At 35.3% G+C, this 262,897-nt stretch overlaps 3 protein-coding genes, 1 long non-coding RNA gene and 1 other non-coding gene across 8 annotated transcripts; 3 read left to right on the top strand and 2 right to left on the bottom strand.

The window, feature by feature from the left end:
- Positions 1 to 1,926: 1,926 nt before the first annotated feature.
- On the bottom strand, positions 1,927 to 38,203 carry LOC138715469 (cytochrome c oxidase subunit 7A1, mitochondrial-like). Its single transcript, XM_069848403.1, has 3 exons — positions 38,018 to 38,203; positions 11,206 to 11,355; positions 1,927 to 3,876 (listed from the first exon to the last, which is right to left on the bottom strand). Exons 1-3 carry the CDS (start codon positions 38,087 to 38,089, stop codon positions 3,736 to 3,738), a joined length of 363 nt encoding a protein of 120 aa, XP_069704504.1. The 5' UTR covers positions 38,090 to 38,203; the 3' UTR covers positions 1,927 to 3,735.
- Positions 38,204 to 88,302: 50,099 nt separating this feature from the next.
- LOC138715470 (engulfment and cell motility protein 1-like) lies at positions 88,303 to 224,009 on the bottom strand. Of its 2 annotated transcripts, XM_069848405.1 has the most exons (7): positions 223,813 to 224,009; positions 171,952 to 172,053; positions 157,274 to 159,408; positions 118,908 to 119,189; positions 107,883 to 108,055; positions 100,895 to 101,031; positions 88,303 to 91,170 (listed from the first exon to the last, which is right to left on the bottom strand). In XM_069848405.1, exons 3-7 carry the CDS (start codon positions 158,831 to 158,833, stop codon positions 91,013 to 91,015), a joined length of 2,310 nt encoding a protein of 769 aa, XP_069704506.1. In that variant the 5' UTR covers positions 158,834 to 159,408; positions 171,952 to 172,053; positions 223,813 to 224,009; the 3' UTR covers positions 88,303 to 91,012. The 2 variants fall into 2 exon arrangements, with proteins under 2 accessions (XP_069704506.1, XP_069704505.1); XM_069848404.1 differs by lacking the exon at positions 171,952 to 172,053.
- LOC138715472 (uncharacterized) lies at positions 131,719 to 139,581 on the top strand. The gene is made up of 2 exons (XR_011336365.1): positions 131,719 to 131,844; positions 138,922 to 139,581. It is a non-coding gene; the product is annotated as an uncharacterized lncRNA (long non-coding RNA).
- LOC138715471 (uncharacterized) lies at positions 131,855 to 136,649 on the top strand. 3 transcript variants are annotated; one of them, XM_069848408.1, is made up of 6 exons: positions 131,855 to 132,516; positions 133,120 to 133,450; positions 133,530 to 133,685; positions 133,815 to 133,892; positions 134,782 to 134,850; positions 135,039 to 136,649. In XM_069848408.1, exons 3-6 carry the CDS (start codon positions 133,589 to 133,591, stop codon positions 135,167 to 135,169), a joined length of 375 nt encoding a protein of 124 aa, XP_069704509.1. In that variant the 5' UTR covers positions 131,855 to 132,516; positions 133,120 to 133,450; positions 133,530 to 133,588; the 3' UTR covers positions 135,170 to 136,649. The 3 variants fall into 3 exon arrangements, with proteins under 3 accessions (XP_069704509.1, XP_069704510.1, XP_069704508.1); XM_069848409.1 differs by lacking the exon at positions 131,855 to 132,516 and having other exon boundaries at positions 132,618 to 133,453; XM_069848407.1 differs by lacking the exon at positions 131,855 to 132,516 and having other exon boundaries at positions 133,049 to 133,450.
- Positions 224,010 to 233,347: 9,338 nt separating the features above from the next.
- On the top strand, positions 233,348 to 233,419 carry TRNAY-AUA (transfer RNA tyrosine (anticodon AUA)). The gene has a single exon. It is a non-coding gene; the product is annotated as a tRNA-Tyr (tRNA).
- Positions 233,420 to 262,897: the final 29,478 nt, after the last annotated feature.

Here is a 262,897-nt window from a genome sequence, read left to right on the forward strand (position 1 = left end):
ATACCATTATTGAGTTCTTAGTATATGGTTATCCCCACATGCCAAGTTTCATGTCACTGAACCACATGCTTCAAAAGTTATTTAGGTGGTGCGGGACTTTTAACTAACCCTGTGTGTGTGTGTTTTTATATATATATATCAGTGGCGGCTCCTGCATATTCCTTAAGAGGAGGAAAGAAGTTACCAGCACGAAATGACACCACCTTGAATGAAACATGCTACAAATTAGCCAACATGCATACATGTAAGACCAGGTAGTGTTGGGGTTGGCCTTCCCTTCTGTATAGCAATAATCTGTTCTTGTAAACTGAGTTTCCTAAATTGTCCAAAATATATTATATTTTCACTTCCATTCATTGTTGAATAATTGCGCAAATTAACAATTACAAGGAAATTCACAACCTCGTAGCATTTTTCGAGCACACTACAGCATCACACGTGTTGGAAGATACTAGCTACTAACTCGTGACCGGAACCGTTTTACGGAAATGGAAATGGGAATGGGAAATAATCTGAGGAAAGCGAGAACACTGCCCACACGTGGTCTGTGTTGCGACATGTACATTTTACAAGTTCAGTATCACATGCTTTTGAAGAATGTCAGTTCTTGTAAAGTCATACTATCATTATTGTTCAAAGCTGCCGGTGGCCGATTAATTTTTTATGTTAAAAATGATGTAGTTTGGAGTACCTACTTTCAGTTTCAAATATATTTGTACAAAACTAACAACTTGGCTGTTGCCCTGTCTAGTAAACAATGAATAGAAGTGAATTTCAGGGGCCAACTACGTAGAACTACTTCCTCTTTGTTTTACATAAACCAGACTTTAACTTTCAAATATCCACGAAAGTTTCAAACCATGAATAGTAGCCTATATAAAGTGCAATGAATAATATTTTTGATTTATAATATAAAAAAAAAGTTTATATGGTGTCTTTCATAGCGTTGCGTTAAAACTGATTTGGTTGTGTCTTCTCCTAGATGTGTTATAGTCTGGTTGAATGCAGCATCGTTAGGTGGCAGTGGTAGCGAGCTTGCTGCACGACCAGTCAGTTTCTATTTCCCGTCCATGACTGATTCAGAGGAGGATCTCCTCCCTCTCCGTTCATTTACTTGCTTTAAAACTCTGCTTCTTTCTCTGGCCGCTAGTGCGCTGTTGTCTATGTGTGTTAACTGCAGTAGAGGAGGAATGGAGTGCCTTTCCTCCACAGACAATCTCACATCTTTCTCATGGTTTTCTACAGCACATGAGCGCGCGTCGTTTAAAACTCGATCACCTGAGTTTTTCTTATAGCTGTGAACTTAAAAATTATCGAATCTTCCTCGAATTTCAAGGCACATATTTTATTTGGTATTTACTTTCAAAAGAAGAAAATGTGAGGAGGACGTTCCTCCCTTCCCTCCCCCGAGGAACCGCCACTGATATATATATATATATATATTAAACAACTGGTTGTCTGTTCACAATATGGAATGCCAGGATTGTGTGTACTATGGGCTACAAAGCTAGAAGAGCTTGTATGGATCACTCAATGGCAGCAAAGATTTTGTTTTCTTAAAGCATTACTGAATATAGATGTTGAAAAGTTTATCCACCTGAAGATGTTGAAACTGTCCACTTCTATATTTCCAGACAACTACTTACTTTCTCAACATAGAGGGGCACTTCTTGAAGCACACTGTTTTTTCAGAAGAACAATATTGGTTGTTTTGGGAGTTAACATAGCCATGGAAATGAAACCAGGCCTCATCCGAAAATAGAGTAAGATATGGGTCCATGTCTCGTCATGAACCTGATTCAAAATCCACCCACGTTGAGGACCACCCAGTTGTAATTCTGTTAGCAGAGTAATAAATTATTTAAAGCATTCAACAACTTTATCTAATATGTACTAACTTTGAAAAACAAGAATTTAATGCAATACTAAACATTATATAAACTAATTTAATAAGTGCAACAGATTTCAAAATACACTTCATATAAATTACAGTCAAAATTTCATTCAAACCAATGAAATAATGTGTTAAATACTGTACAAGTTTTAAGTACAAATCTAATAATATGCTACTAATTTCAAATTCAAAACAGTTTCTTGACAACAATTCCAATATTTGTCTCTGTAGACTCAAGGATTAAAAAAGGAGTTGTTTTTATACAAATATCTCGGTCTTAAAATGTAGACTTATGTACAAAGAAAGTTTTCTGTTAGGAACAAATTTACTATATCAATTTATAAGTAAATTAATGTTGTCTGCAGGATAAATTAGTTAAATGCCGAAATCTGGAATTAGCAAACATAGGACATAATCTGTCAACTGACGTCTTAGTTTCAAAGTTCAAAATATTAACTGACTATATCCTAAAATTATATTTTATAAATAGAATTTCATGTGTACAAACAAACAATTAAAAAAGTCTATGTAAGTTAATTAAAAATGTAAACACAACATTGTTAACTTGTAGCAATCAGATGATTCAACTGATAAAATGAGAAAAAAAAAATTAATTTAAACGTTTTTCAAAATTTCTACAGTATGATAAAACTCGTAATTACTACTTTAGTAATATTGTTCGTATCCACTATTTCTCTACTTCTTCCTTTGTGGTTTCCATCTCGCTATGCTTCAGACTACCTCCTAAGTTAGGTTAGTTTAGGTTATGTTCGTCCTGAAACCTTCCAACCACACTGTCGATTTGTATTTTGGCAGTCTATAATATTTCCCGCAATTAAAACTATTCTACTTTCTATTTACTTTCACTAACCATCCACAATGTCCACATATCAAATTACTTATTTATTACGTCATTCACCACTTGTTCAATTACTTCCATAATCAAGAGACAAGTATATAGTGAGGATCATGTAAGAGCAGTTCCTAAAAGGCTAATTTGGCCATCTCTTCAGTGTTGTCAACTAATACCAGATATCAGAGGGTAAAATCACAATGCTATGTACTGAAATAATAATAATAATAATAATAATAATAATAATAATAATAATAATAATAATAATAATATAATGTTAACAATAACAATGTCTTGGTTATTTACCACATCTCATCTTTATGTTGCAAGGTGTTTCCTAAATGGTTCAATAATTTATTTATGAAATAGTATATTTTCCTCCTGGACATCTCGCATATTATATTGGTAATTACGATTAGCATGATCTAATATTACAATTTATTTTGTCAGGCAACATGAAATTTATTGCTTTGACTAAAGAGTTTACAATTCATGAGACCTAACCTAAAAATGTATTTACTTACTTGCATTTTCATCAGTTTGTTTTACTGTAAACCGAAATCTTGCTACCAACATAACAGTAACAAAATAACTGCCAGTTGTAGTATTTGTCAGTACCCGAAATTCGAAACGAAGTTGGTAAAAGAAAATTCAACCTGAGAGCTAGAAAATCACTATAATCCACTAGCATATTTAATAATAGTGGAAAAATGGTTAGGTTTCACCCTTAGGGTATTAAGTAAGCTAAACCGGACTATATGGTATTGCTAAAGTAAATAATTACCAAAAAAATAATTTAAAAATAGAAATTATTCCATTTTCAATTTACATTCAACAAGTCAAATCATTTCATTCCATTAATCAGGCATAATCAAAGGACGTCATAAATTGACAGGGAAGACAATAGGCACATGTGAACTGTAAACAGAAAACAATAATTGGTCTTGTTTCCAAGAAACTGTGATGAAAATAACTAAGCTTATAAAGTTTATGGTTTTTTGGGGTATGATAGGACATAAAGAGTGTGTACTGAAAAAATCATTCCAATGCCACACAATGCAAATGTGAGTCCAAAAAGTGCTCTGTCCATTGGGCCTCCTTTGATGTGCACAGGCAGGCCATCTTTCTTCTGAAACACAAAAATACAATAAAAATTAATATCCTGTTACTTTTACGTTGACGTCTGCTGTACTGGAGTAATTAAACTAATATGAATGTGCTGCAAATATGTTTTAATGACATGAGTACCGAACTGCGTTATTATTTTCCACTCACCAACAAAATTCTACAATAACACTATGAAGACTGAATTCCCTGTCTTTATTTTCTTAATGCAAAATACATTTAACGGATAGAACTAAAATAAAAAAGCCTTCGACAGAGTAGATAGAAACAAATTATTGAATATTTTAGCACATGATGGTATTCCAAATCAATTAATAACAGCTATTTACAATATTTATAATAATAATCATATACAGGTTAGGATTGAAAACAAATATTCAGAATGGAAACAAATAAATCAAGGAGTGAGACAGGGTTGTAGTTTATCTCCTCTATTATTTATAACATACATGAATCACATTATTAAGGAATGGAGATTGAAACCACATGGGAGTATACCGATAAGTCGTTTGTCCCAAATAGATATTTTATTATTTGCTGATGACATTGTGTTTATGGCAACTTCAGAAGATAATTTGCAACGTTTGGTTTACAACTTTAATCAAATGGCAGAAAGTTTCAATATGGAAATTTCAACTGACAAATCTAAAGTGATGGCTTTTTTAGGAAAGGAACCAGTCCGTAGCAAAATATGCATCAATAATGAGATCATCGAACAAGTCAAAAATTTTAGTTATCTCGGTTACCAAATTTCATATGAAGAAGAAAAGGATTTGAATGAGAAAATTATTAAATTCAACAGAGCAATGGGGATAATTAATCAGATATTCAAACCAACCTTAGTACAAAAACACATGCGCACCAGAATTTATAAAACATTGGCCAGACCTATACTCTGTTTTGGTAGTGAAGCTTGGACGATTCGTAATATTGATTCACAAAGATTAACGGCGGCAGAAATGAGATTTATGAGTCGTACAGCGGGATACACGAGAATGGATCACATTAAAAATTTTGACGTTATGAAAGAACTGCAGATTGAACCGATTACGGAATACCTACAGAAATACAGACAAAACTGGAGATCACATGTCCTCAGAATGCCTCGTTCTAGAATTCCATGCCAAATTTTAAATTACCATCCTGTGGACAAGAGATCCTTGGGCAGACCATTCAAGCATTGGCAAGAGACCGTAACGGGCCATTAGGCCCAATACATGCAAGGATGATGATGATGATGAACTAAAATAAATCTGACATTCTGTGGTTCTAAAAGTTGAAACACTCAACAGCTGCATAGCTGAGCTTTATTTTCAACATAAGGTCACATTTTCTTAAACGTTTCTGATTCTAAACATAAAATGCTTTCAGGGACTAAACTTGCTTTAATAGGATGAAATCATAACACTACTGCCTCAACTACATTTGTAAATTGCCCGACTCTGGACATTGTGGGTTCCTACACATCTTGTTCATGATTAACTATATAGCAGGTTCTGTGTGCAGAATCATTCAATTAATCTAGCCAATGTTACAGAATAACTACTGATCTTGATGAGTCTTTACGTGAAGAGAGTATTTTCCATGGCAGTTGCCCACTTACAAGACTCTCTTAAGACATTTATTTCACGATTCGAGAAAAAGACTTACAAAATTTACATCCATATGTCGACATTTTTCTGTAATCCTGTTACCAGGAGTTCGGCATAGCTTTTTTTTTTTTTTTTTTTTCCGAAACTGCATCGAATAAAAACATACATTCACAGTACATCATCTCACGGACATTTACAAGACATGGCTCTTTTGTGCATCGAATGTGAACTGCTGCAAATGACACAGTATGATGATATAATCATTGTCTTTATCCAACAAGGACGAAAGAAGTTACTTCAGCATTGGCAGATATCAAGTTAAGCACAAAGTGAGTGCAAATGCGTTAATCACAATGAAAGAAGCACATAATTTTGGTTAAAATAACTGTATTTTTTGGAGTTTCTATTTTTTTAATTCACTCTACTTTTACTAGGCATAAATTTCATTTCATTATCTAGGCCTATTCATTGTATTAGATGACAGTAAAGTCAGTTTCCTTTACACAATAATTTACCACACATTTATTGCTCAAAAAATCCTTCATTCTTTAGATTAAAAGGCATAGCTCAGGTGACAAGACTCTTAAATACAGGCCAGTTTATTGCTTCGTTATTTACTTATACTTTTACTTCACCTGCATATTTTTTCACAATTTTCTTGGCAGGTCATAGCATAGTGAGGTCTGTAGTAAGTGGTTTTTCGTAATAAGAACTAATTTCATTCTTACTTACTTATGCGTTTTAAGAAACCCGGAGGTTCATTACCATCCCCACTTAAGCCCACCATCGGTCCCTATCCTCGCAAGATTAATCCATTCCTTACCATCATATCCCCCACCTCCCTCAAATCTATTTCTCCGATATCTGTCGAATACAAAAAATCTGATCAATAATCGATCTATTACGCCTAAAACCACACTGATGATCGCCAATAATTTCATCTACATAAGGAGTTAATTTTCTCAAAAGAATATTGGTTAAAATTTTGTATGACGTCAATAAAATTGATATTCCTCGAAAGTTATTACAGTTACAACTATGGACTCCTTCCATTGTTCTGGTACAACGTCCTTTTCTCAAATAGCATGTATAAGCTTATAAATTTCACTAGATAATGCACTTTCACTCTCTTGTAATAAATAATTCTGCTGGAATTTGATCGATACCTGGAGACTTGTATTTTTTTCAGCTTTTCTATCATATTTTACTAGATTTTACTCAAATATTAATTGTCACTATAACAGATATTATTCTGTAGGACCAATTAATAACATCTCTAGTAAAATTCATCTAGCTAGCAGTCAATGATTCTGTACAGATTGCTGTGCACTTTACTGCAGAATCCCGGCCATTAGTCACTCAGCTGAGTGCGCTTCTTGTAAAATGGCAGTTGACTTGAAATATAAATGTCAACGTATATGCCCAACTTGGAGTCAGGCCACAAAAGGGAAACACTGTAGGAGAGGAGTTCGGTCCGGTGCTGTGGATTGAATTTGGCGTAGCTCAGTGGTCAGAGCACTTGGTACGTAGAACCAAGGATCCGGGTTCGATCCCCGGTGCTGGAGCGAATTTTTCTCCTCAATTATTAATTTTCTATCATAATTTCTACTTCAGGAAGTGTGGGTTCGGGTATAAATGGTTCAGCAGTTTGTATTTGAATATTGTGCCGATTATTTCTATTTGGCCTATGTACATTTAGTAGTTGCCCAAAATAGATTTTTCATCTGTTCAGGATAGAATGAAAGTCTGTAAGCAAGTCATCATTCTCATCCTTGATCATGCTTACCCTTGCCTGATATCCATTCTTAAATTCCTTTATGTCTTTATATAAATCTGTAACTTTTTTTTCTTACTATTTGTTTCTACTTCATTGAGTTTTTTTCCTTTAAGTAATCTCTCTTTTTGCTTCCCATCTTTCATTGAAATAATTATCTCTATTTGCCTTAACTGGATCCGTAAGAATTTCAATTTTGCCTGTTTTCTTCTTTCTACTACAATGAAACAATCTTCATTAAACCACGGTTTCTTTTTCTTAGTTTCATAATAGCCTATGCTCTGATAAGTTACAATTGAGGAGCTGAATGCAATAAGGGCCCTCGGGAGGTTTGGCCCTTTTTGCGTTCAATGGCTTTTTAGATTCTTTATACTTTGGTTGATATGCATACTAAGTTTGGTTATAATATTTTAACAACTGAGGTCAGGAGAGGCTTCATAGTGAACGATTGTCTACTCTCACTTCTACAGCTGGTGTTGTGTTATGTGAAAAAAAACTCAAGTTCTTGGCTAAAAATAGTTTAGTATATATCAAAAGGGTGATAATTATTTATTTATGAAGATTTTGGTACATATCATTAAGATTAGCCTTGAATAATGAGTACAGAACATATTGTATACTCTTCGAGTGATGGAAAAATTGACTCAGAAGATAGTCAGGAGCCTGGGCCTAGGAAACAGAATCAGAAAATCAAAAGGAAAAGAAAACGAAATAGGGGCTCATCATATTTGAATACACGTGGCAATTTGATAAAAAGTAAATCTTTTCAACTTGTTAGTAAGTGTTGTCCTAAGAAATGTTTTGAAAGAGTTCATAACCAGGTTCATCGTTTTAATTGTTTCTATGATTGTGGTTAAAAAGTTGAACAAGATGTTTATTTAGCTGCTTGTATGACATCACAGCCTATAAAACGGGCTACAGTCGATGCAGACAAAAACAGAGCACTTTCCTGGGTTTATTCTGTTAAATCTAGTGGACAAACAGTTGTAACATGCCAAAATTTTGTGTTGGATCTCTATAAAATATCAAGAAAGAGGACCCGTGTGATTCAAAAAAAGGCTTTAGAGGGCAATTCGTTCAAGGATATGAGAGGTCGTCACAACAACTGTCCAAATAAGGTTCAAAGCAGTGTTTGGGATTTAGCAAAAGAATACTTGGAATCACTACCACACAAATCATCTCATTATTCAAGGGAGAAATCAAGTAAGAAGTATTTTGAAAATCCTAACCTAAACATTAAAATCTTATTTGAACTTTTTCAAAACTTACTTCAAGGAACATACTGGATTAACGCTGAAAATTGGCTACAGGTGCTACTTCAACTTTTTGAAGACTTGTAAATTTTCATTCAAAACTCCAAGAATGGACGTTTGTGATTTTTGTACAGTGTTTTTAGTGAAATTAAAAAGCAATCCAAATGATCCGTGTAAAATAACTTATGCTTTACATCAAAGGAAGATTGAAGCGTACAAGAAAATAAAGAAACGATACATTGGGAAATGTCAGGAAGCTGTGAGCACGGTTTTAGGTTGGTATTCAATTATGCTCAAAATCTCCCTCTGCCAAAACTCAGCGTAAAATCACAGTTTTATAAGAGGCTACTCTGGCTATATCTTTTCAACGTAAACTGCCATAATGATGGTAAAATCAGTTTTTATTACTTTTTAGAAACTGAGGGTAAAAAAAGACCCATCAAGTGTAGGTTCTTTCGTTCATGATTTCTTGATGTGCAAAAGAAAGGACGAGGGGTACAAACCGACTGAAATAGTTTTGTTTTCTGATGCAGCAAGAGGTCAGAACAAAAATAGTGTGTTTATGGCTTTGTGTTCATGGATTTCTATGACATTTAATGTTCCTGTTCTTCATGTATTGCCTGTAAGGGGGCACTCCTACAATCAGTGCGATCACAACTTTGGACTCTACAGTCAAAAATTGAAAAGTATTGAAAATGTGTATATTGCATCACAATACATAGACATTTTTAAGAAATGCAGGCAAAATCCATTTCCATTTAATGTTATAGATGGTTCCAAAATAATAAGAAACTGGAATGAGGGCCTCAGTGCAGCTTTTGGTAGGATTAAACCAAGATCAAAATCAACCCCTTTTAGACTTCAGTCATATTGCAGACTATCTTATACATCATTGGGCACAGTTTCGGTTCACCTAAATATGTTGGTTACTATACACCATTCCAATTTGAGAAAAAGAAATCCCTTCCTGATAACTTGCAAACTACTACCACGTGCAACTACTGGTGTTAAGAGAGCAAACTAAACCATATTCGAAGTTTGTTTCACTTCCTAGATGAATCGTCTCGAATGTTGTATGAAAAAGTCCTTACAAAGACTCCTCAACAAAATGATGATGAGGAAGATGAAGAAGAAGAAGAAGAAGAAGAAGAAGAAGAAACTGAAGAAGACAATGAAGATGATTAGACAAGTGAAGAAAGAGAAATGAATGTTAGACTATTATTTTTATAAGGCAGTGAACATTAGTAACATAATATGAGTAATAACATATTATGTTTACATGTTTTATTAATATGTAGCCTATGTTAACTTTTTCAAGTTCAATACACATTATTTCAAGACGAACAGTTTGTAATTTTATTCTTGCTTATTATTTTTAAATGTTAAGATAGAATACAACTAAATATATTTATCATTACCAGTCTGTAGGACTGTTGAAATGTTATAACTAAATTCATTTTTCACATAATTATAATGATGTTAACACCCAAATTGAGGTACAATCCTGCCAAAAATGACAAAAAGAACTAAAAAAAAAATATTAGTGTTACTATGGGGCATGTCGTAACATTTCTATGGCAACTTGATAACATTTAAGGTCATTATCTCAAAACTGCTTTTTGTAGGTTGGGCCCTTATTGCATTCAACTCCTCAATTTTGATATCATCTCCAATACTTTTCCACATCCTATTAGCATCGACCTCTTCCTCAACTTCATCGGAACTTCCTAAAGTGGCAAACCCATTTGAAATTTCGACCTGATAATATTGCTTAGTTTCCTCATTTTTTAATTTTGGAATATTAAATCTCCTAATATTAACTTGTTACTCTACTCGCTTGGCTACTGATAGTTTTTCTCTTAATTCAATTACCAAATTATGATCAGAATCAGTCTGTTCCTCTGGAATATCGAATGTCTATTATACTAGTATATCTTCTTTTATCTATCAAGATGTGATCTACTTGGTTTGTGTTGTTTATTTGAATCCATCTGAAGATGTCCAAGAATATTTATGTATATCCTCATGGGGAAATGTTGTACTTTTGACAATTAAATTTTTTGATGTGGCAAAGTTGACTTAACCTAACGCCATTATCATTATTAGTTATGTGTAGGCTCTTTTTCCAATAGTCGGTTTAAAAATATCCTCTCGTCCTACTTTAGCATTGAAATCCCCAATAAAATTTTCATGTGATATCTAGATAACTGATCAAAAGTGTGTTCCAATTCCTCATGGAAGCTGTCCTCTATATGGTCATCTTTCTCATCTATAGGAGTGTGAGCATTTATAACTATGATATCGCACCATCTACCCTTAAGTACTAAATACGATAACCTATCACTGATAAATTCGATCCTTTTTACTGCTGGTTTTATTCTTTTATGAACAAAGAATCCTGTTCCTAATTGGTGATTGTTTCTTTCCCCATAATACAACAAGTAATCTATTTGTGATATGCCATTTCCATTTAACCTAATTTCCTGTACTCCTGCAAAGTCTATTCTGTATCTAGCTAGTTCTTTTGCTACTAATGTTACCCCTCCTGTTCTATAAAGATTAGTAACATTCTAAGTACCAAATCTCGTAAGTTCAAAAAATCCATTCTTCTTGAGACATCAATAGATGATTAGAACTTCATATATTCTGATACAGTGTGAAGTTTCATAATAAACTCCTAGAATAATATCTATACAGTTTTAATATATTTGTACCTGGAACAGTTCTTGTTTCTTCCGAATGGCTGAGTAGAGACCACTGGCACTAGATGATGAATGTCGTGGTGATGCCACTTTCACAGGTTTTACAGTAGAATCTTGAAAGACTATCTTAGGTGAATCATATTTGTTCAAAGGCTGAACCCCCTGTTACAAATATGAAATAAAATTAGTTTCTATATAGCATTTAAAGGAAATAAACATTTATGACTTACTGTTCCGAAAAAAATGGTAATTTCATAGAAGCGGTATACTGGGTACAAAGGCAACCAAGAAGCATATCTTAATGATATGCTTAAGATGCTACGATCTATGCTAAAGAAGACAAAAAAAGCGGCTTTAAATTATTTTTCAAAATGTTATTAATATTGTTTGGCTATAGTTGAATCTGTTATCCAATATGGTATAACTGGATGGGGAGGCATTACAAAAACTGCTCTTTTTCCTCTAATTATGTTGCAAAAACGTATAATCAAAATTTGTTTGAAAAGGCAACTGGATTATCCAACAAATTTGATCCATTCCGAATTGAATGTTTTTAGAATTGACCAAATTTATAAATACTCTTTAATGAAATTCTATCATAAAAACAGAATGAATTTTGTAGCTCAGCCACATGATCATAATACAAGACGAAATGAAATTCTTAAATTAGTTGAACCTAAATGTTTCACATCTGCTGCTTTACTACACAGTACAAATTATGGTCCACGTCTATATAATTCGATAATAAATTTCATCCAGAATTGACTACTTTAAGCAATAAAATTTTCAGATCCAGAATTAAAAAATTTATATGACAGACTTCCCTGTATTTATATTATGTACCATGTATTGTAAAACAAGTTTATTTCTATCCTAAGTATATTTTTTCTATCTTATCTTGGTTACTATATCAACATGACCTGTACTAATTATACTACTAATAATAATTTAATATTAATCCACCAATCTCAACATTGTCTCTTTTTTCACTCAGTTATTACTAGTATTATTATTTACTAATTTTATTATCATCTTTATGTGAGCTTTTTCTTAAGTATTTTGTCTACAAAGTATGTATATCTATGTAACGGAACTGTCCCCGAACACGAGCATTGCTCTTTCGGGGTATTTTAATGTAATGTTTTACGTATATATTATTATTAAATAAAATCTAAATCTAAATCTAAATTAAGGCATACATAGAAATATATAAAGTACACAAATTTCGGTATTTGGATAGGAGAGCCAAACATTTTACATAATATGTCGTTTTTCTGCTAACTTAATCTCAATGAAAATAATACTTGTTGTCTACAAACAAAATTGTATTTCGAATTAGTTTGGGATGTGGCTAATACATTACTTTATTAGACGGAATATACAAATAAAGTTGGATCAATTCTTCACTAAGCCAAAGGTATCACCTGAACTTTCCATGTGCTAGTTTCGCCTACCCTTATTGTATGGCATATAATACTTATTTCTATTCTACTGTATATTATTATGACACCAGTTATTACGTGTCATCACACACAAAACCACCTACTTTATCCAAAATACTTGGAATTTAGTACACCATTTCTATGAAATTACCAAAAAAATATTAAATTTCTACAAAATACATTTAGATGCAAAGTACGACAGATTTTCCGTAATTATTACTGATTTGTACATTTATCATTATGGCTTTACAGCATATGGAAAAATCGAATTAGTACATTATGCAACGAGCCTATAATGATAGTAATTAAGACGCGAGTATGTTTATGAAACGAGCGCGAGTTTCATAATTTTCATACGAGCGTCTTAATTACCATTATAGTCAAGTTTCATACGACTTTTTATGCTCGACCATATTTCTAACTTGAAATTATTCATAAGTATTCATGTTATTCTTATCTGACTGAGGAGCGGAACTGACCTTGTGCAATACCTCGTAAATTGTGAGATGTGCGCAGACGCAAAAGTGTTGATTTTTTCCGAGAAACAAATGTCTCGCGCTAGTTGTCTTTCGATTGCATATCCAAGAATAATCAATACTTGTGCTTTCATATTGCTACAATGGTATTTTCTGATTGCTGGAACACCTGAACTTTAATGAATAGGTGTATTTTAATGAGGTCCATTAAAGGGCTGCTACCAGGTGTATAATTACTACATTTCGGCATGGTCGAGCATAAAATATTTTAACATCTCTTACTCAAAATTAAAACACAAGGGCACGACCAATAATGGAATGCCCCATTTAAGATGTCTTCTGTCAGTCGAGCAGGCCATAATGTGTCATCTCTGTGGTGGATTACTAGTCCAAAAAGCAAGGGAGGAAGAGTCATGTTTCACCCAAGATATCGTAGACATAACATTTCAGATGGAGTATTCACCAAGCAAATCTTCCTATAAAGTTATAGAAGAGTTGCCACCTGTCCCTAATGTTTGGACATCTCTTACTCATTTAGTGGGAACTGTTATGACGAATGTTCCACATTCCAACACACTATAATTGGGACACCCTAATTTCCAGACTTTTTGACGTGGAAGGTTTTTTTGTGTACCACTCGAGGAAAACTGTAACAAGAATTACAACACTGCCCCTTATGGGAGTTGCGTTGATACCACCCGTAATGCATTCGTTAGTTAAAGAATGGTGGTATGTCGTCTCTTTATACAGACAATTCCAATAATAACAATGACGTATTTATTACTAAATAAACAATGTATTTTGATGGTTCTGTATTTCAGTAGGTAAGTTCTATCTTTATACAAGGAAGAGTTCTGCACCATGGCACTGCAGTCTAAGGCATCCTGCCTAGGACTCGCATTACAGAATGTGTGCTGGTTCGAGTCCTCTTGAGGAAATTTTCTCATGAAATTTCGGCCAGTGTATGTGCATCGTGATGCACTTGGGGACTTATGCCAGGTAGCGAAAGGCAGCTATAACAGCTGGAGAGATCATTGTGCTAACCATACGATACCTCCATTCTGGTTGTATGATCGTCCACCTCTGTTTCAGCATGTGAACGTGAGGCCACCAGCCGGCTGGTTGGTCTGGGCCCTTCAAGGACTGTAGCACCACGATTATTATTATTATTATTATTATTATTATTATTATTATACAAGGGGAGACATTAAAAAGTTGCTGTAAAAGTCTGTGATTTCAGTATCAGATGGACTTGGAAAAGACTCACGTGAAACATTTTTAATGTGAAAAAGCTTAAGCTTAACGAAATATTAAACTTAGTTTTAAAGTAATAAAAAATTATTATACCTACACAAATGGGGATGATTAATAAATGCAGGGAGTATACAGACAGAAATAGTTAAGATAATCTTTACAATAGCGTTATGTTAAGGTACAATGCATTTATGTACTTGGGTTCTAGTCGAGTCATATGTACCAAAAACAAAACAACAATTTCACATCGAAATACGGGTGAAAGCTGCTGCAAAAGTGGAAGGGGTAGGCAGCAGTGAAGGGCAGCATATACTTCTCATTTCCAAGTGTTTCGTTACTGATCACTAAGTCCTGCATTTGGTTACTTTGAATGCAAGTTAGGTGTACCTTGATCATATAGATTTGTATTGAGTAGTTGCTGGAAGTCAACAGATCCAGCTTCAGTGAACCAGGAAGTCGTCCCTCATGCACCGGTACTGTGTGTCTACGTCTATTTATTCGTATACCTGTGTGCCTGTATGTGTAAGTTGGTGAATAGGAATACCACTTGGATTTCATAATAACTCTTCTCCCGTTCACCATTCCTTCCAGTGCAACCCTCAGTAGGCAGTTTCTTCTCAACCAGTGACCCAACCAATTCCTTTTTCTCTTTCTAATCAGTTTCACCATCATACTTTCTTCATCCACTTTTTCCAATACAACTTCATTTCTTATTCTGTCTGTTCACTTCACACGTTCCATTTTTCTCCACATCCACATTTCAAATGCTTCTATATGTTTCTCTTCATTTCATCGTAATGTCCAAGTTTTTTCCCCATACAGTGCACACAAAACACTTCACTAGTCTGTTCCTTAGTTCTTTTTGCAGAGGTCGCAGAAGATGCTTCTTTTTCTGTTAAAAGCTTCCTTTGCTAATGTTTGCAGTTTTTCTTGGGAAGGATAAATGCATTAACTTCCCATTGCTTTCTGCACACCACTGTCCCTTTCGAATCTTAATAGATTCTAGGGGGCCCAAGCGTGGCAGTGAAGAGAGTGGATTTGACTAATTGGGCCCTCCGGACTTCACCGAAATTCATCGCAAGGGTTAAATATTAGTTCTATCAGGATTTTTGACCCGATCAGATACCAGGAAATCCCAATTAGCCTTTGTCCCCCGCATCCTGGACGAACTTCTACAAATCGTCAGAAAATCTTGGCGGGGAATTGGACCAATTTTTCCGCAAATGTTTCTTTACTTGTGCCCTCGTAGTTCAGTCGGAAGAACGTTTGAATTTTGATGTAAACGTCTGAGGTTCAATTCCTCGTCACTCCTTTTCATTTTAACGTGTTTGAAAATAATATAATGTAAAAAGAAAAAACTAACACCAGTATTATGCAACTGTATTGTTCCAAACCTAATATTAAATTTATGTTATTTATGTCGCTAAAGAACGATAACAGAACATAAATGATAAATTGAATATTATTTATATCGCTAACAACGATAACAGAATATAAATAACTTCAATATTATTTATACAGGATCACTAAAGAACGATAACACAATATAAATGATAAATATCGGTTTGTTTAATTAATATAAGATATTATATATAATTAATTATTTAAATAAAATTACCTATTTTACAAAGAAAAATAGTTATTTATATTACAATAATTTCTTATATAAATTCAGAGTATTTATATCGCGAAAGAACGATAACAGAATATTAATGGTAACTTGAATATTATTTATAAGGCGAAAGAACGATAGCAGAATACAAATTATAATTTGAATATTATTTATATCGCTAAAGAACGATTAAAAAATAAAATGAAAACTTAAACAAGGCCCGAACTCCCAACCTTTCAATCATTAAGCGAGCATTCTACCGCTGGTCTACGAGAAGCAGATATGAAATAATTCCCTAGTTCCGGAACTGCTTCTACAAGGACATGCATTGTGTAACATCGCCGTGACCCGAAGTGGACTCAGAAAATTTTCGCTCTTCACGAGTGCGGCCACTTTTTTTTTTTTTTTTTTTTTGACAACTGTACACATATTTGTGTCATGTTTTTTACTGATAGAAAACAGCAATAGTACAGTGTTTACTCATTAATAATAGTGGTATGTAAAGACATTATTTTTCCATATTTAATTATATAACACAGATTGTGAAAAGGGTTAAGTAATGGGTACAGTTGCAGTAGAATGGTGCAAAGTCCAATACCTATTTTTTCCTATTCTGGAGCAATTTTTACTCACAGATCTGCCTGTAGAACTGCCCATGCTCCTTATTTGGAAGCTAGGGAGTCATTGCTAGTAGATCCTTCTTTTCTTCAGTAATTTCCCTATCTTATGCTTTAATTAAAAACAAGGCTGACTGCACATCTTTCATGTTTTTATTTTTTTCCTTTTTAAGCACTTTAATGGTATGCACTGCTTCATTATCATGGGACTATTTCACAGAAACACTACCTGCTTTACTATCATCATACTGAATGCAACATGCCTTAGAAATATTCAAGTTCTTGATGAAAATTAGTTGATCAGCAACATCTTGCATATTAAGGAAATATGACTCTAGCATTGAAACGGTTTGAAATGGTTTTACAACTTTAGAGTCTTGTACGATTTTAAGCAGGTCACTAGGAATGAAGGCTTTTGTCACTTTGTCGTTTTTCAATCAAAGCGAAATCAGAATCGCATTGCAAGAAACTGTAGCCGCTGAGAAGGAAACGTTGTTCTATGTGCTCAAATAAACCAATGGCAACTAAAAAGAGACACATGAAAACCATTACACGATTTTTGTTTTCAGCTGCACAGTTATCAGATTCTTCTTGTTTGTTGTGTCCATATTCATCAGTTTTAGTACACACAAGGCAATCTCATTGGCACCTCTACTCGCGATGCTTTCATCCCACATACACATATAAGACTGCATTGTATCACATACACAAACGCCAAAGTTATAACGTGAAAGCTGACATCTGTGAAACATTTCGCTGTGTGTAAGTTTGGGCACAAACATGACCTGTTGAAGATCCATTGCATTCTATGATGCAGCTTACCGTCTGAAACTGCATGGTGCTGGCAACGTAACATCTAAATATCTCGCTTAAGAAACACAAGTGGATGTAGCCTCTTTCATACATCATCCTCCTAGGCACATTGCACTTTTCTGCATAATAAATTCGTTTTCTATGATTTTGGCACTTTGCACCTTTCTACTTTAAAGTATCCAAATGTTCGTGACAGTTTTGACACTATTTGGTCTAAGATGGAAAGATAATGTGAAAATTTGGAGACTCTGCACTCAAAGAAAGTGAGACGTGATCACATTGACAAAGAGAATAAAACTTCCTTTCTGGGGCTATTCTATGAAATCACTGACACATTAAAATGACAAATGATAGCCAAATTTTCAGACATTGACAAACTGGAATTCCTAGCATTGCTCAATTCTGAGAGGTATATGAACTTCGCAGAAGTGTTTCCAGGAAAACCCTTTCAGATCTTGATGCAAAACTATGGGTCATTCTTTAACATGATGCGATTGAAAAATGAACTGTCGTACATATATTCTCCTCCCGAATGTGCTAACAAATCTGTGTATGAGTTAGGTTTGAACTTGCGTGTCATTGGTCTCACAGAAGCTCTACCGGAAGTTACCAAACTCTGTAACATGAAAAAAGGACAGATGTTCAATGACTGTCATAGATCTCTTCTTACAGAAGACTCGCAGAATCGAACTTCAATACAGTAGTCTACAATATCACAGTACCGGTAAGTCTGAATAAAGTTCTAATGTTGTGGTCAGGCTAAGTTGTATTGATTAATGACTGGTAACACCCATGTAATACTCACGCCACATCACTGATATGACTTGACTAGGACCCAAGGATGTAAATACATTTGTATCTTAACGTGGTAACGCAATAGTAAAGAAATGCCATCATAATGTAATTCTAAATTAACCTATTTAACAATGGTATTAATTTCCAAAACGAATCCAGTTCTCTGTAACCACACAACATTCATCACAATTTCAAAAATCGACATCATATTTATGTACGAATAATTTCGACTATATTAAATTGTACTATTGTCGAGACTAGGCCTCATGGAAAGAGAAAATAGTTATGAAGTAGTTAACGAGTAAGCTCTGTCTGCCTTGTTACATTTAAAAGCAGGGATTGGGAGGGCAAAAATTTAAATATCAAACTTTTCTTTCAAATCCCAAACATCCTTATAAACCCAACCATGCTCATAATACAATCACATACAGCATAAATGTTTCAAGCAATTACAGAAATACTATTAATCCTCTATCACTTTTTTAGTTTCTGTGTCAGATACTATACCTATTTATTTTGGTTACATTATTTAATAAAGTTATGAAATGAATGCAGAATTAGTTCCCAAAGCCTGGAAGACATCTATTATACATCCAATTTACAAGGGGAAAGGAAGCATTGATGATGTAAATAACTACCGAGGAATTTTGCTAATCTCTGTATTGGGGTAAATCTATTTTAGAATTTTGGCTGAACGTATAAATATATGGACAGAAAGATATGGAATATTATCAAATTTTCAGAAAGGTTTCGGAAAAGGTTGTAGAACAACAGATAACATTTTCGTATTATCAGCAATAGTTGATAAATATTTAAATTTTTAATGAGGTAGAATTTATTGTGCTTTTATATATTTTGAAAAAGCCTTTGCTAGAGTAAACAGAGCGACAGTGTGGTATAATTTGACAAAAAAGGGACTCAGTATTAATATGATTAAGAATTTACAAGCATTATATAACACAAAGTTTTATGTAAGAGCTAACACTGACAGAGTGACAAACATTTAGCCAATATGTGGGAGTCAGACAAGGTTATCCAATTAGTACACATCTCTTCAATTTATATATACCATAGACGATATATTAGAACACATTAGCAAAAGTAACGCGCATATACCAGTAATTAGTAACGTAAATATACCAGGTTTGTTGTATGCTTATGATTTAGTGTGTAATGCAATAACGGCAATGGGATTACAGAAATAACTAAATGCTATATAACAGCGTTTCTCAAACTATGGTCCGTGGACTACCTGTGGTCCTCGAGGTCTGCCCTTGTGGTCTTTCAAACAAGATAGAATAAAAAATAAAATTCAAACGAATTGCATATCACACTATAGCTGAAAATCTCAGAGTTTGGAAATGACACATGGCAATCGAATTTCACTTTTTCTCCCAGTACTGACATTTTATGAAATTTATTATCCTACCCATCTATCGACTTCTCACTCTACTCTCAGCAACGAAAGAGGAATTTAAAGCAATATACACGTGGTGTTTCTCGCCATCTTTTCCCTGCACATCTGGCGCCGCGCCTGTAACCCAGCCAGGGACCACCCGAATCCATAACAGAGGACCGAAATACCGAACCTTCATTCAATTTTAATGTATAAGTATACTGGTATCAAAATATGCTACGAAAATGATCAATTTTCTTTCGAAGGGAACAAGCGTAAGGTGGTCCGCGGAACTGTTCTGACTTTAAAAAGTGGTCCCCACTTCAAGAGTTTGAGAAACGCTGCTATAGAAGAATATTGTAATGAATATATAGTCGGTGACTCAGGAGAAGACGAGCGCTGAGTGAGAAAAAAGGGTGGTTAATAGATAACATTACGACATCACGTGCAATACTTGTACTACTATTAAGTAGAAACATTATTTCTGCTTAATAGTACTATAAGTATTGCACTACTGTCGTAACATTCTCTATTAACTACCCTTTTTCCTCACTCCGTGGTCGTCTTCTCCCGAGTCACCGACAGTAAATTAAGAGTGACTGTAAAGAAAACAAAGGTCATTGTGTTTAAAAAAGGTGTAAAACTTAAGAAAGAAGAAAAATGGTTCTTAGCCTCGGAATGTGGAACCAATTAAACCAATTATCTGGGCGTAATACTTGATTCACAGGGGAAATGGAATAAACAACTTCATAAAGCAACTTTGAATGGTGGGCAAGCATTGGTAGCAATTAATATGTGGCTAGCTGAAATACCAAACATTGACATAAAAACTCTCAATAACGTATATAGTTCACTGACAGAAATCAGACTGTTCTATGGTGGAAAAAAATAGATAGAATACAAGATAAATATTGTAAACAAGTTTTGCAACTTCCCAACTTGGCACCCCGGAGAACAGCAATGCTGGAATGTGGTTGGTGTAGGAGTAGGGGAGAAATTATGGTAAAAATAGCAAAATTTTGTTTTAGAATTATAAAATTGGAAGAAAACGAAATTAAGACTGATAAAATGAATTGGGCTAGCACTTTAAAAAATGAACTTGACAAGATTGGTCTGGGACAATTGTGGACAGAAAATCATGAAAATCAAACTAATGTTTTGAGTATTATAAGACAAAGGTGTAACAATATAGAAAACCAACAAATGTTTAGTTACATGAATGACAAAACTTCACTACAAAATTACAGGAAAGTTAAAATTGTATGGAGTCAAGGACCATATATAACAATATGTGACAGAAATAACTAGAATTGGTTTTGCATGGATTAGGACAGCAGTATGGAAATTGAGAGGTTTCAGAGATAATACATAGGGTGATTTAAACCACCCACAATAGTAATTTATTTCGGAAACTAGTGGATTAAAATTTTCGAGACAAAAATATTTATAACTAAACTACATATGAACTTGATTTCATCAATCAACTCTAACAGGAAGTAGGGTCAGTGGCATATCACTTTAAAATTTCAAATGGGAGTCAGGGTCAAATAGGATACCATTTGACAGACCTCTTCAAAACAAACAACTTTCATAGGAAACGTTTTTATTAATTCCTGCTCTTTCAATAAGAAAATGTATGAAAAGGCAATGGGTGATTCGGACCACCTTAAGTCATTTATTTCGGAAACTAGTGCATTAAAATTTTCGAGACAAAATATTTATAACTAAGGGACATGTAAACTTTCACTTGAGCTTGATTTCATCAATCAGCCTAATAGGAAGTAGGGTCAGTGGCGTATCACATTCAAATTTCAAATGGGAATAGGGTCAAATAGGGTATCATTTGATAGAGCTCTTCAAAACAAACAACTTTCATACGAAACGTTTTTATTAGTTTCTTCTCTTTCAATGAGAAAACGTACAAGAAGACAATGCCATTAATATTGAGAAATGTTACAAGAAGGAAATATAAACAAGATAAGTCCATTTGATGTCGACATAGTACACATGCACAATTACCTGGCTGAGTGTAGCCCTGGTGGCCGGCAGCACTGTCGAGGGGTGAATACAAGTAAATTACCCTTTCCCCTTTCCTCGCTGCAATACAGTACCTACAGTACGTACGGCCAGGTCTACATGTACAATGCACTTAGCCAGATAGGCTCAGGTGGAATTGCTCGACAATGTAGGCCTACATTAAGAAGGAAGTGTTTTGTTTTCTCTGTAGCTATATATGTACATCTGTCAAGTTTTGCAATTTTTGTGACTAATAAAATAAGTACCTAAAAGTTAAGAGTGATTAAAAATACCTCCTACGTACTACAAACAGTAATGGTTTACACAATCAAGAAGGTTTTGATATGCTGATATTGGGAGAATCTCATAGAAACTTCCAGGCTGTTGAGTGTGTGTATATACCCGCAAAATGTTTGTCAGTCTTGCATTGTTTTCATCCATCTTGCTGCTCGTGTACAAGCAACTGGACAGCTGCAGCCTAACCATAATCAAAATATACGTAACAGAGACCTGTGCAAGGCGAGATATCAGCTGATGTCATTGCTGCCGTTCTTGTCAATCCTCATGACTCGACCAGGAGAATTGCTAGGGAATCCGATATTAGTCAGACAACGGTGTGGAAAGTTCTGAGTGGCAGTAAATACCATCCTTACAACATCAATATACATTAGCAGCTTGAAAGAAAAAATTTTCAGAGTCTTGTGGTTTTCTCCAATTGGTTGTCAGGTAAAACCCATCGGTTTCATCGCAATATTCTTTGCACAGATGAAGTAACATTCAAGAGCAATGGCAATGTCAATATCCATAATGCTCACTACTGGTCTCAAGTCAATCCTCTCTGGCTGAGAGAAGTGGACAACCAGCATAGGTGAAGTGTCAGTGTCTGGTGTGGCATCTACAGACACCGAATCATTGAACCTCATTTCTTTAAAGGTGCTCTAAATACTGTCATGTATGCTGACTTCCCAAAGAACATACTCAACCAGCTTTTGGAGGACATACCACTGGCAACACGAGCAGTAATGTGGCTTCAGCAGAATGGTTGCCCAGTTCATTTCTCTTTGGTGGCACGTGATACAGCCATTCAGCTCTTCCTTGGGCAATGGATTGGGAAATGAGGTTCTGTGGCATGGCCAGCACTATCTCCTGACTTGAATCCTTTGGATTTCTATTTCTGGGGATGGTTAAAAAACATCATCTATCAAGATCGTTCCACAACAAGAGATGACATAAAACAGCGAATCTGGGAGACTTGCCAGTCACTTGACCACACCAAAGTGTTAGGAGTCGCTTACAGTGTTAGAAGAAGAGTAGAGGTGTGTGCTGCTCAGAACACAGACAGTTTGAACATTTATAAAAATTAATGGAATTGTCCTGTGTTTCAGTAACAAGTCAACATTAATTGTTTTGTTTACATTTTCCTCTTGCAACATTTCTCAATATTGATGACATTGTCTTTTTGTACGTATCCTCATTGAAAGAGTAGGAATTGATAAAAATGTTTCCTATGAAAGTTGTTTGTTTTGAAGAGCTCTATCAAATGGTACCTTATTTGACCCGACTTCCATTTGAAATTTGGAAGTGATACGCCACTGACTCTACTTCCTATTAGGGCTCATTGATGAAATCAAGCTCAAGTGAAAGTTCATATGTCCCTGAGTTATAAATATTTTTGTCTCGAAAATTTTAATGCACCAGTTTCCGAAATAAACGACTTACAACTGATCTGAAGCACTCACTGCCTTTTCGTACATTTTCTCATTGAAGAGTAGAAATTAATAAAAACGTTTCCTATGAAAGTTGTTTTGAAGAGCTCTATCAAACTGTACCCTATTTCACTGAGACTCCCATTCGAAATTTTAAAGTGATACGCCATTGACCCTATTTCCTGTTAGAGCTGATTGATGATGTGGTTTAGTTATAAATATTTTTTGTCTCGAAAATTTTAATCCACTAGTTTCCGAAATAAATTACTGTTACCAGTGATCTGAACCACCCTGTAGAAAATTACAGGTGCGAAATATGGCGAAATAGAAACTATAAAGCATATATTGTTAACATGTGTCGAGACAGATTGGAGTGAACACAGTTTTATGAAATAGAGATGAAATTTGAGTCCATCTTCCTCCCATCTCAATCACAACTTGGAGTCAAGTGGACATGGAATCGACTGGTCTTTTCAGTTCTCAGTCACGGCATCCCAAGCATCCTGGATGAGCTTCCACAAATCATCAGGACGTCTTGGAGGGGGATTGACCAATTTTTCCGCATATGCTTCTTTACTTGTAGCTCAGTCGGAAGAATGTCGGAATTTAGATGTCAACATCTCAGGTTCAAAACCTCGTCACTCCTTTTCATTTTATTGTACTACAGGATAGTATAATGTAATAATATAAGAAGAAAAAACTAACACTAGTATTATGCAACTGTATTTCACATCTAACATTAAATTTATATTACTTATATCACCAAACAATAACAGAATACAAATGATAACTTGAATATTATTTATATCACTAAAGAATGATAACAAAATAAAACGATAACTTGAACAAGGTTCAAACTCAACCTTCGAATCATTAAGCGAGCACATTACCACTGCTCTACGAGATGCAGATGTGAATGGCTCCTGCTTAAACATCTTAGTTCCGAAATTGCTTCTATAAGCGCATGCATCATTGTAACATCACTGCTATCTGAAGTGGATTTAGAAAATATTCGCTGTTCACGAGTGCGGCCATTTTTTTTTGACAAGCTGTACACACATATGGCAAACCGGCCTGAGAGGTTAAGGATTAAGAATGAACTTCTCATAAGACTTAATTATAAAATGACCTGTACGGAGTTTCATTTATTTTTAGCAGTGAAAAACTTCTTTTCATAGTAGCAATTAGTAACGTGAAACATCAAAAGACAACAGTACCAGCAACAACTACTACTACTAAACAGTAACGATAGCACCAGAAAAACTTAGGGTAAAAATTACAAAGTTTCCAATTGTTTCCTTTATAGCGACAAGGTTCATATCATCATTGTTCCTGCAATAACTCCTATGTGACATATTTATCGATTTTCAGATTTTTGCTCTATTAACTAACTTAAATAGTGATACAGCAAATATGTAATTATATTTCCTTCTTTCGAAAACGTAAGAATTCACAATCTCCTATGTATCATTGTCCTATGTATCATTGCCATAGAATTAATAAATGTCTTTTTTCTTCCTACTGAAAAATTTTATATTTTGCACATAGGAGTTATTGCAGGAACGATGATGATATAACCTTAAACTTCTTTTTCCCTTCCCCACAATATGATACAAGTCTCTCAATGTTTTATATCAAAAGGTAGCAACCCTAGCTGATAGATAACTGATTAAACAGTAGAACTCTACAGTCACCACAAATCTAACACCCTGTGTTTTTAGCTTTGGGGAATAAATGCCAATACTCTAAAGGCTGAACAGCTGTAGAAAATTACTGACATCAGCCTATTCGAAGTAAGAAATTCACTTTATAACAAGAAAGCAATTAATCTGGGTAATAATTTTCTTTCACAGATGTAAAAAAATGGGTGTATATCAGGGATGAACATTTCCAACATAATCTTTGAGGCTGGCGAGTATTTTAAATAAAGCTATGTATTTTATTTCTAATTTCAATATAATAACAACAAAGAGTGGTAAAGATGAACTGTTCAAGACATTTTTTTGCTATTAGCTTGTGGACAAGCGCTGTTTAGTGGTATGGTTTCAAATTTGGTGCACTGTAGTGTAAGATCTTGAGCAAGAGTAAAAAAGAGAGGGGGGGGGGGGTTCTTTACAATAGCGTTACCACGTTAAGGTACAAATGTATGTGGGTCATTTGCAAAATTTGTATAACAAATGGACGATTGAGAATGTCAAAATTAAAGTATTATTTAGTGCATATTCTGCATGTATTAATATAGTGCAATGTCTCTGCCATAGTAATCAGCCACTGTACACTCACCTTGCTTTACAGCACTGTTTTCAATGATGTAACAGACATGACATGGAGTAACAGATCTGACAGGTAACAGACATGACAAAGCAAACAAGCATGTGCTAACCTAAAATTTGTTTGCTTAAAAATCTTCAAAATAGTAACTTAACTACTGCACACGAACACTATTATGTCCTCTTGATCTTGACTTTATATGTTGTTATTTGTGGAAAACACAACACAAATGGATCTGACAGAGTAAAAATGCACGCTTAGACTAAAACATAAAGCAAGAGTATGACACACAATCTCGCCAAATCAAAATGGGTGAACATAGCAGTACAATCAAAATGACTCTTTGTGCATCATCTTGGCTTGTGCTGACATCTGTGGGATTTCTTTTCAACTGTGTATCCATAGGAACAGAATGGTGTAACAGACCTGACTGACTTACTGGACTAGAGTAATTATGCAATCATATTTAAGGAAATATAAACTCAGACATAAATGAAAAAGTTTTGATATCAAATGTTTCTTTGATTTTTTTCTCAATTACATTATTAAACAAACCTTTATCTGGACATAATCATGCTCTATTTTAAAAACTTAACTAGTATGGACACAGCATTTTAGCTGTTACTATGAGAATTTTATTTTATTCTCGTGAAATAATTCACATGAAGGAAATAATTCTTGTGACGTTTACTACATTAGTATTGAAACTACTCACTGTTAGGAATTTATAACTCTATCGTTATAAATGCAATAATGGGAAAGGTAAGAATTGATTGACGTCATTTGTTATACAAATTTTGCAAATGACCCATTTACATACCTGTCTTTCAGCTAGGTCATATGTACCAGTACCATAAACAAAATAAAATTTGAGGGGCGTGCTTCCATACAGGGGCAGTGGCATTTCCTCTAAGGTTAGAGCCCAGTTTAGGTGTGTGTGTATTAATCGAAAATTAGGGGCTAGAAAATATTGAGAATAGGACGCATGTTTATATTATGACATTTTTTTTCGATTAATACACACACACACCTAAACTCGGCTCTAACCTTAGAGAAATGCCACTGCCCCTGTACGGAAGCGCGCCCAACTTGAGTGCCGACACCAACTTCACAACAGAATAAGGATAGAAAGTTGCTGTGAAAGTAGATGCTAGTGGAGAAGTGTGGACAGGCAGAATTGCTCTGTCGAGGTAGAAAGGGAAGGGCAGCACATCTCATTTCCTTGCATTTCCTTATTGATCGCAGAGAAAATATTAATTTTTGCAAGGAATAATCAGCAACAGGTTACATTAAATTAGTTCAGGCTTTCGGTATACCTTGCATATACTCACATTTACCTAAGAAAGCCACCACTCCAATCAAACCCCTCTCTCCCAAATTATCCCTTAATACTTTGATGAAGAGGGATCCTTGTTATCCGCCTTCTTTTGGTAATGCTATTGTAAAAATGTACCATTCAAGCAATTTTCCCACTATCGTAATTCCTAATTCTCATAAGCTTTGAAGCTAATTGGAATTTCCTGGTCTCTGATAGTCAAAAACTCTCGACAAAAATTCTTGGTGAATTTCGGTGAAGTCCGGACGGCCTAATTAGTCAAATTCACTCTCCTTACCTCCACGCTGGAGCCCTCTGGAATCTTTTAAATGCGAAAGAGTAGTGTGCAGAAAACAACGGGAAGCTACCGCATTAATATTTTCCAAGAAAAACTGCAGACATTGCATGCTGGAAAAAAAATTTGGGGCAGAAGATGATATCAGATGATCGACAACATCTATGTATATAATTTGAACTGGTAATGGAAATTACGGGAAAACAGCTGAACGGATTTTAATAAATGATCCCTCATTTTGAAGCTTGGAACCCAAATTTTTTCAGAAAAATAGTAGTTCTCAGTGAAATATCAATTTTCATACGTTATTTTCCTATTTTCAAAAATCCATCTTTCTTCAGTTTTGAGAACTAGGTCTAATGGCATTTCAGCACGGCTGTGATTTCAGAATAAAACAAAACACGCACTACAATAAACAATAGCTATTACACGAAGGCCATGACCTGCAGGATTGCTTACATATTTAGAGTTCAAATTCAATTGGTTATTAAAAATTTCAAAACTTAATAATTTACAGGTTTGATTCTGTGGTGTGTAATTTTCTGAGTACAGCTGTATATTGGATATTGAAATCTACAAAACTTGAAGTGGTTTGATTACATTATAATCATTTAATCCTGAAGATGAGGAAGATGAACATCCTCGAAACGTCGGTGGATCACCAACTTATGACCTGGCTGGAAGCCCGAGAAAATTTCGAATTATCACGTCGCCAGGAAAGCTTCAGTAGTTATTACATTATTACCATTAGCAATGAAATTTCATTATAGTTAATGCCATGATGTGATTATTTTTCATTAATTATACATATTAATGCTACATGATGATATTAATTGTAATCTTATTGTTCATGTTATAGTTGTAATCCCCTGGTAGAGGGGCAGAGAAGGCCTGACGGCCTTATCTCTACCAGGTTAAATAAATAAATCTAAATCTAAATCTAAATCTAAATCTAAAAAAAAATGATGATATGAAAGTGAAACGTTTTGGGGTTACATAAGTAGATATAGAGAATATGTTAAATTAGATCTTCATTTCCATAATTTACTGAGTGGTGGGTATTATATACATAAAACTTATGTAAGATAATAATATTGTTATTAAAAATCAAGTGTTTTTATAGTTATTAATCAAGTGGGGTTGGGTCTTGTTCATATACTTAATGGCAGTGTGGTGTAGATATTTAATGCATCATTCTCTTCAGTATTGACTCGAGAGAGCGCAAAAATTACAGTTCCTAAGGAAAGATGGTATTACTTACTGATAAAATAAGAGACCTACAAAATTTTGTAGTATCTCGATCATTTCAGCAAGATCTCTTAGCAGGATAAAATGATTTTACCTTCTACATTTCAATCTCAACATGCAGCAGATATACCAAAATGCTATGTTTATTGTTCGAAAGCATAGCAAACCTGACTTTTACAATCCACAATGACCTGAAATTGCTTTACTCCCACATGAAAAACCCACTGATCATTCTGACATTGTTACTTGCGTTTTCGCGTTGAAACTCAAGAGACATAGGAAACATAGGTTCAAGAAAAAGTATTGGACATAAAAACCATTCAGAGGGAGTATGTTTCATATTATGGAAGCAAATAACTTTCAAAATGTCTGGTATTCTTCATTGAAAATAGATCTGAAAAATTTTTATTTGAACGTCTAATGGACTTAGTTTGCAACATTTGCTGCACAAGCCACTAGTTAAACTATATGAATTGAATGCAGAGACTTAAAAGAAAGGCAGAAAATAGGAAAGATTGGAGAATGCTGGGTTTACAGTAAAGGATCTTCCCTTAGTCAGAACATTCTGAATGAATACGCTTCGAAGTACAAAGAAATGCCGGAGAATAGAATCCCTAAAAGAATGCTACAAGGGAGAATACATAATAGGATAAGAGTGGGATGACCAAAATTAAGATGGTTAAACAGAGTTACAACGGACATGGAAACTATGAGAGTAAGAGGATGGAAAGAATTAGGGCTGATGGATCAGATGGAAAGCTATCGTCCAAGCGGCCAAACCTACCCAGGGCTGTAGAGCCAAAGAAGTAGTAATTATAAAGTAAGATTATGTGATGAAAAATAATTAAATTAGTGTTTAGAATATTCACAATTTGAAATTTCGTAGTAATCTATATTTCTTTGAATTTGTTTCAAACACTTTATGGTACTGGTAGAACATTTGGTCTAAAAAATTTTGAAGCCCTAGCATTAATTAACACAGGAATATTACAACTCTGTCTTTCACGTAGTTAAAATTACCTCTAACAATATGAGCTGACAGCCCGATCATTATAGTCACTGTAATTGTCTTCACATTATTTTGTTCTGTTAAAATTCAATAAACTAGATTACCGATATACAGTCCAATTCAGACTCTCAATTTACAAAATACATGTTGAAGGCTGTGCCGTCCTTCACTATACACAGACACAAACCAATAAATCCAACTGCTTCAAAATTGGCAGAGATAGTTACTATTTTTCGTTAAATACCTATGAACTTAGGTGAAAATACAATATCCATTACAGTCTATACAAAACTAGAAAGGTATTGACAGTTCAGCAGCTTCTAAGCATCACCATGGCAACCGCTCAAACTAGCCAATCAGACACCATGACAACAGGCCGACGTTGCCGACTGTTTCACAGCGAGCACGTACTTTGTTCAGAAGTGTTGATTATTATTATTATTATTATTATTATTATTATTATTATTACTACTTACTGGCTTTTAAGGAACCCGTAGGTTCATTGCCGCCCTCACATAAGCCCGCCATTAGTCCCTATCCTGAGCAAGATTAATCCAGTCTCTACCATCATATCCTACCTCCCTCAAATCCATTTTAATACTATCTTCCCATCTACGTCTCCGCCTCCCCAAAGGTCTTTTTCCCTCCGGCCTCCCAAATAACACTCTATATGCATTTCTGGATTCGCCCATACGTGCTACATGTCCTGCCCATCTCAAACGTCTGGATTTTATGTTCCTAATTATGTCAGGTGAAGTATACAATGCGTGCAGCTCTGCGTTGTGTAACTTTCTCTATTCTCCTGTAACTTCATCCCTCTTAGCCCCAAATATTTTTATAAGAACCTTATTCTCAAGCACCCTGTCTCTGTTCCTCTCTCAAAGTGAGAGTCCAAGTTTCACAACCATACAGAACAACCGGTAATATAACTGTTTTATAAATTCTAACTTTCAGACTTTTTGACAGAAGACTAGATGACAAAAGCTTCTCAACCGAATAATAACAAGCATTTCCCATATTTATTCTGCGTTTAATTTCCTCCCGAGTGTCATTTAGATTTGTTACTGTTGCTCCAAGATATTTGAATTTTTCCACCTCTTCGAAGGATAAATCTCCAATTTTTATAGTTCCATTTCGTACAATATTCTGGTCACGAGACATAATCATATACTTTGTCTTTTCGGGATTTACTTCCAACCCTATCGCTCTACTTGCTTCAACAAGAATTTCCGCGTTTTCCCTAATTGTTTGTGGATTTTCTCCTAACATATTCACGTCATCTGCATAGACAAGAAGCTGATGTAACCCGTTCAATTCCAAACCCTCTGTGTTATCCTGAACTTTCCTAATGGCATATTCTAGAGCGAAGTTAAAAAGTAAAGGTGATAGTGCATCTCCCTGCTTTAGCCCGCAGTGAATTGGAAAAGCATCAGATAGAAACTGGCCTATACGGACTCTGCTGTAAGTTTCACTAAGACACATTTTAATTAATCGAACTAGTTTCTTGGGAATACCAAATTCAATAAGAATATTATATAAAACTTCTCTCTTAACCGAGTCATACGCTTTTTTGAAATCTATGAATAACTGATGCACTGTACCCTTATACTCCCATTTTTTCTCCAATATCTGTCGAATACAAAAAATCTGATCAATAGTCGATCTATTATGCCTAAAACCACACTGATGGTCCCCAATAATTTCATCTACATATGGAGTTAATCTTCTCAGAAGGATATTCGACAAAATTTTGTACGACGTCAACAAAAGTGATATTCCTCGAAAGTTACTACAGTTAGTCTTGTCCCCCTTCTTAAAAATAGGTACGATTATGGACTCCTTCCATTGTTCTGGTACAATTTCCTTTTCCCAAATTGCAAGTACAAGTTTATTATTATTATTATTATTATTATTATTATTATTATTATTATTATTATCATCATCATCATCATCACCATAATAATCAACACTTCCCAACAAAGTGATTATCATCTTCATCATAAACTACAAGATTTAACAATTTTACTGATGAAACAGCATTGTCTCAAAAAGCTATTGATTCCAGAACTTCAGAAATTATTAATATCATCATAACTGCCGCAAAACAGTCTATTCCCACTATCAAACAACAATCTTTTAGATCTATGAACATCTGGTGGAATGATGATTTAACTTACATGAGAAAACAGCAGCAATCTGCTCAGAAACAATGGATGAAAATGAGGACAAAATAAAATATAATAAAGCAAGGGCAAATCTCAGAAGAAGTATTCTTGAAGCTAAAAGAACAAGCTGGCAGCGATTTGTTGGGTCCTTAAACCAAAATACTCTGCCTACAACTGTATTGAAAAGATTTAAAGCCATAGAAGGCAAGAGTTATGAACATATCACTCACCTTAAAGACAGTAATCAAACAATAATAACAGAAAATACTAAAAAGGCAGAACTCTTAAATTCACACTATACCCAAAGGCTGACTAATAATCCATCATGGCCTAAATATATGAACAAAGAAGAACAATATCTCACAAGTAATTTTCAACTCATTTTTCATAATAATAATGGTAATTTCATAGAAGACGGGCACTTTGTTGAATATAGTAAGTATTACCAACTTTTTTTATTTCAGAGTTAAATGTTAGTGATCTTTTAGTGACTTTTACATGTTAGTTCTAGGATTTTATACTAGGTGTCGCCGTGATCTTCTTTTAATTTTATTGGTTATAGTTGTCATTTGTTCTAGAATTTTCGTTAATTTTGAATGGATAATGACGTTATCAGTTGTTCTTGGTTGTTTGACGTGAGTGGTGTTATGTTGTGTCTGATGGCTAAAGCTATTGAAAGTTTGTCATTTTATGATTTTTGTGGTTTTCTTTCGATTTGATTGGTTATAGTTGTAATTTATTCTAGAATTTTCATTAATTTTGAATGGATAATGACGTTGTCAGTTGTTCTTGGTTGTTTGACGTGAGTGGTGTTACATTGTAGATTTGTCTGCATTTGTCGAATGCGCATCGTCATGCTTACGAAAAGGCACTTCTCAGTGTCAATAATTTATTTTGTGTGCACGAGGTTGGAATTTTGAAGTAAGAGGGAAAGGAAGGAATCCGTATTCTGAAATTATTTATTAAATTTTGTGTCGATTTTGGTTTCGTTCTTTCGCTGGTGAATAACGATTGTGTTGAATGTTGAGGAGAACACTGTTTTCCTGTGGTTTAAAGGAATTATTTACTGAATTTTCTGTAGATGTTAAGGTGTAATAAGTGTTCGAAGATAATTTCATTTAGTGTAAAGACGTGGTTTATTTATGCAAAGTTGACTGTACGACAAAGTGATGGTTTAGTTCTTTGTTGGCTGCATGGTTTAAGGTTAGATTGCCTTAAAGCCTGTGTCATTTATACTGGAAGTGAAGTGGTTGTCGATGAAGACGTCAATGAGAATTGAATTTTATTTGATAAGTTGATAAATTATTATGTTTTGTTTTGTGTTTTGGTGATTTTTGGGGGTAAAGTGCGGACGAAAACTGCCAGAAAAGTACTACCAACTATGAAGTTCGAATGCCACTAAACGCCAAACAAATCAAAGGCGAAAAATTAAATATATTTTAATTTTTTTGAAGGGCTTGTTCTTCTTTAAAAATATGAACGTATATTTGATTTTTCATCTTTGATTTTGCGATGTTTGGTGACATTTGGACTTCATAGTTGGCAGAACGTTTTTTGTAGTTTTCGTCAGCCATGTTGGATTTTGCCCGTCTTCTAGGAAATTACCCAATTCTGCTACAGGAGAGGATGAAATCCATAACAGCATGTTATTAAATTCCTCTGATAAAATTAGGCAAGAAATTCTCCATCTCTTCAATAATATTTGGAAAATAGGCTTTTATCCTAAAACTTGGAAAAATGCAATAGTAATTCCTATTCTAAAAACCAGGTAAAAACAAATTGGATCCTAAATCATATAGACCAAGAAGAAGATTAACCTGGAGACTTGAAACTTTCAATCTTTTAAGCCCATATCAGTTTGGCTTTAGACCATCATGTGGCACAACTAAAGCTCTATTATATTTTACTCAAGAAATGTATAAAGGTTTCACAGAAATGAAGACCACATTAGCTGTAATGATAGACTTTGAAGCCGCTTTTGATAATACTCCACACATCCATTTTATTACAATCTATGAAACATGGTATCAAAGGCAGAATGCTAAGATTTCTACATTCTTTTCTTAATGAACGAACAATTCAAGCCTCAGTAAATAATCATTTATCTTTATCCAAAAAAAATTACAGATGGTATACCTCAAGGTTCTGTTTTAAACCCGAATTTATTTACTATAATGTTACATGACTTACCTATGTTCCACTTGAGCTTTTTTTATTGGGTTATTTTACGATGCTGTATCAACATCTCGGGTTATTTAGCGTCTGAATGATATGAAGGTGATAATGCTGGTGAAATGAGTCCGGGGTCCAACACCGAAAATCTACTTGAGGTACCCACACATTGTTCGATGTCATGATATGTCACAACAAACAAATAACCAGCCCCCACCATAAGAGCAACACACCCCCACCCCTACAACTGAAAAAAATGCAAATCGCAGAATTCAAGATCAACAGCAGTTCATGGGACACTGATGAAGACGCAACACCGCGTCGAAACGGGACGTCCAAGGTATATAACCCTTTTTAAAAATTTAAATACTTTTTAACGTATGATTGAACAATTTTATGTTTTTAACAAAGTGTTAACGTGAACTAGAATCAATAAAAATAAGTATCTATGCAGATGATGTTACAATATGGGCTACGAACAATGATCCAAATGAATCTTTAACAGTTATGCAAACAGCTGTAAATAATATCAGTAATTGGGCATCCAAATGGAATCTATCTACCTCACAACCAAAAACTGAATATACTGTCTTCACAAGAAGATATAGCTTAAAAAACTATAAACCTCACATTTATTTGAATACTCAAGAAACTCAGTACAATCCAACTCCCAAGATCCTAGGATTAATTTTTTATGAAAAACTTTTATGGAAAACACATTTAACCAATGTTGCTTCGCAGTGTCTACCACAATTAAATCTCATGAAGATCATAGCTAACAAGAAATGGGGATCAGATATCAGATCATATTACTCCATCGGCAAGTCTATCGTGCTATCAAAAAGGAGTGCGTTATATGGCAGTAAAAATTTTTAATAGCCTCCCTATCGATATAAAAAATGAAACCCAAAACATAAAATTATTTAGGGCCAAATTAAAGAAGTATCTAATTTCTCACGCCTTCTATTCTGTAGGTGAATTCATGACATTCAATAACACTTCATGAAATTGATACTAAAACTATGTGTTGTACTAGTAGACTATATTGTAAATCTCGTCTGTATATATTTCATCTAGACTGTGACTATAAATTAAGATTTTATAATAGTATTAAGTTTTTTGACTTGTTCCATATTCTAGCTGTAAGCATGTATGAATACCATGGAATGTTAATAAATATAATACAATACAATACGACAATGCGTGTTTCATAATGCTTACATATGATCAAAATTGACCTATGGATGTGAAATAAGGGGAGGAGCATCAGCAACTCATCTACAAAAAATTTCTGTTCTTCAAAACTCAGCCTTAAGATTATGCCTAGGAGTACCAAAAACCACATCAACCGTTGTCCTAGAAATTGAATGTAATATTCAACCAGTCAGACACTATGTATTACAAAAGGATCTATAAATACATTTAAAATTGCAAGCCCCATTCAGATCTCAGATGTTCTTCAAACTGTCAGATAATATCCTGTGCAATTTCTATAAAATAAACAAAGAAGAAATGCCAATCTATATCAGAGATACACTCCTTGCTAAAACTCCAGTTGTGAACGAAATTCCTCCATGGAAATGGGTGATTCCAGAACATAGCATACAAATTCCAGGAAATCATTCTAAAAATGATCCTCCATACATTCTTAAGTTAGATGCCATGGAACTACTCTGCAGCACATATAAGGATCACCTTCAAATTTATACAGATGGATCTCTAAATCCTAATAATGGGACATCAGGAGCTGGGTATTATATTCCAAAATATCAAGAAAGTTACTTCATACCATGTTCATCCTCCTCCAGTCTTGACACTGAATTGCTAGCTATTGATGCTGCTCTTCAGTGTGTTACTCAATTTTCTGAAAAATCCATTTGCATCTTACAGACTCCAAGGGGGCTATATTTCATATAATTAAATATGTACCAAACCTATACGCACATAGAATTATTCCAATTCAGAAACAACTAAGTAAACTAAAAAAATTTCAAAAGGAAATAACATTTCAATGGATACCTAGTCATTGTGGTATACCCGGAAACGAGAAAGTCGATAATATTGCAAAACAGGCAACATATTTGTAACCAAGACCTCTTCAAGTGATATCTCTATCCAGTGCTTTTGCTTCAGTGAAGTCTCATTTTACAAACCTATGGATCAACAATTGGCTCTCTTCTGACAAAGGGAAAATGTTAGTCTGTACAAAAGAAACCAAATGACCTGGAAATGTACAAAAACTTGTCCAGACATGTTCAAACATTTTTAACAAGAGCCAGAACAGGTCACATTGTCACGCAATTGTACCTACACCGATTTCACATTTCTGATAATCCTACTTGTCTGTGGTGTAATAATCATGATGAAGATCTGGAACACATTCTTCTATACTGTTCATCCATAAACCACAAAAGAAGTAAATTAAAATCATCAGTACCGGTTGCAGAAGACACAGCCCTGCAGTACATATTGACTACACCCCAACTCTGGCTACTAGCAACAGGCATCTATAATGAACACCGATCAAAATACCCCTCATTTCTCGTGAAAAATAGCAACTGAATAGACTACAGTGGACTATAGTGGACTTTATGTTGTCAGCAAACAACTGGATACATTAAGAAGATTGATCCATCATCATCATCATCATCATCATCATCATCATCATCATCATGTCTGCTCAAAGACTACCATATGATACAAATTTATGAGTTTACGATTTCGTCTCAGTTGTTTAGTTCCGACACGGCATACAGGCGGCGCAGAGAGTCGCAATGCACTATTGCACAACTTCACAATGTCGCTCCCTTTCCGCATGTGCGAGAGAGAACTGTCAATACCTTTCTAGTTTTGTATAGACTGTAGTCACTGCTGAATTGCCCATTTAGGTTAACGTTGGCTACCGTGACAATGGTAAATCATGTAGTAACATTAGCCAGGCCGTCATCTTACCATAACAGAGGTCCAGGAAACATTACTTCCCATTTACAGTGAAAAGAAGTTGACAGTACCAGTATGTCTAACCTAAGAAAATGTTGAAATTTAATTAAAATATAGCCTATGTACAGGGCCAGGTATTTAAGGAGATCGCGAAAATCACAATACAGATTTTATTAATCTTTACGAATTAAGTGATTCTGATTAATAATATGCGGATAAAACACTCGCAACAAATCGCGAAATAGAGTTCTAATAGCAAAATATGAACACATTCGCGAATTATTACTATTGCGTCGTTTTATGGAGAATTTCATATTTCATTTTTCTGATTTTTTTTTTCACTTGAATTTGTTATATATCCAAGTAGGCTAAATTACATGGTATTCCAGGTGTTCTGAACTCAAAAAATTCAATATTCCACTAATAATTTGAAAGTGTTAATTTGAGGGCTGAACGTTTTTTTTTTTATGAATGTATGTTAAATACAGTCTCAATCCAACAAATATTGTCTATTGACCATACCGCACCTTTACCAGAATCCAACGAACCTTTAATGTTAATTATTTGGAAAGTAATTAATATTCATACTGAATTATTACTCCAAGTTTAATTTCTAAAATAATTGTATTTTCCAAAATTTCCATTAATCTCCACCAAGAGTACAAATCAATCTCCAACAACCTCCGCGGACACAAATATTAAAAAACACAAATGATAAAATTAATCTCCATAAATACCTACCCCTGCCAATGTTTATAATGGTAATATATGTGCCGTGTGCCTCTGTCGCAGGAAGATAGTCTGGCCTACTACATAATTCAAATGAAAAAAAAAACACACAGTGTTCTAAAATTTGGATAAACTCCAGAACATGGATTGCACCCTTTCCCTCTTACTTCAAAATTCTAACTTTGTGCACACAAAATAAATTAATGGCACTGAAAAGTGCCTTTTCGTAAATATAATGATGCGCATTCGACAAACGCAGACAAATCTGCTCTTTTTAGTATTTTAAGACATAATTTGGTAGGTGCAATCCGTGTTCTAAAATTTTTTAAATATTCGGAAGATAATATTTATACCTAGTTTAAAGCTAATGTGATGGCAGAAAGTATGACTTTCTTTTAGTATCACTTTAATCAACAATTGCAATGTTGGCGTAGTTTTAGCCCTTTTACTTAATTTCTCTGAATAAAACTTCAAAGTAGGCCCACTATTTCTAGAACCTTATACTTGAAATGCCCTTGAAAAGTGATGCAAAGATTAATAGTTTAGTTCTTACAATAGGATAATAGGGCTGGACGTGAGATGAACCGATGAGTCTGCCTGTAATATTATTAAACTGATGAAACATTGTGGATATTATAAATCCGAAAACAGTATACTTTGTTCCTCCTCCACCCAGCTGCTTTCAGATCGTCGTCTGCTTCTCCACTTTTCGTTCGCCCCTACGAGAAGAATCGATCAAAGATACTTCGATAAAATTGGTTATTTTCGACCACAGTCTCGACTCGAAAAGACTCGAAACTTCTCATACGAACCATAGACTTACTAAATAACCGCTAGACCGCACACTGGCGCTAGTGTTATGCTCCCAAATTGAACAGCCGACGGGCGGTCATTTGCTTGGTTGAAATGAATAAGTACAGGTTTAGTTCGTGTGCTATTTTTAATTGCAGCAATGCACACAGATGTAAAGATAAAGAAGGAAGGAATGTTACATTTCACTGATTAGTTAATCTTTAATTTCTACAATATTTTTGGCCCGTATTATGTTACAGAAGACAAACTATTGTACTTATACGGCTGTTTGTGCTTCAGATTTCCTCTGAGTAAAGATTCCCTTAACCTAAAATGGATAGGTGCAATCCGCAGAGAGAATTTCTACCCTACAATGAATCATTCAGTGTTTCAACTCATTTCGAAGATAGTTGTTACCTCTCAAACTACGTTATTACCGTATACATTGTTATTGTCCTTCATCCACTCCATATCCTTCCCTTTCTTCAAACAGCTGTTGCTTCAGTGCATACATGAATAATAAAATTATTCGCCGAATTCGAAGATACAGAATTAATAATAATAATAATAATAATAATAATAATAATAATCCGTGGCGCTACAGTCCGTGAAGGCCCCAGACCGACCAGCCGGCTGCTGGCCTCACGCCCACATGCCGAAGCAGAGGTGGACGATCATCCAACCAGAATAGAGGTATCGTGTAGTTAGCACGAAGATCCTCCCAGCCTTTACAGCTGGCTTTCGCAACCGGATTTTGCTACCTATCGTAGCTCCCCAAGTGCATTACGATTCTGGATGGGCACCGGTCCCATACACTGGTCGAAATTTCATGATAAAATTTCTTCCCCATGAGGACTCGAACCAGCGTGCATTCCGTAATGCGAGTCCTAGGCAGTATGCCTTAGACCACCACGCCACGGCGCGGGACGGTAGAAATAGATCCTGTTTAAAAAATATATATAAACATATTTCAGAGCCTAAAAGCTGAAACATGTTCATTAATACTGCATGTACTAACCACTCATTAAGTAATGACATAATACATTTCAAATTCATCTCCCAGAACAAATATTAGGCCACATACTGTAGCCTGTTAGAGGAAGGAATTTTCACACCATCGTTCCTTTGGACAACTCAACAGAAACTGTATAAACTACAAAAAGTTAATTTTTTAATATCCCTGATTGAAAGTAACTCTTGTCTTAGTTAAGGATTAATGAAACAGTTTTTTATACTACTGCTACTGCTGCTGCTGCTCCTGCTACTTGCTACTACTACTACTACTACTACTACTACTAATAATAATAATAATAATAATAATAATAATAATAATGATAATAATAATAATAATGCTTTTTGATTTTATACAACAGTTTAACCAACAGATTAAATTAAAAAGTAGACATTATTAACCTTGGTTATGAATATTCACATTCGGAGTTCCTATGAAAATGATGCAAGTCTGACAGTCTGGTTGAATCCCGATAAAGCGGATCGAGATTGATAAAAATCCCGATTTGAGGGATAATAGCCTAGAACGCAATTTAAACAAGTTAGTCTGCATTTCCTATTATCCGATATTTTTATTCATATATTGGCTCAGATGGTTACATTGTAAACATAGAGGTAACCCGCGGAAATTTAGTAAGTCTGTGAGGTAACCCAGCTGATTGCCGTAAGGTAACTCTACTCGCGAGATAATAGTTCCCCTAGTTCTACCACATTGTTGATCAATCCGTTTCGGTACCTAGTTGCTGTTCTCGCAAGTAATCAACATTGTGTATTTTAGGTGCGTTGAGTGCCAAAAAAAAAAAAGCGTTTTGATATTGTATTTTACACTAATAACAGACACATACAATTGCTGCGTTTTGTAGTGCAGTGAACTATGTTTAAACATGGACTCATGGTCGATGTACTGTTGCAGTACCGGTTCCGAAAAAGAAAAGTTGCAAAGTTAATTTAGTAGCGAATTGTTAAAACATATTCATGGTTAATGAAAGAAAAAAAAGATTAGCCTGCAGTATTCACTGTAGCCTACTGTGTGTCTTTCGTATTTTAGTGTTTCTCAGGGAGGCGAATATTACATTAAAAGCACGCGAATACTACTTTGCAGAAAACAACTATAAATCTCTTTGATAAAGTTATGATAAATATAATGTCTTAAGTTAGCTTCTGATATTCCGATTTCCCTCGCAGAAAACCTAGCAACTCTGCTGACAGGAGACACACGTTATTAAAGATATATCGCGAAGGAAGTATTGTTCCTTTAAACAAAAACATTTAGCTTTCGGATACGCAATACAACACGTATTCAAATAGCGGTTTCGAAATCCCGCGCGTTTTCTAACAAACAAATGGCGGCTTTCTGCTGCTTCAATTTGGGAACATATTTCTCAGTTCTCCGCTACAGCGTGGTAGGGGCTCGATACGAACACCACAGTGACCAGGGTTGCCAGATTGGGCGAAAAGTTGCGGATTGGGCTACTCCGCAGGCCTGTTTGCGACTAATTTTTACTTCAGGCGATTTGCGAATTTTTTGGCTACTATAAATTTTGGCAAGCGAAATTTGGGCGTGTGGAAATTCCTTGTAATTTTTTTTTTTAATCTTATCTTTTTCTTTCGTTTTTCTTTGAGTTTGTTTATTTTTAACATGATCTGGGTTTTCAATCTCTAAATAATTTATTTTTTCTAATAACTTATACAATAATTGAAATACACGTGAATCACCATCTATGTTAAACCACAGTCTTATATCTCCACGTGTATTCGATGGGGCTTCCCCATCCCCACTCCGTCACTTACCTGAGGAGGTTCAAGTGTATAACTCGGCGGCAAGACTTGATCGTTTTTATGTCTCTAGTACACTCAGAAATAAAGTCGGCAGTATGTATGCAGGTAATTCCAGTGTCCTCCTCTGATCTTGCAGCGGTAATTATGCAAATACAACTAAATATGTACCTGGCGTACCTAGAGGACAATACTTTTAGGAAGTGAATGTAAAACATCTTAAACAAGCTCGTGTTATTAAGAAACTCGCAGAATTATCGGAAGAATGGACCAAAAAGAAGAACCGTTTTCGAGATTGCATGGAATGGTGGGATAATTATGTCAAGAAGCAAATTAGCTATTTTTGAAAAGGAAAGCTTCGGATGCATATAAAGATCAAGAGACTCCTAGGGCCGAATTCATAGACATTCTTAGCGCGGGCTTTCGGTGGATGATAAGCGAACTAACGTTTATCGTATTCATAAACCAGTGTTAGCTATATGATATGATATGAATTCTGTTTAGCACGCTCGTAGCGCGGGCTAGCGAAATGTCTATGAATAGCACCCCTATAGATTTCTACTTTCGGTGTATTACTGATTTACAGAAGGATTACAAGCAGTCACCTGAAGCACGTAGCAGCATTAGTAAATAAAAAGTAAGAATATTCGCTATCTATAAACAAGGAATGAAAGGAATTGAAGTTCGTAGTCGCATCAATGAACCAGTCTTCAAATTAATTAATTAATCGTTACCACTTGATGAAAGGGTACAAGAGACGTAAGTCGTCACTCGTATTAATTGTTCAAGATTATGAAGGACAAGTGTGTAGTACTCAACCGGCCATTAGTGGAGCTTTTCGTGCATTTTATCAATATTTAATTCAACCGGACACACAACAAGAACATAACATACACGATCATTTAAGCCGCCATACATTTCGGAAGATGACAATAAATTTTTGATTAATCCCATTACCAAAGAAGAAGTAATTAAGACTGATAGTCGAGGAAAAAAATTCAAAACTCCTGGTACTGATGGGATTCCACAAGAGTTTTATACTATTTGCTGGGATATCATAGGAGGTAATTTAACTATGATTCTCAATACTGCAAAGGAAGGAACTAAAGCGCCTCGCAAAAATGTGGAATTATTGCTTTACTTAGGAAGTCTGGTCAAGCAACTGATGTTAATGATTATGGACCGATTTGTTTGCTAACAGAGGATTATAAAATTCTATCAATAATTCTTGCTAACAGACTACGAAGAATATTACCGTCCATAATTCATTCTGTTCAGCATTGTGAAGTTCCCGGCCGATCAATTTTTGACGTCATATGCTCCTTGAGGGATTGTATTGCAACAACAGTTCAAAATAACAAAAAGGGACTATTAGTGTTTCTAGATTTCAAACGGATTTGACAGTGTAAGTCATCAATACCTGTTCCAATGTATGAAATGGCAAGGTTTGTCCTATTTTTATAATTACAAAGTGTCTCTATAGGGGAATTTCTAGGATATTACAAATAAATAGTTTTCACACTTCTGCTATTTCTACACAGAGATTAGTTAGACAAAGATATTCAGCTTCGGTGGTCTTGTTTACGCCAGTTCTTAATCCGCTTCTCTGGAAATTGCATTCTGAATTAGAATGTTTAACTGTTAGAAATCTTAAATTCGCTGTGGAAGCTTATGCGGACGACGTAAGTCTTTGTCTTTCATCGGATTATGATATTCAACATAAGCGGACCGGACAACTCTAGCAGAGTTTAATTCTATTTTTGGATTAAAAATCAACTTAAAAGAATCAAATGTTTTGGCGTTAGGAAAGCGGGACATATTACCACAATTTCCACCATTACAGACTGTTGACCAGCTTAAGATTCTGGTTATTTATTATACTTCGAAACTCTCTGGCATGATAACTGGACCCATACTGTTCAGAAAATAAAAATAACTGCAAAAGATCTCTCTGTTCGAGATATTAATCTAATTAAACGGGTTTGGACAGTACGTACTTGTACTGTACGCATGACAAGAGTTCCAGCAAATATACTGAAGAAAATATTAATATTCCTAGATTTTTTAAATGCGACCTGCAAGATTGCCTATAAAATGAACGAGTATGAATCGGATAATTTATTAAATTGTTTTCCTAGTCTCTACACACTTACACCAACAAAAATTATCGATCGCAATTGATTAGTAGGGTCAGGTATCTTTGAACGTCAGTATGACATTGGGTGAAATCTAGGAACATTCAAACAGTTTCTTGTTTTTCATCTTCACACTTTATTGCTTGCGGGACTTAAATAAAAATACAAGATTTGTTTCTACATTCACTTATTGGTAGAACTTCACTTTTGTATAAAAGAGCACTTTAATTTTATGGCTTAACCCACGAGACAGACTGTATCAGCTCTCGTTCTGGAATTGCCCTTGCATAGCCTAGTTGGACGCCACACCTTGTGCGTGCTTTTCTAACCGATATAGGGGCGGCAGCGTTAGGAGCGTAGATGGCTGGAGCGGCGGCAACCAAGAGGGCGGCGAGAGCGTGGCTGATGGAGTGCACGCTGTAGGATGTTCAGAAGGGCGTGGCTGATGGAGTGCACGCTGTAGGATGTTCAGAAGGGCGTGGCTGATGGAGTGCACGCTGTAGGATGTTCAGAAGGGCGTGGCTGATGGAGTGCACGCTGTAGGATGTTCAGAAGGGCGTGGCTGATGGAGTGCACGCTGTAGGATGTTCAGGAGGGCGTGGCTGATGGAGTGCACGCTGTAGGATGTCCAGAACGGGGCGACGGTGCCACTCCGGTCGTGGTGGTACTGACCAGCACCAGGTGAACGGCGAAGGCGTGGCTGATGGAGTGCACGCTGTGGGATGTTCAGAAGGGGGCGACGGTGCCACTCTGGTCGTGGCGGTACTGACCAGCACCAGGTGGGCGGCGAGGGTGTGGCTGATGGAATGCACGGTGTAGGATGTTCAGAAGGGCGTGGCTGATGGAATGCACGGTGTAGGATGTTCAGAAGGGCGTGGCTGATGGAGTGCACGCTGTAGGATGTTCAGAAGGGGGCGACGGTGCCACTCCGGTCGCGGTGGTACTGACCAGCACCAGGTGAGCGGCGAAGGCGTGGCTGATGGAGTGCACACTGTAGGATGTTCAGAAGGGGGCGGCGGTGCCACTCTGGTCGTGGTGGTACTGACCAGCACCAGGTGGGCGGCGAAGGCGTGGCTGATGGAGTGCACGCTGTAGGATGTTCAGAAGGGGGCGACGGTGCCACTCCGGTCGTGGTGGTACTAACCAGCACCAGGTGAGCGGCGAAGGCGTGGCTGATGGAGTGCACGCTGTAGGATGTTCAGAAGAGGGCGAAGGTGCCACTCCGGTCGTGGTGGTACTGACCAGCACCAGGTGAGCGGCGAAGGCGTGGCTGATGGAGTGCACACTGTAGGATGTTCAGAAGGGGGCGACGGTGCCACTCTGGTCGTGGTGGTACTGACCAGCACCAGGTGGGCGGCGAAGGCGTGTTTGATGGAGTGCACGCTGTAGGATGTTCAGAAGGGGGCGACGGAGCCACTCCGGTCGTGGTGGTACTGACCAGCACCAGGTGGGCGGCGAGGGCGTGGCTGATGGAGTGCACGCTGTAGGATGTTCAGAAGGGGGCGACGGTGCCACTCCGTTCGTGGTGGTACTGACCAGCACCAGGTGAGCGGCGAAGGCGTGGCTGATGGAGTGCACGCTGTAGGATGTTCAGAAGGAGGCGACGGTGCCACTCTGGTCGTGGTGGTACTGACCAGCATCAGGTGGGCGGCGAGGGCGTGGCTGATGGAGTGCACGCTGTAGGATGTTCAGAAGGGGGCGACGGTGCCACTCTGGTCGTGGTGGTACTGACCAGCACCAGGTGAGCGGCGAAGGCGTGGCTGATGGAGTGCACGCTGTAGGATGTTCAGAAGGGGGCGACGGTGCCACTCCGGTCGTGGTGGTACTGACCAGCACCAGGTGGGCGGCGAAGGCGTGGCTGATGGAGTGCACGCTGTAGGATGTTCAGAAGGGGGCGGCGGTGCCACTCCGGTCGTGGTGGTACTGACCAGCACCAGGTGGGCGGCGAAGGCGTGGCTGATGGAGTGGACGCTGTAGGATGTTCAGAAGGGGGCGACGGTGCCAGTCTGGTCGTGTTGGTACTGACCAGCACCATGTGGGCGGCGAAGGCGTGGCTGATGGAGTGCACGCTGTAGGATGTTCAGAAGGGGGCGGCGGTGCCACTCTGGTCGTGGTGGTACTGACCAGCACCAGGTGGGCGGCGAGGGCGTGGCTGATGGAGTGCACGCTGTAGGATGTTCAGAAGGGGGCGACGGTGCCACTCTGGTCGTGGTGGTACTGACCAGCACCAGGTGGGCGGCGAGGACGAGGATCTGGAAAATAATGAAGTACGTTCAATTGCGATTTTATTGCTCAGGTTTGAAATCTTTTGACATAACAGATATTGTTTAACACCATGGTGAGAACACATTAAAATTAGCACCAGGTTTATATTAAATATTTCATGTTAACATATTTGGTATTACTTTTTTTAACATAATATGTTATCATTAATTATGAAACAATATAGTAATATGATATTTTCGGTGTTTAGCTTATTGATATGATCAAGTAAAACAAGATTTAAAATATCGCAATGCATAATTTTTATATGTAGGTACTTGCAGTGGAAATAAATAATTGCCATTAAGTTACGTTTATATAAATCACGGGAAGGTAAAGTAATGGTTCTGCGATATAAATATTGAATAAATAGTTAATTTATAATAAAATTAAGAAACACATTGTGTTAGATTGAAATGCAATTGTTCTGTGAAAGAATGATTGTTTTTTAAGATTTCATGTGAGTTGTAATTGAGTGAATAATTCCTATTTATAAGCAATATTTAATTTTAAATTTCGTAACGTGTTCTGCACACTGCTGCTAAAATGCCATTGAATAAACAATTCCTCTAAGATAAGTATTTTCATAGTTCACTGAATATTTTGTGGAATTTTACTTAAATGATTTTAAAAGTTTTTGAAGAAACTATTTTCACTATCTCACGAATTAATAGAAAATTATTCTCATTGTGTTCTTGCTGTACATTTTGTTCTTGTGTTGTTGCTGTGATCAGCTCGTGTGTGATCTGTCGACATCTTTCTCTGTTTTTACACCTCCGTCTTCAGTTTGCTCGTGGTTGCCAAGGCACAAAATAGTCGTGAGCTGAATGCACGTGACGCTTCATTTGATTCACTTCCTTTAGTTGCTAGATGATGCATTAGTTTTCTCTTTCAACTTTCTGTTGCAACACGAGGAAGATTGTCAGTATGAACCATTTTAGTGGATGAATTAATTTGTGCCCAACTTCCCATCACAAACATAACATATTGTGGTCAATATTCAGACAATTCAAACTGTACAGCATCGGCCATGATGTACGCAAACGTGGGTATTCGTTATCAGTGGCATGTCATTTACCTTTAATTTCGGTATACTGCTGACAGAACGTTATGAGTTCGCTTTGTATTCCTTTAAAACAGTAGTGTCAGAGTTGTAAGCTCCAATACCGGTTGTGGAGCTAGATCGGAGTTTGAACTTGCTTATGTCTATAGAAACATCGGAGCATGGAACCAGTCTAGTGGAGCTCTCCGCTCCGTTTAGTCGCTGTCTGATATCGCTGCTCTAAAACGAGTAATTGTCGAAAACGTCCATATAGCGTTTACAGCATTAGACCAAATTCTTCTAGATTTGCGGACGCCATATGAATGAAATATTAGTTTGGCAAATAACTTCATACTACTTGAGATAGAAAAACAATTTTTACAACACTTATCAATCTTAAAGTCCTCTATTTTTTAAAACAAACTGTATTATTGTATCTTTAAAATTGTGGTCTCAAAAAAATAACATGTGATTAAAATTTAAAAAAAAATTAGGTCACAATAAAAAATTTTATCAATTATAGGAATTGAATGTACTTAATTATTCTAATAGATAAAGGTTATAAATATAACATGTAAAAATTTCAAATCTCTGTGTTCAATGGTTTCAGAGCTACGCGTACCTAAACTCTGTGATTTTAACATTGTCGAGATAGCAGTACCTGCTCCCCTTAAAGGAGTTATTTCGTTGATGTCTTATTGAGAAGTGGATGTTATTAAAGTGTTCTGAGGAGTAGCATGGGATTACATTAAACGAGTTCAAAAACCTAGCACAAACATTTGTTAATATACTGAACGAAAAGATCTCTAGTAGGCCTATATCATTCAATAACGAATGGATCTATAGCCATTCGTTATTGAATGATACTCCACAACTCGGTCATCATGAAAGCTCTCAACAAACGCCGGCAAGGGCAGAAAAGTACAACTAGCCGTAAAACAGTGAAGAAAATTAAGAAAATCGTCAACTATGTAATGTGAGCACAATAACATAATATTCTTCGTAGAGAGTCACTCTGTATTGTTTTCATATCCTCACATAAGTGTTTTAACGAAGTCTAAAGAGCCCACAATACTTGAAAAAGTGTTTGGGATCACAATGGTCTTTTTATGAGTGTCATAAATATCTTCGGTGTATTGCTTTCCATAGTACGAGGCATGTTAAAAGTCCCGCCTTGACGACAGATGACGTCACGAGCAGAGTTGAGGGGTGTGATGGCCCCTACCTTCTATTCTATTTTCCTTGGTGAAGGAGGCTAGCTAGGATAGCGAAGTATAATATGTAGAAAATTAGTGAGATCTGAAAATGAAATGTACCCAAGAAACAGAACAAGTATTATTAGAAGCAATGTGTGTTCGCTATAGTCTAAGTGAACTGAAAACCAAGAACGGAGTGAAAAAAGTGTCAATTTTGAATGAATTAGGGGAGTGTAATAGGAAGTTAAGTAAAACGATAGAGATAATGAAAACAGGTGAGGAGTATGGCGGGGGAGGCTAGCTAGGATAGTGAAGTATAATATGTAGAAAATTAGTGAGATCTGAAAATGAAATGTACCGGCACACAAGAAACAGACATAATAACGAACATATTGGACAATAGTGTAGTATGTTTTAGTAACGAGTATTATTAGAAACAGTGTGTGTTCGATATAAGTGTACTGAAAAGCAAGAACACAGTCCTAAAATTGTCAATTTTGAATGTTTTAAATTAAGTTGTTAGATTTTAAAGGTGGGAATACTGATCAATTTAAATAGGGTCAAAAGTTAAAATATAAGAGCGTCTACAAAACGTATATCTGTAATGACTGTAATTGTGGCACCGGATACAAAATTGTGAGGTCCACATTACATGGATGTAAATGTTGACATTAATATAGGCTATATATCCTGTAAGTTGAATGTGTAAGTTCATACCTTACTGTTGGGGGGGCGGAGGAGGGGGCGAGGACGGTTGGTCTTCCCCCTTCTTATCTTGGCCCTGATGTTCTGGAATTTCATCCTCTGTGTAGACCCTCCTCAACTTCCCCCCCTCCACCACCGTGAAGCGCCCGGTGTTCCTGTTCTCGTGGGGCACGAAGATCCTCGGCACAGGCGTCTCTTCCGCTGCCAATTCCCCGTCCTGGCCAGCTAGGGCGTTATAGTCTGGCTCTGGTCCTGGCTCTGGTGGTCGAGGCTTGTATTTGTTGTAATCGGTCACCTTGATTTCCTTTTCGGAGGGGGAATTGAGGTCCTCCTCCTGCAGACGGGGCCGCCTATGCCTGTCCTTCAGGATCACCTCTTTCGGGTGGACCCCCAGAGGCACCCTGCCTTTGTCCCCGGTCACGATGCAATAAATCCCGTAGCCTGTGCCCAGTAGAGATCCTACACCTATCGTAGTTATGGCGGTGTTTACCAGCCTCTCTGGCTTTACTAATTCTCGAATTCTTGCGTTTTGGGTAACGAATTTCAGAGCTGATCTGAACATCTTGGCCCACTGAGAATGTATGTAACATAGCAACGGCATTGCTATTGTTGTCATGCATCGTCTCCATAGAGACCGCAGTTGTTGTTTCGCTAAGTATCGTCAAATACTGTACAATGATAATACCGGAAAGTTCACGGTAAAAGTGGCGAATGACTCGCCAGTGCTATCTAGCGGCAGGGATTGTAGGCAGCGAGGATGATGTGACAAATAGCGCGTTGAACTGTGTTTATGAGCTTTGTTCTTCGACAAACACAAGATGTCCTAAGGATTATTCTCATTATAGTTGTTGTAGCCTACACAATGTCAGTTAAATGTGGAAATGTTTGTTCTGTGTTTTGTAAAAATATGCCTAGCAAAATATACTAGATCTTTCTTCACATTTACAACAGCTAGAGATTGGGAGTAGTCATATAAACACCAGTAGAATGTTACTTTTCTGTTACAAGATGATGATGATGATGATGATGATGATGATGATGGTGATGATTACTACTACTACTACTACTAATAATAATAATAATAATAATAATAATAATAATGGCTTTATTTAACCTGGCAGAGTTAAGGCCGTAAGGCCTTCTCTTACACTCAACCAGGATTAAAACTACCTTACACAGTTGAACATAAAACTGGATCGGAATTACATACTGATACAATTTAGGTACATAATGAGATCAAAAGATGTAGTTACATAAAATTTACCTCATAAAATAGATATAAACATAGTGAAATACATATTAATGTTGTTAGAATCAAATACGAACGGCTTGGATTGCCAAAGTAGGCCTACATATTGATGAGCACTTTGTTACTTCGCGAAGCTGTCTTGTTAAATTCAGTGGATATCGATTTATATTTTTAATTAATTATTTAATTAGTTCGTTCATTTATTCCCACACTAATTCAATCATTTATTCACTCATTTATAAACCTATTCATTCATTTATATTTTTATTTATTTTTATATTTTATTTTTTCACTTATATACTTATTCATCCATTTATTTATTTATTCAATTATCCATTTCGTTATTTATTTATCCATTTCAATATTTATTCATCCGTTTGTATACTTATTGATCCATTTATATATTTATTCATCCATTTAAATATTTATATATCCATCCATTCAAATATTTATTCATTAATTTATATATCTAGTCATCCATTTATATATTTATTTATACATTTATATATTTATTCGTCCGCTTAAATATTTACTCATCCATTTATATATTAATTTATCCATTTACATATTAATTCATCCACTTATTATAATAATAATAATAATAATAATAATAATAATAATAATAATGGCTTTATTTAACCTGGCAGAATTAAGGCCGTAAGGCCTTCTCTTACACTCAACCAGGATTAAAACTTGCTTACACAGTTGAACATAAAATTCGATCGGAATTACATACTGATACAATAGATACATAATGAGATCAAAAGAGGTAGTTACTTAAAATTTACCTCATAAAATAAAAATAAACATAGTGAAATACATATTAATGTTGTTAGAATCAAATATGAATCACATAAAAACAGAAGCCGATAATTCAATAAAAAATGTACACAGTAAAAATAAAAATAAACACATTAGTATACATATTAGTATTAGATTAAAATTAAATAGGATTTATATAATTAAACAGAAACCGACAATTCAATAAAATGTACACAAAAAATAGATTAATAATAAAAAAACAACACAGTGGGATACATATTGGCGTTAAGTGATAAATAAACACGATTTAGATAATAAAAATAAGAAAATAAATAAATACAGTGGAACACATTCCATTAAATATTTGCAACGCGTTAGGTCTGGCAACTCATCATAAGATATTTTTCTAATTTACATTTAAAGGAAATTAAAGTTCGGCAGCCCTTTATATGTTTATTCAACCATTTATGTATTTATTTATATGTATATATTTATTCATCCATTTAAATATTTATTCATCCATTTATATACTTCCTCATGCATTTGTATATTTACTCACCCATTTATATATTTAATAAGCAATTTATTTATTTATTAATGAATTCATATATTTATTCATCCATTTATACATATATTCAGCAATTTATATGTTTAATAAACAATTTATATATTTATTATTGAATTCATATATTTATTCATAGATTCAATATTTACTCATCTATTTATATATTTACTCATCCATTTATATAATAACCCAACCATTTATAAATTTTCTCACCCATTTAAACATTTACTCATCCATTTATATATTTATTAATCCATTTAAACATTTGTTCAGCAATTTATATACTTAATAAGCAATTAAAAAATTTATTAATGAAATGTATGCTTAGGCCTACTCATCCATTTATATATTTGCTCATCCATTTATATATTTACTTACAAACAAATGGCTTTTAAGGAACCCGAACGTTCATTACCGCCCTCCCATAAGCCCGCCATCGGTCCCTATCCTGTGCAAGATTAATCCAGTCTGTACCATCATATCCCACCTTCCTCAAATCCATTTTAATATTATTCCCCATCTACGTCTATTTCCCTCCTGTCTCCCAACCAACACGCTATATACATTTCTGGATTCGCCCATACGTGCTATATGCCTTGCCCATCTCAAACTTCTGGATTTAATGTTCCTAATTATATCAGCTGAAGAATACAATGCGTGCAGTTCTGAATTGTGTAACTTTCTTCATTCTCCTGTAACTTCATCCCTCTTAGCCCCAGATATTTTCCTAAGAACCTTATTCTCAAACACCCTTAATCTCTGTTCCTCTCTCAAAGTGAGAGTCCAAGTTTTACAACCATACAAAACAACCGGTAATATAACTGTTTTATAAATTCTAACTTTTAGATATTTTGACAGCAGACTAGATGACAAAAGCTTCTCAACCGAATAGTAACACGCATTTCCCATATTTATTCTGCGTTTAATTTCCTCCCGAGTGTCATTTATATTTGTTACTGTAGCTCCAAGATATTTGAACTTGTCCACCTCTTCGAAGGATAAATCTCCAATTTTTATATTTCCATTTCATACAATGAGACATAATCATAGACTTTGTCTTTTCTGGATTTACTTCCAAACCTATCTTCTTACTTGCTTCAAGTAAAATTTCCGTGTATTTCCTAATCGTTTGTAGATTTTCTCCTAATATATTCACGTCATTTGCATAGACAAGCATCTGATGAAACCCGTTCAATTCCAAACCCTGTCTGTTATCCTGGACTTTCGTAATGGCATATTTCAGAGTGAAGTTAAAAAGTAAAGGCGATAGTGTATCTCCTTGCTTTAGCCCGCAGTGAATTGGAAAAGCATCAGATTGAAGCTGGTCTATACGGACTCCGCTGTACGTATCACTGAGACACATTTTGATTAATTGAACTAGTTTCTTGGGAATACCAAATTCAATAAGTACATCATATAATACTTGTCTCTTAACCGAGTCATAAGCCTTTTTGAAATCTATGAATAACTAATGTACTGTACCCTTATATTCCCATTTTTCTCCAATATCCGTCGAATACAAAAAATCTGATCAATAGTCGATCTAGCACGCCTAAAACCGCACTGATGATCCGCAATAATTTCATCTACGTACGAAGTTAATCTTCTCACAAGAATATTGGACAAAATTTTGTACAACGCCAAGAAAAGTGATATTCCTCGAAAGTTATCACAGTTAGTCTTGTCCCCCTTCTTAAAAATAGGTACAGTTCTCAAAAGAAAAAGTGGCCGCTCTCTTGAAACAAAGTTCCCTTCGGGTATCTTCGCTACAATTCGGAGACAGGCGATGTTACATGTATGAATTATTTTAAATCAATCATTTTCAAAGTAATTAAGAAAATCGATTAAACATTTATTTGGTTGATATACAGTGAAACCTGTTCAAATCGGAACCTGAATAATCCGGAATCCTGTCCATTTCGGAACTATTTATTGGTCCCGACGAAATTTGTATGTATTATGTGTAATTTTTCCTTAATAAAACGGAAACTGTCCAACGCGGAAACGGAAACTGTCTGCTACTGTTCAAAACGGAAACAATATTTTGGACACTATATTTTGTAACTATATTTTGAAACAGCGTGTAATTTCAAGGAATATACGAAATATGTAGGTCAGTAAGATAAAAAAAACGTTTTCTTTGCAAAATTCTAGAGGGTACGAGGGTGTGTTGGTCTGTCGGTCATAAATTTTATTACCCTGTTGACTAGGCAGACGAGTCCCTTCAAAGATTTTCAATGCTTCACACCCGTATACTGTCGTAGCTAAACAGAGCGCAAGTGTAGTGATTTCCATGTAAAAAAAAAAGTTGCATAAAATGTGGCATTAACATTAAGTGATGAAGTAAAAGTTATCGAGATAAAGGAAAATTAGAAACAAAGTCTATGTGAAATAATATTGAAGTACAGTTGTGGAAAACTCAGGTGTGACACTTTAAAAAATAAAGATCATAATGAGTGAGTGGCGTGCGGCCAATATTGGTGACACAAAAGGAACCAGAAAGCAACTGTTTATGTGGAAATAAATGAACTGTTGTGGGAGTGGGTTCTTCATGACTTTTCAAAGAACAAGCCAATTTCTGGATCTGTTCTGCAAAGCAAGCCATTGAACTGGGAAAGAAATTAAATAAACCAGAATTCAAGGCTTCTAATAGATGGCTCCTAGTCCAATTAATTAATAATGTGCATTGATATGCAGTACAGTATTAGAGTATAGTGTTAGATATTAAATAGAATGAGATTAGTAAACTTTAGTAATGTTTAATTACTAATGAGTGAGTTACGATAATATTTATACAGAAAATGAGATTTTAATCAAGATGATTCACCAACGTAATGAGCGACAGAAAGCTGATTTAATGTGATGAGTGTTAAATGGAATATTTTGTACTTCTTGCAGTTTGCGGCATGCCATTTTGTTTTTCATGTATATGAATGACAAAATAATACATTTTAATGTCACACCTGAATAATACGGAAACCTGTCCACAACGGAAAAAAAATTATGACCATGTCACTTCCGTCTTGAACAGGTTTCACTGTACTAGATTTTTGGACTATTTTCATTTCTACAAGCTTTTTTTTTTTTTTGTAACAATCGATCTCGTCATGTTGAATCTCAAAGTGCTATCACAGTCTAAAACATACAGTCGCGCAACTCATACGTATAAAATATGCCAACATTTGACAGCTGGCGCGACAGTAGCCCTCTAGCAGCAGGCAAGCTAAAAGTGTGCACACGACATATGATAACACATCAGAAAACGGGTTTTGCGTAATTTATTTTATATTTTTATGCTATACAGTAAGTGTATATGGTTCTTATTAATTTTACTTTAGAATCCTAGAAGAATTTCACACGCAGTTAATCTACAAGTTTCAGAAGCTGGGAATAAACGTAATTCTTTCTGCTCCAACTGAATCATGGCCCTGATCACGTATCATGGTTTGAAATAATATAATTGTTTGTACATGGACGGTTAATTCAATTCATTCCTAAATATATTTATGAACCATTGAAACTCTATATTTCCTGTGAGAAGAGTCAAAATTGTAGGGCATATCTCGTAGGGTACATCGCGTGGTGAACTCCTCTCCCTATTTCCTGAGAAATTAACTATTTTCCATACCGCAAATTGGGGTAAACTCGGCCGCTGAGGTAAACTTAAAAATAAAAAAGGGGAAGATTTAAACCTTAATTTGACAGACATTGATTTATGAAGTTCATTATTTTTTCATTTTTATTATTATTATTATTTTGAGTCGCTAATAGTGCTGATATTACGGCTTAAATTTTTATGGAAAGTTTACCGCATTTTACATTACATTTCCAGTTTTCACAAATAAACTTAATTTTAACTTACCCTACCTATATAACACGTAATTTACATGCACTTACTGTTATTATGACGTAGGTGAGAACAAATGAATACACAATTTTGTTGAAAAAATTGTAGCTTCAATTAACTCAGAAAATGTAGGCCTAATTTTATTTTCAGAGCAGAAGTGGTGTAAGTCAAAAATGGGTAATGAGTGTTAAAGTAAACATTCTGTAAAATACAGCGCAAAGTAGCAGTTAATATTGAATTTATTTAAACTATTAGTAGTCAGTGAATAGCACGAAGGATATATTAATTGCTACTTTGCGTTATATTTTACAGAATTTTTACTTTAAACCTGATTACCTAATTTTGACTTATACCACTTCTGCTCTGAACGGCTCAAATAATCACTGGTAATGTAAAATCAACACCAATAACAGTCATGCAAATTATTACAGAAAAGGTTGCTTTTTATATTAAATTTAAAAAGGCTCTTTTATTTCTTGAGAACCTAATACGTCTGCCACATGAATCTACACCAACACATCAGAAATTTATCGACACAGTCTGGATTTATTCAAGAAGTGAATATTTTGCAAAAGGATTATAATACGCCATGAATTCTTGAAAAATTAACACCACAATCCCTACTTGAATGCAATATAACATTCAACGTTTGAAAAATATAAAGAAAAAAACACGAATACAAAAATTATGGAACTATTTGCATTAAAAACTGTAGATACATTATCCAAAATCGGAATGGTTACACATTTACACATGATCTCTGCAAAACAATAATATACTGTAACAGGTATTTACTTTGTTTTTATTTAAACTCTCCTTCCTGACATACAAATAGGTAACTGATAACTAATAAATGTTTTATAGAACACAATACGTAGGCTACCTACAGCGTGGATTATAGGTTATGACTGAGTTATGATTTTCTCTTAGTCTTTAGGGAATCTTAAGAACGACAAATTCGGAGATTTAAACTTGTTGTTACTGCAATTTTCGTCATTGCACACATTGCCTTTATTCCGATGCATGATTAAAACGTTATTATAACATCTCGCATACCTTTAAAGCACATGCTGGCTGTATCAACCCTATGACCAGTGCCTTGCCTGCCGCTTGAGAGCTAGTGTCGTGAATGTTGGCAAAAAAAGTGTTGAAGTTGCGCGACTGTATATATTAGACTGTGGTGCTATCGTACTCAACGAGTTAGAAAGAGAAGACTATAGAGTGGCCATGTTGTCCTGTACAGCGCTCTTTGCGGTGCCACCGCGAAACACGGCAGATCTGAGCTAAGCGCCCACCTTTGTAAAAATTCGTCTGCTTACAATGTTGTATAACGGAGGTAAGAAGTACAAAAAAACGAAGAAAAAACATGCCTGTTGTGTGTGCTGCATATAACTGCAATGTCAAAAGGAAAAAAGACAACTGATATATCATATTTCATGTAAATTTTATGAAGTTAAGTCCATAGTTTTGTTAATTAGCAGCATTTTTTTTTTCATGCATAAATGAGTAACAACGCCCGGCATAAACAAAATAAATGGTTCATTGGTAATGTACTTAAACTAAATACGGATAAAACCAATACAATTCCGTTTCAGACCCAGTGAAAAACAAATAGCAATACAATATTAAAACTGTATTTCGACACCGGCATCCTTTATTTCTGCTCCTTCTGTCCTTACTGCTTATACAAGAAGACGATGAGCTGTAGCTTATAAGAAGTAGGCCTATTTCGAAGACAAACGATTAATCAAATAAATGGTTCACTAGTAATAGAGTTAAACTAAATACGGATAAAACCGCTACAATTCCGTTTCAAACCTAGTAATAGCAATCAAATATTAAAATTGTATTTCGACACTCGCATCCAAAATAACGCAAAACTCTGGGGTAGGTCGTATTGTTGTTAGTATTTTGACTGGAAGGACATGAAAGAACATAATTGAGCACCCACGTGCAATAATGGTGTAAGTATGAATATATTTCGTAACTACTTGCCCCATTATTGTACGTGGGTGCTCAATTATACACTAATAATTATCTGTGGTGCAACAGCCCTTGAAAGGCTCAGAGAGACCAGCCGGCTGTTGGCCTCACGTTCACATTTCGATAATAATTATACTTTAGTGTAACAAAAAAACTGAAAGCGTGTTTTGTCATGTTTCACCCATGTTACAAGCTTGGAGGTAAAGGTTGTTTAGGGCCTACTTTCATTCTATATCTTATGGTATAGTAAATAGTTTTGCAACGTGTAGAGACTGGGAAAACAATTTAATAAAATCATCCGAATCATACTCGTTCATTTTATAGGCAATCTTGCAGGTCGCATTTAAAAGAACCAAGGAATATTAACATTTTCTTCGGTATATTTGCTAGGACTTCTTGTCATACTACATGACAATTTTGCTTAGGTTATTCTTTTAAGCATTCCTTCTAGGCAGTGGCGTGTAGTGATAAATAATCCTTGTGGTGCACGAATATTTATTATGATTATGATTATCATATTATTATTATTATTATTATTATTATTATTATTATTATTATTATTATTATTATTATTACACCCTATTATTATTATGATTATGATTATTATTATTATTATTATTATTATTATTATTATTATTATTACTGGTACTAACTACGACATAACTATTAGGCCTAATATATGTTATATAGGTATAGATTTACGTAATTTTGTTAGTCAAGAAATTGCAGTTAATCAGTTTCCTATGTAGGTCCAGTAATAGCAAAGTAAAGTGTTCCATTTCTATGCAGCACACCGTAAATAATATTATTTTCGCTATATCGCGTTTTATAATACAGTTCACACGTTCACAGGCATTCGATACGTGTGTCGTCTCATCAGCCTTAACTGCTAAAAGTCAGCAGCATCCTTTATTTCTTTCAATTTTCTCATCATGTCATACATCCAAAATGGCTTCAAGGATTTCGTGCTGTGTAGTGTTTGATGTGCTTTCAAACACTGTGCCTCTTTCCAAATGTTCCTTAAGAGTGCGTCTAATTCAGAACTAAAATTGACGAGGCCAAGAAAAATACTAGCGTTTCAAGATGAGTTTCCGTCATCGTGACCTCTTAAAGCCAACTCAGAAGTTCCACAAAACCGCACGCACATATCTGTTCTTGGTAACTTTATCATTGTGAAGTTCGACAGTCTCATTGAATCCAATTGTGTCCGTATGTTTGTTTGACCCAACATTGCTAATTTAACATTATTGTTGAATGTGCAGCTGAAGAATCGTGCTTTTATTTATTTCATTCATGTGCTTCAAATCAATCATACCTACTCCCCATTTCAGTTTGGTTGAGAGGCTTCCCCCTCTACTCACACTCTCTACCGTCAGTGAAGGGGAAGGTGCTACAGTCCGTCGTAAAAACGTTCGACTAATTGACTTACAAAGTGTCAAAATCTATATTTCGAAAATCTATACCAAGAAACCAATTCTATTTTTATTACTGTCTATATCAATAATTTGCATATTAAAAATATTTAATGAGTTCAATATACGACAGTTACTTGTAACGTAAGAAGAAATAAATACTAAAACAAACGTACAACTGACATATTAAATTTAAGTATTTCGATCATAATAAGCATAGGTCCAGTAGCAATGCGTTTTTACGTTCAGCTACACAAATTATAGTACTATGCAGTGAATTTAAGTCAGTTTCCCCGTCATCTCAGCCACCTTTTCTAAACTGTAAGTTGGATTTTCAGCACATAACGTTTGAAATAAATTCAACACAGATCTCTTCTGACCACTTCGCATTGGTTTACCTTTTTTATGTTTTATAACACTGCTGGAAGCCATAATGTTCGTTAAATAATTTACAAACTACGATAAAATACGGTCCTAAGCCTAAATAAAAAAAACTATGTACTTATATAAGAAATTAACACTACACTATGTACACTATTTCCTATACCGATATTCACAAAACACTACGAAGTAAACTGTAAGGACGAAACAAATCTCAAACCACTCAGGGCAAAAGATAAATGTTTTCTCCACCGCTAGTTGATACACTGCGACATACACACTGGGACAATCTGCACTGTGTCGCTCCCCAACATTCAAACCAACATTCCTTAATTTTATTAGTAGCCAGTTGAAAATATTATAACAATGACACTAAAATATGCTGAAACAAGTCATTGTCAAACATCTGTATGGCTGCATTTTATATCCTCTGGTGTACTTCATTAAATATTTTATTTTGTTCAGTGTACAGCGTAGGGGGTGCAGGTATAGGAAGTAACAGCTACTGCTCGGACGCTAACGGTATCTGGGGAATAGGGAGGGGGAAAAGAATGTCTTCGCGCCCTCTCAACTTGCAAGAAATGCCGTTTACAGAACGATAACCAAAATTATTTGGTTACTACGCACAGTCCTAAATTCAAACAGAACAATAAATAAAATTCATAACACGTAGCCTACTTGTTTTTGTCAATGAATGTTCGCCGCCGAACAATAGGCAAGGAAAACAAAATACAACGTCTTTTATATTGCAGCCACATAATGTATTTTTTGTTAAGTCCGAATGTTGAATTTTCTTGTCACTTCTCTATTACTGTTCTTCGTCACTTATAATTTTAATTCCTGTGTACGTCTACCCATCTTCTTTATTTTTATCTTTACGTGTAAAGTTCTTACAGAAAATTACATATTTAAAAGATTTTGCACACTATTCATTGCAATAATTATGATAGAACGGGCCAACATCTACTGCAGACAGCTTGAGAACACATCTGAAAGTGCTCCTAACCCCTCCTACGCACACTGTATTGGCTCCCTACCATGCTCCAAAGCCTGCCAGTGAAACACTATTACTGCGCATGCTCCAATGGAACAGTGTGCCGCAAGTGTCGAGCTGTAAACGTAAGTTCCAGGCGTCAACAAGACCAGTACACGTGCAGCGTTATTTTTACATAGTATTATAATAAATAATTATGTCGCTCACATAGTCTACTGCAGCTCATTGATATAACTTTAAAACATGTGTTATTTGAAGAGGTGGTGCACTGCTCCTGTGCTCCTTAAGAGAAATCGCCACTGCTTCTAGGAATAGCTCAAGTGTTTTAAATTTAGCGTACATAAGTTTAAATTAAGTTCCTAGCACGTATTTGACGAAATACTAGGTTTTTCCACTTCAGTTTAACTGATTTATGCAAACAAAATTAAGACAGCTGACGATTCTAATGTCAGTTATCACCACGCCCACTTTGTTTTGGGCGCATAAGTTCATTACCGAAAGGTCGTTCAATTTTCTTCAAACATGGCGGCGCAATGACCACTCTATATCTTTCTCTTTCTAACTCGTTGATCGTACTGCAGTCAGATGTATGAATCCACCTCTGCCCACGTGACAAAGCCAACACAGCGGCGCTCACTAGAGTCTATACCGCTCACAGCTCTTACTTGTTCCAGTACTGTTCTCCAACCAGGAGATCAACCGTGAAAGGAATGTGCTTACTATTGCCTCATCTATTGGAACGAAGTAGATAAATAATATTACCGTTATAACGCTAGTTTAAAAACCATGCGCTCTCCTGCATATGTTATTTCCTGTATGAAGAGATTAAAAGACCAGGGGTGCTATTCATAGACATTTCGCAGCACGCGCTACGAGAGTACTAAGCTAGCCCCGGCTATCCACTGGTTATTAGTACAGAATTCAAATCATATCCTATCGCTAACACTGGTTTATGAATACGAAAAACGCTGATCATCCACCGAAAGCCCGCGCTAAAAATGTCTATGAATACAGCCCCAGGAGATTAACTGTGATCTAATTTTGTAACTAGGGTAGTATCAATATGTCTGTATCAATGTTATGGTTTATGCTGTGAGAGCTAGCCAATACAGATAAGAGTACCCACGTGTGTGACCTTATGACATCAACATTCATTCACAGCATTACCCCCCTTCGTCTCATCCGGCAGAGACTTTCTCGTGGTTGGAGCACAGTAGTGATGATGGCTCTGGTGGTAGTGGAATGAAAATGCTAGTGCTAGTGATAACTCTGTCTGCCTTTGGAGTGAAAAACACACACTGTTTTAAGTGTGAGTAATAACATTTATATATAATATATATATAGTGTTACGCAATGAGTTTATAATCATAAATAAAAACTTGGCACTCCATCCATAGAGCGTAGTCTTATTCTCCTTGTCGGAATTCCAGTATACCTGTGCTGTGGATATAGAAAAAATGTTTTTGTACGCTAGTACTAATCATTGTAGAATGTTGTCAATACATCTTGCTTATCGTGATTACGTCATAATCAGGACTTGGGAATCCAGCTCACTACTAAACGCGGCCCTACAGTACTTAACATTGAGAACATAGCAAAGTTTACATATATGAACCAAATAATAATGCCGCACACACTGCTGCTGCTTTGGTGACTTATACGCAACTGAGTCGATTGAATAAGAAAAGGGAATACGAATAATGGAGTCTCGCTCGAGGAGCTGTACGAGGAAGTTCGTTCCGAGTAGTCGGCTGTCAGTCCGACTTGCGATCTTCTCGGCGCAGAAGGAGTTATTTTATTTTTATTTTTATTTTATTGGGTTATTTTACGACGCTGTATCAACATCTAGGTTATTTAGCGTCTGAATGATATGAAGGTGATAATGCCGGTGAAATGAGTCCGGGGTCCAGCACCGAAAGTTACCCAGCATTTGCTGCTATTGGGTTGAGGGAAAACCCCGGAAAAAACCTCAACCAGGTAACTTGCTCCGACCGGGATTCGAACCCGGGCCACCTGGTTTCGCAGCCAGACGCGCTGACCGTTACTCCACAGGTGTGGACAGTTATTTTATTATATCTGTGTAGTCACAGGGTAGAATGGCAACAAAGGTTTCGAGACAAAATACAATCAAGATTATTTTCAACAAAGTCCAACTGTTTTTGAAATACATCAGTGGATTGAAGATGTCCTACAGGTACGTGACGAAGAACTGTTAGCTATACAACTGGTAGTTAAACAAAACGCTGCATACTTAAATATGCACAATGGCAACAGTTACAACAAGTACGAGTATATGAATTCATTTGTGGAAATGTCTACAATGATGCTTAGGAATGGTGAATCAGTGGCTTGAACACACTGCCTGGAAATGAGGAGATCGCAACGGTTCGTGTTATGAACATACTTCCAGAAATTTCCAATGAGAGAATAATTAATGTTTATCAAAATTATGGGGTAATGCAACAGGTGAAGAATGGAAAATGGTCAAATAGGTACAGTTATATAGAGTTGATACTGGCGTTAGAATAGTTAAAATGTCATTAAAATCAATACCATTAACGATGTCTATAGCTGGTTATGAAGCTTTTTATATACCATGACTTTAACAATAACTGTTGCTACTATAATCTTCAATAATAACTCTTCACCTACAAAGCTTAAGGCGCTGAAGTTACTTTCTATGTCATGATATCATGATACCAATGTACTGTTGGCAGTGGAGGCTCGTGCCAGGTAAATTAGGTGTAGGCCAATAGAATTCTATGTAATTTGCTGGAATCGATGGATGGCCGTGATATCATTGATAACATTGCGAACGATTTTGTAAGCTATACGGTGGCCATAGTGGATTAATGTAACATATTCACAATTTTCTTAAATTTCATGAAATTCACAGCATATAATACATGCAATTGTCTTCAAATTTTTAGGAATTATTAATAAATACTGAACTAAAAATCTGATTTGGGCTTTCTTCATAGTGCTAATAATGATCATATAATTTTAAAAAATCCTTGGCAGATAATATAAAATGCGAAAAAAAAGTCATAGAGAGAAATAAAGAAAAATAAATCGTCCGGCCTTAATTAAGGATAACCACGAGGATCAGAAAATTAATAACAAATAAATGTAATAATGAATTAAATATGAATACTGTTATAAAAATAAAATGTAACAATTAAGCACCGTTGATTATCAATTATAGGCCTAAAATAAAATCTTAGAAGATGACCTTAAAATTAAACTTGTAAATAAAAGATTTTTTTTTTTTAGTTAGCATATCTTTAATTAACAACAGTTTGTTTATATTGTTTTTGTGAGGGAAATATTACATTAAATTTATTAAATTTAATATTAATAGAAATTTGAAACCGTTCATTGTATGGTGCATAATGATGAAATATAAACTTAGCGATTAAGAATTTAATTATGAATTAATATGTCAGAAATGGTACATTATACAGCAATGCAATTTGATGTTTTGTATTAACATTGCACTTTCATGCTCTGGTAAAAGTTTGAAGATCATAAGATTGTGTAAGGACAGAAAACCCACGAGACAGACTGTCTCGACTCTCGTCCTGGTATTGCCCTTGCATAGCCACACCGTGTGGCGTGCTTTTCTAAGCGATGTAGGGGCGGCAGCGTGAGGAGCGTAGATGGCTGGAGCGGCGGCAACAGGGGCGGCGAGGGCGTGGCTGATGGAGTGCACGCTGTAGGATGTTCAGAAGGGCGTGGCTGATGGAGTGCACGCTGTAGGATGTTCAGAAGGGCGTGCCTTATGGAGTGCACGCTGTAGGATGTTCAGAAGGGCGTGGCTGATGGAGTGCACGCTGTAGGATGTTCAGAAGGGCGTGGCTGATGGGGTGAACGCTGTAGCATGTTCAGAAGGGCGTGGCTGATGGAGTGCACGCTGTAGGATGTTCAGAAGGACGTGGCTGATGGAGTGCACGCTGTAGGATGTTCAGAAGGGCGTGCCTGATGGAGTGCACACTATAGGATGTTCAGAAGGGCGTGGCTGATGGAGTGCACGCTGTAGGATGTTCAGAAGGGCGTGGCTGATAGAGTGCACGCTGTAGGATGTTCAGAAGGGGGCGACGGTGCCACTCTGGTCGTGGTGGTACTGACCAGCACCAGGTGGGCGGCGAGGGCGTGGCTGATGTAGTGCACGCTGTAGGATGTTCAGAAGGGGGCGACGGTGCCACTCTGGTCGTGGTGGTACTGACCAGCACCAGGTGGGCGGCGAAGGCGTGGCTGATGGAGTGGACGCTGTAGGATGTTCAGAAGGGCGTGGCTGATGGAGTGCACGCTGTAGGATGTTCAGAAGGGGGCGACGGTGCCACTCTGGTCGTGGTGGTACTGACCAGCACCAGGTGAGCGGCGAGGGCGTGGCTGATGGAGTGCACGCTGTAGGATGTTCAGAAGGGGGCGACGGTGCCACTCTGGTCGTGGTGGTACTGACCAGCACCAGGTGGGCGGCGAAGGCGTGGCTGATGGAGTGCACGCTGTAGGATGTTCAGAAGGGGGCGGCGGTGCCACTCTGGTCGTGGTGGTACTGACCAGCACCAGGTGAGCGGCGAGGGCGTGGCTGATGGAGTGCACGCTGTAGGATGTTCAGAAGGGGGCGACGGTGCCACTCTGGTCGTGGTGGTACTGACCAGCACCAGGTGAGCGGCGAGGGAGTGGCTGATGGAGTGCACGCTGTAGGATGTTCAGAAGGGGGCGACGGTGCCACTCTGGCCGTGGTGGTACTGATCAGCACCAGGTGGGCGGCGAAGGCGTGGCTGATGGAGTGCACGCTGTAGGATGTTCAGAAGAGGGCGGCGGTGCCACTCTGATCGTGGTGGTACTGACCAGCACCAGGTGGGCGGCGAAGGCGTGGCTGATGGAGTGCACGCTGTAGGATGTTCAGAAGGGGGCGACGGTGCCACTCTGGTCGTGGTGGTACTGACCAGCACCAGGTGGGCGGCGAAGGCGTGGTTGATGGAGTGCACGCTGTAGGATGTTCAGAAGGGGGCGACGGTGCCACTCCGGTCGTGGTGGTACTGACCAGCACCAGGTGGGCGGCGAGGACGAGGATCTGGAAAATATTGAAGTACGTTCAATCGCGATATTATTGCTCAGGCTTGAAGTCTTTTGACATAACAGATACTGTTAACACCATGGTGAGAACACATTAAAATTATCATCAGGTTTATATTAAATATTTCATGTTAGCATAGGCCTATTTGGTATTACTTTTTTTAACATAATATGTTAACATTAATTATGAAACAATATAGTAATATGATATTTTCGGTCCTTAACTTATTGATATGATCAAGTAAAACAAGATTTAAAATATCGCAATGCATAATGTTTATATGTAGGTACTTGCAGTGGAAATAAATAATTGCCATTAAGTAACATTTATATAAATCACGGGAAGGTAAAGTAATGGTTCTGCGATATAAATATTGAATAAATAGTTAATTTATAATAAAATTAAGAAACACTTTGTGTTAGATTGAAATGCAATTGTTCCGTGAAAGAATGAATGTTGTTAAGATAAGATTTCATGTGAGTTGTAATTGAGTGAATAATTCCTATTTATAAGCAATATTTAATTTTAAATTTCGTAACGTGTTCTGCACACTGCTACTAAAATGTCATTGAATAAACAATTCCTCTAAGATAAGTATATAAATGTTGACATTAAGATATATATATATATCCCCAGTAAGTTGAATGTGTAAGCTCATACCTTACTGTTGGGGGGGCGGAGGAGGGGGCGAGGACGGTTGGTCGTCCCCCTTCTTCTCATCTTGGTCCTGATGTTCTGGAATTTCATCCTCTGTGTAGACCCTCCTCAACTTCCCCCCCTCCACCACCGTGAAGCGCCCGGTGTTCCTGTTCTCGTGGGGCACGAAGATCCTCGGCACAGGCGTCTCTTCCGCTGCCAATTCCCCGTCCTGGCCAGCTAGGGCGTTATAGTCTGGCTCTGGTCCTGGCTCTGGTGGTCGAGGCTTGTATTTGTTGTAATCGGTCACCTTGATTTCCTTTTCGGAGGGGGAATTGAGGTCCTCCTCCTGCAGACGGGGCCGCCTATGCCTGTCCTTCAGGATCACCTCTTTCGGGTGGACCCCCAGAGGCACCCTGCCTTTGTCCCCGGTCACGATGCAATAAATCCCGTAGCCTGTGCCCAGTAGAGATCCTACACCTATCGTCGTTATGGCGGTGTTTACCAGCCTCTCTGGCTTTACTAATTCTCGAATTCTTGCGTTTTGGGTAACGAATTTCAGAGCTGATCTGAACATCTTGGCCCACTGAGAATGTATGTAACACAGCAACGGCATTGCTATTGTTGTCATGCATCGTCTCCATGGAGACCGCAGTTATTGTTTCGCTAAGTATCGTCAAATACTCTACAATGATAATACCGGAAAGTTCACGGTAAAAGTGGCGAATGACTCGCCAGTGCTATCTAGCGGCAGGGATTGTAGGCAGCGAGGATGATGTGACGAATAACGCGTTCAACTATGTTTATGAGCTTTGTTCTTCGACAAACACAAGATGTCCTAAGGATTATTCTCATTATAGTTGTAGCCTACACAATGTCAGTTAAATGTGGAAATGTTTGTTCTGTGTTTTGTGAAAATATGCCTAGCAAAATATACTAGATCTTTCTTCACATTTCCAACAGCTAGAGATTGGGAGTAGTCATATAAACACCAGTAGAATGTTACTTTTCTGTTACAAGATGATGATGATGATGATGATGATGATGATGATTACTAGTACCACTATTACTACTACTACTACTACTACTACTACTACTACTACTACTACTACTACTACTTATAATAATAATAATAATAATAATAATAATAATAATAATAATAATAATAATAATAATGGCTTTATTTAATCTGGCAGAGTTAAGGCCGTAAGACCTTCTCTTACACTCAACCAGGATTAAAACTAGCTTACGCAGTTGAACATAAAACTGGATCGGAATTACATACTGATACAATTTAGGTACATAATAAGATTAAAAGAGGTAGTTACATAAAATTTACCTCATAAAATAAAAATAAACATAGTGAAATACATATTAAATTTGTTAGAATCAAATACGAATCACATAAAAACAGAAGCCGATAATTCAATAAAAAAAATGTACACAGTAAAAATAAAAATAAACACACTAATATATATATTAGTATTAGATTAAAATTAAATAGGATTTATATAATTAAACCAGAAACCGACAATTCAATAAAATGTACACAAAAAATAGATTAATAATAAAAAAACAACAACACAGTGGGATACATATTGGCGTTAAGTGATAAATAAAAACGATTTAGATAATAAAAATAAGAAAATAAATAAATACAGTGGAACACATTCCATTAAATATTTGCAACGCGTTAGGTCTGGCAACTCATCATAAGATAATTTTCTAATTTACATTTAAAGGAAATTAAAGTTCGGCAGCCCTTTATATGTTTATTCAACCATTTATGTATTTATTCATATGTATATATTTATTCATCCATTTAAATATTTATTTATCCATTTATATACTTCCTCATGCATTTGTATATTTACTCACCCATTTATATATTTAATAATTTATTTATTTATTTATGAATTTGGCCGTTATCTGTCTCTAAATGCGAATTAGTACAATGGAATCTCAGAAGTTTTTGTGAAATCAAAGAGCCAAATCTCCGTAAGCGTTCGAAAACGGACCCATATTCATATGAACTTTTCAACTCAGAATGACTTCAGAATTCACATCCTAAATTTTTTACTTTTCCTTGTGAAAATGTTAATGTTATGTTTTATTTAACGACGCTCGCAACTGCAGAGGTTATATCAGAGTCGCCGGATATAATCCTGCCCAACACCATACCCATCAATGGAGTTATGTTGCAGGATATCAAATCAGCCATGCAGTAAGAAACATGCAGTGGAGTAGCTCGCAGCCTCATATGGACACGTTGTGTTACGACTTCCTCCGTACTACTGTGTTCTAAATCCTTTGGGAATGTTAAATGTTATGTTTTATTTAATGACGCTCGCAACTGCTGACGTTATATCAGCGTCGCCGGTGAGCCGGAATTTTGTCCCCAGGAGTCCTTTTATATGCCAGTAAATCTACTAACGTGAGCCCGTCGCATTTAAGCACACAAACGCCATCGACCTAGTCCGGGATCGAACCCGCAGCCTCATACATAGAAGGTCAGCGCTATACCAACTGCGCCAACCAGGTCGACCTTTGGAAATGATCTGGCATCAACTGATGTCTTATGTTAGGAAAAACATTATCCCGACTTGAGTCTAGTGTGTTAACTTCTGCGTGATGGAACTGCAACAATCGGTCCTCATAATTGGCCCTCCTGTGTTCGACATGCAATTAAAACGGAAGGGAATTATATGAAGCACGACAGGGACAGTAACCAAGAGATATTTGTGATTCATTTAGGAGAGAGTGACGACGAATAGAGGTAAGAGAAGAAAAATGTCATATTTTATTACATAACATTTCAGATTTCGCTGCGAATTTAGACACGAAACACAAATTGACAATATTCTTTCGGTGTTAGTATACAATATTATTATTATTATTATTATTATTATTATTATTATTATTATTATTATTGATATAGTCTAAGTATGAAAATATATTAGTTTGAAGAAGTTGACCGTACAATGATTCTATAACGGATCTTTATACACATAGTAACTCAAAATTAACCATTAATTAATTCGTGATTGATTGAATGAAAGTACAATTTGTTGTATAGAAATAAATATACGATTGTTTCATACCCACGTGGCGAAGTCAATGTAAAACGTGACAACTGCGCGCCTAGAAATTTCCGCACGCGTCCCTTAATGACCGGGGTGGACCGTGCGGCTAAGTTCTTCTAGCAACAAAAGAGACCGACTGGGGATCCTTTGAAAAATCCTACTTTACCATTAGTGATCAGTCTGATTTTACGCATTTCGAGCCGTTCTTATTTCCGGCGTGGCCACGCCTTCTCGACTTTTGGCGCGACGAAGGTAGGCAATAGCGGTGTTGCTAAATCTCTGTCAAGCCAATAGTGAACGAACGCAGTTCTAATAGCTGGTTGTCGAACAATCAGTCGATAGTGCAGTGTTATTGTTGTTAGCGCTGTGTTATCGCTGAGTTTTCAGCATCATAATGCCGCGGAGGAGTCGAAAGGCCATCAATTCGCAAAGCAGAGAAATGATTCTTAGCGTTAGAGATTATTTCGAAAATGAACGTGAAAATATGGGTAGTTTATTGCCTTTAATGGAAGTGGTGCAAAGAACAGCTGATGCGTGTGATGTGAACAAGTGCACGGTTTCTCAAATAACGACAGAGAAGTACGGACAATCCGGCAAAGAAGAAAATAAACTGAGAACTATGGCGGCGGCAGGTACCAACAATGATTGTAGCGATCTAGGCGTAGCACCTCTAAATTGAACAATACCGGTAGGCAAGGTTCTTCGTGTATTTTTTTTATGTAGCAATAACTTATCATGACAAAATTTCTAATACTAACATATTTTACGTAATTTACAGGTTGTGTGGTTTTAGTTATTCATTCACATAAAAAATGTTTATTTATTATATTTTACAGCTTTCTCCCATTTTAATAATTTCTAATATTGTTTCTGTATTTACGAAAATCGTTATTTCAAATGGTCGGAAAAACCAATTATAGCACAACATGGTAAGTATTCTGTGCCCTGGGATGCTGGTATCAACAATAACAATAATATATAATATTATGTATTCATATATTACTAATTATTTATCGTAGGAAATAATTTTTCGTTCGATGTTTAAGACTGGACATGTGCTAAAACTTAGTTAAGAGTACAAGCACAGTCTAATATATACAGTCGCGCAACTTCAACACTTTTTTTTGCCAACATTCACGACACTAGCGCTCAAGCGGCAGGCAAGGCACTGCTCATAGGGTTGATACAGCCAGCACGTGCTTTAAAGGTATGCGAGATGTTATAATAACGTTTTAACCATGCGTCGGAATAAAGGCAATGTGTGCAATGACGAAAATTGCAGTAACAACAAGTTTAAATCTCCGAATTTGTCGTTCTATTATGTTCTATAAAACATTTGTTAGTTATCAGTTACCTATTTGTATGTCAGGAAGGAGAGTTTAAATAAAAACAAAACCTGTTACAGTATATTATTGTTTTGCAGAGATCATGTGTACATGTGTAACCATTCCGATTTTGGATAATGTATCTACAGTTTTTAGTGCAAGTAATTCCATACTTTTTGTATTCGTGTTTTTTTCTCTATATTTTTCAAAAGTTGAATGTTAGATTGCATTCAAGTAGGGATTATGGTGTTAATTTTTTCAAGAATTCATGGCGTATTATAATCCTTTTGCAAAATATTCACTTCTTGAATAAATCCAGACTGTGTCGATAAATTTCTGATGTGTTGGTGTAGATTCATGTGGGAGACGTATTAAGTTCTCAAGAAATAAAAGAGCCTTTTTAAATTTAATATAAAAAGGAATCTTTTCTGTAATAATTTGCATGACTGTTATTGGTGTTGATTTTACATTGCCAGTGATTATTTGAGCCGTTCAGAGCAGAAGTGGTGTAAGTCAAAATTAGGTACTGAGGTTTAAAGTAAAAATTCTGTAAAATACAGCGCAAAGTAGCAATTAATATATCCTTCGTGCTATTCACTGACTACTAATAATTTAAATAAATTCAATATTAACTGCTACTTTGCGCTGTATTTTACAGAATGTTTACTTTAACCCTCATTACCCATTTTTGACTTACACCACTTCTGCTCTGAAAATAAAATTAGGCCTACATTTTCTGAGTTAATTGAAGTTGCAATTTTTTCAACAAAGTTGTGTATTCATTTGTTCTCACCTACGTCATAATAACAGTAAATGCATGTAAATTACATATTATGTAGGTAGAGTAAGTTAAAATTAAGCTTATGTGTGAAAACTGGAAATGTAATGTAAAATGCGGTAAACTTTCCATAAAAATTTAAACCATAATATTAGCACTATTAGAGACTCAAAATAATAATAAAAAAAATTGAAAACTAATGAACTTCGTAAATCAAATTATGGTTTAAATCTTCCCCTTTTTTATTTTTAAGTTTACCTCAGCGGCCGAGTTTACCCCAATTTGCGGTATGGAAAATAGTTAATTTCTCAGGAAATAGGGAGAGGAGTTCACCACGCGATGTACCCTACAAGATATGCCCTACATTTTTGACTCTTCTCACAGGAAATATAGAGTTCCAGTGGTTCATAAATATATTTAGGAATGAATTGAATTAACCGTTCACGTACAAACAATTATATTATTTCAAACCATGATACGTGATCAGTGCCATGATTCAGTTGTAAGGAGCAGAAAGAATCACGTTTATTCCCAGCTTCTGAAACTTGTAGATTAACTGCGTGTGAAATTCTTCCAGGATTCAAAAGTAGAATTAGTAAGAACCATATACACTTATTGTATAGCATAAAAATATAAAATAAATTACGCAAAACCCGTTTTCTGATGTGTTATCATATGTCGTGTGCACACTTTTAACTTGCCTGCCGCTAGAGGGCTACTGTCGCGCCAGCTGTCAAATGTTGGCATATTTTATACGTATGAGTTGCGTGACTGTATCTATTAGACTGTGATACAAGGGTAGACTTGACAACACAGTAACATCCACCGTGAGCGGGAAGCAGTATGTCGTCTGCATAACCTTGACGACAACCACTGCCAGTGAAGCAGAGTGTCAGCTGACCAGAAGCTGTCGTGTGATTTGCGGCCGGAAATAAGAACGGCTCGACTGCAAGTAACAACTTCATTTGTTTGGTAGAAAACGCGTGGGATTTCGAAACCGCTATTTGAATACGTGTCGTATTGCGTATCCGAAAGCTAATTGTTTTTGTTTTTAAAGAACAATATTTACTTTGCGAGATACCTTCAATACCGTGTTTCTGCTGTCAGCAGAGTTGCTAGGTTTTCTGCGAGATAAATCGGGATATGAAAAGCTAACTTACGACATTAGACTTATCAAAATTTTATCATAAAATTTATAGCAGTTTTCTGCAAAGTAGAGTTTACGTGATTTTTAATGTAATAGGCCTATTCGCCTCCGTGAGAAACACTAAAATACGAATGACACACAGTACAGTGAACACTATAATAATTTTTTCTTTTATTAACTACGAATATGTTTTAACCATTTACTACTAAGTTAACTTTGCAACTTTTCTTTTTCGGAACCGGTACTGCAACAGTTTTACCATCTGACGATGAATCCATGCTTAAACGTAGTTCACCAAACTATAAAACGCAGTAAATTTGTTTGTGTCTGTTATTAGTGTAAAATACGACATCAAAACGCTATCTTTTTTGCTACTCAACGCACTCAAAATACACAATGTTTACTAATTGTGAGAGCAGCGACTAGGGACCGAAACGGATTAATCAACAATGCGGTAGAACTAGGAGAAGTATTATTTACGGCAATCAGCTGAGCTACCTCATAGACTTACTCAATATCCGCGGGTTACCTTTATGTTTACAATGTTACAATTTGAGTCTATATATAGGCCTAAATAAAAATATCGGATAATAAGAAATACTTACATAATTTGTTTAAAATATGTTCTAGGCTAATATCTGTAAAATCGGGATTTTTGTCAATCCCAACTCTCTTTAATCGGGACTCAACCATGAAATTGGGAGAATCCCGCCCAAATTGAGATACCCGGCAACCCTGGCTGTCAGACTTGCATCATTTTCATAGGAACTCTGAATGTGAATATTAATAGTCACAGTTAATAAAAAAATTAATATATCAACTTTTTAATTCAATCTGTAGGTTAAACTACTGTATGAAGTCAAAAAGCATCATTATTATTATTATTATTATTATTATTATTAGTAGTAGTAGTAGTAGTAGTAGTAGTAGTAGTAGTAGTAGTAGTAGTAGTAGGAGAGTGTGGGTGACAAGCTGCATCCTTGACGTACTGTAGTCCTTTATTGACCTGGAACACATTTTGTTAGTTTATTTCCTATTTTAATTCGTGCTACATTATTCTCGTACAACTTGATTATAGTGTTCTTTTGTTAGTTTTTCCCACAAGTTGATAATGGGTACACTGTCATATGCTTCCTCCAATAGGGATATCCTGAACTAGTACCAACAGATAGCGCACGTGTACTATGAGGGGTGCGTTTTACGTGTGCATTTGTTTTTTTCGGTATATAAACATTGAGGATATACGTAGTGTATTATTATATTAAATACTCTTAAAAACAACTAAAAATGGCAAATTTTTGTTATGTTCCTATGTGTAAAAGCCAGGGAAAGCTTTTTGTCTTCAATTAGGTCCCGAAATATTCTGAATATATGCTTTAAACCTTAAAAAATATAAGTAATAAAATTGGGCCTCGAAAGTGTTAAATAAAAGTAACTACTTCAAGTAAGGAATTGTTGACTATAGTTTCATTTTGGAAGAGGATAAAGAAAAATTTATAAAATCATATGCAACCTCGACAGCGAGCTTTGTTAGCTTAGATTGTATACAGTAGTTGGAGTCTCCGGATTTTACGCCTGCAGTAAACTCTCGATAAACTAGAATGTTTATTATCCAGGACGATCCCTAGTGAAATCCATTTCGTGAATAATGTTTTTAATGTACTGTACCCTAATTATTAAAGCCATGTTTTAAGTTCAAATTTTCAAAATCATCCCACACAGTATTCAAAACTGCATGTCCTTAACCTAAAAAAAAAAAAAAACACTACTAATCGTGATACTATTTCGATCATATTATATCATCCTATTAAAAATTGCATTTGATTTTTCTGCAACTACAGAAAAAATACAAGGAATTCAATCTTGATAGTCTCTTCCCTATAAAAAAAAGAGGGCAATATTCACTTCCGACATATTTCCTATTTTTTTTATTCGTCCATATTGTTCTCAAAGTTCTCGTTTAGGTTTATGAACATTCAATTTACTCGTATTTATATTCTGCATACTGTAGATTTCCCCACCCATCTCGGGGAATCACTCAATATTATACAGGTTTACGTTATTATTTATTGTAAATTAAATTAAATTATGAGGTAAGAAAATATAGAATCATATTAAATTATACTAGGTTATACAAAATAACTGTAAATATAATTTTGATACGCATAGAAAAAACCAACAACGGGAAAACGTAATCAACTGTAGCATATGACAAAACATAGCCCTACAACATGTTGCGCCGCATGGAACGCTCCTGCCATCTGACGGTAAAACTTCACATAAGATATCCCTATTCAATCAGAGAGATATGTTCCACCTGGTTCCGTTTGTCTGGCATAATCTTCGGAGTGAAAATGTTGTCAATAACCATCGTCCAGCTAGAAATTCTACCTGCTCTTGCTACTTATGGCTAATATCTTTGTATTTATTAATTTATATAGAGTGTTAGTTGGGAGGCCGGAGGAAAAAAGACCTTTGGTGAGGCCGAGACATAGATGGGAGGATAATATTGAAATGAATTTGAGGGAGGTGGGATATGATGATAGAGACTGAATTAATCTTGCACAGGATAGGGACCGATGGCGGGCTTATGTGAGAGTGGCAATGAACCTGCGGGTTCCTTAAAAGCCATTTGTAAGTAAGACACAAATACATGTGTTTGCACAAGACAGAATATTTCAGAAGTGTTCTGTAAGTAGGCCTGCTTTTGAGCATAACCTTCCAATAAAAGGGATAACTGCCATTCCTCTACAGCAGCCATCATCAACTGGCTTGAGCACTCGTTCGGAGCATCAAGTCTTTGGATGAGGAGGGACTACTTTGCTGTGTGCTGAGCGAAGCCAACGTATTCGCTTCAGAGTGCAGTGACGGCTGGTCAGTAGGAGTATGTCCGAAGAGGAAATGCACGAAAGGCAACAAGTCGGCTTTGTAGGAAGAGTTATTCCTGTTTACAGAATATGGAGTGATGTCCACGTGCTTGGTTTGTGGCAAGGTATTAAATAATAGAAAGAAATTTAACCTAAAAGACCATTATTCCACTTATCACGTGAATGATTAAGAGAGGGAGAAAAACGAAAAGCTGTAATCCAACAATTAAAGGAAGCTCTATATTTCAAATTGCCCAACCACACATATTTGAAGAATTTTCCAAGTACTTAAGGACCCTTTAATAAAATCTGAATCTAGATTCCAGGATATGGAATAACTTCAGTTGCATTTTCACAGTTTTGCTACTACATTTCCTATTGACTATAATATTGTAAATGCTGAATACAAAATAGAAATTATTGAAAGATAAATTTAAACATGAAGATAACCTAATTGAGTTTTGTAACACGTTTTCCCTATAAAGACTTCGTTTACATAGGCTCGCTGCTCAAATGTTATTTATGTTCTAAACCATGTACTTATGAGCAAGATTAATCCAGTCCCTACCATCATATCCTACCTCCCTCAATTCCATTTTAATATTATTCTCCCATCTACGTCTCAGCCTCCCCAAAGATTTTTTTCCATCAGATCTTCCAACTAATATTCTATATGCATTTCTGGATTCATCCATACGTGCTACATGCTCTGCCCATCTCAAACGTCTGGATTTCATCATCATCATCATCATCATCCTTCACGAATTAGGCCTCTGTAGAACTTTTTCGGTCCTATCTAGCAGTCTTCTAAAAGGTCTTCCTGGTCGACGATGTCCTCTAGGTTTATATTGCATCATAATTTTGGGATTCTTGAATTTTCCATTCTTCTTACATGATCTAACCAATTGAATTTGTATCTGCTGATTTTTTCTTCTACTGACTCTACTTCTAATTGTTCTAAAATTTCTTCATTCCTTTTTCAGTCTAAAAGAGTATATCCTGCTGTCCTCCTGAAAAATTTCATTTCCGTTGCTTTGATTCTCTTCATGTCTTTTTTCTTTAATGTCCAAATCTCGCTTCCGTATAAAAGGGAGGGTAATGCTAGTGTATTATATATTTTTATTCTTGTAGATTTTTGTATTAATTTAGCTTTTAATGTATTGTTTATTATTCCTAGAATTTGTGTAAATTTGGTAATTTTCTTGTTCACATCTTTTTCATTTTGATAAGATATTTCACAACCCAGATAATTGAAATTTTGTACTTGTTCGAGGCATTGGTTATTGTGTATTATCTTACTTCTGACTGGGTCTTGTCCTAAAAATGCCATTACTTTTGATTTTTGTGCTGAAATTTCCATCTCAAAATCTTTTAATATTTTATTTAATGTATATAATCCTCTTTGTAAATTATCCTCTGAATTTAATCTGCATTTAATGTTCCTAATTATGTTAGGTGAAGAATACAGTGTGTGCAGTTCTGCATGGTGTAATTTTCTCAATTCTCCTGCACCTCCAGCCCTCTTAGTCCCAAATATTTTCCTAAGCACCTTATTCTCGAACACTCTTAATCTCTGTTCCTCTCTCAAAGTGAGAGTCCAAGTTTCACAACCATACAGAACAACTGGTAATTAACTGTTTTATAAATTTTGACTTTCAGTTTTTTTGAAAGCAGGCTAGATGACAAAAGCTTCTCAACCGAATAATAGCAAGCATTTCCCATATTTATTTTGCGTTTAATTCCCTAATACACAATTTAATATTAACATTAATATTTAATATATGAAATTATCCTTTATGTTCTTGATAGGGTACTGTTACCAGGAACAACTAGTGGACAAAGTTTACAAAAGTCACTCGTCACAACACCCAATGAATGACTATAAAATGAAAGTGGAATATTCACTCGTTTCTAGCAACAAAAACATTAATTTCAGATACAATATTGCATATCAACCTAGCAATTTTATTAGGTGTTGGATGAAGTAAATTTTCCTTTTGATTTCACTTCTCCTTGAATAGGTATGTTTTATAGAACATTTAATTTTTTTTTTTAGTTTTCCTATATTTCTAGCTGTTAGTGTATGAAAATAGTGATTCAGCATCCAATGGAATGCTGACTGGAAATGTAGAAGACTAATAGATAATGCTATATAGCAAAAGCTAACCACAATTGTTTATTGTACTGATATATTAGGTTTCACCAACAGTTAAAGGAAAATGAAATAGCATTGTCTACGTCTTTTATCAAATTGTCTATAGTTTTATTTGCAACTATTTATACGGTATTTCTTCTGTATTGATGAAATAAATTATGTAAATAATTGAAATAAATTTAAAAGTTTCATTTCTGCAATTGTCTTTGGATCCTTTCCGTTTTTTCAACAGTTGAGTCCTTTTTGGATATAAAACAAAGACATTTTGAGAAGATTTAGGCAATTTCCACTGTTTTGAGATTCATCATCTGTTCAATACCTTGGACAGCAGTAAATCTAAGTACCGGTACTTCTATTTTTTTTATACGGGCCATTTTCTTCCATTCCATAAGCATGAGAATGACGTCGTAGTCCGGTAGCAACAGACATTTGTGGTGCCAGTACTACTTCTATTAAAATGCACATTTTCTTCTAACTATTCTAAAATTCACAATTGAAAGATATTTTTGGGTCTGTATAGGACTTTGCATCAGTCAATCAGTTTCTTATGTAAAGAAATACGAACAGTGGCGACTCGTGGGTATTGAATTCAGTGGGGCTGCATACAAAAATAAACCATGCAATTTATCTTATTTAAAGATTAGTTCCATGCGCCTTGTCTTGTAGGTTGCAAACTTTTGAATCATCTTCTTATTAAAATCCGATATGTCGTTTAACATAGTCTTTACAATGGAAAACATAGCTAATGTGGTCAGTCTCTCTTCTCTCATCGTATTTCTAAGATAGTGTTTTACTCTTTTCAAACACGAAAAGCAACGTTCTGGTTCCGAAATTGTCATTGGTATGATGATAGCTTTGGGCAGTAGTTGCACAACTTCTGAAAATGAGGCCTGCAAGCTCTCAGATAGAAGAAACTGCAAGAGCTTGACTGCGTCACTGATATTTCTGAAGTCTTGTCTCTGATACAACACAGTGAGTTACATTTTTAGTTTGTCTTTATCGAACATTAGAAAAAGCTTCACACATACATTTAGGTCATTTTCAGGAAATGAGCTTTTGTAGCATTCAAATTTTTCTTGACACAGAAGAGAAGATAATATCAGATGATCTAGGAACTGGAATCGGGTGTTAGCCTGTATGATAATGAGGTCACACACTTCCTTGGCTGTCGCAACCCTTGTCTGAATCCCTTCGACCTTACGACGCTTTTTAGGGTTTTCATTTTCACAGATCTCGCTGCTCAATTGTGCACTGTTTCGTATTGTCTGTATGGCATTAACAAAGCTTGATATGCAGAGCCTCGGTAGCATAGTTGGTTGCGGGTTCGATCCCGGCCCAGGTCGATGACATTTAAGTGTGTTTAAATGAGACAGGCTCATGTCAATAGATTTACTGGCATTTAAAAGAATCCTGCGAGACAAAATTCCGGCACACCGGCGACGCTGATATAACCCCTACAGTTGCGAGTGTCGTTAAATAAACCATAATTTAATTTTTTATACGCAGATTTGAACCTTAGAAATATCTAACTGGCGATGTTGTAGTTGGTTGTATAATGTATCTACATGATGCATCAATAAATGAAAAAATCTGAGCCAGAAATTGAATTCAGGATCTTCAAGAGCACGCACCAGGGCGCTTGCCTCATTTATTGTGATGTTGGTAGATGTTTCGGATTCCATTATGGTTTGAAAACATTCTAGCAATGGCTCCTTCTTCTCATGAACAATGTTTACTGTTCTTATTTTAAAACTCCATCTTGTTGCCCCAGCTGATGGAATTGTCTTTGAAACACATTAATCTAATACAAACTGAGTGGAGATCGAGAGAAGAAAGCAGGGATACTGGATAAATCAGCAAAAAATATGCGAGTCTTTGTATTTTGTTTAGCGGCTCTTTCCATTATGAGATTCAATTGATGGGCACTTAATTTCACGTTTCTCCTGAATTGTTAAGGTACTGAACTGAATAGACTGTAAATAGTGTACAGAATTAAACATTGTTGCACTTATTATACTCACAACATTAAAGAAAATGTATTTAAAACTGCGCACTACTGACAAGCTGCTGCAAATTTTGCAGAGCCTGGAAACGTTGGATTCATGGCAAGGGGCTAGCAGGGGGAGGGGTAAAACTAACACGCAAAGCATCTGAGACGAGACTGGCAGCTCCAGGGGAGGAAGTGGCTTCACCCATAGTCCTTGTCTCTGGCTTCGCTCTGGCAGCACCAGGGGAGGAAGTGACTTCACTAACGATTGCGTGCATGTCAATGAGAGCGAAAAATAGAGACTGTATAATAAATGTATTTCACAACATAAAACGAGACAAGAGTCACAAATGCCTGGGGGTGCTGCAGCTCCGCAGCCCCTCTTTGAAAGCCGCCCCTGAATACGAACCATGCCAATTAGGAGGGCGGGGGGTGGGTGCTATCTCACATTGTCTCTCTTCATCTTCTGTTGACAGTCAAGAAGTCTGAGCAGCTATCTATAGTGATATTCAGAAATGAAGATGATATGAAAGAGAACTTATTTCACGACAATGGCAACGCCTTTAACCACCAACACACTCCAATCTAAATTATGACTTTCCTTTGACAAGTTAACAGTACCGGTACTAATGGCTTCCTCATTTGAATAAGTCAATAACACAGCTTTATTTGTGCACTTCAATATTGTTGTTTTCTCTGATATTTGAGTAATGTTGAAAGTCCCTTTCTCCAATTCGTATGTCCATATTTCATTACAAAGAATGAAAACGATTACAGTCTTTAAAACTGAAGTAAGTAACATGCAAAACAAAATGTCACATCCTGAATCACACTATATTCATGTTAAGGATATCTAAAACCCAACCTACGTGAAAATTCATTTCCATATTGTTTCTTACGCTATTCACACATATTGACATTTATTCGATAGTGAATACACAACATTGGCAAGAAATCTTGTCATATGGCTGCCTTGTTTTATGTCTTGGCTGCCCATTTCATCAACTGCAACATTTTCACTTTGTTTACTTTCTCATAAGAAGTATAAAGAAGAAGTCTGTAACGTTGTGAAATATCGATTTCAAGATTTACACAAAACTTATCTGAAGGATTTGCCATTAGGTTAATTAGCATAAGTGTAACCGTTTTTTAAGTGGGCACCAATTTTTTGTTTGTAATGGTGGTTACATCACCCACTCATGTAAACCCCCAGTATGACTGGAGGGCCACACCTGTCGTTGGTTAATGGGTCCATCGGACCTGGCCGGGAGGAGTTTTAGAGTCCACTTCAAAAACTACAGAAAAGAATTCAATTGCAATGGATACCTGCACATTGCAGAATTGCTGGAAATGAAACTGCTGACTTTCTTGCCAAAAAAGGATCCAATTTAATTCAGAATACAAATATAAGCCTACCTTTTACATCCATCAAAAGACTAATTAAAAATAAATATAAAATCAAGCGAAACCAAGCATTATGTACCAAAGTCAAAGATAAAAAATGGAGCATTTTAATAAAAAAAAACAGAAATTATTCCAGAAATCCCACGTAAATCTGCAGTAGCAAAATTCAGACTGCTTACAGAACACGATTATTTGGCCAAACACTTGAATAAAATAGGAATTTACACAAATCCAAATTGCCCTCTATGCAACAAAAAAGAAAAAATGACTGAAGATCATCTCATAACCTGTGACGTTCTACCTGATGGATCCACCACAGAAAAATATTGGAGAGCAAGAACGCTAATGGCTTCGTTGCCAAAGCCCGGCATTAGATAACAACAACAACAGATTTACACAAAAATACACATTTTCAGCATTCCTAAAAAGTGTTCTTTTTTTTTTCTGGCTGTCTATCAGTGTACAGTGATTCCTTTTTAATTCTCAGAAGAATATTGCTCATATTAAACATTTATGAGTCAAATTATCTGATAATGTTCTACGGAATTTAATAATTTTAGAAGAGCATTAATAGATCTTTATTTTTAATAAAAAAAAACATAATAATGGTAATCCTCTTCAAGAATCATCGACAATTGTCTGTGTGATTTTTTTTTTTTTTTTTTTTTGTGTATGTAAGATAAACTGATAAAGAGTGAAGTTTATATCAAGAGGGAAATTACCCCTCAGAAAATTATTGCACATAAAATTATTCCTGCATATGGTAGCAGGTTTGTGCTACCACCAAAATTTTCTGCATGAAATGTCTTGTTCGTGAATTCTATTATTTTTAAATCTACATTTTATTATTTTTACATTTAAATAAATTTCAGTCTGATTGGCATTTATGGGGTCGCAATTGTGACAAGAACTTCATCGTTTGTAGGAGCCTTGTTAGGTAGCAGCTTTGCTGGCTACCTGAAGAAAGACGATACTTGGACTTGTGGGTGGGGGGTTGAGAGGCACGACGGGAGAGAGGCATGGTTTAACTTCCGTAAGCCCAATGCTGTGTATATGTTACAGTCAGAAAGCGAAATTCGTCAAAACCCGAAGTTTCTAGGAAATTCTAGTTCTGACAAAGGTCTTTAGGAAATTCTAGTTTTCACTTATGCATTTCAGTTACATCTAGAAATAACTATGGCTCTTTAGGAAATTCTAGTTTTGACTAATATAATTAAGTTAGATCTAGAAATAACTGATTGTTATTAGTAAAAGCCTGTTGTAATTGAAAGTGGTGGAGTGAAGAACTTGATTTATTCTCCAGTATGGAATTTTAGGGTAGGGACATGCATGTATTTCTAATCTCACTCCATTAATACTTATTCAGAAAAGAATTATTAAAATATGCCTTAATAAACCAATTGATTACTCATCCGAGCTTTTGTTTACTGATTTTAATGTTTTGAAAATTAAACAGATTTATTATATTGCCTTATTAATCTTCATACATAAAAATCGTAATAAATTCAAATTGTATCATCATAAATATGGAACTAAAAGATCCGATTTTATATGACTAGAGGAACCAAAGTGTTTCACAAGCACAGCTCTGAGCCATGGTACCTACTTTGGTCCAAGGTTATACAATAAAATAATTGATAAATACCCAAATTTGGAAAATTTTAGTATCAGAAATTAAAAAAATAGCGTTAGGAATTTAATTTTTAAAGAATATATATTGATTTAATATGTATAGGTATTTGTATGACTTAAATTGTTAAAATTGAAATTATATTTTTAAATTTAATTTATTCCTGTATTTTTTTTTTCTTGACCCAGTTTGTGTCAAATAATTATCTTTGTGTTTAGATATCTCCCTGAGCACGAGTTTTTTACTCCTTCAGGGAAGAACTAAGATTGTATTTTTGTCCATGTTATTTTATTAACAATAAACAATTAACAGTGGGTCTGTGAAATAATATTTACTAGAGATGGGTAAAAAAAGCTGGAACAGTTTATTTGAAACTGTTTCACAATTGAAACTGTAAGATGGAGCTTACAAAGAACGAGGGATGGACAGAATAAGAAATAAAACAATAAAAGAAGGAATGAAAATGAACAGAAATATAGTCGATAACATTCAGCAGAGGCAGCTGTGTGGTTTGGTTGTATAAACAGGATGTGAGAAGAGAAACTTCCAAATCAGGTACCGGTACTATGATGGATACTATCCCAGCAAAAGTACTGAGATCATCCATAATATAAACATGTAGATGACCAGTGGCGTAGCATGAAATTTTGAGCAGGGGAAGCTAACTCAAGTTGTCTTTCATGCAATATGAGAAAACGTATTACAAAAATACAGCCTTAAAATAAATAGTAGTCAATTTCAAGTCAGCAGTCGAAGATTGGTTGGAACATCGTAAGTAACACCAATAAGGCATGACCACCTCAAATGATACGTAGTAAAATATGACTTCACGGTTTACACATATCTCTTAACAAATAGACATATATACGTATAACATTAGCTCACTCCCTATCATACTTAGAGAAATCACAATATTAGTATCATTACGTAAGTATGCGTCTGTCTTTTGGTTGTGGCCTTCATTGACAGCAAGGGAGTCGGTCATTTGTTTTTTAAATCACACTTTTGTTCGTAAGTCAGTCTTGATAATACAATTGTCCTAAAAAATTCAAGTAAATTAGTGTCAGGAACTGTTATTTCGCTCATTATTTATTATATCAGCCACAATGCACACTAACACTTCAACTGAACACAACTGACGAAAAGGGATAACTCGGAAACTACTTATTTTAAATGTTAAAGCTAGCTTCTTGGCTTCTTGCGAGCCTTGAGAGCTTTAGGGTAGTTTAATTACAAAGGGATGGAAAATCTGCGGGGTGGATTACACAGAAGAAACCAGTCTGCTTGGAAGCTGGTGTGTGCAGGCTTCTTGTTTATTGCTGCATCACAAACCATCCTGACCTGCCGCATCACAATATTTAACGCGTAAATATAAATTCTATTAAAATTAATAAAAAATTTTCTCCATAAACTGCAGGTTTATTATGAAATTATTATTAACTGGGGAAGCTAAGCTTTTTAGCTTACATTGACGCTACGCCACTGTAGATGACATATGCGAGGTTATGACTATAAGAAATTTGACAATTGAAGACCTGAGAATGATAAGTGGATAAAGACCACTTTTTATGAAATTGAGATTTTAATGCCGAACGCAACTATAGCCCTCATTTCATCTACTGGTGTGAAATGGTAGTCAAATACTTCGTACAAAGAGAACTACATGGCTCTGATGTTATCATTTTCTAGATTTCTACTTTTGTTGAGGAGGAGGAGTGGACAAAGACCAGACTTATCCTGTTCTGACTCTCAATGTGACAGCAGAGTAGCGTTGTATGTTCATCAGGCATGTCTAAAGTATGGCAATTTCTCTGAATTTTCATGATTTATCGGATGACATTGTTGATGATCCAAGTTATGTTGTGACAGACTCAAGTGATAATGATGATAATGTTGTTCAGGTAAAAGGTAAAGGTATCCCCGTAACATGCCATGAAGGCACTTGGGGGGCATGGAGGTAGAGCCCCATGCTTTCCATGACCTCGGCACTAGAATGAGGTGGTGTGGTCGGCACCACGCTCTGACCGCCTTTTACCCCCGGGAAAATGTTGTTCAGGAATCTTACGTAAAGTCCAAGAAGCGATCTAAAACTGTGAAAAATAGAAAGTGAAAAGAAAACTTAACATCAGTAGTGGACAAGCATGCATGTCCACCAGTGGAAAATTAGTTCCAAAACGTAAATCTGAGGACTACAAATGCAAGAGGCAATGTACAGAGAAGTTTCCTGTAGATATAAAGGAGAGTATTCTTGACAGTTTTAATGACTTAAAAGACAAAAATGTACAAGATGCATACTTGTTAGGTATGATTTCAATGCTATCTAGTGCACGGTATGACATAATGTTATACAGTTCTACTATTTGAGTCAGCCTGGGTGGCGCAGTATGTAGAGTGCTGGCCTTCTGTGCCCAAGGTTGCGGGTTCGATCCCGGCCCAGATTAATGGCATTTAAGTGTGCTTAAATGCGACAGGCTAATGTCACTAGATTTACTGGCATGTGAAAGAACTCCAGTGGGACAAAATTCCAGCACATCAGCGATGCTGATATAACCTCGGCAGTTACGAACGTCGTTAAATGAAACATAATTTACAGTTTTATAATTTTTTCTACTATTTGAGTTGTAGAAGTAAAATGTTTGTATATTCAGGTGAAAATATTGCAGTGTCTGAGACACAACATGCTCGTATCCGATACTTTTGTTGCCATGAAGAAATGAATGCAAATGGATGAAATTAATTTAGATTTAGTTGGAAATCTGTACGAATCGTCATTACCAAGAAATCAGAAAAAAATTGCGTGATATTTTGAAGCTTGAGAAGTTCATTCCTCTAGTGCAGGCATGTCAATTGATGCCTACAGGAGCAAGTGCGCGCTTTAGAGCCCAGGAGAGCCTGAGCACTTTACAGCGGAAAGGAAAGAGACAGATGAAAGAGGTGGTAATGTTGGGACGTTCGTTCTGTGCCGGTGAGAATCATATGGTAGCTAGCCAGTGAGCCTACATTCTCGCGCATGCGCAGAATATGGCAAGTGGCCAGTCTCGCAGAAAGCCTTGGCTGTGTAACATCGTCCTGCCACGTGCGTGATAATTGCTGTTTGTTAGTTTAGTTAGTTCATATTCATATTGTTTATTTATTATCGTGGCAAATTGCAGTTGTGTGTGTTTGTGTAGACTAAAATGCCTCCTATTCAGTCTAAACTTGGCGCAAAAACACTGCATAGCCAAACTCGGGAAGTTGTGAACAATATACATTCTTTCATGAAGAATGAAGCAGCTTCTGGAGACTTTTTAATACCGCTGAAAAAGGTGCAAGAACGAGTGAGTGCAGCAACTAAAGTGCCCGAAAGAACAATAAGAAAGATAATTAAAGAAGGGAAACAGTGTGAGGAAGAAGGGACCTCTTTTGGAACGCCCGGTAAAGTTCATCGTGTACCGAAACGCATCACAGATGTTGATGATTTTGATAAAAGAGTTATACGACAGACAATTTATAATTTTTATATAAATGACAAAACAGTGCCCACTGTCAGTAAACTGCTACCTAAACTAAAAGATGCCATAAACTTTAACGGGGGTAGTACAAGTTTAAAGATCATTTTACGTGATATGGGGTTTAAATGGAAGAAGACAAGAAATAATAAAGCGGTATTACAGGAAAGGCATGATATTCGAGAACAGCGCGTATCATATTTACGCGCAATAAAGAAATACAGAGAAGAAGGTAGGCCTCTAATATACGAGGATGAAACGTATATTCATAGCACGCATACAAGACCAAAAAATTGGAGTGATGACAAAACCTCAGGTTTACTGGCGCCTATTTCGAAAGGACCTAGGCTTATTGTTCATGCAGGGGGTCGAGTGGGTTTTGTACCTGGCGCATTTCTGATGTTTAAATCGAACAGGAAAACTGGAGACTACCATCATGAAATGAATGCCAACAATTACCAGAAGTGGATAACGGAAAAGTTGATTCCGAATTTGCCCCCTAGATCTGTTTTTATAATAGATAACGCACCTTACCATAACGTGCAGTTGCATAAAGCTCCCTCAAGTAATTCAAAGAAAAGTGATATGCAGGACTGGCTTAGAAGAAACAATGTGCAGTTTCAGGAAAATATGCTGAAAGTGGAGCTTTACGGGCTCATTAAAACATATAAGCCACTTCATAAAATTTACGTGATTGACAATCTCTTAGCTATGAATGGACACTGTGTACTCAGATTGCCGCCGTATTCACCTGAGCTAAATCCATTGGAATTGATTTGGGCAGATATCAAGCAGTGGGTAGCCGGTCAAAACACAACTTTTAAATTAGAGCAAGTGATGAAATTGTGCCAACAACGGGTTGATGACATCAGTGTAGAAAAATGGGAAAAAGTATGTGAACATGTTGAAAAAATCGAAGATGAATATATTGAACAGGAAGGAATTATGGAAAATGTAATTGAAAGCTTCATAATTACGGGTGGAGACAGCAGTAGTGAAAGCGACGACGATGAAGATGATGATCACGACAACAATGGTGGTGATATATCTGGTATCGAAAGTTTGTCTGATGATTAGATATATTGATTGCGTCTGTTTCTCTTCATTGCTATATAATTGAACCATGGATATCATGTTATGTTTATAATCAGTTTGTATTTATTATGATAACACGTGTGATGTGATAAGTGATACTGGACAACTGTGAGTGGAATGCGCCATTCATCGCACATCCTGGAACCAACTGCGCATGATGATGTCACTACACGCTGCAGATCCCAGCCGAGGCGGTAAGTCACGTGTTTATATAAACTCACTCTGTTGCTCAAGATAACCAAGCACACCAGCACAGAACGACCCTCCCAACTGTATATGCCGCTTGGTCGAGCTATATTCAGGGATGGCCACCATTGATTCAATAAATAAAGGGAAGAGAACTTATTAAAACTGTAACCATGTTAATTTTTAGATTTGCCTGACAAGTATAAGTGCATTATAAGAATGTAAGTTTTAATTTTAATGCTCATTTTTTACAAGTTTGATTTTTTTATTCAAAAGAAATATTTTCTCAACTTTTCGTATAGAAAAGTGAAATTTTCAGGTATAGGCCTATTTATTTAGTAGCCTTACAGAATGTTTTCGTAAATCTAATATACCGTACATACGTATTACTGAAGATAGTGTATTGAAAATTTTGAAAATATTAGCATGGAAATTGTTTGTAAGGAAATGACTTAACAAAGCAACTACTGTTACATCATAAGCAAAAGATACGTGCCCATGTGTTGTAAAAATGTCAGCTCTATAGCTTCAGCAGATTTCGAGAAAATAATTTAATATTCTGATGATAGGAAGTTGCTCACAAATATCACCTTAAAAGCATATTGCGATAAGAGTTTTGTTATGTAATATTAGTTACACTTAAAACAGATACAGTACCTAGGTAACTTTGCTTTGTATTGTAATATTGTTTTGATTAGTTTATTGATTACTTTTGTAAGGCTAAAGATACCATCAATATAAATTCCAACTTATCATGTCATACTCAATCTCTTTCTTTGGAATATCACTTTCTTTATGAATGACGTGATTCATCCACTTAATACAGTATAATATTATACTACTATGGAATTTAAGTGAATATTCCTTCTTAACACTCTATTATGTTATTAAGATTTAAAACATAAGTGCAATATTAAGAAATCAGCGTTAGTACCTTTGTTTTACAGACAATATAGATAATATTAAACAGAAAGAAGCCATATAAAAATGACATAAAAATTTCACGTTCTGTTTGAAGTTTGTGCACCACTGTTTTCTTAATCAAACAGGTTGCTTATTCATATACACAACCCTTCCTCTTTCCTTACTTAGCGCTTGCTGCCCGCGCACGACGTCAAGGTCAGAAAAATGCGCTTGCTTTGACATCACTGCTCTAGTGTATAAACTGTGGTATAATTCGTAAGTAGGTGTGGATATCAATAAAAAGGATATAGAGATGGACTCAGAGTCAAAATACTAGCATATAAATATGATATGGTTCCTATTATTTTAACTAACTGCAGACATTATTATTTTGTCGAATAGTACAGTATTTACATTTACATACCGGTACACATTTTGTCTTGAAATAATTTGAATTCTTTCTTTGAGCGTGAGAACAGGATATGTTTATTCTTATATTTGTTGAAAATAATATAAAGGTAATTATTTAATTTTTATTATAATGGCATAAAATTATTATTTTTTTTAATGTTAAAACACATTTTAAGTAAAGTTGTTCATGTAGCTAGTGTTTAAGTTCACATTTTTGTCACTTTGTACTGAAAGAAATTCAGAATTTTGATTGAGAATGAGAACTGGATAATCCATCGTCAATTTTTTATTAATTGTTCATTGGAGATTCAATTAATATTTACTTTAATGGTATAAAATGTTGAAAGATGTCCGAAACTTTTCAATGACTATTAAAGCGTTTATTGAATGTTGAAAAAATTGATGAAAATAGTTTTTCTCGATTACTGTATCTCAAAACTACTGTCTTGGTCTTTATCCACTTATCATTCTCAGATCTTCAATTGAAGACTACCAGATTAGAGAACAATGACAGCTGGGAATGGAGAGACAGCAAAAACCATAGAAAATCTGTAAAAGAAGAAGGAATATATTTCGTTCTGCAGGCGGTACTCATAGAAACATTGGGTATACATGTTAGGTATATACTTACATTAAGTCAGTGGCGAAGCTAAGGTGTAAATACTGGGTAGACTGAAAAAATCTGCTCACCTTGTATCTTTTTATAGAGCAGATGCTTATCGGTTTTTCTATAACATTTTTTGTGACACAGACCCCATAAGACGATGATGACCACTCATTTTTACCTCCGAATAGAATACAAGTAAAACAATGAAACTTATTTGTCTCAGAGCACCCTGTTAGCCAAGGATATTTCTTGTATCACGAAAATTGAAAATTGATATTTTGTCTTCCTCCACCTGCTATTTTAATATGTAACTGTGGTATTGATCTCCTATCTATGTAAGCATATTTTGTTTCATATGTCCGACTAAAACGGTTTCTCTTTCAATTCTACAAATAAACAATAATGACCTCAATGTTCTCTCAGTATAAGTCATTTTACACAAAATATGTAAGACACACCCATGCACTTTTCATTAGATTAAACTCAATAACCCAGCACTTTCAGAGAACACCAATATAACGTGACGTAATATTGTCCTCTATGGAGATGTAGCAAATTGATACCCCCTCCCTGGTCCCTTCTCAAGCTTGTGAGTCAAGGTCGAAGCCATGCCTTTAGAGGCTTTTTGCCTTAGACCTCGCTACTTGCACTGCTCTCTCCATACTGGAATGACTGCCAACAGTGAACTTAATATATGAAAGGATCGGAGTGGAACCAAGTGTTACATTATATTGTTATTACAAACTTATAGGTCTTGTGTTCGCTTCATCTGCGATGTCCGTCACACTGACCACATTACCCCATCCTTCCAAACTCTAAACTAGCTATGGCTTAACGAACGTAGAAATTTTCATTCTCCTGTTCTCCTTTTCCAAGTCTTTCACACCTCTACACCTACCTACCTTGCCTCCCGTTTCAGTTACCTGTCATCATATCATAATCTCTTCACACGCACGTAAAATAGCCGCATACTAGCCATACCAACACATAAGACATCATCGTATTCATCATTTTACACAATCTCGCTCTTGCGCTTGTGGAATACCCTATCCAGTGACATCAGAAACTGTCGGAATTTAGTAGCATTCAAAAGCAAGCTTATTAAGCATTTTCTTACTGCGTAGAATAGGTTTACTTTTTACTTAATTAATAAACAAAAAAATTTTTCTCTCTTCTTAACTTTTACAATAAACTATCTAGCTGATGAATTAAATACAATTATAGTTACAATCATGCCATGGTATGAAAGAAAAATTTCACAACCTCGAGCGGGAATCGAACCTGCGACTTCCTGTTCTCTGGTCAGGCGCTCTACCACTGAGCTATCGAGTTCGTCTCATGCCAAAGGCTTGGAATTATCCTTTCATACTGGCGACCCTGTTATAGAGTACTGTCCATAGCGTCTGATCTTAGTCAGCACTGCTTATGGGTTGAAAGAAACTTTACAAATGTAATCTTCATCTTACGATGTTTGGTGACGTATATACGTCCGTTGATGTGACATATTGATGAATTAAATACAATTATAGTCACAATCATGCCATGGTATGAAAGAAAAACTTCACAACCTCGAGCGGGAATCGAACCTGCGACTTCCTGTTCTGTTTACATTTGTAAAGTTTCTTTCCAGCCATAAGCAGTGCTGACTAAGATCAGACGCTATGGACAGTACTCTATAACAGAATCGCCAGTATGAAAGGATAATTCCGAGCCTTTGGCGTGAGACGAACTCGATAGCTCAGTGGTAGAGCGCCTGACCAGAGAACAGGAAGTCGCAGGTTCGATTCCCGCTCGAGGTTTTGAAATTTTTCTTTCATACCATGGCATGATTGTGACTATAATTGTATTTAATTCATCAATATGTCACATCAACGGACGTGTATACGTCATCCAAACATCGTAAGATGAAGATTACAAACTGTCTAGCTATTATTAATCAGTTAATCCTTTAGTACTTTGATTTTTATTGTATTTGTAAATTTAATATTAATTGTAACTGTATTCTTAATATTGTAGTTGTAATCCCTTGGTAGAGGGGAAGAGAAGGCCTGATGGCCTTATCTCTACCAGCTTAAATAAATAAATAAATAATGTTAGTAGATATAATAAATCAAATTTTTCGGATAGGCTAAGCCTCAAAAGCCTCTTAAGAGCTTCGCCACTGCATTAAATATTAAATAAAATACACTAGAGTACAGTGATAAGGGAAGTACACATTGTATTTTATTATTTCAATTTAAATATAGAATGTAATCTTCATCTTACGATGTTTGGTGGCGTATACACGTCCGTTGATGTGCCATATTAATGAATTTAAATACTATTATAGTCACAATCATGCCATGGTATGAAAGAAAAATTTCACAATCTTGAGCGGGAATCGAACCTGCGACTTCCTGTTCTCCTGTCAGGCGCTCTACCACTGAGCTATCGAGTTCAAGCCTTTGGCGTGAGACGAACTCAATAGCTCGGTGGTAGAGCGCCTGACCGGAGAACAGGAAGTTGCAGGTTCGATTCCCGCTCGAGGTTGTGAAATTTTTCTTTCATACCATGGCATGATTGTGACTATAATAGTATTTAAATTCATTAAATATAGAAGTTTCACAGAACCATTGGATTTCCTTCAATCCCCCTGTCATTCGTGACTAGGTCTACTTATAATGGAAATTATAGTTTGGTGGGTCGTCAGGAATGGGAGGAGGTTTGCTTGGTATATGTATCCCTTCTGTGTCCAGCAACTGCAGCCTGAGCTCAAGATTCAGGAGCGTCTTGAGTTCAGATTCCTTGGTAGCACTTGTCATGGGTTGTCCTGAAACACACGATTTTACAAAGGATACATTTTATATTCTAAAATGTGTGCTGTTGTGTAAGAGCATTCAGTTACATAGGTACATAATTCAAAAAACAATTTACTGGTATGTATTTTAGACGCTACTACTTGAACAGTTATTTCACTTATTTCTATCACTAGTGAAGGAGAGTATGAAGTTTCTCCTCATAGGCTGTTCCCTGGTGTAGATAAAGTTTGTGCTTACTGCTGGTCTAATGGTTAGTGCATGGACTTTCTATACTGAAGACCAGAGCATTCAAAAATATATTTGTGCGAGATCGTGCGTATTTGCTTGTTTTCCGCACAGAACCAATACGCGGTAAGTGTGAAATACCACATTCAGTATTCCCAACGTAACACACATAACAATTTCCCTCTTCTTACCGCTTAAGCGCGACATTCATTTTACTGCTTTAGGCTTTTAACATATTATTTTTAGAGACGTTTAACATAGTAATAATTATAAATTGGAAACCTACCACTGCAATTTCAACTAAATTGCACTGTTAATTATTGTTTTTAAATATTTGCAAAAATTAAATAAAGTCTACTACTCCACGAAACTTATTGCATTCCTGATACAAGTAACATTAAGGAAGCCGTGAAAAAATCAACAAGATTCCAGATGCCGATGTTATTACCGCAATATGTTATATAAATAATATTGTTAAAATATTAAAATGAAAAATAAATCATTACATAACCTTACCGTTTGTTTTAAGTTCGCATTTATAGACTGGGGGAAAAAAAAGACAGACGTATATCACGGCCTGCTGGAGTACAGTAAACACAGAAAACATTTTATAGCAACAATGTTGAAGAAAGATATTTTGGTTTTCCGAAGTTGCCGTCATTAAACAGAAACCAACATGGAGATTTCATTGCAACTAATTAGAAATTCGTCTTTCAGGTATGTAATAAACGATCTTCGCACAAAATAATGTACGATACACGAGCAGTATATTTGTTTTCATGTTCTCGGAAATTAAAAAAGCTCAACTACATTTCGCTTTTTCAATCTTTTCCTCGACCATGAAAATGTCAACATACCGCTCTTGTAACGTATATTACTATTGTGGAGGGCAACTTTATTAGGGTATGCTGCTGCTTAGTTGTTGTTTTCAGAAACTCTTTTCTTTCAAAATATTCCTCTATATATCCTACCTTAACTGCTTCTATTTTGAAATTGCCAAGTTCATAAAATCTTTTTTTTATTACATCTATGAATGTTTTGTGGGTCATTTGTAACATTGTGTAGGTTATAATAATAATAATAATAATAATAATAATAATAATAATAATAATCATCATCATCATCATCATATTGATAGCAGTATAAGTATGGGAGTATAAGGGTACAGTACATCAGTTATTCATAGATTTCAAAAAGGCGTATGACTCGGTTAAGAGAGAAGTTTTATATAATATTCTTATTGAATTTGGTATTCCCAAGAAACTAGTTCGATTAATTAAAATGTGTCTCAGTGAAACTTACAGCAGAGTCCGTATAGGCCAGTTTCTATCTTATGCTTTTCCAACTCACTGCGGGCTAAAGCAGGGAGATGCACTATCACCTTTACTTTTTAACTTCGCTCTAGAATATGCATTAGGAAAATTCAGGATAATAGACAGGGTTTGGAGTTGAATGGGTTACATCAGCTTCTTGTCTATGCGGATGACGTGAATATGCTAGGAGAAAATCCACAAATGATTAGGGAAAACGCGGAAATTCTACTTGAAGCAAGTAAAGCGATAGGGTTGGAAGTAAATCCCGAAAAGACTAAGTATATGATTATGTCTCGTGACCAGAATATTGTACGAAATGGAACTATAAAAATTGGAGATTTAGCTTTCGAAGAGGTGGAAAAATTCAAATATCTTGGAGTAACCGTAACAAATATAAATGACACTCGGGAGGAAATTAAACGCAGAATAAATATGGGAAATACGTGTTATTATTCGGCTGAGAAGCTTTTGTCTTCTGTCAAAAAATCTGAAAGTTAGAATTTATAAAACATTTATATTACCAGTTGTTCTGTATGGTTGTGAAACTTGGACTCTCTCTTTGAGAGAGGAACAGAGATTAAGGGTGTTTGAGAATAAGGTTCTTAGGAAAATATTTGGGGCTAAGAGGGATGAAGTTACAGGAGAATGGAGCAAGTTACACAAAGCAGAGCTGCACGCATTGTATTCTTCACCCAACATAATTAGGAACATCAAATCCAGACGTTTGAGATAGGCAGGGCATGTAGCATGTATGGGTGAATCCAGAAATGCATATAGAGTGTTAGTTGGGAGGCCGGAGGGAAAAAGACCTTTGGGGAGGCCGAGACGTAGGTGGGAAGATAATATTAAAATGGATTTGAGGGAGGTGGGATATGACGGTAGAGACTGGATTAATCTTGCTCAGGATAGGGACCAATGGCGGGCTTATGTGAGGGCGGCAATGAACCTCCTGGTTCCTTAAAAGCCAGTAAGTAAGTAAGTATTGATAGCAGCAGCAGCAGCAGCAGCAGCAGTAGTTATTTTTATTAATCGCAACATTAAACTTACAAGGGATGTTTGAACTCACTCAGAAAGATACAATCCTAACTGATACAGCTCCCATATGTAACTAAACACACAAAACATTACCTGCTGATACCGAATGCAAAGGTCTGAAATTACTATGTGAATGTGATACAGCTATGAAAAAATTGGCCATAAGCAGCTTATCAGCTGACTGCAGGTGAGCTGCCGCTGCATCGCCAGATGCAAGTAAACACGACCGGATGTTAGTTTGTAGCAGTGAGTGCTATCAGTGGGAGAAAGAATGTGCTCTCAAACTGCGTTGAATCCTGTCAATGTTTTGTTACATGCGACAAATTATTTTCGTGAGCTTACAACTGTTAGTAATATTGAAACTATGTAAGAGCAGAACAAGCAGAGAATTTTACGTTTTCTTATCTAGAGCTAATTTAAAAAATAAAAGCAGCAAGTACAGTATATGTCCATTATTGAACATTTCTACGTGCGACTATCTGACATTTACAGTACACTTTTGTAACAAAACATCTAAAATTTTGCTCAAATGATTTGACAGAGAAAACATCGGTGATTAAGTTGAAAAATAAACACATGCAGTGGCGCCAACTTCGGAGGAGGAAGCAAGATTTTTTTACGTCCACTAAAAAATTACCTAATGGGCTAGAGTGCCATTATGCTACTTCCCCAAAATAATTTCTTCGCGTGTGCACTTTAGTCACGTGCAACGATATCTTGACAAATGTTACAGAATGCTAGTGTTTTTCGTCTTTTAATCATACTTTGCATTGTAAACAGTTCATGAAATCTTTCAAGTAACTTGTAACTATAGTTATGTAGAATATTGTGACAGCCGGGAATCGATCACACGTCCCGCAAAAGGCAGGGCACACGAGAACACAGGCGGTGTGGCGGAAGGGTAAGGAAACTGCAGCCGCGCGGGTCTGGAGAGGATGGATGTAAGGGGAAATCTGCATGCCGAGAGGGCAAGGGGAGTTGCGGTGTGGTGCGAAGCAAGGGGGAAGCAAAGCTGCGGGTGCTTCTAACGAAACCTCTCGAACAGAATCATCCAGAAACAGAAGCTGTGATAAACAGGTGGAAAGCACTCGATGCAGTAACTTCTAGAACTATGGTTTAGTGATAAATAGGAGAAGCGAAGAAGGAGCGAGCAGTTGTTGTTAGTTTTTTGTCAGCAAGCCAGTCAGTCTTGTGTAGCAGTGAAGCCAGCTTCGAGACCGGAGTTCGACTTGAGTGTGTGTCCGCAACTGTGCGAGCGTCCAGACGAGTGCGGCGTATCCGAAGTCTGTGGTTCGACGTGCGGTGGACCGCAGTTGGGGGACCTGAGTTCGAAGTTCAGTGGACTGTCTCTGAAGGTCTTGGGTTCGAGATACTGTGAACTTGAGTGAATGAACTAGAATAACTAGCCAACGCAAACGAACTGAGAACTGACAGTTTTGTTTTGTAAATAGTGCTTTGTGAACATTAGTTGAGATTAGCAGTACATTGTTATTTTCAATAATCCAAGTGAATTGTCATTGTCGTCTGTGGAATGCAATAATGAATACTGTGTTGCTGTGTGGAGTGGAAATCCCATTGTTGGCGGGAGTGTTTAAATTAAATCATAGAAAGGGATTATTTTTGTGACAAATAAAGTTACACTATTGTTTTGAAATAAAAGTCACAATATTATACAGAGTGTTAACTAATATATATGTGGGAAACTTTTGCGGAATGGATAGAGGAGCTAGGAACAAGCAAAAAAGTTCATGTATTCTGAAATCTGAATATGCCAACACATTCCTCTTACAACGAACTCCTTGTATTAACTTCGTCATTTACCTATATCACTTCTGTAGCCTCTGCATATTTATCACTAGGTATATTTATCACTAAATCTAATTTTCTTTAACAATTCCTTGTTGCTTACTATACAAATAGACAAACATACATTAGCACGTAAAATGTCGGAAATTAAATTTCACTGAAACAAGTCTTTCACAGAATCGATGGTAAGTCTAATCCGTGGAATTTAGTAACTTGCTCGATAAGTTCACTGCTATTTATCTATACTCATAATAAATCTGTAGCCAAAATTTTTCTGGTAATTTTCGTTTTTCCAAAAATAATTGGTGTTAACATGTATAATTAACCATCCTGAAACCGAAAATCGCTTTTCTGAAATTTTTGTTTGTATGTCTGTCTGTCTGTCTGTCTGGATGTTTGTTACCTTTTCACACGATAATGGCTTAATGGATTTCGATGAAAATTGGAATATAAATTAAGTTCGTTGTAACTTAGATTTTAGGCTATATGGCATTCAAAATACGTTATTTAAAAGGGGGATTATAAGGGGGCCTGAATTAAATAAAACGAAATATCTCGCTTATTATTGATTTTTGTGAAAAATGTTACATAACAAAAGTTTCTTTAAAAATGATTTCCGATAAGTTTTATTCTATGCAAAATTTTGATAGGACTGATATTTAAGGATATATAAGATTTTTAAAATAACAATACAATACATTTTCACTGCCGCCTCAGATTATAGTGTTATTCCTACAGTAACTCCTATGTGCAAAATATAAAATTTTTGAGTAGGAAGAAAAAACACATTTATTTCATTCCGTGGCAAAGGTACATAGGAGATCGTGAATTCTTATATTTTCGAAAGAAAGAAATATAATTACATATCACTATATACGCTGTATCACTATTTAAGTTATTTGAAGGGTTCAGAACCATAGTGGGCCAAGTGCCATTTACTGAAGACGTAGAAAACAAGGGTTAAAATTAAGTTATTACCATAATTCAATGGAAACATATAGCAAGTAATATAAAGTATACACATTAAAACTAAAAGATATGTCAATCTTCATTAAACTATGGTTGCATGTAATAACAATTAAGAAACATGTTAAAGGAATTGTCATTGCACCAAATGAGTGCTCTCTGGATCAAAATGATCGCATTTTAATTTTTTTAATACAATATAAATTAAGTAACGTATTAAACGATTTATTCTTCTATCAAACACGAATATTCCCTGGATCAAATGTCCTATTTTAATTATGTAATTACTTTAATATTTATTTCTAATGGGTGCAGCGGAGCGCACGGGTACAGCTAGTAATTAATAAAATGAAGAATGTATCTCGATAAACAGCATTTACACATTAGCAATTACATATACTGCAATATTCTTCTTGCAGCTCACAGCAACATGAGACCAAAAATAAATAAATAAGATTTCAATATGAAAAACGCATACAAATTAGAGAATATCCAAAAATGTATAGTATGCGGACGACTATTTACATGATCAAAAAGCGGACATGTCTGCATAAATGCTAACACATGGTAACCCTAATGTAAATATTATAGTCTAGAGCTCCTTGATTAATCAGGAAGACGACATTAGTTCTGAAATTAGGAAAAGAATATTTATAGCAAATAGATGCTATAGATCTAAGTTATTAACTAGATTATTCAAAACAAAATTAGGATTTACAAACTTTGATTAGGCCAGTGCTGACATATGCTTCAGAAACATAGTCCTTTAAATAATCAAGATGTAAACAGACTAAATATTTTTGGAAGGAAAGTACTAAAAGCCATCTTTGAACCAATCAAAGTGAATAATAAATTAAAAGCTCGTTATAATTATGAACTATTCAAGGAACCAAATATCATTGCGTTTATAAAAATCAACCATTTAAGATGGGCTGGACCCTAATCTGGATGGAGGACTCAAGGCCAGCCATGAGAATCTGCCAATATAACCCAGGGAATAATAAACACAGAGGAAGACCGAAAACCAAATGTCAAAGAAGATGCCAGAATTATTGAAGCATGCAACTGGACAACTAAAGAAAAGAATAGAGATGAATGGTGAATCTTGGGACAGCCAGGATCCTGAAAAGGTTGTCGTGCTGATAATGATAAATATGAGAGTCATTTGATAAATAATTCACAGGTTGGTAGAGCTGTGAAATAGATGACACAACAATCAACGAAAATTACGTCAGTTGCAGTTGAAGGCTTAAGGAAGAAGCACGTGTGTTCTTTTCGTCAATAGCGTACTCTGTGTTTAGGTAACGAGAGCTAGAAATGGAGCCTACATGTGTCTTGGGTGCTGTGACGATTGAAGATCAAAGATCGTACATTAAGATCGAATCTTTACATGGCAAAAAGTCGTTTGACTATGATTTAAACTCCGGCTAGAAGTGTCTAATCCACATTTCATCAATAGTGACAATTAAAAAAAAAAAAAAAAATCTCGACCTTCAATGTCGAATCTTTGTTTCTGCAATGTTCAGGCATTTATGCTTCTGTTCAGCAGTCAAACAGTGAAGGACCATTCGCTCAGAAATTTGTCTCTCCTTCAAATCATTTGTCAAAATACTGAATGCTGAAGTTGGTGGAATCCCATAGCTTCTGAAAGTTCCTCACACGTCACTCGATAATCTTCTTCAAGAGCATCTGCCACAAGTTCCACACTTTGTTCATTTGTTGATGTTTTTGGCATTCCTGATCTATGCTGACATAACCATCACGAAAACGAGTAGCCCAATGAAAAACTGTACTACGATCCACTATAATTTTATTCATCACAAACTCCACTCAACAAACTGTGGGTTTTTGTGACTTTTTGCCACATAAAGATTCGAACTTCAATCGTCACAGTACTCGAGACACCTGTAGGCTCCATTTCTAGCTCTTGTTACCTAAACAGAGTATGCTATGGATGAAACGAACACACGTCTTCCTTCCTTAAGCCTTCAACAGCAACTGACGTAATTTTCATTGGTGTTGTGTCATCAGTTCTACCAATCTGTGCATTATTTATAAAATTACCCTCGTATACAGTCAATTTCCCTTTGTTTTTTAATTACAGGCACTTTTTATTTCACTTGGTTTAGTTTTTACACTAGTGGGTCTTGTTTATTAAATCAGCAGGCTTGTTAAAGAAAAGGAGGCTCTAGTCATTAACTGAAAACAAGAGAGAGTGGAAGCTTCGAGATTTGTTATTTGCTATTGAGATTTATTGGTATTCGTTATATTTGTGATCAAAATGTATTCTAATTAGAAAATGATAGATACCGGTATACACCTCATGTATGGACGTGCTAATTGTAATGCAAATGAAGCAAGGTGTTTGTGCTGAACAGTTTCCTGACATGTTTACCCAACCAAAAGACCTTCCAGAGAATACATTAACATTTTGTGGAACCAAGTGTAAAGAAGTATGTAACACTCAGATACAACAGACATCTGGAATATGGACATTGTAAACAAATATGTAAAAATAAAGTTTTAATAAGCAAACATATGCATAATGTGGCCCGCCCAAGTGGTGTGCAACTTGAAAATGCGTCACAGTCCTGCCATCTATCTGCAGTATGTGGAACCCGAATCACACAGGTGAAGTGGGTAATAATAATAGTTTTATTTTCAGAGTTAAGGCCATCAGGCCCTCTCTTCCACTCAACCAGGATCAAATCACATACAGAAAAATACATATCAGTATACAAATATTAACTTAAAAAAAATAATAATAAACATAATAAAGTAAAAAAGAGATTGAATACATATACACAATCAGTATTTTTTTTTATTATTGGGTTATTTTACGACGCTGTATAAACATCTAGGTTATTTAGCGTCTGAATAAAATGAAGGTGATAATGCCAGTGAAATGAGTCCGGGGTCCAACACCGAAAGTTACCCAGCATTTGCTCATATTGGGTTGAGGGAAAACCCCGGAAAAAACCTTAACCAGGTAACTTGCCCCGACCGGGATTCGAACCTGGGCCACCTGATTTCGCGGCCAGATGCGCTGACCATTACTCCACAGGTGTGGACACACACAATCAGTATTAACTTTAAAATAATAATAATAATAAATATATATAATAAAAAAAGAGACTGAATACATAATCACAAAAAGGAAAATACATTCTAGTATACAAGTATTAGCTTAAAAAAAAAAAGAATTAATACATATGAATATAATCTCACAACTAAAGGAATAGTACAATTAGTATGATCAGCACAGCACGGGTTACATTGAGACAATGACAATTACCTAGATATTAGTGTTAATGGGAAAATAAAGTAATGACTGTGTAAAATAATAATAATAATAATAATAATAATAATAGTAATGATAATAATAAATAAAAATTATACCTAAAAAAACTATTTCTGTGCATTTAAAATATTTCTAAACAACCTAATTTTAAACAACTGAGGACTAAGACTACCCCTGATTTCCAGCTGCAGCGAATTCCATGAGTGAGCCATGGCTATTGAGAAAGAACTTGAGTACAGAGATGTCTGATGACGTGGTATTGATAGCAATAGATTGTGCTGTGAACGTGTATTACGATTATGATGTGAAGCTAGGAGAGTAAACCGAGAGGCAAGGTAGGCATTGGATACACACACACATACCTCAGGTTAAATTTGAAAGTCACCAATACAGACCCTCGTTATGTGATCAGATTTAAAACAGCTATTGTCGAAGATTTAGTGGAAAGAGTTAATGACTGGCCTAAATTAGAAATGTATCAAGAAGCTAAGGCTCTCGATCCAAGATTCAAATCCTTAAAATGTCTTCCTAGAGAAGCAAGAGCACGAATTTCCAAAAAAGTTGTGGCCACTACGAAAACTACAACACAATTAAATGTGAAGAAAAGAAAATTGGTTTTTGAAGATGACGACAAAACTGAGGACACTGCTCAGTTAACACCACTCGCAGTAGAGATCGATATCTACAAATATTTGGGAGAACTAGATGACGACTTTGCAGGCCCTCTACTGTGGTGTAAGACACATTCCTTTCAACTTCCAATTCTTTTGTCTGTAGCAAAAAAATTACTCTGTGTTCCAGCTACCTCAATCCCTTGCGAACGAGTGTTTAGTGATGCAGGAAATATTGTTACTAAACGTAGAGTGGCACCTAATTCGGAGCATGTGAATGCACTCACATGATTAAAATCATGGATGAAGCAGCTTTAACTAGATGAGTCTTCATTTTATTTACATTTGTCTCAAAAATCCCTGGAGAAATTAATCTATCGATTAATCGATTAAATTCAAATCGTTAATTGATTAAATATTTTGATCGATCGACAACACTAATAATATAACATGTGACATATGAAGAACAGTAACTTACCCAACAAACAGTTCATACCGTCGGTCCAATAATCAAAGGCTCGTTGATCGGGTGCAACAAAGTCGAGTGTGTGAGGTTCTTCATCCAATAATATAGAGAAAGCCAAATCTATCACTTCTTGATCAGACTTCCGATTCCTGTAATTCATAATACAGTTGCAATCTTGTTGAAGTCTAAATATGATCATCTGTCTACCTTATGTTACACATGTTTTTGTTAAGTACAACTTTAATATGCTTTTACAACATTTAGGTACCAGTACATACCAGTACACATTGTACATGTCTAGAATTGCTAATTGGTTAGAAAAATGTTTAGTGTCTCATTTTAAAACTTATGGTATAAATTTATTTAAAACATAAAATTAAGAGTAGTAATACGTATAATCCTGCTTTTATTATTACAAATTTTTTATCATAAAAATAACAAATATTTGCAATTGCATTCATATGTGGAATCACACACATAATTCCTTTGATACCCTTTTTATAAGTTTCATATATAGTTTTTTTTATTAATTTTAACTGCTGTCGTGTTTATTTTAATGAAGCAGCATTTGCTAAGTTTGGTGCTGACATACAGGTAGGACCATAAGTCACGTTACCCCCCCCCCCCTTCGTAGATCAGCGGTAGAGTGCTTGCTTAATGATTCGAAGGTTGTGGTTCGAACCTTCTTAGAGTTTTCATTTAACAGAAAGCACATTACATCAGTGTAAAGTTTGGTTTCATAAAAATGGTTTTTTTATCAATGATGAAAAAACACAAATGATGACATTTACTAAAAAAGATATTAGTGAAGGTAACCAAGAGGATATTAAACTGTTAGGTTTCCTCATAGATAGACATCTATCTTGGAAATCACATATTCGGTATGTATGCATTAAGTTATCTTCTGTAACCTATTTATTAAAAAAATTGATGAAAATTGTTAGTTTTGAATATGTTCGAAATGCATACTTTGCCTTTTTTCAAAGTGTATTCAGATATGGACTTATTTTGTGGGGAAATTCTAGTGATATTACAGACATTTTATTAATTCAAAAGAAAGTTATTAGAATACTGAAAGCTTCAAAAAGTAGAACACACTGTAGACCTCTGTTCATACAGACAGGTATTCAGACTGTCATAAATCTGTACATATATGATGTTCTAGTGTTTATGAAAGAACATTTACAAGATTTTAATATGAGAAGTGAGATACACAATCATACAACGAGGAATAGGCAATTATTAGATTATCCACTTTGTAGACTTAGTGTGACAAAAAAATACTATAAATTGATTGGAATCAAATTATTTAATAAGCTCCCTATAAACATTCAACTTCTTCCTGTTGAAAGTTATAAAACAAAATTGTACAGTTGGTTAATTAAAAACCCACTTTACTCAATAAATGAGTTCTTTGAAATTGACATACATTTTTAAACAATGCAGTTTTAAATGTTATGATTGTTGTTTCTTAATTTTTTTTAAATAATGAGATTTTAAATGAAACCTAGTGGTAAATCAATTTACATTTAAATTTTCAATGTATTAATGAACAGAGCAAATTGCACTACCTTACGTTGCATTTTTAAAGTTTATTATTAACCTCTGTTTGTAGTACCGGTATTCCTAATTAGTTATTAACAGGGAAAGGATTTATATGTAAATACATATTTACTTATAAAGCTAATATAATTTATATTTTGCATTATCTTTATGTTTCACAATGTGTAGGGTTGAAAAATCCTACTTTTATTTTCCATATTTTTCCATATTTTAGAGTTTAGTACATATTTTCGTTAATTTCCATATATTTTCCATATTTCATATAAAACAGTCCATATTATATTAGGTTTAACAATAAAACAAAACAAAATTCCATTAACTTTTAAAAATACATTTCAACAATAGAGATTTAAACACATGTTCAGTAATCCCTTTAACATCAGAGTTATTTGAAAATTAGCAGTCCTATCAACAATGGGAAAGTAAGTTACAAAACTGTATTAATTTAATTTAAAATTTTTAACAGACTTCAGTTGTGCAGCTCAACAGTTAAATGCCAGTCAGAGTACACATAGGTTCAGTTTTGTAAATCATACTATAAAGACGGTAAATATGCCAAAAGTACGTCATTCAGTCAATTTAAAATCAAAACTAACAAGTTACATTTCAGAATTTAAAGAAGATGGTTTATCAACTGACAATAAAATATTATTTTGTAATTTGTGTCAGTGTGCAGTATCATCTACACAAAAGTTCCTGGTGCAACAACACATTACAACAAACAACTAAATTCCAAGCAGAGACAATTGTTTTTAACACAACCAACAACATCGAATGTAAGATCTGAGTTTAACATCGACCTGTGCCGTTCTCTCATCTCTGCTGATATTCCTCTCTACAAACTAAAGAATAAGGTCTTCAGGGAATTCCTTGAAAAATATACTCAACATACAATCCCGGATGAGTCAACACTTAGGAAGACGTATGCTCCATCCATCTACGATGAGACAATACAGAAGATAAGAGATGAAATTAAAGATAGTTCAATTTGGGTTTCCATTGATGAGACTCCCGACAAAGAAGGTAGACTTGTTGGTAATGTAGTTATCGGTTTGTTAAGTGAACAATATTCTGAACGAATTCTTTTACATTGTGATGTTCTAGAAAAGTGCAATAACAAAACTATAGTTAAACTGTTCAACGAAGCTATGGGTATCCTGTGGCCAAAGGGTATTATGTACGATAATGTGTTATTCTTTATTAGCGATGCTGCCCCTTATATGGTCAAAGCTGGACAAGCATTATCTGTTGTATATCCTAAATTGACTCATTTTACTTGTGTGGCGCATGCATTTCATCGTGTGGCAGAAGTGGTCAGAGACAATTTCCCTAAAGTAGATTTGTTGATTTCATCAGTGAAAAAAGTATTTCTCAAAGCTCCCAGTAGAGTTAACGTGTTGAAAGAAATGTACCCTGAAATTCCATTGCCACCAAAGCCAATTTTAACTAGATGGGGTACATGGCTAGAAGCAGTTGAATATTATGCTGAACATATAGACTCTATTAACAATGTTCTCCTTGCATTGGACTCTGAAGATGCAGTCTCAATTGATACTGCGAAAACAGTTACCTGTGACATAAGTGTGAAGAATGACTTAGCTCACATTCAGCATACATTTTCATGCATCATAAAAACGCTCAAAAGTCTCCAAAATAGGCACCTTTCACTATCTGAAAGTTTTGAAATTATAAATAGTACTGTGGAACAACTGAATCGTGGTAGAGGTAAAGTTGCAGATGCAGTAAGAGCTAAGGTGGACACTGTACTTTCAAAAAACCCTGGATATGAAGAACTACAAAAGGTTGTTGCTGTGATGAGTGGTGAATCAACAGTGAAGATTAACTTGGACTTATCCCCAGCAGACATTGTGAAATTGAATTATGTACCAGTTACTTCTTGTGACGTCGAACGCTCTTTTAGTCAGTATAAATCTATCCTCAGAGACAATAGAAGAAGATTCACTTTTCAGCACTTGAAAGAAATGTTTGTAACCTATTGTTATGGTAACAGACAATAAAAATTGTGTTTTGTTGAAACTACATTGGAAGATAAGGTACGTCCATTATATTTTTTGTTTAGTTTGATTAAAATGTACCAATATTTAACGTACATAGTCATTTTTTTATAATTTTAAGTCCATATTTAATTCCATATTTTGGTAAAAATCCATATTTAATTCCATATTTTGGTAAAAATAACTACATATATATTTACATATTTCATATATTTTTAGTCCATATAAATCCGTTCCCTGGTTATTAAACATATGACAATTAGTACTTGATACTGTCTTTTATCTAATAAATATAGTACTTTTAACTTTATATTATGTAATTTGATAAATATCTACATTGTTTTTATAATTAAATTTTTATTTTGTATATCTATGAAATATATTGCAGTAAGATCGCAACATTTGACAATGTCTATAGTGAAGTTTTTCATTCAATGACAATAAAGATTAGTATTATTATTATTATTATTTCACAACTAACTAACAACTAAGGATTCATATACATACACATACCTTATTTGTCCAGAAGATCTGTGTGTGCACCATCGTTATCATGACATAATTAAATATGACCCATGTACGACAAGACATTTTACAAAGAAAATCTTCTGTTATATTCCTGAACGCTTCTGCCACAGCAACCAGCAGATGATTAATTGCAAAATATTAAAATATTACAGGGATAACGTGACTTATGGCCTTATATACAGGATCCAAGTTATAATTTTTATAACAAGTCTTTATAAAATTATAGAAATCGTCTTTAAAAAGAATTGTATCAAGATTCAAATGTAAATCATGATTATTTTCAACTTTTTACAATTAAAATGTGTCTGCTAATGGCTTCATTGCCAAATGCAAGGCACTAGACAACAACAATTAAAATGTTTCTAAACTTACTTTGCATATTTTAAATTAAAATGAAGGGTCCAGGGGAAAAACACGTCCAGTCCAAATTCAGTTACTTTCATATTTTAATTCAATCTGGCAGTTAAAGTTGAGATCTTTAAGATCTCTTAATCATACAGGGGAAAAATTCGCATGGCTTCAAATTATAAGCATATTAAGAAAAGACTTATACAGGAAGAAACTGTCAGTTCTGCAAGTCTGTCCTGAAAAATTTTCAAAATGTGACTAAACGTGTTTTTTTCCCCCTGGACCCTGCAAATATTTTACATTTTTATCATTCATAATTGAATGAATGAATAGCCAATTTGTCCCTGAAGGACTAAGGCCTCCTCTTGCGAGAGGCAAATCGGTAAGACACACGGGAGCTAGTCTGCATAAGTGGTTAGCTTCATTGGAATTTGCTCAATTCTGGGCAGTCACTGGATCACTTCCACACTTCGTCTGCCGCTGCGGTCTCGTGCAATTCTAGTCCAGTGTGCTCCTGTTTTCTTCTTGAAGGCGTCGTCCCATCTTGTTCCTCGTCTGTCTCGTCGTCTTTTGCCAGTGCAGGGGGTCCGCATTGTAGAAATGTATGCCCATCTGGTGTTCTGGAGCATCTCCACGTGTCCTTCCCATTTCCAGTTCAAGTTGGCGGCTCGTTAGGATACGTCTTCCAATTTGCTTATTTCCCTTATCCTGGTGTTCGGTACTTTGTTTTTAAGAGATAGTCCTAACACTTTCCTCTCCAGAGAGGAGAGGGAGGGCTAGAGAGAGTATATAAGTGAGTAAATGAATTAAATAAATAAATAAATAAAAGAAAAGAAACCACAATGGTGTTTTGCTAACCAAATAATTTCAATCATTCTAATATTTCATCAGCAATATCATTTTCAGCAGAGAAATTTAGAAATAAGAGTTCTAGAACGGTAAGACCAGTATATTTACAAATGTTAATCTATGCGGATGATATAATTTTAATAGCATAAACACCTGAAAGGCTACAACACATGCTGATGGAATGGAACGAAGAGTTAATGAGAAAAGGGATGCGGATTAATGTCAACAAGAGTAAAGTAATGTGGATCTCTAAGGAAGATAGACAGGAAACAGAATTTAACATTGAATATGAAGGACAAAACCTGGAGAGAGTGGAAAGTTTTAAATATTTGGGAACAATAATAACTAGTGATGGAAGAGTAGATCAAGAAGTACTGAACAGGGTAAAGAAAGCAACATCAGCATACTATCAAATAAGTAATACAATAGTTGGGAAAAAAGAAATAACCACTAAGACAAAAATACAGATATATAATTCAATAATTAAACCTATAATCCAATATAGTACCGAAAGCTTACCACTCTTAGATAAACATCGAAGTAAATTAACAGCAGTGGAAGTGAAATATCTTAGAAGAACTGTAGGAAAGACCAGAAGAGATAGGATAAGGAATGACAGGATAAGAAAAGAAGTTAAAATGAGAAAAGCATTAACAGAGGTGATTAATGAGCAGGGGCGTATTTTGCGGGCTACTGGGGCTACCGGCGGTAGCCCAAGGAAATTACAAAAGAAAAAGTTTATAATATAACATAATGTAATAATTTTGTATTATTAGTTTTACCATAGTCATTAAAATTAAAGTAATTGTTAGATATATTTTGTGTAATAATAGGGTCAGCGGTAGCCCAAACCCTTTAACCAGTATACGCCACTGATGAAAGGCAGTTGAAATGGTTTGGGAATGCATATTGTATGGGAGAGGAAAGGAAGGTTAAACAGGTGATGGAGATGAGAGTGGAAGGAAGAAAGAGAAGAGGAATACCAAGGATTAAATGGGAGGATACAATAGAAAGAATAGGCCAACAGAAAAGAAAAACAATGGTAGAGATGAAGAGAATGTGTAGAGACCGGGAAAAATAGATGAAATGGACAGAGAGAGGTGAACCCGACGCTTAGCAGCAGAAGGGACTGAAGAAGAAGAAGAAGAATTATAGAACGGAATTCCAGCAACCGGTATACAAGTAGGCCTGTTGCATTTTCTGAAAGACCCATCTACAGTAGAATCCCTCTTAAAGAGAACAGGCTAGTCCTGAATACGAGATTTTGCTGGATAATTTTATTGAATATATATTTAAAACAAAATTACCTGTTCGATTTTATGATACCACCTGTTGAAACTGCAGCCATATGAAGCTTATTTCTCAATCACTTAATCGTAACTAAATAACATAACAATTGTGTGGATTTTCTTCATTAAAACGCATCACACAACACAAATAATACACTAATTTTAGGTTCGAATATTCACTGAACATGAAAGTTCATGCGAACTTCCTAATGTGGCAACACTGACGGCAAGGCTGTGGCAACGTAGCAGATTTAAACATCTTCCCTCTGTGCTGTTGTTTTGGTATTGCCGGTTACTGGTACAAGGTATTTTGCTGTACTTACTCCCAGTTTAATCGTTAAAGTTGACAAAACTTTCTGCAGTTTCGTATGCTCTACAAATTATATAAAGAATGTAATTCGAACTCACCTTAGCTCTCTTACATGTGGACATTTTTTGCCAGTGACTAACATCCGAATATTGGATACTGCAACTTTGCTAGAGCAGTCCAAGATCGGTTTGTCAGCATCATCACAGTCGCCATAGTGGAATACCTTTTGATTTGTAGACAGATACACAAACCATGATTTCTTCTTTACCCTCTGAAAAACGCAGACTATATTTATCAAATTGTCGTTATTATCAACCACGTACAATCATAATAATTTAATCAGAATTTCACATTTATTTTATTCAGCAATTAGATGCAAAAAATAAAAAATACTTGTCATTTTATACAAAAGTGGTACCGGTAATGTTGTTCAAGATGTAGGTATGTTTATAACAAAAGCTCAAGAAAAGCTTAGAAATGTTTCCAGTTTTCTACTCATAAAGGCAAAATTAACTCCAAAATTTTCTACATACACTGAATGTTATGGGAGCAAAGGATTTTCATATTAAATTTTCCAAGGAAGAAGAAAAATAAATAGCATTCAGATAAAATAGAAAGCAGTTTTGGAAGATTCAATGGTAGAGCAACTATTCCAGTTCACATTCCTCTACTATAGAAGATCACACAAACCTGAAATAGACCCTGATATTTGAAATCAATTATAAATTTTACAGAGCAATATTCAATCTCCTCAAACTGCCTACCACACACTCTGTCCCGTTAGTTCTTTCCTTATCACAGCACAGATAGAGAGAAATTCCCTTTCTTCTTCTACTGATGGAATCAGTTTTCATAACCGTACTTCCAAAGTAAGTCCTTCAGAGAAAGAGATTCGGATCAGGTGTGAACCGCCGCCTCTGTGGCTCAAGTGCTAGCATGCTGGTCTTTCATCCAGGCAGCCCGGGTTCGATCTCTGGTCAGGTCGCGATGAAATTTATTGTGGATAAAGCAGATGTTGCAGGGTACTTTCATTTTCAGGATACACCCCTTTCCCTCTATCATTCTACAAACACTATCCACCTCCCCCTCATTTCATTTGTCAATTTCAGTAGTAAAAATAGGCTGGGGCAAAATCTCGGGGGTTGTACGAGTTCCTGGTACTGATGTAGGAAGGGCTTACGGCTCCAGGCCCCTGCAGCTCATCAGGCTATTTGTATGCAGATGGGACCTAACTCTATCAGTGGCTGAGGCAGGATGGCCCACATTTCAGCTGACGATGACAGGAAGGCCTTGGAACTCCAGGCCCCTGGGGCTTATCGTCTGCAAAGCAGGACCTGGCTCTGTCAGGGTCTTAGGTATGATGATCCATCTGTCAGCATCGAATTTACGAATGCCATCTGGGCCACCTGTCGGACTTGGAGAATCATTGTATATGTAGGGCGCACAAAGAGCTTAAGCATATGGACTCATCCCAGGTTCAGTGCTCGTAAAGTCAAGCCAAGCCAAGCCAAGCCAAAATCAGGTGTGAATATAAAAATGAGCAACAAGCAAGCGAGTTACCTTGTGCCATTTAAATTGAATGTGATTCACTTCGTGGATAAAATGTATTGACATTTTTAAACTAATTTCTATAAGCATATTCCGAATCTCAGCGCTGAGCAATCTGATGGCATCACCAATGGAGCCACTGATGCTCCACCAGTGTCGCACCGGTGCCATCAGTTTGCAGAGGTGGTGGCAGTCACCATCAGCCACCATCAGTGAATCTGATTGATTCTTGTATAGGGCGGAAATTAGCAGACGAATGACATCGTGCACTGTTGTGTCATGGCGGTGTGTTCTGCTGTATTGTTTGTAATGAGCACAACGTAAAAACAATATGTTAATGGCTTATGAGCGAACATGTCAATGGACCAGTTATTACTACTGGTTCAAGAAATAAATTGTTTATGCTCTCTTTTCTTTGAACGAGATGGCAGTACGGAAATTTCGCAAAATTTTTCTAGCGTAGCACAGACAACAACTTATACAGCCGCCATGATAGCCATCGATCCTTCCAGCAGTTTTATTCCTATTTTGCTGCAGCATGACGTCATTGTTGTCCACCGGTCCGGTGAGATTCGGAATATGCTGTATATTTAGACCTACTATTACTTAACTTAAAAAACTTTATTTCCTTACTGCATTTTTACATGTGCTCAAATAGGACTTTCCGTACTTTTTTGCATTAAAAAAAGGGGGGGAAAGGGGGGTCTAAGATGCGAGTGAATATGGGAAAGTACATAAAAATTTCTCTATCTGCGAATTTATACGTACCCTTTCTGTGTCTTTTATTCCCTGATTATCTCACACAATATTATACAGCAAGTAAGCAACGGTACCCAAACTGTATCATACAATCAAGGGAACAATCTACAAAATAACATAAATAAAATCCAACTTACGTGTGGCACCATAAGGAGAATACTTACAAATAAAACAAGAAAAGACTCACAGATGAAGTTTTATAAAGTAATGGCAGTGCCAATACTAACTTGTGGATACGAAACTTTGGCCATGTATTAAGGATGACGGAAGACCGACTCCCGAAAATCGCAATGAAAGGAAAGTTGGACACACCAAGACCTTTGGGACGACACCCTAAATGGTAGAAGGAAAGTTGGACACCAACATCGGATTAAGACAGCAAAGTTGTAAAATACAGGATTTATCCTAAAACACGAGGAGGAGGAGGAGGAGGAAGAAGAAGAAGAAGGAGAAGAAGAATAAGAAGAAGAAGAAGAAGAAGAAGAAGAAGAAAAGGATACATAATGACGTACCTAGGAGTAGTAATAGATAACAGGGGAAATTGGAAATGGCAAAATGAAACAGCGATAAATAAAGGAAAGAATGCACTACAAGCAGCAGACAAATGTTTAAATAAGTGGCCGAATTTGGAAGTGAAGGATTTTCTAAATGTGTACAGGACATTAATAGAATCGAAAATATTATATAACGTTGAAATATGGGACAGTTAATTGTTGATACTGATTCTAAACGTATGCCATTTATAAAATAATTAATAGTTTTTTCACTTCTTTCCTGAAAACTCATGTATTTACATTTATTTGGGTTAAGCAACAGACAATTCTTTTTTTCATTAAGATGCAACATTATTAATATGTTTGCAAATTCGCTTCATCTATTGGATCGGATATAGTTTTGCACAGTTTTAAATCGTCAGCAAATAGAAAGCAGCTTGACTGAGTTATTACTAAGGAGTGGATTCCTATGTAATTAAATATTTTTCTTGCGTGTGATAAAACAAAATTAACAAAGTTAAAAATTCCGAATGTCAAGTTTCAAGTTTAAAACACGAATTTTATTTTACATAAAAACACATATTTTCACAAAAAATTTATGTAAATAAGTTACATATTTTCAGGAAATCTATTATAAACACATAAATCTTGGAGTTTTTTTTACTTAAATAATTTTTTTACAAGAATTTTTAAATAATTTAAAACTAAATCAATTACATCACTCAGAAATACGTTATCTTTTTAAGAATTCTTGGTTGCTTCGTGTTTCTATGGGCTATGTGGTGTATCCGTGATCCATTTTTGTAGTAGTATCGCCTCAAGTTCTGAGAACTGCTAGGCAGCATATCAGTGTTATTATTAGAGAATAAATTAACATGAACAAGAAGGAGAGATTTTACAACACATAATTAGGAATGTTTTTTGTTGCTGAAGATGATTTCATTCCACGCTTTGTTTGTGAAACACAACGGATAAGAGCTCGGGTATGAACATTATTTAATTTAAACAAATCTCTCGCCTCTCGCTCATGTCTATGAAGTGAGGAAATACATCTTGTTGTGATTTCCTGTTATCGGACCATAAGCATAAGCTGCATAATGTAGACGTGGTGGCGTTGCTATAGGAAGCTTTTCACCGACATTGTCAGTCAGTAGCTAGAAACATTTTTTTATGTTAAGACATATGTATCTTAGCCTCTTAAGATTCCTAAAATCAAATCGAGTTTAAGATCGCGTCTACAGCAATATGTAGATGAATTTAAAAACATTTTTACTACCGAGTGTTATTTTGCCAGCTATGTGGTAAATCAGTAAGTGCAGATCAGAGCTCTCAGGTAACCCAACATTTGTCTGGAAACAAGCACATTGCCGGTGCTTCACGTGTGCATTCACGGCAAAACAGTGGATGTAAAAAAATGTGTAAAGTTGCTCAAGTATTGGAGGGTGTGCCTGTAGGTGAAATTGACGGTGTATGTGTTTGTGACATTCCTCTCTTTAAATATGCACGTCTGACGTCCTGTGATGTGGAAAGATCGTTTTCACAGTACAAGTCGTTGTTCAGAGATAATGAGCATGCATTTGTGATGGAGAATTTGGAAATGACTTTTGTTGTTCATTGCAGTTCTCGGACAACTACTAGCAACTGATACTCAAGTGTGATTGGTGAGTACCTAGTAACATTTTTTTTTTTTTTCCAAGCTAAGTAAGGTATTTTTGTCATATTAAAAAAAAATATATATTTTTTTTTTATTTTTAGCAAATATTTTCGTACCTTTTTAGCACATAAAAAATAAATATATTTAAATTTTTTAGCACATAAAAATCCGCTCCCTAGTTATTACTTCAGGTATAGTAATTAATTATAAGCAAAAACAAAAGGGGGTCCTAAATCAGAGCCTTGTGGTATGCCGGAGTGACTAACAAAATACTCAGAGTGTTCATTGCAGAATGTTACATACTGTTCCCTAGTACTGAGATATGATAATATGCTCGTTAATGTTCCTTTTCTTTGTTAACAGGGGCTACATATGAACTGAAGATTTGAGTTGTATAGAAGAGTTTTTATTATTTACGAAGGTTGGATAAAAAGTAATGGCAATAGTCTTCAATATAATTGCCCCCCATGTTTACCACCTTTTGCCACACTTGTGAAAGGCATCGTACACCATCATATCCATTTCTGTTGATGTCCCGAAGTGACAGTCCTATGGCATCGTGTGATGCGTCCCTCTAAGTGGCTACAGTAAAACCCTGATAAACCCGCTGTTCAAGGGACCGGGTGTAAAACGTGTATTAACCAGGACAGCGTATTAAGCTTGTATACTAATTTTGACTTATATACAGTATCTATTAGCATTTTTCTTTATTGAAATACACGATTCATGAAAGGTAATACAGTATTACTCCATTATGTAATTACTATACTGTACGTCAAAGACATTTACTGTACAATATATACTGTACTTAATTCTTTCGAAAAAAGCCATTTATAGTTGTTTGCAGTGTGCGTGTTCTCCACATCCTCATGTTTACCATACCAGTTTCTGCGATTACATCCTCCTGACGTCGCAGCTGTAGTGATTGAGTCGCGATTTTTTATTATCGTTCTTAATGTCGATGATGGGATTCCTAATGCATCAGAGAGTTGTTTCTGAGTAAGAGTACTGTTCTCATCGTACTTTCATAAGATTTCCAATTTTTCCGACACAGAAAGGGCTTTTCGTTTAACACTCATTGAAATCACACTCACAAACACTTCAATACATAAAAGGACAACAAACTGGCCATCAAATATTTCCAGAATTTTATTACGGCCGAGTGAGGAATGTTGTTTGAGAGAGAGGGTTAGAAAGAGGGTGAGGTATTGTAACTGTGTGTAGGCTTTAACCACGCAGATAAGGAGTCGAATAAGAGAACGTAATAAGAGGGTGGGGTATACTAAGGTATGAAGTATGAAGGTTTAAATGCGCAGGTAAAGCGTCAAAGACCAATACTTTTCAGGTTAATGGCACCAGTTAGTTCAATGACCAAGATGTTTCATTGCTGTTACAGTACATTGCTGAAAATTACATAGAAAATATTCCACAAAATCAGCATATTATGCGGGACTAGAGTGCAACAAACGGGGTATTTTATAAAGGCGTTATACATGAAATGCCCAGGGACCGGACAAAAAAAAAAGCGTATTACACGGGATAGCGTAATAAGCGGGCGCGTCTTATCGAGATTTTACTGTATTTAATTTTGGGGAAGAGATCATAATCACACAGACTTATATCATGTGTGTATAGTGGACATTCCAGTACAGTACTTCCCATTGACAGCACCACAGAGGATCCATCATGGGATTAGCAGTGTTACTCCTTGCATTGTCAGGAAGAATGATAGGGGCGTTCTCAGAAGGTACTGTTGCTTTATCCTTAAAGCTGGACGAAGGTGTTGTTGCAGGAAATTGCACTAGTAGGCAGCATCTGTTCAATTACATTTTTCAGCAGAAATCTCTGAAGACAAATTTTTTCCACGTGTAAAATGGGTTTCTTTATTCAAAGGTCTGAACTAAGATCTTGTGTAAAATAGTGACGGAATCTTTCACTGCAAACCCAGCTTTCTCTAATCTTTCCTGTTTTCTGCCTTCCTCTTTGTCTCCGTATATAATCCACCATACATCTTATTGTCGTCTATCATCTGATATCTTCTTCTGCCCTAAACTCTTCTCCCGTTCACCATTCCTTCCAGTGCATCCTTCAGTAGGTAGTTTCTTCTCTCCCAGTGACCCAACCAACTCCTTTTTCTCTTTCTGATCAGTTTCATCATTAAGTTCATTCTTTCTTCACCCATTCTTTCCAACACAGCTTCGTTTCTTATTCGGTCTGTTCATTTCACACTCCCATTCTTTTCCATATCCACATTTCAAATGCTTCTAGTCGCTTCTATCCACTTCGGTGTAATGTCCATGTTTCCAGAAGTCTGCAGAAGAAGCTCCTTTTACCATTAAAAGCTTCCTTTGCCATTGCTATCCTCCTCAACTCCCATATTAAGACTAATATTTTCCTCAACAAAACTTTCAACTCAAGGAAAGATCGAGATTTAATTTATGGGAATAATGAAAACACAGAAGCCAAAAACAAACAAAAAAACGCTCGTTATTGTCACCAACACTAGAACGGAGAAATTGACGACTAATTGTATACTGGCTGAAAACTTTTGGAGCACTTTCAAATGAAGTGATTAATTATTTAAAAAAGAATTAAAGATATATCACCTACCAAACTTTCATGAGTACCACAGGGAGTAGGCCTACATGTACCACAGTTTGAGAGTCTCTGACACGTCAGTCTCGAGCCAAAGCAAGAATCCATTTAAAAGTTAACAACAATTAAACCCAGCAGCACTTTGAAGATGGTCACCCCCTGCGGTCTCCTGGGATGATTTCTAGTTTATGGGGTGCACAACGGGCCATTGTGCTTAAGTGATCCTATAATTGCTTATGTGTTCAGCTAGGATGAAGATAAGAAGGAGAAGGAGAAGAAAAAGAAAAAATAAGAAGACATATTAAGAAGTTAAGAACCAAATTTTATCACAGACAACTAAAATAATACGTTGTATATCAAAGAATGTACTGGTACTCTTCACCAAAGAAAGTATGAGCTTACTCTTGGTGGTGCAAAGTCTGTAGTCTGTAGCGCGATACACATAATAACATTCTTTGTCAGTATTTTGGTGTGGCACCTGCCTGCGGTGAGACTAAAAACCTGTCTCTCCATCTCGTCTTTGTGACTCTTGCAGTTAGTATTTAAAGTAGTTGCTATTCCTTAATGCTCGTTGTTAAAAGCATTTTAAATTCCATTGTTATTGTTAAAAAGAAAAATCACCCCATTTACAATAGCACTGTAAGATCAAAATTATAATTACCAGTATTTGTTAAACATATTGTTAAAATAAAACCACAAATTTAAAACATTCTACATTTCATTTATGGTTGGGAAGTGAACAAAAATAAAAGTAAAACAAATCATGTTGTCAATTCATTTCCTTTGTTATAAACAAAATAAAAATTAAAGAGTTTCTTTCATTTAGCTACATAATCTACACTACATCTTTGCTACCTGCATTGTTTCGAAACTCATATAAAAGAAAATTAGATTCACATTTAATAATTCAATTACGTGTTATCTTGTGTAGTCTGTGCTCTGGGTCTCAGACAATGCGCAGTGTCTTATATCAGAGACTTCTGACTATTCCAACTGGCAAATCTTTCTTTGGCTAACTATATTATGTTCTTTAGGGAAACTGGGTATTATTGCCGTGCTCTCATGGTTAACATTTGGCAGGTCTTTGAGCGGCCTCATGCATAACATTTGGCAGGTCTTCGAAATGTAATTGCATTATTGTTTTCAATTTCTTATGTCGCCGCTCCAATCGCTCGCCTAAATTTCAGTATTACAACCAATAAGCTGCTTCCATTATTAAATGACACCTACTTGTGTAATCCACGTGGACTAAAACCGAGGTTGCAATGTCTTGTGCTGAGGACGAACATTAAGGTATGTGATTAAAAATTATTATTAAAAAGTTATTATTAAGAGTTAAGAATGTCAACGTACTCGTATATGAAATAATAATAATAATAATAATAATAATAATAATAATAATAATAATAATAATTATAATTAAAATAATAGCCATTTAACAATATAACAAACTAGTGCTTATTCTTATCCAGGAAGTAGACGTGACAACGTGACGCTTAGAGTGAAACCTACAGAGCAACAATCGGTCGGCAAAATTATGTTTTAAAAGCACACCGCACGTTATTGTATGATGCCGACATGTTAAACATGAGAGTGCAGCAATAATAGTTATTTGCAGTGAAAACGCCGATTATTTATTTTCTCTTTAAAAAAATGTTCTTTAAAACAATATATATTGTGGAGGGTATGTCTGCAGATAAGCCCTTTAAATGTTCTCTTTAAACATGGCCGCACATTTAATTCATACATTCATTCTGTTGTCAGCAAACAGCTGGATACATTAAGAAGATTGATTGCTACGAGGTTATTTAGCGTCAATGAGATTGGTGACAGCAAGATGGTATTTGGCGAGATGAGGCCAAGGATTCGCCATAGATTACCTGGCATTCACCTTACGGTTGGGGAAAACCTCGGAAAAAAATCCAACCAGGTAATCAGCCCAAGCGGGGATCGAACCCGCGCCCGAGCGCAACTTCAGACCAGCAGGCAAGTGCCTTAACCAACTGAGCCACGCTGGTGGATTTTTCTTTTTAAATGCAGTTTTTCGTAAGTTAAGATTTCTCAATCTTAAGTGTGTTTTTCTCTGAAACTACTGAATCTATTTATATGAAATTTTTAAAATGTTTTCTGCAGCCTGTGTACTATAAAGTAGAGCTAAAGTTTTATTACTATCACATAATAACATAAGAAAAAAATATACTGTATATACCAGTTGAAAAAATATAAGAATTTAAATGAAAGTAAATTTTTTTTTCTGTTTCATTAAGAGTGAAATATTTAACTAAACATTGCTTTACAATTTACAATATACAGTACATTACTTGATAACTTTAAAAAAATACAAGGCATATGAGTAGGGACCGGATTTTTATGTAATATCAAGGTGTGAAATATGTACATATTCAGGTAAGAAAAATAAGCTGAATATGTACCAAAATATGTAAAAATCATGAAAATATTTAATATCAATATCTGGCAGGTATAGGATAGGTAAGACTCTCCAGTTGTGATTTCATACAGCACTCGACTTTTTTACTGCACACTTGACACATTACTATTTTTTCCATCTGTAGTGAAAGCTTCGTACATCGCAATCCACGACTTTATTTTTGTCGTTAGGGTTGAAGATACAGGAGCCATTTTAGATAGTTAAAAGCAGTAGATAAACTCACTTGCACTTTATACTGTAAGTACTAAAACTAGAGAACTGAGTGAAGTGAATGATACAACAGTATTGCAAGCACTGTTTCGCTTTACTGGATTAGGAAAAAAAAGAGATGTGGGACACATGCATTTTAGCTGCTCCCTATAAGAAACAAAGTACCTACTAAAATCTCAAACTATAGGTATTTACAAACTGTAGTTTGAAAAGTGACATTCCTGTCTCATTCAGAAGGTTAGGATTATTCCAGCCGAGAACCCTACTTTCTAATTTCTCCATATAGGTCTACTAAAATTAAAGTAAAGAGATCAAGCAATAACCTGAAAAGCTATTTATTTCAATCTTTCAACATCTTTCCAGTTTGTTCCTTTACTTCAGCTTCTTTTCAAAAGTCGACTACTTTCTGAGTGATTTTTACAATACAAGGTAGTTGTATGAGAAAGGTTGCCTTTTGTTCACTCATATTTACAGTGGGTAGTATGGGGTGAGTGCCTCTATTACTTCCTGGAACTAAGAATGTTATGTTTCGTCCCGAAATATATCCTTTCTTGCGTAGGTAAAAAGGCTTTCTAAATCTGTGTATTTCAAATTGTAAACTTCCCCAGCAGAAGTATTTTTTTTTTTCCTTTTAGAGAAGTAAAAATGAATAAAACCCCTAAATATGTAGATTCATGTAATACCAAGCCATAATATGTAATGTGGGGTTAATATGTAAAAATATGTAGCATCAGATTTTAATATATTAATGGTAATTACAAGATTCGCAAAGATTTGTTATTTATATACGGTTAGGTTGAAAGGAATATAATATGTAATTACATAAAAATCCGGTCCCTACATATGAGTAATGTGCACTTCAAGTTTGAGATACATTTAGCATAGTGGGAAAACAGATTATCAGTTAGGACCTCTGTTTCGCACTTGGATAAGAAACTAATTAGTTGTATTTTATGCCACTGAATTCAAAATTATTTATTGCATAACCATGAAAATTTTTATTCGACTCTGAGAAGAAAAAGTCCAGAAATATTGAACCAAACTTTTGTACTGAAATGCTTGAATCATACAGAAATTACTAACTAGTCTCCTTGATAAATTTCAAGAAAGAATGGACTTTCCTAGGCCTACACCAAGGAAAATATGGGAAAATAGAAAGCTGCAAGAGCATAAATTTTCAGGGGATTCAAACATCCTAAGAAGAAGAAGAAGAAGAAGAACACTAGACTACCATCAATGAAGACGTCAGCGATTACAACAATAATAACGAGAAAGAATGCAAGATAAATGAGTGTGTGACCTCATGTTGAATTTAATTAGATTTAGAATCTTGGATAAGTAGAAATTACACTTCCATTTCATTTAGTTTTTAAACAATTCTTATATATGTAATGACAACTAGTGAAGTGTTTACCTGCCCTCTAGCTGTGTACTTTGGAAATTTGGCTCCTCTCAGAAGAATACTGATGCGCTGCTGTTGAATCAACTCTAAGATAGCAACTGTTCTCTCTTCTCGCAGCTGCAGGATGGGCGGCAAATGAGTAAGCTCCCACTTCACCTTCTCCTCATGCTCTGTCTGCCATATCTCTGCAATCACACTGTACGGGAACCTGCGCAAGTGCTCATCAAGCTGCTCTAATGTAGCTGGTTTCAAAGCAAGGGCTTCCTTCAGTTGACGCTGCACAACTTGCTCCACCTGCAATCATCACACACTTTGGATAATATTAACAGAATAGTTTTCATTACTGCATCAGGTAATATTAGTTCAGCATCTTTCTTGGATGTAGTGAATAGTAATTTATTAATTTATTTACAGAAAAATAAAACATATGTGAAATGCCAAACGCATGCTTCAATCTCAGTTCTACATCTATATCTATTTGCACTTACCATATGGTATTTTATATTTATTTCTTGCTCTGGGAATAACTTGTTAGTTTTCAAGAATAATAAATTCAGTCTCTAAATTCAAAAGTTTTAAAGGGTACCAGTACCTAACTAAGAAATTAAGATATGTAAAAATAAATAGTTCTAATTAATTAATTAATTAAGTTACTTTATATCTGTATTTCTCTATTCATGATAAATATAAAATTCCAACAGATTCAATAAAAGTAAAGGAAACCAATTAAAATAATTACTTTGATCCTTTTAAATAAAAAAATTAAAAACTTCGGAAAACATATTATGTGTCTTTCTCGTGTTAAATTTTACATTACCTCATTAACATGTTTCAGCCTGTTTTAGGCCATCTTCAGAACTGGTTGTTGCTGGTCTTGGCGCCTTTTGTTTGTGTTTCCTGTGGAGGTGTATTTGTGTAGTGTAATGTGGAGTCAAAGAGAGTGTGTGTTCTGAAATTGAGTTGTGTGTTGAGAATTTCATTTGGATGTGTTTTTGTGTATCTGTATATTTCGTATTGTTCTAGTGCATTTAGTTTCTGGCTTTTTGGTTGAATATGTAGATTTTTCATGTCTGTATTGATGTCTCTGTAGGTGTGGTTAGTATTTGTGATGTGTTCTGCATATGTAGAAGTGTTTTGTGTTTTATTATGGCTGTGATGTGTTCGTTGTAACGTGTTTGAAATTATCTGCCTGTCTGTCCTATGTAGAAGTTGTTGCAGGTGTTGCATTTGAGTTTGTATACACCTGTGTGGTTGTATTTCTTTGTTTCTGTTGTTTGTGTATTGAGATGCTTTTGTGGAGTGTTATTTGTTCTGTATGCGATGTTGTAATTTAATTTCTTGAATGAGGTTGCAATCTCGTGTGTGTTCTTGTTTTCGTATGTTAATGTGATGTATTTTTTTGTGTTCTTGTGTTTGTGTTGTATTCAAGATGTATTCATTATATATGTAATAAATTACGTAAAACATTATGTTACTTTGTCATTCTAAGAAATATTTTGTCAATTAACTGTTTACGTGTAATTTATTTAGCATTATTACAATCTATATTTATGTATTATAGGTTGGGGCGAAACTTATAAATCCAGCCTTTATCCGTTAATAATTTTACTACAGAAAAAATTATCAAAAATTTGTTTAAAAAAGCAGAAAGATTACCCAACTGAATTGTTGTTTAAACATTTCAAAGTTTTCAACATTAAACAAATGTATTATTTTATTTTATTAAAATATTTTCATAGAAATTTTAGTAACTTTGAAAGGTATATACATAAATATAGAACTAAAAATACGAATTCTCTGCGTTTGTCTGAACCAAAATGTAAAACCAATGCAGCTTTTTATCATAGCATGAGTCAAGGTCCCAGATTATTAAACAAATTTTATTCCAATAATATTTCAACCACGAATCCTCTCCAAATTAATAAAAAATAAATAAAAAAAATTGTATTGGATTTATAGTTTGGGTTTAAATATATTAGACACTATTTAATCTGTATTCACTCTCAGTTTTAATTTTATTTTTGTCTGTATTGGACTCCCCTCCTGAGCACGAGTCTTACTCATTCAGGAGTGGGCTAGTTTATCTTTCATCGTGTTTATTAATTTGTATTCATTTCAAAGTTACTAGCAATAATAAGTAAATAAATAAATAAATAAATAAATAAATAAATAAATAAATAAATAAAAAAGACATTTCAGTTCATAACTAGCATCTTCTGTCTTTTTTTTTCTGAACTCCTTTTCTCATTGCAACAATTTGTGTAATTCTGACTTCATTTTCCTGTATCCTGATGACCGATGAGTCATCCTGACCACAGTGATACATTAAAGGAAAAGACACAAAATTTAGTGTTCACTTATGAAGACTGCTGATACTTTTCCAAGACAGCAATTCCATAACTTTTACTGCATGCTTCTAGGTTGTTCATGGTCTAATTACTTAGGAAATATTAATGGATGAAATAACATAGTAATAATAATCTTTATTAAACACGAATGTGTAATTACAACTTTCAGCCATTTTTATTTGCTCTGGAGACGTTGCTGAGGACCTCGCAGAGTGAGGATGATTATGGAGTATTGGTGGAATGGTGATAATGGTGAGCGGAAATGGGAGAACCCTTAGAAAAACCCTTCAGCATCTGCTTTATCCACCACAAATTCCTTTGTGGCCCAGATGGGGATCGAACTTGGGTTGCCATGCTGGAAGACAGAAAGGCTACTGTGCTCCAACCACGAGAAAGTCTCAGGGGAATGAGACGCAGTGGAGTGATGCTGTGAATGAATGTTGATGTCATAAAATGTCATAAGGTCACACACGTGGGTACTTGTATCTCTGTTAGCTATCTCTCAAAGCACAAACGATAACACTGATATAAACATTTTTATACTACCCTAGTTACAAAATTAGATCATGGTTAATTTCCTGGTCTTTTAATCTCTCCATAAAGGAAATAACATATGCAGGAGAGCGCATGGTTTTAAAACTGGTGTTATAACGGTAATATTATCTACCTACTTCGCTCCAATAGATGACGCAATAGTAAGCACATTCCTTTCACTGTTTATCTCCTGGTTGGAGAACAGTAATCACTCAGTCATGGGCGAGTGATAATAAAACATAGGTACTGGTAATCAACTTCAGTTCACAGCATTGAACTCTGACGTGTTCCATAATAATAATTTATAATTAGTGATTTTGAAGTTAGTAATATCTTGTAAAACAACAGTTTAGTACAGCATGTCATACAAACGCTGGATGACTTTTGCATAGCAAACAAACATGCTTGATTTATTGCTTAAAATTGTTGACATCAATAATACACAATATGTATATTTTGTGGTTCGATAATTAACAATTTAGCAATACAGTGCCTTCAAGCACGAAAAAAGAGTATGAAATAAACAAAACTCTATTTTCGGTAAATCGGATATTTCTGTTGATGTTGACGACTTAATCTTGCTCAGGATAGTGACCGATGTAAGGGCGGCAATGAACCTCCGGGTCCTTAAAGGCCATTTGTAAGTAAGTTGACGACTTCCAACTCAACAAAATTGCTGTGTTACGAGATTTTAGACTTCATTCGCACTCACAATCGATCTTGAAACATCGATTCCTAAAGAAACATAGTCATTGAGTTAATCTAACTCAAGAAATTCCAGTATGAATGTATTTATCGACAAGATGGATGTACGAATGAATGAACGTAGCTATCATGTCACTGCCAAGAGTTGTTTTTTGACTGTAATATTCCATTTATGTGAATTCTGTTCATTCTGGCGATCTTTGTAGAGTTATATTCATACATTCTGCATGTAAATCTCCAATTTGAAAAACCAGCAAAGACAAATCTTTGAACTATGGTATATCTACAGTGAATTAAAAATATATTCATGCTAGATCGCATTATTGTCAGTCTTTCTCCTTAACGGATGGAAAAATGAAGCTAGCAACACCAAAAATATTGTAGCTTTACTACTTATTGCGAATGGCAGAAGTTAGTTTGAAAATATTTTTCTAGAAGTCTTTTATATTGTATATCTCAAATAGCGGAAACGGAAGAAAAGTTATACGAAATCACACCAGAAACAAAGGTGTTTAGCATAATAGTATATGCACAGTGTTGGATAACACAAGCAATAGTCAAATACCTACGCAATGTTCACAAATTAGGACATTTTATTTGCAATTTGCATAAAATAATCTCCTTGCACAGCAACTAAAGTTCAAAGACATTACACATGGGAGTGCCTGGCTCCCAAATTTTAGGGGACACCCCTCAGCCAGAAAAAAAAATCAGAAAAATTGCAGTTTGTATAGCTGAAATATTTTGCAGGTATTCTTGCAATCTTTTGATCTAAAACTGGTCTACGCTATTTTTTTTTATTTTAATGTATTAGAAAATTACTAGTACTTATTTCATTGACATCAACCATTAACTTATTTATAAGGCTCATCCTCATTCTTATAAAACAAGAAGAAATAGCCTACCGGTACCTCCTCCCATTTACACCATTACAAGAAACTTGATTTTTGGTCAACATCACTTGGGAGGGGGGAATTCGTTCTAGTGTAGTGTATTACAAAACATAAGGGAAATTTAGCTATATATGATACGACAAATAGTACTGAGTTTCTTTTCGCAGACATGTAATTAAGTTTGCATAATTTTAAACAAAAGTTTTTTGAGTATTTCTAGAAGAAAATTGTTGTTTTCTAATGCCAGGCGTTTGTCAATAAAGTCATTTGACCTCTTGCACTCCAATATGTTTCAAAGATATTATCATGGTCAGCCACTGAAGCACAGATTTTGAGGTGTTCCGAATCCATTTCTTGGTTTGAGTTGCACAATGGGCAGTTAGGGGACTGATATATTCCAATTCTATGCAGATGCTTGGCCAAACAGTCATGGCCTGTTGCCAATCTAAATGCAGCTACAGACGATTTTCGTGGTAAATCGGGGATTAACTGTGGATTTTGATGCAGTGAGTTCCATTTTTTCCCTTGAGATTGTGTTATAAAATTTTGTTTGTTGAAGTCTAAATATGTAGATTTAATAAATCTTTTCACAGAGTAATACGTAGACTTAGTAACAGGTCTGTAAGTAGCAGTGCTGTCCTTCTTTGCTAAAGCATCCGCATTCTCGTTTCCCAGGATTCCACAATGGGATGGTATCCATTGCAATACAGTTCTTTTATTGAGTGATATTAATTTAAAACAATTATGATACCGGGTAGTCAAAGATGGATACTCAATCCATTTTCAGATATTTTCGTTCACCTGGCTGAAATTCCAAAAATGAAGGAAAAAGTCATTGAAATATGTGCTTAATTATAGAATGTTGCAGCTAGAACTTACGAGGTTCAAACCTGTCTTCGGACAGTTGACTAAACAACAAACGAGTATACTAAATGATTCCACATTTTATTTTTGCTGCATTTTATTTTATTAATTTATTTTTAGTGGGTTATTTTACGACTATTTATCAACTGCTGTCGTTATCTAGCATCTGAATGATATGAAGGTGATAATGCCAGCAAAATGAGTCCAGGATCCAGCGTCGAAAGTTACCCAGCATTTGCTCTTAATAGGTTTAGGCAAAACCTCGGAAAAACCCACAACCAGGTAACTTGTTTCAACCAGGGTTTGAACCTGGGCCCGTTCATTCACGGTCAGGCATGCTGTTATTCCACAGTGGTGGACTGTATTTTATTATTTTTATTCTTTACTTATAATTAATAATATTAATGATTCATTTATTATTATTATTATTATTATTATTATTATCATTATTATTATCCTGCCGGGTTGTCATCGTTTGTGTCAGTCGGGGTTATTCTGTTCGGAGACTTAAAAGCACATAACTGTCCTACTAATTGATCGAAAAACATAGGGAATTTAATAAAGAAACTCACTTGGCTTTTATTGATTACGAAAAAGCTTTCGACCGTGTTGATAGAAATAAGCTCTTTCAAATTTTGGCAGATGATTCAGTTACAAACGCAATTATAAGAACAATTTACGAATTATATAACCACAATATTATCAAAATTACTATTGGATCAGAACATACCGAATGGAGACCGATAAACAGTGGAGTTCGTCAAGGATGCCCCCTCTCACCACTTTTATTGAATATATACATCAACTCCATCATCAGACATGGCAACTAACAATTCATGGAAACATCCCGCTCTTCCGAAATTGTACTCTAGATATATTATTATATGCAGATGATCAGGTCCTTTTTGCTACAAATGAAGACGAGCTGCAATACTTAATATAATAGCACAAAATTTCAATATGAAAATTTCCCCCAAACAAAACAAAAATTATGGCGTTCCAAGGTAAACAGCCAGTAAAATTTGCATTGGAACCCATATATTAGAACAGGTAAACTATTTTAAATATAATTTGACATATTTACCTGTTACTGATATATCTGAAAATATTCAACATTTTAATGGAGTCTTAAGAACCATCAACCAGGTTTTCACAACCACGAAAACCCAAAAACATACCAGGTTAAAAGCATATAAAGTTCTAGCAAGATCTGTCCTCATGTATGGTAGTGAGGCCTGGACTATCCGAAACTCAGATGTTCAATGCCTAACAACTGCGGAAATGAGATTTCTAAGGAGGACTGCCAGCTACAGCTTGCTTGACCACAAAAGGAATGAACTAATTACAAAAGAATTGAAAATTACACCTATTTATGAACATCTCAACCACTATAGACAAAAATGGCTTAACCATATCAATAGAATGGACCGTTGCAGACTCCCAAGACAAATTCTCCGCTATATGCCACATGGAAGACGATCTTTGGGACGCCCCTGAAAAGATGGACGGAGACCGTAACAGGCCACTAGGCCTAATACCTTTAAGGACAATGATGATGATGATGATGATTATCATTCTGCCTCTAGCCATCATGGAGAGCAGTCGACTTTGTGTGTAGCTCCGCTGTTTTCACAGTATTTACAGTGATTGCATCATTCGTCTACCTTTTATTTAACTTATGTGTTGTTATATAGTATTATAATGCCGTCTAGCAAAGATACATGTACTACATATAATTCTACTTTCTATGGTAAGCAGAAGTTTTCGAAGTGTGCAGGGCCTTGTGGCCTTATATACCATCTAAGACCGAAAATTCAGACAGTTTAAACTTCAACCAATCGAGATCGGCTGACAGACTCAGTTATACAAATTCTGTTGCTAACTAGTGTTTTCAAGAAAACAACTACCTGAAAATATACATAACAAAATTTATTTTACTTTAGTTACTGAAAAGTCATATCAAATTGAAATATAATATTGTGCAAATGATATTTTATAGTTAAAAATGTCCTAATTCTGTGGGACTGGGTAACATCCTGGAATTCGTGAGGTAAGGAGAAATGGTTCTCCCTCGGACAACACCCTGAATTCATCACTGCTTGAAACCACTGGTGTGTTCATACATATTGAGGATTCAGAAATTCTAATTGCCTATTTATAATCCGTCTAATAGGCAGTTAATTTAAATTGACTTGAATATGTTGGTCTCTTTCCATAAAGGCCAGAGTCCCTCAGGGCTCAGTTCTTGGGCCATTACTTTTTACGCTTCATATAAACGACGTAACAAAGATCTTAAAATATTCTAAACACCACCTACACGCTGACGACTTACAACTTTACATTCATTCCCGAACTTGTACAATCAATGACTCTGTGACCAGAATTAATGAAGATCATCTAGCATCTGTAGCTCAATGGGCGCAAAAATTTGGACTCAGACTAAATCCAGACAAATCACAAGCTATAATAATGGGCCACCAACGAGCATTAAACAAAATAGATCTAGCTGCTGTATCAAATACAAAAATAAATAATACTACAATTACATATAGTAAGACAGTAAAAAATTTAGGGGTATATTTAGATTCAAATTTAAATTGTCAAAGTCAAGTGACCTACATATGTAAGAAAACTTTTTCCATAATTCATTCCCTCAGACACTTAACCAATGTTTTACCTCTCAGCCTTAAAAAGAACCTGATCCAAACTTTAGTGATGCCCCACTTCGATTATTGCGATTCTCTATTCACGAATCTAAATACTGATCTTGCCCATAGACTACAGGGTGTTCACAATATCTGCATTCGTTTCGTTTGTAACGTTAGAAAATTCGATCATGTAACACCGTCACTAGAATTGTTGTCTTGGAGTCCACTTAAAGAAAGAAGATTCTTCAACTCTCTCTTATTACTATTTAAAATCATCCACACCTCCACACCCTCTTACGTAGCATCTCGTTTAGTTTACCTTTCACTATCTCGAACCCAGAACATGTACCTTCTCTCTATTCCTCTGCACAGAACATCCTTCTACTCATCATCTTTCAGCATATCTATTCCACGCCTCTGGAATTCCCTCCCTGACCATGTCAGAGACTGTCGGACAATATCAAAATTCAAATTTAAATTTAAAAAATCACATTCTAGTTCATGGAATTGCTTGTTGAACACCTGTCAGGTTGTGAAACTTCGCCTTAACCCATGACAAATAGTAAATATTGTAACTATGCTGTTGTAAAATTGACAATTAATATGTAATGTATTTATTATTATTATTATTATTATTATTATTATCAGTTATCACTATCATCATTGCTATCTGTTTTCTTTCTTTTTTCTTGTATTAGCTCGATGAGAGGTCTATAGTGTTCTTTTGACTCTGTTGACCCTCTACAGGGCTTTAACTTAATTTGTATTATTTTCATCAGTGTTTGTATTTCTTTTTTATATTTATATCTGCTATCTGGTAGGATGGAAGAGAAGGCCTTATGGCCTTAATCCTGTCAGATTAAATAAATAAATAATAATAATAATAATAATAATAATAATAATTATTATTATTATTATTATTATTATTATTATTATTATTATTATTTGTGGAGATTTTAATGCTAAGCATAGAATGTGAAATTCCAACAGTAACACAACGAACAGAGAATTTGTTCTTAACCATTCAAGTCAGTCACTCTCTTCAATGATGGTAGAACACAGCTTCGAGCGCTTGCTCTTGCCTGCTCCATGAAGTACACATCAGATGATATGATCACGGGATGATAACACTCCACTGTAATCCGATGAAGTGGTACCAGATGTTTCTATTGATTCACTGAGTTGTTATTAAAATTTGTTTAGGCATTTTATACTTGAAATTTCGAGGATCATAGTGTCCTAAATTTGAGATCATTGGATTGATGTTTCCACTAGTTTGAAAATAGAAAGTGTTGGCTGTCTGTTGAATCTTTTGTGTGCCATATTTAAGACCAACATCTTCATGTAACTGAACAATGCGAATGTTGTAATCTGTTCCAGAAATTATTCTGCTAAGTCTCTAGAGATATGTCTTTGCTGCAGATCCCCAAACACGAGCTGCATAAATCATTACTGGAAGAATGAGACGTTTGTACAACTGAACTTTCTTATAAGTAGGGACCAGATTTTTATGTAATTACATATTATATTCCTTTCATCCTAACCACATATAAACAACAAATCTTTGCGAATCTTGTAATTACCATTAATATATTAAAATTTGATACCACATATTTTTACATATTTACCTCCACATTACATATTATGGCTTGGTATTACATAAATCTACATATTTAGGGGTTTTATTCATTTTTACTTCTCTAAAATGAAAAAAAAAAAAAATCTTCTGCTGGGGAAGTTTACAATTTGAAATACACAGATTTAAAAAGCCTTTTTAACTAGCAAAGAAAGGATATATTTCGGAACGAAACATAACGTCCTTAGTTCCAGAAAGTAATAGAGGCACTCACCCCACTGTAAATATGAGTGAACAAGAGGCAACCTTTCTCATACTACTTTGTATTGTAAAAATCACTCAGAAAGTAGCGTTGCCTTCATGTGGTGGAGTGGGATGAGGACAACATGATTTATCTTGAACTATAATTGTTCTGCACACATCTTAACAAGCCGTTCCCATGCAATTTGCAACCTTACCCACCCTCGGAAAACCCGTGTCAAGTCATGCATGAGCCGCAATAAAGTAGCCGACTTTTGAAAAGAAGCTGGTGTAAAGGAACAAACTGGAAAGATGTTGAAAGATTAAAATAAATAACTTTTCAGGTTATTGCTTGACCCTCTTACTTTAAATTTAGTAGACCTATACAGAAATGGGTCTTTCCGAGCAATTAGAAAGTATAGTTCTCGGCTGGAATGATCCTACCCTTCTGAATGAGACAGGAATGTCACTTTTCAAACAACAGTTTGAGGTATAGCTTGAGGTTTTAGTAGGTACTTTGTTTCTTACAGGGAGCAGCTAAAATGCATGTGTCCCACATCTCCTCTTATTTTCTCCTAATCCAGTAAAGCGAAACAGTGCTTGCAGTACTGTTGTGGCACTCATTTCAGTCAGTTCTGTAGTTTTAGTACTTACAGTATAAAGTGCAAGTGAGTTTATCTACTGCTTTTAACTAACCAAAATGGCCCCTGTATCTTCAACCCTAACGACAAAAATAAAATCATGGATTGCGATGTACGAAGCTTTCACTACAGATGGAAAAATAGTAATGTGTCAAGTGTGCAGTAAAAAAGTCGGGTGCTCTATGAAATCACAACTGGAGAGTCTTACCTATCCTATACCTGCCAGATATTGATATCAAATATTTCTATGATTTTACATATTTTGGTACATATTCAGCTTATTTGCTTACATAAATATGTACATATTTCACTCCTTGATATTACATAAAAATCCGGTTCCTACTTATAAGTTTTAGAACCGGATGGGAAAGTAGGAGATACAATTGATGTATTCTTCGTAGTGTTCTCTGCCTTATATAACTGATATGACATTGCCATGTTACTGTTTTATCAAGTTTAATTCCGAGATATTTTGTTTGTTGCATATGGTATATCTTTGTTATTCATTTGTAATGGAGGTGGTATTAAAGGTCTTTTTATGAAAACTATTACACATGACTTTTCCTCATTTACTTTAATCCTCCACTTTGTACATCATTGAATTAATTTCTGCAAATGACTTTGGACTGTATTTGTTGAATTTAGAATACCGAACTATCTCAAATAAATTATTGTATCGTCTGCATATTCAGCAATTTAAGATGATCCATGAATAGGTAGATATTATAAAGTGCAGGAGCCAAAGCTGAATGAACCCTGAAGAATACCAGCCAGTATTTTTCTGTGTGATAATTCTGTTTCCATTTTAACTTGAAAAATTATATCTTGCAAATATGATGCAAGTATGAAAATAACAGATTTTGAAAATTTCAATTGCATTAAGGGGAGAGGATGATATTTTTTGGTGAAAAGTGAGTAAATTTAAAAAAAAAAAAAAATCTTTAAAATACTCTGTGATATGTGTGGAATGCATTGCATAACATTTTGTGGGTATTTGTGCCCTTATCGGATGTTGAGACGTCATTTTTAAACTTCCTGCGCTATGGATTTTTAAATCACACGCCCGCTTTTATCGGTTTCCAGTAACTTCATTTTTTTTGCTACATTGCTAGACAAAAATGGATATAATTTTTGAACTATTAAAGATACATGCATGAAATTTAGAACACACATTCTTTAGACTATTAGGAAACTTTTCTCTGTAACCGAATTTTGTTAATTATTTCATTTTAAAAATACGTTAGTTTGTTTGCAAGAAAGGAAATCAGAAAATCATCATTAAATTTTAATTGTTTATTTTACAAATGTAGGGACTAATATCAAAATTCTGTTAGACAGTTTGTAGAACATGGTTTTGCAAATACATTGCAAAAAACTGTTTGAATCTATCTTTAAAAACGGTTTAGATATATTGGTTTTAGTACAATCCTGCATTGGGTATATATTTTTTTTCAAATTTGGGCCCCCAAATATTTTTTTTTTCAAAATATTTTTATTTGGTTGAGTTGCCACAGCTATGAGCTCTCTACATACAAAAAATTAATATTTTACACCAAACAGGAAAAAAGTTAAAAAAAATACTATCCTCATCCCTTAATTTGTATAGAAGCCCAGTGTGCCGTACAGTGTCAAATGCCTTTTTGACATCCAAGAAAGCTGCTGTTGTAAGTTCTTGTGAGCTAAAACCTGACCAAATATATTCTACAACTCTTACAAGTGCCGGGTTGTTGAACGATGCGACATGAAATCAAATTGGGTATGAGGCAGTGGCAGCTGCTCCCTACGTGCTAACATGCTGTAGTACGCCATAAAATTATCGCCGAAATGATACTGTTACAAAAAAACGCACATAATACAAATTCTACTTATAATAGTTCACTATTTTCGATAATTTGGTGCTATAGACTCAATGGAATCCATCCTTACTCTATGTGCTGATTCCCAATTCAGTAAGGGCAGTGTCTGCTCATGCGCAGGACAGCACTTCACCTCGCCCCTCAACGATGTTTTGTCCTGCTTTTTCACACAACACCGTGCTCACTTTTGAGCACCCTGGTATGCTCTTCTTCACTCTGTTTTGGTGAAACTTTCTCTCTTCCTTTTTATATTCTTTGGTTCGTAGCAGTCGACGGAACAGTTCTAAATACATAACTTTAAAATGTTTTATATATGTAGCCTATTTTGCTTTTTGTGTTTTTCATAAATATAATCATATTGAAGTACATTTTTAACGTTTGAGTAAACAGGGTTACTTTTATATAATCTCAGCAGATAGTTTTAAGTTTATTATCTACGAGTTACAGGTCTATGTTGGCATGCCTTTCGTGGGAGTCTGTTAAAATAGGGATTATTTTTCACTTTCAAAACAGTGTGTGCAGGTGTATGGGATTGTACTGTTGTCATTTTAAATGTATATTCTCCTGTGTGTCTGTCTATATTTTGTGCCTAGTGTAATTCAAATAGTGTAACATATAAGTTTAATGTGTATGTTAATGCAGAGGCAGGTTTTAATATTGGGATTATAAACAGTTTAAAAAATATACTGTAGTTATATCACGATGAACTCCATCGATTCATTACTCAAAACTACTTTCTCCAAGCAGCCATAAAAGATTAAATTAGAATTTAAAATCTAGGGCGGCCAACACCAATATTGTGCAGAAAGTACAGGATGATAAAAACTATGCTTACACTAGAAAATTTAACAGAACAGTTTATGACAACAGTGACTGGATATGTGGATGCGAAATACGAAATGCTGTTCTGCTTCCCTTGCCTCCTATTAAGGCCGTGTCTCAAAGCTCAAGTCCATACTACACACTAGTGACTAGCAACTAGATGACTTGTAAACTACACACTAGGGACATGGATAAATATATAATAGGATGCGAAACTGCGGACAGCACGATCTAGAAGCGGTATTCTGAAATAAGGTGATCAGCGCCCGACGTCGTAGGTGGTAAATCATAGAACTACGTGAGGACCAGCGTTCTCCACTCTCCGATACGAAGTAGTCAGAACGTTGGCCGATGACCAGCCAACAGCGTTATGAAGGCAAGATGGATTCCAGAAAAATGCGAAAGATTCGAGGAAGATGCTCAGCGCCTGGATGCAAGACTGTTAATACTGTGGGAGGGAAGCATTTTTGCTATTTTCCTCAGGAACCTATGATGTAAGCTTTAGTATTATTATTGTGTCCTGTGTAGCCTAAACCTTACACTTGAAAACAATGTACTTTTTGTGTGAAGTAGGTTAGACGAGCTGTGAATTGCTTTCTGCTAGTTTGTTTAGGATTATAGTAGGAGTATAAATTTAGATGGTTCCGAAATTCAGTCAAACTGTAACGAAATGTGAAATATTGACGAAAAAGAGCAAGAAGGCTGAAAATGAAACCTCGTAAACCTGAATTGTAGCATTAGGCCACATGGCTGCAAACTAAAACCACGTGGTTTTTAGTATAAACATCTCACAGTTATGGAAAATAAAATTATGCCTTCTTTGATGCAGTTAGCCATTCTGGAGAAATTCTCAATCATGTGTAATAATAATAATAATAATAATAAGCTTAGGCCTAATATTTAATTTAGTTTTACCCAATATCTGTTGCTGCTACCAGTTTTCCTATGGTCACTCACCACCTAGTGATGCGCATTAGACATCTCTTAAAATAACACAAATGCAGCAGATAACTTATTTTTTTCCCCAATTTTTGCATGATTTCTATTCAATATTTCTTCTACTTTATCTCATTAGTAATTGTAATCCATTGCTTTAGGTGTTGGAAGTGGCTCCGATTTTGTGGGCTAGAGGACCGGTGTCGAGTTGCCGCACATGCCACACACACAGGTTGAGAATCTGCATGGACCACTTCATTGATTCTGACTATTATAGCTCTTCACAAAAAGTGATACTTAAGCAAACTGCAGTGCCCACTGTTCATGCTAATGGATTAGTGGTGCCATCAAACCCTAAAATCCGGAGCCCACCATCTAGCCCAGTTATGCCTCGAGCGACCTTATCACCGGGGTCTACCCCAACTTTCAGGCATCACAAGACTTTGCGGACGTATGGTAGGAGGGCGAAGATTGATTCTGCAGCTGCTGAAGGTAGTTAGTACACTAGCAATGTTTTTATGTCATTCATGTTTAAAATTTCCGATTTCATTACTCTTTTCTTTATTTTCAGGTACGCGTAGTCTCATAGGTTTACAAGCTGCAACTGAGTAGGCTGCAGGCTTGGCAGCTATGCCTCAAACAATTCCTGCTCCTATGAGTACTCCAGCTTCAAAGATTACTGCTTCGACGACATATGCCGGGATGAATAAAGATGCATGCCAACAAGGTAATTATTCCACTTAGTCAAGTTTATGGATTTCAAGGAATGCCTTAGTTTCTCATCAGCTTTTCTTACATTACATGTTTCAAAATACATAATTAATTATGTTTCGTTTTTTTTTTGTGATTATTACAGGGAACAGTATGATTGGTGAACAGCTGAGGGGCTATCAGCAACCATCGCTCCTATTCAATGTGGTTCCCACAGCTGAAGGTAAGCGATACTGTCTTGTGAGCCTGGCAACATGTTAGTAATTAAGTTAATTGCCCCCTGCCATATGTCTGCAGTTTTCATACTCCATTCTTTTACAGTAGCGAATAATAACAAATCCTCTTAACTACAGGGCAGGGTGTTTATCTTGTTATATATCGATCGTCCATTTCAAAAGTGCGACAACTCAAAAATTGCCATTTTTTAGTTATTTATACTACTGAAAGCCCCTTTCGGAGCTCTTTCCGATTCAATATTGAGATAAGTCATATTTACAACCAAAAAGAATAAAAACGAAATAAACTGCTTTAGAAGTAATTGTAACTATGGACTTTATTAATTCATTATTACTACATTTCGAAATCTATTAATAATGAACTGGAAGATCGTGATATACTCGTCCTGAATACTGACTCAGTTCTAATTGTCGTGGTTATGAACCACAAATCTGTCCCTTTTTAGGGGATTTATTTGAAACTTTCAACTGAAGATATCTCAAAACTTGTTTTTTTGAGTTGTCGCACTTTTGAACCAGACGATCGATATTGCAACTGATATCCTGACAAGTCTCCCTGGCACACGAAGTACACTATCATTCCCTCTTACTGACTTCTCTTTAATATCCCAACACCTCTGCTGATTATCCCTTTCTGTTAGTGTCAGTTGTCCTCTATGGCCCAGCCTATTAGCAAAAAAATATTTTATATTACATTACAACGAACAATTCAGATTAACACAATCAAATTTGTTGCAGCATTAAACTTTTGGATTGTTACTATTACTTAACATTTATATGAGTTATAATTTATACAGTTAAGAGCAGTTTGAAATGAATGGAGCACAAAGTCTGTTCAATTCTTGCTTCAATTTAATTTATCATTTATTTCCTTAGATACTGACATGAATACATCCAAGATGGAACAGTTTCCTTCAGCTTCAGCTACACCTCCTTCCAAACTTGGTAAATATTGATCACATTTTGATGTATTGTCAATTTTGTAGTATGTTATATAGCCTATCCATAGCTTGCATGCCTTTTGTTAGGCCTACATTAACTTAACAAGGCTAAAGGTGTTGTCACGTTTCATTTTTTATTTAAAATAGTTCCCAGCAATTAGATTAATCTGAAGTTAATTTCGTAATCTTTAGGTCCTGGTGTTGCAAAACGAAAACTTTTCTCGAGTCCTCACTTCTCATCTTCACCCAGGAGCAACAAACTAAAAATGGCAGCTCTGAAAGCAAAGGTGAAGAGACTGCAGAAAAAATTGCAGTTTCTTTAAAGTAGTGTAAATAGCTCATATTGTGTGTAACAAAAAGGTATAATATCATATTGGTTGAAAGTTCATAGCTTTTTTTATTATTTTTTTTATTTTTATTTATTTATTTTTTTTTTTTTGCCCCAGAAAAAAATGTTTTTAGCAAATGTTAAATATATTGTGTAATTGTAGGGAGCCAAGTTACAGTATGTGGTACATGTGTGTGTATGTAAGAGAGATATTTGACTTTGGAAGTTGGGGGTTAACATACCTTCAGTTCACCTAGTAAACTTTTTTGCCCAACATAATGCAAGTAAGTGATGCAGCTCATGTATTTCACTCTGACCCTCAGTACATACAACATTTTGGTATACGTTACTGTTATGTGTATGCCAAACAACAATGTCTAAGAACCTTAGATGTGATCCTAGAAAAGTGTTCTAAAATGTGTTGCAAAATAGTAGATAGTAATATGACAGTTTCAATTATCAAACATTTTTTTGTAGTATCTGAAATCCGATTAATGTAATATGTTTCTAGTCAGCGATGTATGCAACGGAGGGGAGAAAGGAATTGGCCACTCTTACTCATTACCTCCTGCTCTGATTGTCCCATGAGTGTTACTTGTAGGGTCCAAACCTGTTTTTGGACAGTTGACTAACCAATAGTTGATGGGTCCAGGCAGACAAGGGGACAAACCATAAATTTCGATACGTAGGATATCTCATTGGAATGTGAAGAAATATGTTCTGACTAAACTATATGACAACGCATTATTCAAATGGTATCATTTACATCTGTAAACGAGCACAGATGGCAGAGCATTCCAAAATATAAATATATAGATGTGGCTTTTTCTCTTATCCGACTGGGCCCCACAATTTCAATTATTCAATTTGTTGTATAGACTTTACCAATGTACTGCATACTAAATATGTAAGTGTATCTGTGTGTATAGGATTACCAGATGTTCTGGATTTCGCTTGACATGGACTGCATCCTGCCAGGGTTCGTAAAAATCAGAAATTGTCCTGCTTTTCTTTCTTGCCAATTCCCAATGGACAAAAGAGAGTAACTATTGAGTTGGGGTCCATTAGAGGAATTATGTGTGTAAAATCCTTGCCCAAACAAGTCGAGTCACCAGAGAAGTATTAACAATCCGAAAATTAAATAAGGTAAAAGCTAATTTAGAATCCGTATACTTCAATTCTATTCATGATAATAGTTTTGTATCAGTTTTATTGTACAAAGACAAACAAATTACCTAATTATATAACAGAATGTAAAAAGACCACGTCAAGTATCAAGTTAGTCTATTATGCCCTGCTTTTATATGGAAAATTCTTTTTCATTTAAAATGACCTGCTTTTAAATTGTTACAATCTGGTAACCCTACTGCACATGTAGTGTATGTTAAACAGTGATATGATGGACCTTGTCAAAATTGTGTTGTTGAATGTAATGTAAAATAGTATACAATAATATAGTAATTTCAATTTTGTAACTAGTTTTTGCAGACTTAAAGTGCACTATACACTATTACCTAAAGAATAAAATCCCAATTACCTAACCTTGTTTTCTTTTATTTTCTGTCCCTGTTTGGCTATATTTTAATTAGTTACATTATAAGGTAGTGTAAAATAGACCGTCTCTTCCAACTATTGGCTCCAATAACAATTTTCAGTGAAAGATGATGTGAGGAATAAAAATTTTAAAGTTTTACTTTAAATTGAGGGTTTGGGGCGGGGTGGGGGGGAGGAGGAATATTTACTGCATATAGTTCAACTTTTCGCCGCCAGGCGCGCTGCTAGATACGCGGAGTAATTAGTTATTATTTTCGCTACTTGGGTGCGCTGCTGGATGCACAGAGTAGTTACTCTTTTCGCTACTTGGTGCGCTGCTAGATGTAATAATGCCTCTAACCGCATATAGATGGCAGCACGATCAATTCTACAACAGCGCCTCTACTATGTGTTACGGGAAACTCAGTGAGTTTCGCATCCTATTATATATTTATCCATGCTAGGGAGCTTTGAACATTTATGCTTGAAACATGGCCTTCTTCATAGATTATTTTTCTGAAAACCATGACATTACGGTGCAGCACTAAATTAAGAAGGCAGTGTCCTAATGCAGTTTCATTACGAGTTATGTGGAAATGATAAGGGCTTAATATATTACAATAATGTTTAAAACATTCTACAGAACGTACTAACAATATAAGTGTTCAAAGTTAACGTGTTATTCTACATTATATTTACATTCTTTCACTTCCAAAGAATTTTCAGATTTCATAACCCCATTTGATGATGAGGTATCCATGTTTGTTTAGTGAACAAGTCATCAATCAAGCAAGCATTTTCGTTGACTAGCTACTACGGACTTGATTGCTATGGACCAAGAGGGCTTGAAGGCCTCTTGATATGGACTATGTAGCGTTGGATCATGACTTGTGACGTCACATCCGGCTATTTAGTCAACATTCTAGTTCACCAGTGTTGTCAGATCTTTAAAAAATATTTCCGGAGGTTGTAATGAAAAAATCCGGAGATTTGTCCACAATTTCCGGAGGCACTTTCGAAAATCACATAAAATGTTATTATAACCTTCTATTACAATACATGAACCTGTAATAAAAAGATTTCTACTTTAATTTTTTTAATCACCAATTTGATTAGTAGTTACCACCTTCTTCTCCTCATAGATGTTTCTCCAGAACAGATATGTTCATTTTTACGTGTTACATATTTTATATTTAGGGAAATATTAATAGTCAAGGTATAAAATATTAACAAAACTTTAACTATTTAATGTTCATCTATCAGTTTTATTGTATGCCAGAGATTGGTTTTTCAAAAAAAGTAAATAATTTCCTACATTAAGAAATCCGGATATTACAACATTATTTCCTATTTTTCCGGGAAGTTAAAAAATTCCGAAGATCTCCGGAAATTTCCGGAGACCTGGCAACACTGTAGTTCACTTCAGCTGAAAATGTAGCTTTGAGACACGGCCTTAGTAGCGGTGATTCATGTCTACGACAGGTGTCAAAGATCTTGGTCTCTGAATGAATATATAAAGAAACATTCACACAGCAAGAAACACATTACAAACGCGTCTGATCTTTGTACACTTGGCACCATAAATATTGCAATGCAGCTAATAGAGCTTATCAAGAATCGGCCCAGAAACATAAAGAAAAAGTCGAAAAGAATCGATATATGTTATCGAAAATAACTGATTGTATTAAATTTTTAGGGGAATTTGAATTAGTGTTATTTGGCCATGATGAGACGGAAACGTCTGATAATCGCGGTGTGTTTGTAGGTCTTACTAATCTGATAAGCAGCATGGACAGTGCAGTGAGAGAACACATTGAAAATAAAGTGTTTAAAGGCACTTCTAAGTCGATTCAAAATGTCGATGAATTGATTTCATCTTAAAAAATTATTTTCAGGTACAAGCCGCCACTGGTATTATGTATAATAGAATCTATTGTGACTGTTATGTGAGCACAAAATTTAATTATGCAATATCAGGCTGAACAAAACCAACACACTATCCAAGGATACCAACACATAGTTCAGGCATACTAGACATTTGTTTACATAAGACAAAATATTTTATTGAAACAGGATTGTATATCATTCCAATAAGAAATACTCCTATTCAAGATATTAATGAAGAGATGGTGTATGATCCACAAATTAAAGCAGACATCTTAGCTGATTCTTTCCAATCTAGAATGCGTCCTAATATCCAGCCTTCCTTTACAGCAGCCATTGTCAACTGGCCTGCATATTAGTTTAGAGCGCCGAGACGCTGGCTGAGGAAGTAGTAGTGTGCAGTGTGTCGAGCCAAGCCAATGCATCCCATCACAGAAGCCTAACCATAATTTACAATGTCTTCTTCGATTGTGTTCTACACGACCATTGACACCTAACATTGAACAGTTAGTGAGGGAAAGACGAATTCAAAAATCCAGGAAAACCAATGCTAACGATCAGCAAAAATAATTTTTATCATTTGTTATTTACATTGTAATAAAATAATTTAGGCCTACTTCAGTCTTGTAACAGAAACGATAATATGTTTCACATGTTATACATAATAACAAATAATTGATTTTGTGATATATAGTGACAGATAAAAAATGGATAATTCATTTTATTTTATTGAAGACACTTTAACAAAGGAATAGGATGACATGATCTAAATATTACTAATGGATTCTATTTGTTTAATATTCTGTAACAGAGAAAATGTATTATAGGTCTGTAAGTTCTCAATTACTTTAATATGAAAGAAAAAAAAACTATTTACTTTCAAAACCGTTACAATACATAACGGAAAAATACAACTTGTTTCTTGTCTTAAACTGAAAAGTGATTTACTTATTACACAGTTCCTGTTAAAATAAATTAAGTACATGCTTCTTCCGTGTTTATTTTCATTATAACTATTAGACTGTGATTAAAAGGGTTGAACAAGTGAACGGACGTCACTGCCATCACCTGATTCCTTCCCCTCCCCCCACCTCCTGCTGCACAGTTGATGTCTAAGGGCTAGAACTGAGCTAGCGAGCAAACTGTGCTTGCTCCATAGTGCACTGAGATGACGCTACTGCTTTACAGAATAAGTAGAAAACAGTACCGGTATACATATGATGACTATACATGCTACTGAAATTGTAAATCATATCACTCCCAAAGTCACGAATATAATTCATTATTTTCCAACTAAGAGAACATCTGGTCCTAATTAAATACACCACTTACTGTGCTGAAAAAACTCCCCTGAAGAGCAGTAACACATTTAACCTATATTTATAAAGTACCTCATCTCGCCAGGAAATTCTTGACTTGATCCACATTTTAAAGCTTCAATGCTAATGTAAGATCTATGGAATACAATAAATAAAATCAAATGAAAAAAGAAATATAAATATTTTTCAGAAGCATGAAAAGTTGCAATCATTATCTAATACTAAACCTAAAAAGGATCCAACTCATCTATAGGCGTACAAGTTTAGAGAGTTTCTTTGGAAAAATACGAGGGTTGTTCCAATAGTAATGTCCCACATGTTTTTCTCATAATATATGTAATGAAAATTGTTGCAATTTGGTGACAATATAAATGACTCTTTCTTCTTCACATACTATTTTTCTACAAAGTCTCCATCACATATGGCCTTATGCCAGCATGGAATGAGTGCATTTATTCCTTGCTGGTACCCACTCGTCCTGCATGCATAGGGTGATCAGATTCACATCGATAAAAAAGAGGACACAAAGCTTCAAAAAGGAGGACATTGTTCGAAAAAAGAGGTCAGAAAATATAAATTTAGATTTAAGCTTATTATACTTAAATTACCCAATATCTATTTCTATTTTTTTCTATTAATCCTACCTATCTTTAAGAAGGGGGACAAGACTAACTGTAGTAACTTTCGAGGAATATCACTTTTGTTGACGTCGTACAAAATTTTGTCCAATATTCTTTTGAGAAGATTAACTCCATATGTACATGAAATTATTGGGGATCATCAGTGTGGTTTTAGGCGTAATAGATCAACTATTGATCAGATATTTTGTGTTCGACAGATAATGGAGAAAAACTGGGAGTATAAGGGTACAGTGCATCAGTTATTCATAGATTTCAAAAAGGCATATGACTCGGTTAAGAGAGAAGTATTATATGATATTCTTATTGAATTTAGTATTCCCAAGAAACTAGTTCGATTAATTAAAATGTGTCTCAGTGAAACATACAGCAGAGTTCGTATAGGTCAGTTTCTGTTAGATGTGTTTCCAATTCATTGTGGGCTAAAGGAAGGAGATGCACTATCACCTTTACTTTTCAACTTTGCTCTACAGTATGCCATTAGGAAAGTCCAGGATAACAGAGAGGGCTTGGAATTGAACGGGTTACATCAGCTGCTTGTCTATGCGGATGACGTGAATATGTTAGGAGAAAATCCACAAACGATTAGGGAAAACATGGGAATTTTACTGGAAACAAGTGAGAGATAGGTTTGGAAGTAAATTCCGAAAAGACAAAGTATATGATTATGTTTCGTGACCAGAATATTGTACGAAATGGAAATATAAAAATTGGAAATTTATCTTTTGAAGAGGTGGAGAAGTTCAAAGATATCTTGGAGCAACATTAACAAATATAAATGATATTCGGGAGGAAATTAAACACAGAATAAATCTGGGAAATGCCTGTTATTATTCGGTTAAGAAGCTTTTATCATCCAGTCTGCTGTCAAAAAATCTGAAAGTTAGAATTTATAAAACAGTTATATTATCGGTTGTTCTTTATGGTTGTGAAACTTGGACTCTCACTTTGAGAGAGGAACATGGGTTAAGGGTGTTTGAGAATAAGGTGCTTAGGAAAATATTTGGGGCTAAGAGGGATGAAGTTACAGGAGAATGGAGAAAGTTACACAACACAGAACTGCACGCATTGTATTCTTAACCTGACATAATTAGGAACATTAAATCCAGACGTTTGAGATGGGCAAGGCATGTAGCACGTATGGGCGAATCCAGAAATGCATATTAGTGTGTTAGTTGGGAGGCCAGAGGGGAAAAAGACCTTTAGGGAGGCCGAGACGTAGATGGGAAGATAATATTAAAATGGATTTGAGGGAAGTGGGATATGATGATATAGAATGAATTAATCTTGCTCAGGATAGGGACCAATGGCAGGCTTATGTTAGGGCGGCAATGAACCTCTGGGTTCCTTAAACGCCAGTAAGTAAGTAATATCTATTTCACTACAAAATATTTGCAGTAGAGATTTAGGCTTATATCATACTTAAATATATATTAATATCTATTTTATTACGAAATAATTATGAAAAAATGTAATAATAATGATTTTACAGTTAGCTACATATGAAAGTCAAAGGAACTATAATAATTATTAAAGAGGACAGAAAATATCTATTTATATTTAGACTTAGGCCTGTATTACACTTAAAATGATGTCAATATCAATTGTATTACAGCATACTTATGATAAAACTTAATAATATAAAATAATTTTACAGTTAATGAAAGCAACGACCATAACGGATAGGACCAAAGAGAGTTACGATCTTTCCGTTGATGCTGCTACCACCTATAGGCAAATTACTTGAAATAGGCATCAAATTAGATAATTTCAAAATATCAGGCATACAAGGAAGGCATTCCTTGATTTTTTTTTTAATTCCACTCGGATCCTGGACAAAGGCCTGAAAAGGAGGACATGTCCGGACAAAAGAGGACGTCTGGTCACCCTATGCACGCACAACCATTTTCTCACTGAATGAATTATGCTGTTGTCACTTTCAAAATGAGTTACACACAAAGCATTTTTAAGAGGTCCAAAGAGATGGAATATGAATGTTAACGATTACTTTTGATTTTTAGAATCCTTCATAAATAATAAACTGTCAACTATACAATTGAAAGAAGCTCGAAACTTACGGATAAATATGACTCAGATTCATCAATTAATTTTATTGACAAACTAGTCAGTTTTAAGGCAATTATAACTGCCAAATGTGAAGGAAAAAGTATTCATCCATAAATGATACTTCTGCTTATTGGTAACAGTTGTTTGCCAACAAGTATTTTTTCTCACTTGTGCATGCAATTCAGATGTATCAAACTATGACAATCATCTCGGCAGCAGCTGAAAGACTTTTTTCTGAACTAAAATTGATCAAAACATTTTTAAGAAACATGATGCTGAGTCAAGAGTGAGTGCATTAACTGTGTTAAGTACAGGGCATGAAATCTTCAGTAATCTGAACCTGAATGAAGCAGTGAAAAAAAAAAAAAAAAATTTTTAAATATCAAGCGAAGATGCTTTGGTAAAATAAAATACAGTAGAACCACGATTACCCATCACCCTATTAACCGATTGGTGGATTAACCATCTCTTTCTCTCGCTTTTTTTGCTGCTGAAATATATGAAGTACTGTACATTGTATTAGTGTTATTACAAGTCTATTTTCTTACACAGTATGGTCTACTGTTCGAATTCTGGTACTCTATAACTTCTATATGAAAGGTTTTCTATGTGTGTCAAAAAAAATCTCATTGTGCTAAGAATCGAAAAAAAAAAATGTAAATAATTGAATGGTTTGGGGAAAGGGAAACCGTGGCTCATCTCGCATCAGAATACGAGATTGGAGTGTATAAAGTATGTAAATCTACAACACGAGACCTCCACTACTCATATATTTCCACAAACAGCCATTGCAAGGAGTTTCCTTGACCCTTAAAAACCCGTCGTTAACAACCAGACTTAAATTAGTGAACTTCCGATTCACTACCTATAGTCTCGTCGCTCTAATTTCTGGCAGCCAATCGCGTTGCAAGTCGGCCACATTTAAACGTGTGCGTCTTGTGATTCGCTGATTCATTTCTTAAGGCTCGATAAATACTTAATATAATCGCCCGCCATTTTAGCTCTTTAGTTGGCGTTCGCAGAAAGCACACGAAGACGTTATTTGCTGTTCAATTATTTGCTGAATTACAATGCGTTTGATTTATTATCATAGGAGTTACGACATGATAATGTTTAACGGTGTTGCAAATAGATTCCTCGTATGGTAGCTCGGCAACGTAAGAACAAAAATGGCGAATGATATTACCTACCTAGACTTTATAGAGCCTTCACTTTCTAAGACGTAAGCAAAGAGGCGGAGTCACGCCGGAAATAACAGCGTCGGGACTATAGCATGTTAAACACAACACCACGAAGGGAATTAGGAAAGTGTAAATATTATTCACTAAATTTATGAAAATATTTTATGCTCGACCATGCCGAAATGTAGTAATTATACACCTGGTAGTAGCCCTTTAATGCACCTCATTAAAGTACACCTATTCGTTATAATTCAGCTGTTCAGCCAATGAGAAATCACCATTGTACCATTATAAAACCGCAAGTATTGATTATTCTCGGATATGCAATTGAAAGACAATTAGCGAAAAGTCATGGAGGCTGGAAATCCAATACTGTCGCAGAAGGTTATGTTCTGTTACTATAATAATTAGCGTTAATTGTAAATAATATTCAAATAAATTCAATTTGTCATCTCGTTTTTCAATTCTAAATCAATTTCCAGGTTATATCAAGATTAATGTTCATGTTATTCTCTAGATTATGACATTCGTGCCTCGGAAAAAATCAATACTGTCGCGTCTGCGCACATCTCACAATTCAGGTCAGTTCCGCTCCTCACTTACATAACCATAACATGAATACTTATGAATAATTTCAAGTTATAAATATGGTCGAGCATAAAAAGTTGTATAAAACTTGCCTATAATGGTAATTAAGATGCTCATATGAAAATTATGAAACTCGCTTGCGCTCGTTTCATAAACATACTCGCATCTTAATTACTACCATTATAGGCTCGTTGCATAATGTACTATTATGATACGGATTATCCGATTTTTTCGATTAACCATTCAGCCCATCCCCTTCATTACCACGGATAATAGACGTTCTACTGTACTAAAATGTGAACCGCGACATGTGTATTTGTCTTTAACTGTGTTTTACAGAAGTAGGTGATCTCTGTCATATGTGCACACCATGCAAGGACAACCTTAAGATACATAGCATCAGCTTTGGTGATTTAAAATGTTTAATTCTACTTTGTATTTAGGGTAAAGTTTGTTCAGTTGATGGATGTATAGGTTGACTGCAAGGACCAAGGGTCAGTGAGCTATTTAAATGGTCCTCCTTTTCAAGCATTATAACATTTCTTGCATCCACTGACAAACTGAGATTTATTTACGACTCCAGATTATCCTTTGCAATCCAACATCATCATGTTTCCTTTGACTTACCGTAAAGTGGGGTGACTTTGAACGCTGAGGTGACTTTGAACAGTAATTTAGCTCCTTTCTAAATTAAATGCTGTAGCCAATTGCGAAAAAACTGTTTAAGTTGTCAATAAATTAGTTCAGTTTTTTCGCAATAGGGTACAGCATTTAATTTAGAAGGGCGCTAAATTACTGTTCAAAGTCACCTTGGCGTTCAAAGTCACCCTGCTTTATGGTACCATCAATTTTGTGGCTTTCATGAGTCTAGATGAAGAATAAATTAAATACGAGTAGTACTTCATTGTATGTAAAATATATTCTTACATATAGTCAGGTAGTCGCTATATTAAAGTTTCCAAAAAAAAAAAAATAATAATACACAATCAGTGCTTTGAAAGCTGCGTAATAATTAATGAACATACATTATGACAGACCATGGCCACACAAGTCATATGGCAATTCCTCTAAATATCAGAGAGGCCATACTTATGTCCATTTTAGATCAGGTTAAAGTAATACTAAAGTACACATAGTAACCTTTACAATATGAAACGAGTTGAAGTCAGGATAGGAGACGAAATGTCAACGGGAAGTGGAATAGGGAAAGGAGTACAAAATCACCGACCCTGTTCAACATCTACTTGGAGGATTTAGTGAAGAACTGTTTTCAGAAGGTGGAAGGGGTGATAGTAGGAGGAAGAAAAATAAAGTGCATGAGATCTGCTGATATGGCGTCGTTAGCAGAAGAGGAAACGATACTAAGGGATATGCCATTGGAGCTAAATGACAGCTGTGAGCAGTATGGGATGAAGATAAACGCAAACAAGATGAAGATTATGGCTATCGAAAGAAAAACAAAGAAGGTTAACATACGAATTCTAAATGAGGCAGTAGATCAAGTGGACAGCTAAGCAGGAACATGAGCTGCTGCTGGAAGTCAAAAGGAGGATAGCAATGACAAAGGAAGCTTTTAATAAAAAAGGAGCATCTTCTGCAGATCTTTGGAAAAAGAACAAAGGAGTGTGGCATTATATGGAGCAGAAACATGGAGATTACGATGAGTGAAGAGAATCATTTGAAATGTGGATATAGAGAAGAATGGAACATGTGAAGTGGACAGACAAAATAAGAAAAGAAGCTGTGCTAGAAAGAATTGGTGAACAAAGAATAATGCTGAAACTATCAGGACTAGAAAAAGAAATTGGCTGGATCACTGGCTAAGAAGAAACTGCCTACTAAAGGATGCAATGGAAGGAATGGTGAATGGAAGAAAAGTTTGGGGCAGAAAAAGATATCAGATGATAGTCAATATTAAGATATATGGATATATGCGGAGACTGAGAAAGGTGGAAAATAGGAAAGATTGGAGAATGCTGAGTTTGCAGTGAAAGACCTGCTCTTGAGCACAAATCTATGACTATATGAATCCTACAGTAAATAATATAATACAGCTGGCAATTATTCTTAATTTACATACAATCTTACATGTTATCACCTTCATAATTTATTAGAATATAGTTTAATATATAAAACGGAATATAAATTCGATAATGGATCATCAGTGTGGTTTTATGCATAATAGATCGACTATTGATCAGATATTTTGTATTCGACAGATATTGGAGAAAAAAATGGGAGTATAAGGGTACAGTACATCAGTTATTCATTGATTTCAAAAAGGCATATGACTCGGTTAAGAGAGAAGTTTTATATGATATTCTTATTGGATTTGGTAATCCCAAGAAACTAGTTCGATTAATTAAAATGTGTCTCAGTGAAACGTACAGCAGAGACCGTATAAGTCAGTTTCAATCAGATGCATTTCCAATTCACTGCGGGATAAAGCAAGGAGATGCACCATCACCTTTACTTTTTAACTTTACTCTAGAGCAGCATTTCTCAAACTTTTCTGAAGTGGGGACCACGTTTTTATGTCAGAACAGTTCCGCGGACCACCTCACTCTTATTCCCTTCAAAAGAAAATTTACCATTTTTGTAGCATATTTTAATACCAGTATACTTATATTTTAAAATAGAATTAATTAATTAAAATTAATTTAATTCAATTACTTTTATATTAGTATTAACTAATTAAGTTAATGTTAATAGAAGAAAATTCATTTTCGTTTTTTTTAATAATTCAAGGTATTAGTTTGGATAATCTTTAACTCATTAACTAAAAAAAATAAATAAGTGTTGGTACCATACTTACATTAATGAGCTGGATGAGCCTGCCAATTCTTGCACAGTTGTATGTATGCTGGCAAGCTTAAGTCAGAGATCGTCACATACATCAAGTCGATTTCAGTACTTTATTTTTATTAGAGTTAATGATGAAAACCCTTTCTCACAGATATGTGTAAGCAAACTCAATTATAATCTCTAAAGCACCATTCTACAGTTCACTATATTCTCTTTACACTTGTGATGAGGTCCAGAAATTAACCATATCTTCCGCTTCGAATTTCATTTTAAGTCCGGTGTCATTCGAGAGTTCAATTAACTGTTCTCTTTCACTCAATGAAAGTTTGTTATTTTCAATATTGCAATGAAAGGAATCACAAACCCATGAAAATTTTATTTATTTATTATTATTATTATTATTTAACCTGGTAGACATAAGGCCTTCTCTTCCCCTCTACGAGGGGATTCGTCATATTTACTTGCAAAATAAGTTTGAAATTGTGACCTCAGAGTTGTATTATTAGTGTACGACATACAACATGTGACCATTTCAGTATGCAGACTGGGTGTCAGCAAGACTATTAAGAAAGTCATAAGTACATGAAAAGGTTCGATACTTTGGTCCTCTGTTATGAATTTGGGTGTTCCCTAGATGGATCACAAGCGCCAGATTTGCAGGGAAAAGATGGAGAGAAACACCATGTTCATAGTGCTTTAAATCCCTCTTTGGTTGTTGATAGTAGACTGGGAAGTCAGTAGACAGGTAGGGTAATAAATTCCATTAAATGTCAATACTGAGAGAAAAAGTGAAAGGCGATTGCCATGTGTCATTTCCAAACTGTGAGATTTTCAGGTATAGTAAATACACAATTCGTTTGAATTTTATTTTTTCTTCCGTCGTTTTTGAAGGACCACAAGGGCAGACCTCGAGGGCCACAGGTGGTACGCGGACCATAGTTTGAGAAATGCTGCTCTAGAGTATGCCATTAGGAAAGTCCAGGATAACAGAGAGGGTTTTGAATTGAACGGGTTACATCAGCTGCTTGTCTATGCAGATGACATGAATATGTTAGGAGCAAATCCACAAATGATTAGGGAAAATACGAGAATTTTACTTGAAGCAAGTAAAGAGATAGGTTTGGAAGTAAATCCCGAAAAGACAAAGTATATGATTATGTCTCGTGACGAGAATATTGTACGAAATGGAAATATAAAAATTGGAAATTTATCCTTTGAAGAGGTGGAAAAATTCAAATACCTTGGAGCAACAGTAACAAATATAAATGATACTTGTTGTTGTTATGTTTTATTTAACGATGCTCGCAACTGCAGAGGTTATATCAGCATCACCGGATGTGCCAGAATTTTGTCCCGCTTAAGTTCTTTTACATGCCAGTAAATCTACTGACATGAGCCTATCGCATTTAAGCACACTTAAATGCCATCGACCTGGCCCGTGATCAAACCCACAACCTTGGGCATAGAAGGCCAGCGCTATACCAACTCGCCAACCAGGTCGACTAAATGATACTCAAGAGGAAATTAAACACAGAATAAATATGGGAAATGCCTGTTATTATTCGGTTGAGAAGCTTTTATCATCCAGTCTGCTGTCAAAAAATCTAAAAGTTAGAATTTATAAAACAGTTATATTACCGGTTGTTCTGTATGGTTGTGAAACTTGGACTCTCACTTTGAGAGAGGAACAGAGATTAAGGGTGTTTGAGAATAAAGTGCTTAAGAAAATATTTGGGGCTAAGAGGGATGAAGTTACAGGAGAATGGAGAAAGTTACACAACACAGAACTGTACACATTGTATACTTCACCAGACATAATTAGGAACATTAAATCCAGACATTTGAGATGGGCAGGGCATGTAGAACGTATGGGCGAATCCAGAAATAAATATAGTGTGTTAGTTGGGAGGCCGGAGGGAAAAAGACCTTTGGGGAGGCCGAGACATAGATGGGAAGATAATATTAAAATTGATTTGAGGGAGGTGGGATATGATGGTAGAGACTGGATTAATCTTGCTCAGGATAGGGACCGATGGCAGGTTTATGTGAGGGCGGCAATGAACCTCTGGGTTCCTTAAAAGCCATTTGTAAGTTGTAACAGTTCAACATTATTTTCTGATCCTATTTAATGTTTATTACCTGATATGGGACTAATGTCATAGGATTATGGGGGCTAAATTATAGGTCTCTTTTGTGATTAATTTAAATAAAAGCGAAGTACATCATTAATACTTACAGTAAAAGAAAGCTTTCTTCACTCATTTTGCAGAGAAAGAAGTTAGTTTAAATTCGGAAACCTATCAGATTTTAAAAAATCACACAGTATATTTTAGGATGAATAACATCACAATAAAGTTATCCAGTTTAGAAAGTTTTAATGTGCTGCTTCTTCTTTGGAGTTTTTGAGTCACTACCAAAAAAGTTATGCATCTTCAGAAATAAATTAAGAATTTTTGCCATTTGTTCTTTCCCTAGCTTATTTTTTACTACACAGCCATAAACACTAATAACTAGTGTGTACCTATGGATTCCCTTCCAGGGGAGCTTGTATTACTTGGTCTTGCACATTCACACCTATCTAAATTACGTTCATCTAAATTGTCTACATTATCTACATTATTCACAACAAAAATATTGTCGGACCATCGGATCTGTGCCCCTTCAGCACTGTCGTCGTTCTTGGAAAAGTTAACGCCTGTACTCACTCCATTCCACCTGCTTTCCTCCCACCACGTTAAACAGCAGGCCACGAACCTTGCCGAATAGGGATGTTGCCAAACTTCCGTCAAACGGTGTCATAAATAACTGGTCCTCCATGCTACAATATTATTTATTTCAATCAAAATACATCTTGTATTTCTACATTTTTAAACCTAAATCCCATGTCTCGAATCACTTTCAGTAGTTTTTCTCTCCAACCTTGAAAATTATTACTTCTCTCGCAAGCTTCAGTAATTTCTTCAATGTTGAAACTTCTTTCTGAACGGTATAAAATTCTTGTATCTTTCTTCTTAAAATACATCGGTTCATATCATCTACAATAATTAAAAGTTCCCTTGGTCTGTTCTTCTCTGGTGATTCTAGCTTTTCATCTCCTGCACAGACTCCCTCTCTCCTGATTTTCTTTATTAGAAGTTCTGATCTGTCTATATAAATTACATAAAATGTTGTATTATTAGTATTAGTTAAGTAAGTAATTTTAATACATAATCAATTGAAAATAAGCCTCACCTGTGACATCAGTTGCTCTTTTCGTTGCCTGATTTATAGGAAACAGATATTGACCTGTTTGTTTCTCTTCATCGCAAAATGCTATTACGTACTTGCTTAATAATATTTCTTTCGCCACTCCGTGCTACAGTATTCATGTTGAGTTGACAACACTGGACTGTAAGTGCAAATATTGTAAACTGTGCCACAAGAAGGCCAAAATTGTGAGTAGTGGGGGACAGAAAGGGAGAGAGATAGGAATGCAGGGAGAGAAATGAATTACCGAGGCTGAGAAGGGTTCAGTTTGCATATCTTACGGGGGCACAGATCCGATGGTCCGACTATATCATCATTTACATTGCCACCATCAGGAACGACATCTATGTTTACACCATTATTTACATGAATGCTGTGGACCTGGATTCGACCAGTGACATAACCCTGATTTATGACTTGTGTTGGGCAAGCATATGGTTCCAGGTAATGTAGGGGTTTTTCCCAGGAGCTCCGGTTCTCCTGTGTCAAAACAAATCTACATCTCATTTCACAGGCCAGCTTCCTATGGCGCACCTTGGGCAATGACTTTGTTGGTAAATTGGTGTACACAATTCGCTTCATATGGGTGAATGACAACTCATCAACAGTACAAAAAAATAAATAAATAAATAAAAAGAATAATTTCTTACGGTCTCTACATTTTGAAAATGCTTCTGCCTTTCAGTAATTGCAAGAAGCAACTGGACAACTAATAGACATATTGGCAATGCTCTCTTTTCTCACACATGCCATGCTTTGAACTGAGAGTTCTAAAGGCCATAAATTTAAAGACATCCTGTGACAGGGGATACGGATTTCATCAAAGCATGTCGAGCTGCACATCTAAGGAATATAAAGACTATATCTACTTTGTTTTAGTGTGCTTAAATTCCTCTTACAATATTAAGAATGGTATAATAAAGATAGGTATAGTAATGAGAGATTCTAGAAAATATGGTCCAATGACTACGAAGTTAGTCTGCAAGAGGGCTTCAAAGTATTATTTACACCACTGACCTTAAGGCAGTGGTTCCCAACCCTTTTTGACTGATGACACACTTTACTGAACACCCACTATATCACGATACACTTGTTTTTATTAATAATAATATAATAACGACCAGTGCTTTTCTTCTGTAGAAAAAGGTGGTGGAACTCTGTGTAGAATATTTTGTAGTGGAAGGGGAGATTACTGTCGTTTTTAACCTCTTTTTCGTCCAACTAAGACTTTCAAGGCCTAAGCGGAATTCAAAGAAAAATTATATTAAAAACATAGTTAGTTATTCATACATAATTCGGTTTCATGAACATGCTGGAATGCCATTCAAGTGTGTTCCGCCAGAAAAGCAGCACTGATAACTTTTTGGTGTTGGACATCCAGTGTTGTAGATAGGTCAATGTTAACACGCAATCGAAAAATTCTAAAAAAAAAAAAACAAGCAGCAACTTGAGTGGCATTAGAAAAAAACAAAGGTATGTGTCAAAAATCTCAATCTATCTATGCTGGATGTCCAATAAAAGTTTTTATTATCATTTTCGAAAACTCGCATATTTAAATTAATGTGAAGTCTGCGCTTGGTGGGTTGCACAAAGTTTCTTTATACGTGGCCTTATGGATGACTGGCCAACACGTAAACCATCTTCAAGATGTAGCAACCTGTTCCTTTGTTTAGATTTCACTATTTTCATGGTAGAAAATGCTGATTCACACAATTGTGATGTTGAAAATGGCAGTTATGAACATATTTTAGTTTGTTCGGCACTATTGACTGATTTGACAAAACATTTCCGCATATAAGACACTTGGGATTTTGTTTATATTCATCAAAATATTTACAAAATGCAGTACGTTTTTGTGAACCCTGAAGGGAATTTTCGCTCACATTATTTGAATTAGCACTGTTGTCATCTAACGCAGAACTTGATTCAGATTGTCTTTTTAGAATAAAAAATTTGTCCAGGATAAAATATAAATAAAGCTCTTTTGATAAAATGGTCGCACGTATGCACTGAAACTGGCCAATATGTTCTGACGATTCTAAACTCTGTTTATTACTAAGTGGGAAGATTAAACGAATTACCAAGGATTGTTTCAGGTATTCACTTCCATTCGAATTATCGCCAGGCAGAAAAATTAAACTGAACATTGTTGCAGGTGTTCACGTTTCATTGGTAAAGTCTATCTCAAAATAAAATGTACCATATCAAAGATTTCGTTATAAATAAAAGAATGCGTTTTAAAGAGACTTTCTGGATGGGATAAAATTTATTTTTCAATTTCAAAATTTTGCGACACATCGGTTGGGAACTCCTGCCTTAAGGTACAGACATGATGCTTGTATATATTTGAAGTGTACAGTGGGCCTACAGTTATTTTTCAGTAAAAGTGTAAACAAAACCTATTCAACAAATTGAGGGCCCTTCAAAGATATTCTGTCAAATAGTATATAGTAACTTTTCCTTTCAGGTAACATGTAGGGGATATTTTTTTGTAAGAATTCGTTAAAAGTATACTGTATGATGGAGTGAATAGGGATGCAAGGGGTGAATATAGGGACGAAGTTTTATTATTTTTTATTTCTTTGTGTCAAAGATTAAATATAATAATAACTGTTTATGTTTTCATTCATAATGAGTGAACAAATAAATACTCGTTATTACATTTACTCTTTAACACAAAGAAATAAAAAATTATAAAACTTCGTCCCTATTCACTCCATTTTATGGTACATATTTTTATTATTATCATAAAAAGTAGGGGTTTTCTAATAGCCTCACATATGAAAAGTAGAGCAGATATCATTATTATAGACCGAAAAAAAAAAAATTGTGGACTCATTCTCGATCCCACAGTCCATTTTGAGAACAGTGAGGAACAACCTAGAGAAGTCTGCAAAGAAAAACGGGCAATTTATCTGCCATGCTGCAGCGATTTGGGGACCAAATATAACATCAAGACGTGGGACGTTATAGGAATGATTGGGGCTAGAGGCACAATCCCACGGGAGTCCTTAGAAGTCTTCCGAAAATTAAAAGTTCCTGACAGCACCCTGGACATAATATCCTCCACTGCACTGAAGTCGTCGACTAGCATAATTAATCATCACTTATATTCTTTATAAAATGTAATTTGTCTTGTAGCCTAAATCGTTTGTTGCATTTCCAATAAATTTCTCAATGACAGCCTACCTAGGGTTTCTATTAAAGAAAAAATTGAATTAAATATAAATATTCATTTAGAATTGATTAGCAGGCCGATTATTAAACCCTGGTTGGGGCGGCTATCAACTATCTAATAGCATTCTGTTTCCATGGTGACAATCTTTTTGTTATGGTAAAAAGGGTAAAGATATTCCCATCACATGCCATGAAGGTACTTGAGGGGCATATCATGCTTTCCATGATCTCGGCACTAGAATGAGGTGGTGTGGTCGGCACCACGCTCTGACCGCCTTTTACCCCCGGGAAAGACCCGGTACTCAATTTTATAGGAGGCTGAGTGAAACTCGGGGCCGTTCTGAAAGTTTGGCAACGAGAAAAATTCCTGTCACCACCTGGGATCGAACCCCAGACCAGCGAATAGGGATTATAAAGAATGGACACTTCGCGTCAGTATCTTTGATGTAGCCGGACTGATTTCAATGACCTTCAAGCCAGCTAGAGCGTGAGATTCTGCTTTCTCCCTAGAGTTGGCGCTGACATCACACCAGCTAGCAGTCGACACAGCGGAAATATAAAAGGTAAAAGGTATCCCCGTAACATGCCATGAAGGCACTTGGGGGGCATGGAGGTAGAGCCCCATGCTTTCCATGACCTCGGCACTAGAATGAGGTGGTGTGGTCGGCATCACGCTCTGACCGCCTTTTACCCCCGGGAAAGACCCGGTACTCAATTTTATAGGAGGCTGAGTGAACCTCGGGGCCGTTCTGAAAGTTTGGCAACGAGAAAAAATCCTGTCACCACCTGGGATCGAACCCCGGACCTTCCAGTCCGTAGTCAGCTGCTCTACCAATTGAGCTACCCGGCCGCCCCGCGGAAATATAACACATACAATTAATACATCTAGGTACATTATGTACTCAAATAAAATAAATTGGATCCATAAAATAATAATTCTTTCATTAACTGTAATGTCTAGACTCTAGAGTTACTTTATAATGAGAGTTCAGACGTTGACCCCAACAACAATTAAAATATGTAATGATTTGATAGCGCTGAAAATGGAAAAATAAAACTCTTACGAGAAGTAAAACCATATACCTATATTATATTATATACAAATATTAAACGAATTCGATACTTAATTTTATAATGTATTATATTATTTTATAATATAATTTATGATATCTGAAATATAAAATATTACTATTACAACTAGTTTGTCACTGAGAAATAAGGAAAAGCTGTTAACTTGAATTTATTTGAAGCAAAGCGTTACTGGATTATGCAATAAGGTAGGCGATGTTTGGATCCTGTGCCTTAATTCTACTCTCAATTATTATCTTAGCGTATGCTCAATTACACTACCTCTAGCGCTTGAAAGTGGAACTAGCCGCTGGCGCACAGAGAAACAAAACACAGGAAAATTCGCTCAGTGTCCATTCTTTATAATCCCTATTCGCTGCCCAGACCTTCCAGTCTGTAGCCAGCTGCTCTACCAACTGAGCTACCCGGCCGCCCCTTTTTGTTATGGTAGTAAATAAAATTATTTATGCAACATGTGTGTGGCGTGGAGCGCTTTGCACTCATAATTTCAGTAATTGTTTAGGTTCATGCTCAAAATCTTTCACTCATGCAAACAAGTTCCACTTTACACACAAGTTGCATAAATAACTGTTATTTACTACCACAACAAAAATGAGGTGTTTCTGAACAGTTTTGAGCAAGAAAAGTAAGAAAAGTAAGTCTTTTTCTGAACACTGTGAAATAAAGTTACTTTATTGCTCACTTTCTGGCTTGCTATATTTTATTATTTTATAATACTTGTCACCATAAAAAACAAACTGCTATTATTATTAATGTTAAAAATTTATCAACGACCTGCTGTAATTTATTAGAGATCCTGTTCTCTTTGGGCATCTTAGGTTTACATTTTTATTATAAGAGAATATTTTTTTCTTTTACAAAATGTCTTGTTACGATACCTAATAAAACAAAATAATATATGCATCTTGTGTTAGCATGAACTTTTTTGCACTAGTGCAATTCCAAAACGAGCCTGAGAATCTTTCCACTTGTGCAAAAATGTTTCACTCTGCATACAAGTTGCAAGTAGTTTTCGTATATCGTACACTGTAGAACTAAAAACAAAGAACTCTGTATACATCCAGGGCTGGGCAGTATTTGAAATACATTTGTATTTTGTAATTTGCAAGGATTTTAGAAAGTATTTTGTATTTAAATACATAAAATTAATGTATTTTGTATTTCAAATACTCAAAATACTTTCTTCTTCTTCTTGTCCTTCATGTTTTGGATTTGTATTTGAAGAATGAACTTCTGTCTTATTTGCCTACCCATTTCAGATGTGCTAGCCGTACACTTAGTTTTCTTGCCACAACTGATTTCCTTAATACCATAAAGAAATCTCCAACATCATCAAGGATCCATCACCCAACACTTGCTAAGTGTTCAGCATTATGGAATGCGTCTAGGAGACTCAAATCTTCAGAAATTATATCAGATGTCTTGAAATATTCATTAAAGTTTCCTTGCCCAACTCGATGGAATTCTCTTTATGGCTCAATCGCTCAAATATTGCAATTCAAACATAATATGAACAGTATATGTGAAAAACTGGGATTGCCAACCTTCAAAGATGTTGAGTTTCAGTACCTTGAAGAACAGTGTGCAGTTCTGAAACACATTGCCATAACCCTTGATTTAATGCAAAATGAGAAGATGTGCTATTACACCCAACTTCTATCCACATTAATTTCCCTCAAAAACAGATTACGTATTATGTTATCTAGTAATCTACGCCATCTATTCCAATAACTCTAATCCTAATGAGTTCTCTTTCATCAAGATTTAAAGCAATGTTTGATCTGACCCCAGAAGCAAATTGAGCTATTTTGGCAGCTTGTTTCCACCCATAATTTAAGATGAGATAGCTACCTGACACTGCCTCACCAAATGATGATAAGAGGACACAGAATATGTGCGTGAAATCAACTGAGCAGTTCTCGCTACACCTTTGGACAGTTCAGAAGATGAAAACAATTTCTATATTTTCAACTCAAGTACAACAGACTTTGAAAAGCAAAAAGAAAAGAACTTGTCTACTGTGGAGTATGAGCTCATATAATTCTTCAATGGCAAAGGGACAACCCTGTGCACTCTAGAGAATTATCTAACAGTGAAACAAGCTGTAGAAAGACTGTTTTGTTTTGCAGGATTTATTCATTCACCAGCAAGGGGATCCTTACCTGATAAACTTTTTGAGAAACTGGCTTTTTGGAAAGGGAGCAGTAATTATTCATATATAGCACAATTTCATTGTTGATTGGGAAAATGAAGAATGTTCAGTTACAGTGTTTATATAAAACTTCGAGATAAAAATAATTTTAATGTTAATATTTTAGATTTTCGGTACAGTAATATTCTTATTTCTTTATATATTGTATCGGGTATTTGAAATACAAATGTATTTTGAGTATTTGAAATACAAATGTATTTTGGTTAATTTTTTTAAAGTATTTTGTATTTGTATTTCAAATACTATTCTTTGAAGTATTTTGTATTTGTATTTGAAATACTTGGATGTCAGTATTTTGCCCAGCCCTGTATACACCTCTAGTCATCATCACATTCAAACTGTATAAAAATGTAAAATTACCTTTTCCTGGTCATCGAAAGTTCGTGCTCTCATTTCTCTGCGTGTTCTTCCCATAAGAAGTGCTGCACGACAGAACACTTCTTCCAAGAAGGGATGATCATTTGGTGCTGTAAATATCATGGGTTGATACAACACTCCATCATCAGTCGGAGGCTTGCCTACACCAAGTAATTCACACAGAATCTGAGTGAGTCGTTCACACATGCAAGGAAACGATCGTGATAAAGCCTCTTCCTCTAGAACCACTCTTACAAATGTTTTGCGGTAACGTCTAGCAAAATACAAAATGCAGTCAAGAGTCAGTCGGCATACCATAATGCAGGAATTTGATGTACTGGTGAAATCTATCATAAGAGAATGTCTTTTGGGAATTGCTGATGTGTCTGAATCAGGCAAGGGAGTTGATTTTGATCTGGCATATGCGGCCTTTTTCATTGCCTTTATTGGCTGAGGAGTGCTGCACACGAAATCTTCGTTCAGAAAAGGTTTAGTAGTCATAAAGTTAGGTAAATCCCTGTCCACAAGCATAACACCACGGGTTTCTTCTTCAAGCGATGCTATGCTGCCTTTCATGCTTCGCATATCTTGGTCTGCAACAGCGAGGATGTTATTTATTTCTGTTATGTACTTCAAGTCAGCTCTAGAGGGATCTATTTTAGATGTGGCCCTGTCTTTTAATAATCCAAGAATCAAAGTCTGAAACACGTACAACTCATGGGCCATGCTTTTCGATACCTCAGAGCAGAGAATGTTTTTATGGATTGTCTCTCTTGTTTGCTTTGAAACCATCGAGCCAAGAATTTTGGTAGAATCAAGCCCTCGTGCCAAAGCATTAATGAGTGCCAATGCCTTTTCTTGAACTACTGGACTTTCTCTGTTCCATAAATGCTGAATCAGATCAGGAATTCCAATTCCTGCTGTTGAAGAATGTCCTTTATGTCGAACTGCCTTTTCCAATATCACAAGACAACACTCAATAAGTTCCATAGGATAATGACGTTCACTATTTACAAATTCAACCAGTCGCTTAATAAGCATGTCCTCTAGCAGAGGACTCAAACTGTGATACAAGAACCAAATCAATGACTGCAAACAGAAAGTGATATGGGTAGGAGTTTCTGAATTATCCAATATTATATCTAACATTAGTTTATATCCATTACTAGCCAGAAACACTTTAGCAAAAACTGGATCTGCACTTAGTGTAGATAGCTTGAAAAGAGCCCACTGTTTTCCTTCTACATCAGACACATCAGGATCAAGTCTCGTGATTATTTGTCTCACAATCTCAGATGGTGACAAAACTAACCGTAATATTGAACCATTTTTTATATCACCACGATTCTCTTCTGTCACATACTTGTTATCACCTGCATCTTGTTCCATCAACTGTAGAGCATACATACCACTATCCTTCGACAAGCTGAATTCTGTGCACATGGCCTGAACAATTTCTGACAGGGGCTCATTTTGATTTAGTTTACGGAGATGTTTTTCATTGGCTATCTCCACTGCAACAGAGACAATGTCCTTATTGCCTGTCTGAAATTCAGACTGCATGATCTTACCTTGAGATAGTTATCACAGTAAACTTGCAAGGGTAAAAAACTGTACAGCTCGGTTTCAAAACCCAGTTCACACTGAAGCTCGATATCAAAGTTGCAGCACTTATCTCATTATTGACACAATGATAAGCATAAAAAGTATGTCTCAGATAAAGTTGACTCACAGCAGAGCAATTAACAGATAAAAAGAACTCATAACAAATTCTATACATTCCATCTTTACTTCACAATATTTATTATTTAAACACACACAGTTTCAATGGCTAAATAAGTCCTCAGTCTCAATAACCATCTGTATAATGTATAACTGTTAACTGTGTAATGGGCCATTAAAACACCCATAAATCAAAGTTCAATAAAGAAACTAATACATCCATCATCAACCATAATATACAACTGTATGCGTATCACTTATGTAATGAAATCTTCAAACACACACAAATGTGCTGGAACTGCCAGATGGTCACTGCCACAAATCAACGTCGACGGCTAGATCTGTAACCTCGGCTTCCAGAAGAGTAGCTAGACTCGTATGATCTGTGGCTGCGACGACTTCCTGAAGGCGGAGACCTGCAAGCCACACACATATTTTTGCACATTCAAATTGTTCATAAACTAAAAGCAAATGTTCCAATTAAGCTACATTTGAGAACAACGTGTTTTCTACAGTTCTTTCTCTCTCTTCTGGTGCCAAGTTACTACAGACGTGTCTGCTCGCCATGTGATAATGGGAGCTTACTAAACAGGGCATTCATTAACACAAGTTAGCATGTCTCTGTTGATTCAGAGCACTATGCCTTCCAATTGCAGATACATATTATATGATATTTAGTACCAGAAAATTTGGTATACAGTAAAGCCTTGTTATAAACAATAATTTAACTAAAAAAAATGACTAAATTCCATTCATTGTTTAGGTTAGTTGAATGAAATCTTATTTGACCAACACAACTCACACAAAAAATATCAGAAAAAGTATAAAATTTAGAATGAAATACCGTACTTTATCCAGTAAACAAAACACAATCATAGCTATAAAATGATACACTGACCAATGTATGTATTTCAGAAATAATATACTTGTACTCGAGAAAGTTACATTTCTTTTTGTGTTTGTAATTTGTTCTGCATTAAGTAACAATAACAATGTACCCAGACATACAATTCTGGTGACAGTGTTTTTGATGCCTATTTACATATGCACGCGCACGCATACATACATACACACGCATATGCACATGCACTCACACAGATATATACTGCATATTTGCTTAAATTTATGAGAACAATTAATTTCTTAGTTCTAAAAACTTAACTTCGAATAAACTATCTTACATAAACATGTAGGGTATTTGGAAAACAATTTCTTCAGATCTCCTTAAACAAATTACAATAAATTTTGTACAACACATTATACTAGAGTGACAAAAATCAATAGTGTACAGTCAGTTGCTTAGACCAAGTACAGCTACCTCTATTCTCAAATATGAAATTAAGATTAATATCCATCACTAATCAATTTACTGAAAAGCAGTTATTTTTACTGAAAATAAAGATAACAGAAATGTAAGAAAAACTGCTTATATTTGCTAGTGAATACCTTTTGGATATATAATCCATATGATATACTTTAATTTTCTAATTTTATTTCAGAATATGTATGTATTATGTATGTATGTATGTATGTATGTATCCCATGCCTACCCACTTCACTTTACGTGATTTGGGTTCTGCATATTGCGGATGGATGACACGACTGTGACCACTTCAGCGGGTCACATGATGTGTATCTGTTGAGAGTTATGTCATGTACTAGGGTGAGTGTATGTATAAGTGTTCGTGTAAGTGTAGTATGTGGAATGAGTGATAATGATCAAGATGAGGCAGGGAGAAGGGGAAACCCAGTGCCGGTAAGTAGCCTACTCCTGTTGAATAGCACCAAGGGGGCCACCAAGCTTAACGTCCCCTTCAGACAGATGAATCACTATCAACAGTGACATATGCCTTCTCTTCATATGCACTGCGGAGAGATTTGGGACTTAACCCAGGCATATTGGTGCACAATCTAGTTGTGCACCGCCATCTCTCCTATTCCCGAGGTAGAAATATTACATGAAAATTTCTGACCCCGCTGGGGGATCAAACCCGGCCGGCTAGTCTGGAGGCAGACACGCTGCCACAGAGCTAACTCGACAGACTTATTTCAGAATATAAGGGGGAGGAAAAAAAGAAACATCACTTCCTTTCTTTGCATAATGTACATTGTGCAAATTAAGATGTTACAAATCTGAAGGACCTATAATGAAGCAGTTAAATCACTAAAAAAAGAACGATTTCTTGTACTGCAAAGGGAAAATCTAATTTTTACTTCCTCACTAGATGACGTAGATACAAGAAATTGTGATGAACTCAATTTTCCGATGTTATGGAAATATGCGTTTTCGGAATCCCTGATTATGAAAGAGTAGTTTTGGCATGTCACTTGTCGGTATACAGCCTTTTCTCCTAAACCAGTGGTGATCAGCACTCATAACAGGCACCAGATATATAGTACAGGGCATATCAAAAGTCCGGTAACACTTTCAATATTTTATTACACAAAAACTACTAATGATAGCACTTTCAAACACACGTCAGTTTAAAGTCAAACTCTCAAAGTTCGTTTTACACCTTACAGAGATTCAATGTTGAACCACGAGTGACTCGACAGATGTCCAAATGATAATCAAAATCTTCCCATACCCTTTTCAACATATCCTCTGTGACCATGGCGGCAGCTTCTCGAATTCTGGTTTTTAGTTTCTCTAAGTCACGTGGCAAAGGCGGTACAAACACACGGTCCTTTAGGTACCCCCATAGAAAAAAGTCGCATGCAGTCATATCGGGTGACCTTGGTGGCCATGTCATGAAACATCTGTCCCTTACTCCAGCATGCCCTATCCAACGATCAGACATCTCCGTATTCAGGTAAGCACGAACTGCATTGTGGAAATGTGGCAGCACCCCATCTTGTTACGAGCGCTATGAGTTTTCTTGCCAGCTACAACAACAGGCAGCAGACGACGATGACTTATTCAGTCGCTTAACTTTCAGCGACAAAGCGACATTCCATACGAGTGGGAAAATTAACAAGCACAACTGTCGTGTACACAGAAACCTCACAGAATCATTGAACATGAGTGATTCACCAAAGGTGAATGTTTTCTGCGCGTTGTCACAAAGCAAACTGTACGGACCTTTCTTCTTCATTGAGGCTACTGTGACTGGACATTCATATCTCGACATGTTGGAGCAATGCTTGGTGCCTCAACTTAGACAAGATCTCTATGACGATTTCATCTTTCAGCAAGATGGGACTCCGCCACATTTCCACACTGCAGTTCGTGCTTACCTGAATACGGAGATGTCTGATCGTTGGATAGGACGTGCTGGAGTAAGGGACAGATGTTTCATGACATGGCCACCAAGGTCACCCAATATGACTGCATGCGACTTTTTTCTATGGGGGTACCTAAAGGACCGTGTGTTTGTACCGCCTTTGCCACGTGATTTAGAGGAACTAAAAACCAGAATTCGAGAAGCTGCCGCCACGGTCACAGAGGATATGTTGAAAAGGGTATGGGAAGAGTTTGATTATCGTTTGGACATCTGCCGAGTCACTCATGGTTCACACATTTAATCTCTGTAAGGTGTAAAACGAACTTGGAGAGTTTGACTTTAAACTGACGTGTGTTTGAAAGTCCTATCATTAGTAGTTTTTGTGTAATAAAATATTGAAAGTGTTACCGGACTTTTGATATGCCCTGTATATTGGAGCATCCACCACAGTGCTGAGGAGAAAGCTGCCTTAGTTGATGCAGGCAATCAGTGAAGAGTAGTCAGCAGACGCTTGTGTACATGATAGCTGAGAGTTCACATAGTGGTTTACATACGTCTTTTACTGCTACATTGTTTAATCCTTCATGCGAGGAGGCATTTTTTTTTTACAGAGTTTAAAAATGTTGCAAAATGTTTAATTTGCAATAAGGTCTTCACTGTGATAAGAAAATATAGTATAGCATCACTATAACAAATGTCATGCCAATAAATTGCAATGGTGGAGCAGCACAACTGAGCCTGTGATACTATTCTGTCTTACACTGGCATGGCTTAGCCACCTTCATAATGGAAAATAGCCTCTCGAAAACATACGTTGAGTCAAATAAGTATGCGCAAAATGTGTGCTGCAAATGATGCAATTTTTACTTTTTCTTGAAGCTTTCTATTTCCGAACAATTTTTATATAAATTATTTGGCACTAATGAAAAAGCCAATCATAAGTACAGACTATTTATTTTCACAATATCCGTATTTGAGTTAATTGTGAATACATAATACACTTATTGCTGTTTTATGTCATGATGTTTATGTTTCTTTATTCATTTGTTATTGCTTTGCATAAAGAATTAACACAATTTCAGAGGAGACATACAATTTTAAGTTACTGACAATACAAACGAAAATGCAGAACATTTATTAATGATATAAAATATACTAATTTAAATACATATGTGAACAATGTATGCTTCATTAAACTATTAATGCTCAATTCCACTAATGGGTTACGTAAATTCTGGTATGAATTGAACACAACCACTGCAATACCACTTACCCATCTGCAGTCATGAATACACTAGCATGCCTGCTTGTAAAACATGCTAGCGTGAAAGTATACTGTGCTGATTCGTATTTGATATCTTGGAAGTCAGCTCATTTGGAACGTATACATATAACTAGAGATGAGAATTCCATGCAAATGCATATTTTTATAGGAACACAGGACATAGCTCAAACTTAGTACTTATCCATTTCATTACATTCCGGTTTCAAATATGTGTACTTTTTCGGTGCATATTTGCATGTTTTGGCAAAATGCATATTTAAGCCATTTTTAGCTTAATCATGCTTATAATATACATTATATTCAGTTTAAATGCATGTTTTAGTGTTGTGGAATTTAATTGATTAACCTAATTGATTGATCTATCAATTTCTGTTGTAAGATTAATCGATAAAAATATTTAATCAAATAATCGAGTCGATTAAAATTAATTGGTTGTAGTTGATATTAATTATTATTTTGTTAATACAAACTCATATTAAAAACTCCGACAATATTTCTCTCTCCGAAATTGCTTACTTAAAAGCACAATAGTATTGTTATTTTCTAACTGTAAACCAGGTAGTGTAGGAAAAATCTTTGCACAAACACTTCAGAAAGAGATGGAGATATGAGGACAGTGACCTAGTCTATCTCTATTGAAAGATGAAACAATGCAAAACCCTTATTAAGTTTTATGGTTTTCCAAGAAACTTACACCTTGTTGCCAGCTCATCTTCCTAACATATGAAATACATACTTTTCTGGGATTCGTCCCCCTTATCCCTTATAAAATAGCCATGTGTGCAAGTGAGAGCGTAACTACCTTCTTCTCTTTCTAAAATCTGGTAATTCGATTACAATAGGGACTAGTCTTCTGTTTCGAGCGCTGTAGTTTTGCAGTTGCAGTTTCTGTACTGAGTTTGTATATGAAGGTTGTGTGTTTAGTTTGATCCTAGATCATATATGTAACAGATATGTCGGGCTTATAGGCTTTGAGGTTAACAACTTTTCTCATGTTTACTACGTTGCCATCTAGTTGTTACATACGGAGTCACGTCATAATTCCTATTTGAATTGCATTAGCGACTGTGCTGCCATCTCGTGTTCGTTTATGGCGGACGGGTGGCGATCCTGGCGGTTGTTCTCTTCAAAGTGCTGCCGATTTTAACATAGTGAGGAGTTATCTGTTACATATATGATCTACGGTTTGATAAAGAAAAAAATCAGTTTTTTGTGGTTTGTGAAAAGTGTAAACTCCATTATGTCATATGAGAATTTGAGAGGTAAACTCTGTGAAACGTTTGGATTTAAATTGAACAATCGTGGAGAAATGCTTGACAGAAAGAAGTGTTTTCGTGTTTAGCGATGCATGAAATATTGTTACTAAATATAGAGCAACACTTAATTTGGAGCATGTGAATGCACTCACATGTTTAAAATCATGGATGAAGCAGTATTAACTAGGAGAGTCTTCATACTTTTTGTTATTTATGTTCGTCTCAAAAATTCCCGGAGAAATTGACACAATAAATTATAAGCCTATAATAAATATATTAGTAAGTAATTAAAATAGTTGTTTTGTAATATAACGATACAATATATACAGATATACAACATTTAATACTTATTCTTATCACCGAACACAAGTTAAATTTAACAATAATTGTGTATTACAGTATATTAAAACATTTTTTCAACTCGATCAAAACTCAAATAGTTACTCAATAAAATATTTTGATTGATCAACAGCACTAGTTTTAATGGTTTTGAGTGGACACCCCAGTTTCTCGATTTTTATGTCCCTTATTTTAGCTTCAGAAATCAGGATTGAAGAAGGAAAAGAAAAAATAACAGAAAAATGAAATAAAAGTTTTTCACAATAAGATGTTAGAGTACCTTTCCTTGGACGGAAGTTCACTTTTACAACACTTTACCAATGACTCTACAGACTGCATGTCATTAATGGACTTATTACGTTGGATATTTTGAGAATAGTTGAGAGGAAATATACAGTGTTCAAGGAAATTGCCGACAAATAATTTAGGTTAAAAGCACCCTCTTTCAGGGAGGTTGTAAATACTCCCCCTCTCCCTTTTCCCGTACTAGTAGCAATTTAGATTCTTCTAAACTTGGAATCATTCGCTAAACTGTTTTTGCAGTGTGTGAACCTCGTAAGTGGTTAATGTGTTTGTTTATTCTGTTTGCGTGTGTTAATGTGGTTCTAATATGTCTCCAATTAAAGGTTCCAAAAGTGTACTCTTTGCACAGTGGATTAAAGGAAATAATTTTATTAGATCAAATGGGGATGTCATATTCTGCGATCATTGCAGAAGAGGTAAGCACTGCTATTCTGTTTCCGAATAGTTTCTTCTTTAAAATAATTAATTAAATTACGATGTCTGTTTTTAAATCATATCTAGGTAACTGTAAGGTCTACAATTTCAGATGAAATGTACTAAAAAATTTCAAGTCGACCAGTATGTCGCACCTGCTTCACATATTGCAAGAACACAAAAACATATTGACTGACAAGCGCAGGAACCTCACAGAAATCAATTTAGAAATGTTGCAAAAAAAAGTTTAGTGAAATAAGAAATTTAGAACAAAAATGAAACTGCTTATTTCAATGTATTTTTCGCTTGATCATGTAAATGTTATGTTTTATTTAACGACGCTCGCAAATGCAGAGGTTATATCAGCGTCGCTGGATGTGCCGGAATTTTATCCCGCAGGAGTTCTTTTGCATGCCAGTAAATCTACTGACATGAGCCTGTCGCATTTAAGCACACTTAAATGCCATCGACCTGGCCCGGGATCGAACCCGCAACCTTGGGCATAGAAGGCCAGCGCTATAGCAACTCGCCAACCAGGTCGACTTGATCATGCATGTTTCATAGTTTGATAGTGCATGAATGCATGCATATTTTGGGATTTTATAGTGCATGAAATTCTTGTCTCTACATATAACATACAATAATGCTTATTCTACAAATAAAATTATTTGAAGGCCTTATTAAAAGGATCTATATTAATTACTTCTAAGAGACTGACATGAACTTAGTTACTTAGGAATAAGAGCATAAGTGTTGTGTATAAATTTCACAAATATGTATTTGCACTATCTACCATTCTGAAATTACGGTAAAAAAAGACATAAATGAATTAATTTTACTAAATTAATGTAAGAGGGTATTTTAGGCTTAAGAAGCAATTTGGTTCCCAATAACTTAGTCTACAGGTGACTAAAATATAGAATTCTTCTGAAACACGTTGTCGCTTATGGCTGTGAAAGCTGGGCTCTAACAAAGATAAACTCAAGATATTTGAAAGAAAAATATTAAGGAGAATTTTTGGTTCAATATTTGTAAATGTTAACTGACGAAATAGATGCAATGACCAATTACATAAGGCTTATTATGGTGGCAATGATATAACTAGAGTAATTTAAAACATCAAGAAAAATCCTGGTTGAAATAAGTCAGTGCTTGGTCCGAGGTTTTCCTCAACCATTTGAAGCAGAATTGCTGGGCAACATTAGGCATTGGACCTCAGACTCATTTCGTCTTCATTAGCCTCAATTCATGTGATGAAAGAGTAATGGAATGGAGAAAAATTCTCTCCGGCGCCAGGATTTGAACCCAGGTTTTCAGCTCTATGTGCAGATGCTTTATCCACTAAGCCACACCGGATACCCACCCCGGCATTGGACAGAATCGTCTCAGTTTTAAGTTCCAACTCTTGGATTCCCTCTAGTGGCCACCCTCTACACTACGTCATAGATGTCTATGAACATAGGACTGAAGTCCACACATGTGCAGAGGTGCACTCGTTATGAGTGACTAGTTGGCCGGGATCCGAACGGAATAAGCGCCGTCTTAAATCATATATATTATTTTAATGTACCGAAGTACATATGATATTTCCATGCAGATATTCTGCATCATCATATGATGAAAGAGTAATGGAATGGAGAAAAATTCTCTCCGGCGCCGGGATTTGAACATGTTGATGCTTTGTCCACTAAGCCACACTGGATGCCCGGTGTGGCTTAGTGGATAAAGCATCAGCACATAGAGCTGAAAACCTGGTTCAAATCCTGGTGCTGGAGAGAATGTTTCTCCGTTCCATTAATCTTTCATCGTATGATGATACAGAATATCTGCATGGAAATATCATATGTACTTCGGTACATTAAAATAATATATAACTCAAGTCATGTATTATCTTAATAGCTTCAGGTCGAAGAAATGGTGGCGGACGTGATTGCGGGATTCACCTACAGGTGTTGTCTGTCTGGGGGAGCGGCACAAATCCCAGGAAGCAGTAGGTGCTTCTAGAGTGGACAACAGCAGGCTAGGAAGTGTAGCTCCATCAGATAGATGGTGTTTTGATGAGTCGCAGAGTCTGTGGTGCCACGATCTTTGGGTCAAAGGTTGCAAGCAAGTGAATTGCTAACAGATGCCATTGAACTGACAAGGCAGTGTATTAACAGGGAGACAGAGGGGCATTTTTACATGTGCACAGACTTGGTCAGAACAGAATGCCATAGCCGAATCGATAAGATGGCGTGAAGCAGTGAATCATGTGTTTGAAGAGGGTCCAAAGGACCCAATACAAGGAGGTTGCACAATATGCCTAAGGCTGGGAAAGGGGTGGGGAAGGGGGAAGCCCCGCACCACAGTATCATAATCTAAATCAGTAGTTAAACTATTTCATCACACAGAACCCTACAGAAGGTACAAAACCTACTGCAGAACTTTTAAATGTTTGTCACATCCCCTTTCCTTCTACAAGTACATTAAAACGTTTTTAGCTTCAACTAAGTTCTTTATATGTTTTTTGTATGGGCTATTCCATATGAAATCGATCAGTAAAAAATCTCGCATTTTTTTATACTCTAATTTTTTCCCTACTTATACAAGGTGCTGAGGGGAGTGCATTTTCAAAAATATACTATCGAAAGTCAAATGGTTTACGTATTATTGAGCGACAAATTTAGCGTATTTTATAAAAACAAGCCTCTTTCAGTGCTCAGAACTCTGGAACCATTTACTGCAGAACATTGAATGAGAGCTCATTTTGAAGCTGACATTTGGTAGGTTATATTAAGAAGTAATCCTTATTTTTATTGTATACAGAGAGACAGATAATCTGATTTTACTTGCTTTTAGGCTTTTTGGCCATTTGTAAAAATGTAAAAAAATATTGAGGAAAAAACCTTGCATTATTAAGAGGGATTCAGCATTGTTTGCTTAGTGGCTCGGCAATAAGTTTCGAGGGTATTAAATAAATTACTTCCACACGCCTAGACTTGAAAGGTGCAGTACCGCATGCACTGGCCGAGAACTGAAGATAAGCGAGCATTGGGCGTCATTTTACTCCTGTCTTTATGAAAACTTGTGATAAAGCTAGCCCAGCAATGACTGCTAGACGACACATCACGTGTTTGTCTCCTGGCCTTGCTTGTCTCGACTACCTCCCATCTCACAGTCAGCTGGTTAGTTCACGTGCGTACTATTTATTTTCTTTATTTGATATTTTCAATACTTTATCAACGTACCACCAGTAAAAAATATGTTTATTTGTACTTTCAATGCGGAATCTATATATTTTAAAAATATTTTTTCGTGGCCAAAGGTGTCTTAATGAAGAAAAATCTAAATTTCTCCATTTCCATAAAAAGTAAGAAAAACTGTTTACATGTCAATATAAACTTTAACTTCTCAGCATCAAAATAAACCATGATTTTGATCATTGGGTGAAAGGGTTTTGGAGCCACAACAGTTTAAAGTTGCTAATTTTATGAAAGTACGATCAATTTAAATATTAATTTAAACACTATTAAGTTCTGATACCTCAAACTTTGCACAAAGCATTATATCACAGTTGTCTACGGACAGAAAAAGTTTCATTGTATTTAAAAATTGCAAGGTCAATTTTCTCTATATTTCGGTCGATTTGAGATGGAATAGCCTGTATATACTTTGAGAGTAAGTTTATGCTATAAATTAAGAATAAAACAAAAGTTATTTATTTATTGCATATTTAGTACATGTAATATACTTATTTCAAAATGTACTCTATGTTATCCGGTTTTAATCCACAATTTTTTTATTTTAATTCTGAAATAATGATACATGTTTTTAAATTCAAAATTATAAATAAAAAATACAGAAGCACACACTAGAAATATTTTAAAGTTTGCTATTCAAAATATCGCTTTTAAAGTTCAATATTTTAAAAAGGTTGTTAATGAGATGGATGTGCATCTTCTAAACATGAGTTTTTCGAAGTCAGGTGTGATGTTGGATAGCTGAATCCACATGTCTGCTTCAGGATTGAGTCTATTCCTTTGCTTGGTCTTAGTGAGATTGTATTTTGAGAATGCTATGGGAAATTAATTTTTTCCTTTGTATACATATTGCTCATAATCCAATATGATATGACAGTGCGACCCAACAAACACAGGAACTTTTACAGTTTTTTCACTGAAATATTATGAAGCAGTCTGGATTTAGCTCCATCCGATTTTCGTTTGAATCAACAAAAAAACATCTTAGAGGAAGACAATTTCTGGATGATGTTACTGTACAAGATACTGTCCAAGATTTGTTGGAACATCAATGGCCAGATTTCTAAGAGAGGCAATTGTCAAAGCTTGTGCCACAATGGGAAAAGTGTACAAATCGTCTAGAAGACTATGTAGAAAAGTAGTAAGTAACCAGTCTGAAGTTCAACCTTGTATATGTAATTTGTACGGAAGTTATACATAAAACCCTTAGCAAAACAGGAATCTTAATGATCAACCTGGGTAATAAGTAATAACCATTATGATTAAGACGTTTGTTGTAGCACAGTACAAATTTTTTAATGCCTTCATCAACGAAACTTAATGCCAATGAGGATAGCTAATCTTCCACCACTGCTTTCAGGTCCTTGTTTACGAAATACTATGATCTTATTGTAGAATAAGGTTACCAGATTTTTTCCACAATTTCCAGAGACATATTAACATTTAAAAAAATACTTGTAACATTTCTCTTAGATTGTCGTTCATTTATATTACTTTTACACAATTTAAAGAATTAAACTACTGGTTCTCATTCTATTTACAGACTAAACCACTGTTCGCCCCCCTCCCCCCACCTCCAAAAAACGTTAACTTTTTAAGCAGGTCTTCTCTAGATCCCAATTTTTTCAGAAAATTCCTAACAGGTCATGTTGAAGTTGGTCAAGACAGTAAAGAGTAGCATTTTCTCTATTCCACTTTGCCATTTTCTCCAAAGTCCCATATTTCTTCAAGCAAGAAATTTCATCAAACAAATTAGTTTCATTCAGATCAAGTCCATCTGCATTTGAAGAAAAATAATGGACTGTCTTTTCAAATTTTCCTCTTTATAGAGGAGATCTCAGCAATATAAGTACATTTCATTAATATCTTATTTTGTGAATAACACAGGCACTGGAATATTCAACAGCATTTTCATAAAATTCATGAGACACACTGACAATTCTGTTATGAAATAAGAGCCACTTCTAAAGATGCCCAAAAGTTGCTTAATTGTTGGTGGAATAAATTTATTTTCTTTCCTCGGTTCAGTTCTTTTTTTAACTTCGATAACAATGGAAGATTCAACTGCAGTTATGTTCTACCTTCAGCTTTGATTGTGGCATCATGATAAAGTAGCAACGTTGCATTAGCAAAATTTATCACAACACTATGCAAGGATCATTTAACCATATTAATAATTAACAATGAAAATCTGGGGATATCTGGAAAAAAAACTATTAAATCTGGGGACATTCTGGTGACGAATTTTGTCTGGGGATAAAAAGCAAATTTCGGGGACATCTGGTAACCTTATTATAGAATCCAAGAAATCAACTGCAACACAGATCTTCTACCATAAAAAATAGTGGCCATAAATAAGACTGTTAGGTTGCAAATGACTATTAGACTTTCTGGCTTGAGGAAACACTTGTGTATCCATTGAACTGATTGTTGCTTAACTTCAACATTAGTGTATAATATCCATGTCTCATGACCAGTGACTGCAGCTCGGAAATTAGTCTCCCCGTCACAGTGCTGAAACTATATGGTGACTTTTACGAATGTCCACCAATGTCTTTGGTAATCATCTTGCAAAGATTTTATGGTATTGTGAGCAGTCTGTGATAGTATCATACATGAAATTTGTGAAAAATGTGTCAATTGCGAAATTATGTCGTGAATTTCAGGTTCACATGTTTCACAAGCAGGGCCAGATTTACCACTTTGCCGCTCCTAGGCTAAACATGGTCTGTCTTGCCTATCCTGCTTTTAAAAAGGAAAAATTAAATGTTTTCTCCCAACTTCAAGCATCACAGCCCATGCTGGCCTATTAAGGCATAAAGAATTAAATTTAAATAGGGCCTGAAGAGTGTAGCAAAATGGTAGGGCATGAATAACATAAATTAAATTGGTAACATACCTTGTTTCTTAGGAGAAGAAATCCCTCCTTGCTATCAATCAGATCACCAAAGTCTATTTTTTGTACCGCCCGTCCTTCAATGTTGAGGAGCGCCGAAAGGAACTGCAGCACATGAACCGAAAAGATAAAGAGAATGTGCAGTGCATGGAACGTAGTCAGTTTGGGGGCGAAGTTGTTTTATTCTTGCCTAAACTCGCGAGTATGTTTCAGACATGTTTCAAGCACTGTCATAAGATTGGTCTCTACAGTTTGAAATATCTATGTCATATTCCTTCAAAACATTTAATATTGCATTTGCAGTATTTTCTGATTTATGTCAATTAATGTTCCATTAATATTCATATACAGTGAAATCTCTATATCAGATGGACCAAGAAAGAAATATTGTTATAAAGAAGTGTACTGTTATATTGAAGGTTTATTTCTTTTTCAGAAGATTCGTTCTTAATCACTCCTATAATGAAAATATAGTAATTGTTCAAGTACTGATATGTTTAATCAATTCTGAATGAACAGATTTATAAACAAATGTAAAATATGTAGGCCTACAACCTGAAATTAATAGTACCGTATATGTAATTCAAACTACAGTGTAGTATCGAAGCCTTCAACAAACTTTTAGCCTTAGCTTAGATAACTACCGTACATTTAAAAAATATCTGCATTTGTCCCTTGAAGGAATATTTTTAATTAAATAAATATTAGGCCTACCTATTAATGAAGATCACTTTGTTATTTTATATGCAATATTATTTGCATCACAAAACTATCATTGTAATCTAGAATTTCCTTCACAAACACAATTCACTTAGCACTTTTTGAAGAAATCAGAAATAATTAGTTGTTTTACTTGTTTTCGTATGTTCAGAGAAATACATAAGGACCTTATAGCTTCGAGGGTTACTAAATGTTCTCCTGAAACTGATGGTACAGTTGAAAGAAAATTCTGGAGTGCTTCACATGAGGCAATGGCTTTTGCCGCAGTTAGAGATGGACAATGAATGGATTGCTGCTCTTCTTCTTTCTCACCCTCGTTCTCTTCCTCATCCAGTATATTTTTCTCTGTCAATTCGGGAAAACCCAGAACCTCATCATCAATTGAAAGATATTCCTCAGTTAGTGGCACATCTTTACCAAGTCATTCACCATAGACAGAGAGAGCTGTTGACAGAGTTGCAATGTCTATGTCACATTCAGAGTCATTGGGAACGATGACATCATCTTCGGGTGCAATCCTGCTTTCTTCCAACAATTCTGTATGGCTTCTGCTTTCACACACTGCCAACTAAGAGTGATCATCTCGCAGGGTTGTTTGAGGATTCATCAATTTCCTCTCCAGATTGTCGATTCTCCTCTCCACTAGACTAGCCCTTTAGTACCCCTTCAGGTACTTTATTACGCCCATGTACAATGGCTGCAGGATGAAGGTGCAGTTCGAAATAAAAAAGAACATTTCCACATTTTTCAGAAGTGACGGTTGTTTGTGCGCTGCACAGTTATCCACTAGGAGAGCGATTTTCCTCCTCTTCTTTTTCATGTCACTGTCGAGTTTCAAAAGCCATTCAGAGAAAATGGTTCCCGTTACCCACGCCTTATTTGCATGAAGTTGACTGGTAAACTTTTCATGTTTTTAAAACAACTGGGTTTTTGGCTTTTCTCAACAACCAATGGCTAGAGTTTGTCTATTCTTGCCAGATTTGTGTAAAGCAGGACAGTCACACCAGTGGCGGCTCCTGCATATTTTTTAAGAGGAGGAAAGGAGTTAACAGCGCAAAATGACACATTCTTGAAAGAAAATGCTACAAATTAGCCTACACGTAAGACCAGATAGTGTTAGGGTTGGCCTTATCTTTTGTATAGCAATAATCTGTTCTTGTAAACTGAGTTTCCTAAATTGTCCAAAATATGTTTTCACTTCCATTCATTGTTGGATAATTGCACAAATTAACAATTACAAGGAAATTCACAACCTCGCAGCATTTTTCGCGCACACTACAGCATCACAAGTGATGGAAGAGACTAGCTACTAACACATAACCAGAACCGTTTTACGGAAGTGGGAATGAGAAATATTCTGTTAGGAAAGCAAGAACACTGCACCCACTCACGTGGTCTGTGTTGCGGCATGTACATTTTACAAGTTCAGTATTACATGCTTTTGAAGAATGTCAATTCTTGTAAAGTCATACTACCATTATTGTTCAAAGCTGCAGGTGACCGGTTAATTTTTTATGTTCAAAATAATGTAGTTTGGAGTTCTTTCAATTTCAAATATATTTGTACAAAACTGACAACTTGGCTGTTGTTCTGTCTAGTAGACAATGAATGGAAGTGAATTTCAGGGGCCAAAAAGATCTGCGATACTAACATAGAACTATTTCCTCTTTGTTTTATATAAATCTAACTTCAACTTTCAGATATCCTCGAAAGTTTCAAACCATGAATAGTAGCTTATATAAAGTGCAATGAATAATATATTTTCTTTTATAATTAAAAAAAATATATATATGATGTCTTTCATAGCTTTGCGTCAAAACTGTTTTTATTGTGTCTCCTCCTAGATGTGTTATAGTCTGGTTGAATGCAGCATCGTTAGATGGAAGCTTGCTGCACGACAAGTCTGTTTCTATATTTCCCACGGTAATGCGCTGATTCAGAGGAGGATCTCCTCCCTCTCCATTAATTTACGTGCTTTAAAACTCTGCTTCTGTCTCTCGCCGCTAGTGCGCTGTTGTCTATGTGTGTTAACTGCAGTAAAGGAAGAAAGGATTGACTTTCCTCCACACAAACAATCTCGCATCTTTCTCACAGTTTTCTAGCACAACATGAGTGCGCGTCGTTTAAAACTCGATCAACCGAGGTTTTCTTATAGCTGTGAATTTAAAAATTATCGAATCTTCCTTGAATATCAAGGCATATATTTCATTTGGTATTTACTTTCAAAAGAAGAAAAATGTGACGTTCCTCCCTTCCCTCCCCCGAGGAACCGCCACTGAGTCACACGTTGTTTGGATTTCTTGCCACTGCTGCATTTCTCTCCTTTAACTGACAAGGTTTTCTCCAGCAGTAGCTGATAAAACATGCCAATCTCATTGGAGTTATGTCGTTTAGGACATAATTTTCCAATATCGTTTTCTTCTCATTTATCCTCCAAAGATTTGCAACATGTACTGGTGCATATTTCTCTTCTCTCTACACTAATTTGAAAGTTATACTGTGCACACTACTAACCAACCACTGCTAGCTTTTAAATCTCCTATGCCAGGTATACCAACAATCTTCTTCACTTGATTGCAAATTAGTGGACCATCTTTTGTTGAAAACACTTAAATGTTGCTGAATCAACATCGCTGAATGTTGCACTTTTTAGTTACTTTCTTGATGGATCAACTCAGTTTAAATTTAATTTTTCCTCTATATCTTTCCTTCTATTTAGAAAAGTCACTATAATTTACAGAGAAAATCAATATTTTTTTTTTTGTCATCTCTGTTCGCTTCATGCCACTGTCAGTATCGAGAATTAAATTGAGTTTCTGTTAAAGGCTAATTTGCTTCTGTGAAGTTGAAGCCATACTTGAAGCGAGTGGAATGATAAGCCTACACTTCGGAAAAAATTGTCAGTAACACAAGCGACGATGAAAATAAACTGTGATTTCGTTTAACACTGTCAACATTGTACGTCAAGACTTTTGAAAAGATAGAAAAATGCGAACAGCGGTTCACACCACTTTCACACGTAACAAACCAACCCTGCATTGAGTACTAAAGCCAGGCTCAGTCAGTTTATTGCTGGGTGTACAAGGACAGCTTCACAAAGATTTAGCAGTGGTGCGAGGGTAGCATTTAGAGTACTGAAGGACAAGACAGTCATCTTCATTCCTTATCTGAAATGTTTTCTAAACTTAAAGTGGAATTTGTTACGATTTTCAATTTAGGTTCTAAATGTTAATACAGAACATTTTTTCTTGTTATATTGAGAGATAACACATGTGGGGACTCTAAGATGACATCATAATACAGAGATTTATCAACAGTAATCTCACTAGAGGTTTTGATTTATCTAGAGAAAATCAAAACTCGAGTGGGATTTAATTGACTATTATACGATTAGAAGAAAGTATATAAAGATTAGAAGTAACAAAGTACTCCAATACAATAAAATATTAATTGGCTTACGAAAATACAACTGTGTTCAAATGTATTATTGTACCATCTCAACATTACGCTAGATTGCAGTAGTGTTTTATGATTATGTTTTCTTGTTATCAGTTGTGCCAACTATGAAATCTTCATTGAACTCTGTGGACAGTTACTAGTCAAGAAGGCTTTGTTGATTCACTTTCATTTTTATTAAAACATTTGCATTCCACTTCAATCATCCGGATCCCAGTAACCAACGTCACTTGACAGATGATTTTCAACAAATCTTAGTATTAAACAATCTCTGAAATGTAATTATCCATAATATCATATAGCAGAAGCTAAAACAAACATAACCTAACTAATATAAACACGTGTAAGAAAAGCTTTAATTAGGGATGATGAAATAAACAAGAAACGTTTTAATTAACGATGATGAAATAAAAAATAAACATGAATAATTTTAAAAGAAACAATTACTGAAAGTACAATTTTCAAATTTGAATGTTTTAGTGTTGGTGGTTCAGTTGAGGTTATATTGGACATGTGCGTAAAAGAAGTGAACTCGATGTACATGGTGTATCCCTCAACTTATTCAGGATTTCCGAATGGTGCTTTTCATATATGACCAGTGATCTTTATTAATTCTTGTTTTTAAATGCCAATGCGAGTCATATTTGAAAGTGATGTGCATCAACTGGAGTGGTTTGTAATTTTCTGTTTTTTGACGTCCAGACCAGTGCAGTTTGAAATGTTGGCAAACAAAGAAACAAATGCTAGGATAGTGATAAAAATAAACAAATGCTAGGGACGCGATAAAATTAAACAAATGCTAGGGACGCGATAAAATTGTGCGATAAGCAGCCATGATTGGTTGAAAGACATCCTTTCATACCGTTTTATTGGTCAAAAGTAGTGTGACGTAGTAAAAGTGTAATAGTCATTATAAAGATATTGTTAAATGGAAGGATATTTTACATTACATTAATGGGATTATCATTATATTGACTATAGTAATATGGAGATTTCACTGTAATGTATTATAGTTGTAACCTAGTCTAAATAAGATATACAGCATTAATTGTAGAGTGGAGCCTAATGCTGGAATACTTAGCCTGTATGATCTCTTTCTCAATTTCTTAAAGGATATATTCACTTACTGAAGTAATTATTTATTCATATGTGGTTTTAGGCAGTTATTAAATACTTCCAGAATCCACGTTAGTGGGTGTTTGCAGGTGTTGTCATAATCAGAACAAATTCAATAAAGGATTCAAGGGATCAACAAAATTTTCATTTTTACGACTGTCTATGTGCTTGTCTCTTAGGAAGATAATCCTTATTGCTAAAAACTGAGTGTTACAAGAATTAATTTCAAAATATTCAACCAACAGATGTATTAACTGCACCACCAGGTGAGAGTTTGCCTGTGCTTTTGAACCAACTTTCAAATCACGTTTGCCACTTTTGTCGTGTGGTGAGGTAAATTTTCGTGTTCCTACACTCTTCCTGAGGTACGTTTGCAATCGTTAAACCCAGAAGTAGAGATTATCTCAGTCTCTGATATATGGAATGTAGGAAACATAGTCCTTGAATTCTAATATACCAACCAATGTCTCGTTTTTTTCCCCTCCATTTGTCAAAACACGTACAAAGAGTCGTTTGGAAAGGTACAGTAAAACCCTGATAAGACGCTGTTCAAGGGACTGGGTGTAAACCGCATGTTAACTGGGACCGCGTATTAGGCGGGTATACTAATTTTGACTTATATACAGTATCTATTAGCATATTTCTTTGTTGAAATACATGATTCATGAAAGGTAATACAGTATTACTCCATTATGTAATTACTGTACTGTACGTCAAAAACATTTACAATATGTACTGTACTTAATTCTTTCGGAAAAAAGTCATTTATAGTTGTTTGCCATGTGCGTGTTCTCCAAGTCCTCATGTTTACCACACTTCAGTTTCCTGTGATTATATCCTCCCAACGACGTCGCAACTGTAGTGATTGAGTCGCGATTTTTTATTATCATTCTTAATGTCGATGATGGGATTCCTAATGAATCAGAGAGTTATTTCTGAGTAAGAGTACTGTTTTCTTCGTACTTTCGTAAGATTTCCAATTTTTCCTAACAGAAAGCACTTTTCGTTTAACACTCATTGTAATCACATTCACAGACACTTCAATACACTAAAGGACAACAAACTGCCCAGCAAAAATTTCCAGAATTTTATTACGGCCGAGTGAGGAATGCTGTTTGAGAGAGAGGGTTAGCAAGAGGGTGAGGTATTGTAACTGTATGTAGGCTTTAAGCGCGCAGGTAAAGAGTCGAATAAGAGAGCATAACAAGAGGGTGGGGTATACTAAGGTATGAAGTATGAAGGTTTAAATGCGCAGGTAAAGGGTAGAATACTTTTCATACTTTTCAGGTTAATGGCACCAGTGAGTTCAATGACCATGATATTTCATTGCTGTTACAGTACATTGCTGAAAATTACATCGAAAATATTCCACAATATCAGCATATTATGCGGGACTTGAGTGCAACAAACGGGGTATTTTATAAAGGTGTTATATATGAAATATGCAGGGACTGGACAAAAAAAAGCATATTACACGGAATAGCGTAATAAGCGGGAGCGTCTTATCGAGGTTTAACTGTATTTATCTTTATCAGAATATTTCGTCTTGGAATTACTAAAATCCATGTCCAAGTTCTATTCAATGCTACATAGTATGTGTTCAACAGTTTCCAATTTCAAGTTCACCAAAGATCGCCATTACTGCTGAAAATGTATTAGGTGAGCCACCACTATTATTGTGAGACTTCACATTCACTGAATCCATTATTAATAGCCATACAACACTCACAGAAACACACTGAGTTCAACAGTATTTTCTACATTTTAAAAACATTTCTGTCCCTCCCAAAAAAAGCCTCTTATTTTCCCTTCTATCCTCCCTTCTCTGCCTTATTCTTTGTTCACTCATAACGAGCAAGACAAGAATAATAATGTAACTACTCAAACAGTAGTACTACTACATTATACGAATTAACAGCAAACATCAGCAGTTAGTGTTCTAGAACGCAGATATATAAAGTGAATGGAATGTTTGTTGAGTGACACATGACAGTTAATTTTAATTACAATCAATGCCGCTCGTAGTTAAAACAATTGTTTATTATTGGTGCCGGCTAATTCAAGTGTTAAAATACAAGGTACGGCATTTAACATTCCAATTTTCATTTGGTGACACTGTGAGCATAGATGGCAGTGGCGTAGTGTCAATTGAAGCTAAAAAGCTCAGCTTCCCCAATTAATAATGTCATAATAAACGTGAAGTTTATAAACAAAATTATTTATTGATTTTAATACAAGTGGCAGTTACGGATGATTCATGATGCAGCAGTAAACACACTATAGTTTCTAATCCCTTCCCCTGCACTAGACTGGTTTCTTTTGTGTAACTCATTCCATGCTCGCCCCACTGATTTTCCAACGCTTTCTAACTACTGTATCCTGATGCAAGACAGACGAGAAGCTAGTTTTAAAATTGAAAATAATTTAGTTTGCGAGTTCTCTCTTTGGTGAGTTCTGTTTAGTATGGACTGTAGCTGACAATAACTGAGTGAAAAAACAGTTCCTGACGTTAATTTACTTGAATTTTTGACAATTCAATTATGAAGACTTTTATGAACAAAAATATAATCACAGGCAGAGATCCATTGCTCAAAGTGACATAGGCTACTATTTCTCTTTAAATTAGGCCTAGATATGAAGAATGGTTCTTTCAGATGGGCAGACATTATTGCTATTAACAGACACTTAAAACGGGCTCTTGTTCTTGACCCTACTATCCGTTTCGAAAGAAACCTAAATCAGGCCACCGAAGTTGATATTGAGAAGAAGTCCATATATGAACCTTGTCTGCCTTATCTCTCTCAAAAGTACAACGTCCCTCTTAAACGATGGTCTGTCATTGGTTTGCTGTTTGGCAGTAGAGGTTCTATTTCCAAATTCACATGGAATTATCTTAAGAAATTTCACATTCCTTTTGATTATGTAATGTCTCCTTATAAATATTATCAAGGATTCTCTTCAAATATTACATCATCATCTGTATTTCAATTAATCCACTTATATTTGCCTTAAACAATTAACTTTCTTTTTTCTTTAATGTATCACATCACATTATATTGTACATGTTTATTGTATTCAAGACCCTTGTGGCCACTCAAATTCTTTGAGCTGATGTCTATAATTTAGAATTTATATATATATATATAAATATATATATCTGAGGATTTATAATATGTTTATTTTACAAATCAACATTTAAGAAACATTATGGGCCGTATTCATAGACATTTTTTAGCACGGGCTTTCGGTGAATGATCAGCATTTTTCGTATTCATAAACCAGTGTTAGCGATAGGATATGATATGAATTCTGTACAAGTAACCAGTGGATAGCCGGGGCTAGCTTAGTACGCTCGTAGCGCGTGCTGCAAAATGTCTATGAATAGCACAGAAAGTTTCTAAATACAAGTAGCTTATCTTTTTATAGTACATGTAAGAAAGAAATGGGACAAGTCTGGAAGATTTTCTAGAGAGAGTTCATTCAGTTCACTTCACATGACGAGTTCACGAGATATCTACTCTTTTTTTAGACGTATAGAACAAAGTGGATTGCAATTGCTCTAAACATGACTGGGAGTGATCTAATGTTAAATTATACATAGCAGTCTGTTTGTTAGAGATAAGTGTAAACCATGAAATTACAGTAAAAGCCCGATATAGCGCAGTTGTTGGGGGGGACATACTTAACGTCTGCATTACAGCTGAACAGCGACATATCGGAAATGATTACAGTCCATGTGTTAAGGAAATAACGAGTCACATGGAGATGGGTAAAACAGGTAATTTATTGCACTAGGTAAGGTAAGGTAATAACTGCCTCCCATTGGAGGTAGCCCAGAAGGACTCGGTATACTCTCCTAGATGAATTTTGCAATATTAAATGTTTACATAAATTTTGTAGAAAGAAAATTAAAATAAACATATATGAATAGAAAGTGGATAAAAAAATGAATTTGAATAAAGTAATACGTACTGTAATATAAACTAAACACTCACCAGTTATGCAAATAGTGAACAAATTAATATTCCATACTGTAGATTACATAAAACTAGTACAAATTTTTCTGTGACAGGGATGAAATTATATAATAAGCTTCCCAGTCAATATTATAAGTTACCAACCAATAGTTTCAAAGCTAGATTTTATAATTGGCTTTTAATTAATCCTTTCTACTCTGTAGATGAGTTTCTTAACATAAATACATACGAAATTGCTTTTTAATAAATAAAGTTATTTACATTTAGTTACAATTATTACATTAAGAGTAAAGTGTTTTAATTAATTTTAGAGTGTCAAAATGTTTTGTGTTTTCATTCTAATTAAACTTCACTGTTTTCAATTATATGTGCATTTTCAAATGTATGTTGTGACGAAGCCTATCACTGTATGTTTAATGGCTTAATAAACTGAATTGAATTGAATACCATCCAGTTAAAAGTTAAGCATACCATTACAAGAACTGCTGAAATTTCTGTCATCTTATTCGATACATGATTTAAATTTCTTGAACAAATTCTGAGAAAAGTTAAGCAGCTCATCACATGTAATTATCTGATTGGATAGATTGTAGAATGTTTTCCAGATCCTACAGTATGTGAGTGTTAATTTAATACACCTTTTCTTTTAGATTTTCCCATAGGTAGATGTTGCATGACTTAATATGGGTAGATCTCTGAGGTCACAAATCATTATTTGATACCCAATCATCGAAAACTAATTCCAACACATGCATCAAATAATGGGCAGTGTGGCAGTTGCACTATTCTGGTGAAAAAAATTCACCGAAGTACAGTGAAACCCATTCAAATCAGAACCTGAATAATCCGGAATCCTGTCTATTTCAGAACAATTTATTGGTCCTGGCGAAATTTGTATTTATTATGTGTAATTTGTCCTGAATAAAACAGAAACTGCCCAATGCGGAAACAGAAACTATTTGATACTGTTCAAAATGGAAAAAAAAAAAAAAAAAAAAAAAATTTGGACACACTATTTTAATGTAAACTATATTTTGAAACAAAATAAACGTAAAGAAAACTAAAGAAATGAGATTAAATAGTAAAAAGACAGATAAAGTTATAATAAATAATAATAACATTGATACTGTTCAAGAATTTAAATATTTGGTAGTATAATTGACAAGGATGGTGGAGCCTTTGAGGATGTAAAGAACCGAATAAAAAAATGCAAATAGTGCATTTGTCCAGTTGTACCCAATATGGAGATCTTATATTATATCTAGATCTACAAAAATTAGAAATCAGTCTTATTATATCGCTGTGAGAATGGAAAACAAGTAAATTTATACAAAATAAACTGCAAACATTTGTTAATAGCTGTTTACGAAGAATTTTAAAAATTAGATGGCCAGATATAATCACAAACTCAGAACTATGGAAGATAACAAATCAGAAAGAAATCACAATAGAAATCAAAAGACGAAAGTGGAATTGGATAGGGCACACAATCAGGAAAGAAGATGGAGCAGTAGAAAGAATGGCTTTGGATTGGAACCCCCAGGGTAGTAGAACAAGAGGAAGGCCAAAAAATACATGGAAGAGAACAGTTTTGGAGGAAATTGCTAGGGAGGGGAAAACATGGCGCGAAGTGAAGTTGGCTACAAATAGGGTCCGATGGAGGCACTTTGTGACTGCCCTATGCTCTTCATGAGGAGATATAGGAGTTTGATTGATTTGATATTTTGAAACAGTGTTATTTCAAGAAATGTACGAAATATGTTGGTCACTAAGATAAATTCACAAGTTTTCTTTGCAAAATTTTAGAGGGTGCGAGGATGTGTTTGCCTGACAGTCATAAATTTCATTACCCTGTTGACTAGGCAAACGAGTCACTTCAAAGATGCTTCACACCGGTATATTGTCGTAGCTGGGCAGAATGCAAGTGTAGTGATTTCGTGGTAGAAAAGAAAGTTGCGTAAAAATGTGGCACTGTTAATAAGTGATGAAGTAAAAGTGTCGACTGAAAGGAAAATGAGAAACTAAATGTATGGAAAATAATGTTAAAGTTCAGTTGTGGAAAATTCAGGTGTAACACTTTGAAAAATAAAGACCATCTTATAAGTAAGTGAAAAATAAAGACCATTTCATGAGTGAGTGGTTTGCGGTCAATAATGGTGGCATAAAGAGGAAACAAAGCAGCTGGTTATGTGGAAATAAATGAACTGTTATGAGAGTGATTTTTCATGCCCTTTCAAAGATCATGCCAATTTCTGAACCTATTCTGCAAAACAATCCCTTGAACTACCGAAAAAAAAAATAGATAAGTCAGAATTCAAGGCATCTAATGGATGGCTCCTACTTACTTACTGGCCTGGCTTTTAAGGAATCTGGAGGTTCATTGCCGCCCTCACATAAGCCCGCCATTGGTTCCTATCCCAAGCAAGATTAATCCAGTCTCTACCATCATATTCCACCTCCCTCAAATCCATTTTAATATTATCTTCCTATCTACGTCTCGGCCTCCCTAAAGATCTTTTTCCCTACAGCCTCCCAACTAACACTCTATATGCATTTCTGGATTTGCCCATACATGCTACATGCCCTGCCCATCTCAAACAAATTTATGTATATCGTTAAGGGGGAACGTTGCACTTTTGACAATTAAATTTTTTGATGTGGCAAAGTTCACTAACCTAACTCCATTATCATTACTAGTTACGTGTAGGCTCTCTTTTCCAAAAGTTGGTTTAAAAATATCCTCCCGTCCTACTTTAGCATTGAAATCTCCCAATAAAATTTTCATGTGGTATCTAGGTAACTGATCAAAAGTGTGTTCTAATTCCTCATAGAAGCTATCCTTTATATGGTCGTCTTTCTCTTCTGTAGGGGCGTCAGCATTTATAACTATGATATCACACCATCTACCCTTAAGTACTAAATACAATAACCTATCACTGATAAATTCGACCATTTTTACTGCTGATTTTATTCTTTTATGAATAAAGAATCCTGTTCCTAATTGGTGATTATCGTTTTCTTACGCATAATACAACAAGTAATCTCCTATTTTGTGTTATACCGTTCCCATCTAATCTAACCTCCTGTACTCCCACAAAGTCTATTCTACCTCTAGCTGTTCTTTTGCTACTAATGTTACCCCTCCTGTTCTATAGAGACTTGTAACATTCCAAGTACCAAATCTCATAACCTTATTCCTTTGCTGTGGTCATGCCAGAGAATCAGTCCCATTCCGAGGCTTATTTTGAGGTTTTGTAACAAGCTATTTTTTATGGTGATGGGTTGTTAACCCTTCGCCCAACCCCCAAGCTGGAGGACCACCCCTCATCAGCTGTCCGCGACTGCTTATTCAATATAATTATTCACAGCTACCCTCCATATCTGGAGGCCATCTCCTCGATCTGTAACCTGAGGACGTGCCATGCCGTGGTGATAGGGACCCATAATACATGGAATGGATGGCTCCTAGACCAATTAAATAATGTGCAATGATATACAGTACACTATTACAGTATAGCGTTAGATATTAAATTTAGTGTGATTTAATAGCGTTTAATGAGTTACAATAATATTAAACAGAAAATGAGATTTTTCTTCAATATGATTCACCACTGGAATAAGCAACAGAAAGCTGATTTAATGTCAGTAGTGTCAAACAGAATGTTTTGTGCTTCTTGCAGTTTGCGGCATGCCATTTTGTTTTTCAGTTATACACATGATAAAATATTCCATTTTAACTTCACACCTGAATAATACGGAAACCTGTCCACAATGGAAAAAAAAATTGGGACCATGTCACTTCCGTCTTGAACAGGTTTTACTGTATTAGGTGAAGTTTATCTGTATTCCAGTACCTGTTATTCTCAGAGTTTACATAGCTGCTAAGGTAAACCCAGGTTTAATCTATGAAAAATATAACTTTAGAGTCAATAATACGATCATGAACAGATTGGATAAATTGATATGAAAAACTTGCTCTAGTTTTCATGTCTCAAAGTCTACATACAACAGCTGTCTTGCAGGACTTCAGGTAAAGAAGTTTCGTTGCTCTCCAAGCAGGTGTCTTCAAAACACGAGCTTAATGGGCTAATTGTGGTAAAGATTTATTAGGTGAATTTTCAAGCCGTGCTCACCTTACATTGTCTGGAGAATGCAGCGATAATATGCATAGACAAAACAAGCATTACCAAGTTTTAATGCAATAGTTTATAATCATAATAATTAGGCATAACTGTGTTACTGGGTCATTCCATGTTAAGCCAACCAACTTTTTTCTTAAATTTTTACTTTATATTTACTGATTTTGACATAATTTGGTGTGCTTACAAGATTACAAGAAACGAGTGTAATTAATTTCGCAGTTTTTTACTAAACCCATTTTGTATTTATAATGATTTTAAAAAAAGGTGTAATTTCAGTCAAAAGAATACACCAACCAAGCAAGTTGGCTCAGATGGTAGCGTATGAGACTCTTATTCAGGAGGTTTCAGAATCAAACCCCATGGCCAACCAATCTGACTGGGATTTCTCATGGTTTCCCTCAGTCACAAAGGCAGATGCCAGATTGATGATTCATCACCTCCTCAATCACCAATATCATAAACATTAATAAAAAATCTATAATCAGTCACATGAACATAAGCCATCTACAACATACCATAGAAACAGAAACTCAACAATAGTGGCCTACCGGCATAGCCACGGAGTCTAAACATGCGATATGACCACAGATGTTAAAGCGTGTATAAGTAAACTTAACAAAAGACATTTTCCAAAGGCACAATTTTGCTCAGATTTTTGAGCCGAGCTCGACATCTCAGCAGATCTACTTGCTTGTTACACCACCAACAGCATTCGCATTCCTGCCATACTACTGACAGCGCCATCTTTTCCTTTACTTTCTCTGACATAAATCCTTATTGGCCGGTTAGGGTTTAGTGTATCTGAGAGAGAGGGAAGGTGAGCTTTTGTGGTGACTATCAAAACACAGAACTCTCACTCGGGAACTCGTTGTTATGTGGAAAGGTTGAGTTAGGAACTCATTTTTATCTGGAAAGCTTCATTTACGAACTCATCTTGTAGAAAGTGCTTGACTTAGCTATTTTATCGTCATGTAGTGAGGTTGATCCAGGAATCTGATTGGTTTGTATCAGTATCATTCATATGTTTCATGTACGAATTTAGCTGCATAGAAGTAACGTTGTTTCGGAAAGATTATTAATCCAGCAAATTGCTAGCATACAGCAGGGATTGTTGTTTATTTACATAGGACGCCACTTTTATGACATCAAGAATGAGTTTGAATTGTCACATTAAAAAAAAAAAAAATCAAGAGAATGGGAACCACTAGAATTCTATCCGTTGTGCGAAAAGGGACCTAAATTCGTGAAAGAAAATTTTACAGGAGAAGAAAATAACGAATTTGCAGTGTAAAAACTGCATTTCTATGTTTTGACATCTAGCGCTACCTGTAGGCTTTTTTACATACTAAACTAGGACGTAGTTTTACACAGTACTTCTTAAATACCAAAATCTTTCTTATAGTTGCTAAGAAAACAAATGAAAACTCTAATTTACATTTTTCTCGAAAAGTGCATAATGTAATAGCAATATTCAATAAATGATATATTAAAAACTATAGCACCTAGAATCATGATTTTTTTTTTTTAATGTTCAGTATTACATCAGCTTCTTGTCTATGCGGATGACGTGAATATGTTAGGAGAAAATACACAAATGATTACGGAAAACACGGAAATTTTACTTGAAGCAAGTAGAGCGATCGGTTTGGAAGTAAATCCCGAAAAGACAAAGTATATGATTATGTCTCGTGACCAGAATATTGTACGAAATGGAAATATAAAAATTGGAGATTTATCCTTCGAAGAGGTGGAAAAATTCAAATATCTTGGAGCAACAGTAACAAATATAAATGACACTCGGGAGGAAATTAAACGCAGAATAAATATGGGAAATGCGTGTTATTATTCGGTTGAGAAGCTCTTATCATCCAGTCTGCTGTCCAAAAATCTGAAAGTTAGAATTTATAAAACAGTTATATTACCGGATGTTCTGTATGGTTGTGAAACTTGGACTCTCACTCTGAGAGAGGAACATAGGTTCAGGGTGTTTGAGAATAAGGTGCTTAGGAAAATATTTGGGGCTAAGCGGGATGAAGTTACAGGAGAATGGAGAAAGTTACACAACACAGAACTGCACGCATTGTATTCTTCACCTGACATAATTAGGAACATTAAATCCAGACGTTTGAGATGGGCAGGGCATGTAGCACGTATGGGCGAATCCAGAAATGCATATAGAGTGTTAGTTGGGAGACCGGAGGTAAAAAGACCTTTAGGGAGGCCGAGACGTAGATGGGAGGATAATATTAAAATGGATTTGAGGGAGGTGGGGTATGATGATAGAGACTGGATTAATCTTGCACAGGATAGGGACCACTGGCGGGCTTATGTGAGGGCGGCAATGAACCTTCGGGTTCCTTAAAAGCCATTTGTAAGTAAGTAAGTAAGTATTACATCCTCTTTTTGAAACCACAAAAAAAAAAAAATCCGACTTTAGATCCCATTTCCTGCAACTAATCACATATTCATTTGTTATCAACTACATTTAGACAAATGACCAGCCTCATGGTCTAGTGGTCAGAGCTTCTGGCTATAGTTCATGAGGTCCCGGGTTCGATTCCCAGTTAGAGCACAGGAATTTTTCCTTAAAGGGGATTATTCCTGTGTTCGTCCATGGTCTGGAATTTAGGTTAAGTTTAGATTTAAGACCTCCCCTGGCACCACATTATCATAATCATCCTATCACATCATAGGGTTATGTAACTCCGCCTTCCAGGCGCCCCAACCTCAGAAGTGGGTTACAACTAAGCCACGGCCAGGAGAGAAGACCAGAAATGTCGCAAAGACAACTGGTGGCATTGAATAGATTTAAAAAAAAAAAAAAAAAGTTCTTCTTAATGTTGAGAGCGTATGTAACTTTAAATTCATTGATTGCTGCATGACATGTTACGATAGTTTTGTGGAGTTTATGTGAAGTGTATTCACGGGTGATTATATACTGGTTCACATGTATATAGATTACGTGGAAACCGTTGTATTGAGGTTTAATAGTAATTTTGAGAAGAGTGGTAATGAGTGCGAGTTATCTGAATATCATAACGAAATATGTAAAGCGGCATAAGTCAAATTGGTCGGTTCATTGCTGGGAGTAATTTTGAATTTCCAAATTGATCATTCCTTCGTACACGATTTCTGACTTATTGTCGTCGTCTCTTCATTTCTCTCTCTCTGCGGTAATTGATTAATTGATAGTACAGAGATTTTATTGTAAATGGAAATACTAGTTATATCAGAAGTACATTTGTTTCATGTTGACTGAGCACATGTGGCCGCTCCACTATAGGGCAACTTATGATGTTAATGATTATGGAGCTTATTACTCAAACATAAGTTATAATTTCGAGAGACTAATGGGGCTTTCAGAATTGTATTGTAGTGAAGTTGCTGGACATTAGTGTGCCACATTCCTTCAGATTATCTTATCATATTATTTTGTCTGTTTAACTTCATCAATTCATGTATCATGTATGTAATCCATCAATTCATTGTTGTATTGTTATTTATCGTTTGTTAATTATATTTTTGTTATAAATTTGTATTACTTATTTCGATGTTATTCCACTGCGTCCACCCCGAAAACCCAATGCTTATGAAACATCTGGCGAGGTTCATCCAAAAGGCTCGTACCGGTGACCTCATTTTATATATAACATAAATAACATGATTACATTTAAGAATATCCTTACTTTGCACCATTTTGTATTTAAATATAAAAAACACTCAGAAATGTTTTTGTTAGCTTCTTAATACTAATATTCAATTTTACTTATGTTTCAGAGCTCTGGTGTAGGGTCTTGCTTGGGCATGTCTAAGCATGATTGAACCTGCAGTGACTGTGATGATGAATCACAACCTGCCTTCAGGTCTTATGATAGAGCGACAATTTCAGCAAGTCTAGTGTTAAGCTTACAGCTTATTTAAATATCAAGTAGTAGTTTAGGTTTTCTGTTTATTTATCTTTCATTTATTTATTGTGAAACTAAAATATTTACTTACAAATAGCTTTTAGAGAACTCAGAAGTTCATTGTCGTATTCATATAAGCCACCATCGGTCCCTATCCTGAGCAAGATTAATCCAATCTCTAAAATCATATCCCACTTCCCTCGAATAGAATTTAATATTATCCTCCCATCTACGTCTCGGTCTCCTCAAAGGTCTTCTTCTATCTGGCCTCCCAACTAACACACTATACGCATTTCTGGATTCGCCCATATGTGCTACATGCCCTGCCCATTCCTAATTATGTCAGGTGAAAATACAATGCATGCAGTTCTGCATTGTGTAACTTTCTCCATTCTCCTGCAACTTCATCTCCCTTAGTCCCAAATATTTTCCTAAGCACTATATTCTCAAACAAACTCAGCCTCTGTTCCTCTCTCAAATTGAGAGTGCAAGTTTCACAACCATACAGAATAACCGGTAATCTTAAAAACTATATGAATGGTAATTATTACTGAATTCTACCATAAGCAATGTCTGGGACAAAAGGGGGTATAATATCTTTAAGTATGTACTATTTAACTCCTTTGAGAAAAATGGCCATAAAACTACTGTATTACAAATTTAAGGAGAGTCCAAACTGGATCAGTGACGTAAATACTCCCATTGGTCGTAAACTTAATAACAAAAATCGGAAAAAAAAAAAAAAAAAACCGTGCACGCACCCACAAAAAATGAAGTGTGTGAGGTAGGAGATATTAATTATAATTTGTCTATTAAATATTTAAATCGTCGTCTTCCTAACAAGTATTAGGCCAAGTGGCCTGTTACAGTCTCACACTAGAATTTTCAGTCCATCTCTTCTTCGGACACCCTAGAGATCTTTTGCCATTTGGATGGAATTTTGCATCGATCCATTCGTTCGATATGACCCTTCCACTGAAGTTGATATGCGCTGATGAACTGCATAATGGATTCTATTCGAAGTTCTTGCATTATGACCTCGTTTTTTTATGATCCCAGCGAGTATATCCAGCTGTTGCTCTCATGAACCTCATCTCACTTGCTGTTATTCCACTGACATCTTTATTCTTCTTAAATATTTAAATAAATATGTCTTATCTACAGTATTGAGGAAATGCACTGCGAAAGGAACCTTGAGAAAATGGAAAATAATTTATTCCAAAATTGATAAATGAAACTGAAGTTCTCAAAGATAAAATGATCCAGATTCAGAAATTCTGCAATTGAAACAGAAATATGAACAAACACAAAACAGGAGTATAAAAATGCAAATTCTGACTCTCTTGCCTAAGACCCGGGCTCTATTCCACAAAAGTATGGTCTAATACATTACAAGTATTTTGTGCTGTAACTAATAGTTATTAGTAGAACTATGTTCCACAAAGGTTTTTTGACCAGCCTTATGGTCTAGTGGTCAGAGCTTCAGAGCTTCTGGCTACAGTTCATGAGGTCCCGGGTTCGATTCCCGGTTAGAGCACAGGAATTTTTCCTTAAAGGGGATTATTCCTGTGTTCGTCCATGGTCTGGAATTTAGGTTAAGTTTAGATTTAAGACCTCTCCTGGCACTACATTATCATAATCATCCTATCACATCATCGGGGTAATGTAACTTCGCCTTCCAGGCGCCCCAACCTCAGAAGTGGGTTACAACTAAGCCACAGCCAGGAGAGGAGACCAGAAATGTCGAAAAGACAACCTGGTGGCATTGGATAAAAAAAAAACATTTGTACTTTATGATTCCATACTTAAAAGAGTACAAGCGATTTTTCATTGTTCTGTTCCACATAAGTATTAGTATTAGTAAGTCTAGTTTCTAATCTAATTAAGAAAGTAAACTATATAAAATAACTAAAAGTTTAACAAAACTTTAATAAGTTAACTACACGGTGATTCCAAAAGGACTATACAATGTTATAAGCTTATATAAATTTATTTATAAAACATACGAAGCTGGTTGTAATGCCATCTGATAGCAAAACTCGTCAAGTTTTCACTGACATAGCTTCATAGTACCTAGTTATGTCACCGCGTGCACTAACGTAGTTCATTTCAAAATGGCTGCTTTCACAGGTGCAGAGCGAGCTTGCTCTGTGTTTTTGTTTGAAGAAACGAAATCTGTGACAGTGGTTCAGTGTAGATTTCGTACCCAGTATGACAAGAATCTTCCTACTAGGGCAACAATTTATTACTTTTGTTGAGACTGGCTGTTATATTACCCATGCCAAATCTCCCGGACGTCCACACGTGGCCGATGCTGTGGTCGAACAAGTGAGGGAAAGCTCTGTTCGAAGTCCTAGAAAATCAACATAGCGTGCTTCTAGTGAGACTGGGATTTCACAACCAACCGTCTGGCGCATTTTAAGGAGACATTTGCAATTAAAACCATACCGATTTACGATGGTGCAACACATTACTGATGAAGATAAGATGGGTTGACGGGATTTCTGTGTAGAAATACTTGATAGGATTGAAGAAGATGAGACGTGCTCTTTAACGACAAGTCGACATTACACGTCACTGGTAAAGTAAATACCCATAACTACAGGATCTGCGGCTCTGAACCTTCACATGCTTTTGTCTATCTGGATATGCTACAAAATTTTTTCATCAAGAGTTAGTGACGCCAGATATGCTGCAGCGGGTTTGACAAGAAATTGAGTTCAGGTGGGATGTCTGCTGCATGACCAACGTAAGTCACATTGAATCACATTGAGTGAAAACTTGGTGAGTTTTGCTATTCCATGGCATTAAAACCAAATAGGTATGTTTTATAAATAAATTTCTAAAGTTTACAAAGTTGTATAGTCCTTCTTGAATCACTCAGAATCAATTAAATGAAAAATATTTAGAGGAAGTAGAAAATTTCAAGTATTTGGGAAGTGAAGTGAATAATGATTGTAGGATACAACATGAATTTACTAGAATAATACAGTATAGTGGTAGATGTTACCAACGAATGAAAGGTTTACTAGGAACGGAGACATATCTGAAAATTGCAAAAAAAATCATGCATAATTGATATTTTAAACCAGTCTTGACATATTATGGAACAGAAACTTGGACTATGACAAAAAATATCAGAGCAGAATTCAGGTGACAGAGATGAAATACCTTAGAAGAGTAATACTGAACAGAAAACACGAAGAGATAAGAGTTTAAAATGAAGATATAAGAAATATTTTGGAAACTGCAAAATTGCAGGACATATTGGGGGAAAACTGAATTAGATGGTTTCGGCACAGTCTAATATATACAGTCGCGAAGCTTGGGACGATTTTTTGCATTTCTCGCTATAGTTGCTAGCCACTTGGAGCGCTGTGAGTACTAGGAACAATAGACTGTGCCATTGCCATCGTGATCTAATACAGGCCGTAAGGCAGACCATGTGACTCTCTTAACCCAATCACGAAGGGCGGCTTTTCAACCATATAAATTAGTTGGAATGCATAAAGAGTAACATATATTTCTTTCAAATGTAGTGTAATTGCGTTAATAAAATTTAAAACAATGATTATGAGACATTTCAGACATAATTCACTTGAGAGTTAAGGTGTAACATTATTTTTAGTGTGAAAATTACGTTGTTCGTATGTGTAATACCTGCCTTTATTTCGATTAAATATTGCGAAATTCTTGTACCGGTACATTCATTTATGCATGATTCAATAATTTTCAGTTGCACCGCACAGATATTTAGATATGCTGAAATTATAGGTTATGTTTACTGTACCAGTTGCCCCTTTCTGTCTAATTTTAGTGATCTCCAATGCCCTGCCATTACATACGTACCGGTATATTATGTCATATGAAAATTATAGGTTATGTTTACTATATTTAACTTATATTCCTATATTCGCAAGTATACATTATAATTAAACATAATGTCATGTATGATACCCCTCACATTCAATTTGTCTGTATTTTAATACTAAAATTGAGACTGAATTATTGTATTTATCTACTACCTAAGAGACGAAGTAACACAATTGTGCGTACACTAATTTCATAGAAGTGGTATAGTAAATTTTCTGTCTACAATTAAATTAGATAAATGTGCTAAATTAAAATCACAATGTAAATTCTTTTTTATTAAACCTCAAAATAGCTCCAATTCCTAACTTAAAATGTTGATGCGAACAGATTATGTTAACATGTAAAATTCTCTTCACATTAAAATAACACAGTTTTATAATTATTTCTGCAACATATTATGCAGCAAGAAGTACACGAAACTTATGGACACATTACACTAAATAAAACTTAGCAATGATACACAATAAAGTTATAATATAATATTTCATTAAGCTCCATACACTGAAATAGAGAACTCGAACATACATTATGGCGGTCCAGATCGAAAAGGCATTGACTGTGCCGTATTTCGCATTGTTGTGAAAAGTTGTGTAAACTGTGAAATGTTTGTTATCGGTTGTAATAACTGTAAATGGGTAAAATACAATAATTTGAATAACAATATGGGACAAGGAGACGTTTGTTGCACTATAAATTCTAAGAAAAAGAGGTCAGAGTTATCCTTCTTCCGAAAGATCCAGGAAGGTGAGTTTATAAAATATAATATATGCTTTATGAAAATAATATATGAACCTATGTATTTCGTATTTGAATAGTGGAAGGAAGGTGTAAATTTTTCAAAAAAAAACATGATATCGAAAGTACAATACATTTTATCGTCTGCTAGGGAAAGAGTCTGTGATGAGGCGATATAACAATCCTGGTGGTTAGCAACTATCTATGGATGCATATTTCAACTGTCTATGTATGCATATTTAGTAAGTATTGAGCTTCGTGACTGTATATACTAGACTGTGGTTTGGGCATGTTATGAGGATGGCTGATGAGAGATTATCAAAGAAGGTACTGAAATGAAGTGAAAAGGAAGAAACCTGTTGGAAGATCTAGAACAAGCTGGGAAGATCAAATAAAGAGGGATGTTGAAAAAAGAGGGGAAACAACGGCAAGCAGTGGAAGAGAACAACTGGGAACACCGTGACAGATGGAGGATGCTATCTACACTGAGTCCACAACAAGGGACACAAGTCTGCATGAAGAAGAACTTATTTTCATTTCATACATCTGATGTCTGATTAGTGTAATATGTTAGTCAGCAATGTGTGCAATGGAGGGCAAAAGGAACTGACTACCCTGCCCCCACTATCTCCTGACTTGGTTGACCTCATGAGTGATGTCTTATTGCTGTCACTTATTAGGTTCAAACTTGTCTTTGGACAGTTGACTAAACGACACACATTAAGAAATGTTCTTTGCACAACTTGCACTTTTCTGTTCTTACATTTCTAGAATTCTTATTAGAAAAAGGTTTATTCATGCTGTTAAAGTTTTATGTACTCACAGGTTATCAATCTTCCATGATAATATAATGATAAAATAAATATAAGAATAAAAAGAGCTGACAAAAACATATGAACTATGAAAGAACAGAATGAAAGAGAACAAGGTGGAGGGGGAAAAGAAAGAAGTGTATTCGATCCACTAACACCATAATTACTAACTAGCACCTTATTCACTAGCCAATGAAACTTTTTCGGGCTCTAGCTCCTTACTGAACGAATTATAAGGCATAGAAGAAAATTCAAAAGGTAAAATATCGAAGCATTTAGGTTTCTTGCTTCCCAATACTTCTCTTCAGTGGAGCAGATCACTGAAAAGATGTCACAGACTAGACGATAATCTATCATTTCTCGAAAATTAACGTCCATTTGACAGGTTTTTAGGTGAATATTGTTTTTCATTTGTCTACATTGATCTCATGAAAGTTTAACAAAACTGGAACACTGTGGACTCTCCTTGCGAGCCAAAAATTGTACATTACCACTTCTCAAGTTTTCCCATGAATATATTCTCTGTATTTGCTATTGATAATAAATAACATACTTTCAATGTGAATAATATTATTATGTATAAATGTATGAGGCAGTTCTTCAAAATAGTGAACTAAGACCACAGGTTTCCAATCCAGTCACTCAAAAACAAAGGTTATATGTATACAGCGTGGAAGTAATACAGCGTTACTATAAATCAGGGGTCGTCAGCACAGAGCACGCTGGGGCTAGTCTCTCTTACCCGCAGAAAATGCAGTGCGCTAGGGTGCACTCCGTAGCTGCTAGCAGGTATGCTCTCTATCTCTCCCTGTTGCACGACAGTGCACAAGGGACAGCACCGCATACCCTTTGCACATTTCAGCGAGTGCTGACGACCACTGCTATAAATGATCTTTCCGATTACAAACTTGAATAACTATCGTTAGGAGACACTTAGAAACATGATATTGGTATCAATGGAAAGAGAAACGCAAATATTTTTTGTTATCCATTCGGTTAAATCACATGTGCTACTCTTAAATCAGCAAAAATTAGAAAACATGGAATTGTTATCAACAGAAACAGAAACTCCAACAATTTTTTAATTTTTTCACTGGAAAACATGAAACAGAAAGAGAAACATTTGGTTCACAACTGTAAGTAAGACACATGTGCTCAATATGAGCTCCTTGTGTCGCACGACACACACATCAAGCCTGTAGTCAATTTCCTGCCATACACATTGTAGCATTGTACCATCCACCAGTGCAATGGCCTCTGTGATGCGGACACGAAGATCCTCAGTGGTAGGTGGTAATGGTGGCTGATACACTTGTTGTTTTATAAAACCCCACGGAAAAAAATCACAAGGAGTGAGGTCGAGGGAACGTGGAGGCCAATGCAAACATTCTAAATCTTCACGCCCAGCATGTCCAATCCATCTCCTTGGAAGTCATGTATTCAGTTCGTTTCTGACATCTAAGTGGTAATGGGGTGGTGCCCCATCCTACTGAAAAATGAGACCTTCGATGTCCTGTTCCACTTGTGGAAGAAGCCATAACTGTAACATGTCTAGGTACGAATTACCTGTGACTGTTGCTTCGACAAAAAAGAAAGGGCCATACACCTTTTCACGGCTTATAGCACAAAACAGTGACAATAGACTGGGATATGTGAAAATCTAGCACACAAAATGCCCTCCTGTATCCGTTTGCAGCCATTTTTCTGTTATATCGCCTCCTAGCAACGAAATTAATAAATATGCGACAGGTTCACTAACATAATACAAAATATTTGAGTTTCTCTTTCCATTGATACCAATATCATGTTTCTAAGTGTCTCCTAATGATAGTTATTCAAGTTTGTAATCGAAAAGATCAATTACAGTAACACTGTATAAATGCGCAGATTTTAACAGCTTATTCTTTAGATAGAGTACATGAAAAAAATTCAAATATCATATTAGTCCCAAATTGATCCTTTTCTCTGAAAAAATAATTTTTCTCTATTCTTACTTTATAAGTATGATCCAAACGATTCTGATTTTTACTCTTCTCATTAGAGAAATAGGTAAGGGATGATTTATCCCTTTGCAGTTTTTCTCATAAATTAAATAAAAAGACTAACACCTATTATTTCCTGCCATTAGAACCGGCAAGGCACTGTTGCCAAACTATGCAGACTTTCAGCCTAATTTTTAATCAACCAAGCACTTAATTACAAATATATAGTAGGGTTTTCATTTATTTCAATGTATTCTATTGCCCCCTTCAATCTGGACAATTATATCATTTCCACCCTGTGTATATGAGGCACTGCTAATATTAGGGGCACACTCACAAATGAGATTCTTTGTCGAATTTGCTTCTAACATCAGCAGCACCTCATATATATTATGTCTTAGCTATATGAAGAGTCCACTGCAAGAATGACGGATGTCACATTCTTGTCGAAAATGAACCAAGACTGTCAATGCATAGCTTAAGACATATAGAATGTACATAGAGAGTTATGTGGCATTAACACTGATAGTCATTGTCCAGTAATGATCGGAAAATCACAGTTAAGCTTTGAGCGCTAAGCATTTCAAACTTTCAATTGCTTCTCCTGCAAAATGTATTCCAAATGACATCCATCATTCTTGCAGTGGACTCTTCATAGGGGGAAGAAAAAAAAAGTGTAAAAATAATTAGATCTCGCATTCACTTTGACTTTAAGAGTTTATAGATATATAACAAGCTTTGTCTCAAAAACATGAATTTTTCTTTTCTCTGTGCTGAGATACTAAATTAATATTATAATAAAAATATATTAATAAGAACAATGTAGTCTAAAGATGTACAACCCAAAAGAAAACAAAAATTTGCCATATATTGCATTATTACGTTTGTATCCACAGATTATTATTATCTAAAATGACGTGTCTAAAATTCTACAATGAGATCTGTGAACAAAACCTCCAACAAAATTTTAATCACCAGTATGTAAAGAATAATATATGGAATATACTAGAAAGCTACTTCCTTTGTTAGCCAAAGTTGCGAATTAAACTAAAATTAAAACACATACAAGGCTTTACTGCAACATTTTGTGATCCAAATTCTCTTACAACTGGTAATATAAAGTTTACATTTACAAATATGCTAAGTGTAACGGCATAATTTTTCACTTAAGTTATTATGAACAGCACTGTGGTAAGAACCTTCTTTTGATGACACTGTTCTCCATTACTTAAAGGCTGTGAAGTATTTCCCAATCTTCTTCAAACTACATTTCGAATCAAATGCAACCCTTCAGGATGGTAAATTTATAGAGACTCATCATCATCATCATCATCATCATCATCATCATCATCATCATCATCATCACCACCACCACCACCACCACCACCACCATCATCGTATTTTCTTTCTTTCGTTTGTGTTGTTTGTTTTTTCTTATTATGTATTTTGTATATGTATCCATGTAAGCCACCTATAATTGGAAGCTTGCTTCTGTTGGTGGTGGATTTAAAATAAAATCAAATCAAATCATCATCATCATCATCATCATCATCATCATCATCATCATCATCATCATCATCATCATCATCATACCACCACCAGTCCCTCCATTGTACAACAAACTATAAAGAGCCTGGTCTAACAGATGACCTCACTCATGCCTCGGCAGAGGTGATCATCCATCCAGTACAGGGATAAAGTGTGGTTAGCACGATAATCCCTGAAGCTGTTAAGACTGGTTTGCAAAGCCGGACTTCACTGCTCATTGCAGCTCCCCAAATTCATCATAATGCTGGATGGGCAGTGGTTCCATACACTGGCTGAAATTTCCCCCATGAAGATTCGAAACCAGTGATCATTCCATTATGCTAGTCCATGGTACGACGCCTTCCATGCAACCTTAGTGAGGAACTCTACTACTAATAGTTACAATTCTTGTTAAAATATTTCAAGACTTTTAGTAGTTGTATTCATACCATTTTTAGTGTTACACAATTTCCTCTTCTCATTCAAACTATGCTACATCATTACATTTTCATCTAAAGGATTGTACGAAATTAAGGAGTGAAATAAAAAATATGATGCTTCTTCTATAACCTAACAAACCATGCAGGTAACTGTAATACATTTAATACATGGAGGCTTAGAATTGGCTAAATGATTTATAAGAGACAAACAACTGACAGTTAAATGGAGGCCCTTCATCAGAGCATGTTGCTGTTGATCACGAAAGAATAAGTAAAAAAAAAAAAAAAAACCCCTGTTCACCAATACAAATATGTACAGATACGGAATTAAAATTTGGAATGAGTCTTGATGGGAGTCCATGTGTATGCAGGCAGCAATTTCGCATGACTGTCCACAAGTAGCATATACCATATTTACCCGTGTAATGGACGCACCCCAATTTTTCGCGTTAAATTAAAAAAAAAAAACCGCGTAATAGATGCATCTCATTTTAAACAAAGATCGTTTTAGTAGTATCGAAAGTCGTAAGATTGGATGCACTGCTTATGTTTAAATTCATGTTTTTAAATAACAACGCATGGTACCAGTGAATGAGGTAAGGCTAGTGTTAATAATAACAATAAAGTGTCCGTCTTATTGTCACTGTATTCATTGTTACAATTTATATAATATATAACTGCTGCTAACTATCAATCGTTTTAAGTGCGATGCAATCGATATATAAATTAGTCACGCAAATCATGCTTTCAGGTATAACTCCCTGTAAAGTTGATTTGAATAATTTCGAGGGAAAAATTGTTCCGGGGCCGGGTATCGAACCCGGGACCTTTGGTTAAACGTACCAACGCTCTCCCAACTGAGCTACCCGGGAACTCTACCAGACACCAACCCAAGTCCCGGGTTCGATACCCGGCCCCGAAACAATTTTTCCCTCGAAATTATTCAAATTAGTCAGGGCCCATATATCGTTATGTATTCTATTGATTATTTCACATTCGAGCTGGTGCACCTTCAATACTTTTTTTCTTCTCACTAAAACTTTTTCCTCACATAAAGGACGCACCCTAGTTTTTTGTTATAAAAATCGAAAAAAAAAAAAAAAAAAAAAGTGCGTCTATTACATAGGTAAATACGGTATACAGGGACTCTTGTTTACTGCACATGTGCAGTGTGTTGTAAGCGAAACTTATACAATAAGGGGGCTCTAAATTTTATTTCTGTATCTGTACATTTCTCTGTATCACATTCATTTTAAAATGTGATATAACAAGAGTGGTAAATAGATTTCGAAGTCTGGACACAGTACTGTAAAAGATTTATTCTTCACCCTGATTAGGTATGTTAGCCACGAGTTTTTTTTTTTACCTTTCTGTCATGGATTTCACATAACAGTACAGAATTAAGGTCAGAAAAAAAAACAGGAGTATGACAACAATCACTGGAGCAATAATCTATAAAATTATTGCTATAGACGTAATGAAATATTCTGTTCAGATTTTACGTAATCACCTGTACACCTAAATTTCCTTATATTCTATTTGATTACTAATAATTATTGAATAAAAGTACTTTCCCAAGGGTAGCTTCCATTTGAAAATAAAAATCGTAAATAGTGATAACGCAAATGTTTATTTTTATTTTATTTGTTTAGTATGCTGTGTCTTTTGGCAACCCTTACTGAAGGGCAGCTACCCTTGTGGGATTTATATATATATATATAGCAACGAACTTTATATAAATAACGACAGTATAACAAAAATGAACAGAGCACGATGGATCATGGTTAGCACACCTGCGTTGTATTTGGGAGGCCCAGAGTTCGATTCCAAGGACATGCTATCCTGACTCGAATTTTTCGTGGTTCCTCGAGCCTCTCCAAACAAAGGCTGGGATAACACAAATTACAAAGGCCACAACCTTAGGGTTGCCAGGTATCCTGTATTATACAGAACATCTCGCATTTGAGACTATAAAAGCTTGTCCCTTATTGACCCTATCCAAAATCCCATACACCTATTTACGGACTAATAAAAGATTGGCCATTTTTCATCATTTTAATATTTCATGTCTTTATTGTATGGATATCATACCATTTATATTCAATCATTGCATTACAGATAAAATGAAAGAATGTCAAGTGACAAGTAACCCACATGGTGTTGCTTCTATATGCTTCTATTGTATGTCAGTTATGAAAAATAAGTGGAGGGAAGAAAGGAACAGATATTCAACAGATCTCACAAAGCTGAGATCCAAGTTAACTAAATTTTAGTCACAGTTGTAATTAATTTTTGAACCAGTTAACATAGATGCAACTTTGCCAGTTAATGCTAAAAGAGAAAAAAAATAACAACAATCATACTGTAATATACTTTAAACTATACAGTAATGCGACAGGCCTAAATTCAATTTATAAAAATTGTATATTCACTAAAATCAATAATTTTAATGGATGATTTAAGTAGTGCAAAATCATTTTAATTGATTTTTTAAATCTAAATCCCGAGTTATAAAATTACAATATAATAAGCTGCTAATTACTAACCAAGTGTGTTTATTTTTGGATATGTACAAAACTATGGCAATAATAGGGCCTGTTGTATGTACATGCGAGGTTTTCTGAAATTATGTTCATTTTTCTTCCACCTCGAGACTCAACCTCATGTGGATACTGTACAGAATATGTGCAAAATGCCCAGGAAAAAAAAAACAAAAAAACAAAATCTGAGTAAGATGGAAAACTTTGGTGAAAATCACCGAGTTTTCAAGGAATTGCATCAACAAAATATTAGGTTGATGCATAAGTTCGTACCATTTTTGTTCATTACAACACTGCGTTGTTAGAAGATTGTTTATTGTTTTCGTTATTTGGAGTGTTATGCTTGTAAGAGTAATTAATATGTCTTGAATTTTGTGGATTTGAAGAAAGTTTGCATTATTACAAATTGCTTCCCAGGAATGTAACTATAATTTCTGACATTTAAAGACAACAATCCAGATGTCTTGCGGCTGCAATTGAAAAAAGACAGAAATTTGCATCAAGTCCTGCTGCAACACGTTAATGCATCTAACATAAAAGCAGTTAACCAGGAGCTTGGTTGGAAGGTGATTCCTGATTCCTCATATTCTCCTTATCTTGCGCCATCAGATTTCCACATTTTCCATTCTCTATCCAACAATTTTCAACATCTTCCTTTGACAACGAAGATGCTTGACAAATTTGACTTGACGACTTCTTTAACTCCAAATCAGCAGATTTTTTTTAGATGTGGAACAGAAAACCTACCCCAGCATTGGCAGAGTCACATATTACTGATTAATTTCTGTATTCTAGTCATCTCAAGTAAAAATTTTATCATGCTACGAACTTTTGCATCAACCCAATAGCATTTCATCTGACTTCAAGTATCTGTATCAAATAGAAGATATTTTAGTCCTAACAATTCTCATTTAAAAATATAAAATTACGATGATCAAAAGTAATGCCAGATGGTAAACACAATCCAACCACTTCATTTCCAAAATATGTCCTAAAGAATTTTCTTTATCCTTTCAAGAACAGATATTCAGGGGAGAGGATGGTATTTTTTTTAACTTTTTTCCTATTTGGTGTAAAATATTATTTTTTTTGTATGTAGAGAGCTCATAGCTGTGGCAACTCAACCAAATAAAAATATTTTTGAATAAAAAATTATTTGGGTCCCAAATTTGAAAAATAATATACCCAATGCAGGATTGTACTAAAACCGATATATCTAAACCGTTTTTAAAGATAGATTCAAACAGTTTTTTGCAATGTATTTGCAAAAGCATGTTCTACAAACTGTCTGTAACAGAATTTTGATATTAGTCCCTACATTTGTAAAATAAACAATTAAAATGTAATAACAATTTTCTGATTTCCTTTCTTGCAAACAAACGGACCTATTTTTAAAATGAAATCAATTAACAAAATTCTGTTACAGAGAAAAGTTTCCTAATAGTCTAAAGAATGTGTGTTCTAAATTTCATGCATGTATTTTTAATAGTTCAGAAATTATATCCATTTTTGTCTGGCAATGTAGCAAAAAAAATGAAGTTACTGGAAACCGATAAAAGCGGGCGTGTGATTTAAAAATCCATAGCGCAGGAAGTTTAAAAAAGACGTCTCAACATCCGATAAGGGCACAAATACCCACAAAATGTTATGCAATGCATTCCACACATATCAAAGGGTATTTTAAAGAAAAAAAATTTTTTTTTAATTTAATTTACCGGAAACAACAATAAAAGTGGGCAAGTGATTTAAAAATCCATAACACAGGAAGTTTAAAAATGGTGACTCAACATCCGATAAGGGCACAAATACCCACAAAATGTTATGCTATACATTCCACACATATCACAGAGTATTTTAAAGATTTTTTTTTAATTTACTCATTTTTCACCAAAAAATACCATCCTCTCCCCTTAAAATAGTTTTAGTACACAAAATACTCAGATAATTATAACATTCATTTCAGAACTTTTCTGTGACAAACTGAAGGGAACTTTTATTCTGTCTATAGTGTAAATCATGAAGTCCATATTACCATTATTTACCCAAATATAAGACAACTTCAAATTAGAGACAACCCCTAGTTTTCCAATGCCTTCTGTAGGAATTAAATTTGTTTAAGGAACTTTTGTTGATGCATTCACAGACTATTAATTCATTATTAATTATGGTTCTAGAAATTACAAAATTTCACACTTGCTTACTTTTGTAAAATAAACAGATCCTCTTGAAATTAAAATTGTAACCCTGTAGGCCCAATCTAAATATTATATTTACAAAAAAACTATAGCTATACACAAACTGCTAAAGATTGAGGTTGAAGTTGAAATATGGAAAATATTTAAAACAGTGGTTTTTTCGTATACCATGCAATTCCATACCACTGAACAAATGAACTGAGGGACAAATGACTATGCATGCAGCATTACTTAGTGTACTGTACAACATAAAAAATTTACACAACTCGTGATTTTAATATGCAAATTTAAAATGACCGTCATTAAAAAAGCCCTCGTCTTATATTAGAATAAATATGGTAACCAAGTCTTCCTTGTCAGCTTTCGATTTTCGGCGCATTGGAGCTTTATTTAACATTTCTACTAACTATTGCTCACTACTAAATAGAGAAGGACAGTCTGTCAGCTTTCCCAATAACGGGACTGCCTCATTGGACAAAGCATAACAAACACAGAGTGAAAATAAAAACAGACCACAAAAGAGAAATGTGGAGAACGAACAAAAAAAGGGGAAATTAAGTACAGATAATAGCATACACATAATAGGCTTAAACATAGTAAACAAATAGATTAGACGTTCAAACAAAAGTTCTTCCTTCTTAGGAAACAAAGTACAGGTGGTATTTTAAAATGGCAAGTGATCCTCTGATAGCAGTAAGGGACACATCACAAATGAAGTCGTTGTTCAGCTGGAACTTCTTGCAGAAACTGACAAAGAGGCGAGGTATTGTGCCCCTAGCGCCAACCATTAGCCCAACTACTTCAATGGAGGTGAGGTGATATTTCTCCAAATAGAATGGAACTGTGGGCTCATAAATTCTGCATTTTTCTGCGTGGACTTCAGCGGGCTGTTGTTCCTGTGCCTCGAACCTGACTGTCGGGTCGATAATGTATGCTGATGTGGAGCCTGGTGGAATGGCAAGCATGTCAATTCGCCGACAGGATCCCTCTTGAGAGATGCCATGGACTTCTTCGTGTACAGAGAGACCTTTCTTTCTCAAGGCTTCGGCAATCATGGATCTGATTCTGTAATGTCTAGAGTTCCTCAGTGTCTCGCTGAAAGGACAGGCACCCAAAATGTGGCCAAGAGTTTCAATCTCACTGACGCAATGACGACAGTGGTTTCCGTCTCGGGACCTTCCTGGTATAGCACGCAGCGGACAAACATTAGCTGTCATTTTAAGAGCTAGTTTCCATTCACTGCTAGTGAGGCGATTAGGTTGTCAGATCCACTTATTGGCGGGAGTGAACTCCTTATAGAGAATGACGCCTTTCCCTTTCTGATTCAAAGAGTACCAATATTGAAATGTTCGCTCCCTGAGCTCTTGTCAAAATTCTGCACTGCTCTTTCTCACTAATCATGTATCAGTATATTTCTGTTACTGCAAGTAGAATAACTACATCTGTTGATATAAGTTGCAGTTCTCAATCACGTTTATTGTATATTAGTTTCATCACTTGCAGTCATCATAATGTAAATCGTCTGATTGGTTACAAGCTTTTTGTTTTCATACATGAACACTGCAATTACAGAGTTTTAATCAAATGTGCGAGACAATTAGAAGGACCCTTTTAAAGAAAACACGAAAAGATACGATTTTAAAATGTTATATAAAGTGTTAGCAGTTCCAACTCTTCTTTATGGCTTGAATGCTGGGCTCTTACAAAAAGTAAAAAACAATAAAATAGAAGTATCAGAAATGAGATTCTTGAGGGCGGTTGCTGGATCTAGAAGGACAGATAAAAATATAATGGGGAAATAAGAGATGAACTGAACATATTTAATTTAAATAATAAAATAATAGAATATCCAGAAAACATTATGATCATGTGTCCCATTCCCGCATTCCCAAAAAGATCTTACATTATAAGCCCAAGGGAGAAGAGAAAGAGGAAGACCTATGAAGAGATGGATGGACCAGTTTCTCTGAGAGGACAGAATAGGTTAAAAGCACAGTCCACTATATACAGTCAAGAAGTTTAGGATGATTTTTTGCAATTCTCGTGATATTTGCTAGCCGCTTGGAGCGCTGGAACTAGGAACAATAGACTGTGCCACAGCCATCATGATCCAATACAGGCCGTAAGGCAGACCATGTAACTCGCTTAACCCGATCACGAAAGGTGGCGTTTCACCATATAAATTAGTTGAAATACATAAACAGTAACATATGTTTCTCTAAAATGTACTGTAATTCCATTAATAAAATTTAAAACAATGATTATGAGACACTTCACACATAATTCACTTGTGAGTTAAGGTGTAATATTATTTATGGTGTGAAAATTACGTTGTTCGTATGTGTAATGCCTGCCTTTATTCAGATTAAATATTGCGAAATTCTTGTACATTCATTTATGCACGATTTAATAATTTTCAATTGTACCGCACGGATATTTACATATGTTGAAATTATAGGTTATGTTTACTGTACCAGTTGCCCATTTCTGTCTAAATTTAGTGATCTCCAATGCCTTGCCATGCATATGAAAATTATAGATTATGTTTACTATATTTAACTTATATTCCTAAATTCGCAATTATATATTATAATTAAGCATAATGTCATGTATGATACCCCTCACATTCAATTTGTCTGTATTTTAATACTGCAATTGAGTAATGAATTATTGTATTTATCTACTATATAAGAGACGAAGTAACACAATTACACATACCCTAAATTCATAGGAGTGGTATGGTAAATGTTTTGTCTAAAATTAAGGTAGATGTGCTAAATTGAAATCACAATATAAATTCTTTTTTATTAAACCTCAAAATAGCTTCCATTCTAAACTTAAAATGTTGACGCGAACAGATTATGTTAACATGTAAAATTCTCTTCACATTAAAATAACACAGTTTTGTAATTATTTCTGCAACATATTATGCAACAAGAAGTAAACAAACTTATGGACACATTACACTAAATAAAGCTTAGCAATGATACGCAATAAAGTTATAATATAATATTTCACTGAGCTCCATACACTGAAATAGAAAACACGAATATACATTACGGCCTGGTCTACATCAAAAAGACATTGACTGTGCCGTATTTCGCATTTTTGTGAAAATGCTATGTAAACTGTGAAATGTTTGTTATCGGTTGTAATAACTGTAAATAGCTAAAAATACAACAATTTGAATAACAATATGGAACAAGGAGACGTTTGTAGTACTATAAATTGTAAGAAAAATAGGTTAGAGTTATCCTTCTTCCGAAAGATCCAGGAAGGTGAGTTTATAGAATATAATATTATTTTATGAAAATAATATATAAACTTTATGTATTTCATATTTAAATAGCGGAAGAAAGGTCTTAATTTTTTCAAAAGAACACGATATCGAAACTACAATACATTTTATCGTCTGCTAGGGAAAGAGTCTGTGATGAGGTGATAGTAGCGATCCTAGTGGTGAGCAACTATCTATGTTTGCATATTTAGTAAGTATTGAGCTTCGTGACTGTATATACTAGACTGTGTTAAAAGGCCTAATCTCTGAAGTTGATGAAGATATGAACACTGCATTCTGTAGATCCAATGAGTTTGTGACAGACATCTCAGAAAGTCTGCTTTTTTTTTTTTCTTTCTTTTTAATTGGTTATTTTACGACGCTTTAGCAACTGCTGTGGTTATCTAGCATCAGAATGAGATGAATGTGATGTCAGTGAAATGATTCCAGGGTCCAATGCCGAAAGTTACCAAGCATTTGCTCTTATTGGGTTGAGGGGAAAACCCCGAAAAAAAACCTCAACTAGGTAACTTGTCCCAACCAGAATTTGAACCGGGATCCGCTCATTTCATGATCAGGCATGCTAACCATTACTTCACAGCAGTAGACTGTCTGTTGTTAATTTCAATGCAAGAATCGGGAGTATACATGGCATCTTACCAAGTGATAGCAGGATTTGCTCATTGCGAAATTTCCAGAATAATCCAGACAGTCCAATTATTAACCACCATGTCAAGTAGAAGTGTGGTGCTGACCACACCAACTCAGACGCATGCAGCAACACCTCCATGTCCCTCACAGTGTCTAAAGAGGATACCTTCACCTATTAAACTATGATAAGAAATGTAATAGATTTAATAGCTTTCATTAAATTAAATCAATGTCAACTTTAGACTGCAGAAGTTCATGCAATTGCATATTTTTATTGAATGGGCGTATATCTGAAAGCTGTCTATACTTTGCAGATCATGTCTTATAGGTGTAGTTAAAGTCATATAGATGCTACATATTTTGCATACAGTATGTTGGACATTGTTTACTACACTTGCGTATTTAAATTTATTTTTCATATTTAAGAGCATACCGGTATATTAAGCATTTTCGTTATTCAATCTCCTTTTCTCCCCCCCCCCCCCCAATCTAAAAAACCTCATGGGGAAGATCTCTTTTCTTCATTATCAACATTTCTACAACATATGAGAAAACTGAATTCATTTCATAGCAGTAACTCCAAGTATTTGATATCCATCACATCTAGTGGATGAAAGAAGAACCTGTCCTCATAGAGAGCTGATTCATTTCACTTTCACTCTGTTAATGTTGAAGTGAGATAGTAACAAGTGATCGGTGAAGTAAAAGTTAAATCATATCAGAAGTATTTGCAAGCAAAATGGAGAAGTGAAAAAAATGAGAAGTGCTTTTCTACTTATGGTGCGGTGGTATACTGTACAGTTTGTGAAAAACAAAGTATGTAATTTTTTTTCTAACAAGACACAGTTTCTTATATTTTTTCTATCCTTCTCATTGTAACTGCCTTCTGAAATGTCATGCTTTTGCAGTTATTACTTGTCATATTTTCACTATCATTTACAGAAATTATTCAGGCCTAGCTTTACTTTTGTCCATTTCAAATACCATGCTAAAAAATCTAAACTGAAACAGCACCAGAAGACAATGCAGCACATAAAAAAGAAGGAAAATACTGACAAGCCAGGCCTACAGTTAGCCAACATGTTGACTAGTGCCAGTGGAACATTGAAAAATATATCAATAGGCATATTCCAGACGAGTTAACACACAGAAAGGACAACCTACAAGATATTAATTATAATTCTGCAAACACAATTTATACACGACTTGTATCTAATCTGATCTTTATTTCATAGTATTTAGCAATCTAAACAATGACTTTATTCACAGTAGTGAAATGACAATTTTTAAAATCACTCTCTCCTCGACATTAGCAACAATAAAATCCATATATTCATTCATCTTCACAAACATATTGCAAAGGTCTGTAATTTTAAATTAAATTTAGATACCAGCAACGAACTTTAGATATCAATAATGCATAGCACACAAGAGTGAACAGATTTTATGCACTTGTTGAGATTATCACGTTTGGCTTTGGCTTGGGCACTAAACTTTCCACTTGCGGATAAAATCTAATTTTACTCTCTTATATTATAAATTACTATTTTCTTATTCAAAAACATATTATACACATACTTTCGAGTTCTAACAAATAATTAATGTTGAAATTTATAGGTAACTTCTGACATAAAGACATACGAGCCAAACTGCTTTATTCGAATCAGATTGGATTAAATTATAGATCCTATAAGGGCAATATGTTGCTAATTTAGGGTGTCCATTCATCCCGTTTTTCCCAGGACAGTCCCGTTTTTGGCAAAATGTCCTACTTCCCAAAAGATTTTCTGGGGATGCTCAAATATCCCACTTTTTTGTAATGACACTTTGCCAATATATTTTACACTGCAAAATGATTTGGTTTGTAGTTTGCAGGTAGTTTGTTGTCCAAATACAGGTATAGACATTATAATTTCGGAAACGGCACTTCTAGGACACACAGAATTATTTGGTCTATAAACTTTGTCTTTTACTATCATATGTTTTTAGCAGTTGGTAGCATTGGTACGCGTACTTTTTCAGTTGTTTATCTGGTTGATTTGAATTGTAACAACATCCTGTTTCGTTCTTCTGATAGCTGTAGATAGACGCAGTGTTCAGAGTGTGAACAATTACATTGAGATTTTCACTGCAATCACTGTTTCTGTGTTTCAATATGCCGAAATGAAGGTATTGTTTCAATAGCAAGATAAAAAGTGAGTTTCCTTTTATCACCGGTAATGGAGAGACTGTAGAATGTACGTTGTGCAAATCGAAGTTTGATATTGGACATAGTGGCCAGTCTGATATTGTGAAAATCACATTAAGACATGGGTGTTCAAACAAAAAGTGCAAATATATCCATGAGTAACTATTTATCCTTAAAAGCAGTGACTGAAATGGATAGGCAGCTGGCAGCATAAGAAGCAACTTTCGCAGACCATAGTGCAATGCATAATCATAGTTTCAGGTCAATGCTCTGTACTTCAACTATTGTAAAATAACTTTTCAATCCTAAATTAATGTGTGGTCACACACAATGTAAAGCAATAATTTCTAATATTATATATATTAAGCCCGTTCTCACAGAAATTGTCATGTAGCATTTTCAATTGTTCGCTTTCATATTTTCAAATCTTACTGTTACAATTTTGTGCTACACGTGTTTATTATTGTAGGAGAAAGAAATTTGAGCGAGGAACAGTCAATCGTCAGGTGACAGAAGGTATAAGATCAGTTAGCTAGATTGCCTAAGTTCAGTAAACCATTGAAAAGTAAACTTCATACTAACTTTAGTGAATTTGGTGCCCATGTGTTTTCAACCGATGGAACAGTTTTGTTATGTAAGGTTTCTGAAAAGACAGTTAATCACGAAAAAAAGTTTTTTTAGAAGTCAACATGTGTCGACTACGAAGTAAAAATGTGACTTATGTTGATATAATTTAAATTTATTTCGGAATATGCATGATAAGAACTTTCTTGTGTTAAATTTTAACGTACCTTGTTAACATGTTTCGACCTATTTTCGGTCATCTTCAGAACTGGTCGTTGTTGGTCTTGGCGCCTCTTGTTTCCTGTTTGGGTGTGTTCGTAGTGTAGAGTCAAAGAGTGTGTGTGTTCTGAAACTGAGTTGTGTGTTGAGAATATCGTTGGGGTGTGTTTTCGTGTGTCTGTATATTTCACATTGTTCTAGCGTGTTGAGTTTCTGGCTTTTTGGTTGGATGTGCAGTATTTCCATGTCTGTGTTGATGTCTCTGTGGGTGTGGTTAGCATTTGTGATGTGTTCTGCATATGTGGAGGTGTTTTGTAATTTTGTTATGGCTGTGATGTGTTCTTTATAACTTGTTTGAAATGATCTGCCTGTCTGTCCTATGTAGAAGTTGTTGCAGGTGTTACATTTGAGTTTGTATACGCCTGTGTGGTTGTATTTGTTTGTTTGTGTTGTTTGTGTGTTGGGATGTTTTTGTAGTGTTGTTCTGTATGCGATGTTGTAATGTAATTTCTTGAATGAGGTTGCAATTTTATGAGTGTTTTTGTTTTCATATGTTAATGTGATGTATTTTTTGTGTTCTTGTGTTTGTGTTGTATTCTTCTGTTTTTTGTGGTTTTGTTTTGTCTTACGTATTATGTTGTCTATTATGTTGGGGTTGTATCCGTTTTCTTGTGCTATGTATTTGATTGTGTTTAGTTCTTCGTTGTAATCCTGTCCAACAACGACCAGTTCTGAAGATGACCCAAAATAGGTCGAAACATATTAACAAGGTACGTTAAAATTTAACACAAGAAAGTTCTTATCATACATATTCCGAAGTGATACAGTGTTAAAAGTTGTGTAATCAAGATGTTAAATTTATTGCTAAAATGTATTATGCCTATAAAAAATGTATGTCTATTTAAAAATTTTTTTTTTTTTTACTTGCCTATTTTAACTGTCATAAATGTCTAAACATCGAGCTCTAGTCATAACCATTTGAACACAATTCTGGATACTGGTACTCAATAATGGGTGTTACCACTATTTGAACTAATACCAGATTGCATCCTATTTCAGCATGATGGCAGTTAGGGTATTGATGTCATTTTGTTGAAATTATTTCCCATTCTTAGAGAAAAGCTGTCCCCACCTCAGCCAGTCAGTGTTGCCATATTTAGCGATAAGTCGCTAAATCTAGGGAATTTTTAATCAATCTCGGCGACAAATTTGTAAAATATGTTTAGCGACTTTTCTGCTGATTTTTGTATTCTTCCATTTTTCCTTTCTTTTAAGTTAAAACATTCAACTGAAGTCATGCATTTAGTTTTAGAAGAGGCATGGGTGCATGACTGAGTCATCTAATGATTCATACGTGAAAGCCCTGATCTCATATATTTTTGATCAGGATGAAAGATGCTGATTCAATGATTCTCATGGGTTAGATCTCTATCTCAATCCTACTGCTCAAACACCCATAAATGGCGGCAATTTTGATTGTCACGTGACGAGTTGTGAGCTCCAACTAATTCTTGGTACTTCCTCGCAATGCGGAGATTTTCACTCTGAACCGACCTGCGGCAATTGAGTTTTGGAATTCTGTACCGACAGTTCATGTGAAGCAAGTGAGACTGTAGTTTTTGCTGGATTTAATATATTTTAATATATAAGATTTAAAAAATATTAGGTTTCACAAAAAAAATTGTGGTCAAACGCTTGGGTGAAAATTTCCACACTTACAATTTGCGAGAAAGTGTAGTGTCAATGATTGGATCAAGTGCAGTGTATTCACAATCAGCTGTTCCCACACCTTCCACCTCAACATCACAACCAGACTCCGCAAAAGAGGGTGACGATGAGGAAATGATATTTTTCTCCGCATATGTATCGTTTTCTTATTTTTATTTAGTGATATTTATTAATTTTTAGAGATATTTCTGGGTATTTTTTAACAAACTTTGGAGGGATTTGGCTACTTTTTGTTGAAAAGTTAGCGAGATTGTTGTTGTTGTTGTTTTCTAATGCCAGGCATTTGACAATAAATTCATTTGACCTCTTGCACTCCAATATTTTTCAAAGATATTATCATGACTAGCCACTGAAGCACAGATATTGAGGTGTTCCGAATCCATTTCTTGGTTTGAGATGCACAAAGGGCAGTTAGGGGACTGATATATTCCAATTCTATGCAGGTGTTTGGCCAAACAATCATGGCCTGTTGCCAATCTAAATGCAGCTACAGACGATTTTCGTGGTAAATCAGGAATTAACTGTGGATTTTGATGCAGAGAGTTCCATTTTTTCCCTTGGGATTGAGTTATCAAATTTTGTTTGTTGAAGTCTAAGTATGTAGATTTAATAAATCTCTTCACAGAGTAATACGTAGATTTAATAACAGGTCTGTAAGTAGCAGTGCTGCCCTTCTTTGCTAAAGCAACCGCATTCTCGAAGTTAGCGAGATTGTAGGGTGATATGTTGGCAACAGTGCAGCCAGTAGACTTGACATGCTCGCATGTTTCACACATGCTTGATGGGACTGAGATCAAGACTGGTCAGTTGTAAGTCCCGATTTCCAATCTCCTATAGGAACTGTGACACACATCAGTGTGAGGTTGGATAATGTCATGCATTAAAACAAAGCCATTGTCAACATAAGGGGCAAGAGAAATTACGTGTTGAACTTCCTTCATGTACTGATGTGCATTTAGTGTACCAATTTCAATCAGAGCAGGAGTGCAGATGCCTCGTCATACCATGATCGAAGCTCTTCCACAGACTGTTCTTACTGAAAAGGTGCAGGTGGCATATTGCTCCACAACCTTCCATCTGGTGACCTGATGCTGAACCTTGATTCATCAGTGAAGAGAATATTTCCCCACTTCTCATGTTCCTTGAGTGAATTGTAGACATGCTCTCTTATGTTGGTGTGTCAACTGAAGACTAACGAAAGGTTTCTTTTATGAAATCTTCTCATTGTCCACTCGCTGATAATGACATTTCTACCTCCTCCACAAGATTTCTGACTTCTAGCAGCGATCTCGGCTGGGGGGAACACGTTTTACTGACACAGCGGGAAAGGCATGAAGGGCGTTACACTTTGTGATGAGGGTACTAAGGAAAGGCTCTGATAAATCCAAAGAGATTGCATATAAATCACTAGTGCGTCCAGTAATGGAATATGGTGCTGCATGTTGGGATCCTTACAGATTAGAACATATTAAGACACTGGAAAAGATTCAAAAACGGGCTCTCAAGTGTTGTCGTAATAATTTACCATTAAAATGGGACACACTCATGGACCGGAGAACGCGAATTCGATTATGCGCAATGTGCAAAACATACAGAGGTGAGCTTTTCTGGAGAGAAATAAAAAATAGGTTGCAGCCGCCAAATTACTCTTCAAGGAACGACTACTCATATAAATTGAGGGAAAGAAGACAGAGGACGGACACTGGAAAGTTTTCTTTTCTCAATCGTACTATCAGGGACTGGAATGCTTTACCTGCAGACTTACTAAAGGCTTTACCAATAACCAAACTTCACTAATAGACAGTAGTATATTATACACACTACTTAAAGGGTGTAATTGATATCTTGTTATTTGAAGTGTTCTATCAGTGAGGAGGTGTGTTGTGTCAGTGAAGTGTGTAGTGTCAGTGAAGTCTATTGTGTAAGTGAAGTGTGTTGGTTTCAGTGAAGTGGCTGTGCAATGTATTTGAACAGTGAAATGTTTAGAAGTGTTAGTGAAATCAGGTAGAATCAGTGCAGTGAGTGAGTTGACAGCGAAATAAGTGTAGTGCCGAAAGATACTTGTGCAAGTATGAACCTGTCACACTCGTGGGTCTTAGTTCGAACTTAGGGTTAAGATACAAATTAGATTTACTTTAAATGTTATTTTAAGTGACCATGCTTCATTTAATTTAGGATGCTCCTTGTTGTTATTATTATTATTATTAATTATTTTTTTTATTACGTGTGTTTATTATTGTCATTATTGAGTGTAATTAGTTACCACTGCCACCGGGTATACACCCATTTGTAGTGTGAATAAATACATACATACACATACATACTGCTGTCACATCACGATTTCTCAACACCTCCACAGGTAAAAATCGATCATATCTGGCCAATGTAAACATAGGGCAACCTGATCCAGGTTGTCTATGGAAGGAGTTGTGTTCTCAGCAATGTTTTACAGGTTGAAAAATACTCGTAGGTGATGTTCTTAGCACATTCACAACAACAGATTTTTGTTGTTAAAATTATACACTTTTACTAAATAACTATGTAATAAGTGTTTACTTTGAAAGACTATGAAGATATTGCATATATATTATGTTATTTTTACATTAAATCTGCATTTCTAAAAAAAAAAAAAAAAAAAACGTATCATATATGAAAATAAATAAATGAATAATAAAAATTGCGGTTTTTTGCTCGGCAGTGTAGTTGCATAAGTGACGGCTGCATAAAAATAATAAACAATGCAACATGAACTGTACATACTTTCTTACTATAACACAATACATTAATGATTAGTATTAAGGAACATTGTGTGAAAAAAAAATAGCCGACATCTCAATGTAATGTACAGTAAATTATTGAGAAGGGGGGGGGATTTTCCCATTTCATAAATTAATCCCAGATTCAGTTAATCAGTTAGGCATCAAGCAAGCTACATCATGACATACATTCATCCAATTATCTTTAGACATTAAACAATAAATATTAAATTAATGAATCTGTCCATGCTGTGCATGATTGGAAATTGTAGTTAACTCGCAATTCTAGAGAAAGCTAACACCACCAGAGTATTGTACAATGTCCACTAAAGATATGTAAGTTTAATATTTATGTAATAGAACTTATGGACATCATTTTTTTTTTCGGTATGCAAATTATTTTCAGTCTTCAAGATAATACTGCCAGTTACCAAAATGAGATAGACACCTCACTTATTGCTGACCCAAATTACAGTCCACAATAACACATTCTATAAAATCACTCCATTCAAGGAAATAAAAAATATTTTGAATTTATACTTGCTACTCATTATTTCTCTAAATAAGTATATTTAACATCTCTAAAACAATCAGTTTCGGAGACATAAGGCCTATGGCCTATGCTATTTTCGGTGTCACATTATTGTGAGAAAAAAAAAACAGATCTACAGAAATTATTTTAAAAAATCTTAATTTTTTTAAGACACACTTATTCTGCTTGTTAAATTACTGTATTATATTTTACTAAATATAAGCAACAGTCATAGCAATTTACTATCAAGCTCCAGTACCATGATGCCTATCAAAATTTTCGATAATCTCCTGAAGAATGAATTATATGAAAACACTGCATGAACTATGAAGAGAATGTAATATAATCGAATAATTTATTTAGAGTTCAGTCTAATTGACATATCACAGTTTAAAATCAATAACCCTTACAGATGTAAATGAACATTGCATATTATAAAATTGAAATGCAAACGTTTTCGCCCTTGGGCATCATCAGGCATTTGACTCACAATATCTTATACAATTGACTATATTTTTGCTTTAAAATGCATACCAGATAATTGAAATTTACAATCTTGTGTATATTAATAAACAACTATTTACATGGTTAACTCTATGATAAATAACAATCTGAAATTTACATGAATACAGATATTAAAATTATATGTGATAAAATTGTAATTAAAATATTGTAACTATGTCAGCCACAATTCCTTGTAAGTACGTTCATACAATTGTTACAGTTTTTTCAATTAACACTGCATACATTCTGATATTTTATATCTTATTACAGATAAACCCAGTCCTTCAAATTGTTTTAATGTAAATACAGAAGGTCAATACAATAACCTAGTGCAGTATATATGAACTTAAGTGTGAGTATCCAAAATAATAATTTATATTTTTCATTTGAATAAATTTTCCATTTGAACACATTAAAAATAGTTGCTCATAATAATATATTACAGAATGGTTCCACCATTGAATGGATTGACAAATCATTGGGATCAATGCTCGCACTACAAACACTCAACTAATACAAGTATATTGGCCTATTATGAAGTTTAAGAGGAATCATATGTTTTTCATTATGTTGTTTTAATGATCACAATTTTATAATTAAGAAATATAAGATCAACACAATATTTTAATTACAATTTTATCACCAGACATCGGATTCTAGGGCAAATGCCTATTTTGTTTCTTTAGGAGAAAAGTAAAAATAATTATTAATATTTGTGTTTCATGGAAATTGAAAGGTATTCAAAGAGTTTTATAGTGCCCTAAAATGCCCTAAAACGGTTATTAGAGCCTAATTTGTTAATATTCGCCTAAAAATGCCTAACTACTGTAAAGTTTCGCATTTTACTCTTACTTTTTATAATTTATACATGCATTCACTGCGAAATTTAAGGCATTTAAAAAGTGGAAAGTTTGCTTCACACCGGTCATGAAACCATTGATAAAGGAAACAAAATGTTTTGAATCTCACGACACTCGCAATAGATTTCACCGAATTTAACATGTTTGGAGGCATAAATGCCGACAAAGAACCAACCTTAGTTTTGAAGCAGGCAACAATCACAACATGTGCTGCTACCGATTCAGAGATATACTATACTATAAAAATGACTGTTTTCGGTCTGAAACCGATTAGCTGTACTGCCCTTCAGAGTGTCATAAAATCACAATTTTTGGAGAAAGAGTGTTTTTGAAATATTTATGAAAAGTCGTAAAACTGCGAATTAGTAGGGTAAACCGTTACAAAATATTTAAAAGAATGACCCTCCTAGTGTTAACACTACCAGGAAATGCAACAATAAGTGGAACTTTGTATTTTTGTCCAATTGAATCTCAATAACAACGGTTCATTTGAATGCTCGTTAACAGTTGCTCTTTCCCTCACCTTATTTGTGTTGAGAAGTTTTGAGCGGTAGGACGTTTTCCTGTGAAGTTTAACGCGATAATGCCGAAAAATATAAGTGCAAAATCTACATTGACCCGGCAATGGCTAACAGAATATTCAGAATTCACTTATGATGGAAAAATAATATTCTGCAAGATTTGTAGCAAACAGGTATGTAACAATAGTTGAAATATATAAATTCTATTAATTTTAATCAGTAGGCCTATAATATTTATACATTGACTGAGCTATCCTGAGGTATAATTCTTTTTAAGACCACTACACTTTAACCTTTTAAATTCCGATAGTTAAAGTATTTGCAGGTCATTAAAATTTTGATTGTTCGAACCCACTAACTTTGTGATATAAATACGGCAATACAACAATTAGGATTTTATTTTAATTCAGTTTACTTTACATTTTTAGATTTCAGTTGAAAGAAGTTTTTCTGCTTTCAAAATGATTCTCAGTGACAAAAGGCAATGTGGAGAATTTAGAAAAAATTCTGGTGGTGTACTGTGCAGATAATTATAATAAGTCTGAGCATGGAACTGAATTTCAATAACTTAAAATGAGTAATCTTGATATCAATAATCATTATTTCATTAGTTTCAATATATTAAATTTGTGCAGCTCTGTTTATAAATATAATATAGTATTCTTTTTTAATGTTTAAACATACTTTTTTGTGCGTATTTTAGTGTATAACTAAAAATTTCAGTGAAAGAAATAAGTATGATACCTTGATGTGCCTAAAATGCCTATTTTCATTAAAATAGAGCCTAATTTTACAAATTTTGAGCTTATTTTAGGCGCCTAAAACTGCAATTTTTAGTGCCTAAAAATCCGATGTCTATTTATCACATATAATTTTAATATCTGTATTCATGTAAATTTCATGATTGTTATTTATCATAGAGTTAACCATGTAAATATATGTTCATTAATATACACAAGATTGTAAATTTCAATTATCTGGTATGCAATTTAAAGCAAAGATATAGTAAATTGTATAAGATATCTTGAGTCAAATGCCTGATGATGCCCAAGGGCGAAAACGTTTGCATTTCATTGCTTAAAGTTCTCGTTAACACTTTGTTAAAAACATAAAATTTACTTTGTCATACGTTAAAAGTGTTAAAATTGTTGAAAAAGGTATTTACTTTCGACAGACGGCCCGTTTCGACACTATGTGTCATCGTCTTCTGGTTCAAGAGACACTGAAGACGATGACACATAGCGTCGAAACGGGCCGTTTGTCGAAGGTAAATACCTCTTTTAACAATTTTAACACTTTTAACGTATGACAAAGTAAATTTTATGTTTGCATTTCAATTTTATAATATGCAATGATCATTTACATTTGTAAGTGTTATTGATTTTAAACTGTGATATGTCAATTAGACTGAACTCTAAATTATTAGATTATATTACATTATATTGACTATCGCAATATCTCTATCATCATGCTTATTAAGATATGAAGAGAATGTTTTATACTTAATGTGTAGTTTGTGAAAGTAAATATATATATATATATATATATATATATATATATATATATACCCGCAAAAGATTTAAATTTTCTTATTTAATGAGCTCATCCTTACTAAGTATCAGTTACTCTGTCAGCGAGTAGGTTTAATGACTAAGTATAAAATACAATTATAATAATTGTGAACACCCTAAAATGTATGTATGTATGTATGTGTGTGTATGTATGTATACACACAAGTGAAACCTCGATTCATCGTTTTTGGGGGGAAAAGGGAAGACAAGTAAATACAGGAAAATGATAATACCAGTAAATCACAAAAATTACCCTATTTAGGTGTATAATAGACGCAAAAATTTATGGATGCCTCCCACTGTTCCCTAGACAACTTGAAGGCGAAATACCCACATAATCGATGCATTTAATTTTTAACAGTTATCTTAAATAATGTAATATTATAATGAACATGTCTCGTAATATTTTATTCTTGTTTATAAACTTGCAAAAAAAAAGTCTGTTGTTTAAATAAGGTATAAAAAGAACAACTGAAAGAAAGATTACAATGAACGCACCTTTATTAGAACACTATGTACACTATTTACTGCAGAAAGTCTGTGATTAGCTTTCGTTTCATCCACATTTTATGTCTGAAATCTATAGCAAATTTCAGATAATGATTCTGACAAACAGAAATGTGGAGTTTTACTACCTCTCACACCATCATACCAAGTCATGCATGTGATGATGTATGCGCTAGAAATTAGTTCGCAATTCCTTACAAGATGTTGGTCGTTACTAGTAATTTAGACACAACTGAAGTATGTTAAAATTGTGAACCTAGATTCGTGATACATTCAGAATGCAGATATATATTACCACAAATTCATTCTCATAAAATTAATACTACTGTTTAAAGCAGGCGGACTTCCATTAGCTCTCTGATTCCATGCAACTAGAATGTGTTACAAATTGTTGTTGTTGTTTTCTAATGCCAGGCGTTTGACAATAAAGTCATTTGACCTCTTGCACTCCAATATTTTTCAAAAATATTATCATGACCAGCCAATGAAGCACAGATTTTGAGGTGTTTCAAATCCATTTCTTGGTTTGAGTTGCACAATGGGCAGTTAGGGGACTGATATATTCCAATTCTAATGTGTTACAAATTAGGCCTGTATCATATCGCATGAAAATAATGCCGAAACTTGTCTAGCTCTTTAGTAACCCTACAAAGATATTTCTTCTGTACGTGTTTAAGCATATAAACATGTACTGAACATGAGAATGAACAGAAATACTTGCCATTGTGGAGATCGACATCTGTGTTATAGCACAGCTGACTCTAAACAAGTTGCAGCATTAAGACGACAAATCTCATTATTTAAGAAAATTGCGTAATACATTCTATAATAATATTGGGTGTTTATTTACCTTCAAATCATTCTTGCGTGGAAAAATCTGATTAATCAAATTACTATAAAATTGCATTTCTTTCCAGAATCTTGTATCTATTTTCATACCATAGATCAGTGAAAATTTATATTCCGATCAGTGAAAATATATACTGTCGATGAAATGTGTTCTATAGTGTCAGTGAAATGTGTCATAGTGCCAGTACAGTGAGTGAGATGAGAGTAAAATGAAAGATTATAATCAGTACCAATGTGAAACTTATGTAGGGTCTATACATATGTAGGTTGTAATGTAAAATTAGGTTCACTTATAATTAGGCTATTTTATGTATTATTATTAATTGTAATTATTGTGTATAATTGTATTGTGTATTCTTATTGTATTGTATATATAATTGTGTTGTGTATTGCATAATTGTATCGTGTATTGTAATTTTAATGTGTATACCACTGTCACTGGGTGGTTGCCCACTTGCAGTGTAAATAAATACATACATACATACAAAATAGACCACACACGTAGTAACTACTTTCCATATTAACAGACTATACCAAAAGCACATGGAGAGTTTGCATGCTGAACAAAGGTGACGAATAACTTTACATATCATGGCGGAGTAATACATCTTACATTTCTCTGCAAAGTTTGCCACAGTCTCAGAATCGCAATCTTCTGCATCTTCTTGCTTCAAAGACAATAATGAAGAGCAAAAAGTTCACTCTTTCAAAGTGAAAGAAAACTATCCATGCGGAAAAATATTTCGTTGGGACTGTGACTTCTCAATGACTGATGTGATAAAATGACAGTTCTAGGAATGATGGAACCAAGATGACATAGCGTTATTTATGTGGGATTATTTCCGGGACAAAAAAAAAGCGGGAAAACGATTCATCGAGGTTCCATTGTATTATATATGCATACACATTAAAATTAGCAGAATTGTTTAAAAACTTCTTTTTTAAATCCAATGTCAGATACTTCACTTAGCGTCATACACTCAAAATTCCTCATCTTGAAAAAAATGTACGTAGTTTTTTTTTTTTTGCTGCTATAGGCACAATACCTAAGTAATAATGTATGATGATGATTAAATATTTGAAGTCTACAATTTTTAAACTTGCGGCCATTTACTTTCCAAGGTTCACTATGATTTTTTTTTTCATTAATTGCATCATATTCAGTTTTTCACAGAGAAAATCCTATAAACAACTTATATCAATACTAGAATTGAAGTTTACAATATAATGGTAAAAGCATCCATTGCTGTTAAGAATGAACACTCCACTTTACTGCCAGATATTTTATCTTCTCAAAGAGAGAAAAAAAGCTTACTTACGTATTGAACATTTTAAGATGAAAGAATTTTTAATCCTCAATGAACAAAACCAAAATGTGAAAATATGTTTCCCACCACAAATACGGTAGTAGAATTGTATCCTTATGGATTTTATTGTTTCCCATTTCAGTAACTTTCAGAGCCATGCTCATAGAGTTGGGGCGAGTAACAGCAAGTTAAGGCACTTGAGATTACACAAAAAATATAAATTATGCTGTATCATAAAACTCAAATCACATAAGTCAAGACATAACCATAAAACCAATAACAATCTTTAATTACTGCACTGAACATTTTAAGGAATATAACGTGTAACTTCTGAGAAAGTTAAATTTCAATTCCAACATCTCGTGCCACCAGGAAGGGAGCCCTTACATACGAGTATTATTTCGACCAAGACAAAGAGTGTGATAATTTAGTAGTTTCGTATTGATGTTAGATGAACCAGATCAATTAAAAGCAGGATTATGTTGTCCAATGACAGGGCCTTTGCTGATATTCGTCCAGATTCTACAAGTGTGCTCATAGAAGTCACTAGTCCCAAGAAGCATAAACTTCTTAGGTCAGTAGGATTATATTATTGCGCAATATTCTTATATTCAAGTAGTGCATATGAGCTATTCCATCTCAAATCGACCGAAATATAGAGAAAATTGACCTTACAATTTCTAAATAAAATGAAACTTTTTTTACACATAGAGAACTGTGATACAATGCTTTGTGCAAAGTTTGAGGCATCAGAACTTCATAGTGTTTGAATTAAAAATATTTAAATTTATGGTGTTTTCATCAAATTAGCAACTTTAAACTGTTGTAGCTCCGAAACCCTTTCACTCAATAATCAAAATCATGGTTTATTTTGATGCTGAGAAATTAAAGTTTATATTGACATATAAACAGATTTTCTTACTTTTTATGGAAATGGAGAAATTTAGATTTTTCCTCATTAAGACGCCTTTAGCTAGGAAAAAATATTTTAAAAATATATAGTTAGATTCCGCATTGAAAGTACAAATAAACACGTATTTTTTACTGATGGTATGTTGATAAGAAAGTATTGAAAATATCAAATAAAGAAAATAAACAGTATGTGCGCAAACTAACCAGCTGACTGTGAGACGGGAGATAGCTGAGACAAATAAGGCCAGGAGACAAACACGTGATGTGTCGTCTAGCAGTGCATGGCTGTGCTAGCTTTATCACAGGTTTTCATAAACACAGGAGTAAAATGACGCCCAACGCTCGCTTATCTTCAGTTCTCGGCCAGTGCGTGCGGTACTGCACCTTTCAAGTCTAGGCGTGTGGAAGTAATTTATTTAATACCCTCGAAACTTATTACCGAGCCACTAAGCAAACAATTCCGAATCCCTCTTAATAATGCAAGGTTTTTTTCTCAATATTTTTTTTACATTTTTACAAATGGCCAAAAAGCCTAAAAGCGAGTAAAATCAGATTATCTGTCTCTCTGTGTACAATAAAAATAAGGATTACTTCTTAACATAACCTACCAAATGTCAGCTTCAAAATAAGCTCTCGTTCAATGTTCTGCAGTAAATGGTTCCAGAGTTCTGAGCGCTGAAAGAGGCTCGTTTTTATAAAATACGCTAAATTTGTCGCTCAATAATATGAAAATCGTTTGACTTCTGATAGTATATTTTTGAAAATGTACTACCCTCAGCACCTTGTATAAGTAGAGAAAAAATTAGAGTATAAAAAAAAAGCGAGGTTTTTTACTGATCTATTTCATATGGAATAGCCCATACTCACGATGCTATGAAATTCACCAACTTCCTGTCACTGCATATATGTTAGTACTAATTACTTTATTACAAAATCTGTCTCATGTAACTTATTTTTGATTCATAAATACAGTTTAGAAATACAAACATTTTGATTATAATTGCAATAGATAAATAACATGTGTTCCTTCAGACACTAAAAACAATAATTTATCTGCCAAAAAAGTTACTTGCACGTTTAATGGGACCAGAGATGAAATGTGTTAATGTTTCTGAACACACACATGTTCTTCCATGATCACTCTAATGAGGATTTCTTTCCAATTAAATCTGCATGCTGAATTGTATAAAAGTAAAAATCTGTAAGTAAACACTTAACCTTATTTCTAATAATTACATTCTGAAATTACACCATTCCTTCTGGGTTGCAAAAAGAGCCATTACTAGAAACACGCAGAGTGCACAGTCGTGAAACTGACAACAAATTATTATAAATGCAAGAATTTTACACAACAGCCAAAAAGTTAAAAATTAAAAACTTGTATGTTATTTCAGTATTTCAAAGCACACACATTTTGCAAGTGCTGCATGATATGCTACGGCTTTAACTACAGATTGGGAAATACAAAGCTAAGGTATGAATGACTATGGATACCTACCAACCTCGGCAACCTGGCACCACCAACATTACCATGACCCATGACCGTGAGAGTGAGCTACCAATCAAAACCATGATAAATCCTCCAGTCTTGATCCAACCAATTGCAGGTCACCAGTACAGAAGTTCCATTCCAATCAACCAGAGGTCACCCAATGGACCAACTGCGATTGATTTCCGACCAATACAACCAATCACCTCTCTACCATAACCAACACACACACCCTAAAGTAAATCAAGCAATGTCGTAAGTCGACGAAATATCTCTCTCTTGGAAATGCCAAATTAGAAATACATGATATTACAAGAAAAGTAAAAAACACGGCAAAACTGACACTGCACATAGACATGAACATTGTGACTTGTATCCACACAAGAAGTGCAAGAAGCTATCAATCTTTACTGCCTCAATCTACTAATGCGAACCATGAGACCAATTCATTATACTTCAAAATGCAGATGACTCAATACTGCTTCGAAGCATTCCTACATAATTTCACAGTAACAGATATTAATGAAGTGACAATGGTAAATAATGATCATGAAAGGAGAGTCTCAACATCATAAATACGTGGTGGCACTTTTTACCAGCATAAGTATACATAGTGTTTACCTCGATGGTGGTCTCTTGTAACCGTACTTGGTGCCAGGACAGTCCCGCGAGAAATGGCCCCTCTCTCCACACTGGTAACAACGCATGTTGGGGTCATAGCTACGCTGTCCACGTCCACGAGTTCTGGGACGAGCAAATGTCACTCTAATCCGGCTTCCACACAAAGTCCTGCAATGATAACACCATCAAATATAAACACATTACCATTTGTGCATTCTAATTTGTTACAGAGAAGAGAAATATGAATCTTTGATGAGAGCCAATGGGAACGACAGTTTTCTAAAACACACAGCATGTCTACCGCGAACCTCCAACATTTAATAGTAATATACGTTACAAGAGCGGTATGTTGACGTTTTCATGGTCGAGGAAAAGATTGAAAAAGCGAAACGTAGTTGAGCTTTTTCAATTTCCGAGAACATGAAAACAAACATACCGCTCGTGTATCGTACATTATTTTGTGCGAAGATCATTTATTACATACCTGAAAGACGAATTTCTAATTAGTTGCAATGAAATCTCCATGTTGGTTTCTGTTTAATGACGCCAACTTCGGAACACCAAAATATCTTTCTTTAACATTGTTGCTGTAAAATGTTTTCTGTGTTTACTATACTCCAGCAGGCTGTGATTTACGTCTGTCTTTTTTTTTCCCCCAGTCTATAAATGCGAACTTAAAACAAACGGTAAGGTTATGTAATGATTTATTTTTCATTTTAATATTTTAACAATATTATTTATATAACATATTGCAATAATAACATCGGCATCTGGAATCTCGTTGATTTTTTCACGGCTTCCTTAATGTTACTTGTATCAGGAATGCAATAAGTTTCGTGGAGTAGTAGACTTTACTTAATTTTTGCAAATATTTAAAAACAATAATTAACATTGCAATTTAGGTGAAATTGCAGTGGTAAGTTTCCAATTTATAATTATTACTATGTTAAACGTCTCTAAAAATAATATGTTAAAAGCCTAAAGCAGTAAAATGAATGTCGCGCTTAAGCGGTAAGAAGAGGGAAATTGTTATGCGTGTTACGTTGGGAATACTGAATGTGGTATTTCACACTTATCACGTATTGGTTCTGTGCGGAAAGCAAGCAAATACGCACGATCTCGCACAAAAGTTAATTTTTAATTTAATGACAGGATGTATAGCTGTGATTCTGGTCGGAAAATAATCAGTCTCAAAAAAATTATGTAGCAATTTTGTAGCACACACTAGAGCCATAATAACACTGTAACAATGAATCATTCATAAAATGGCGACTCCTAGCGAGCATGCCCATGTTATTTGGTGGTATGCAGAGACAAGAAACGTCCGAGTGGTGTAAGTTTTTGGCCAAGGTGTGTTGAAAGGACATGAAAGCAGGAATCCTGGTATTCAGGAAGAGTCTGCAGTGCAGTGAATGTTTGAAAAAAGTCCAAACAGATCAACCAGACAAGGAGTGAAAGAACTTTGAATTAAACTGGTACACACAATTCTTCATCAATGATTACTTTTTCACGCCTACAAGGTACAGATTTTGCAGGAAATCAAACTCTACAATCGCCCAACGAGAATCATTTGCAATCGATATGTTGGATTGTACTGCCAATTATGAAAACTTTTTATTGCACGTATCATTTCAAGATGATGCCACCTTTCATCTTTCACTGAACTGAAAACTTTCTGAGTTTTACAATCATTTCCATGCATAGTATTATTTGCATATAATTTGTTTCCTTTAAGTGCATATTTGTTTAAAATGTTCGAGGTTCATGGTGGACATCTATATATTTACAGTACAGCACGCAGTTGTGATTATGTCACAGATCGTGTGTGTGTGTGTATATATATATATATATATATATATATATATATATATATATTTTTAACTAATGGAAGGTATTTGTATGGGCGAATCCAGAAATGCACATAGAGTGTTAGTTGGGAGACCAGAGGGAAAAAGACCTTTTGGGAGGCCGAGATGTAGATGGGAGGATAATATTAAAATGGATTCGAGGGAGGTGGGATATGATAATAGAGACTGGATTAATCTTGCACAGGATAGGGACCGATGGCAGGCTTATGTGAGGGCGGCAATGAACCTTCGGGTTCTTTAAAAGCCATTTGTAAGTAAGTAAATAAGTACAGTGAAACCTCTCATTTACGGACATTGAAGGAACGTAACAATCTGTCCACATCTAGGAGGTGTCCTTTATTGGGAGGGAGGCTCCCCAATCTAACAGTAAATTTATAATGTGCGTTATGTAGCCCTTCACGCTTTAAATGAAATGTATTACTGTAGTTTAATTCTAAATATAGTATACTGTAATACAGTAAATTCTTTGCAAGTTTGAATTGCAGTAGATAAGACCGAAAAAGGAAAATGCAGTACTGTGCCATGCAATTTTATTCTAGGTCTACAGTTATGCAGTACTGTAATTTACAGTTTTCAACTTAACCTTTACGTTCAGGTGCCACATCTCTCGAAAGAGAAAAACTGATTGAAGTGAAGAGAATAATCCTACTAACCCTACAATTTCACGATTGCGGAAACCTTGGACCAATCAGACAGGTTAAATTTTATGACTCTGTTTATCCACCCTCTTCCAGCTAACAAGGGGTAGTCGGCTGGGCTAGAGGTAGCCTACTAACCCTACAATTTCACGATTGCAGAAACCTTGGACCAATCAGACAGGTTAAATTTTATGACTCTGTTTATCCACCCTCTTCCAGCTAACAAGGTGTAGTCGGCTGGGCTAGAGGTAGCCTACTAACCCTACAATTTCACGATTGCGGAAACCTTGGACCAATCAGACAGGTTAAATTTTACGACTCTGTTTATCCACCCTCTTCCAGCTAACAAGGGGTAGTCGGCTGGGCTAGAGGTAGCCTACGAGACCCTTATTGTCTTCTTTCATGTTAAAGAATTTCTGTACTAAATTTTCCATTTTTGTAATACATTTATTATTATTATTGTAACACATTAGGTCTTGAAATCCAAGTTCTGTCCGCAATCAGGAGGTAAAGCAAGCTTTAGGACTATGAAACAGCTGTCCGTGTCCGTGTCTGAGAGTGTCCGTAAACGAGAGTTAAATTTATCATTATTTCTATATTATTTCAGTTGGGACATAAAAATCTGTCCATATATGAGGAGTGTCCGTATCCTGGGGGTGTCCGTAAGGAGAGGTTTCACTGTAATGGAAGGTATTTGACTCTCATATAGCCCAGGAGGCTACACATGAGACGAGATGAGGGGGATTTGTTGGAATTAGGGATGAACAATGATCGAGAAAGCAAGATTAACAGCACCTGCAAAGCCAAAAATCCTTATGACAATGTTGTATACATCGCATCATTGACATAAGGACTGCTTGTGAGTGTTCTGAGACGTCGAGATTGATCACTCCCGAAGTAACGAATGTCAAGCAGCCTTGAATCGCCACAGTTGTTTATACCTGACTGAACTTTTATCTACTTTGGCAACTGTTACATATGTATAAACAATCAAGTAGCCTATTTGAAACATCATCTCTACCTTTCAGTGTATAATAATCCGTTCCCCATTCTTTATTTAATTACTAGGCCCTTATTAGAAGGCTTAGTACTTATCCATTTCATTACTTTCCGGTTCCAAATATGTGTAGGTACTTTTTGCATGCATATTTGCATGTTTTGGGCCTTTCTGGGGATAAAAACATGCATAATGAATATTTAAGCAATTTTTACCTTAATCATGCATATAATTTACATTATATTCAGTTCTGTGCTTCAGTGGCTGACCATGATAATATCTTTGAAAAATATTGGAGTGCAAGAGGTCAAATGACTTTATTGTCAAACGCCTGGCATTATACCTGCTTTGGTTTATCTTGTCTCAGTAGCAATAAAACCAAGTCCCTTCAAATGAGGGTGGAGATTATAGGAGGGTTGTAAATTCTCAGTATTCCTTTCAAAACCTTGTTATTGTACAGGCTACCGAACTCAGTTTCTTGAAAGACAAGCTCAGTGACGGAACTACACAGTACGAAGAGAGATATTTTGTTATTTTATTTTGCGCTACAGAATGTATCAACTATCCTTTTCGCCACTGGATGGATGGACGGCATCGCTCCACTCTCCCATCACCATAACAACACAGACGAAGTAAGACATCTCCTGTCTCTTTCTTTTTACAATGAGACAAGATTCATCACACAGGCTTTAGAAAACAACAACATATTTAGTTTAAAAGCATGTTTCAGTTCCTCGATTTTTATGTCTTTTATTTTAGCTTCAGGAATTAGGATTGAAAAAGGAAAAGAAAATAACAGAAAAATTAAATAAAATTTTAAGATTTTCACACTAAGATGTTAGAGGATCTTTTCCTGGACTAAGTTCACTTTTTCAACACTTTAATCACGACCATCTAGGCTACAGACTGCGTGTCACAAACAGACTTATTACATTGGATATTTTGAGAATAGTAGAGGAAATATACAGTGTTTAAGGAAACTCAAGACAAATAATCTAAGTCAAAAGCACCCCCTTTTAGGGAGATTGTAAATACTTTCTCTATCTTTTTTTCAGTATTAGTAGCAATTTAGATTCTTCTAAAATTAGAATCATTCTCAATGCAGTGTGCGAACCTCGTAAGTGGTTAATGTGTTTGTTTATTCTATTTGCGTGTGTTAATGTGGTTCTAATATGCCTCCAATTAAAGGTTCCAAAAGTATACTATTTGTACAGTGGAATAAAGGAAAGGATTTTATTAGATCAGATAGGAATGTCGTATTCTGTAATTATTACAGTAAAGAGGTAAGCAGTGCTATTCTGTTTCCGAATATTTTCTATGACAGTTGTTCTTTGTAAAACATTACAAAACATCTTGAAAATAATTAATTAAATTATGATGTCCATTTTTAAATCGTATCTAGGATCTATTATAATTTCAGATAAAATGTACTAAAACGTTTCAAATCGACCAGCATGTCGTATCTGATTCACATATTGCAAGAACGCAAAAAAATGAAAAAATTTGCAACACATCAATCTAGTCATATATTAATGATTTCAATTAATATTTCTATTATTTAATTCTAAAGTAAATATTTTTTTGTTTTAGGTAGTAAACAGTTTCTCGTCAGATGATGCAGTGTATATCAGAGATGCACAAGCAGCATTTGAATGAAAAAAATGTGCAGCAGGATTTAATTTACATTAAAACAAACTTCTGTAAACTACCCTCTACAATAAGAAAATCAGAAGCCACACGTCTCCCACTGGCAGACTCAATGTCAATTGTTGAGGAATTCCATAGATCCCTCAGTTATGCCCATGGGAAAGTGAGTGTAATTGTAAAGAACAAACTGGACAGGGTCTGTTTCCGAATATTTTCTATGACAGTTGTTCTTTGTAAAACATTACAAATCACCTTGAAAATAATTAATTGAATTATGATGTCCATTTTTAAATCTTATCTAGGATCTATTATAATTTCAGATAAAAAGTACTAAAACGTTTCAAATCGACCAGCATGTCGTATCTGATTCACATATTGCAAGAACGCAAAAAAATGAAAAAATTTGCAACACATCAATCTAGTCATATATTAATGATTTCAATTAATATTTCTATTATTTAATTCTAAAGTAAATATTTTTTTGTTTTAGGTAGTAAACAGTTTCTCGTCAGATGATGCAGTGTATATCAGAGATGCACAAGCAGCATTTGAATGAAAAAAATGTGCAGCAGGATTTAATTTACATTAAAACAAACTTCTGTAAACTACCCTCTACAATAAGAAAATCAGAAGCCACACGTCTCCCACTGGAAGACTCAATGTCAATTGTTGAGGAATTCCATAGATCCCTCAGTTATGCCCATGGGAAAGTGAGTGTAATGGTAAAGAACAAACTGGACAGGGTCTTTTGTTCAGTGAAAGAGGTTATTTGTGATGAACACTTGAATGAAGAACTTGATCTGACACTTGTCAAAAATATGTTCATCAAGTTTGCACTCATAACTTCTTGCAATGTAGAGAGTCATTTTCTGCCTACAAAAACATATTGACTGACAAGCACAGGAATCTAACAGAAACCAATTTGTTGTTGTTTTCTAATGCCAGGCATTTGACAATAAAGTCATTTGACCTCTTGCACTCCAATATTTTTCAAAGATATTGTCATGGTTAGCCACTGACGCACAGATTTTGAGATGTTCTGAATCCATTTCTTGATTTGAGTTGCACAATGGGCAGTTAGGAGACTGATATATTCCAATTCTATGCAGATGCTTGGCCAAACAGTCATGGCCTGTTGCCAATCTAAATGCAGCTACAGATGATTTGCGTGGTAAATCAGGAATCAACTGTGGATTATGATACAGAGAGTCCATTTTTTCCCTTGAGATTGTGTTATCAAATTTTGTTTGTTGAAGTCTTAAGTATGTAGATTTAATAAATCTTTTCACAGAGTAATACGTAGATTTAGTAACAGGTCTGTAAGTAGTAGAGCTGCTCTTCTTTGCTAAAGCATCCGCATTCTCATTTCCCAGGATTCCACTATGGGATGGTATCCATTGGAATACAATTCTTTTATTGAGTGTTAGTAGTTGATATAGCATTTTATTTATTTCTGCTATTTGAGATGAAGGTTTGTGTCTAGAGACTATTGATAGAATAGCTGCTTTGGAGTCTGACAATATAACTGCATTTTTAAATTTATTGATGTGGCAGAGAAGATTCCTGAGACTTTCACTTATTGCAGTTATTTCTTAATCAAAACTTATTGTTCCATATCCAAGAGATCTATAAAGTGAGAAGAGACAGCACATAACACCTGCACCTTGTTCCTTGGATATCAAGGATCCATCGGTGTATAGATGAAGCCAATTTTGTGGAGGGTACCTAATATTAATTGTCTCTAAAGACAATTGTTTCATTATTTCAGTATTTCTTGTGTTAAATTTAGATTATATCCTATATTTAATAGAGATAAAGGGTTTGGTTTAATTTGTCAGTTTTCTTTTAAATTCGGGACGTTGATTTTCTGTTTTAATTCTTGAACCATGGATCTGAAACTTTTTTGAGTTTTTAATCTATGGAAAGGATTGTATGAATGCCAATTGTTTCCTGATAATCTGATAAGTTTTTCATATTGAATCAGTGCTTTTTCTTCTATTGTCATTTTGATGCTGTTAATATTAGTGAGGAATCTCATAGAATCTATTGGAGTTGTTTTGATTCCACCAGTAATGAGCCTGAGAGCTTGTTTTTGAACACGTTTTATTTCGTTTATGAAAGGTGAAGTAATTAAAATTTCTCCGCAGTACACCAGCACTGGCTGTATAAACATTTTGTATGTAGTGTTCAAAGTATTCCTAGAGCATCCCCATTTCTTTCCTGCTAGTATTTTCAGAAGGGAGAATCTTTTACGAGCTTTTTCAGAAATATATTTCGAATGGTTGTTCCATGTTAACTTACTGTCGAAAATAACTCCAATAATTTATAAATGTTGTTAACTGTGCAAAAAATGTGAAGTGAAATAAGAAATGTGGAACAAAAATGAAAGTGCATATTTTAATGTATTTCTCGCTTGATCGTGCATGTTTCATAGTTTGACAGTGCATGAATGTCTGCACATTTTGGGAGTGCATAAAATTCTCGCCTTTGTAACAATAGATTTATAAATTCATTATATAAAAAAGGTGTAGAGAGTTCATAACATTATTTTCAACAAAGTGGCCTTCTTCATTTCCTGAAAAATCTGATATCCTGGACTTCTTAGTTTTCAAAATCAGTGATGTGAATAATGTCAATACTCTGAAGACAAGTGGCAGATTGTGGGGACATCAGTTATTGGACTTCTAACACAAATACAATCAGGATGCCCTCCCCTTTTTTTTGGGGGGGGGGGGACGATTGGGCAAGCAGTTTAATGTCCAGTGGAAAGACTGTAAAATTTAATATAGGCTGCCATTTAAAAAAAAAAAAGTGTTATCTTTTTGCCACACCCTGTACATTAATCAATACATTTATGAGACCACAGCCATAAGTTTTAGTTAGACATCTCCAACAACTTTTGTTTTTGGTATTTTTTCATAAAATGAATATATGAAAAGTTATTAGTAATATTCCATACTTAATTAACACTGTATATGCAAAAATAAAAAATGGTTTTCTTTTATCTAAATAAAACTTTAAAACTGTAATTGCGACTCACATTACACTGCAGAACATAATTTCAAGTATATTATTATAATGTACCAAAGTACATACGATATTTCCATTTCATCCTATGATGACGCAGAATATCTGCATGGAAATATCATATGTACTTCGGTACATTATAATAATATATATGATATGTGTAAATCACTTCGTGATTTAAGATGGTGCTTATTCCGTCGGACCCCGGCCAACTAGTCACTCATTACGAGTGCACCTCAGCACATGTGTGGACTTCGATCCTAGGTTCATAGATATCTATGACGTAGTGCAGAGGGCGGCCACCAGAGGGAACCCAAGAGTTGGAACTGAAAACTGAGACGATTCTTCCGATGCCGGGGTAGAATCCGGTGTGGCTTAGTGGATAAAGCGTCAGCACATAGAGCTGAAAACCCGGGTTCAAATCCTGGTGCCGGAGAGAATTTTTCTCCATTCCATTACTCTTTCATCGTATGATGACGCATAATATCTGCATGGAAATATCATATGTACTTCGGTACATTACAACAATATATATGATATGTGTAAATCACTTCCTGATTTAAGACGGCGCTTATTCCGTCGGACCCCGGCCAACTAGTCACTCATTACGAGTGCACCTAAGCACATGTGTGGACTTCGATCCTAGGTTCATAGATATCTATGACGTAGTGCAGAGGGCGGCCACCAGAGGGAACCCAAGAGTTGGAACTTAAAACTGAGACGATTCTTCCAACGCCGGGGTAGAATCCGGTGTGGCTTAGTGGATAAAGCGTCAGCACATAGAGCTGAAAACCCGGGTTCAAATCCCGGCGCCGGAGAGAATTTTTCTCCATTCCATTACTCTTTCATCGTATGATGACGCATAATATCTGCATGGAAATATCATATGTACTTCGGTACATTACAACAATATATATGATATGTGTAAATCACTTCGTGATTTAAGACGGCGCTTATTCCGTCGGACCCCGGCCAACTAGTCACTCATTACGAGTGCACCTAAGCACATGTGTGGACTTCGATCCTAGGTTCATAGATATCTATGACGTAGTGCAGAAGGCGGCCACCAGAGGGAACCCAAGAGTTGGAACTTAAAACTGAGACGATTCTTCCGACGCCGGGGTAGAATCCGGTGTGGCTTAGTGGATAAAGCGTCTGCACATAGAGCTGAAAACCCAGGTTCAAATCCCGGCGCCGGAGAGAATTTTTCTCCATTCCATTACTCTTTCATCGTATGATGACGCATAATATCTGCAAGGAAATATCATATGTACTTCGGCACATTACAACAATATATATGATATGCGTAAATCACTTCGTAATTTAAGACGGCGCTTATTCTGTCGGACCCCGGCCAACTAGTCACTCATTACGAGTGCACCTAAGCACATGTGTGGACTTCGATCTTAGGTTCATAGATATCTATGACGTAGTGCAGAGGGCAGCCACCAGAGGGAACCCAAGAGTTGGAACTTAAAACTGAGACGATTCTTCCAACGCCGGGGTAGAATCCGGTGTGGCTTAGTGGATAAAGCGTCTGCACATAGAGCTGAAAACCCAGGTTCAAATCCCGGCGCCAGAGAGAATTTTTCTCCATTCCATTACTCTTTCATCGTATGATGACGCATAATATCTACATGGAAATATCATATGTACTTCGGTACATTACAATAATATATATGATATGCGTAAATCACTTCGTGATTTAAGACTGCGCTTATTCCGTCGGACCCCGGCCAACTAGTCACTCATTACGAGTGCACCTAAGCACATGTGTGGACTTCGATCCTAGGTTCATAGATATCTATGACGTAGTGCAGAGGGCGGCCACCAGAGGGAACCCAAGAGTTGGAACTTAAAACTGAGACGATTCTTCCGACGCCGGGGTAGAATCCGGTGTGGCTTAGTGGATAAACCGTCAGCACATAGAGCTGAAAACCCAGGTTCAAATCCCAGCGCCGAAGAGAATTTTTCTCCGTTCCATTACTCTTTCATCGTATAATTTCAAGTGTTTGAATATACAGTAAAACCCCGATAAGCCACTGTTCAAGGGACAGCGTGTAAACCGTGTATTAGGCGGGTATACTAATTTTGACTTGCTGGTATATACAGTATCTATTAGCATTTTTCTTTATTGAAATACATGATTCCTGAAAGGTAATATAGTATTCCTCTGTTATGTAATTACTGTTCTGTATGTTAAAGAATTTACAATACTGTATGTATGTACTGTACTTCATTCTTTCGAAAAGAGTCATTTATAGTTGTTTGCCATGTGCGTGTTCTTCAAGTCCTTATGTTTGCCACATTTCACTCTCTTGTGCTTACACCCTTCCGATGTCGCAGCTGCAGTGATTGAGTCGCGATTTTTTATTATCGTTCTTAATGTCGATGATGGGATTCCTTATGAATCAGAGAGTTGTTTCTGATTAAGAGTACTGTTTTCATCGTACTTTCATAAGATTTCCAATTTTTCCGACACAAAGTGCTTTTCGTTTAACACTCATTATAATCACATTGACAGACACTTCAAAACACTAAGGACAACAAATTGACCAGCAAAAATTTCCAGAATTTTATTACGGCTGAGTGAGGAATGTTGCTTGAGAGCGAAGGGATTAGCAAGAGGGTGGATTATTGTAACTGTAAGCTGCACAGGTAAAGGGTCGAATAAGAGAGCGTAACAAGAGGGTGGGGTATTGTATAGTAAGAAGGTTTAAATGAGCAGGTAAAGGGTCGAATACCAATACTTTTCAGGTTAATGGCACCAGTAAGTTCAATGACCAAAATGTTTCATTGCTGTTACAGTACATTGCTGAAAATTACATCGAAAATATTCCACAAAAATAGCGTATTATGCAGGACTTGAGCACAACAAACAGGTATTTTATAAAGGCGTTTTATGTGAAATGCTCAGGGACCAGACAAAAAAAAAGCATATTACACGGGATAACATAATAAGCGGGCGCGTCTTATCGAGGTTTTACTGTACTTAACTTAAATCCATAAATACTATCAGGAACTTTATTATTTGCTTCTCAATATGACACGATTTTATTTAAAACTCAGTGAAAATTAAAATATTAATCTGAAAAATATACAGAATGCGGCAGTGAAATTTGAAGAAAGGGAGGGTTGTAGCTGACTATAGAGGGGTGGGGATACAGGGACATCCTAGCAAGATCTGTACACTCTACCGTTTAGTCAGAATGCAATGGTGGATGAGTGAGGAGCATGCCTTCGCTGTTAAAGCATATTACCAAAATGGCGAAAGTTAGGTGCGAGCTCAGCACACGTTCTGCAATAATTTCAATGTTCCAAGTAATCGACGAATACAGTCTAATCATGAGATAAAAACGTGGATAAACTTTAAAGCAAGTGCATCAATAACTCAAAATGGGGTGGGAGTGAGAAAACAGTGCAAATACTAGAAAACATCGAGAGGGTTAGACAGGCATTTGAGAGAAGTCTGTGCCGATCTGCCCATCGACATTCTGCTGCTCTCGGAATAAGTAATAGGTCTGCCTGAAGAATTCTTCACAATGATCTTCACTACCATCTCTATAAAATTCAGATCATTCAAGTTCTGAATGAATGGGATTATGAGACTCGACAACAATTCTGTCAGGAAATGCTGTACCAAATAAATGAAGATGAAGATCTAGTGAATAACCTCTGGATGAGTGATGAAGCACACTTCCATCTCACAGGTTATGTGAGAATATCCCTCAAGACCTCCATGAAAAGCCCCTCTATGCTCAAAAAGTGACAGTATGGTGTGCAATATCATCTGGGATAACTGAACCCTTCCTTCTTGAAAATGAGGCTGGTAATGCAGTGATAGTCAGCGTCTCTCTCTCTCTCTCAACATTGTATAAATTTTGTACTGCCATAATGACTGTTACATTTATATTCATGTTTTTCCAAGTAATCTATAACTTTAAAATTTGGCCATTACGGTAAGTTTTTTCTAAGTCTATACTTGTTACATGTAAGTTTCTTTCATATTTAAGTGTTTTTTTTTTTTTATTGAGTTCAGCAAAAGATGTTATTGACTGTAAACTCCCTGTCCTGATTCCAGACTGTTTTTCCATTTCCATTCCCTGGTAGGCTTCTAAAAATATTTTTAAATACTTCAATACAGTCTACTAAAGATGCTGGTAGTAAATGATTACTCTTATACATTCTAACCTTCACTATTTATAGTCCACTATTATTACACATCTTCATACATACAATACTGGATTTATTCTGTCATTAGGCCTACTTCCATAAAACAAACACAACACTAAGGTCCGATTGTACAAACCATTTAATCTTAGATCAGAGGTTAAATTGATCCTTGTTTCAGCTGAACTTGGAATTTTGTGTTGTATAAAGTCTAATCTGAGATTAATTTGTCTCAAACTAAAGTCAACTTTGACTGAAGAAATTTCTCCGATTAAGTTAGATGATCCAAGTTCAGTTATTTCTTTTCTGTTTGAAATATACGAGTAACAGATTGTGCAAATAAAATATCCATTATTATTAATATTAATAGATATGATAGGTACATTTATATATATTTCTTTCAATTTCTTGCCTTAATACACAAACAATCATATTTTATAAGGCTCTATCGTGTTCAATAGTATCAAATAACATAACCTATAATTATATTATGTTTATAACAACCATTAATTATTAATGGATATGATGATATAAATTTTCAATTAACCATATTACTAAACGAAAATTGTCGTTTTATAAAGCTTTATTATGTTTAGCAGTATCAAACACCATAACATGATAACAACTCGGAGAACAGTCAAACTTCTTCTTATTGTCCGCCATTATTTACATTGCACAAAAAACCAGTGTCTCCAACAGTGTACGGAAAGTCGCCAAAAAGTAGTTGTAAAGTCGCTAGATTTCTCATTATCAACAAAGAAAGATAAAATTTTGTCACTATGGGGTGCTAAAAAGGTCACTAAATCCCTATTTAAGCAATATAAAAGTTAAAAGAAATTGTTGTTGAAAAAGAGTTAAAGTCACTAGATTGGCAACACTGAACAAACCTGTCTGCGCATCACGTATTTCACCTGTTTATGCAATGTTGCCAAATCCTTTTCACGTGAACTTAGATTGCATTTGAACCAAGGTAATTTGATCGCAGAAAAGTTTTATACAATAGAAGAAGTGTCTGAACTCTTCACTTTTCGATCTTCGATCAAAGTTGATCTTTAGTCAGGGAATTTTATACAATTGGGCCTAAATATACCCTTTTATTACAATATTTCAAACTGCATCCACCTAAAACGCATTCCTTAAACACCAGTTTCTAAGATTACATACTTTCTGTTTTTTCTTTTTTCTTCCCGCATCAATAGGATTCTGTTCAATACTGATAACATAAAATCGTCACCCTCATTTCACGCATTCTGTGTGTACTTCCTGCCCCCTCATCTGATTTCATGGCTACTTCCCTTCCCTTAACTCCCTTGTTTTATCCTTCAATTCCCTCACTGATTCTTTCATAGTTGCTAAAATAAATTATAAGGTTTGTATACAAAGAAACGTGTAAATTTCAACTCACATTCCATCTGTTGCCTTTACTGCATCTTCTGCATCATCCTTCTCCCGGAAGACGACAAATGCAAAACAAGGTGGTGATTTTGCAACCCATATTTCTCTCAGTGGGCCATATTTGTCAAAAACATGCTGGAGTTCACGTCTAGACACACCCATTCCTGTTAAAAAAAAATGTTGGAATTATAAACTTGCTTTCCAATTAACATAATAGTACATTATGCAACGAGCCTATAATGGTAGTAATTAAGACGCGAGTATGTTTATGAAACGAACACAAGTGAGTTTCATAATTTTCATACGAACATCTTAATTACCATTATAGGCAAGTTTCATACGACTTTTTATGCTCGACCATATTTCTAACTTGAAATTATTCATAAGTATTCATGTTATTATCTGACTGGGGAGCGGAACTGACCTTGTGCAATATCTCGTAAATTGTGAGATGTGCGCAGACGCGAAAGTATTGATTTTTTTCGAGAAACAAATGTCATTGACCTTGATATAATCCAGAGAGTAAAATAAACATTAACCTTGATATAACCTTGAAATTGATTTAGACATTGAAAAACGAGATGACAAATTGAATTTATTTGAATATTATTTACAATTAACGCTAATTATTATAGTAACAGAACATAACCTTCTGCGATAGTATTGGATTTCCAGCCTCCGTGATGTTTTGCTAGTTGTCTTTCGATTGCATATCTGAGAATAATCGATACTTGCGCTTTCATATTGCAACAATGGTGTTTTCTGATTGGTGGAACACCTGAACTTTAATGAATAGATGTACTTTAATGAGGTCCATTAAAGGGCTGCTACCAGGTGTATAATTACTACATTTCGGCATGGTCGAGCATAAAGAAAATTTTCATACTGATAAATTTCTCTCAGAAGGATTATGGACTCAATTCTAATATTGAAGAATTTGAGGTTTACAATTATACCTGACATCCTCAAAATACTCTACTGTATTTTCAGATTCCAGCATTGGAGTCATGTCCCAAAAACTTGATTTCGTTGGATTTGTTATGTGTAACTAGCCCAAAAACACTTCCATAGGCCCACTAAGCTACTCCTATTCACATTCTGTCCTAAAAAACTGATCCTATATATGCCAACATAACTCTGAATTTGAACTTAGTGTAACAGAATGCAAATAAGCATCAATGAACACAATGCCCTTAAACCATCCTCACAAACAATAATCTAACGGGTTCAAATCAGGACATCTAGCTGGTCAAGGGAAGGGACCTCCACAACCCATCCAATGTCCTAGGAAACTGTCATTTAGATAATCCACTAGGCTACTTCTCGTGAAAACTGAGGGGGTGCGCCATCATGCTGGAAATACATTACTCTTTGTACTCCTCATGTATCAATGGTATGTCCTCCAAAAAAAAAAAAAAAAAAAACTGCAAGTACCTTTGCTTTCATATTGTTCAATAGAAAATTACATTACGATTTAGTACCTGATTGTTGCTTCTTAGAGAGTAGAAGCATAGTATGATGTCATGCCTTGCTCCTGGTTGGAGCACAATAATAGTAAGAGCATCTTTTGCAGCATGAGTGTGAATTTTCTACATCTGGTATAGTAACTTCAAATTAAGGAAAATATCTGGCGTCAGGAAGCTTCAAAACAAGTGATTCTTTATGAATGACTGAATAAGAATCTTCATCCATTTTGAATCTTGCGTACACTACTTTTAACATTTGAATATAAGTAATTGATTAACTAGCGGACTTACTCGTGTTAATTATGAAAGTTTGTGCGGCTTACAGCTGTTTCGGTGCTTCATCACACCATCCTCAGAGCCTACTAGATCTCGGCGTCATCTCGAACTTCTCTGCCTGTTATGTGGGTGCGTTTGATTGTTGAAAGGTGTTGAAAAGTGGAGTCAAATAGTGTGTGTGTACTGAAATTGATCTGTGTGTTGAGGATTTGATCGGGGTGTGTTTTAGTGTGTTTGTATATTTCGTATTGTTCTAGTGTGCTGAATTTTTGGTTCTTGGGTTCTATGTGTAGGATTTCCATGTCCGCATTTATGTTATTGTATGTGTGGTTAGCATTGGTTATGTGATCGGCAAACAACAAACAAACAAACAAAAAATTGACAACAAACACACCTTCAAAATATACAGAAAACCAACCACCACCAGTACACACATACACAACACATCTAACCACCCCATACAACGCAAACATGCTGCATTCAGGACAATGGTACACAGATTACTCAACATACCCATGAGCCAACAACACTACAATGAAGAAGTGAACACAATCAAATACATAGCACAAGAAAACGGTTACAATCCATACATAATAGACAACATCATAAGAAAGACAAAACAAAAACTTAACAAACACAAAAACACGCAAAACACAACACAAGAAATACATAACACTAACATATGAAAACAATAGCACACATAAGATCGCATCTTCATTCAGAAAGCAGAAATACAACATAGCATAGAGAACAGAAAACACACTACAAAGACATCTCAACACACAAAAAACACAAACAAATAAATACGACCACACAGGTGTATACAAACTCACATGTAATAGTTGCGACAACTTCTATATTGGACAGACAGGCAGATCATTCCAAACACGCCACAAAGAACACATTAAAGCAATAACCAGAGGACAGAATACATTTACATATGCCAATCACATAACCAATGCTAACCATACATACAATAACAAATGCGGACATGGAAATCCTACACATACAACCCAAGAACCAAAACTCAACACACTAGAACAATACAAAATATACAAACACACTAAAACATACCCCGATCAAATTCTCAACACACAGATCAATTTCAGCACGCACGCACGCACGCACGCACGCACGCACGCACACACACACACTATTTGACTCCACTTTTCAACACCTTTCAACAATCAAACGCACCCACATAACAGGCAGAGAAGTTCGAGATGACGCCGAGATCTAGTAGGCTCTGAGGATGGTGTGATGAAGCACCGAAACAGCTGTAAACTGCACAAACTTACATAATTAACACGAGTAAGTCTCCTAGTTAATCAATTACTAAGAATCTTCAGGTCAAACTACAAACTAACGAACAGGACAAAGCATTTGTCAAATGACTAGTGTGTCAGCTTTCTACATTGGTAATGCAAGTTCAAATCCCAGCAAATCCAACTGGAATTTGTGGTGGACAAAGAGGAAGCTTGCTGGTAGTTTTCACATGGTACTCCCACTTCCTCAAATATTTGTAGGATTTCACCATTGCACCATTAATCATCATGCAGTGCTGTGTAATTCACCCCTATGGTGCACCAAGGGCAATGCCTGTAGCAGCTAAAAAAGGAACTACAGGTTCCGTGCCTTACTTTTAGATAGGGATGCTTGGCCAAGAAAGAGACATTAAGTCAAGTACCCACCAATGGATGGGGAAAAAACTGACGAATAGGAGAAAATATGTATCACTGAAATCTCAATTCGAAAGAGTCAGTACGCTGTATGTAACAGACAATGATGTACCTTGAAACCAGAGCATTTACAATATAAAGTGTGGTAACTCGGCAAGGGTCTAATGGGACTTTTAAACCCCCTAGTGTCGCCACGGCAACTGAGCGAAACATTGGCGTGGCGATCGTTCTAAGATTGCAGTTTTCCTCTTAATACTGTTGACAGAGCAGGTAGAACTCATTCTGCTATGGAATTAAAGAGATATTTCTTGTGGTGTTCGGGTGATTTTTATTGTGCCGTTTATGTGAGAGAGTAGTAATAAGCCTAATTGTTTTGTTCTTTATGTAAATCCATCATATAATCTGTAAGGACGAGATAATGTTACTCTGCGTCTACGCGACAACATAATCTGGTTTACAATTTTATTACATTTGTTTATTACGTTTCCACATCGTAAGAGGTTTCTAATCGAGCATATGAGAAAGCAATAGATCTCATGGAAAAGTTGTTAATTTAATATTCTCCAATAAGTAGCATACAACTAGTTAATACAGTGCTGCTAAACTGTTTTAATTTTACAAACACAAAATTACCTAGGTATTTCAAAAGGTCAGAAGTTACATTAGCATAGATATAATATCGAAGCTTAATTTATGAGTCTAAGTTGCACGTAATATTTCTTGTTCTCACGAATTACGTATAAACAAGATACAACTGCAACTAATGAGTAAATAGTAGATAAAAACTATTGGTGAAAATAAAGTGTCTCCTTTATTATATTATATTCTTTCTTGTGTATAAAAAACTATAATTTCATGTCAATGCGTACTTTATAATGCCATAAAAATGTTCAGTTTTACGATGCTGTACTTTTTTTTTGCGCAAGTTATTTCTGGCTGAAGCCGGCACTATGTTCCATTTTTTTGGTTAATTATTATATTTACTATCCAGGGTTGTGTTACATAACTCACAATTTGTTAATGTAGTAATATTACATTTTTAAACAAGTAAAATATTGTAACAAAGTACTCTACAATACATTCTTATCTAATAGGTTATTTTTAAAAAACTTATGCATTCGCTCGAATAGCGATCCTGAAACTGCGGACGGAAAACAGAGCTATCGCCACTCGGCGATGAACCACTGAAGTAGAGGAAGTAATGTCACTTTCTCTTCTACCCACTCTGTTGAAACTATTCAGCAAAGTTATGTACTTAGCATGCCCCACAAGTCGTGGACCACATATTACTTTTTTTGACCACAGGTCTATATGAAAGTATACAAAACACACTCAGTGCAACTAATACCCATGCATCTCGTAGGGATCCTTGCAGTAAAAGTAAGGTATTGATGTGGCATAGTCGTAGTGGGAGGGGTATTGCTTCACTTCTACTTAATAAAAGCAATTTATATACATATATTAACAGTTGCATCAATCGAACTGCCACCTATGTTCACTATTTTTTGGGCTGCTATATATACCCAAGGTAGGTCCTGTAATGCATCTATTCTGGACTGTATTTCGAAAATACAGTAAGTTTACATTATCTTCCCAGAAGGCAAATACAGTATAAATACATTAAATGCTAAATAAGCAAAATTATCAACAAACCTATACAACAAGGGTTCCTTACTTACACTCTTCTTACACTCACAAAAGTAGCAGCCTCCATTCAATTTCCCATGCGCGAGATGTAAGGAGAGACCACTGTAAGTTATAGAAGGGGTTTAACTGTTACATAGGACAAGCCTGTAGAGAACGGTGTGGATGTGCAAGGCAAAGGTGCAGTTCTAGAAAGAACAGCTATATAATTGGTACCATACTTATATCCGTTTTCGAGTATTTGGTCCAGGGTACACGCATTCTTTGTTGAGAATCAGTTGACAATTTGCAGCACAAATTAAAGAAATAATGGTATTCCTTCACAATTGCGTTACCACGTTAAGGTCATCATCATCATCATCATCATCATTGGCACTACAGCCCGTTATGAGCCCTGGCCTCCCTCAGTAGGCGTTGCATCTGTCTCTGTCCTGTGCAACAGTCCTCCAACTTCTGTATCCCAATCTTACAAGATCCTCCTCCACTCCATCAATCCATCGCAGATGTGGTCGTCCTCGTCTCCTTTGACCTCCAGGGTTTGTGAGAATAATTCTTTTACAAGGTTCTGATGCATCCATTCTCAACACATGTCCCACCCACCTAAATCTATTGGTTTTAATTACATTTATTATATTGGGCTCTTTAAACATGCTATATAATTCCCCATTATATCTTTTACTCCATAATCCATTTTCAAAAACTGGACCATATATCCTTCGAGGAATCTTCCTTTCAAAAATTTCAAGTCTTCTCTCGTCATTTTTAGAAATGGTCCATGTTTCAGAGCCATATATCAGAGTTGATCTCACAAGTGTTTTGTATAAGGTGGTTTTTGTTTTCTGTGTAAGGGCATGTGATTTGAAATATTTCTTTAGTCCGAAATAAGCTCTATTCCCACATACCAACCTGTTCGAGATTTCCTTAGACATGTTATTGTCATTTGTAACCAAGACCACATTAAGGTACCAAAATTATTTATGTAGTCGGTTTTTGGTATGCCAATATTGTCTAAGAATGTACCGTCTCTTCCAAACCACACCAAAAACCTTATCTAATCTGTCACTGATTCAACCTTATGAAAAATCGCTTTTTCTCTATGATCAGTAAGGAAACGCACTGAAATGAGATGTATATGCTGCTCCTCCCTGCCGCATACCCCTCCTACCTCGACAGAGCAATCCTATATGCCCACACCTGTCTGCTAGCCCAGTAGTTCTCAAAGTGGGGTCTGTGGACGCCCAAAGGTCACTGAAGCTCATTGCTGGGGCCTGAAATGTTTAGATGGAGACATTTTTGTCTTTCATCAGAAGGATTTTTATTTTTTATGTGGCAATAATGTCAGAAGCACATTGGCCTTTGTTGGTACAACTTATAAATTCATTCAATAAAATTGCTGTCGATAGTTTTAGTATATTATTAAACAGTGTATGACTGTAAGAAGGATTTTTTGGGTGGCAAAAATATCTCAAACACATTGGCTGTTGTCGGTATGTACAGTAGAGCTTATAAATTCGTTCAATTATTGTTGAGAGCTTTGGTGTGTTTTTAAAGTTATCAAAGACTGCAAGTTTAAACACAAAAACAACACATATTTTTGTTTTGTGTATAATGGATTCTTGCCTTAAATGTCATCATAATACGGATGAATATGAATTTGGATATTATTTTCTAGTTCCTGATTTTAACAACCTGTGGCTTCAAACTCCTTTACCATCACAATCTCACCAAAGGAAGGAAAATGAGCTTGTTGAATTATTATATGACACTGTCTGGGAAAATGTTTAAGTGAATGTCGGCTTTTTGATTTTTTGGTGAAATTCCATGCAGTACATAAAGAACAATGAGAGCCTTGAAACATTGCAACAAGTGCACAATACCGGAGCGGCAAATATTTCGAATACCACCACTCATGACATCTTATTTACTCTGAAATAAAAATAAAATTACAATCCCGTTCTCTTCTCCTCCTACTCTTCTTCTATTTGTTATATCTCATCACCTAGTTTATATCTTATATCACTTACAAAGTAACTAATTTCAGAATATGTATTATATGAACTTTCGGTAATTTCATAGAAGACGGGCACTTGGTTGAATGTAGTAAGCATTACCAATTTTTTTTACTTCAGAGTTAAATGTTAGTGATCTTTTAGTGACTTTTATATATTAGTTCTAGGTTTTTTATACTAGGTGTTGCCGTGATTTTCTTTCGATTTGATTGCTTATAGTTGTCACTTGTTCTAGAATTTTCATTCATTTTGAATGGATAATGACATTGTCAGTTGTTCTTGGTTGTTTGACGTGAGTGGTTGTTATATTGTGTCTGATGGCTAAAACTATAGAAAGTTTGTCATTTTATGATATTTGTGAAAGATGTGTGAAATTAGAAGAAAGTATTAAATTTTGTGTAGATTTTGGTTTAGTTCTTTCGCTGGTGAATAAGAATTGTGTTGAATGTTGACGGGAAAATTGTTTTTATGTGGTTTAACAGAATTATTTACCGAATTTTCTGTATAAGTTAAGGTGTAATAAGTGTTCGAAGAGAATTTCATTTAGTGTAAACACATGGTTTATTTATGCGAAGTTGACTGTACGACAAAGTGTTGGTTCAGTACTTTATTGCCTGCATAGTTTAAATTGCCTTAAAGTCTGTGTCATATACTTGAAGTCAAGTGGTTGTCGTTGAAGACGTCAATGAGAATTGAATTTTATTTGATAAGGTGATAAATAATGATTTGTTTTGTGTTTGAGTGATTTTTGGGGGTAAAGTGCGGACGAAAACTGCCAGAAAAGTACTGTCAACTATGAAGTTCGAATGCCACCAAACGCCAAAAAAATCAAAGGTGAAAAATTAATTATATTTTAATTTTTCGGAGGGCTTGTTCCTCTTCAAAAATATGGATATATATTTGATTTTCCATTTTTGTTTTTGTGATGTTTGGTGATATTTGAACTTCATAGTTGGAAGAACATTTTTGATAGTTTTCGTTAACCATGTTGGATTTTGCCCGTCTTCTAGTGTTAAATTTCATCGTACGTGATTTACATGTTTCGACCTATTATGGGTCATCCTCAGAACTGGTCGTTGTTGGTCTTGGCGCCTCTTGATTTGTTTCCTGTGAGGGTGTGTTCGTGTGGTGTAATGTGGTGTCAAAGAGTGTGTGTGTTCTGAAATTGAGTTGTGTGTTGAGAGTTTCATTGGGGTATGTTTTTGTGTGTCTGTATATTTCATATTGTTCTAGTGGGTTTAGTTTCTGGCTTTTTGGTTGGATGTGTAGTATTTGCATGTCTGTGTTGATGTCTCTGTAGGTGTGGTTAGCATTTGTGATGTGTTCTGCATATGTGGAGGTGTTTTGTAATTTTGTTCTGTCTGTGATGTGTTCTTTGTAACGTGTTTGAAATGATCTGCCTGTAGAAGTTGTTGCAGGTGTTACTTTTGAGTTTGTATACTCCTGTGTGGTTGTATTTGTTTGTTTGTGTGTTGAGATGTTTTTGTAGAGTGTTATTTGTTCTGTATGCGATGTTATAATTTAATTTCTTGAATGAGGTTGCAATCTTGTGTGTGTTTTTGTTTTCGTATGTTAGTGTGATGTATTTTTTTGTGTTCTTGTGCTTGTGTTGTATTCTTATGCTTTTTGTAATCGTGTTTTGTCTTACGTATTATGTTGTCTATTATGTTAGGGTTGTATCTGTTTTCTTGTGCTATGTATTTGATTGTGTTTAGCTCTTCGTTGTAATAATGTTGGTTTATTGGTATGTGCAGTTTCCCTCAACTTATTTGAGCATGGATTTGTGTATCAAAACTGTTAAAAGAAACCGAATAAATGCAGCTACAGATTTGAGATTTCTCGATGACTAACCGGGATTCTTTTATTATAGGATATCGCTTAATTTTCGTCAAGTTTGACAAACGATCACGTCACAACATGGCGGTAGTTACGTCACAACGCAGTGACGTCACAACATGGCCGACGTAAACCAACACGACGAGTAAATACTATCTAAAAAGAATAATCACACAAATTGACGATATCCCATTCTGGAACAGAGCCCATCCGCTCTTATCCAAAATAGGATATCAGCAAAACAATTTCACAACATCCCATTCTGGAATACAACCCATCCGTTCTTATTCAAAATAGGATATCATCAACACGATCCCATAAGTTAGGTGAAATTTCGGCAATTCGACACTATACACGACAGAGAAAACGCACTTATATCATTGAATTCACAGTATTCGACCTCATGTCACTGAGATATCACCTCAACTAACCCACTAACCTTCTCACATACGTCGACCTCATGTCACTGAGATATCATCTCAACTAACCCTCTAACTTTCTCACATATGTCGACCTCATGTCACTGAGATATCACCTCAACTAAGCCTCTAACCTTCTCACATACGTCGACCTCATGTCACTGAGATATCACCTCAACTAACCCACTAACCTTCTCACATACGTCGACCTCATGTCACTGAGATATCATCTCAACTAACCCTCTAACTTTCTCACATATGTCGACCTCATGTCACTGAGATATCACCTCAACTAAGCCTCTAACCTTCTCACATATGTCGACCTCATGTCACTGAGATATCACCTCAACTAACCCACTAACCTTCTCACATACGTCGACCTCATGTCACTGAGATATCACCTCAACTAACCCACTAACCTTCTCACATACGTCGACCTCATGTCACTGAGATATCACCTCAACTAACCCACTAACCTTCTCACATACGTCGACCTCATGTCACTGAGATATCACCTCAACTAACCCACTAACCTTCTCACATACGTCGACCTCATGTCACTGAGATATCACCTCAACTAACCCACTAACCTTCTCACATACGTCGACCTCATGTCACTGAGATATCACCTCAACTAACCCACTAACCTTCTCACATACGTCGACCTTGTTCAGCCCTCCGTTTCACTCCTCTTGGGCCAGCAACGCACTCCATAGCCAAACAAATCACCAGTAGCACAACTGCTCACGAATTGAACAAAATTTATTATTTAACAATAGAATGATTTACACACCATCCAAACACATGCTTTACCGGTACGCCATTCAAACCTCATCAGTACCAACCACCAATAAAATTTACACTTATACCAACCTAACCACCGGAATCCACAGTGACCTCTATATTTACCCGCAAACACAAAATGTAACCCTACTAACCGATGACATCAATCTTATGACATCACCCCATTCCCCAATCTAGCCAACATAAATTCTCATAAACATACTACCGATATCCTATAGTCATATAGACCCGACTAACCTTGATTCTAATATAAAATCATTTTAATCACAAAAAAGTTCCATAATTCTCACTGAAGTAGGGAAACTTGTAAAAATATACTCTACTTCTTTTCCAATATACAAAGAATTACTGAAAGTGCAGTATTGTTTCGCTTTACATTTTTTAATATCAACCCTGCTGTACCATACTAATAAAAGCAATCTACAGTGAGGTAAGTTGGGGACACTCGAGTTTTCGTCCCCAACTAACCTCACTGTACTTTTTTTTTTTCAGACCAGTATTATATTAATTACGCCGTTAATATTGATGATGGTAGGAATTGAATTAATCTTGCTCAGGATAGGGACCGATGGTGGGCAATGAACCTTAGTGTTCCTTGAAAGCCATTTGTAAGTATATCATTAATATTGATTCAAGCTTGGAAAATGTAACAAATGTCACTACTCATATTTACTTAATATTAATCTCAAACTGTAACCTACCCATAATTCCATTGAGAACTTTGAAGAGGTCACGAAAATGCTGATCTATGGATAGAGGTCAGCAGTGCTATAAGTTCGAAAACTACTGTGTTAGCCCCACTTTTACAACAACTTTCCACTCTTATTTGGGTGCGAAATTGACCAATTGTAAAATTCGTCTTGTGGTGGGTGAAAAAATGAAAGAATAAGTAAATAATTAATAGAATTGCACATAACAGAGGAACACGACAGTGAACCTACAGAGTGAACCAAAATCAGTGGACTATTTTCACAGTTCGTTCCTTAACAAAGACAAAGTCTCTCTCACATTAACAGTTTTATGGTGTCAGATTAGTGGGTTAGTTGAGGGAATATCTAAGTGACGTAAGGCCGAGGAATATCTGAAAAGATTTCAATTATCTTAAATCACCGAAATCGTGTCATTTAGATATCTCCTCAACTATCCCACTAACTTATCACACCCTTTGTAAAAGACCGGCTTCTCGGAAATTACCTTCTCTTGCTTACAGTACATATGATTCGACTAGAAACCAAGTAGGTCTACGGAAATACATTTGTACCTTAACGTGCTAACGTAATAATTGTAAAGAACTGTCGAAATAACTCACCTTCATTACATTAAAATACAATGTCATGAACCAAGGAACAAAACTCAACAGAATACGGGAAAGAGAAATTCGGTGCCGATTTAGACCAGTTGCCTCCACATGAACTCATTCCCATGCAACAGTTATACCACAGTCTAGTATATACAGTCACGAAGCTCGAGTTGTTGAGGGTACTAGGAACAATAGACTTGCCGGTACTATTTCGCATTGTCTGTGATGAGGCGATGGGCAGTGATCCTAGTGGTTAGCAACTATCTATGGATACATACTCCCTATGTATTGAGCTTCATGACTGTATATACTTGACTGCGGTTATACCCCTCCTAGAACATGTCGTGGACTCGTCCTAAATCTTGTGCATGTGAAATTCATAATGATGCTGCTGCTGTTGTGAGTGCAAGAACATAAATACTGGACTCATGTTCTATAGGATTGCCATCATCATTAAATACCCGATTTCGGGAATAATTTAAGTATCACTATATCTTAAATAGCACATTTTTTATATACCCAGATCTGCAACATGTAGTCTGACACCATCTTCGTCTGGACTGCCACTCCGACTACTATCATAACTTCTACTTCTGCTTCTTCGGCTACGACGTTCATCAGACCTCTTTCGGCTCATAGTTCAAGTTCTGTAGATTAGGATTTTGTAGTCGTTCTTTAAATTATTTTTGTTGAGATGACCCTAACAAGTAAACAATTTTTAAATTAATGTTAGCATTGTATAACCTAGATTGCGTTTATTCAAGCAATTGTAATATCTTAGAATTAAAATCATACCGAATTTTATAAAAGTAGTTACAGATGTGAGCATGCCCACATATGTATCAACAATATAAAATAAATGCGTAACCTTACATAATGTAAATCATGAATGTACTGTTTTACGTAATAGCACAGTAAGCAAGCGATGTTAATAAAATAGTGCGGACCAAAAAAAAATCAACACTACGATTTCCCTTCGATCATTAAGTTCTGATAATCGTGTAATACAAATCTTTGATTTACATATACTTACATGCAAACGTAAGCACTTAATTAAAAAAAATTAGTTATATTTTACTATTACTGTTAAAATTACAATGATATTCGTGCGCACGATAAACAAATGCTGTTGCAATCAAGATCAGACTTACCAACAGTGTAGCAATGTCTGAGAATGAAGTTATTTTGGATTTTTACAAGACAATCAGGTTTAATTCAGACATATTAAAGTATAGTAAATAAAATGAACGAATGTCCCAATCAACTTTTGTTATTACTATTACAACGTGTAAACCTTTGAAACTGTTATTACACTAAATTCAGATTACACAAAGTTGGCTATAATGCAACATTAATTTCTCAACCGTCATAGTCATCTTTCGTTACATCCATTATATTTGTAATCACTTGCAATAACCTGTTATAATGACACTCCGAATATTACCCAATTATGATTATTCCGAGAGCGCACAGTCAGCAAAAGCAGTGCAGAATAAAACACTTCAGGTCAGATTTCCACGTCAATTTTAGCCGTCCACGCAAACGTTTATGCGTATTCCACATGCGCAGTGTGACCGGTGTTGCCAACCTCAGAAGACGTGAAAACCGTGCGCGAGATAAAAATAGACCTATTCCCCCCCCCCCCCCCACCGGAGAACAGTACAATCATAGGTGGAGAGAGAACAGTTTCCTTGGGGAGGGCAAAGCAAAACCATAGAATCCTCATATAACGGGGTACAAAATGCGTACGGTTCAAGAGTCGGACAGTACACCGTACGGAAAGGGCAAAATCAAAGACGTTTTATAGGGCAAAATGCCGTATTTATACGGCCAGGACCGTACTGTTGGCAACATTGAATGTGACCGAAGGACCAGTGTCGCCAACACGATTCTTAAAATCCCGCTGTGACATAGTGCAGAAACCGATAAATTGCTATACTGTCAATGTAAAATGGGATTATTTTGCTACTTTAAGTGCTAAAAATGCCCACTAAATCCCATTTATCAGCAACATAAATTTCATAAATTTTACCCGCTAAACTAACACTGAAAATGCCCGTTTTAGCGGGAAAAGCGATGAATTGGCAACACTACGAAGAACATTCTATGTCAGCATAGCCAACAAAGGAACAAGGAATCCCCCTATATCATTAAAAATCTCCCATAATTTCTTAATTAATGCTTGGAAAAACGCAACATAAAAATTAGCAAATGTGATTAAACCTACAAAGTTGAATAGAAATATACCCCAAACGCAAAACGTTTATTTACAAACTAAAATACCCTTATGAGGTTTACAATTTTTAAATGTTATGTATCACAATCTTCAATCACAAATAAAACACATTAATTTTATTAAACCCATAAAGATGATTTCTCAAAACTGAAACAAATCCCTTAATAGCGATAATGGCCAATCGAAGGAGGAGTTCTTTATATAATCCCATTGATGCCCAGAAATTAACAACAAATTCTGGAATAGTTTCCCATGCTACAACCATCAACCACATTACTGCCAAATTGTCTAGATTGTATTTTAATTTGTAATAATTGATTGTGGGGTCATATATAGCTTTTTTTCTCAAAACTGACCTCTTCTAGCTGGCCACTATGAGACTCAAACCAGACTATAGGGTCCAGGATTACTCCGGATTTGGAGTTTGGTTTAAACACAATTATATCTATGTGCCAAGTAGGCTGTCATTTGTGACCAGACCAGAAACCTCATAGACGGTGTAGCCATGATCCCTCAGAGCTTGATCCATCGTACCCTGAATGCAATGGTGCCGGTGCATACAATTGTGCAGTACCTCCCCATAGGGACAGGCACCCAAGATGTGTGCAAGAGTTTTGTGTTCTCTGCGGCAACGCTGACAGAGGTTACTGTCTTGAGACCTGCCAGGCACGGACTGCACTGTAGACACACCTACTGTTATTTTAGTTGCTTCAGTCCATTCAGAGCATGATAAGCCCTTATGATCATGAACCCACTTGTTCGTTGATGTATATTCCCCATATAGTGGGACGCCTTTGCCTTTGTGAGGAAGTTGACTCCACAGAATTGCTTCTTATTCTCTTAGTTGTCGCCGAACTCTTCTTGCAGCAGATAAAAGGTTGCAAGAATTGAGATTCACGGTAGTAAGTTGGATACCAAGATCTTCTAGACAACTTAAGCATTCATCATTGAGTGATTACCAGTACATTACCTAATATATATATATATATATAAAATTTTCCGCGGTGAAGAACATGATAAATGTTGTAGTCTTGTTTCCCAGGCTGTAAAAAAAAAAAAAAAAAAAAGAGAGAGAGAGAGAGAGAGAGAGTCCTAATCCTTTACGATGGAGTTCAGTATACACCATGTGGTCAAGGACGTCAATAGGAAGATGTAAAATTTCTTTAAGTGCATTCTTCAGAATTTTATAACTATTTTGTAAAAAGGTTCTAGGAATTTTACTTACCGGTAATGGAATTATTTGTAAAGGGTATGCGAGAGTTGGAAATATTGAAGAATCCATTTTTAATCTTGCGTACACTACTTTTAACACTTGAATATAATTAATTGATAAACTAGTGGACTTACTCGTGTTAATTATTATTATTATTATTATTAACACGAGTAAGTCCACTAGTTTATCAATTAATTATTGAAGAATATAAAGGTATAAATTTCTAATCTGGGCATAGTATTGGTGAAACAGTGAGTGTTTCAATTTTTTTGTAAATTCTTAATGGTCTGATGTGAGTCAAAAGAGATCTGATCTGTAAAGTTAACACCCAAATAACGTATCGCGTCAGTTAGGCCATGAGCTTGGATTTTACAGTTGTCATAAAGAACTAAGTTATCATTACGTATTTGACCTTCCCAAATTGAAAGGGCTGATGATTTGGAAACATTAATTTCGAGACCAATTTCTTGGAAACACTGAATGAAGATTCTTGTTAATTCTTCTACATACATTTCAACCAACTATCTTTCAACCTCAACTACTCGATGCTTCACAACATCAACAACTCATCTCTTAATTAGAATATTAAAAATCACGGAACAAAAAAAAAAAAATAAATAAATAAAACTGAAATTTCAGATTCAGTGTACAATAAAATTATTCCTCTACTACTGTAGGTCCTTTACATATGTTCATTGTGTCATCTGCAAAACTCATTGTAGTTAGTCGAGGCTGATCTGGAAGTATAGTAATGAACCATACTGTGAAGTTACTGAATCTCCCAAAAGTTAATTCAGAATATGGTTTGTAGAGATGTTATATAACGTTGGTTATAACGGGGATCCCTGCAAAACTCCACATTTAAAAATTAGTGGTTAGGTTTTCATGTGGCAGGTTTTAATTTGTGTCATATTGTCACTTTGTAAATTCATTATTAATTTCTAAAGTTTCGAAATATGTATGAGGAGACTTTCTTGTATTAAATTTTAACGTACCTTGTTTACATGTTTCGACCTATTTATGGGTCATCTTCAGAACTGGTCGTTGTTGATCTTGGCGCCTCTTGTTTCCTGTGAGGGTGCCAAGACCAACAACGACCAGTTCTGAAGATGACCCATAAATAGGTCAAAACATGTAAACAAGGTACGTTAAAACTTAACACAAGAAAGTCTCATCATACATATTCCGAAGTGATACAGTGTTAAAAGCTGTGTAATCAAGATGTATATTCTAAAGTTTGGTAAAAGTATCACTCACGTTCTTTATCTCTTCCCCACTTATTATCCCTTTCTGTATTATCTATGTTGCTTAAAATGTTAAGAGGCCGCTATCCATTTTACTAAAAGTAGGAAGTGTGACTGTACTGTTGTAATTTTATTACGGTAGGTACTTCTGAAGTAAGGACTTCTCTTCGAGCCCAGGTTCAAATTCTGGTTCGGGTTTCTTCCGGAATTTTCCCTCAACCAACTAAAGCAGAATTGCTAGGTAACTTTCGGCGTTGGGCCTTGGATTCATTTCATCATCATTAATTCACATATCATCATCATCATCATCATCATCATCATAATGTAGCCTGGTGTGGCATGATGTATTTGTACAAGAGCACAGCTGTTCGGCTACCCAATCATTCACAGAATAGTAGTGATAAGTACAATAAGCCTCAAGCTGCAGTGTACCCCTTCCGAAAAAAAAGGCCATCTCTTTCAAAATTTGACAATTGTTCTAATAGCTGATGTAATAAACCAGTCGATCCCCTTTGAAGCCAAGTTTGTCTTTAAATGAGAAAAGAGATGAATTACGGTACTTAAAAAAAACTATTTGACTATTCTTCATATCAATTGAGAGGCCATCAGCTGCTGTCTGAATAGTAGGTATTAATACATTGGAGCCTCAATTTTAGCCCGGGAAACTGTCTTGTTTATCCTTTCCTTATAAGGCAGTAGAGGGTGAGGAGCGAATGAATGAAGGTGATGTATTCGTGTACAGTTGTCTCTTGGTAGTAGTCGGATGTTTCTTATTGAGCACAACCATGCTTGAAAGAAAAAGAAATTCGTACTTGATGAGAACGAAGTTCGCTGTGATAGAGAGACTAAAGAAAGGTGAAAGTGTGACAAGTTTAGCTGTAGCAGAGAGTATATTAATGACGTGGAAGAGGAGTATTACTGGCAACAGTGATTTTGATATTATTTCCAGTTCAATTCTTGAAAATAGAAAAACAGAAAAGAGACCAACTATAAACAATGGATAGATTATGCTCGTTCTTTTCTCTCTCAAAAAGATCATATACTGTGATATACAGTATAAAGGAAGTATATTTTATGCGGTGGCACAAGCAATAATTAACTTTTTTTATTTATGTATATTTTTTAATTTTAATTAGTTGCAAACTCCAAAGACAATTTACAAGTAAATAAAATCATAAAAGAACATGGCATGAAGATTCCACCAGAAAAAGCCAAAATAATGGCATTTGAAGGTACAAACCCAATCCGAAGCAAAATTGTTGTTGAAAATGTGATTTTAGAACAGATAAATTCCTTTTCATACTTAGGATGTAATATATCATACGAAGGAGAGAATGATGTAAGCAGAAAAATTAACAAATTTTTACAAATATTAGGACTGCTAAACCATACCCTAAGACCAAGTTTAGTACAGAAACATTCTAGAATAAAGCTATATAAAACCTTGCACTACCAACTCTCCTCTATGGAAGAGAAATTTGGGTTCTGAAACAAGGAGATATCAGCAGATTAAGAGCAGCTGAAATGAAATATCTGCGACGAACTGCAGGATACACACTTCTGGACCACAAGAGGAACGAGGATATATTGCAGGAACTCAACATGCAACCATTGGAAGAAAAAATTACAGAATACAGAGATAGATGGCTTGAACACATTTCTCGTATGGAAGATGGCCGGACACCCCAAGAAATGCTAAAATACCACCCTCAAGGACGACGACGACCTGGACGTCCACAGAAAAGTCTATTGGATCCCGTATAGCTGGAACCGAAACAGGCCAACAATGGCCTTATTTCGTGCCTGGAATATGATGATGATGATCATTTTAATTCTCTAGAGTGCAGATTTCGTTCATGAAAAAGATGTCACAAAAGTTAAAAATTTTTCCTTGTTTTAATAATCGTCTATTTATTTATCAGAACCTATTTGTCACATTCTTGCGATCTAATTTACGAAATTACCTCGATTCTCCGTTGGTCAAATTACTATATACTATAAGAACCTGAAATAGTGAACATTGTTCTTATGGACACTGTAAGGTGTGTGAACTCTTAGTCAATGTGCTCCTTCCTAGAATCGAACTGCCTACAATTGAGACTCCACTGTATTGTGAATGATGTGAGCATTATAAATTACTTCTACTAGCTCATTTCCCAAGTTCTCTTTTAATTTTGTGAAGACATTCCATCTTTCTGCCACAAGACCAAAATTACAATTTGTGTCATCAGCAAACAAGACTACTACTTTTTATGTTCACATTTTTAAAGTATTCTTTTAAGAACATTGAAATGGTATGCACTGCTTCCCCAGGCAATAATTGTATTGCACTATGCGGTAAACAAATGCTTCTTCAGTGGTTGTTAATTTCTTTATCACCAAAGAAAAATGTAGTAACAATCAGTGTTTCTTTCAGAAAAAAAAAATTCCCAGGGAAGGGTGGTTATTTTTCAATTCTGAGGGAAGGAGACAATAAAGTAAGCCAGCTACATTCAAAGGAAATAAGATTTAAAGTTTAAAATTAGATACAGAATGTCCCATTGAAACACCTTCTTTATATTTCCACACTGGACACCATTTTCACATTTTCTGTCACCAACACTGCTACCTCCAATTTTCTCATGAAGTAATAAAATTCTTTCTAAATTTTGACTGTTATCTTACCATTCAACACTTGTAGGTCTACAACACAAAAATACCATCACATTAATGTATGTATTATCACAATATGATAAATAATTGATTAAATGGCGATCTTACTCGTGTGTATTATGTAAGCATGTGTGGCTTACAGCTATTTCGGAGCTACTTGACACCATACTCAGAGCCTACTAGATCTCGGCGCTATCTCAACTTCGCTGCCTGTTGCGTGGGTGCATTCGTGTGATGAAAAGTTGTGTCAAATAGTGTGTGTGTTCTGAAATTGATCTGTATGTTGAGAATTTGTTTAGGGTGTGTTTTAGTGTGTCTATATATTTCATATTGTTCTAGTGTGTTGAGTTTTTGGTTTTTGGGTTGTATGTGTAGGACATGGTGTATACACACATGCACGCAAATATATGCCTGTAATGTAACATTTGTTGATTCTTTTGGTCCTTATTCATAGCAAATGTGCTCTTGGTCTTCCACAGCATAATGCTTCAGACTTCAGCATAAGAATTCTTCACTTGGAATCTCTTTTCTTTCAATAGAAATCGTCATGAAGTGATCCAGTGAACTATCTCCTAGCCAGTTTCTATAAAATTAACCTTAATCTACTGCATTTATTATGGAGAGAATAATTAAAATTTGTCTAAAAAACCTATTGATTATCCTATCGAAAAATTCTTTTTAGAATTTAAAGTCTTGAAAATGCATCAAATTTATATCAATGCATTATATACTCACAAACACAAAACCAAAGGTACGAATACAATATGTTTGTTTGAACCCAAGTGTTTAACGAGCAATGCTTTCAACCATAACTGGGTGAACATTCTGAAATGGGCAAATATGAATAACAAAACTGGAAAAAATGTATTATATTAAATTGTGTACTTTTTTCTCACATTGGTTACATTTGTTCCTATTATTGAAGATTCTGGTATCAGTTGAGCTTAAAGAAAAATTTTATGTGAGATTTTCTAATTTAAAAAAAAGCCAAGGGATTGTTGTTATCTTTCCCTTACAGCCCATTGTTTAAGGTATCTTCTAAACTTCTGTACTTCAGATTTCACTTGTCTTCGAGCATTTCTTTTTTCACGATCAGTCATATCTACTATTTTCTTTCTTTTTTTATATTCTTTGCCATAGTCCCTTTTTTTCTGCAACTCCTCTTCAGTCATATTTGCCCTCTGCCTACGTATCTTCTCCCTTTCTTATTTCCTACTTTCATCAACAGACTTTTTTTTTCTTTCCTATAAACAATCACATGAAATAATATTCAAAGTTACTTTATACACCGGTATTTAATAATTGTATGTTAAATGAAACCTCATTTAATAATTGTATGTCCCACAATAAAGGGACGGACGTTACAGGGACCGTTGTTACAAATTAGTATAATTTCCGCAATAGTTCTGACAAAATAAATCATTAAAAATATCATGGAGGTTAGATTTTTTAGTCGACAAACATTGTAATGTTTTGCATATACTACGAAAGTTTAGTATATACAAACTATATTTAATGCCACCTGGGATCAGTGTTACCAGTCATCAGAGATGATTTTTGTATTTTTCAATAAAATAAATTACGAAAATGGACAAAAAGTTTTTCAACTGGCGTTATGTTGACCTCTCATCACTACCAACCATTAAAATTTACCAATTTTGTGTAGCTCTTTTATTTTGAGGGACCGGCGTTACGAAATTTTTGGGGACAATTTTTACGTTAAAGTTGTGTCCTTTCAGAATTAAACAAACAACAATTCCTGTCTTTCAAAAGTATTTTAACTATTTATTTTTATAATCTTGGCCGAGGAAATAAAATCAAATCGAAACATTCCGAGAAAAAATGAGTAAAACAGAGTAAAATGTAGTTGGGGACATAGGGACCATAGTTACATTTTGACGTTTGGACGTTATTTTTTAATTATAAATTTTAAAATTAATCCTTTTATACTTTGTTTCCAACTAAAACATGTGAGAGTTAGTTAATTAAACGCAAAAGTAATCAGTTAACATTTTCAAGAAACTCCTTAAATCAGCCGGGACATAGGCTACATTGCCCCATTTCAGAATATTCACCCAACTAATATCAACCCTAGAATTTATAATAAATTAATAAAGAAATACCCACATCTATTTACCTCTAACAGTTTGAAATTTAAGAATGTATGTAGGCAATTTGTTATGAGCAATTATTAATTTTTACATGTTATTTTATTGTAATTTATGCATGTAAATTTATTATCAATCGAATCCTCCTCTGAGTACGAGAACACTCTCTTTCACAGGAGTGGTAGAATTTTGTTAATTTACAATTTCTTTGTATTGTATTTTTCTGGTAATAAACATTATTATTATTATTATTATTATTATTATTATTATTATCATCATCATCATTTCATAATAATTCCATATGTTATAAAGAAGACACATCTTTACAAATATTTTTTAATTTTATTGATGCAGGTGTATATCGCAAGTAGGGGAGAGTTGGTTGGTATCAGACAGTGATGTTTTTTCATCTACGACCAGATGGTAGTACCTAAGTGACATGGTTACGTTTCTGTATGCGACATCTGAACACTGCTACTACCATCTGGTGGTAGATGAAAGAAACATCGCTGTACTACCATCTACATTGACAATACTTCACAAGTTTATTTGTTACTTTACACTATTAGGTATTTCAACATTGATCGAGAAGATGAACTGGAAGTAGCAAAATTAGTGAACATAGATCCACTTTGGAAAGAATGAACATGTTAAAGACGGCACTGGAAACTATCTATGGTTCCATCATAACTGAACGATTTTAGGCATTTCTTATAAAATTTTGTTTTTCTGTCCATCACCTTTCCACAATCGATTAATTGAAATCCGAAACTTTCACCAGGTTTTCTACAGAATGTAGATAGCATCATCTTTTGGTATTTGATGTTACATTTATTCCCATATATTTGATATTTCATGCATTTAACTGCCCGACATGTTTGGCACTTTTGGTTTTAACTATTCCATTAATTTGATCATTCTAGAATTTTGTGTGTTACTTGATGATTTTCTGGTTTGTTAGTTACATTAATTGGTGTTGTTGTAATAGCAGATGTGAGTGAAGTAGTTTTTTCTTTGGGGTTTTCCATTTGCCATTTCCGAATCAGCCCTAGCTGCTTGTAATGGTGATTGGTTTTTTGGATTGAGACATGTATTCGGTTCACTTTTCTAGTTTTCCATTTTGCTTCATTTATCATTAGTTCTCTAGTCCCATCTTTCATTTTCATTTAAATTATTATTATATACTCATAGTTAATTAAATATTTATAGCTTTTACGTATACCTTTACTGTTAAGCCTTACATACTTTATAATTTATTACCTTGTTTTATTTAATAAATTGTGATCAAGGTAAATCAATTAATCAAACTCCTGTATCTCCTCATGAGGAGCATAGGGCATTTACACAGTGCCTCCATCGGACCCTATTTGTAGTTAACTTCTTCACTTCGCTCCACGTTTTCCCCTCCCTAGCAATTTCCTCCAAAACTGTTCTCTTCCATGTATTTTTTGGCCTTCCTCTTGTTCTACTACCCTGGGGGTTCCAATCCAAAGCCATTCTTTCTACTGCTCCATCTTCTTTCCTGATTGTATGTCCTATCCAATTCCACTTTCGTCTTTTGATTTCTATTGCGATTTCTTTCTGATTTGTTATCTTCCACAGTTCTGAGTTTGTGATTATATCTGGCCATCTAATTTTTAAAATTCTTCGTAAACATCTATTAACAAATGTTTGCAGTTTATTTCGTATAATTTTACTTGTTTTCCATGTCTCACAGCCATATAATAAGACTGATTTCACATTACTGCTAAAGATTTTAATTTTTGTAGATCTAGATATAAGATTTCCATATTGGGTACAACTGGACAAATGCACTATTTGCATTTTTTATTCGGTTCTTTACATCCTCAAAGGCTCCACCATCCTTGTCAATTATACTACCCAAATATTTAAATTCTTGAACAGTATCAATGGTATTATTATTTATTATAACTTTATCTGTATTTTTACTATTTAATCTCATTTCTTTAGTTTTCTTTACGTTTATTTTCATATGAGCCCCCTTTATTACTTCTAATAAAGTGATCAAGGTAAAAGTATATATATATATATATATATATATATATATATATATATATATATATATATACTGTTTGACTGTAAACTCCTCAGTCATCCCACAAGGTGATCATCATTATCGATGGAAACAGTAATGCCTCAATATGTTTCGTTCACTGTTCAGTGACGAAGCACATAGGAGCACAAAGATCTCCTGAGCATTGCGGGGATGACTGGGACTGATTGCTTGTAAGTATTTAAGGTATGGATGGATTGTGGCTTGTCGTTGTCGAGTGAAAGCCTACATTCTAAGACTAGTGGCACTGGTACCAACAAGAACACAAGAACAATTTTTGTATACCATATTGTATATTCACTACACAATGAACGTCTTTCTTATAATTCTGTAAAACTGAGATAACGAAAAGTGGTGAAGATTGCTCCAAACAGCGTCACTCCTCAAACTACAGGAAAACATCTCAGAAAACAATCATTCCAGTCATGGTGCCAGCTCCCACATAAAGGTACATCTAAAGAATCCCCTGAAGCCAACTCCTGAATCTCCTCTAAAAAGTGTCTTTCGTCCTCGGAATACATCAATGCCATCAAGATGTCTTTAAACATCACCGCAGTGAGATCTGTCCCTGGCAGAACCTTCATTACTAGGGCAAGAATTTTGATCTTCATTACTAGGGCTAGGATTCTGATGACCCATAAATCATGAAAAAATGTCCTAAAAACAATGCATTTATGACCTAAAAATCTTTCAAAAATGCCCTAAAAATTGATCTTAATTGGCTTAATAGGAAAAGAGGTTTTGTACTACTTAATATTTAGACTAGCAATTAAATTAAATTCTAAAAACATTCAAGTTTATTTAATTTTAAATAATTTTTTCTAAGTAGGACACTTTAATTACTGTAATTATTTTATCTGATGTAATTTCCATGTAGTCCACCACAAGACACTCTTATCCGGAACTAGCAGGTATAGAGAAGTCTATATTGAAAGGGGTAGTTGGACTGATCCATTAGGTGGAGGTGTACTACGTTAAAATGACAATTTTTGTAGAAAATCAATTAAAATAATATACAAAATGAAGGTATTAATGGACAAAATATGTAGGCCTAGAGAAAATATCAAAGAAAATAAACATTATTTTACACTAATAATGGAGATTTATGGCCAAAATTAAATGAAAATGCCTAAAAAATGACCGAATAAAATGAAAAATGCTCTTATGTGTTGACAGAGGCAAAATATGCAAGAAAATGCCCTAACAAATATGTCTTAAAACACTCAGTTTATCACATAACATATAAATACTAAAGCAGCTATGTTTCTGGCTTATTAGAAAAAAAAATGCACTTTCATCAAAATCCTAGCCCTATTCATTACTATCTGTTGTCGCCATCCCGGCTGCAGCGAGACTGAAACACTTGGCCACGTACTGGGTTCTGTAAGAAGGGAGAGCTACTACGTAACAACAGACACCATCATGCCCGTACAGCAATTGCCAACCTGCTAAGAAACAGGATGGGAAGTACATGAGGAGATTCATTGTGTGTCTGAAGATGATTCTCATAGAAGAGTGGATGTCATCAATAGAAGAACCCAGAAAGTGATGGTCTTATAGGTAACCTACAAGCAAAACTCAGCTCAGACTCCTCGCGCCGCGCATGCTATACCCCTCTTACCCCCCTGCAGTAGGCAGGTTTTTTAATAAGCGGCTACTGGTATAGCTATAACGGCTACGGTTGCGGACATGTGCACTCAAAGAGCAGCTGTAACAATAACCAGTTAAGTGAATATAACATTACAAGATGTCAACATCGTCTCTCCAAGTC

This window comes from Periplaneta americana, chromosome 15, assembly GCF_040183065.1.
Source record: "Periplaneta americana isolate PAMFEO1 chromosome 15, P.americana_PAMFEO1_priV1, whole genome shotgun sequence".
Lineage (NCBI taxonomy): Eukaryota > Metazoa > Arthropoda > Insecta > Blattodea > Blattidae > Periplaneta > Periplaneta americana.

Coding starts and splice junctions, on each gene's coding strand:
- LOC138715469 (XM_069848403.1), bottom strand. CDS start 38,089: ATGTTTCATCAGTTTAATAATATTACAGGCAGACTCATCGGTTCATCT. Junction 11,356..38,017: donor TCCAGCCCTATTATCCTATT/GTAAGAACTAAA, acceptor TATTTGTAACAG/GGGGTTCAGCCTTTGAACAA. Junction 3,877..11,205: donor AGAAACAAGAACTGTTCCAG/GTACAAATATAT, acceptor TTTGTGTTTCAG/AAGAAAGATGGCCTGCCTGT.
- LOC138715471 (XM_069848408.1), top strand. CDS start 133,589: ATGCCTCAAACAATTCCTGCTCCTATGAGTACTCCAGCTTCAAAGATT. Junction 133,686..133,814: donor TAAAGATGCATGCCAACAAG/GTAATTATTCCA, acceptor TGATTATTACAG/GGAACAGTATGATTGGTGAA. Junction 134,851..135,038: donor TACACCTCCTTCCAAACTTG/GTAAATATTGAT, acceptor CGTAATCTTTAG/GTCCTGGTGTTGCAAAACGA.
- LOC138715470 (XM_069848404.1), bottom strand. CDS start 158,833: ATGCAGTCTGAATTTCAGACAGGCAATAAGGACATTGTCTCTGTTGCA. Junction 108,056..118,907: donor AGTACACAGCTAGAGGGCAG/GTAAACACTTCA, acceptor TGCGTTTTTCAG/AGGGTAAAGAAGAAATCATG. Junction 101,032..107,882: donor CCACATGTAAGAGAGCTAAG/GTGAGTTCGAAT, acceptor TATGAATTACAG/GAATCGGAAGTCTGATCAAG.